The sequence below is a fragment of the Jaculus jaculus genome, chromosome 3 (genome assembly GCF_020740685.1).
Source record: "Jaculus jaculus isolate mJacJac1 chromosome 3, mJacJac1.mat.Y.cur, whole genome shotgun sequence".
In the NCBI taxonomy this organism is placed as follows: Eukaryota; Metazoa; Chordata; class Mammalia; order Rodentia; family Dipodidae; genus Jaculus; species Jaculus jaculus.
In genome coordinates, this window is record NC_059104.1 from 138,867,173 (window position 1) to 139,155,530 (window position 288,358).

General features: G+C 40.9%; 2 protein-coding genes and 2 long non-coding RNA genes across 24 annotated transcripts; 2 read left to right on the top strand and 2 right to left on the bottom strand.

Annotated features, from left to right (window-relative positions):
* Positions 1-14,437: 14,437 nt before the first annotated feature.
* LOC123459240 lies at positions 14,438-83,038 on the bottom strand. 2 transcript variants are annotated; one of them, XR_006636124.1, is made up of 5 exons: positions 82,900-83,038; positions 24,208-24,264; positions 23,677-23,764; positions 16,834-16,913; positions 14,438-14,588 (listed from the first exon to the last, which is right to left on the bottom strand). It is a non-coding gene; the product is annotated as an uncharacterized LOC123459240 (long non-coding RNA). The 2 variants fall into 2 exon arrangements; XR_006636123.1 differs by having other exon boundaries at positions 24,208-24,339.
* Positions 83,039-97,254: 14,216 nt separating this feature from the next.
* Positions 97,255-112,072, bottom strand: Nr2f2 (nuclear receptor subfamily 2 group F member 2). Of its 3 annotated transcripts, none has more exons than XM_004658158.3 (3): positions 111,399-112,072; positions 102,864-103,391; positions 97,255-100,144 (listed from the first exon to the last, which is right to left on the bottom strand). In XM_004658158.3, exons 1-3 carry the CDS (start codon positions 111,439-111,441, stop codon positions 99,870-99,872), a joined length of 846 nt encoding a protein of 281 aa, XP_004658215.1. In that variant the 5' UTR covers positions 111,442-112,072; the 3' UTR covers positions 97,255-99,869. The 3 variants fall into 3 exon arrangements, with proteins under 3 accessions (XP_004658215.1, XP_004658213.1, XP_045000981.1); XM_004658156.3 differs by lacking the exon at positions 111,399-112,072 and adding an exon at positions 105,025-105,481; XM_045145046.1 differs by lacking the exon at positions 111,399-112,072 and adding an exon at positions 103,530-103,900.
* Positions 110,288-226,484, top strand: LOC123459276. 18 transcript variants are annotated; one of them, XR_006636180.1, is made up of 12 exons: positions 110,292-110,540; positions 146,881-146,960; positions 149,289-149,399; positions 151,492-151,683; positions 156,031-156,175; positions 158,792-158,934; positions 195,355-195,465; positions 197,180-197,312; positions 217,989-218,065; positions 218,626-218,897; positions 222,556-222,742; positions 226,166-226,484. XR_006636180.1 is itself a non-coding variant. In XM_045145050.1 (7 exons), exons 2-7 carry the CDS (start codon positions 110,785-110,787, stop codon positions 168,002-168,004), a joined length of 573 nt encoding a protein of 190 aa, XP_045000985.1. In that variant the 5' UTR covers positions 110,288-110,540; positions 110,683-110,784; the 3' UTR covers positions 168,005-168,945. The 18 variants fall into 18 exon arrangements, 5 of the variants coding, with proteins under 5 accessions (XP_045000985.1, XP_045000984.1, XP_045000983.1 ...); XR_006636183.1 differs by lacking the exons at positions 110,292-110,540; positions 149,289-149,399 and adding exons at positions 110,582-110,787; positions 154,331-154,438; XR_006636181.1 differs by lacking the exon at positions 149,289-149,399 and having other exon boundaries at positions 110,295-110,540.
* Positions 226,485-262,177: 35,693 nt separating this feature from the next.
* On the top strand, positions 262,178-282,239 carry LOC123459283. The gene is made up of 3 exons (XR_006636190.1): positions 262,178-262,266; positions 266,656-266,715; positions 282,155-282,239. It is a non-coding gene; the product is annotated as an uncharacterized LOC123459283 (long non-coding RNA).
* The last annotated feature ends 6,119 nt before the right edge of the window (positions 282,240-288,358 follow it).

The window sequence follows — 288,358 nt, forward strand, 5'->3', positions numbered from 1 at the left end:
TCTAGGTGAAAGTTAAAGTTGATGTTTCCTTGTTTGTAGATACGTGATGTTATGGGTCAGATTCCAGAAGGCTCAAAAGATGGTTTTTAAGTAGTATCACTCAATAACTAGAATATTTTTCACTTGAAAAACTTCAGAAAGCCAAGCCTGGTAGCACAGAACTGTAATGGCTATTACTTGAAAGGCTGAGGCAGGAGGACCACAAGTTAAAGACCTTCCTGCACTACAGAGTCCAAGGCAGCCTGATTAACTCAAAATAGGAAGTAAAAGGGGCAGAGATGAAGGCCAGAGGAAGAGACATTGCCTAGGGATCATTCTAATCTCTATACAAATAATATTTCATGAACATTCGCATATCTTATGTGTACATAAATCTACAAGAACAAAGGAATGGAAGCTCCCATAGCAGATCCCAGAAAACTCAACCATAAACCAAATATTGGGGAGACCAGTGACATAATACGCATTATGACAATGAGGCTCAAGGGTTGCATCCATGGGTGACACCAGATTTCTCTGAGTCAGAGAATAGGGAGAAGAAAAAAAAAAAACACTAAATTTAATTTTTTTTTTTTGATTCAGAATAAGTTAAATCTCACTAAGTCCTACCTAACTAACATAGCCAAGAAATAACCCAATGTCATGCTAGAGAAAAAGGACCAAACCAGTCATAGGCATACCAGTTTTCTAGGTCATAGGAAGAGCAAGAAGACTCAGAGGATGTGAGGTGCAGGGTTTTAAGTCCTGAGCATGAAGTGGCCACTATTATTCTAGTCACACTGTATCCCTAATGCGGGCCTATCTCATGGCAAGAAAATACTAGAAAATGTAGTCTCCAACTGGAAAGCCACATGTCTACCTTGCTTGCCATCAAAGAAGATACAAATACTGGACATGTTCTGAGAGTAGAGATAAATGTTTGATAGCACAAATTCCAACAATGAATATAAAAATATTACTCAAGGGCTGGAGATATGGCTTAGCAGTTAAGGTGCTTGCCTGAAAAGCCAGAGGACTCTGGTTCAGATTCTCAGTACCCACATTAGCCAGATGCGCAAGGTATCGCATGCATCTGGAGCTCATTTGCAATGGCTAGAGGCCCTAGCATGCCCATTCTCTTTCTATCTGTCTTTCCTCTCTCTCTCGCTCTCTCTCTCTCTCGCTCTCTCTCTTTCTCTCTCTCTCTCTCTCTCTCTCTCTCTCTCTCTCTCTCTCTCTCACACACACACACACACTCTCTCTCAAATAAATAAATAAATGAAAATGTTTTAAAAATATTTTATATATTACCCAAAAAAGGCCAGATTGAACCAGTTGCACCCTAACTGTGTAATTCTAAGGCACGTACTATTGCAGATATAAAAGATGCTACAGCAAGTCAAAACCCCTCATTTGTAGCCATCACAAGTTAATTCTAGACACCACCTTGGAGAAGGGCACAGCAAAGAAAGGGATCCACAGAGACTGAGCACTGGCCCAAAAGAAGCTGAGTTTTCTAGGCAGGTATGAATAGAATTATACAAAAAAAGGCAAGATGAAATTTCAATGACCTACAACTCCTACCTGCCCATAAGAAGTATGAAAACACCGAATCAGGGGCTGGGGAGATGGCTTAGTTTGGGAAAGTCCCTGCCTCAAAAGCATAGGGCTTTGAGTTGAACACCTAGAGCTCACATCAGTGACAGGTATGATGTTACATATTATCACAGACCTGAGGAGGTGGAGAAAGAAATATGACCAGGATTAGCTGATCACATAGTATAGCCTAATTGGTGAGTTCTAGGCCAATGATAGAGGCAGTGGACAGCATCTGTGAGGATGACACACAAGGTTGCTTGTGGCCTCCACATGCATGTGCATACATTTGCACAGACACCCATACACATAATTTTTTAAAATCCAACCAGATACCAGGAAATGAAAACTGGATGTTTTGAATATCTGTGGTAAATATGTATCATCTTTAAGCCCCTTCAAGGGACAATTTAGCATAATTCTAATTCATTGTTGTATTAAACAAGCCTATAATGAATATTCATGTGAAGTACATATGTTTCAGTTGCTTGGTCAGTGTTTCCTGTAGCACTCCCCATGGGTGAAGTCACTGGGATAAAGGGAAAAAACTTTCAAGGTCATTAATATATATCCCTCAAAAATCTCTTCCCAGTAAAGTTATATCAATGTGTCCTTCACAGAAGTGTGCTGCAGATCAAGTTTCCTGATACTGACTATTCAGAATCTCTTGATGGTACTACACACCTGTAATTCTAGCATTTGGGAGGCAGAGGTAGGAGGATCTCTGTGAGTTCAAGACCACCCTGAGACTACAGAGTGAATTCCAGGTCATCCTGAGCTAGAATGAGACCCTACCTTTAAAAAAAAAAAAAAAGATTTTTAAAAGGAAGGAAGGAAAGTAGGAAGGAAGGAAGGAAGGAGTCTCTCAAATACTTCATAAGAAAATAAGACAACATGGTAGTGGGTGATTGTAATCCTGGTGCTAAAGAGATAAAGCCAAGCAGATCCTGGGGCTTGCTGACCAGCCAGTCTAACCAAATTGATAAGCTCCAGTTCAATGACTAAAAATGTGGTGGGCCAACTCTTGGTCTCAATACATAAATGTCCATGCAAGCAACACACACAGAAGTAAACACTGTATATATATATATATATACATACACATACATATCACAGTAAAATATTAACCTAACAATGTTCTGGGTTTGTTTTAGTTGAATATATACATTGAATAAGAATCTAAAAGCAATAGGCAGGTACTGAATTATTTAACCCAATACTGATTCTAATAATCCATTCTTGATCATTAAATAAGAGGCTCTGTAATAGGCATACTAAAAGGAATACTGAACTGAGACCCACTGACAGCAGACACCTGTATGACACTGACAAATCACTCAACCTCTCTGGATTTCCTTTTTTTTTTTACTTTCAAATCTAGATGATGGAGTTAAATTTATTAAGTTCCGTTGCCATAAAATATCAGAAACTTTAGTGATAATATATCTCATAATTTTTATTTGAGCCAAAAATACTACTCTGAAGACCTCATGCATGGTTGAAACAGAAAACTCGGAAAAAATGTTTCATTTTCTTCTGTCACTAAAATAACCTCAACAGAAACCACATTATTGATGATTCTCCTGAACAAGACAGCAAGTGCTGGCATAAATTCAGATGGATGACTGTCACTAATGTAAAATTTTCAGCATCATTTCACTTAAATTCAAAATTCAAATTCAACAAACACTTATAGTGCCAGGAGCTATTCCTTGTGAGGAATACAGAACAATGATCCTGTCCTGAAGCAGCTGACAGCATAGTTAAGTCATTTTCTCACAGTAGGTTTTCAGCATAGAACACTTCCAACCTAAAATGATCAGATAAGTACTTAGACCAAGAAATGATAAAAAATTTTAATCCATCTTAGACCTGAGACTCAGTTTTAAAGGTTCTTAATACATTTTTCTTAATATTAATTTATTTGCAATGAACAATTTATAAGGATTTGGGCTGTGCGTATGCTGTGCATATATGTGTATAAAACACATAAAGTCTTACTAATAGCCTATATTAATGCCTGTATTAATTTTAGTTTAAGCCATGTTAAAATTAACTACTTACCCATCAAGTAATGCCTAAGTCAAATTTTCAAAGTTTACAAAGAAATGTGATTAACATCAGAATAGTCATGTTATAAAATATAATTACTTAATTTTTAAAATTAACTCCATATAATTAATAGCCCAATAATTAAGCAATATGTAATTAAGTAAGTTATTCTCCCTGCCACTTAGTTATTTAATCATAACAGGGAACCATATTTACAAACAAATGACATAAATAGGAAATCTATTAATTAAATATGCGGTTGCAGCTAAGAAAAACATTAAGAATAAAAATTATCTATTTCTACAACCTATATAATCAGAAAACAGGTTTTACAATGCAATTCATAATTATTCCAACAGTGTAGAATAGTTGATATTGTCAGCTCCTTGGTTTGAATATCAGCACTGCCACTTACCAGCTACAGTATATGTCTTAACCTCTTTAAGCCTAATCCTTCATCAGTAATACAAAGATAATAACAGTGTTGTTTCCACAGGTTGCTGTCAGAATTAAATATGATACTATGTGGATAGCATTTACCCAAACTCTTGACACCGAGAAAAGCCTCGTCACAATTATAAACTAGATAGTTTGGTAATAGGATAAGATGATATTACATCAGGATTCTTTGTTGTCCTTTGCACAGCTGAGCAACTTGATCTCTGACTGGTAGAGAAAATGTACTAAAGGAAGAAGTTCTTCTTTTGAATAAAGTCCTATAGAGCCCTTTGCTCCAATAAACTGTTCCCTTTTCCCAAAAACATCAAGACATTGCTGATGAAAGTCTGTTAGTCTCACTAGAAAATGATTTCAACATACAGTTCTGATGGTATGGGCTCATGCTTCAGAGACCTGCATAGATGGGCTTTTTGAAAAGTAAACAAAATTATTTAATTTATCTAACTAATGTTAACTGAAGGAAAACCATTGGCAAAATATCGGGAACATATATACATAAAGATGGACATCAGTCTTGGTTCTCTTGTGGACATCAGTCTTGGTTCTCTTGAAAGGACCAGGGCCCCTGTGGGCCACCTACAACATAGAAATGACCTCCCAGTCAGAAACCGACTCTGGTGAGAATAGATCTTACTTCATATTTATACATATGTACAAGGTTTAGAACATGTGCCCACACCTATATCAACAGGAGCATATAAAAAGAAATAAGCATCCCACAGGACCACTCTGCTGGGACCACAACTGGACACCAGCCCAGAACTAACCTAGGTCAGTTCTGTCTGGTAAGTAAAATGTAAAGAGGCATGTAAATGGCCCTGAACAGCTTTAGGACACAGGTTTAACACAGTCAAATGCATGAGAAATCCACATGCTATATATATAGTCCACTTGCTAACATCTTAGTACCCATCCTATGGTTAACTGGAAAATGGTGGAAACTTTGAGTTGGGTCAACATAGAAGGTCTTTATGTCATTGAGGGTATGCCTTCAAAATGGTTTGTAGGCAGGACCCACCTTTCCCTCCCCCTCATGTCCCAGCCATGAGGTAAATGATTCTTCTCTGCCATATCTTTCCACCATAACGTACTGCCTTCCCCACAAGTTCAGAGGAATGAGGAAGGATGGACTGAAATCTCCACAACCGTGAGTCAGCATAACTCTGCACTCATCATAAGTTAATTATCCTTGGTATTTATTATAGTGAAGAAAAGCTAACATACCATGAATGTCATAAAGCCTAAATGTAATTCCTTTAACATTATTTAGTGGGGGAATACCAATGTAAACTTCCACTTGGTGAGCCTTAGCAATCACAGCAATTCAAAGTATGTATGTTAGAGGAAAGAACCTACTAGCTAAAACAGAGGTTACTTACATCAAATTCTCCCTAAATTAATAATGCTTATCCCATTTAAACTATGCTGACTTCACTCTTCATTGGACAATCTGTTCTTTTTCAGAAGGTAGCAAGACCAGAGGAGATAAATTACCCCTTGCACTTTAGCCAAACCACAGATAAATTGACAGAGGAATGGGGAGATGAACAAGAGTGTTGCTCCGATGCTGGTCCTGATAATCAGTGCCAGAGTATAGGAGACAAAGCCTGAGGATACTCAACACCTACCAAAGTAGAGATCCAGGGCTGGAGAGATGGCTTAGCGGGTAAGCGCTTGCCTGTGAAGCCTAAGGACCCCGGTTTGAGGCTCGGTTCCCCAGGTCCCACGTTAGCCAGATGCACAAGGGGGCGCACGCGTCTGGAGTTCGTTTGCAGAGGCTGGAAGCCCTGGCGCGCCCATTCTCTTTCTCTCCCTCTATCTGTCGTTCTCTCTGCATCTGTCGCTCTCAAATAAATAAATAAAATAAAATAAAAAAGTAGAGATCCAGAGGCTCCTAAGAGCTCATCACTGAAGTAGACTTAAAACTCACCCGCCACACCTCATGGAATTTTGAGGAAGAGGGGTCGGAAAGATTGTAAGAGCCACAGGTTGAGACATCATGCCCAGAGGCATTTCCTCCCACCAAAAATAACTGACTAATGCTCCCACAATGCATACACTATAACCCCATGGGGAATACCTGCAACCCTCCTGAGGAGCCTCCCCAACAGAATGGAGACAGGAGACAAAGGAAAAGAGGGAACCAACACATGATGTATCCATACAAAACATCATTTTAATAATAATAATAAATATAAAAGTAAAATAAAATAAATTTTTTAAAATATCTGAATCCATAAGATAATTATAATCTAGGACAGTTGCCACACCATTTGGGATAAAACAATGCCATATAAATGAAATGGTACTAATTATAAAACACAGTATACCCTGTGATTGTAATGTGTGAGAATTATCTGGAGATATCTATTACAATTACATTCAATCAATTGTAGATAAGACATTCTCTTCTCCCTACCCATGTATCGCCACTTACCAACTTGTTCCCCTTTGACAAAGTCATGTTTAATCAAAACCAACATAGAATTAATCACACACACACACACACACACACACACACACACACACACACATACGTTCTTGTATATAAAACTACCCATAAAATAGTTTCCTTCCAGGTTTAACTGGTTTATTGTTTAATTTCTCATTGTTGGGACAAAACACCTGACCAGGAAACAGCTAATGAAAAGGAAGGCTTCATTCTGGCCTACTGATTTGAGGGTAAGCTTCATCATAGTGGGAAAAGCATGGTAAGAGCCAGGTGTCACATCTCCACAGCACCAGGAAGAAAGCAGAGTAGCAAAGAGTTTGGAGGGGGCAGCTATAACATTGTAAATCCCACCCCCAGTAACAGCCCTCCTCCAGCAAGCCTCTACCTCCCAAAGGATCCACCATCCAGGATTTAGTATGAGACCTAATCACAAACACAGGAGGCTTTGGAGGACAGTCTACATTCAAATCCCCAATAACTGGCATTTTTTCCAGAAATACAAAGAAAGAATCCAAGCTGGGAAGTTCTTGCTAAGGAAGAGGGTTGTCCAGGAGTAGGGAATTTCCAGTTTCAGTATTAGAAGGAAGAGTTCGTTTGCCTCTGTTATATTCACAGTACTTAGCTTTTCAACACCAAAACTGTCACATTTCCAGAAAACGTTTTATTCACTCAGTTTTCTTTGTCTACAAAAATGTAGCTATCACTGAACTATTTCCAAGGAAATCCCAGTAGACTTCTGTAGACACAGACAGGGAATTACATAGATGGGATGAATTGTTTCTAAATCCTTGTTCATGTGGGAAGACAAACAATATTCCAGAGAAAACTAAAGTCAATATATCTGGGGTTTGTGAAGTAAAAGCCCCAGAATAGCATTGTGATTCATGGTGACAAAGAAAATTAAAGAAGTTTTTCATAAAGAAAGCAAGTTTTGAGAGTGAACCACATCTACTCAAAGATTCAAAAACTATATTTCTTGCTAAAATGGAAGTCAAACCTTATTCATTTTCTTCACAATGTATACATCATTTTAATGTTTTCCCTTTTAAAATATTTTATTGACAACATTTATATTTAAGGACAATAAACCATGATAATTCCCTCCCCTCCCTCCCTTTCCCCTTCACAACTCCACTCTCCATCATATCTCCTCCCTCTCTCCATAAGTTGCTCTTTTATTTTGGTGTCATTGTCTTTTTCTCATATTATGAGTGTCTTGTGAAGGTATTACTAGGCATTGTGAGGTCATTTCTGTCTGGATAGTTGCATTGTAAGGTGTGGTACCCTGCCTTTGGCTCTTACATTCTTTCTGTCACCTCTCCTGCAATGGACCCTGAGCCTTGGAGGATGTGATAGAGATGTTTCAGTGCTGGACTCTCCTCCATCACTTCTCAGCACTGTGTTGCCTTTTGGGTCATCCCAGTGGTCACTTCCATCTGAAAAGAGAAGCTTCTCTAACCAAAAGTGAGAGTAGCATTAGTATATGAAGATGAACATTAAGTGTTGTGCTGACAGAGCAGTTTGGTGACTATAGTAGATGCATTTAGCCAGACAAGAGCAGGCTTTATACCCTTAAGGCTTATGACCTCCCCTGCTATAGGCTTTTGATTAGGTTTTCAGTACTAGCCATGTATTCCCTTCCATAGAGTGGGCATCCGGCCCAGTTAGAGAGCAGCTGGTTTCTCCCCAGAGCAGACATGCCGCTATTGCATTCGTTCAGTCATTTGGACTGTCTGGTCAAACTTGTGGCTTCCAGTGTCCATTGTTTTTACTGTTGATGACTTCTGTCTCCCTTGGAGCTACATGCAATGCAGCTTTTTCCAGCTTTCTGTTGGCTAGTCTACAGGGAGAAGGCTTTCTGCTCAGCATCAGTTTGATTTCTCAGTTACCTTGCCACCTAGGCATGTGAAGTCTTCAGCAATAGGGTCTTACCATCTGTTATTTGTGGGAAACCAAGGGCCTTGGCAATAGCCCGTAATGTTTTGGGGGCAAAAGGGACCTCCCTGGCCAACAAATCACTGTCAGGTGTACCATCCCTGGCACTGAAAATTTCCTAGTAACAATCTATGCCTTCTGGATATGCCATTATCCAAAATAGTAGGTTTTTGTATGTCTTATTTAGAATCTCTTGAATTTTTATTGACCCTTCCCCCACCCTTCTCTTAGACTCTTCCCCTGGCCTCCCTTAGGCCATCCACTCCCTGTAATCTGTTCTTCTACTTCCAAATATACAATACCATCCCCTAAAGTCCTTCCCTCTCCTCCCTTCCTTATAGCCTTTTTCTAGCTTATTGGCTTCTGCTATCAATCTGTGGTTCCAGCTCATACATAAGTCTATACCTTTAGAGCTAGGATCGACATGTGAGAGCACAAACATGTAACGTTTGGCGTTCTGGGCCTGGGTTACTCACTTAGTATTATTATTTCCATATCCATTCATTTTCCTGTGAATTTCATAATTTCATTTCTCATTTACCATGTAAATGACCCACATCTTTATTATCCATTCACCTGTTGAAGGACATCTGGGCTGATTACATTTCCTAGATATTGTAAATAGAGCAGCAATAAACATGGTTATGCAAGTATCTTTAAGGTAGTGAAAAGAGCAATTAGGATATAAGCCTAGGAGTATTATAGCTGGATCATAGGGTAAATTTATTTTTATTTATCTCAAGAACCTCCACACTGATTTCCACAATGGCTATACCGCATGACATTCCCACCAACAGTGTAGAAGGGTTCCCCTTTTTCTACATCCTCACCAACATTTATAGTAAATTTGTTTTCTTGAAGATAACCATTCTGATAGGAGTGAGATGGAATCTTGAAGTAGTTTTAATTTGCATTTCCCTGATGACTAAGGATGGAGAGCACATTTTTAGATGTTTATATGTCATATATATTTCTTCCTTTGAGAACTCTCTATTTAGTTCCATAGTCAATTTTTAATTGGGTTGTTTGATTTCTTATTGTTTGTTTTTAAATCTTTGTGTATTCTGGATATTAACCCTCTGTCAGATGTATAGCTGGTGAAGATTTTCTCCCATTCTGTAGGTTGTCTCTTTGCTCTATTCACAGTGTCTTTTGCTATACAAAAGCATTGTAATTTCATGAGATCTAGTAGTTTATTAGTGGTTTTATTTTCTGAGCAATTTTGGTTATATTCAGAAAGTCATTGCTTATGCCAATATATTGAAGGGTTTCCCCTGCCTTTTCCTCTAGCAGTTTCAGAGTTCCAGGTCTGATATTAAGGCCCTGATCCACTTGAATTTGATTTTTGAGCATGGAGATAGATAAGAATCTATTTGCATTCTTCTATTTATCCAATTTTCCCAGAACCACTTGTTGAAGAGTCTGTCTTTTCTCCAATTAATGTTTTTGGCACTTTTGTCAAAAATCATATGGCTATAGCTGCCTGCATTAACATCTGGGTCCTCTATTCTATTCCATTGATCTATGTGTCTGTCTTTGTGCCTATACCATGCTGTTTTTGTTACTATGGCTTTGTAATATAGCTTAAAATTGGGTATGGTGATACTATCTGCCTTATTTTGTTGCTCGAAATCATTTTAGCTATTTGAGGATTTGTGCTTCCAAATGAATTTTAGGATTGTTTCTATATTTCCGTGAAGAATGCCATTGGAAATTTAATGGGGATTGCATTAAATGTGTAGATTGCTTTTTGGTAAGATTTACATTTTCATGACATTTATTCTTCCAATTCACAAACATGAGATGTCTTTCCATTTCCTACTATCTTGAGTGTTTAAAAGTTTTCATTGTAGAGATCATTCACTTCCTTGGTTAGGTTTATTCCAAGGTACTTTTTTTTTTTTTTTTTTTTGAGGCAATTGTGAATGGGACAGATTCCCTGATTTCATCCTCCACATGTTGGTAGTATATAGGAAAGCTACTGATTTCTGTGTGTTTATTTTGTATCCTGCTATGTTGCTAAAAGTATTTATCAGCTCTAACAGTTTACTGGTCGAGTCTTTAGGGTTCTTTATGGATAGAATAATATCATCTGCAAATAATGATAATTTGATCTCTTCCTTTCAAATTTGTATCCCTTTTATGAGTGTCTCATGCCTTATTGCTATAGCTAAGACTTCTAGCACTATATTAAATAAAAGTGGAGACAGTGGACACTCTTGTCTTGTTCCTGAATTTAGTAGAAAAGCTTCAAGTTTTTCCCCATTTAGTATTATATTGGCTGTAGGTTTGTCATAAATAGCTTTTATTATGTTCAAATATGTTCCTTCTATTCCCAATTTCTGTAGACTTTTATCATGAAGGGATATTAGATTTTGTCAAATGCCTTTTTTATCTATTGAGATGATCATGTGATTTTTGTCCTTCAATCCATTTACATAGTATATTACATTTATCGATTTGCATATGTTGAACCATCCTTGTATCACTGGGATAAAGTCTATCTGGTCAGGGTGAATAATGTTTTTAATATATTCTTGTATTCTGTTTGCCAATATTTTGTTAAGAATTTTTGCATCTATGTTCATGACAGAAATTAGTTTGTAATTTTCTTTTTTCTTGTTCCGTCTTGTCTGGTTTCATTTGATTCTATGAATTAATTGATTGCCTTTTTGATCTCTTCAGTGACCCATTCATCATTCAATAGTGTACTGTTTGGTCTCCATGAATTTCTATATGCTCTGTAGTTTTCCTTGTTGCTGATTTGTAGTTTAATCTCAATATAGTCAGATAGAGTACTTTTTATTCCCCTTTCTAAATACTCTTGCATGGTTAAGAAATCTTTGCCTATACTGTTTTCATTTCTGGAAGTGCATAATTTTACATAGTCAATTTGGAACTACTGTTCAAACTGGTGCAATACTAGCACCACAGTCTTCACTTGGATATACATACATCTATGGTATATTTTTTCTTCTTGTCACTAAATTGTTTTGTTGAAACTAAATTTGTGTTGAAAATTAATTAATGATACATATATGGGTTTGTCTTTAGGATCTAGTTGTTCCACTGGGTGTTTGTCTATTTTTATCAGACCTAGATATTCTATCCTTCTATTTTTATTTATTTATTTATCTATTATCTATTATGAGAGAGAGAGAGTAAAAGAGGCACAGAGAAGGAGAGAAAGAATAGGTACACCAGAGCTTCTAGCCACTATGCAGGAATTCCAGATGCATGGGCCCCCTTGTCCATCTACCAATAGTGGATTATGGGGAATCAAACTGGGGTCCAGTGGTTTTGCAGGCAAAAAAATGCCTTAACCATTAAGTCATCTCTTCAGTCTCTGTCCTTCTATTTTTTTATCTGCCTAGTAATTCTATCCCTTATTTTTTTGCATTTAAAGATGCATTTTAATATCCTCATATCAATTACTTTAAAATACAACAGTTGGGGGACAACCTACTTTATAAGGCCCTGAATTTTGCTATAAAGTAGGAGTGAAATGTTTTTAGGCTATTTTTATTTTGAATTACTTACTAACTCCACTCCCAGCCCTAATCTATACCAACTTCAAGGAGTTCTGGCTCTTGCCAGGACTCAGGACAAACACTGTAGCCAAATAAAGATGTGGGAGAGCCTTCCCCAGAGCCACAGAACTGACTATTGACTGTTCCTCAAGAAAGTCACGATACTATATGGAGAAGACATTAAAGGGACAATGGGGATGAAAGATAGTACATACCTAACTTCTCACCAATACACCCCCAGAACTAAACAGACTAGAGCTTGTATGTGCCTTGATTTGTTTATGTTTAAAACTATCTGCTTTAGAAGTAGGAAAACTTATTTGGCTTAACATGTTCTGCTATCTACCCAGTTGCTTATAGTTTCCAAACTGCAAACAGGACCTAGGCAGGAGTGTACAAAACAGCCAGTGCTTCCCAGGGGTTCAAAGGTCTCAGCACACAGGCTGCTGAAGAATGCAACAAGCCATGCCAGAGGAACCAACCTCCTGAACTCTTATATCAGGTATTTGTTTTATTTATTTATTTATTTATTTATTTATTTATTTATTTATTTATTCATTGAAAAGAGTGATATTCCCTTTTTTGCACAAGTCAGACAAGCTTAAGCAAAAATAGGAAAGGATACATTTTCAGAACACTGGATACAACGTAGTCATTGCTGTAAACAACAAAAGCAAATGTTGATAGAATAACTTCTGCCTAACATTTTCTGAAAACCCAGGTGATGTTCTGCAACATGGATGTGTAAAATAGACAAAGCCATGGGCTACAGAAATAGCTTAGTGGTTAAGGCACTTGCCTGTGAAGCCTGTGTACCCAGTTTCAATTCTCCAGATGTACAAGGTGACACATGTGTCCAGAGTTTGTTTGCAGTGGCTAGAGTCCCTGGCATGCCCATTCTTTCTCTCTCAAATAAATAAATAAAATACTTTTCTAAAAGATGCAGAAGGAAGTGTTAGGAGGATTGCTGTGAATTCGAGGCTACCCTGAGGCTATATTGTGAATTCCAGGTCAACCTGGGCTAGAGTGAGACTCTATTGAAAAAACAAAGTGAAAGAAAGAAAGAAAGAAAGAAAGAAAGAAAGAAAGAAAGAAAGAAAGAAAGAAAGAAAGAAAGAAAGGAAGGAAGGAAGGAAGGAAGGAAGGAAGGAAGGAAGGAAGGAAGGAAGGAAGGAAGGAAGGAAGGAAGGAAGGAAGAAAGAAAGAAAGAAAGAAAAAAAGAGAGAGAAGGAAAAAGAAAGAAGTTAAAAGATGTACAAAGTCAATATAGGCCAGTCTCCTGGGGATGCTTGATGACTTCATGAGAGTACTGTGACTAGAATGTGATGTTTAAAGATGCCTCAAGTGATCTATTTGGCAGAGGATCTGAATTCCTTGGAAGTGCCTTCCAGCCTGAGCCAAGAGCTCTGCTCTGAGCTGGTCGGCTGGCTTCCACATCATGCAGCTATGGAATGACAGTCGGCTCCATCTCGCTAGTCACACAGCTGCTTCAGAAGCCACTTGGCTCCATCTCAGATGAATGCTTGCTCTGGTGCTCTGAGGGTTACTGTTTTTACTCCTTGCCCACCTCTGAGTCCATCAGATTAGTGTCTGACTTAATGGTCCCTCAGGCATTCTACCCAAAAAGGACTTTAGAGATCAGTAAACATCAACTCCCTTGTTTCCAGATTTAAGCATAAAAAATAAAAATAAAAATAAAAACTTGTATATTGGTTCTATGGAAATTTTTTAAATATTTTGTTTATTTACTTATTTGAGAGAGAGAGAGAGGCAGATAAAGAATGGGTACATAAGAGCCTCCAGCCACTGCAAATGAATTCCAGATGCATGTGCGTCCTTGTGCATCTGGCTCATGTGGGTACTGGGGAATCAAACCCAGGTCCTTAGGCTTGGCAGGCAAGCACCTTAACCATTAAGCAATCTCTCCAGCCAATGGAAATGGTTTATATGGACTATAACTTCCCTATCCTTGAGTAAGAGAACTTTTTGTACTTGTCTTATTTCCTTCCTATGATGTTTTTTTCTTTCTCTTTAGGTGCTGAGGATTGAGCTCCGGGCTCATGCTTACTAATCATATGATCTACCTCCAATTTACAACCCCAACCCCACTGTGAGTCATGACCAGTTCTACTTCGTGAAATCATCTGTTCTAAAATCAATCTTATGTTTCAACCAAAGGTACCACAACTCTATAAGTGACTAGAAGAGCAAGGAATAGCTTCAAGTATTAGTATATGAAGGATATAACTATCACTTAGTAAAATTCATCTGAAACACTATGACTAACCTGATAATATTGTTTTTATATTTTTTTAATTTTATGTTTTTATTGTTTTATTTTATAACATTCTTTTCATTATGAACTTATCTATCTGTGGTGCTAGACCAAATAGTTTATGGCTAGAATTAAATGAAGGAGAATGCCAAGTCCAGATTTGCAATTCCATGTATGTTTATTTGGTCAGTGGTAGTGAGCATTCCTGGCTGGCGCCTGTTGTCTTCTCCAGTTCACAGATGCATGTAGATCAGGGAATACTACCATGTCCATCTGAGATAGTCCCAAGCCCACGAGGGTATCATTGACCCTAGAAAGGAAGGTAGGGATCTTTTAGGATGTAACCTGGCTTCTTCCACTTTTTCTTCCTCTCTTTCTTCACCTGGTCCATATCAACAAGTACATTATATGATGCCCTTATAGTCTGCTCTTTCTTTGGAAGTTCTGAATCAAGTTCATTACTACTAGCAAGAGAAGAGTTGCATGGGATACAGGATATACTCCATCATCCTTTCCTTATTGTCAAATTTTATTTTCTTCTAATTTATTTTACTAAAAATATGATTTGAATTTTATTGATCATTTTGAATCATTTATGGAGAATCATATAATTTATACATGATTTTATAAATTAATATAATTCGTGTCCATAGGTTGCAGAAAGAAAATAAACTTTGGAAATATATAGCCCTGTTTTTGTTATGTTTTATTTTGTGCTTTGAACCAAAGGATGCCTCAGGATGTACACGTTGGCTTTAACTCATGATCCTTCTGCTTCAAAACCTCAAGTATTGGAGTACAAGAAGGCATGACTATATCACGTTCTGTTCTGATTTTGTTATAATTTATTTGCTTATTTACTTTGAAACAGTCTTGTTAAACAGCCCTGATTGACCTAATACTTTGCTATGTAGACCAGGCTGACCTTCTAAGTGCTGAAATTAGAGGTGTCAGCCACCAGCCCAGGCTTTCCATCCTGCTTTACACCCTTCATCAGCTATTTAGGTTCCTAAAATATTTAAGACAAGCTATTTCACCTGTCAAGAGATTTAGTTTCTTTACCGAAGATTTCCTAAAAAAAAAAAAAAAAAAAAAAAAAAGACTCTCTGGGAACAAGTAACACCACTGATGTATTATGAGCAATATTTAACTTGAAACAGGTCATCTTCAAAGTACTTAGGGACAAGTCAATCTTTCCACCAGAACTAGGCTTCTTCAAAGTCTACAAAGCTGAACCCAGCAATATCAACCTCCTATTCTTCCCCACTGCAAAAATAACACCTTGAGGGCTGAAGAGATGGCTTTGCAGTTATGCCCTTGCCCATGAAGTCAAAGGACCCCAGTTCGAGGCTCAATTCCCCAGTACCCACATAAGCCATATTCAGAAGGTGGTGCATGCACCTGGAGTTCATTTGCAGTAGCTGGAGTCCTTGGCACACCCATCCCCTCTCTCTCTCTCTCTCTCTCTCTCTCTCTCTCTCTCTCTCTCTCTCTGTCTCTCTCCTTGTCTCTCTCTCTCTCTCCTTCCCTCCCTCTTTCTCTCTATCAGTCTGTCACTCTCAAATAAATAAATAAAAATCAACATTTTTTTAACGTAACACCTTGTAATCAACAAGCAGGTATGATATTGTTATGAAGAAGTGAGGAACTGGGGCCAGATAGCCCCTGAATGAATACTCAAGTGAGTGCCTATAATCACCAAACATTTAGCTGCCAGACTGCATGATCACCAGCAAGTCAGTCTTGGATCAAGTTGGAACTTAGAGAAAGTGTAAGTCTGAATCTTCCTGGGTAAACCTGGCATTTATGGCTCAACAAACGCTCCTCTGAGTGAATCTCTTTTTGTTTATGCAATACTTGGGATTGAACTCTTGGCAAGAACTGTATCCCCAGCTCTGCCCTGAGTCTTTCTTATGCATTTGAAAATTCAAGTACTGCTGGATATTGTTAACACTAAATTATACCTTCAGCTTCCTCAGACAGTCCAGACAAAACAAGCTGATGACCCACAGGCTAGATCCCCCTTCAAAATTCCAACTTGGAAAGACAAAATGATATTCTAAATGGTGGTTTCCCAATTTGGAAAACTTGTATTCGAGATCCTCTTATAATATCACAGGGAGAACCAATAAAATATAATCTACATTTTCACAGAGACATTTGATGAGTCAGCTAGCACTGTCCCTTTTCCAATAGACCTGTACATTCCAGTTGGCTGAGATCCCCACCAGTTCAAATTAACCAATCCCTGGTACACATCAGTCCTCCCTCCTCCCTGCAGGTTCTCCTAGGTATTCAGCTTGGCCACTGTTGACTATGGTGAACTACTCCACCAACTTTCAGAAAAGGGCTAACCCTGTAGCTCAGCAGTGGGGCACTTATCTGGCATGTGTGGGCCCCTGTATTCTACCCAAGGTAGTACTCAGAGTCAGTGAGTTTAAGCAAAATCAGTAAGCAAGTTGAAAGCTGAGTTATCAACTACATAATGATATCTATTATTATAATGTCAGTTAATGGGAGGAAAAATAATTTTGACCAGAAAGCTAGTTTCATACTTCCTCTACTGTGCTTCTGCCTCATCTTCCCTGATCACTGTCTTTGATGTCCATCTTCATGCTCACATTTTAGAATGTTTCTGGAAGGAGAGAGACAATGTGATTTGATAAGTTTCAAACAAGATAATCAGAAAGCAAATAAATTGTTTATTTCCCATTGACCAGTGAAATTACAGTATTGCATAGCCAAGGCATCTCATTTCTAACAAATACTAAAAGTTACATTTGTAAATGGCATGTTTGTCTCTATAAAGGAAGTTATTTCTTAGGTTCTTGTAATACAAATATTTTGTTTCCCAGGTGGGTACATTTTATGCAAAGAGGACTAGAAAACAATGATTTAACTAACTCCAATGCAATCCAAACATCGTTTTTCTGCCAACCCTGATAAATGGCAGGGTCATCATTTTAGATATTTCCACACCAATTCTCTGCAGTACATGTTTTCTACTTTCTTCCTTCTGAAAGCCTTTGGGGACATTTTGAATGTTCCTTTATAATTGTCTTTCAACTATTCTTTTAATAAGTTGGTGTCTGATCTGAGAAGTAGTATTGTCATCATCTTCATTTTACTCTACCAAGCACAGAGTATTGGACTTTGTCTCCCTTCTCACAGAGCCTCAACAAGGCAGAGCAGTGGATTGAATTATCTAGAAGTGAGGTAGACATGCTAATACACACTGCTAAGCAGAGGCAAAATGGTTAAATCTGAACAAAACCTCTTTAAATCTAGAAGCCTATAGTCTAGACCCCTCTATCTCCAGGAAACCTCATTTCTGATTAGCCTGAAGTTGAACCTAAGGTTTCAACAAAGGCCTGCCAAAGATAATTGCTTGGTCCCCTGTTAATGTGGGGTATTGAGAAAGAAGTTTGTTGGACCCTTTAAATTTTTTTGTTGTTTACTTTTATTTATTTGAGAGCGACAGACAGAGGGAGAGAAAAAGTCAGAAAGAGAGAGCAAATGGGTGCACCAGGGCTTCCAGCCACTGCAAATGAACTCCAGAGGCTAATGAATGACCTGGGTATCGGATTCAAGCCTCAAACCAGGGTCCTTGGGCTTCACAGGCAAGTGCTAAGCCATCTCTCCAGCCCTGTTGGACCCTTTAAATACATGACAAGAGCCATGAAAAGAGAGGTGGTGGAGTTGAGAGCTGAGTGTTATCTGTGAGGAACCTTGATGAGGGTATTGGGTGAAGGATATCAGGGACAGTTTATAAAATGTGGGCTGTTAAAACATTAAAAAGTGCGAGCTGGGACTAAAGTAGTGGGTCAGTGGCAGAGTGCTTGCCTAGCAGGGGTGAAATCCCAGTACCAGTACCATAAATAAGTAAAGTATGGGCTATATCGAAAAGAGTAAAAAAGAAATATGGAAATGAGTCTGGGATTTTGATTTTTCTTTCAAGGTAGGGTCTCAATTTCTAGCCCAGGACAACTTGGAATCCACTATGTGCTCTCAGAGTGGCCTGAAACTCATAGCGATCCTCCTACCTCTGCCTCCCGAGTGCTGGCATTAAAGGCGTGTACGACTAACCCCAGCTTTGGAATTTTGATTTGTAGTTTGATTTTTCAGTGTTTTAGTGACATATAAATGTACATATGTATGTGTGCAAATTTGCATGGTTTACATTTCATTTTGGATATGCACTGAGCATGGCTTGTGTGTTTGTGTGTGTTTTCTAGTCCTTTTCTCTGCATTCTTCATCCATTTTCAAAATAATAATAAAGATTTAATTGTCAGAAATAATTGGGCCAGTGTGGTAGCATATGGAGAGAGGAGGCCTGGACTGGGCTACATAGAAAGACCTGTTTAAAAGAAAAAAAAAATTAAAAACAAGGGTAAGAATTTCAACGCTTCCAGATAGTCTGGAGCATTCAACAAATGCATGTATTCTTTTTACATCTAATACCATACAGAGTCTAGACACATGAGGGCATAGTTTGCATTTTCCATCCAACTGATGGGGTAGTGTATATCTTTGTCAAAACTGATTTAAAACAAAAAATGAGGGCTAGAAAGATAGTGGTTAAGGTGTTTGCCTGCAAAGCCTAAAGTCTCAGGTTCGATTTCCCAGTGCCCCATCAGCCAGATGTACAAAGTGGCAGAGGCATCTAGAGTTCATTTGCAGTAGCTAGAAACCTTGCTGTGCCCATTTTGTCTCTCTCTCTTTATGCTCCTTCTCAAACAAATAAAAAAATAAAAAGCTATGAATAAAAAACTATGTTAAAATAACCCCAGAAACTTCACAGATCTATTAATATTTTATATTAATAATAAATTATATTTAATATTAATATTGTATGTATTGTGCATCTGAGTGCAAGACATTTACTTAATATGCATTGGTAAGATGTGGCTTTTGCATTACTTAGCAGAATAATAAGCATGTTAAATAGTAAATACTACTGTGTAAAGTTCTGTGGACTTGCTGGCCATTTTATATCATACTCAAAATAAAATTAAATATGAAGGCCATTTTATGTTTTTATTTTTAAATTGTTGGCACAAACTGGTTTCTTTTAAATTGAAATTACATGGCTTGATTATAAAACCTCCATAACAAAAACAAAGTCAGTTTGCAATCACTCTATGTACTTATGTTTTGCTACATTCTAATATTAAATTAATTCACCTTCTAATAAAAATAATTCCAAACGTTGAGAAAATATAGATAAGTAGAGGCAAGCTTTATTAAGATCATCAGTATTAAAACTAAATCCTTCTCTTCTCATTAAAAAAGATACAGTGAATTTAATTAATGAACATTAATCCCTAGTCAACATTAAATTAATCTATAACTCTACACTCATATAGATTATTAACACCAAAGCATAAGGATGTTTACATTGATTAATATATAGAAAAAACACAGTTCTAGACATTTCAGTGATTATATCCTTAAGTATTCTATACATGAACTAATAATTAGAGGGCATTTATTTAGTTTATTGAATATTTTTAGTTTGGAAAACACCAGAAAAGTAACATGTCTAAGAAACAAATTAGAAAATTTTACTAGATTATGGAAATTATTGGTATTTTCTTCCAAAATAACTTGAGTCATTAAACTATAAGAGTTGAGCCTCACACTGTAGTCTTAATAATAAAATAATTAGAATGCTTATTTGAAAAAATAGCTTTACTGAGTGAAATTTTCTGATTTATTTTACTTTATTTTTTCAAGACAAGAGTAAATTTTATAAAGCAAGAAGTAGTTTGTCTCAGCATTGTTTAAATCTTTCCAAATGGTAAAATTTTGTTGTGGTTTTATGTAGCCTAGACTAGCCTCTAACTCCTTACATATAAGTAGATAACCTTGAACTTCTGACCCTCCTGCCTATACTTCTCAAGTACTGAGATTACTGGTGTGTGTCACCATACCAAAGGAATATGGTGCTGGGATTAAACTCATTGCCTCATAGATGCTAGGCGAGAACCCTATCAACTGAACTATATGCCCAGCCCCAAACTGTTTTATTGGAAAATCTTTTTTGTTTTGTTTTGTTTTGTTTTACAAGGTAGGGTTTCAATCTAGCCCAGGCTGACCTGGGTCACACTATGTAGTCCCAGGCTGGCCTCAAAGTCATGGCGATCCTTCTACCATTGCCTCCTGAGTGCTCGATTAAAAGCCACCACGCCCGGCTATTAACTAGATATTTTAAAGCAGACCATTTGGAATGTTTATGTACATGCCAGAGGGAAATTTTTATTCCAGTTCTGTTTTTATCTCTTTCAGGCTGTGAATTACTTTAAAAAGCATGTTCCTGTGTATGTCAAATAATATTCTTAAGAACATGCAGATCAACTTTTGAAAACTTTAACTTCAACTCATGAATTCCTTTACATAGGACCTGAAAGTTCCATTAGAGCAACACAAAGCAACAAAAATAACTGTTAGTATACATGAACTTGAAAAATTTACCTTTCATTTTAAATCACAACATGAAATAGACTTGCATGTTATCCACCTTTTCAATTTAATGATAAGCTTGAGAACTAATTAATTAAATAGACTACAAAATGCCAATTTTCTTTATTTACTTTTTTTGTCTTGATAAACATGAATGTGCTTGAATGGACACCTCTATTTTCCTTGGGGTTTGAAAGCTTCCTTTCATGTGTGTGAAAAATAGCTAATGATGTCAGGGTTTATCAAGCAGAGCCTTGCTTTTGGGGCTGGTCCCTTTTGCCTTATCTAGCACACACATTACCCTCTCCATCAAAATGTGGCAGAGCAAACTCTGCAGTGGGCCTGCATGCATAACTAGAGCTACCTTTAAACAGCCTCAGACTTTAAACTCAGCTAGAAAGCTGATTAGGTCCCAGATCTCTAGGCATTATCTTATTTTTGATAGCTATGCTATGAGAAGGCAATAAAGAGAAAGCTGTCTACTAGGAAAGCTAGTTGACCTATGTGCTTACTTAAGAGCTGTACTTAAAAAGAAGGGAAGAGAAAAGAACTGTGCAAACTAGTATAACTATTTGCTAAATCTCAAAGAGAGTGATGTTTAAAAAGGAATTTATAAATTAATTAAAGGACAGCCATGACATTGCCTTAATTCTCAACAACTCAACTATAGGAAACAACAGATCATAGTGATATATTTGTCCTTCTGCAGATATGCTAATATCTTTGGTATTTTTAAGGCAGTTTTGAAATTGTCATTAGTCTGCTTATGAGAGAAACAAAGATTCATTCTAGGCCTATAGAACATTAGTGAAAAGTTTAGGAAGAAGGCTGTATATTTCAGCAAAGTTACCATAGCCTTACCTATAAAAGGAGGGGCTGGAAAGATGGCTCAGTATTTAAGGTGTTTACTTGCAAAGCCCACCAGCCTGGGTTCAACTCTCTAGCACTGATGTAAAGCCAGATGCAAAAGAAGAAAAAAAGTATGGCATGCATCTGGTATTTGTTAGCGGTGACAAGAAACTCTAGTGCATCCATACACATACACTCTCTGAAATAAATAAACACTTATTTTAAGAAAAAAGTGAAGAAATGTCTAATATTGAAGCCGAGTTTAAACACTGAAGCTCACTTTTCATATCAAATCACACAGAAACAGATGATGTTTGGGCAGAAATATTTCATCAGGTGTGCAAAATCTAACCTTGGTGTGGGACAACTTAACCTCCATGATATTCTGGGTCTTGTGTCTTACACTGTTTTTGGTATGCATAAGAATTGAAACAGATTGCACAGAACAGAAGTGAGTAGGTCAGGAAACACTGAAAGAGAAGGGTGTGGTTCCAAGCGCAAGATTGGCATTAACATGTCAGACAAGGCCAACTCCTGTCTCAGCTTGATCCAGGCATATGTTGGGGTAGGACTGTAAATGCAAAACTGCTCATAACTGGGGTGCTGTGAGTGACTATAATAAAAGTAGGCATATTCTATGGCCACATAGGGTGATTTGAAAGGAAGGGAGGAGGGGGTCCTGTTTACCAACTCTTATACACTGTGCTTTTACCTGAGCTCTGATCTTCAGTAACTGACAGCAGTGGCAAATGAGCAGCTCAAAAACACAAAGAAAGACACTCCATGTTTGAGGTAATGCTGTGATAGTTTCCAGTGGAGACTGAGTTTATCATAACCTCAAGCTCAACCCATGGATAGGGAAAAAGTCAGTCCTCAAAATTTTCATTATTCCAATCTATTCATTTTCACATCCAGATGACAGCTATAGTCAATAGTCCAATGTGTTTCTAAGATACATCTACTAAAAATACATTTGGACTCAAAGAACTTCATAATGCACATACAGAACAAATTCTGAAAAGACACTTTTAACAAAACATGCTAAAATGTCACTGACAGGTTAGATATCATTAATAGAGGTATAAAAAATTGCTCTGGAGGACTTAAGTACTTAGTGGAAGGGGAGCAGGAAGAAGGAGCATGCTGCAACATTTTTACCAAATAAAGAGTATGGCAAAGAAAGAATGGTTTTATTTCTTAAGGAATGTGGGCTGAGTGTCTCTGTGATTTGGTGGCATTCCCACCACTTCTTGGGGCTTGGACTTTACATTTAAGATGATTTTTGAGTACCTTTGCCTTAGTATCAGTGATTGTTTTGCCCCTTGGGCAAGCTCAGAAGTTTTGGACTTCTGAGACTTCACTGCAGGTCAGATTATTATTACTATTATTTTGGTAAACATACTGGGACTAATTCAATTTCAGCTTTAAGGTCTGCACAACATTACAGGTGGCAATTACAAAAACATTATCATAGTAATATTAATGAGACATGTAAAGTATGGGCTACTGTGATGTTATTGGATGACTAGGAGTGACTACCTGTTCAATTCTGCTTTAAAAGCCTCAGCATGACTTAACATACACCAACTCTTAAGTATCTTGTCCAGAGCTACAAAGCTAGGAAGCAAACTTCAAAGAAGTTCATTTTTTATGTGCATGTCTGCATTAACTTGTATTTTTAAATAGTCAAATTATCCCCCTCAAAAATAAATAGGACTCCACTCAACTTATTTGATTCCCCAGAAAACAACATATGAAATCTTTTTTCATGGTTATGGATAATGTACATAGTATTCTATTAGAGAAACCCAATAGTGTGTGGATGTTCAAGGTTCCTTCTCAATGCAAACCAATGATTTCTAAATACATCCCAGAATATGACCACAAATCAATTCTTATGGCATCTCAAAGCTTGTTTACCTCATGTGATTAAAATGTGTAGAATTTGTTCCCTACAAACATACCTCTTTTTCTTCTCATCTCTGTGTCTGCATTAGTGCCCCTGGCTGCCAGGGAGGCATGGGTAAATATTTCCTTTGCCAGCCTGCCCTTTCTCTTTCTTTCTGGATGTTGTGTCTGTACTTACATTTGATAATGGCTGTTTTCTCAGCAGAAAGATGCATCTCCTGGAGTTTTACAAATGTTCTTTTTTGTGTGTCATCATTGAATATCATCTAAGGATAAATAGCAACATCTAGGGATATTAAAAAGTTGCTGAACACAATAGATATTATAATAAAGAAGGCATAAAATTGTGATCTTCCCAACCCATCCAAAATACCAGACGTGAGAAAGGCTTTACAGGCAACATAATATGAGGCATTTAACAAAAGAAAAATTAACTAGAATGGAAAAAGTGCATCAAAGGTGGTTAATATCTTAGTCCTCATAAAAGGCACATTAATCCCAAACACAGATTTTGTAAGTAATATGAAGAAATGAAAATGAAAATTTTAATAAATGGTATTGTCATTCTCTACCATCACTATGTATATAGACACCCCTATATTAACCTAAGAGCTGGAATGGGCAAAAACTACATTAGATATATAGACTTATAAGTTGAAAACTATGCCCTTGACAGTTTTCTTTAATGCTGTGAATCTCTAACCCTTACCTGCAGCATAGGAAACTCAGGCAATTAACCATTTTAGCAATGACCTTCTCATCAGACCTAGAATGACAAAATAAACTCCTATGGGCAGAGATATACACTGGTGTAAAGATGACCTTTTCAGGCTTCAAGAGTCTGTGAAAGGGAAGTGAAAACTTTTAGAAAGAACACCAAACACAATGTACAGCATTTCTGTCATTTGAAACAGCTCATTTAAACTTTACTTTTGCATACATACCAAAAAGGATCACTAACCAGAATAATAGTAGGACAAGACATGTCCAGAAAAAAAGATGTCCCCTTTTTTAACAATAAAAGAATGAATAAACACATGAAGTTAAAACATAAATATATGTGTTTTCTGCTAGTGCTAACCTTCTTAGAAATCTCATAGGAAGAAATTATTCCTCGGTTCTGAGTTAGTTAATACTAAACTCAGATCATAGCTTTCAAAATTACTAGCATGAACAGACTGTTGAAATCATTTGCTTTACAAAAACAAAACACACGTATTTTGAATGTTTAGTGGGTACACTGAAGAATGTGTCTTCTGTAAAAACATGAAAAGCTTTCCTCATTTATGGAGTTAAATAGTGGTGATAAAACTCCAGGCAACTGCCAGAAGACTTTATATACTAATTTCCAAAACCACTTCAGAACACTCTCTGTGTGAACTATTTTGCCTGCCTACTACTGTCCACGCACCAAGTCTTATATTGCAGGAGATCAAAAGAGAAAAAAAAGAAGCCACAGAATTTGGTGTTGTCCTAACTTTACAGCCTCCCCCCCACACCCCAAGTTAAAGGAATATTGGTTCACTAACAGATTTCAAATGAATCATCTGGTCCCACTTCTGGGAAGTGGGGTAAATAAAAGTCTCCTGTCCTGTAATTATTAATTATAGAAGCTGAAGCATCCACGGAGGCGTTTAAAATATTTGGGGGTGGGTGGCAGGTGGAGAAGGGGTTGTCACCAGTAGTCGTTCATTGAAATCTCTTACAGGTTTTTCTTTTTTTTTTTTTTTTGAACCTAGCCTGTGATGCAGAACCCGCTGTGCTAAATTATGAACCAAAGGCTTTGGGGTGGGAACAATCAATCAAAATACCTGGGGTAGTGTGTAATGTGCGTGCTCTTGCCAGCGTGAACAGGCTGCCCCTGCACACGGTCCCCCAGCAGGTTAAATAAATATGATACTATAGACAAACCGATAGGATCGCAGGGCTGCCTCAGTCAGCTGCTGATAAAATACAACCTTCCTTTAATGCACGCTGGGAAAGTTATTTAACACTTACAAAACCTATATCCAATTCTTGTCCTTTTTCTTTCTTTCTTTTTTTTTTTTTAAAGTCTTCTTAGAAAGTGTAACTCTTTTTAAAGGCTAAGGGGAGGAAGCTGCAAGATACTGGTGGAGGGGGCTGAGAGAAAATAGCGAATTTAGCGAGGCCGCCAGGACACCGGGAGGCACAACTGTTTTAGTGGGGGGGGGGGGGACAAGGCAAGCGCTTGGGAGAGAAGGAACAAGCCAGAGGCTCGATGGGAATGCACGCCACACTTGATGCTACCGATCTAAAAAATAAAAAAAAAAAAAATGGGAATAACTTGTTGAAACAATTCCTGGCGGGGAAATCCCATGGTGTGTTTCAATCCCGTTTTCATTTCATCTACTTGGGCTCTGGGATTTGATTGCATGAGATGGGGTGGGGGGCGCAGAGAGAGACATAATGTTATGGATTGATGTTGAGGCAATTATGCAGGAAATTGATTTTTTAAAAAAAGGAGTACTCTGAACTGAAAAGTGTCCCCATAGCGCGGGTGGTAAGAGGGAGATGGCAGTGACTTGCGACGGATGCAACTCGGCTGTCGATGGCAGGGAAATGGGAGGACTAATGTACTGTGACTCAGCCGCGAGGATGTTGCACAGGTGTGCTTCGCGTCTTCAAAGCAAAGCCTGGCTGGGAGAAAGTACTCCATTCCCCCACTTGCAAAGAGGTCAAAATGAAAGCAGGGAGGGGAGGGGTTCTGCACGACCCTGAGAAGTTACCAAAACTGGCCTTGCTTTGGGACATTCACCTGCGGGCAAGCGGCGGCGCAGTGAACTTGCGCTCGGGCGGTCCAGGTGAGCGGTGGCCCGGCGCAGGGAGAGAATCCTCGGCCGGGAGCCGGAACGACCGTGGTAAATGCGGACAGCCTATCTCTTAGCAAGTGAAGATTAATGTCCCATCTAAAACTAAGCTTTCCTAAGTGCCGCCAGGACAACATAAATACTGGGAGCGGAGAGAGGCGTAGCCTGCAACTCAAATACCGATCTTTCCCAGCTTGTTGAAATAACTCGTCGGGGCATCCCAAGGTGTTGACGGCCACGTTTGTCAGCACGCTGTCCTGAACGCTCTCTGGATGAGACCTGGGCTCCAAACAGATCTAGACTGTGCCTCCCCCTACTGCCCTCCTCCCCCTGCGTGGCCTCACAGAACACTGCTCCTTCCGCAGTCTCTACACACACCCTTCCATCCGGTTTTTGGAATCTTCAGTCCAACGCAGAGGCTGAGCTGACGGCCTGGGGGGGGGGGGGGTATAAGCTCTGAAAGCCCCCAGATCACTGCAAACCAGAGCCCCACTCATCCTCAGCTATGACGGGGGGGGCGGGGGAGTGGACAGGGCCTGTGGTCCAGTTGGAGTCCCAGCTCGCGGGAGGGAGGTGGTACCAGCTCTCAAATCCGAGCCTAAGGCCAGTTCAGGAGAAAGTCTTGCCATCTGGGGGGATGGAGACGGATCAAGGAGAGGGGAGGAAGTCTAGCTTTCCGAAAATCTCGCTTCCAGTCCCAGAAATTGGCTTAGAGTTCTCCCTCCCCCCAGGTATGACTGGGGCTGCCCTGACTTGGGGAGACATTCTAATCATTGTAACCTTTTTGGAGAATTTGAGCTTTCAAGAGCTCTTTACCTGAAACTGACACCCGCAAGTACTCTCTGGGGGCCTGTTGGGCAGATGGAGTGGCAGGGCCAGGCGAGGGCCTGTTGGCAAGACACGGACATTTGTCATGGGTGACCTGGAACCTTGGCTTCTGAGCCCACACCGAGGCAGTGAGGCCCGTACTAATGTAATAAAGCGAGAGCGACAAGAGGAAAGGCCTCTCTCGCCCCGGGGCCGCCACATGCCCACTCGGTTTTACTGTCAGGGCTGGTCGGAGCTGAGGCTTCATTTCATATTCCATTAATATTTACAGCCGCTATTGAATTTCCCATTACAAAGTTCACCATACACACTGCTAATATGAAATTTTAATAGTATTGTGAGCATTATGAAAAGTCCCACCATTAAAATGGGAGGGGGAGGATCGTGGAGAGAAGTTGCCCTGGGAAGTTACTTGCCAATGAATGCTTGAAACGCCCCCAAGTCGAAAAACGTATTCATTTGCAAGTATTATCATAAAGACGCGAAACAGTAGTCATGTTATCAATATTGAAATCAAAAGAGAGAGCGGAAGAGGAATTCGTTTAAAAAAAAAAAAAGGCTGGCTAAATCGAGTTTTCCAAGTTGTGTATAACACACTTTGCCCTCACATAAAGAAAGGTTTCTGTACTTCACCATTAAGGGAAAATACTAAGGAATAAGCCAGACATTTCCAGGGTGACTTGGGTTCTGACTGCCAGCAGTCCTAAGTAAGCTCCTGGGGCTTCAGGAGGGCAAGTATGTGGCTATGAAAAAAGCCCTCCAACACTGCTGGTCCCCAGCCTGCCACGTCCTTGGCTCCAGCTTCAGGCCCTCAAGGTCCCAGGCTACAGTCCTGAATGTGCCCCCAATGGAAAATAAACTTGGTTAAGCACTGCGAAAATCACCCTTTCTCTACGTATAATACTCATTTTCTGGATTGGTACCTTGAGAAATTTTCAGGAGATAGCCTGGTCTAGAGAATGAATCCCATTGTGTGTAATCCAGGGTCGAACAACTTTGGAGAGAGAGACATGAGGTTAGCACTCCTGCACAAAACCCAGCCTCAGGAACCACCTACAGGTTGAGAAATCCAGTACCTGAGGCCCGGCACCACGAGGACTGGGAGCCAGTTTCTCTCTCCAGACTCTCAAAAGCCGCTCTGAGGGGCTCAGGGTCAAGTGCGTTGCAGCTTCCAGCTTCAGCTCAAGCTGCACCTTTCCACGGAGGACAACACAGCATCCTGCTCCCAAGAGAGCCACTGGCTGAGGACACCAGAGCGTAGTCACACCCACCTACTTGCCCTCTGAAGAGCAAGTTCACAGCCTGCACCGAGAGCTACCAGCTCACTAGGATGTGCCCCATTGCCTCCCCACTTCAAGGATGTTCCACTTCTGGGAGACAGACCCAACTTTCTTGCTTCGGGGAGTAACCTTGTCCTAGAGTGGGTAGATGATATAGAAGGAGAGGCACTTTTTTGTTGTTTTCTTGGGCGGGGTGGGAGGTGAGTGGGGACAGGATGTGTTGTGATTTCTCTAGTCTGCATCAAGCTTCCTCATGCCATCCACCCACCCTCATAACATCACTCCTTACACTCCTCTGGGTGTAAATTAATGACAGTACTTTGAACACCACTGTGATGTCTTAATAAGCTTCTATTTCTGCAAAGAGAGGGCAATTTTCTAATTTTTAGGTTACTTTTTAGCTAAGGAAATATGACAATGCCAGAAGGTAAAGATGGGTGACATTTCTTCCCAAGGAGCTGATGTTTTCCCCTGAGTTTAAAAAATTATTACTATGATTATTCCTCCATATTTCGTGAGTTTTATGTGTGTGTGTTAAAGCCCCTATATGTGTCATGCTTTGTCACATCCTCTGTGTGTGTTTTTACAGAACATTTGAATAAAAGGCTCGATGCCAGGTATTGGTGACACAGGGGGTGGAATTTTCAGCCGTTCCACAAAGAGTTGGCCGCCTCTATTTGCATAAGGTCAGAGTAGGGCTTGTGATAGAACTTTTCCAGCATCTCTGTCTCTTAGCAACACTCTTGCACTCTTGGTCCCTGCATTAAATTGACTGGTCCCTTCCTTTTCTTCCTTTCATTGGAAGGCTTACAATAAAATGTCACCCTTCCAACCTGTGCCTGTCACCCAGTAGGTCATTGGTATCTCCCCCATCCTCCCTCCCTTCTCCTCTCCTCCTCCACCCCTTTCTCCTCAGCTCCAATTAGAAGATGAGATGATGCATTGGGTGGATTCCCAAAACTGTTTCATTTTACTGTGTTAATTAATATTAATGCCATTTCTCCCTTTGTTATTAATAAAAAAGCCCTCATAAACAGAGGCAAAATCTGGAGCAAATTGCCAGAACCTGTCAAACAATAGACCTTGAGGGGGGCAATAAAGCCAATGAAGATAGAGGGAGCAGGGTTTAGGTCGGTCCCCCACCCATTTGTTGGTGCAGGGTTGATAGCACAGCAAGGAAACCCTCCAAGTCCTTGGAATATGCCAGGCAGCCCTCTTGGCTCTGGCATGGGAACTGGTGACAGGATCCAGATGCTGATAGGTGGTGTTAAGGGAGGGTCATGTTCGCACAATAGTATCCATCACTTGCCTCCTGGCTCCTCTCTTATATGGAGTCATTTCTGACTACTCCATCACTCCTATTTAGGGTAGATTCAATTATTACCTTCACCTTGGCAACAGGATATACAAATCTGCACCCAAGGGACTAAACAGTAATCATAATGGTTACTATTGGTTTATTGGACTTCCCTTTCTTGTTCATTTTAAAAGATCATCCCCATGTGTTTGATGAGTGCCTTCCTATTTTATCCTGTAACCAGTGGCAAAAATTCACAGGATAATGGCTACTTAATTAGCATAAAGGCTTTTATCTGAAAGCCCAAATGATTGTTGATTTTTTTAAGAAAAAATATCAATTGTGCAAATTAAATACTCTGAATATCTGTTAAAGTTTTGCAAACTTCTGACTTAGAAAAGATCTCTGGATATTTTTCAGAGTACACAGAGAAAACTTATTCTCTTTGGAGAATTTTTTTTTTTAATGAAAGCAGGAGTTGTATCAAAAGGGAAAGAAGTGAGTAGAGTCTTTGACATACATGTTATTCTTAAAGCTATGGGTTCAATTGAGGTAAAGAAATTCAAAATGCTAAGAAACTCTGCCCAAATGTGGTGGGAAACAGAATAATTGCAGAATAATGGTGAATGTCCTAAGAATTCCTTCTCTTACCTTTTTAAAACAGAAACTGACACCCCACCCCCAACATACACTCCCATTCTTAAAGAAGCAGTTAGTTTTCTGAAACATATTACTCATCCACTTGATTGTGGCAAATGGTAAAGTAAAGCAGCCTGCTTTCCTCTGGTGTTTTCACAACCTCCCACTTCTGCATTCTCTTCTCTCCGTCCTGGCTCACACACCCTGTAATTCTTGCAATGCAATGCCAGATAAATCTGCAGGTAATAGGGTCTGAGAAAAGCAACCAGGGTTAGAAGTCAACTAGCTCCTCTTTAATAATTCACGTGTCATGTTTCTTCCACAATGTCAAGTTTGCTAAAGAAGATGGCCAAGGACTGAGGGGCGGCTACTCAATTGTATTATTCCAAGCCTCAGAGAGAGGGAAACTCATAGATATTCCCACATAGCATAAATACCACAGACACTCTCTCTCCCCAAAGGAGGCAAAGCAGCCCACCCCTTCCTCAGAATGCCTGGCATCCCCTTGCTTGCTTTGCAAGACATCAACCAGCTGCCTGGAAGATTTGAAAATATTGAATTGGGGGTTAAAAATATTTTAGGGGACTTTTCCTATTTTCATTTACCCCTCTTTACAAATCTGCCCCCTTCCTGTTTCCCGGTACCTTCCTTTCCAATGGCAATTCTGTTCAATTTTGCCACCATAAGAACACCCCCTGCAAGTTCACTTACAGATGATGATTCTAATTTTAACTGTGTGGGTGAGCTTTGTTCTTCAGAGTCATAGCTCTTGACAATTCCAGTGCTCCCTAATTGCTTTCTTTTTGGACGGACATGTGTGCCTTTTTAATTTTTTTTTCCTTCTTTCACCAGTTTTCTCTTTCCAGGAAGAGAGAGGACATGTGTGTAGACATAACAAGAATATGAAAAATCAATGAATTTTAAGCACATTTGAGGTCAATTCTGGAGCATAAATTGATAAATTACAAGATCACATATTGGAATAGAAAAAAGAAAGAGAGAAATACACCTTGAATTGTACATTTGCTTTGTTCAAGTGCAAAGAGGGACATGAACCTCAACTTGGTCTGCATTCTTCTATTGTCCCCAGTGCTTTCTCATACAGGTAAGGATCCCAGTTTACACAGAGCATACCAAGGGAGTGATTTCGTTTGTAATTTCCCCAACCTTTACAAACCTAAAATATTAGATAAAAGGTTTTTAACAGGAGGGTTACACTTTCCATGTCTACAGTTCAGGGAAGAGATCACTGCAGTTTCACAGACCTCCCCCTAATGGGTAGCAAGCGCCCTGCCATTTGAAGAACACCTGTTCTGAGTCTGATACTTAAAGATTTTAAAACAAAATAATACAAGTAAATCACTATTTGGAGGAATACAATTTTATCCTCATGACAGAAAAAAAAGAAAGAATGTCTCTATCTCCTATTACATTCATTTTACCGACTTCAGTGTTATGAAAAACTTTCTATTTTCTGGAGTCGTTTTTACCTTGTAGTTTCATGGATAATTCGTTTTAACATACACCTTCGCAGCCATTGTTGTGCATTGTTTCAGATTCCGTTTTTATAACACGAGCTTCTTTTGATTTTTGTCACAGACTGGAGGTAGAGGTCTGTTCACAGGTCTAAGTTATTGGGGGAAGATGTAACGTACTTCCCTCAAGGGAGAACAAATAAAGTCTATCAGAATCAGACACACTTTGACAGAAAGAAAATCTAATTCTAAAGGAAACATTAAAGTTTGGGTCTGTGATGAGGAAACAAAGTTTAAGAATGCTAGTTGGTTACATAGTTGGGCACAATGTGTCTAAAATGCTCACTCTTAGAAATAGCCTATTTAAGACCAATATTTAAAACTCTGCAAAGGGTTATAATATATCTATTTAAACCAGCATCCAAGGACTTAAGGCACTTCTCAAAACCCAGGCAGGAGGGAGGGTGTGGGAAACGGTGGTGGGCATAAACCCTATACATACCTGCATTGTATCTACTCGCTCTGCACCTTCAGTTATAAAATTAAACAAGTGTGCTCACACTTCACTTGCAGAATGTTTTGTTGAAGGGGAAAATAGCAGTTTGTGCTTAGTTATTTGCAAGTGTTTATAATGGGAGATTCTCTAACTTGGGATTTGGACTTAATTCAAACCCTTCAAGGATGCGAACTTGTCAGAAGGGCCCTGCCTTGCTAGGCAGGGATTATGGGAACGGAATTATGGGGTAACCATTACAACTTTTGGAATACAAGGTTCCTCCGACCTTCACCTGCTTTTCTGTGGATAAGCACACTCCCCACCTCCGTTGGCACCCTCACACCAACCACATCCTCCAAGCTCTACCGATCGCCCGGCTCCTGCCATGGGTCCCCCGCTCCGCATTAAGTTTAGGGGAGGGCAAGTTCCACAGGTCTGGGCAATCTCTAGGCAGAGCTGTTTCACACTGGCTATAGGTGATGAAAAACATTTGTAAGACTGTCAACGGGGAGGAAGATGTGTTTCCCCCCTCCTACAAAATCACCTACTCAGAGGAACCCTAGACAGCTGAGATTCACTGAGCAGTGAAAAAAGATTCTGGCAGAAAATGTGTCTCTGCTCTGGGCCATTTCCTTCTGTTGTAAACTTGGTGAGAAGAGAGAAAAAGAGGAAAACCAAAACAACAGGAGGAAAGTCTAATATAAGTTCACTTGAGGCAGGATGCGGACTGTAGCAAGAACACCCCACAGAGGACCATACAGAAACAGCCTGGGAGGCAACGAAGTGCCTTTTTTCTGCCTGCGGAGGTGGGGGAGCGGGGGGACACGGAGTAGTAGCTGTTTGGGCAAAGAGGTCGGCCAGAGTTTTGGTGGGACTTGGTCTGCAGTGGAGGCTCCTGCGGAGGTGGCCCGGTAGGTGGAAGCCTCGGGCAGGAGCGTCCCTGCGCGGGTCCCCGCCGCCCGCCCGCCCGCCCGCCCGCGCGTCGCCCGCGGCTCCCTCCCCGCCGAGCCTGCAGATGATATCTCGAGTCCGGCTCACACCTATCATTTGAAGCCATCTTCGCTAGGTCTTCCAAACATCTCGAGCATTTTTTGATTCCACTCGCCGCTCCCTCTTATTGAGTTCTCCGTGTCTCCCTGCAACTTGTCATAGCCTGTAATAAAATGCCCTTTCTGTCGGGAGTTAAAGTCCAGAGGGCAGCGGTTCTATTTTCAACTGACAAGCGAGAAAAGGAGCCGCGGAGGCCTCGCTTTTGTCTGCCTCGGGGTTTAACTCCTGCGGAGCCGGCTGCGGGAGAACGAACCCCGCGCCGCCCCCTGGGCAGCCTCCGCGCGGCCAGGTCGCAGGTGCGGGTCCTCCTGGGCCCCCGGCGCTGTAAAGCAAAGGAGCACCGCTGGGGAAGAAAGTTCTGGGTCTCTGTGGCTTGCTGACCTGCACACCTGCTGCTGAGAGACTGTCGTCAGACTTTGATTTTCCGCCTTACCCTTTCAGAGGAGGTGAATTTGACCAAAGGGAACTGAGCAGAGTTGGGGGGAGGAGAAGAGGGAAGAATGATGCTAAGACCACATAGGCCAACATCTCAAGATCTGAGCGTTTCCTCTGGTCGGTTACCAAAACTGGTTTAAAATATTTTCTGACTTAGTCAAATCCATCCTCGAAATTATTTCCATAATCTTGAAATCAAAACTGCCCCCAATTTTCTGCCCCGACGTGCACATGAGGAAGGTGGGGCCCAATCTCACTCATCCCTTGGGAATGGTGCAACCATTAGGCACCCCATCCCCAGAATATTGAGTCCCACGGCTGGCTGGCCTCACAGTCTGAGAACCTTAAGTTACATGATGTGTTTTGGAAACCCTGAACTCCACTACTTACTTTACCAACCCTTCAGAGAGGCCACAGAACACCCTCAAAACATTGGTGGGTGCCAGTGAGTCTCTCAGTCATTGTTTATTTGTCTTCAAACAAACTGTGCCTTCACGGAACCTGTGGTGGTGAGGTCACCTGATCGGGGAGGAGAGTCAGGAAAGGAAGGGAGGTCAGTGAGGAAAGGTGACCGGGGAGTGAGGAGCTAAACAAAAGAACCTGCCACTGTTTTGCCCCTTATTCGTTTCAGAGGGTGACGCGTTGGCTCCACCCGGAGAAGTGTCTCATCGTCCACAGTCTCCACTTCCAGTCCCAGAACGCTTCTTACAGATTCCCAAAGTGAAAAGAAGTCTGACACTGTCCTCACCCAGCCACTAAAAGGGAAACAGCCCGCCTTCACCTGGCTTTCGGGCTGGCCCTCCTACCTTCTCAGGGGGTCCCCCAAGGAGAAGCACGCTGGCTTCTCTAGGGTCACACCCGCTACTGATTTGTTTCTGCGCTGGGAAGCTACTAGGAACTTGAAGTCAATAACCAATGCTGTCAAAACCCAGGAAATCTGGAGAAATTGTCCAGCTGAGCTCTGCAAATGATTTCCTTCCAGAAGATGGGGAACTTTGTGTGCTAAACTGTGAGAAGGAAAGGAAAATAGAAGATTCTATTTGAGAGTAGGGACTATTCAATATTCGTCCACAGATTCCATTGTGTTAAGTTTTATTAAAAAAGAAACAGACATTTGTTTTCTGTATTAGAAGTCACTAGTGGCATATAATAGAGAGATATAGTAGGGTGAAGTTTAATATCCAGGGAAACATAAGCAGCAGAGGCCTTTTATGCCCCAAAGGGGATAATATAAGGGAAAATATAAGAAAATGTAGATCTGTAGAAAAACACACTGATTTTGGGCAGTCAGTTTAGGACCACTCTAAGGCATAGTCACCTACAGTCGCCACTTCCATTTATTTCTCAAGGTTGATCTGTGGGTTGGTCTCAGACAAGGCTCTTGAGGCAGACCAACAGCCAGTTTGCCACTATTCTGCCAGTACCATTCTGACTTTATGAAAGTAACTGACTGCTCCTATTCCCTTCAGTCTCTAGGAAAAGGCAATATCTCTCCCACCACCAACCCCTGCCCACCCTGTGAGCCCTGCTTTGTAGAAGCCACATTCACTTAAAGCACTGGTCAGAATACGCAGGACGTATTTGAGGATCCTGACAATGATGGTCTCGTTGTCCCAGTTAGCTAGTTGGTTCTATTCAAAATGAAGCTATTTGGGGACACGTAAAAGCCAGTAAATTTCCTGATGCACAAAAGAAAATTATGCTTTCTGCCTACTGCCTATTTCCACTCAAAAGTGAATAATGCCCCAGTTACCACCAGGCCTGACTTGATTTATCTTGGTTAATAGGATTAACGTGTCAGCCTCTCTCAAGAATTCCCAAGTGCATATCCGGAGTGTCCCTGACTGGCTGGTGTCTTTTTTCCTCTCTGATGGGCATAATGATGCACCTACAAGCAGAGGGCCTTTGTCCAGTGGGAGCAGGCAGATTATCTGTCTCCAGTGAAATAAGGCGTGTTGTAGCCCCCCTTTGCCAAGACTCAGAGCCAGAACCCAGTCACTATAAAATAATTGTGTCACTACCTCACCATGCACTGTCCCTGCTTCATTTGTCTTTTGACTGTAATTGAATGGTTGAAAAGCAGAAATGTAGACAAATTCCAGCTGTACTGAGATCTGTTTCTTCCTTCACTACCTCGGCCCATCATTAGATACTTTCCCTCTCTGTGCAGGAGGTCAGAGTGTATAAATATAAATTGCATTTTGCATTACTTCTAGATGAGTGAAGCTGTCAAAGCAATAATATGAGCTTTCAGTCCCACATTCTACCACTTCTTTCCCATTTTTTGGCCAGGAGGTCATGTGCAAATTGAACGTGACAACCCAGAAGACATGTCCAACAGACTCGTATTGTTACCCAGCTCAGCCGCCTGGCTCATAACAACATTAAACCCACATTAGTCCCCAGCATCCACCACGCAGGAGCTCCCAAAGGCAGGACCCAGCCTGCTCTGAAAGTTCACTTTAATGGTAACATTTCATCTGTAAGTACTAGGCAGCATTGACCTAAAATATTTTCCACCTAAGATTCATGAGGATGTCATATTACAAAGACCAGGGTAGTGTTTGGTAAGACAAAGAACAAGGTGAAATGCCAAAGAAGCTTCTAATGTGCATGTGTGCCCCCCCCCACATGCATGCATACACACGCGCGCACACACACACACACAAGCAGAAAGAGAGAGAGGTGGGATACTTTCTTCTTTATAATCCAGAATCCAGTTGTGATGTGTTTGGAAATAATTTTCATTGCTATTTCAACAAGGAGAATGTCATTCATTAAGCCACTTGCAAATATGGATTGGTCTTGTTCTCTTATGGGCAAGAGCATGTGTGTGTGTGTGTGTGTGTGTACATGTGTGCTCCTGTGTGTGCAGGCCAGAGTTGACACTGGCTGCCTTCCCCCATTACACTCTACTTTAATTTTTTGAGAGACTCTCATTGAACCTAAAGATCATACATTTGCCTAGAGTAGTGAGTCAGCAGACCCTCGGGATTCTCCTGTCTCTGCCTCACTTCTGCACTGAAATTATAGGGGTATATTGCCAAACAGCTTTTACATGGGTGCTGGGGGACCTGAAGTAAGGTCTTGATGCTTGTGAGGCAAGCACTTTACCCTCTGTTCTCAATAGTGTTGTTTAAAAAATCTATTTGCATAACAAAGATAAACTTTTAGCAGCTCATTGTTGAGCTTATTAAATAGTAACCTTCCTCAGAATACTTTGAGATAAAGGAATCATAAAGTTTCAATTTCAAGGATGTTGAATGGCTGGAGCATTTGATAGGCAATTGTCTATCTGTGTGACCCACTCATGTCTCATGCCCATATTGCAATGAAGGGAGAGCTGTTGTTCACAGACAGGGTGTTTGATGGTTTCTAGGAAATGAGTGGCTCTTTTCATTCCTGTTCCAAATAGACAGGTGTCGAAATCAGAATTGGCAACCTGGTTGGCAGACTCAGAGGATGGCCAACAAACAAATTGTTTATGGAGAATAAACTTCCACCTTTCCATGATGACTTTGCTTATGTGAGTGCAGCAGTGGGGAGGGAGGAGCAGTGGAGGTGCTGGGCAGAAAGACTGACACAATGCCCAGGAAGCATAAAGGGGCTGCAGCCCTTTGCTTCCAAGCCATGCCCTATGCAATGGCATCTCTCCTGGACCTCATCTTGCATTCTCAGTGCACAGATGAGAATCATTTAATCTTCCATAGGATGCCCATATCAATCTCAGCAAATAAAATTAATCAAGCCAAAAGTTTGTTTCCCCCCCCCCCCCAAGCTTTGTTAAATTAGCAGAATTTCCAGGCATTTTTTCGTTCTTAAAAAGATAAAAACAGTATCATTTTCCACCCCGTGGTAAACTGAATGTGCTTGAATATGAGGAAGGTTATTGAGAGTCACCTTGTTCAAGTAGGAAAAGCCCCTCTTGCTCTGAGTGGACAATGGCACATTTTATCACATGATACCTAAGATAACATATTCCATCAGATATATGGAACTATTTCTGTCTCCTTTCATTTGTGCACATAAGCCTTTTAATTCAATTATTCATGTTGACTTTTACACACTGGGTATTATTATGTAGCAACACATGATGCTTATGCTTAAGAACAAAATTAAGTTGGGGCGAAAGATGTAGCTCAGTTGTCAGGGTGCTTACTTAGCATGCAAGAAGTCCTGGGATCAATCCCCAACATTACTTAAATAAGTCATGGTGAAGCATACCTATAATCCTAGTACTCGGGAAGTAGAAGAAGGATCAGAAATTCAAGGTCATCCTCAGCTACATAGAAAGTTTGAGGCAAGTCTGAGATCCATGAGACCATTTCTCAAGCAAAAGATAAAGACAGAAGTAATGTAATATCCCAGACTCTGATATTCCTTTATTATCTTACCTTTACTTTCATAAGTATTAAGGTTGTTTTAAATTTTGAAACAAAAAAATAATAAAATCAACAATAATAAAAAAACCTTACTGACTTTGAAGCTTTGTTGACACTGAAAACATTTGAGACCATGTTTTCTTTGTGTTTTCAATTACTTAGAATGTCTAGTTTTTCAAAATTTAAATTGTTTTTCTTCCAGTTACATGAATATAGTTCTTCTGGTGGGTGTAGTGGCACATGCGTTTAATTCCAGCACTCAGGAGGCAGAGGTAGGAGGATCTCCATGAGTTCAAGGCCACACTCAGTCTACATAGTGAGTTCCTGGTCGGCCTGTGTTACATGAGACCCTTCCTAGAAAAACCAAAATAATAATAATAATAATAATAATAATAATAATAACAGTAGTAGTAGTAGTAGTAATAAAGTTCTCCTGTTTCCTAACATTTCTCCTCTCATCTTTACAAAGCAATTTGTGCAAACCTGACAGTTATTAATTAACTTTTACTTTAGTACATTACCAGAAATCCCAATCATGATAACAAAAGGTTGGTGAGGCCAATTTCTGCACCTCAATTAGATGGAGTTTATGACTCTAGGTACATCATTTAGCTCTCTAGGCCTCCGTATCTTGGTTTGTAACATGGGAATGTTGATAGTCCTTAGTTTAAAACTTTCCTCAAGGATCCTTGGAATCACTTGTTTCCTGTGCTTCAGAGATAAGCTCCATTATTGCTGTAGCTAGTGTTGATTCCATATGGCGGTAGCCATGTCTCTAATGTCAATATTCTCCTCTGTGAAACTGAAATAATAATACCCAAACGGTTGTAAGGAATAATAGAATTAGGTAAATTTGTAATGTATCTGGCATGGTGTCAGAAGTAAAGCATCCTTTCTGTAAATAGGAGACAGTTTGTGGAAATGAGTGAAGTAGTTAATTTTTGAAGGAAATTGATTAAAGAGTTCCTAAGGTGTGGATCAAGAAACTGGATTGACAAAGGTGAACACAAATGAAACCAATGTTGAACATACCCAGCAAGCTTCCTTTATACTGTGACGTTAACTCATTCTTTACCCTCCAGCATTCATACCACTGAGTAGTGGTGAGAAAAACCTCCAGCAGAATGGATAACACTGGACCTCTCAGATTGACCTCAAAGCAAATACATGAAATAGAATTTACATTATGTGTTACACTCACTCAAACATGTGTCCTGGAATCTGAAGACAAATGAAGACAGTTGGAGTATATTACTCACTTACTGATATTGCTAATTCACTTCTAGAAATATGATCAAACTTTCAGGGATACACATTTAAAAGTAAGCAGTTGCCTAGCATGGTGGCACACACCTTTGATTCCACCACTTGGGATGCTAAGGTAGGAGGATTGTTGTGAGTTTGAGGCCACCTTGAGACTACATGGTGAATTCCAGGTCAATCTGGGCTAGAGTGAGACTCTACCTCCAATTTTTTTTAATTAAAAAAGTATGCTATTACCATTTAAAGATTCATCCTGAAAGAACCCGGAAGCTCACACCTCTGGCATCTGCAGGGAGACTCAGACACATCTATGGAGGTTCCCTTCATCTAGAAAGGAGCCAGCCATTGCTCGTAAGGAACTCACCCAGGAGCCAATAATTCAACTGTACTAGGGCCTTTAGAGGTGAGTGCATATAGTCTAAACCAACAGTTAATATGGAAAATGATATTCCAGGCCTGGGGACATGGCTCAGTGGTTAAAGATGCTTGCTTGTGAAGCCTGCAGGACTGAGTTCAATTCCCCAGTATCCACATAAAGACAAATGAAAGAGTGGCACAAGCATGTAGCATTCATTTGCAGCAACAATAGACCCTGGCATGCATGCATGCTCACACATACAAATAAATAAATAATAAATGAATCCATATTTTTAAATCTAAAGAAGTAAACAATATTGGATAGTGTAGTAAGCTCCCCCATATATCAAAACTCATGGTTATACTCTCTACGGTTCAGGTAAGTGTCCTTCATAGGCCCTTTGTTAAAAGTTTGGTGACCAGCCTATATAGCTATTGAGAGGTAATGGAACCTTTAGGAGGAAATTATTTTCTGCTGCTTTGTAATTCCATGTTTAAAACCAAATATCCATTAACAAATTAGGTGTGAAAACAAATTTACCAAATAACTTCCAGTTGCTTCAAATTTGTCGCCCGTGTGTGTGTGTGTGTGTGTGTGTGTGTGTGTGTGGTGTTGCAACAGTATCAACATTGCCCGGTAGTATTTAAAACCTCTGATACCCAAGTTCAGCAAGAAAGCCAAATGGAATTGGGTTTGCTCCATTCTCTCCAAGCATAGCTGACACAATCTCAAAAGAGTAAATTGGATTTGGGGAATATTAAAATATAGGCAAAGAGAAGTGACTTCTCTTCCCAGTCTCCAGTCAAGACCCAAGCAGCCAAGTGTCTGGTATTTGCCTGTCAGCTGCTCTTCTGACCATGGGGAGCAGCCCAAATGACAAGCACGCAGATGGGCACCCTGTATGATTAATGTGTCTACCAGACGTGGTGGAGAGGATGCAGGGCTCTGTGGCAGATCGGAACTAGTCTCTTTTCTGGTTTAGGGCTCCTTCCAAGGTTGAAGTAAGGAAGAATTGGGCAAAATTCTGGCCTCTCTTTGCTAGGAAATTTGAAAGTATATTTTCTTTTTCAAGAATAATTTACCAACACTTTCACGAGAAGTCATACCAGCTTCCAGATTAGCCCACCAAAATGACCTTCTTTCTTTCCCTTCTTCTCTCTTTCTCTTCCTTTGTACTCTCCCTCCTATTCTTTATGTTTTTATTTGTTCTTGACTTCCTTTTCTGCTCATTCTCTCAAGCACTGTCTCAAGTCAATGACTTCAGAATGAGAACTGGACCGCCAGAGTGAGCGCATCAAGAGCCTCTGAGGAAGAAATGAAATTGTATGATGCAAGAATTGGCAGGAGGCAGTAGTTGTACCAAGAGCAACCCAGGGTTTTCTGAGCTTGCCCACTACTTCCTTGCCAAATGTCTCATTCTTTTATTTATTTATTTATTTATTTATTTATTTATTTATTTATTTATTTATTTTTGGGAAAAAAAATATTTATTTATTTATTTATTTGAGAGCAACAGACAGAGAGAAGGAGGCAAAGAGAGAAAGAGAGAGAATGGGCACTTCAGGGCTTTCAGCCACTGGAAACGAACTCCACATGCATGTGCCCCCTTGTGCATCTGGCTAACGTGGGTCCTGGGGAATCGAGCCTTGAAGCGGGGTCCTTAGGTTTCACAGGCAAGCACTTAACCACTAAGCCATCTCTCAAGCCCATGAGGCTCATTCTTAAGCTTGGTGCTTCTAATATAACAAGAACATAGGTGACCAACTTCATCATACAAAATGGGTCAAACATAATATCCCACACAGCCTTAAGGTAATACTGAAACTGAAAATTCTTTTTTTGACAGGGTTTTATTGGTATTTTTTTGTTTGTTTACTTTGTTTTGGTACTGAATATTGAACCCAAGGCCTCACCCATGCTAGGTATAGACTCTACCACTGTACCACACCCTCAGCAAAGAGCTTTAAAAATATTAGTTTATTTTGAATATGTAATAGGGACAATTACTTTTATAAGTTAGTTAGTTTTGAATAAACAGAGAATGTAACTATGCATGGGCAGGTTGTTTCTGTGAACATCCTAGAGTGTGATTTCTGTATCATATGGCCCATACGTAAGAAAGTGTCACATTATCTTTCTACTCATCATTTTTTTGGGGTGGGGCTGTTAAGGAAAATGTTAGCATACATATTAACAAGCATTTAGCAAAAATGGAGACCCAATTCTGCACATGGCTCCTAATGAACACTGAGGCAAGAGCTGTCTCCATTGGAAGAACTCAAGTTCTCTTAAAAGATGGACATTGGCTGGAGAGAAGGCTTAGGGGTGAAGTTGCTTGCCTGAGTACCCTAAAGACCCAGGTTCAATTCCCCAGTACCCATGTAAGTCAGATGTACAAAGTGGCACACACGTCTAGAATTTGTTTACAGTGGCTAGAAGCCCTAGGCTCAATTCTCTTTCCCTCTCTCTCTCTCCCTCTTTCTCTCTCTCTGTCGCTCTCAAATAAATAAATAAAAATAAACAAAAAATGTAGGCTTGATCAGGCAATAGAGCTTCATGCTTAGCTTTGGGATTAACTTGCCCTGTGACTTTTGAAAATTATTTAACCTTTCTGTGTTTTGGTTTTCTCAACTGTAATTTTCCTTGGTAATAGTGCCCAGATACCAGCACTCCAAGAGTTACCTAAGGCACCCCATGCAGGCCTTAGCACATTTGTTATAAGTAAATGCTCAATAAATGTTAATTATTTTGATACTTGTTACATAAACCAGCATCTTTCTCTCCACACCTCCACTGACCCTCCCCCACATTCTTAGCAATGCATTTGTATATTCAGAAACTTCAAAGATAAAACAATTTGATACACTAGGAAAATCTGGAGTGGAAAAAATTTATGACAGCTAAAAGTAAAAGAAATCAGCCAAGCATGGCAGTGCATGCCTTTAATCCCAGTACTTGGGAAGCAATAGTAGGAGAATTGCCATGAGTTTGAAGCCACCCCAAGAATACATAGTGAATACCAAGCTGGTTTGGGACACAGCAAGACTCTATATGGAAAAACCAAATAAAGAAAAATAAATAAGGAAAAATAAATAAAAATTGGCAAAGTAACTTTGGTAAGTGAAATTGCTTCCTTCTTCGAGGTTTTGGTTCATGGAATAAACTTTGGCCTTCTACTCTCAGCCCTGCCTCTAACTTGTGTCTTGTTGGCTTAGAATCATCGTGGGTAAGTCCTGAATTATGAAATACCCTCTCCCTGGTAGCCTGCCAAAGCCTGCTCTGAAAACACTCTGGCTAACTGGCATTCTCACATGTGAGCAGACTCCTCACCCTGAGGGCCTGACTAATAATGTTCATGCCTTTTTTTTTTTTTTTTTTTTTTTTTTCTCAGACAACCCTACACCAGGGTGAGGGCCATATTAAGCAATCCATGTGTTCAGTTTTTTAAAATTCTTTAGGCAATTCTTCCATGATGACATAATGATACATTTTTGACAGTGAAAAACAAATGTATTGTAGCTACAGCTTCTTCTGTTGGATGTATATTGGAAACTAGCAAACAAGGCATATTCTCTCCTGTGCATTTCTAATTAATAATCTATGGCTTTCCACAGTGTCAATGCACCAGTGCAAATGGAAACATTCAAGGGTGTCTACCAGCTGATTTGTCTTCATGATATCAAATAACTAGTTTTCCTGTTTTAACTGCATGAGCAGGGTTTCAGTGTCCTGAGGGCAGAGCATGTGGAATTTTTTGTAAACTAAGAATAAACAATGAAACCTGATAGCTTAGGTGGGGCATGTGGCTATAAGGCAGGTTCTCAGTAATAATAGTCTTATCTACACTAACAAAACACTACATTAAAGCACATGTTTAAATCAAAATATTTTTGTACAATTGTACATCTGAAAATGTATCAGCAGAGCTCATGCTTCTGCCTTGACAGACAAGGTCCAACTGAAAGTTGAGCCACAGGAGCTATGGACTCCCCACCAAAGAATGGCTATCACCAGGTTTTAGGGCTGTTTGGCCCATATCCTGCAGGAAGGAGAGTAAGTAGAGAGGACCAGAGCCAGGCTGGGTGTTTCTTATTCATCTACCTCACCCTACTGATGGATCTAAAATAGTTCCTGGTACAGCTTAGTACAGGTTAGAAGTCAAAAATGGTGAAACACTGACACATGCCTGTAATCCCAAAATTTAGGAGAGTAACACGGGAAGATAGCTACAAGTTTAAGGCCAGCCTGAGCTACAGAATGAGACCCTGTTTGAAAAAAAAAAAAAAAGATTTATTAAAAGGAAAAAAGGGAAGGGAAAAGCAAAGGAGACAAGGAAAGAATTAATCCAAAGCTAGCCTCTGACTATAAATTTGCTTTGGATGTGTCAAGGCCCAGGGAAGTATCTCTGATTTTCTGAAACTCTTTGTGCTGCTGCCTGATCGAACTTGATGAGTCTCAGAAACCATTAACTTTAAGCATAGAATCTAGACGGAGACACTTGACTTGAGGCCCTGGTACCACTTCTTGCTTACACCTCTAAGCCACCATTTCTTTCACTGGAAAAGAGAAGAACTCAAAGGAATCTATCTCCTCAGACTGGGTTGTTATTGCATGATTTGTGTCAACATTGCTATTCTGAGGTGAATATTCCCTCTATGGAAAATTTTTCCATTTTGAAACAGGAAACCACCAGAAAGAGAGTGATAGCTTGGTTCAGGCATGGATGCTAGAGCTGGGTATTTCAGACTCGTTTTTGTCACCAACTGTGCCAGATCAGCCATTTACCTCAGTTTCCTTCTCCATAGGAGATTCCATGAGGAATCCCAGGGAAAGCATTAAGATAGATATGAACTCAATATTATTGCCACCTGACTGGCACAGTGTCTGCCCAGGGATGCACCACAAACATGGCTGCCCAGTTAAAGATGCTGTCGTACAGTATTTCCCTGTAAACAGAAATTACTATCAATATAAATGATTAGCATCTTTAACTCAGAATTAGGATTAGGTACATATTATTCGAAGTCTTGTGCTTACTAAAATATATAGTAGTGTATAAAATGATATCAATTTAAAAATCTTTTTAAATAGTCTCTAAAATTGCTTTGAAATATGCCAAAACATAATAGAAAACTATTGCTGCACTAAAACTACACTCCTCTTGAATAGAATATTCCTCCAAAAGTTTAGGCAGCAAATTTTCCTCAAGCCTGAGGACATCACTGAATGCTATTTGTCCAAGATATTTGTATGCCACATTATTTAATCATGGCTACTTGGTAACTTGGTGCATATCATGTTTTAACTTTTTGGGGGGTCTGATAATAAAAAGGTGTTGAAGGAATGGGGCCAATTAAAAACCAGCCAATTAAAATTAAAATAGGGGTCTGGATAGCTGGCTCAGTGGTAAAGTTGTGTCAGTGCAAGTATGAGGACCTGAGTTCAGATCTCCGGAACCCACTTAAACCTGGATGTGGTGGTGCTTGCCTATAATCCCAGCGCTGCGGAAGCAGAAACAGGAGGATCCCGGGGACTTATTGGCCAGCTGATAGTCAAGTGAGTCTGAGTTTGAGATTCTGTCTGAAAAAGGGGGGAAAAGCAATTGCAGAAGGCACTCACCATTGAACTCTGGTTTCTAACACACATGTGTATATGTATCTGCACATATATGTGAGTCTACATGCATAAACACATATGTACACAACATATACAGATATTCACACAAAAATAGGCTAACTAGCTAAATAAAAAATTTAAAAAGGACTTGAAGCCAAAAATTTTCTAAGATGCTAGGACCCTTCATTGACTCCTCCAAAGGAGTTCAAGATTCAGGATATATTTTATCCTCAACATCACTCCTAACAACTCCTCTTTTTTAGGCCAAACCAAATAAGAAAAGAATAAAAATACAATAGAGGTTCAACGAACATAGATAAACCTGCAAATAGACAAGCCTGTGAAGGTGAGTAGTCAAATGGGTCTTGAAAGTACTTTGAGAGGAAGGAGTAGCCTAACTGCATTCTTTGCAGACACAGTGTCAACTCTCTACCAGGCAGGAATATACCCAGCTCTGCAGAGGCCTTTTCCAAAAAACATTGACTCCTACTTGAAACAAGATGACCTTTGATTTGCTTTCATCTCTGGAGATATAGGTTGAGGTCTGGGGCCTTTATCTTCAGAACCACACAATTAACTTGGCACCAAAAGAAGGATGGACAGAGGGACTATGAGCCCAACCTTTAATGTACTTATTGTCAGCAGAGTCATGCTCTGTGCACAAGTGATGGTTGGCTTCCAAATTCCTTGATTTTTTATTTTTATGGATCTGAGTACCAAAAAGAGAGAGAGAGAAAGAGAGAAGAGGGAAAGAAGGAAAATAGCAGAGGAGAGAATATGTTTATTTTGAGAACAGTATTAAAAGTGTTCAGTGTCTGAGCCACACATGGTGCAACATACCCATGATCCCAGATTTTATTTTTTTTTGTATTTTTATATTTATTTATTTATTTGACACACACACACACACGGAGGGGGGGGGGAGAATGGGTGTGCCAGGGCTTCCAGCCACTGTAAACGAACTCCAGACACTTGTGCCCCCTTGTGCATCTAGCTAAAGTGGGTCCTGGGGAATTGAACCTGAGTCCTTTGGCTTTGCAGGCAAATGCCTTAACTGCTAAGCCATCCCTCCAGCCCAATCCCAGTTTTTGTATGAGAAGGAAGGGTGATTGTCAATTCAAGACCAGCCTAAGGTACATAGTGCACTCAAGGCTAGTCTTAACTACAGAGTGAGGCTCTGTCTTTGAAGACCAAAGCTGGAAATGTTATGTCAGTCATATTTGTTCAGTATGCACAAGATCCTGAGTTTGATGCCCAGCACTGCCAACAGAATAAAAATAAAAAGAATATTAAGTGTTTTTAAAAGTGTTTTCTGTGTTGTCTCCAAGCTGTAGGAGTTTGATGCCAAAAGCAGAGTTCCTCACTGTCCCCATCTAAACGTGAACTACCAGACTGTGTTCTCAGGTCTAGTCTTGAACTACCACACTGCGTTCTCAGGTCCCTGTATAGGAAAGAGAAAACAAGCAAAAATATTTCACATGTCCCTGAATTTCTTTTCTCTTTCTTTCTTCCTATCTTCCTTTGTTTTTTCTCTTCACTATTAGATTTAGAAAAGAGAATCTTCTGTTTGCCCCCAGGTACTCCTCCTGTCAAACCCAGAGCCTGACACATGCTAAGTCAACGTTCTGCCAGTACCATTCAGCTACATTCCCACTTCTTTCCAAGCAGTGCCCTAAGGGCTGCATTCCTTTTTACTTCCTTTCTTCTATCCTTCCTTCTTTCCCCCTCCTTCCTACTTTTCCTTTCTCCCTTCTTTTCTTCCTTCCTTCCTTTTTGTGTCTCACTCCCTTCCTTCCATCCTCTCTTTTCCTCAGAGCAACAGCTGGTTCTCCAAGGGAGTCTTGCTGGAGAAATCTCGACCATGAATGCTGCTCCTTTCCAACCACACTGGACTTCCTTCCCCTTGAAACAGACTCTTTTTGAGCTATAAAAACTTTATTTTTCTTGTCCTAATTCTTCTGTCTCACTTCTGCTTATCCTTTACGTGTCCTTTATGTGTTGATTTCCTCATAAGTACCCTTTGTTGGTGCTCTAAGGTGACACCAAGGACAATGGCTTCTTGTCTATGTGGTCCTGCTCTGCAAAGCCAAGGCCATGTCTGCCTTCACTGCATCCTTATGCCTTGTCCCATACAACATATACATTATATATAGAGAGAGGGAGGGCTGTTGAGTAATTTTTGATGAAAGTAAAAGAGAAGGCAGAGAGGGAAGGCAAGGTTAAAGGACAAAGACAAAAAATAAATGAAGAAAAAGGAAAGGAAAGACAAGAAAAAATGATAACAGAGCCATTTCCTGTTTGTCTTCCCCATAAACAAGGCCTCTCCTTTGATTCTTTCTTCCCTGTGTTTACTCCACAGACACTCCAAAATTAAAGGTAGAATCACCCCTCCCTCAGCATATCCCCCCAGTTTAATCCATGTTTTGGGTTCTGTTTGTTTTGTGTATATATGTTGGTTGTTTGGGTTTTTGTTATTCTGTACCCTAACTCCACAAATTTACATGTGTTTTCATGCCCAATTTACTCAACAGGCATGAAGTATTCAACCAATATAAGCCTCTCTCACATACATCTCAATGAACAAATGGAGAAATTAATTTTATTAATACAATATTTTGTTTAAGGTTTAAAATGTTATAAAATTGTATTATATCACCAAATAATTTTATCTTGTCACTGACATTGTAAAATTAGTGAAAAAGATATGAGAAATAATATTATTTGGGGATGAAGAAGGGAGAAGAGGTCTATTTGGAGTAAATTCTAAAGAAAATGTGATCTTTGGCTAGGTACAGGTTTTATTTGAGTTTTACTTCATTAGTAATAGTGCATAAGGCAACTACTTCATAAGATAACTTTGTTTCCTTCTATTTAAGGCAAAGAGGACTTAGGCATCTCCATAAGAGATATAAAAACTGAAACCAAGTTATGCCAAAATGACATTGGTTTATTTCCATGAGACATTTTCTAAAGGGGGTTGGGAATGTAGCTAAGTGATAAACCACCTGCCTAACGTGCCCAAGTTTCTGGGTCTTATCCCCAGTATGACATATGTAGACACAATCTTAAGGTATGCAGTGCTATGAAGGGGTCCTACTACACTGTACATGAGGATGAACTACATCAAATCATTCAAGTAAACTTTCCATTACATTCAAAGACTCTCCCCATTTTCATATACTCAAAAAAGATTTTTTAAAAAGAGGAGAGTTTAATTATAGCTTCTGGGATAGAAGTAGCTGTGTTCATTTAGGTGATTGTTCTTCTTCACTTCTCCTTATGATTGGTAACTCGGGGAAGGCAAAGTTTCTGAGACAGGCACAGAAGTGAGTGCTGTAAGTCTGGGATAGGAAATAAGAGAGATTTACTTCAGCATTAAAGATATGTACTAGGCAGTTAAAATGATAGCTCCTTATTCTATTGTCCCATAATACTAGGCCACTCTGAGAAGTTAATGCTAAGGAAATTTAAGGCAAGCTATAGGGCACACTTCACCTACTAGAATCCATGCTGAGGAACTTGCTGCCACAGACAGTCATAAAATCAATCAGTGAGTTGGATTTTTCCAAGGGGGCAGGATAATGTGTGACCCACCCTGCTGGCTAGTTGGGGAGGAGAGAGGTAATCACTTTGACTGCCTCTAGGAGAGCATGGTTGATTACAAGTGAGTTCAGCAGAAGGATGTCCCCACACTTGATCAGGATAATTAAAAAGTATTTGCACGTACTTATTACAGGTCCTGGAAGGATAGTGGGTATAAGAAATAAAGACCAAATGATGTGATACTATGAGGCAAGTATTATTTGGTAGGAAAAATATTAAACAACATACAGAAATCTATTCCGGGAAGTAATGAATGATGTTCCAAAAACTACTATAAAGAAAAAAAAATCCTTGGTAATATAAGTGAGGCACAATATCTTGTTTCATTCTGTCCTAGCTGTGACAGAAATCAAGCCCACAGGGTCTTATGCATGCTAGGCAAGTAAATACTCTGCCATGGAGACACAATCTAAACCCTGTTTGTCATTTTTAAGATCTCATTCTCTGATCAGCATTCTTGGAGTATATCTGAAAAATGTGAAAACAGTTAATATGCATAGCTTTCTTCCCCCAAGGGAGGCTAGAGTCTACTTGAAAAGTTATAAGAATAGTGCAAATATTAGTAAGACAGTGTTAGTTTTGAGGTTGTCATGTTGGATGTCAGTAATAAAAGCCTTTGATAAAGTTATCATGGTTTAATTTCAGCCTTTTAAAAAAAGCTATTATCTTCCTCAACCTGTTTAACTGATTTTTGCCTTTTTTGAAAATGTGACGTACCTTCCAGAAGTTCACTGTGTGCTATTGCAGAAGCATCAAAAGCAATATTGCACCTTTGGCATTGTAATTTATGGGATTCTGAGAGACCAAAAAGGTATGTTAGACATAGTAAGAGCTGGCATTTTCATTTAGGCATAAAAGTATATTAAAACTTGCAGTAAAAAGAGAAAATTTCCAGGCATGGTTGTACATGCCTTTAATCCCAGCACTCAGGAGGCAGAGGTAGAAGGATCACTGAGTTTGAGTCTCAGACTACATGGTGAATTCTGGGTCAGCCTGGGTTAGAGCAAGACCCAACCTCAAAGAGGGGAGGGGAATTTTGATGTTAAAAATTACAAAATAAAATTAAATCCCAAATAAGAAACTAAGAACCTAATCACTATGAAAAACAAATAAAAAGAATTGCAGGGCTGGAGAGATGGCTTAGCGGATAAGTGCTTGCCTGTGAAACCTAAGAACCCCAGTTCGAGGCTCGGTTCCCCAGGTCCCACGTTAGCCAGATGCACAAGAGGGCCCATGCGTCTGGAGTTCGTTTGCAAAGGCTAGAAGCCCTGGCGCGCCCATTCTCTCTCTCTCTCTCCCTCTATCTGTCTTTCTCTCTGTGTCTGTTGCTCTCAAATAAATAAATAAAAAATTTAAAAAACAAAAAGAATTGCAGCTCTGAAAATGTAAAAAAAAAAAAAAAAAAATTTAAAAAAAAAGTACATACTTGTCATCTCTTCAGAACCAGGAAGTGCTGCTGATTTTAAGCTACAATGACCAGTCTAATTTTATTATCACATGTTAAAAAGAAAGCAAAAGTGGATAAAAAGTGTGTGACAGTTTCCCATGGAAAGTGATGGTAACTTGCAATAAGTCATTATAATTTGGAGTTTTAAGAACATTTTCTTCTGGGCTTGTGGAAAATGTCTGTAATCTTCTTACTCAGGAGGCTGAGGCAGGTGAGTTGCTCCATTTTTGAAGACAGCCAGTGCTATGTTCCCAAGTATTAGGCAAGCTAGGGGCTGTAAAGCAAGAACCTGTTTCAAAACCCAAATTAATTAATCCTTATTTTTATAAATATTTCTCATTTAAACATTACCCTGACCCTTGCCACAAAAAAAAAAAAAAAAAAAGAAATTAATAAAAATAGATGTCTGGGAGCTACTGTGAGAGTAGATAGCATGGTGCTGAAAACTGAAAACGGCATTCCAGAGCCAACTCATAGAAACCAAGCACATAGACCTTTGTGGAGGGCAAGCTGTGGATGGGGATTCCTGGGATCAGATCCTCGCTTTTCCTCTCATCAGCTTGGTTTCCTGAAGGCAATGACCTTACTCCCCTGCCTCAGTATATTCACCTGTATCATGGGCAGAACCATGTCACCACACCCTAGTATTATTTATGTCTAAATCTATATGAAGCATCTAGAACTGTGCATGACACATACTAAGTGCACAGGCACTGTTATTTTCATGTCATTTCCAGAAAGCCTGATTGTTAAGGAAAGAGAAGGGGACACAAGCTTTCTGAATTTGAAATAGGAGTCAGAGAAGTTGTCATGGTTACATTTGATTCTTCTCTTGGCCCCTACTTTTCCCTATGCCCTTTGCCTGTCAGGTTTCTCCTTTGAATTTCCATTGCATGACCCAACTAGTGTGACTGCTTCCAATTGTTCTATTGCCTTCTTTACTCCAGCTCTGAGATAATCATCTCTTCCCTTCTCCCACAATTCTGACTTAGATGAGTATACTCATGAGTTAGCCCTCTGCTGAGCTATCTCCACACTTAAGAAACCCCTAAATATGAATTAGCCACTCCTCTGATGCCCACTGAAATCCACCCTGTATACTTTTATCACCTTCTTTCTCTGTTTTGTTTTGTTTTGTTTTCCTGTTAAGAAGCTGGTCTAGCTCTATTTCTTCTGTCTGTTTGTTGAGGTAGAGGTTCACTGTAGCCAAGGCTAACATGGAATTCACTATGTAGTCTCAGGTTGGCCCTGAACTCACATCCATCTTCCTACCTCTGCCTCCCCATGCCTGGCTTGTTTCTTTTACTTTTGTAATGTGTGTGACTATACGCACATATTTGTATATGTTTTCAGGAGTGGACTTCCATCCCCACATACCACCTACTACTACAAAACACGTATCAGAGGATAACCTCCAGGTGTCAGTCCTTTCCTTCGACCTGTTTGAGACAGTATCTCTTGTTTTGCCTCTGGAAAGTTTAAAGCTAACTGGTTCTCTTAATTCTACCTCCGGTTGCCATAGACACAATAGGCCCGTTGGTATTACAAATGCATGAACCACTTTACATCTGGCTTTCTTTGAATACTAGTGTTCCAAAGTCTGGCCAGCAAGCTGACATTGTGCCTCTAACTACCTGAGCAAGCTCCTCAACCCAGTCATTGAGCTCCAATTTTGATATGCTACTCAGTGGTTCTAAGTGAATAATAGGAACATCCAAGATCACCAGGAAAGACTTTGCCTTTTTGGAGTATACTTATTTTCCTTTCATCTGTCTTTACTCTATAAACCTCCTGCTGATCAGGGTCTGCCCCCAAATGATGGAGATGCTTGGACCCTTTACAATCAAGGCCAGAGTTTTCAAAGAATCAGGGCTGAAGCTGTAAAGACACAAATGTCCATCTTTCATGAAACTAACACTAGGAAAATCTGTATCACAGTATGAACTGATATGGTGGTTTCCATGTGAAATGCCCCCCATAGCCTCATGGTTTTGTGATTAAACCTCATGCTCACTCAATCCCCAGCTGGTATCAATTTGAGAAATAAAAGCCTTGGTGGAAGAGGTGTGTTACTGAGGGTTGGCTTTTGAGGTAATATAGCCTTACTCCAAGCCCAGTAGATAGACTAATTCTACCCAGATATTGGACAGCTTCCTGCTGGTGTCATGTTTTCCAAGCATGCAAGTAATGATGAGACAGCCTCTCAAAAGTGTAAGATGAAATAAACCCTTTCTTCAAATAAGCTGCTATTGGTTAGGTTTTATATTTTATTTATGTATGTATGTATGTATTTATTTATTTATTTATTTATTTATTTTTGTCCCAGCAATGAGAAGATAACTGCAACAATTGGGAAATGTTCAAAGCCAAACAAAATGGCAGAAACTATTCCCTTAAAGTTTATTTAATATATACATAAAAATTTGAATGAGGTTTTGTGAGGTTTATATATATATATATATATATATATATATATATATATGTATATATATATATATCATAAAATACATTAAAATAGTGAACTCAAACCACATGATTTACCACATAATCAGGAGAGTGAATGCCTGGCTTTATGGTAGTAGGTAATAATGTGGATAAAATAAATGGAAGACAAGTACAGTGAGATTAACTGCCAGTTAAGACAATGCATACCATCCCAGCATTGTACCCAGGCTTGAAACATATGATTGGTAGAAGAGGAAGTGTGGCCCAATCCAGGGGAATGAGTCTGTTCTTTGTTTCTCTTTGTGATGCAAGTTGAATCTGTATTTCAAAACATATGATAACAGCAATCAAAATAGCATATTTAAGCAAGAACAATGGTCAGAGTCCCTGGTAATGGCTATCCTGGCATTATTGCCTCCAGTCCTTGTTAGGATCTTATGAGGTATGGAATGACCTAACAATACAAAACAGTAATTTTGGTTAAGTGAATAAGAAAAATTTCCAAGGTCATATAACTTAACAATCAACAATGGCATGCCTGAAGCAGTTCCTTGTTCACTTGATTCCAGACTGTTTCCTGTTAGCTTCTAGCCAGGCTGCTGCTCTCACCCACACCCAGATAATGATATATGCATTGAGAAAAACCCACGATTCATATCTGAAGACTGGCTTTAATTATTTCTCATATCAGCTGTGGTAGGTCACCCCATCTTCTGAGATCACTATTCTATCATCTATGATATGAAAATAATAATACTATTATCTGTCCTTCCAAAGCTTCTGTGATAATCAAGTGAGATAGTTCACATGCAAGAGTTGGGAAGTAGGAATGTGTTACACAAATATCTGCTGATAAGATGTACTTAAAAACAATGTCTTGGTGGAATGTATGAATTTGGTTGTTACTTATGGAATATTTTGGGTGACAACTAAAAATGGGTCCCACTCATGCCAAGTATGATAAACAGATATAAATGGTTGACTTGCCCACTCACACAAATGGGCATGATTGGAAGGAAGTGGCTGTCTCATAAACATACACACAGGTAATTGGCACCCATAGGAAAACAGGACACATCCATGAAGTTACCACACCAAACATGGCTTACTTATAATCATTATACTTGGAAGATTAGAGGAAAATGAGTAATAGGGATTCACTGAGGGTTAAAATATGATTAAAATATGATTTGTGACACATACATGTAACCCAGCGCACAGAGGCAGAGGAGCATCAGAAGTTCAAGGTCATAGTTGTCTACATAGTGAGTTCAAGACTAGCCTGGACTGCATGAGACTCAAACAAACAAACAAACAAACAGATTCCATCTAAATAGTAGACCAAGAAAATTACAAAATTTTGTTTTATAACCTGTACATTTATTTTTCTATTAAGACTTAAAATGCAAAAGGTTTTAAATACCACTTTGACAGTTTCAAAGCTTGAGGAAAACGTAGTGCTGAGTAGAAAGAAACTTGAGCACATTGAAACTATCAGATTTGTCCACATGTTCATAGCATCAAAACTCTCCTCACTTTCTGCACAGAGTAGACCCTTAACTATGAGAAGTGATTTTGATTCCTGCATTGTTTTATCACAAGCATTTAGTTGAGTACTTCAATACATATCCAAAATTTGCCTCTGTCTAGCACCCATGTCCCTTGTGTGTGTACATAGATTTTTTTGTTTTTTAACACCATTGCTTTTCACCATTCTCCATCCTTAAGGTTGAAATGGAGTTGACTCACTGTCTCCAACTGTTGTCAGGTGACGTAAGCCAAGTCAATATAAACAATAGTTATTTATTTTCAAGCCTGGGCATGTAACCTAATCCAGTCCCGTGGAAAGTAATGCTGAGCCATTTGCTGCAACTACTGAAAAGCATGTAACCAAGTAAGATATAATATCTCAGGTGCCAGGAGACTTCTTCACTACCGCTTGAAGAGAATGCACTAGAGAAGGAAGCCAACACAGAAGAAATCAGAGTCAAACAGATATAAAGATAGCTTTCTAATGGTGTCATTTGTCATTTATTTCTTCCCCTGGCCATTCTTGTCACAAGCACTAATGTATTCTCTTTCCCCCCACCCCAATTATATCAGTACAACTATTATTTTTATCATTCCTCATGCAACTAAATTCAATTTTCTTACCGAGAGAAATTGATAAGATATAGAAAATTTTCATGTATTATGTATATTATCTGTCTGAACTTTAGTAACTTACTGGAAGGAAGAAATAGAGATAGTAAAGTTTTAGAATTGAATTTACTCTTTTTGTTTCATTTTTATTCTTTTTTTCTTTTTTGAGGTGGGGTCTCATTGTAGCCCAGGTTGATCTGGAATTCACTATATAGTCTCAGGGTGGTCTGAAACTCAAGGTGATCCTCCTGCCTCTGCCTCTTGAGTACTGGGAGTTAAGGTGTGTGCTGAGCTGGAATGATGGCTTCGCAGTTAAGGCTCTTGCCTGTGAAGCCTAAGGACCCAGTTTCAATTTTCCAGGTCCCACATAAGCCAGATGCACAAAGTGGTACATGAATCTGGAGTTCTTTTGCAGTGGCTAGAGGCCCTGGTATGCCCATTCTCTCTCTCTCTCTCTCCCTCAATATATATATTTTTTTAAAAAGCTGTGCACCACCAAGCCTGGCTCATTTTCATTCCTTGCTTACTCTCCTAGAATATTCAGCACACTGATAGCAATCACCACAGAATACTGCAATATATAACAAGCACTCTTCTTGTCATTTGTTTCTTGTACAATCATTATCCATATTTTAATAGCAAAGGGGACCTTTAAAACAAAACAAAATTGTTTACAATGTTTCAAAAGAAATCCAGACACTGGTATAAGTTGAGCCTTGATTCAAACATTCCAGGTGTCAAAATAAGTTTTAGTTGTATCATCTTAAGGGGGCAGAAAGAATGTCAGAGTCACATGTTGGGTCATGATATGCAGAGACATTTATCGTACCAATAACTGTGGACTAACTCCACAATGCACGACCCATTTACATCAACAAGGAGGGTCCATTGGGAAGGCGTAGATCATGGATGAACATAAACAATGGTACCAAACTGCCCATATTTGCTGAAAAGAAAACTAATAAATTAAATTTAAAAAAAAAGAATGTAGCAAAAACAATCTTGGTTGAGACTCAAATTATAGCCAGGTATGATAGAGTTATCATGCAATCCCAGTACTCCAGAAGACAAAGGCAGGAGGATGACTGAAAATTGGAAGCCAACCTGGACTAGATAACAGGTTTCAGGCCAGTCAGGGCTATATAGAAAGAATCTGTCATTAAAAAAATTCAGATTATGCTGTTCATCCTGACACGCCAAAGCTGCTGGCAGCTGAGGAAGGTCACCTAATTTACACCCTCACAGAGGAAATTATTGGCTTCTGCTCTAGCACTGGTCTTGAAGATCAAAGCCTTGGATTCTAATCTCCATGTCACCATTAACTGGCCTTGTGAGTTTAGGCACATCACATCATTACCCTATGTACCTGTAAAATTAAGCCAGTGACACAGAATCTACTCATCTCAGATAAATTATGCATGGAACAACTCAGAAAAAGATATTTGAAAATGCTTTGAGAGGCGTAAGGCTCTAGATAGATGCAGGATATTGTTACTATGGCTACCACTAGTAGGACTGCAAGAAATTCACATTGGCTTGTGTTAAAGAAACATCCTTACCACAGTGTAAGAGGATACAACCTGGAACTCACAGTGAGGTGATGATGTCATTGTGCATAGTCCACAACATTATGAGTCATCAACTTTTATAAAAGAATTCATTACTGACACACAACTGAAATGATACCTAGGACTCAAATGCTGAGTTCTGGCCCTGCTTCTGTCATTAGCCTACTTTGTAACCTAGGATGCCACCTTCATTTATCTCTCAGTTTTCTTACCTACAAGATGCATAGATGGGATAATATAAGGTAGAATATGACAACCATCACTTGGGCTCAATTATATATAGCTCTCCTCTTTCTCCCAGGCTCAGAACAGACTGTCTTTCTTAAGCCACTAATATTTATACTCGACCACATAGTTAGTCTTTGTCAAATAAAAATAAACAGAGGATATGTGTGTCATATATTGGTATCTCATTGCCAAGAAGAGACCCTTCCAGTGTTTTCTTCTTTTGCTAGGATTACAGAGAATATTGCTGAAGTGAGATGGTCCAGTCACTGAAAGTAGAGCTTTCTTCCCCTCAGCCCACCAGCTGGTAAGCAGAAAATAATCCTCATGCCAACCAGTAGTTGATATGTGGTGTGAGTGAGAAAGAGCCTCCTCTGCAATAAGCCATGGATATTTTAGTGCTTAGTTCAGAGATTGGTCTCAACTGTCCTGTGAGTATCTTGGCATGTTGGTGATAAAAGTAAAATCCTCTTCACTTTTCTTGGTCATCTATATCTACCTAACACAACATCTGGCTTTTAACCTTGATAGTTAGAGATTCATAAATATCTTTTTATAAAAGCTTGGCAAATATTCAAGTGAACTCACAGGTAATTCAAATTGAGGAGAGTGACTTGTACAAATAATAGCAGCAATAAATATTTCTTGAATGACTTAACTTTTAATAATTAAAGATATCCTCTCCCAGAAAACTCTTTCATAAGCTACTTTAAAAGAGGCTATAAAAACAGAGCAAGATATGGAAGGATATTAATTAACTTTTTCACTTGTGCATCTTAACTTATGTCTTTAGTGAATGTTTAGCAGTGACAGTTTTTAGTCAATCCCAGATACAGTACTAGTTTCTTCATAGATCTAATAGTTATCTATTTCTGTGTCACAAATAACCAATACCATGGCAAGTTTAAACAAAGTACAATTTATTAACTCACAGTTCTCAAAGATCAGAAATGTGAAACTGATTTCACTGGGTGGTTTCAATTTAGGGTCTTTTACAAGGTTGTCATCAAGCTGTCGGGTATAGCAGACATCCTGTTAAGAATCAAGCAGAGTGAAGGGTCTGCTTCCAAGTTTGGTCTCACAGTTGGTAGTCTCCATAGTTGCTCACTTGCCAGACATATATTTCAGTTCCCTTGGACATGGACCTTCCTACCAGGTGTCCAGAGCCAGCAATCCAAGCAGAAGAGATGGAGAAAGAGCATGCATCCTATCCTGAAGCCATTACTGACCGTGTGTTACTTAGTCTCCAAAGTAGTACAATGTCACATCCAAGAAGCAGACATCACCTTTTAAAGGGAACACTATCAGAGAATCAGTGAATACAATTTTAAAACTATGAAATTGAACAGATAAATTGTTAAATTCTTCTTCAAGTATTTCTTTATATTTCTATCAATTATATTCGATGCATTATGTTATGATCTGGCTTTCTGCCAATAGTCATTCTATATAGTCATGTACTTGGGATAAAAGAGAGACTTGGTTCAACGGCAAGCCTGGCCTTTCTCATGCTCTCTATAGAAGACTGAGAAAACATCAATTTCTCGTGAAAATGCTTAGGATCTTTACATGAAGAGTCCAATTTTCATTCATATGTCAAGATATTGCAAACAGAGTTCTAGTGGGGCTGGGGACCTTACTGACTCAAAGATAGTGTGGAAAATTAAGATGACACAGAAACTAAAGATTATTAGGAAACCTGAAAACTGGCATTTAAATGTACTTGGTGGATTTTTATTTCCCAATTTACTTAACTTTTAATGGTGCGACTGTATTTTGACCTGTTGAACCATCTAGCAGATTAAGATTTTCACCATTGTCCTTCACATCCTATAATGAATTCTGAAGCAGAAATTCCATCTGTCATTTGAGAGAATGCAGCATCTTGTCTCTGCATTGAAATCAAGTTCAACAGCCGAAGTACCACTTCATCATCAGCAATGTGGAAAGCCGCAAATCAATTAAACTCACCTTGCATTTATGAGTACTCAGGAATTGCACTTACAATGGTTTTACAAAAAGGGATGGCAGTCCAGGGTTTTCAACAAAGGCATGCAAGTCAGGTAATGGCTCATTAGGGTCGGTGATACTATCCCTCTTTGTTCTGTCTATAACTGAGGCGGAGTTCTTCATTTCTTTTCCCCATCCGATTCACTGCCGCATCCACATTGTAATACTCCTCTTTACTGTATTTAAATGTGAGGAGAAAACCACATGCAGGTTTCTGAAGAGCTGCGTGTGGCTAAGAAAGCCTCAGGTTGGAATGCAGCCCTGTAACCCCTCACAGGGGTGGAGAGGAAACAAATCCAGAGAGGGCTCCAAATACACACCAATGCCCCTTCGAGCAAAATTTTGCATTTCATTTTCTGCTTTAAAATCTCTCTTGGCCACACATCTGAGAAGGCTTAAGAACTTAATTTATTCCATATAACGTTCCCAGTAATTTATGCTTACTAAATTGGCAACATAGGAAGATATTTTCATTGACTACCATGGAAAGTTACTAAAGGTAGGCTTGTGTAAGACTCCTCAAGCATTCAAACCCATGAGGAAATATTCTTTAGCACCTTAGGTGTTAAATAAACATAGTATTTATCTGTTATATAAATGTATAGATTGATCATATCAGTTTTTTAAATAATTCTCCCTTCATCATAAACCTATTCTGGATACTCCAACTTGAGTATATACTTCATACTCCCCTAACAGAGTATATTAAAAATCATATTTCTATAATTCACCCTATTCTGGTTTGTTTTTCAGTTTCAGATTTATATGAAGAAAAATAATAATGCAGTGCCCTACAATGCTTCCTTTGTTGGCTGGTAAATATTAACTATTTGTTCCCAGCTTTTCCTTTCTCAGCAAAAGATAGAATTAGTACCAGTTCTTTCCTTGTTTTGTCTTTGGATGAAAAGCAGATTGGATCTATATGTACAGGGCCAGTTGAATGCTTGCAAAGTAGGAACAAAGTTTCATTGTTTAAACAGGACATACTAAACATCTAGACATTTATAATTTATACTTTATGGTTAATGAATTTTTATTTTCCTACTCCCAACTACTTTGCATCTAGTAAATACAATCATGGGTTGAAAAACATTGTTTGTAATTATTCCATAATGAACTAATGGATATTCCTAATTCCTGTATTAGGAATATTTGCATTGAGAATACTCAAATGACACATTCATTGACATAATTATATAGATACCTACCATTTGTGTATGAGTATATTTCTCCAAGGTGGTAGGTCAAACTATATTGTGTTGTGTGTTTATTAGTCTTCTGTGTATGTGTGTATATATATATATATATATATATATATATATGACTTGATATAATTAACTTAGAAAGAGAAAAGGTTTATTTGCAATCACAGCTTGGGGGTTCTAGTCAGGCCTGTCAGCCCCACTGAGCGGTGACTTTGGTGAGCCAGCACATCCTGGTGGAAGCATGTGGCAGAGCAAATCCTCATAGCTGGGAAGAAAGAGAGTGAATGTTTTATTTCAAGGAAAGCCTCAGTGGCCTAAGTCCTCCCTTAAAGTTCCATTTCTCAAGAGCTCTACCACCCCCATAGTGCTATCCTGGGGAACAAGCCTTTCACACAGGAACTTTAGAGGACAGACATGGTATAGCTATAGCAAGTTCTTATAAGAATCTATGCAGAGTTATTGCTTGTTTAGTCTATACAGGACCACCAGAATACAGAAGATTTAAAAATGACCTAAAGCTGGGTTTTCTTTCTTCTAGTATCATCCAATTCCATCTGAATCTCTCTTTAGAATCATACTGTAATTTTGACAGTAAGAGTTGGATTCTGTCCAACAGCACATAGGTCTCCAAATTTAAGTCATATATGGTGGTGGCTTGATATTTGTACAATTTCTCAATTGTATGGACACCAAAATATAGGCTAGTGTCTGAAGGATGATTATCAAGGCTAACACAGCCTTTCAACTCAATACAAACAAAACCTATACGCTTCCTTATGGAACATTTCAACTACTCCCTAGAGCTCTGAACACCAGTAAGCATAATGTTCAGAAATGTATTCTATTTCACCTGTGAAGTCCTTTGCAATTTTAGTTCTTAAGAGAGAATTCACATGAGAAATGAGGTGGTATGAGGAACTTTTAAAGGGAGAATGTATTTAGAAAAGAAAAATAAGAAGTTATCTTGCCACTAAGCCAGTGGGAATTTGAAATTACTCCAAGCCAGCAAGCCAGTGGAGTGGCTAAAACATAAGGTAGAATTCAGAGGGAGCTGATCATGTTTTGATTTCATTTAATGCTTTTCTTCAAGCTTGTTTCCAAGCTTTAATTGATGCCTGCATTGGGAATGTTAATATAGAGTAGTGACATCAATGAAGAAAATCGAAACTTCCTAAATATATCCCTTCTCCTGCGTGGATCTTGCCCTCTTCATGCGACAATGACTACAGATTTTAAGAATCCAGGTTATGTCATTTCTTAAGTCATCCAGAGTTATGGAAGCTATGTGACAATGAAGGCATTCTCTTTTTGGCCCACTCCTTATTCCAGCTAAGAAAAGCCTCCTGAAAGATTTTCAAACTATGTATAATGTGAAAAATATATAATAAGAAATTTGTACAATGGTTACATTTCAATCTTGTAAGATTTTTCCATAGTTCTGTATGGTAGAAATACCGATATGGGAGAATATGATGCAAGGAACACATTGGAAAACACTGATTTGAAGTCTCTTTAATAGTGGTTTCATATTGGAGTTTCTTAGAAGTGACAGTCCAAGGTCAAGGTCAAGTATACAGTTTAATATCTGTACTCTTGTTCTTCCATTCCACTAGGATGATCCTACCACAAACAAGGCTCAATTGACAATGACTATTCTACATAGTCATAGTGACAAATCCCAAATGACAGACATAAATAAGATATTCAGATACCCCAACCATCATTAACACAAATTAGAAACCTATATTCTTTTATTTGCATCATTCATTCATTCATTCATTCATTCATTCATTCAGAATGTACTGAACTTCAGTTATGAGCCTGGCATAGTGCCAGCAACTAAGAACATAAGTGAATTAGCCAGACTCTCTGCATCCAAGTAGCTTATAGGCCTGAGGGAGAGACCCATGGAGAACTAACAAAAACAGCGTGCTTTCATCTGCTCTGATGGAGACAAAGGCATCAACAAGGAAGCCAAAGGTACCAACATTTTTGGCACATGTGACAAGTTAGCAATACATTCTGGCAGTAATATTTTTGGCCACACTTTACAATGTACTAATCTCCTCCACTGTTTCCACAATCTTGCCTAGCTCTATAGCGTCCTTTTCCCTACCTTGAGCCCTCGGGTAAATATCCAGGATACAAGGAATTGAATTTTTCCTATCTAAATTTGACTAATTTAAATTCCCCACCCAAGAAATAACACAGAGAAGGCATCCCTTTTTTAAAAGCTATGTGGAGAACTGTAGTTTCTTTATGCAAACCAAATAATCTAAGGCACAATGTCTTTGTGGATTAACACATGGTCTGATCTCCTATCCTCTGTGCTTCTCAGCAGCACAACTATCTCCTCTCTTCCCATCTCCCTGTCTCTTTCCCTCTCACTCACACTTTTTCTTGTGTTGTCCCTACAACCCATGCCTTCTATATCCCTAATTGAAATCACCTCTACCACAAACTCTTTTCCAGGCAGTTTTCCATGGAGAAAAGGATTTCTCTCACTTTCCAAAGTTCTTTACATTGTTTACTAAAGTGCATCGTAATTCAAACTATCATTCTCTCTCTCATTCCACAACGGATACTCCCTACCTTTTCAATAAGTAAATAATGGCTGGAGAGATGGCTTAATGGCTATGGAACTTGCCTGTGAAGACTAAGGAACCAGGTTTGTTTCCTCAGAACTCACATAAGCCAGATGCACATAGTGGAGCATGGTATGGGGTTCCTTTGCAGTGGCTGGAGGCTCTGGAGCACCCATTCTCTCTCTTCCCAAAATATAAATAAAAATATTTTTTAAAATAAGTAAATAAATAACCAGGAAAGAATATTTGCATGCAAAACAGAAGGCCATCACTCTTTTGCTCCTACCAGATTTCTGCCTTCTCCATGCTACACATTGAGACACAGCATGCACTCACACTTTCACTTTCACCACATATCCCAAGCTGGAAAGCTTTATTTGTAGAGCAGGCCAGAAGGGGAAGCAGGCTGTACTGTCGACCTTAACTTCTGATATTTCCTCAGGTATGCTGACCATAGCTGACTGCTTTGCGGATGAGTAGCACACACAAGTGGCTCATTCCTTCCAGGTGAAGTTTTGAATAGTATTTCATTTTGCCGTTTTAAGTCACTAAGTTAATGACTAGAACACTTTTTTTTTTTTTTTGCTTTTACAATAGCCTTAGAAATATTAGTTTTCTGGAGATGATATTTTAGCTCATATGTGGGCGCCAAATTTGATTCTGAGTTATCAATCTACTTTGTTTTGGGTTCTCGCTTATATTTGGCTGAAAATGTACACTACTTTGTTTCCATGTCTACACTCACCAGTCAAACAGGCAAGACAGAGAAAACAATCCTAAATGAGTGAACCAAGGTCTGAAATTTTGTGAACATCGCAGGGTATTGGCAGAACCATCTGGAGCTGACTTCCCAGGGGACAAGGTGTTAACTGCTTATGATGTTTGACATCCCTGCTGTGTATGTTTCCTAAGGATCCTTTCCCAAGCAAGAAACATCCTACCCTTGAAGAATAAGCAGAAACCCCTCTCATGAAGGAGAAAATGACCTTGATCAGATTGGAAAACAAGAATATAAATGTATGCAGCCTTTTGAAAGTTTTTGAAGACCTACACACCTACACAGGTGGTATTAAATCTAAGGTGAAAAAAAAAAAGGATTTATTCAGGAAGTGGACATTTTTTGAAGATGGAGTTACAGTATAGAGAGTTGAGGAAACTAATGGAGAAGGTAATACTACTTTCACATTCTCCACTTGTCGCCATAAAAATAATATATTATTAAAATAAGGGCTGGAGAGATGGCTTAGCAGTTAGGGCACTTGCCTGCAAAGCCAAAGAACCCAGGTTCACTTTCCCAGGACTCATGTAAGCCAGATGCTTAAGGTCTATCTGCCTCTTTCTCTTCCTTTCTTCCTCTCTCTCTCTCTCTCTCTCTCTCTCTCAAATAAATAAATAAAAATAATTAAATTTAAAACAACAAAAAATGCTTTTCAAATAGGTTTCCACTGGACTTGATTGAAATGGAAAACTTTGGGATACTGATTTTATGAACAGAAATGTTGTGGTTATGTGGCCATAGTTCAAACCTTGCCTCTGTCATTAACTAGCTGTATATTACTGAAGACACGTTACTTTCTTCTGCTTTGTCTTTCCATCTATACCTACAAAATGAAGATAAAACAGCTCATTGCATCACATTCTGTGGCAAGAGTTAAATTAAAATGACAAGTGAAGACTGGAAAAATGGTTCAGTGGTTCAGGTACTTGCTTGCAATGCCTGACAGCTCAGGTTTAATTCCCCAGTACCCAAGTAAAGTCAGATGCACAAAGTGGCACATACATCTGGAGTTTGTTTGCAGTGGTAGGAGCCCCTGACATGCCCCTTATCTCTTCTCTTCTCTTCTCTTCTCTTCTCTTCTCTTCTCTTCTCTTCTCTTCTCTTCTCTTCTCTTCTCTTCTCTCTCCTCTCCTCTTCTTTCTTCTCTCTTCTCTCATCTCTCTTCTCTCTTCTCCCTTCTCTCTCTCTCTCTTCCTCTCTCTCTCTCTCTCTCTGTATTTGTGAATAAGTACATATTTTGAAATGACAATTAAATGAACTCAGAAAATGTCTATATCACAGAGCCAATAATTTCTTCAGAGAAAACTGAATAAATGTTCTTCTAAATCTTTTTTAAAGTTTTTAAAAAATATTTATTTGTTTGTTAGAGAGAGAAGAATGGGCACACCAGGGCCTCTAGCTACTGCAAATGAACTCCAGACACATGTGCCACATGTGCATCTGGCTTGCATGGGTTCTAGGGAATCAAACATGGGTCTTTAAGCTTCACAGACAAGCACTTTAACCAGTAATCCATCTCTCCATCCATTCAAATCTTAATCTTAGAAATTAGCTAACATTAGCCTCATACTGCCACTTGTTTGAAGCCTTTTTTTTTTCTTGGACTATGTGACTAACGTCAGAGCAACCACATGATTGTCACATGATTCATAGATATATATGGAGTTCCTTTCTGAAAATCATGGAACATGAACATTCTTAGCTTAAGAAAACAACCTCATGAGGAAGTTCAATAAAGAAAATTAAAAGAAGGAAAAATAAAAGGCTATGGCAAACACTATTCACACCAGTTTGGTGGAACAAATACTGGGTTTCTGTCATGCTGCTTACTTATGTCTGTGGCAGATACTATTAATGCATTATCTGATTTCTTAGATAAAAATAAAAACAAATTTCAAAGTCTTTAATTTCCCTTGTAGTTACTGTGAAAGAATAAAATCAAATGAGAAAACAAGTCTGGAGAAATGGCTTGACATTTAAGGCATTTGCTTGCAAAGCCTAACAACCATGGTTCAATTCTTCAGGACCCATATAAAGCCAAATGCCCAAAATGTCACATGCATCTGAAGTTTATGTGTCTGGCATTCGTTTGCAGTGGCTAGAAGCTCTGGGGTTCTCTCTCTCTCTCTCTCTCTCTCTCTGCTCTCTTCTTGCAAATAAATAAATAAAATATTTTAAATGAAAATATTCCCTTTGCCAGTTGTCTCTCCATTAATACTTGGAAACAGGTACCTGATGACATAAATGGACAGTTCTATGCCCTATCCTGAAAATATTTTCCTGAGGTCTCATGTGTAACTTGGTAGCTACTTCAGACAAGAAAAAAATCCCCTCCGTGTGTTTCCATCAGTATCTACCCCCGTCATCACTGGGAGCACATTGGAGGTGTTTGAACTGTGATCACTTGTCTTGATGTTGCAAGTCACATTGTCTGCTTTCCTCCAACCTGCATTCATGTGCCAGGAAAAACACATCACATAATTGCCCCACGTCAAGGATATTTCCTTTACATTTTTCTTCTTCTGTTACAATTATAAGTGGTCTTCTAAAAGCATTGCTGACCCAGTAGTCCATGAGCAGCATTGCAACCTGTGCTATTCAAGGATATCCATTGCCAACAAGTCTGCTATTTCCCAGCTGAGCAATCCATTGAGGCAATAAAGACCTACTGATTCCCTGAAGCACAGGATTGCTCTGTGGGAATATGTTCTGTTATGTCTACAGAAACTCTGCAGGTGAACCTAATTCCTAATCCAGTCTGTTACTGAAGTTGGTAGCTGAGCCAGCCCGATACACTCAGGAGGAACTTGTTTCCAGCTGCTTGAGCTTGGAATGGCTGTGCACCTCCCCAACCCTGTTTCTCTGATAGCAAAAAGGAGACAGAGTAATACTTATAAGTTATGTGTATGATGGGACTATCATGAAGTTATGCAGGTAGGCTGGCAATGTAGCTCACTGATAGGGTGTTTGCCCAGCATATATGATACCCTAGATTAGATTTCCAGCACCATATTCTCAGGGTATGGAGGCATTTGCCTGTAATCCCAGCACTTGCAAGCCAATTCAAGGATATCCTCCTTTACATAGTGAGTTCCATGCTAGCCAGGGCTATGTGACATCCTGTCTTAAAAATCAAAATGGGCGGACTGGAGCCATGGCTTAGCAGTTAAGTACTCACTTGCCTACGAAGCCTAAGGACCCTGGTTAGAGGCTCGATTCCCCAGGACCCACATTAGCCAGATGCACAAGGGGGCTCATGTGTCAGGATTTCATTAGTGGTGGCTGGATGCCCTGGGGAGTGCTCTCTCACTCTCGCTCTCTCTCTCTCTTTCTCTTTCTGTCTGACACTCTCAAATAAATAAAAATAAAGTAAAATTTAAAAAATGTAAAGGAAGGGAAAGGAAAGGAAAAAAAGAAAGGGAGGGAAGGGAAGAAAAGAACAGGAAGGAAAGGGAAGGGAAGGGAAGAAGGAAAGGAAAGGAAAGGAAAGGAAGGGAAGGGAAGGGAAGGGAAGGGAAGGGAAGGGAAGGGAAGGGAAGGGAAGGGAAGGGAAGGGAAGGGAAGGGAAGGGAAGGGAAGGGAAGGGAAGGGAAGGGAAGGGAAGGGAAGGGAAGGGAAGGGAAGGGAAGGGAAGGGAAGGGAAAGGAAAGGAAAGGAAAGGAAAGGAAAGGAAAGGAAAGGAAAGGAAAGGAAAGGAAAGGAAAGGAAAGGAAAGGAAAGGAAAGGAAAGGAAAGGAAAGGAAAGGAAAGGAAAGGAAAGGAAAGGAAAGGAAAGGAAAGGAAAGGAAAGGAGTGCAGATAAGGCTCTTAACTGTGCAGGATTTTGCTAGAGTGGGCTTCTGGTGTTTGTTTCCCTGCATGTCTTTTTCTAAAGAATCTCTGTAGTTGCTGGCAATCAATTTTGTTCACAAAGGTTAATACATGGTGAAAATTGCTACAAAGCCAAGTTTAGAGATGGGAAAGTAAAAAAAAAAAAAAAAATACAAGGGTATGAATTCCGTTAGGAAGAAGGAGGGGTGAGACAGGTTAGAGCAGTGCAGTGAAACCAGAGCCCAGGCTTAGCCTCAGTTTCTCATGCAGTGGTGGGGGATGGGGAGTGTCTTAGATCAGCCAGGCACACAGCCAGGTGGCTACTTATTGATGCTGAGCAAACCCAGGGAGATTTTACTCTGGATTCCTTAATATACTCTGACGCCCCTTCTCTCTTGGGTGCTTCCAGTCTTCCCTCTAAACAGAGAGGCAGGCATAGGCCTGTCTGGTCTTGGGGATGCTGAGGTGCAAATCAAAGATTCTGGGACTCCCTGCAGAGAAAACTAGATCCAGATATGTTGGGGCACTACTTGATGCAATCCATCCCCACCAGTTTCCAGGACTTCTGATCACTGTGATCAATGCAAGGGAGGGCCTAGCCTTGCAGTCATTCCTGCTCTACTGGACAGTACCTCCAACCAGGTCTCTTCCTTCACAGTTCCACAGTTCCAGGAAGCAGGGAATCCTACTACTCTCATGTCCATAACACGGAAAAATAGAAACAGATCCAGGTTTCAAATTCAAGTAGATGTAAGTTGCTGGGGAGGGTGCAGTGTGTATTTTATCCCTGCTCTGAGGATCGCCAGATATATCCAGGAGAAAAAGACTTTTATTCTAGAATAAATCGTATTTTCAGTCAGCCCCAAGTAGTGTAAAGGCTCAGAAAACAAATGAGCACATACAGGTGTGTGATGGGTGCCACATACTCACTGGTTCCCATGCTGAATCTTTCTCTCGTTGCTCCCCACTCCTCTCATTTCTGCCATAGGGTGGCAGTACCAACTCCACCCAAATTACACTGGAGACCCATTGTCTTCTCTCCCACATGTACCCAGACATCTGAGATTCTGTGTGGGCTGAAATATGTCTGGGGAGAGGTGGGGGTAAGACTGAAGGTGATCATTTGAGTTTGTATTTTGCCATGTCTGTTGACTGGTCCCGGCTACACCCTGGACACCCTCCAAGGACAGTGAAACAGTCTCCAACCTCCAATATTTGCCTTTTCTTTGAAGTCTTCTTAAACTAGCCATGAGAACCCCCTCCGGAGACAATAAAGTTATTCCTTTCCTCTTCTCTACCCCTACAATTGTTATGGACAGTAGGCTGTGCTGAAGGTCAAGGGGACTGTGGCTGCTATGGCACACCCAGCGAGTTTCAGGAGTGCTTTGTGCCTAAGAAACCATCTAGACTTGGAGGAGGGACAATGAAGAGAAAGATGACAGAATAAAGAGCCAATCCTTCTTGTGGAAACATGGGCCCTGCAGGTGGAGAAGAGTGACAGGAGGAAGGGTGTGAACGATTACAAAAGGTTCTATAGGATGGACAAACAAAGAGAGAAGGAGCTGAAAGGCAGCTGGGCACCCTGCTTGCACAGAAGTCCCTGCCTGCCCACAAACTGTAAAGAGAGTCTGAGAGGTAGAGCCCGTGAGGAAGGGAGAAGTAGAACCATGAACAAGGCTGCTAATCCAACCAAAGATTCTAACCCTGTGACAGGAAAGGTTCTTTCTTATGAGGTGAAAGGGCTGGGAGTGGAGAAGTGTAGGACAAAGTGAAGGTCGACAGCCACTCCACCAGTAGGCAGCTTCAGAGTTCAAATCAAATGGGGAAGAGAAAGGCAAACACTCAAGAGATGTGGAATGATTCCCTACCAAAGTATTGATTTTTTTTTTTTCCTGAATCTGCAATTCTAATTCTTACTTCCTTGTCTCTTACCCAGTCCTGCCCTGTGATGGATTCCAGTCTATTTGTAAAACAAAGGGCACTTGCTGTCTAGCATGAATTCTCCTGGGACCAGGTTCTGTCAGTTCCATGTGAGGCCTGCCAAGTGGTGTGCCCATCCTCAAAAGGCAACTCTGCCTGGTGCCAATGCAGCCAGTGATGTCAGCAGGAGCATGGGCAGCCTCGGGCCAAAAACATAACTTTTTTTTTCTTAAATGTATTGCTGTCCTCATGAAAGGTGTTATAACAGCAATTCAATTATAGTAAATGGTGTGCATCATCCTCGCAGCTGGAAAGTCGGTAACTAACTGTGATCAACCAGTGTAAAGGAATCCGACTAGAAGCAAGTTACTTCCCCTCACACGCTCCTTGTGATGCCTCGCTTTCCGTTTTCTCTTCACTCTATATTAATGGTAGCTAGGCCACAGGTTAATTAACTCCAAGGAGCTTAGTCTATCTGGACAGAAACACACTGAGAAATTGGCAAGATATTGTAAAAATTGGGCATGGTCTCAGAAAGATCTCCTGAAGTATTCCCATTTCTTTTCTTGACAACAAGAGGACCTTCGTGGCCAGTGACAAACTGCCCAAGGTTGTGGTCATCTAGCTGCACCTGTGGTTCAGCTGCCCTCTTCTGCATTTAAATAAGTTTACTACCAGAGAGGAGTGCCTCCAATGTCCAGGCAAGGTTAAGCCAGCTCCAAATGTTTCCTCTCCTAATTCGGGGCAGATAACTGACTCACTGGGCACTTGCAAGAAGTATATATCATCATGCATGCCATGCAAAATGTTAAACCGTGTCCATGAAATTCATAGCAACAAAATGAAGCAAAGAGTGGGGAAAGGGGAGCTGCTTACTTCCCAGGGCACCGAGTAGGTTAAAATGCAAAGGGAGGGTTAGAGAGGGCAGGGTTAAGCTCACCAGTCTACTTTGGTAATCGGTTAAATAAAGGGTAGAATTTTCTCTCTGAAGTTCGAGGGAGGTTAGGTGGATTATTTTTTAATTTAGTGGCTGTCATACCAAAATAAGAAAAGTGTTGCCTAGGGCTGGAGAGATGGCTTAGCGGTTAAGATGCTTGCCTGTGAAGCCTAAGGTCCCAGGTTCGATTCCCCAGGATCCATGTAAGCCAGATGCACAAGGTGGCGCACGTGTCTGGAGTTCACTTCCAGTGGCTTGAGGCTCTGGCACGCCCCACCCCCGCACTTATTTATCTGCCTCTCACACGAACATAAATAAATAAAATATTTTTTAAAAAAGAAGACTGTTGCCTCACCTGGAGTTTTGCGGGGCACTTTATACAAAAATAATAACCTTCTGAAGGACGAGATGGCCACGCAGGGGTGCTAGGATATCGTTCCAGCTCTCCCAGGCTGACCACCGCCTATGAGCAAGAGAGTTTCCTGCACAACAAGACCTTGTTCTGCCTGTTACAGGCGTCGAGGGAGGCTGCGGGGTGGTTTCCTTCTCTCCTTACATTCCGCTAGGCTGCAGTTCGGATGGAGCTGCCAGCCTCAGCTACCCCTAGATTCTCCACCAGTGCCACCTCTCTCGGAGTTGTAGGTTAGGTCCCTCTATGTCCATCAGTCGTAGAGAGGGATTGAACAGGAGGTACAAGAGTGCCCTCTGGGTCTCCAGACTCGGGGCCACCAGGCAGGGATGTGCCAGACCCAAGCCTAAGGTTTGTTTTCCGATGGGCCTGGAGCCCATTGCTGTGTTCGGTGTCCCTTCTGGCCCAAAGGTAAAAGGGGGAGTCTAGTCGGTGGACCATCAGAGGCGGTTGCGTTGCTTTCGGCTCTGTTTGCTTTAAAGTACAATGGCACCATTTCATCTGGAGCTCAGAGAAGCGTCTGACCCCGTGTGTGATCCTCCCTCCTCCTCTGCTCCCCTGAGCTCGGCTCCCCCTCCCATCCCAGGCTATAGTGGGAGGACGAGGAAAAGGTCAGTGGCTCCCTGGGCTTGAGATGGTTAAAAATGAAGATCTGTAACTTTCGCTGGCAGCCTGGGAGCTGGAGCATTGGCCCTTGCCTTCCTCCCTTCCCCCTCCCCACCCCCCCACCCCTCCCCTCCCCGCCCTTCCTCCCAGTTCTTGCTTAAGAAGTTTCTGAAGGGACATTCTCGGCCCAGCCCTGGTGGGGTCCAAGTTGCAAGGGTCGCACCTCCCCAGGCGGCGAAAATTCCCGTTTTGTGGGCAAAGGGGACTGCCAATTTTATTATACTGAAGTGTTTAAGGAGGCTATGGCCAGCTCTACATGCTGCCAGAGAGGATTTACCCCTAGACCTTCAGACCCCGGACAGAGCAGACTTGTCTCCTTTGTCTAGTTTCGGAGGATATTGCGTAGCTAGACCAGGCTTTGGTGGCGAAGATCTCAGCAGAAACTTAGCCTGGGGGCGCCGGATCCCTGCTGGGGCCAGGTCGCTTTTCCCACCGTCCCCATTTGGCCAAGAGTCCCTTTCTACCTCTCCCCACTCCCACGCATTCCCCCCACCTGCCCCTTTTATGTCCCAAATGCATTTCCTGGACACTAGAACAAGTCCCATCGAACTCACTGACCCAAAACCTTCTCCAAACCGCCAGCTCCCTTACATTTGCGTCCATGTCCTGGTGTTTCAAAGTTGTACCTAGAGTTGGGCTCTAATCCCCTCCTGTGGATCTAGAAATAAAATTTGGAGAAGTCGATCTGAGGGGCACAGAGTAGTCCTGCGGTAAAACGCTCCAAAACGTCCAGAGTAGATAGTTTTACACACACACACACACACACACACACACACACACACTAGAATTGGGAACTTGAGCATCTCTTGGGGGGTTCTGGATATGGTCTGGCCCAGGAGATCAGTAGCATGCGGGACCTGGTCAGCCTGTGTCCCAATCCTGGTCCCTGACTGCCTGGGGCATCAGAGTCTTCAAAGATTTGAATATATAAAACCAGTCAGAGTAACTCTTAAACATTTTCTTTTCTGTCCACCTATGAAACAATGCATATTATTATTGCATGTTATTGTATGACTCCCTAGTTCAAAAAACGGACCCTTTTGTTTGTAGTTTAATGTTTTTCTCCACTGTGGGGTCCATTTCCAGCAGGACACTTCTTAATATATGCGCAGAAGGAAAGTTCTCAGAAATCTCACTTCTGTGCCTCTTGCTTTTAGATTTACAAATACTCAATTATAATTCAGATTATTTCCAAAAATACTTAGTTCGTTGTCTACGATAATCAGGAAAAATTAAAACTTGTCAAGTAATGCCAGTTTTCCTGTTTTTAAAGCTTGCTGAATTAAATGTAATTATTATTTTCCAATTCACTGTTTTGCTCATTTGTGGTTATTTCTGGTCATTCCCAAAGTGGTGTCCAGCTGTTTCCCCGGATGTCCAGTTAAGAAATTTCATTTCACCTCATTCTCATCCATTTCAGATTTCCTTGGTTTGTTCTAGTCTCATAGAACTTCCCTCCTTGCATCTTTTTTTTTTTTTTTCTCCCTCCTGGTGGATCAATCACAGAGACAATTGATTTTTCTGTGCCTTATTTGAACTAAGATGTACTGGCTTCTGGGAAATGGGGGCACAAGTATGAGTGTTTTCTCCCATGAAATATGAGGCAGCCAAGCAAATCTCCAGATTTGGGGATCCAGGTTGTATGTGCATACAGCTATACATGTTAAAGTGTGTTCCTCTGAATATGCATACAGTTGACAATGGCAAGAAATTGTCTCAGAAGAATTTCCATGCTAATACCAGATTGTAAACTGAATAAGAAATCATATTAATGTGGATGTATGAAGAGGGAAGGCAAGCCTGAGCATTTAGGAGTCACTCATTAATTATGAAATCCAAAACTCTTTGAGCTTCCTCTGCTTGCTAGAAATGAACCATCATTTTTCTCTTTTATTGGAAATAAGACCCTAAATTCCTTTTGACTAAAAGGAATATGAGACAAGATGCAATTTTCTGTTTCTTTTCTGACGACTCTGTCATCCACAGGATCACAGCCATGTCAGAATATCTGTGTAGGAAAGAAAGACAGAGACAGGGAGGGAGGGAGGGAGAGAGAGAGAGAGAGACAGGGAGCCAGCTAGTGAGAGAAGCCCTACAGCCATGGACATCTTTGCATCAAAATTTTCCAGACCTCTATTTTTTATTGTGATCCCCTGATCTAAGTTTGAAATGCGAACGCAGTGAAGCCCCTAAGCCTTCAATCGTGTGAAATTTTCAAAAGATCTCTAGAAACAATCTCAGGCTGCCTGACCCCTGACAGGCAGCGATCTCTTCATTCCTCTCTCTGCCAGCACTTCATTTGTTGGAATATCTTTCAGATTTGCACCTCCAGATGACAAACCTGAGTGTTTATTATGTGTACATGAATCAGAAATCTTAAAGCCCACACAAAAGCACCATCTTAAACATAATATTTAATTTTCCAGCCTAAGTGTCTCTTCCTTATTTGCTTTTCATTAGCTTAAATACTTTCCCCAGGTCTTCCCAAGTGTCACTTTGATAGTTAGATGATTTTCTCTATCCATCCTCATTTTCCCCCTGTATGCCTTTGGTATCTACGGTGCTCACACAGCAGTGTTCCAGTGTTTTGGTCAGCCAGGGTACAGAGCCTGACACATAGTACTTCAGGGTGGGGGGGGGGAGGCACTGGAATACCAGAAAAACATTAGCTTTCTAGCCAGCAGCCAGAGCTGGTTGAGGACCAGTCATGACCCTCCCAGTGCATTTCATTTTTTTTTAACCTTCAGGCCTTTTTTATTTTTATTTTTATTTTTATTTTACCTTCGGGCCTTTTACATTCCTTTTATTATTGAAAACAAATAAACAACAACAACAACAAAAAAAAACCTGAAGGTGGCTTGTGGAGGTGCTGAGAGCAGCTTTCAGTGCCCTAAGCATGCCAGGGCAGGTGTGGGGTTTCTCTCAGCCTGGAGCTTCAGGTTTATACTTTCCACCCAAATCCTCAAGGGGTTGGAGGGCAGTAGGAGCAAAAAGAATGGGAAACATCTTGGGAGAGGGCCACTCACTTAAAATGCCCTCTGACAACCATTCCACCCACAAGTCATTAGGGTGGAGCTATTGCCCAACCCTCCAAGCTTCCCCCAATCTCAGCCTCAGACCAGAGCTTTAGAGCCCAGCAGCAGAGTAGAGGCAAGATTAAGACCCTGCAGACCCCTAGGTGACTCGTGCATCCTCAGGATCTAGCATTTCTAGGTTGAAAGGAGGTGGACTCACCCCCCCCCATGTTTGGATGGGCCTTGTTGCTATGATTAACTTATTAAAACCCCTTGTAATTATTTTAATTTGACTGGAAAAAAAATACTTTGGGCAGAGATGGGATGTGTTTGTATTTACTCCCCCCCACACACACATACACCCATAAAACCTGTGTTAAAACAAATGTTACTTTCCTCTCTATATACATAGACCCTCCCTTTTTGAAATAGACCGCAGGGACTGCCATTAGATCGAATGGCAAGTCTTTATGGAAAGTGTTTTGCATAATTACATACCAAAGCCAGAACAGTCACCTCCACATTTTATGGGTCACAAACCATCAACAATTGCCACATTATTGTCCAGGAAACCTTAGTCCCTTCATTGAGGGAGCGACTCCACTGCCTAATCTAGAACGGGAGAGGATGGAAATTTCTCCTAATAAGAACCCGGGAAGATTATGTCCCCACTGGCAATGTGTTTACATATAGTTATAAAGTTCAGAGGACTGACCGAGAGAGGAAAGGAAATGGGGCTAGGCCTGATTAAGAGCGCGCATTGGTCTAATATAGATAGCGCATCAAAAGAAACGGCTGAATACCTCTCTCCTTTTCAGTTTCGACCCCTTTTCTACCTTTGTGATGCAGTAATTAAGATATTCTTATTTAGACAGACAGCTTCTCTGGTAACTGAATAATATTAGCTCCTTTGATGTCAAACTTTTGACAGTTATCACGCCAGCACTGGACAATTTAGCACAAATGCCCTCCTTTAAAATAAAGAAAGAAAGAAAACCCCCATCGGCTTTGAAGAAATCTAATAAGTGTGATCCTTATCGCCAAATGATCTAAATCGTCGCAGACAGGCCGCCCAGCTATAAATTACATTGGGTTGTACATAATGAAGCCGAATTTGGGTTTTAGCTTTTTGATGCGGTACCAGAGTGATGTCCTACAACCGCAGCTCCCCTGTTCTGTATGCTTTGAGTGGCGGGCCAGGAGCTGGAGGAAACACGCACCGTTTACCATCCCAGGGCCGGGATTTGGCCGCGATGGGGCACAGCCCATCGCCCCTGCCCCCGCTCGTAGGAGCCAGGCAGGACCAGCCACCTACTCTCGGGATGAGATGTCGCTGTTGCTTTCCGAACTTGGCAGCCAAATTTGGGATTTGGCAGATGGCAGGATTATCTTCGCGTCTGGTGCGGTGTGGTGTGGTGTGGTGTGTGTGTGTGTGTGTGTGTGTGTGTGTGTGTGTGTGTGTGTGTGTAGGGAAGCGGAAAACAGCGAAAATTGGGGAAGTCCAGAGACCCGGCTGGCGCATTGAAAGATGCACGCACGTTCGCTCCTGACCGACTCCTGGCCTGCCACTGCCGCCAGGACCCTCACTCGAGCCTTTGGCAGGTCGCAGCGGCCTCGCGGCAGGCAGAGACACGGTCTCCGCCACTCCTGCCCGCGGTGCCAGCCCCCTGCCAGAGTCTCGAGACCCGAGGCCAGATGCGAAGAGCTACGAGTTGGACGGGGCGGGGAGCGGGTACGAAGGCGACTCTCGAAGACAAGAGCGGGAGTGTGGAAGTTGGAAGGAAAGGGGGAGGGGCGGGCTAGGAGGGGGGGGGGCGACCGCGACCGGAACACCTGGAAGGCATTGTCCTTGCTAGAGACACCTGTCAATCTCCGCTCTGGGGTTCTGAGGCAGGGGGCGGGGAGGCCGCGGGTCTCTGTGGTGATGTCATCTCTGAGTCTCTTCCCTGCGGAGGGCGGGAAGAGCTGGGAGGGGCGCAGAGCCCCGAGGGCTAGGAGAAGGGTGGGCGAGGGAAAGAGAATATAAGCCGAAGACGCTCTCGCTGGCTGGATTCTCTGCTTGCAATTTACATGGAAATCAATAATCCAACTTTAATGTTATTTTTAATCTTGCTTGACAGTCTTGCCTTTTCACTGGCGCTGGAGTCGATAGGGTTGCAGCATCCCAGCCCCAAGCCCACATAATCGTCGGGAAAGTCTTGTTATCCCCAAACCCTGATGTAACCGGCCCCCGTGCTCTAAACCCAGCTTGCCTCTTCTGCGGGTTGTTGCACATGCCGGCTTCGTGCTTGAGAAGGGAAACACTTGGGGATGGGTTCTGAAAGTCTTCTGATTCTTCACGGGGTGAAGGGGGAGTTAATTAACGCCAGGCTTACACAGCGAGTGGGAAAGGGGGCCTCGGCGTGGGTGGGCAGGCCAGGTCCAACATCGGGGTGCGCTCCGTGCGGGACGCCAGGGAGCGAAAGGCCCTAGCTAGGAGGCCATTGCTGAGAGGGGATGTTCGGCAGTAGCCTGGGAGGAGGAGGAGGACGAAGTGGAGGAGGTGTGTGTGTGTGTGTGTGTGTGTGTGTGTGTGTGTGTGTGTGTGTGTCGGGAGGGGGGGAAGCTGGGATGCCCCCAAGGAGTCTCCCTTTGGTCCTGGTGAATTCTGATCTCCCACCTACTGTGCCCTACCCCCAACCCACCGTGTGCTACGGAACTCTCATTCTTTTCGGCCGGAGCTAATTAGCAGCCTGCCAGCGGCCTGATTTATGGAAACGCTCGGGCGGGCGGAGAAGTACCGCTCGCCGAGCCCGGGCTGCCTCGGGGCGGAGTGGAGGAGGAGTCTCTACCGACCCCTTCGATGAGTTTCCCTCCTCCCCGACAGAAAATGGAAGTTGCCATTTCTCTACCACCACTACGCGGGCGTGTCATCCAGGCTGGGGATACACTAGCTGCCCAGGCCGGGGCGCTGGCTGTCTTGGCTCCGAAGGGACGGGCTCGATTCAAACTACTGTGGATGTCCGGGCCCGCAGGTTCCAGCTCCAGCTGACCTTGAGGGCCGGCTAGGCGCAGCTAGAATGCCTAGGTTGGGCTCCTCGTTTCCTGAATCCCATGTCTCCAAAGAAGAAAAATCGAATAATCGACTCTGAAGTGTCTAGGGGCCCAGCATGTGGACCACAACAGGCCACCCAACCAGAAGGGAGATGGGCACCGTAGGCGAGGGTGGGAGACTACTGCAGCCAAAACCTCAAGGGTCCCTGGCTGTCCTGTGGAAGAGCTTGGTCCCCTTTACTTTTCTGCCCCGAAGCTCCTCTGGAGCATCACCCTCAACGGAGAACCTCTTGCATCCTAGCCTGAGGTCTCCTGTGCATGGGAGGCCAAAAGCTGTCACTAGAACCTCCTCCCTGGGTGTTGACCCAAACAACTATCACTGTCTTCTGGGGGACCTTTCTGAGAGGGGGTAGAGAGAAGCAAGCAGTTCTCCCACTGCCCAGTAGACCCCAGAAACTAGGATGGACGAGGAAAGGGAGGAGTGTCCCGACCAGAAACTCAGTAGGACCTGTTGCTTGTGCTCAGGCAGCCCCTCGCCTTTGGGGAGGAAGCTTGTGCCCAATCTTTCTCCAAGATGTCATAAAGGGAACACTGCACCCTTCCAGATGTTTGACGAAAGACAAAAAAGACCCAGAGGCTAGCGTCTCTGGTAGCTTCCACTGCTAGGATTTGAACTAGCGACTGGGTGTGAAGTGAGAAGAGTGGGTAGAGTACAAGTCCCCGGCGGGAGGACAGTCGGTTAGTAGTCCCGCCCCCACCCAGCAAGTTTTGCTCAGGCTGAAATTGCAGCTGAGGGGACATGGGCTCCCCAAGAGTTCCTGTAAAGGTTACAATCACCTTACCTTTTTCAGGAATCCTTTTTGGATCATTGGATTAGTGCGGGAACAGAAATGGGACCCTTTGCTCCTGCCCCAAGACTCCTGGACAGTCCTATCCTACATTAGGACCCCAAGCTCCCCCTGTTCAGGCTTTCCTTCAAAGGGGAAAAGCATTTGGTATCGCTGAGAACCCCATGCCACCTCTCAGGGTACTGGGGAAATTTAACCTGCGCACCTCACCCCCATCCTCTGGCGCTCCCAGCATCCTTTTCAAAGAGTAACATTCATTGTCTTGTACATCAGCCTCTTCGCTGATTGCCTGTCGTGCTGGGCTGAGCTCACCTCTCTCTATAATGTTTCATTTAATTTCGTACGTGGTGGGCCCTCTGAATTTCCTTCTAGCCTAAAGAACCCCACTTTCCTGGCCTGGACACATTGCAGTGGACCAAACTTTCAGCTGGTATCTACTCAGAAATGGAGGTACATACACATACCAAAGTGTCGCTTTTTGGAAGTTAGGCCCTCTTGGTCACTCCAGGGCTGAACTTCAAACTCAAAGCCTGGCTCAGTGCTGGCACCCCTATGCCACTGACCAGCCCATTCCAGGGCAATGAGATCTTAACAGCAAACGCTGTCGGTTAGGTGCCCAAATAGCATTCCCCATTCATCTTTTTCAAAGTTGATTTATAGCAATCGACAGGTTAAAGGCTCATCTGACTTCATTACTCTTAAAAGCTGTCTATTTCACAACTGTCACTTTTCATCACTTAGCTCAAATAAATACTTGAAGAAATGAATTGGAAGAGACTTTCAGATCATGTTTATAATTCTTGGTCGCCGCGTTAACATTCCTAATGACCTGACCCTCTGAGTTTGCGCAGACTCCTAAATTGGGTCGAAAATCCCTCCATTTATGCTACAAAACTTCAAAGGTGAATGGCTGGTAATGCAGTCTAAAAGAAGTGGAGCTGGCTACAAGTTGCCAAGCCCCTGTCCAGGAAACAAAGTTTCCTGGTAGCCTCAGAGGGCCCAGGCAGGCTACCAAAAGCCACTAAAGGATGGGGGACAACTTATGGGTCAACAGATTTGAGGAATCACCGATTGAAGGGGGAGGCAGACTAGCCCAACACCTGAGCCGCTAATCTTCTGGGGGACCATGTAGCTGAATCACTCAAAATTCACGGACAGAAATCCTGCTCAGAGCGTTTTCCACCACTCTCATCTCTACAATTGTTGTAAAATGGTTTCAAAGGTCCCAAAGACCTTAGGTGACTGAGTAGGGGACAATTCTTCCCAGTGGTCTTTAACTTAATGCTTGGGAAACCAACACCTAGGAAAGGAAGAAGTGGAGTGGGAACGCAGTCACATGGGTTGAAGTCCGTTCAATAAATCGAAATAGTTTCTTCCTCAATGTTACTCCCATTTGTTCAATGTTCAGTACTGGCTTCGCTAATAGGGGTTATTCATTATCTCTATTATCTACCTATCTATCTATCTATCTATCTATCTATCTATCTATCTATCTATCTATCTATCATCTATCTATCATCTATCAATCATGCCTCTATCTCCTCTCAGTAATGGGGAGCAGAAAGAAGGAAAAGAAAATTACAGAAAAGGAAAGGGAAGGAAATAAAATAAAAAGAAATACTAGCAAAATTGCCTGGTTTAGGAAACAACAACAACCAAAAAAAAATCAAGCGCTTTAGATTTTCTTTCCTTTTTGCCCTTCGCCCTTTTTCTAAGAAAAAAGAGAGAAAGAAGGAAAGGAATGGAAAGGAAAAGAAAAAGGGAAAGGATAGGAAAGGAGAGAGGGAAAGAGAAGGGGGAAAGGAAAGAAGGAAAGAAGGAAAGGAAAGGAAAAGGAAAAGGAAAAGGAAAAGGGAAAGGGAAAGGGAAAGGGAAAGGGAAAGGGAAAGGGAAAGGGAAAGGGAAAGGGAAAGGGAAAGGGAAAGGGAAAGGGAAAGGGAAAGGGAAAGGGAAAGGAAAGGAAAGGAAAGGAAAGGAAAGGAAAGGAAAGGAAAGGAAAGGAAAGGAAAGGAAAGGAAAGAGGTGAGGTCTCCGGAGCCGCGGTGGCCCGGTGACGGGCATTGGGGAGTGGCCGGCGGCCGGCGAAGGTGGCTCGCGCAGGGCCCGAGTGTCCGGACCGCAGCCGCAGCGCGGGCCTCGCTCGTTAGCTCGCTTGGGTCCCGCCGGACGGTGCAACTTTGTCGGCTCTGGCCGAGCAAGAGGCGCGGAACCAGCTGGGGCCTCGGCGGGCTAAGCTGGCGCCACACCGGCTCGATGGTGGCCCCGGGCTTTCTCCCACCCTGTGAACTCCTCGTCCCAGGCGGGTCGGGTCGGGCGAGAGCGCTCGGGGACAGCGCACCGAGGTTTGCGGAACTCTAAGTTAACGTCTCTGGGTGGCCGCCGCTTTCCAGCGCGGTCGCTTCAGTCACTCGGCCGCCGAAACCCGGGCTCGCTGCAGTGCCCTGGAGCGCCACCTCGCTTCGGAAACTGAAATTACACGACCCAGCCTCCTGAAGCCTAAATTGATTGTCCCCCCCCTCCCCCCGGACTTTTCCTTCATCAAAACACTAAAACACTCAGAAACGCTCTTCCCACGGGTTAAGAAACACTTTCTGTGACCGACATAGCTCAAAGCGGCTGCGCCGGAGAAGAAAAATGCATCAGCACCATTTCCCCAAACATAGGGTGAAGTCAGCAAGCTATGAAACTGCTTCGTAAAAATGGTAAAATGAATGGGACACCAGTGTATTTGGGGACATTCATCTGTAGCCAACGCAACTATCTCCCACGAGGCAGGTGCCTAAGAAGTCATTCCCTCTCGATTATGGTTTTCACCGAAATGCAGTCTTTCTGGTCAGTCAGGTATCAGAGGGCCTCTACAATACTAGGGGTCTTCCCACTGGAACTTTGTTAGCCTCCATTTTCAGGCTTGCCGTCAAAATTGTAAAACAAAACAAAACAAAACAAAAAAGCAGTCCCAGCATGTCCGTCTACAAACCAGTGAAAGTATCAAGAACAAAAATTACAGGTTACACAGAATTTTTTTTTTCTCCATTCGTTCCTATTTTATTCAGATGGCTACCTAAGATATTTGTTCACTCTTAAGTCCTTCCACTGGGCTATTAAATATCCTCAAAATCAATTCACTTACATGCTACAAATCTTTGCTTCGTTTTCTTTTCAAAGTGCATCAGCTCTGATAGATGTGATAACTGTAAGCTCACTGTACATAGCTAATGTAGTTTCGGACATAGGGCTTCCCACTTGTGGTCCAGGCAAGGTTTGTGTGGATCACCTGTCTTGAAAGGGAGCAGAACAGTTGCTTGCAAGTTTAATATATGTGTTTTTTTTTAAGGTGTTCAATGGATACTACGCAAAAAATGATGGCTGATTTGGGGACTAAGAGGGTGGAGACAGGGTGTGAGGGAGGGAATGTATTTCCCTGCCAGCCTAGGCAAACCGAATTTGAAGAGCCTTTCTTGAAACTTTGAGCTGCTGTGTGTTGAGTTGGCAAGATGAGTCTCCCAGGGCCAGGCAGGGGATGGTGAGAGTGCCCTTTCCATGAGCAACCAGGGCTCCCCTGTACAGATTAGAAAGCTCCCAGAGCCCCTGCTCTGAAATTACAGGGCTTCATTGGGAAAATAGCCAGGTTAGCTTTCTGGCCGGCTTGTCCATTTTCCATCAGGCTAGGAAAGATTCCTAAGAGACCACAAAAGAGAGAGGCCCAGCTTCCTAGTGGGATCAGCCAGTTCTGGAGGGTTGACCAGGTCCCTGCGAGTTCTGGGGCTAGGAGCAGAGAGTGCTAACTTGTGGAGAAAGTTGCTGAGAGATCTTGAAAACTAAGTGTCAATTCCAGAGTGGGTTCGACTGAGAGAGGGGAGAAACATCACAGGAAATAACATATTTAAATCTGCATGTCTACATGGAGAAGGGGAATTCTAAATTATAAACTGCTTTTCTCTCTCACCCTCATGTCCCTTATCTTGATTTCTTTCTTTCACCCTTCCCTCTTTGCAATTTCAGGCTTTCTGACAATCTCCCCCAACCCCTTCAATAACGCCTGGAGATGATTTTTTTTTTTCTTTTACTGCTATTACACTTCCTACCGCAAGATGCAGTGGAAGGCGGCAGAGTTTGTATTACAACTATGTCACAATGTTTCACTGATGCAAAACATGTAGCCAGAGGGTGCTGCTAATGACTACTGGATTAGAGTGAGATTGAGAGTGGAGAAGGAGAAAGAAAGAACGGGAGACAGGAAGGGAGAGAAGAATTTCATTAGAGAGCAAGGGGAATCGTCCTAGATTCAGGCCTATAATCTAATCAGTCTATTTTCACATCCAAAGGTCTTCTCTGCCTGTGAGGGAGAGCTTGAGAGAAACTATTACGCTTTTAAACACCACAAAGATTTTTTTTGCATGTTAATAACTATTAATTATGTTTATACTTAAGTGAAGAACTCCCTTTTAGAAGGGATCAAACTTTAAAAAAAACACTTAATATTAGATTAGAGCTTGTTCCTAGTCTGAGGCCTTTTGGAAGCAGGTTGCGGGCAGGTAATCACCCAAGGGTGTATGCAGCACAGAGAGGACAACAGAAACTTAAGGCCAGCGCCCACACTAGGGCACTCAAATGCACAACTATCTGCGCCGACGTGATGGGGCCCAAGATGCCCCATCGTGGAGGTGAAGGAGCCCGCAGGCGCCGCCAGCCTTCCCCAGCTCAGCCAGCGCTGGATCTTGGCAACACGTCTCTTGGGGCTCGGAACTCCCCGGTGCCCTCCCCGGGGGACCAGCTACTTAGGGAAGCGTGAGGTTTCGCGGTTCCTACCGTGGCCCAGGCCGGTCCCACCGCCCTTGCAGTCCGCTTCTGCACCCCGGGGCACGCGAGAAGAGCATCCCCTTGGGGCCGCGGCCCTGTGAACCCGGGGAGCCCTTGGCTCCCTCCCGGACGAGCTGATCTCGCTCGGGGCCCGGCTGCCGAGCGTAGTGTGGGTGGCGGGTGCGGGTGAGGTTGAAGGGGAGTAGGGGAGGCGGGAGGGGGCAGAGGGGCGGAGGCGGGAGCCCGGCGTTAAGCCTGGAAGCATGGCTGTTTACCCAAACGATTTTCTTTTCAGGCTGGAGACGCCAATGAGACAAGATCAAACTGCCCTCCAAGCAGTGCGTGTGGTGTGGTGTTTTGTGTGTGTGTGTGTGTGTGTGTGTGTGTGTGTGTGTGTGTGTGTGTACGTGTGTGTCTCCTCTTACCAAGCGGGGCTTTGTGAATGGGGCGGGGGAGGGAATCCCGGAGGCCGGTTGGGAGGTTAGGCCGACCCGGGCACCAGCGCCTCCTCTTGGGGGCAAGGCAAAGCCAGGCGTAGCTTGTGGGTCCCGTGCCTGCTAAAGGCAGCCCAGGCGCACCGCGGTCCAGGGAGAGGGAGGGAGGGAGGGAAGAACGTGAGAGCGAGAGCCAGAGAGAGAGAGAGAGAGGTAGGGAGGGAGGGAGGGAGCGAGCGAGCGAGCGAGAGAGAGGGAGGGGAAGGATAGGAAAACCACTGGAACATGTTGAATCACACCCTTCTTCAATTCCTTTTCTCTCCCCCAAAGCTTACATGCAGCATGTTGAACCACTGTTTTCTCCCTTCTTCCCTTGCTTCCGATCAATTAGCTACAAATTGGGCCAAAGTTTTGGTGATTAAGGTACAATTCAGGCTGGAGACACGGACCACCAGTACTGTGCCTGGATCAAGAGGGCACCAGCGGTCTGCATTATCAGAATATTTGCCATGTTTAAAGGAACCCAGACCAGAGTATCTATTAGCCTGGGGAAGAGTCGAGGACAGAGAGGAGATAAGCACGTGAAGGCAGACCTGAAGCATATATCAGGAGACTGTCAACTTGGGTGTGGCTCTTCCAGCTGCTTCAGGGGCCGTGAGGATTTAAATATCGTTGCAAAATAATCATGATAATAATGATGGTATTTGATAAAAAAAAGAAAGAAAAGAAAGGGAAGGCAGGGTTAGATTTGTTAAGGTCAAACAATGATTAAAACCTGGTAATATGGGCATATTGCCCCTGTATTTTCTTTCTCCCAGTCCACTTCCCAGCTGTCCATTGGAAGTTTACCTAACGAATCTGGAAGGAAATGGTGTATCCCAGTGCTTCTCCTTTCTGCCTCAGTCTGCTTCAAGGTGCTCCCATCCTTCCCTCTGCCACACTTTCTCACTGGATTCCTTTGGGTAGGAGAAGGGGGAGGGGGGCTCTAACCCACAGCTTTGCTCTTGTTCATCAGACATTTCCCAGGAGAAAACATCCCAATTCCCCTTTTAAAAAGATATATCATCATCACCATCCTGGCATTGCTAGGTTGCATTTATTTAACTAAAACTCTCCTTCCCTGGTGCTGACCCAAGGCAGGGCACATTAGGGATCTGGTAGCACTTGGTTCAGGTTTCTGTATACTCCAGTCTGGTGGACCAAGTCTGGATCAACACCCTCTGGAAGGATACAGGGCCTTTCTCCCAGCGTGCTTGGTTTGGAGCATGTGAGTCCAGAGCTGAAGGGCTAAAGGCAGCTGATGGTCATTGGGATAAGCTATGGGACGTCCTGAGGATATACCAGGGGTCGTTGGTATGGGATAAATGTATATGAGGGAGGATGTTCCTCATAGAAGAAAACATATGAGCTTGGTGATGTTAAAAACAATTGCTATATTTTATTGACATTTTTGTGGGCCTGCTACTGTGGGTGTCCCAAGCCCAGGAACAGTGCTGACCCAGAGTAAGGTCTGGCCAGGGCAGCAGTTGGCCAGGTAAATGGGAATGCATCATTGGAGGGTTCAAGCTTTCTGCCCCTCAGTATACTCCTTGGCCAGGACCAGGGTGTCAGGGTACTGTGAGCATTCATGATCAAGCCTGAGGTGACATCCTTTAATTCTATTGATAGGTATCTGGAAAAAAAAAAAAAGTTAGCTGTCTCATTTGGCCCCAAACCTTGGGGCTCAGAGAGAGACAGGCAGGCAATGAATTTTATTCTTCTTCACACTGGAATTCTGACAGGAAAGTGAACTGGTCATGGTCGCTGAGATCAGGCCTGCCTGGGTACATGGAACACTGCTACATGCAAGGAGGCCAGGTTTATAGCCAGGCCATAGGCCTTGTGGCAGTTGCAGTCTCCATCCTAGGTCCTGGCAATGCTGCTCCAAGCCAGGTACACCTCCCTTGTGTACCAGGGGTTTCTTGACCGAAGATTGCTCAGGATCAGCCAGAGAAGGGTCTTGACTCTCTTCCTGGTGCACTGCCTGGCCAGGAGCAAGACCAGGGCTGCCTCTGCCCCACTCAGACCTTTTCACGCACCATCCCCTGGAGTTCTCCATCCTCCATCTCTCAGGCCGGACTGGGCTGGAGTTTTGCTCTATTCTCAGCCAGTCTGTCCCATCCCCCTAAAGCTGGGGGCTGAGACTTTCTGGTAACCCAGTGTCTTGCCCCTGAGGTTGAAAAAAAAAATCAGGCGCTGCTCTGTCTGGAGACAAAAGGCCTTGGCCGGCAGGCTCCAGTAGGCCTAAAAGCTGTGTCTTTTGCACCCGCCTCTGCAGAGGCAACAGGAGCAGGTGGAAACATCTATGCAGGGGTGGCTCGGGGCAGAGAAGTTTTATTGATACCTGAAATTGAACACCTCGCAGTCCGAAGGCATCAACTGCACAGCAGGGCATCTGCTCCAGAAATATAAAGTCTGCCCCTAGCACTCCTCGCCAGCACCCAGCCAGCCACCCTCCTATAAAGGGGCCCTTACTGCTGGTTTTTTCCTACTCAGCTCACAGCAAATCACCTGACAGCTTAGAAATGCTCACCCCTGATATCGACCCGCAGGTGTTACTTCTTTCCCTAAAAATGACTCTGTCTTTCCTGCTTCTACAAGACCCCAGGGAAAATTCACTGGTTTTAACATTAAAAAAAAAAATCTTTAAATTCTCTCTAGATGTGAGACGCATTGGGAACTCATGGAGTCACAATCAGCTCCCCATGCCCCGCTCCCAGCTGCACCTGGGAAGCTAGTTCTGAGATGAAGAAATAGTCTTTTCTTGCAGTCATTCTTTCTGATTCTACAAATAAGCATGGCACTAGAAATACCTTGGGCTTTAGAATATTGATAGATGATAGCAGCAATATTCACAATTGATCCTTTAAATAGGCAGACATCATAAATCATGTTCAATGTCCTGACAGCAGAGTACTTCACTTAATAATCTAATTAAGATTAAAACTACAGAGGTATTGGAGGCAATGGCTATTGATAGCTTCAAAAATTGCATTCTGGATAAGATGGTGGAATATAGTTGGACCTTGGGTAAATTTAACCCTCTTCCCCCAAAATAGGATCCTTTGGCCCTGCTACCTCACACCAGACATAGTGACCCAGGATCTGTTTAAATAAATAGACCTGCTGTTTTTAGAAATGATACATCTTAGGAGGAGAATTAGGGCTTGGATTTGGTTAGTTTCATGGGTTTAGGAGTTCTTCCAACATTTATTCTTTCAGTCTTGAATATAGATCTTAAAGAATGTCAGGAGTCCCCAGAAACAATATTTTGTTATTTCTGTACACTTCGGTCCCTCCATAAAGTTTTCAAATGTACACAAAAATAACAGCATATAAAGGACTTGCCAGGCTACAGCAGCCATTACCTTAGATTGTGCCTTGTATACAAGTTGCTCCCTGGTCAAAGTCAGGGGCCTCAAGATAGGAACCCAAACTCCTGAAAAGCACACAGGCTTCCATGAATGGATTCGAGAGCCCACTCTTAGTATCACGGATAGACTTGATTGTAAGTGCAACTGAATTTATTTCAAAAAGTGGAATATTAATCGAATCCATCAGAGCTGACAAATGAGAAATATCTGAGAGTCAGTATTAATTTACAACTTAGTTATTAGTTAAGAATCACCTGCCTTGTAACAGTAATTAATAATGCTCATTTGGAAATTCCCTCCTATTCTTTTCATTGTCCTCTGTCTCTTAAGGAAGGAAAGAGAAAGGAAACAAATGACCTATCTCAGCAGAAACAGAAAACACTGAGTCATTTGTAGGGAGCACAAAACTGGAAAATATAAAAGAAAGGAAAAAAAGATTAACCCCGTGGGAGGCTATCAAGAAATAAAGTACAGAAGGAGGGCTAGTAAATCAGAAAATAAATTCTGTGCCCATACACCACGAGCAGACCACTAAAGGTTGAATTTCAAATGGCCCAGAAACCCCATCAAAAACGAACAGTGCTGCTAAAATATCTTGAGAGGAGCTCAGCTCTGAATCCAGGCAAAGCTCAGGGCATTGTCTGTTTTGTTGTTGTTAACAATGTATTTCTTTATAGCCCAGGAGCAGACATGTGCAGGCTCTTTCCCAAATTCCATCCCTGGAGACCAAATAGGCTTTCATGTGTCTGGTGTCATCTCTGCTCTCCATCTTAAACAATCCCTCACCCCAACACACATCCATTTTTACATGGATTATTGGACTATTTTAGCCCCACCTAAGCTGCATGCCAAAATAATGACTTGTTCAAAAACTATAAATTATGCCAGCATCGGAGTTTAGAAAATCATTTAAATCAACAGACTTAATGTGAAAACGTAAAGGAATTCCCAACTATCTGCTCACTAAGGAAGACCTGATACTTCACTGGATTTATATATTTGTTGGAAGAGGGAAGAAATTTTCAAGTTGGTTAACAAAAGAAAAAAAAATAGGTGGAAAAAAGAATAACCTTAACTTGGGCAAACTTTATCCAGTCATTATTATAAGCTCTGGTTTTGTCTCATTGAGCCAGGCTAAGTCCACAAAAGGTAGCTAGAGATTGAGATTTATTGGTCTCTAAATGAAAAGATTCATTTGATATCAGAGGTTAACTCAAAGTTCCTACACTGTGACTGGCTTCGGCAAATGCTTTGTGGAGTCAGCACTAAAGCAGTTCAGAGAAATCTTAAAACACACTCAAAGATACAGACACACAAACACATTCACTCACTTAAAACACAAATGTGTCTCCTTTTTCTTCATGTCTTTTGTCACTCCAAACCTTTGGTTAGTTTATTTCTAGGTTGCTTGGATTATTTGCACTCACCCCTACCCCCACACAAACACATTGGCATGTTGTATCTTTTACTCTTATTAGCAGCCATTTCAAGAATAAGGGAGAAGTTAGGAAAGTAAAAAAAAGAGAAATGTATTAGTTCTAGTAAAACAAAATATGTTTGCAGATGAAGTGCATGAAGAAGAGAGATAGAATGGTGGGGGGGGGAATAAAACATAAGATAAACATAAGTAAATCAATGGAAATTGATGAAATGGGTTTTTAGTGGAGAAAGGGAGGGAAGAAGAGGAGGAAAGAGTAAGAGAGAAGAGGAAGAAGAAGAGGAGGAGGAGGAACAAGGAGGAGCTAGGAACACTGAGAAGGAAGCTGGTTACTGGGAACAGCAAAAAGTAGCCTGGATCTGAGACCCAGTGGAAGGGGCAGACTATGGAGATGCTAATGAGGGAACATTAACCTTCCAGTAGGGTCTGTGACACTGGCCCTTCACTGAATGTCTGACCAGGGCTGTCAGCAGCTTCCCTCTGCACCAGGGACATGAGATAATCGCTCTGAAACCTACCAGCCTTGGTGCATGCAGGCTCCGAGCCACTGTTGTGGGCAGCAGAGAGTAACAGCAATTCCTGGCAAAGAAAATGTAAACAAACAAACAAACAAAAACACTGTAATCAGGTGCAGAAAGTGAACCTGTCCAGATGGGATACATTTGTTCAAGTTCAGAGCCCGTTAAGGCTGCAACAGGACAGGGCAGGTGCTGGAAGACCAAAGAAATAAGAAATATCTTCATTTTACTCTATTTTACTACCAAAGGCCCTGAATACACAGGCCTCTATGAGGCTACACCAAGCATGATTTTTTTTTTTTTTAATCTCTAGGACATTGCTACTAGACTAGAGCCATTTTTGCTTAGCCATAGAAAATGTAGTGGGTCAATGTGGCGATTTTGAAGAACAGAGAAGTTCAAGAGGATAAATACAGAAACAAGCAAAAGGGAAAAATTTAAAAGTGAATCTCTGTCAAAATACAAAGACATTAAAACACACACACACACACATACACAGTTTAAACAGACAAACAAGCTAACAACTAAACAGACAACAAAAAATACATTTCTTCTTTCATAGACTAAGGATTGCTGAGATGATTTGGAAATTCTGTGGGCCTCCTCCTTCTTCTCCTCTTCCTCTTCTTTCTTCTTCTCTTCCTTCCTCTTCTCCTTCTTCTTCTTTTTCTTCTTCTTCTTCTTCTCCTCCTTATCCCACCCTCTCTCTCTCTCTCTCCTCCCCCCCCCCAGTCACAGAAACCCTGTAATATCTAAAGAAGAAAGGGGTGGCTGAAAAGCTGGGGACAACTCCCCGTTGGAGGCAAAGGGGTCGTGTTTCCAAGTAGAGACATCAGCAAACCACAATCTTAGTGACAATGACAGCGCAAAATTATGTTTAATGTTGGAAGGGGGAAAGGGGAAATAAAAATTAGCACAGAGAAAATGTTTCCCAGACTTGGTCACAATTAAGGCAGAGGCGCATGGATGGCACAACTGTATGGGGCTATTGCAGGGAGGCTGTGACCCTGCCAGGTGCCCGCTCTAGGTGGAGGCAAAGGCCCACCTGCCCCTCAGTCTTCACTCCCAGTGAAGGTTGCTTTTGAGGGAGATTAACGACACTCCATGACCAATCATTTCATTTAGTTCAGAACGATTTTGGAGAGGAAGGAATGTTCTAGACTTTTCATCCTGCTGGAGATGACAGTTCATACACTGGCCTGCTTGTCCCCAAAGCCAGAGGGCTTTTTAATTAGTATTAATAATGAGGTGGGGGGAACGAGGGTTGCTTGTGGATGTACAACCCCTCCCCCTCCCGCTCTTAGGAATTTCAGGAGCTACTGGGAGAAGATGCTTAAGGAAAGTGAACATTATTTAATACATTAGCATTTTTTCTTCAAAACTTGCCATCTGCCTGCCTCTAGAGCCCACATATAGGTGAGGCAAACTCCGAAGCATTGTACCCTTCCACTCCCAAGAGCAGAGCCAAAGGCAGGCAGACAGCACACACCCTGGGGGATTGTCCCAAAGATAGCTAGGGAGGCGGGAAAGGGGGCATTTCCAAGGGAGTGGCAGGTTCTTTTCAGTGTGGGAGTTTTTCATAAACTGCTTATTGAGAGAGAGAAGGGAGAGAGAGAGAGAGGGAGAGAGAGAGAGAGAGAGAGAGGGAGAGAGAGAGAGAGAGATCCCCCTTTCTGCGGTGGCATAGAGAATATAATTTGCCTTTGTCTGAACAGTACCATATTATTGTGGTTATTAAACACATGCGTTCCCTTTTCCATGGCAGGCTAGAAGAAAGGGGAGAAAAAGTGGAGAATGGAAAACTCATTTTTCAAAGAATACAAATTAAAAGGTAAATTTATTTAAAAAAAAACAACTAAAGCAGGTATAGAAGAACGGGGTATGGCATGCATCAAAATTCATGATTAATAATAAAAGAACAAGTGAGGAGAAACCACACGAAGGGAAACATTCTTAAGTATTGGAGACTTATCTGTGCAAAAGAATTCAGAGAAAAACTTGGAGACGGCAACTATCGTTTCCTATGTAGTTTCTACAAGACAGGTTTTTTTTTTAAATAAAAAATAAACAAAACCTGCAAAACAGCTATATGTAAGTGCTGTAGTTACACAATTTGATTTTAGCAACAAGTATCAAAGGGTCTAAACTAATTGATTGTCGAGTTCTTTGGCCACTCTCCAAAAAGCAATATAGATTTGATTACATGTTGCTTAAAACTCCTTTTCTTCGAGCAGTGTGAAACATGTAATAAAAGTCATAAACCGTATCGAAGAATTTTTTCCCCATAAGCATAAATACTCAAGTGACACTTGAAAATCTTAGCTAATACACCCAATGGGTTAAAAAAAAATAAAAGGCATGTGCAAGGGGCAGCCACATAATAAAATTTAACTGTTAATCCATGTTAAACCATTCAAAATAACCTGCGTTTGTGGGTGGGAGTTTTACAGGGGAGGGGTCGTGGTGAGGAGACCTCACACCGGACACCTGACTTGATCAAATGCTCTCCATCTAAACCGTTTTCTCCTTATTAAGAAGGAAGCTCTGTCTTTGAAAAAGACACCCGGAATGTTTACACCTAGGAAACAGATCTGAAAGTTGCAGCCGAACTTCCGGAGCTCTCTTTAACCAAGAGCCTGAAAAGCACCAGGCAGCCCCAGTTCTCCTCCGGCGGAGACCAGTCTCTGCGCTGGGAGAAGGGGCTGGTGAAGCGGGCGCGCTCCTAAAGTGGCAGCGGCTGCGAGGCGACGTCCTCCTTCTTCCCCTCCCCGGCAACCCCCCTCGCGCCCCATTGTCCTCCATTATCCATGACCCCTACTGGCTGTTCAGTCTAAAACCAGCCTGGGTGCCCCTTTGGCCAGCAGCAGCTCAGAGAAGGAAAGAGTCCCGGCGCCACGCTTGCGATTTGGTCGGGATCAACGTCGGCAGCCAAGTAGCTGGCCACCATCAAGCTGGCGGATCCTCGCGTTGCAGGGCCGTGCCCTGTCGTGGCCACGCGGGCTGACTGCAGGCGAAGAGCTGTAAAAATCCACGTGAGCCGCCCCCTCCTCCTGCTGCCCGCGGCCCCTGACACTGCAGCATTGAAGCCGGCCCGGAGGTCCCCGAGGTCTCCGAGTGTGACAGTACTCAGCATAGCGGGTAGATGGCACAATTTTCTAACATTTAGAGAGAGGAACCCACGCTGGGAGCAATAAGTCCATTTAAAAGCCCTTTATTTAAGAGGAACAAAGATAACTGACAAGCGAAGTACAGAGACATCTCAATGAAATTTCCAAAGAAGAAAGAGAAATCAGAGGCCAAAGCAAATGGGAACTGGGCTTGATGGAACAGGCCAGCACTTTCCTACCCCTCAGGAAAAGAGAAAGAGAGAGAGAGAGATAAAAGACAAAAAGAAAGAGGTGGTGGTCCCATGGGGCTGTGTGTGTTAACCATCACAGCCCAAACCAAATTCAAGAATCTATAGCGAAGAGAACTATGCTGAATGGGCACGGTAGGGACAGGTGGGGGAGAAATCAGGTCAGTTTAGGAGAAGGGCCTTAGAAGTTTTGCCCCAGCCTTAAAGACTCCTTCCCAACCTTTGACTCTGGTTTGGCTGGGTGGGATCCTGGGATCCCAAGGGCACACCAAAGTCCCTCCCAAAGCCTGAGAATCCAGGCCTTCTGTCCAGGAGTTGTCTGCCCTGACAGGATGCTCAGGGCTATCACTACGTCAGAGAACTCAGGCCTTACGATTTGTTCAAAGCCAGAACACTTGCAGATTCAGGAACAGTTGCGATCTTTTCAAAACCAAGAAGGGAACCAAAACAGCTTGTTCAGTGCTCTGGCATGGCAGCTACAGGCTCTCCACCTGCAAACCTGCAATCTAGACCTCCCACACTCTCCAAGAGAGAATAGTCACAGGTCACTAGGAGACAGAGAGGTGAGGAGAGACCAAAAGACGGATGCAACTTCCCCTCTGGTCCACTGGGCAGCGCATGGCCCCATAACCCTGGTCCTTTTGCTTGGCACAGTGATTGACGCACACAGGGGGTCAAATGATATTTGGGTGGGTGCTACCCGGCATATTTGCTGAGTAAACCTCCTGCGCTGTGCTGAAGGCGAATCCCCGTTGATAAATCCATCATCACGGTGTTTTTTCTTTTTCAGGGAGGCAGCCGCGCCACTAAATTCATCTTACATTTGTAGCGCTTTAATAGACATTTATTAAATGCTTTTAGAGAGAGGCATGGGGCGCGTGATTACATCCTAGTTATAGACGGAACATAAAGACTCACGTTAACACCCATTTGCAGGAAGGAAGGAAAAGGTGGGGAGGGGGTGGTAAGGCAGATGGATGAATCTAGGAGAGATGGGCGGTGGGGGACACAGAGCCTGGGTTATTAGAAAGGGCTGCCTGGTGAGGATCAAGGCAAGAGCTATGGGAAGGGCAAGTCTCAGACTGTGGAAAGAAGTACCCACTCCTTTATAAGTTGGGAGTTTCTTTCCCTTGCCCCCCTCCTCCATTTTCTGTTTGGGGTCTCCTATTCAGTCTGTCAGAGAACAAGAGATGCTGGTGCTGCCTCAGCTCAACCCCCTTTCTCACTTTATTTCTGGACCTTCCTATTGCTCATAGGAACCGCTAAACTAGGGAGAAAGGGAAAGAACCTGGGAACTTCAGGATTCCAAGAACCCCTTTAAAACACCCCTTACACCTGCCTTTCAACCAAATATCTATAGAGCTAGGCCAGGCTTCAAGCAGCATAAAGGAGATGTTCCCCGGACCCAACAAGGTAGCCCAGCTAGTTCTGAGGACTCTCCTTGGCTTGGCAAGCGATCAGACAGAATGCCTCCTCCACTCAGCGCCAGAAGGGAACCCTGCACCATTTTTGCTCCTCCATCTACTCCTGCCTGGGACCATTTCCTGAGCTTCTCCCTCAACCCTATCTCATAGCTTCATTGCTTTTCAGAGACCTAGGCCCCAAAGGATGCCTAACTCTAAAGGACCAAACTTTGTCCTGAGATCCCCCAAAGGCCCTGCCTAAAGGCCTAGTTCTCCTGCCCTAGTCAGTTCTGCTGGTTCCCTTGGGACACAGCAACTGACCCCAACCAGACAGGACAGCAGGGGACAAGACTCTCTGCCTTCCCTGGCTCTTGGTAAGGAACACTTCCGCTATCTCAAAGTTGCCATAAGAAAATAAATACAAGTGACATTGTACTCAGCCAAAGCTCATTAGTTCGTTGTCCAGGCCTAATAAAGGAACAGAAGCGCAAATTATAGAGTTCGGCTTCAACACACGCTCTGTCACCCGAGATCAGCGCACCACGAGCCTGATTCCAATTGCTCTGAACTTGCTGCGCAGTTTGCCCCCCCCCCCCGCAAGCTGGAGGTTGGGTGGAAAAATATAGTTCCAAAGGGGGCAATGATCAAGCTTTTCCTCTCGGAAGCCTGTGCCACCTCATTTCCCATCAGTAATCCCAATAAAATTAACATTGTGGCCGCAATTGAAAAGAGTAGAGCCCACGACACTCCTGAAATAACACACTCTCCCCCAGCAAAAAGGTAAAAAGCAAAAATGGCTCTTTGTTCAGCTAATTAACGAAGGCCCAACTCTGAACGCAGATGTGTTTGCTTAGCTAATCACAAGCATGTTTCTTTCAAGGAACGTCATTTTGTGGGGGCCACTGGGAGTATTGGAGAGAAAGACACTGCTCCCCCAGGCCTTTTTTGCCTGGGGGTCTCTCTCCCCAGCCTAAGATCCAGGGGCTGAATCCAGGCAGCCCATCTTTCACACATTTCTTCTCATCTGCCCAAACCCAGAGGCCCAATAGGTAGGGACCTCCTCAACTACCCTCAAGGCCAGACCTGCAAGTCATAAGGGAAGAAAAAAATGAAAGTTTGAATGACACAGAAGCCATATTAAATGAGGCAGTTTTACAATTCACTTTGAATAAGACGCTAACTTATTACAAGTGTGTTATCAGAAGGACGATAAGATTTATAACTCCAAGAGTCAGCTTTGCGCCTTAATGACAATAGATGTTAGGGGAGGAAATCTGTTCTCTATTAGAAGAGATGGAAGTCCCTTCCTTCCCCGTCGTCTTCAAGTATCCAGAGTCGTCTAGGAGGACAGTTACCAAGCAAGCTCTTTGTGTCTCCAAAGGAAAGGTTCTTCCTTTCTCTTTGACCACAAGACCAGGTCTGCTTGTTGGGTTAGCACTTCACCCAGATTTTTAAGGAGGGGGGGGCAGGAGAGAATGAGTTGGAGATGGGAAAGGCAGAGGGTTCTCAGCCCTCTTCCAGTCCATACAGCAAAACTCTTCCCTTCTTCTTGACCATACAAAAGACAGCTTTCCCTTAAACCAATACAGTCAACAAACTTTAAAAAGGAAAAAAAAAAAAAAAAACTGGGGTCCTATTACAAACCAACGCCCAGCACTAACTGCTTTAAAATTACTTCATAATTAGATTTAGTTGAATTTCACCATTAATTAGGCAGCCGCACTGCAGGGAGCCTTTGAAATCTGAGAAAATGGGAAAAATCATTTGAAGCACGTTTTTTAAACCCAACTTCAATAAATCTTGACAAGGCCTGGAATTCAGAGAGTACCTCACTCCTCTCCCAGGTGGTTGATAGGGATCCCCAGGCCCCGGCTAGGGTTAGAACTAGATGTAGGAGACAGTCCCACCTCGACCTTAACCTACAGTCTCTGAAGAGGCCTTGGGAGGGCACTTTGGGTGGCTAGATCTGTCTCCCTGTTGCCCCAACCCTGTTGCCGAGAGAATATCTTCCTCTGTAGATGCGTTCCTTCAAAGGGCACAGTCGACTAGGTCTCAAATATTCCTAGGGCCTGCGACCACCCTCTAGAACCCAAGCCTGAGCCCCTGCTTAGTGGTACTACCTAAACAAATCTTCCTCCTGAAAGCTACCTTTCCCAAAACTTTGACAGGCAAGCTGTGCGAACCGCTCCGGTCCGGCCGGGTTCGCAGCCCGCCCCCTTCCCCAGCGGGTCTGGGCCCGCGGAGAGTCCAGCGCAGCCCCTGCATTAATGAGCGCGAGAACTGACCGAGGTCTGTGAATCCTGCCTTCTCCCCCTCCCCCTATACCATTCAAACACTTCAGATCATTTGTGGAGACCGATGGCCGATTTTTAAAAATTCTTCTAATTTAGTTCTTGGATGGAGAGGATGCAGGAAATACACTCTCCTGATTATTGTGGGGGGGGTGGAAAAGAGGGAGGTAGAGTAATGCGTGTACCAATATTTCCCTCTACAAATGCTATCGCTTTAATTACAGCATAATCGGGGACTGCACTCACTTGCCAGGCAGTTTAAAAAAGGGTTTTTTTCAGCCTTGCAGGCGGAATGCCCCTTACACTCCCCCCACAGCCCCCCTCCCTTTTCTTCTTTTTGGTAACCAATGTGTTTTCTATTACCCGGCCGTGCAGTGCCTGGCAGCCGGCGCTCGCGGTGCAATGGGAGACGCCATGTTGGCTCAGCTCATAGGACCAAGTCAAAAGGGAGCTCGGAGGCAGAGTTTCACACGCTCCGGAGGCTGACCGCCCCCACCCCTGCCCGCCCGCCCGCCGCACATCCCCGGAGCGCAGCTCCTCCGCGCGCCCGCCCGCACCCCGGGCCTTCCCCGGGCGCCCGCGGGGTCTGCCGCGCATCAGGAGTGGGGGGAGGAGGGGGCCGGGGGCCCAGGCACTTCTCCGCAGCCTCTGCCAACTCCAGGACCGTCCCCTCCACCCCCACCCGCGGCTGGCGGGCCGGATGCTCGCGCAGCCGTCTCCGCAGAAGCTGGGCCCCGGACGCCGCCCCGCTAACTTTGAGTCCCGAGCCCCCTCGCGGCCCAGGGCGAGCTCCCGCGCAAGGCCGGAGCAGGGCGACAACGAGCCGAGCTTGCAGCCAGAACACCCACCACTTCCCCACCTCCAGCACCCAGCTCGGTCTCTCCCCCCAGGTTGGCTTGAGAGTGGCAAGAAGCAGTGATCCTCTCTCTCTCTCTCTCTCTCTCTCTCTCTCTCTCTCTCTCTCTCTCTCTCAGTCTCTGACTATTGTTGCATTTCGCGTCTAACTGGGTTCTCTCTCACCCCCAAGTGCCAGGAGGAGGAGGGAAAGCGGGGTTGGGAAAAGAAATAAAGCGAGCTCAGATCAGATGGAGGAGAAGAGGGGGAAAAAAAAAAAAACAGCAAGGAAAAAGAGACACTTAGAGGGAAAGAGTCGCCATGTTTAGCAGCTTTTTAAAAAAGATCTCGTCAATTTCACACAGAACGCACTCCCTGAGTCCCAGCCCCAGTCTTTTGTCCAATTCAGTCGCAGCAAAGACCTTTTGTTCTAACTCAGCATGAAAAGAAAAACTTTCTTTAAATGCAATAAACTTAAACCGAACTCAAGCCCCTAAACAGATCCTCCTCTGGCCACTCTAAATATATACAAGTGGTTTTGTTTTAACCAGTTGAAAAATTTTTGAGTTCTGTTTTCCTGCCTCGCAGACCCCCAAGCTGATTACTAAAACTTACAATCAGAGAGAGGTTTTCAGTGCCTAGGACACATACTTTAAGCAAAATAAAACAGGGACTGTCTTTTGCTTTGAAAATCATAAATTATCATTTAATGCCAATAATAATTTACAACAAATGGCTGTTTACAATAAGCTAACACAAATAAACAAGGGAGAGGGCCTGTGTTTTACTTAGTAGAGAAACTTCACACACTCACATGAGTAGCACTTGCAAGAGGAGAAAATAAACACCAACCAACAAACTTCCATCTAAAGGTAGGATACTGTGCTGTAAAACATACTGATATTTACATATGTATATATCTACAGCGAGAAGCCGGGGGCTCACACAGAGATGCTCAGATGCCCAAGGCATCCAGACTTCTCAGGTCTGCATGTATTCACTAGAACTGAACATCAGAATTCAATACACTTTGCAAAAGGATCCCTTTTCTTTTACCTCCCTCATCATCCCCATCCCCATTTTAAGATGAAACCACATGGTACAGAATTTTCAAGGAGGGCAGCTTGGGAAGTGTAAATGAGAACAAATTGCAAGCTCCCAGCACTAAGATTTTTCTAAACTAGGAAAAGAGAAAAAGGAAGAGAAGGCAAGAAAAGGTCAAAAGAAATAGTTACTACTTCCAAATGAGTACACCCTGTAAAGTTTTCTTCCTTCTTTCTCTTTTTCTTAATTTGGTTTCTAAGGACAAAGGATTCCAAGAGCAGTACAGATTATATCTATACAATCTGAAATGTCCAAATGTCGAAGTGTTTTTATGTACATAACTCCAATGGAAAAGATTCCCTTGACCTGTGGTCATGCTCTCACAGAGGGAAAGGGGAGGGGGAGGGGAAATAGGCCAACTGCAAGTTATCATATATACATGAGAAACAGACCCTTTGGTGCTGGAAGCTACATCATTGTATTTGAAATCCTCTCAACAACCACCCTAGATGAGAACCACAAAATATATATGTTTTTTAAATCACACTTGCTTAAGGAAAAAACTCACTGCAAGTAGCTGCCTTCTGTTTACAATGCTGTGGTTAGCTTGCTTGGACAATCTTCTGCATAACTGTCAGAAATGTACAAAAGAGTATTTTTTTCTGATCATAAAATAGATACTGATCTCTAGATTTCTAATACTTTCCACAATACCTTCCCTAAGCAGGCACTTAAGTGTGACAAATATCAGGGCCTTTTTTTTTCTCCTAGAAAATCCATTTTTAATTAAAAGGAGGATTAGGTGAATGGGGGTGGCTTACTATATCAGTGTGGCACTTCCTAACCCATGGATAAACCATTGACTTCAGCTTCCCCCATACACTCCCAAATTAAACAGGCAAATACACTATTCTACCTTTGGACAAACTGATTGAGGGGAGTAAACAAATGCCCCCTCCCCCGCCGGCTCAGGGAGAACTCGCAGGGGTTCTTCTCGAAGGAAAGACAGTGAGTGGGGACAGCCAAGCAGGATTCAGATATCAAATAATATTTTAATTTCTGAATACTTTCAATTTTCCTTGGAATATAACACACAAAGACTCGACCAAACAGTTCAGTTATTATAACTTTTACAGTATACAGAAATGTTGCACTTAAAAAAAAACCTTCAGTTTTTTTTAAAACACAAACTGTAAACTCTAAGATACTGACTCAATCACGTTACCTATAAGTGCCAACAGTGTTATTTTGTCATGCTGATTTCAATGGTATTTTTTAAAAAGGGGAAATATCAACAATTATAATACAAAGGGCTTGCAAATATACAAACAGATATAGGATTTTCATAACAATTCAAGAACTAAGCGGGGGACCCAATTCAAATTACAAAAGTTCACTTTTTATTCAAAACCTCAGCATGTGTCTTGGACACATTCCTTGGCTGCCAATAAATTCCACAGTTCATTCTCTTTCTTAAAATATTTTTAAAAAGCTAGGTTTGTCATGGTGTCTTGGGGGGCAGGGCAGGGGATGTTAAGTGTTGTGTGTGGTTCCTCCAGCTGGCTAATTAGAGTGCTCAACTTCATCTAAAATTTTTGGCCACCACTTGTAAGTGCGTTTCCATCATCTTTGAGTTGTCTTTTAAAGTTTTATGTCTTCCTATGATATTTTTCGTGGACTCAGTTTTAATTCTTGCAGAACATATATTTTAATGATACACAGTTTTTAAGAAGCCAAGATTATATCAAAACTTATTATAGAACCACAGAATAAGCTGGTTTGGAACCAGAAAAGTACAAAAAAAAAAAAAAAAAAAAGAACAGCTAGAGGTACATAGACACAGGACAATTAATAATTTGGAAAAAAAAAAAGACTTACTTTCTCCATTCTGCTAATTTTCTCCCAATCTCCTTAAATGCACTTTTAGCAATGTTTTTCAAAAAATTTACCAAAAAAGAAAAAGACTAATTTCCTTTTTATACAAAAAAATGATAAGTAGCAAGTTGTTCTGACCGACACAGGAGTTTTTTTTTTTTAATGCATTCTGTAAAAGTTCATTTGACAGTCTCTCTCTCTCTCTCTTTTTTTTTTGAAATTCACAGTCCATTAAATTCTTCCCCTCTCTTCTTTTAGCAAACTTGTAACATCCTTTTATATCCTTTCTTAACAGAAGGAAATTAAGCAAACAAACCAGTCTTTTGTCTTTGCTTTCTCTGTTTCACTCCCCCTTCTTATTTTTATTTATTTATTTATTGAATTGCCATGTAAGGCCAGTTAAAACTGCTGCCGGACAGTAACATATCCCGGATGAGGGTTTCGATGGGAGTTTTACCTACCAAACGGACGAAAAACAATTGCTCTATGACTGAAGAGGAGACCGTGCGGAGAGAAGGGAGACGAAGCAAAAGCTTTCCGAATCGCGTTGGTTGGTTGGGGTACTGGCTCCTGACATATTCTTCCAAAGCACACTGGGATTTTTCCTGCAAGCTTTCCACATGGGCTACATCAGACAGACCACAGGCATCTGGAAGAAAGTATTTTTTTTTAAAGAAAAAAAAAGGAGAATTCAGTCATCAGATTAAGAGGTTTGAAATGGTTCACATGAGGTGTGTGTACAGTGCTCTGTCAAACTGGCCCAACCAAAGTTGGAGCAAATGCCTGTGCAGTAAAAACTTGAAGGGGGAAGGGGAGGTGACAAAGCTTGAGATGGTCCTGGAGTGTTTGCTGTGGTGTGCTCCAGGCTCTCATTACACCATTCCTCAGGCTGGGTCACTAGGAGGGCCAAGAAAGAATGCACTGGTGTATCTGCCCAATTCAGTACACAGACAGACAAACAGACTAAACCTAAACTGTCAGTGCTCCTTCCCCCATCCTCTGTAAATAATAGTTTGGCTTATAATTATATAGTATATGAGGTGGGGGGGGGCAGGGAGGGCAGTAACCTGGCCCAGCCTCCAGTAATGGCAACCACGACCCAGCCTCAGCTTCTCCCCAAAGAGTGCGACTCATTTTTCTCCAGTCTTTGAAACTGATTTAAGTGGCCCTTTAAAACTGATCTTGTCAGTTTAGTCCATTGAAGGGCAGCCATGCAAACTGTGATCTCTCTGTTCATTTGAGCTGTTTCTTCCCCCCCTTTTCTTCTCTCTCCTTTTTTCTCCCACCCCCCCTTTATTTTTTTTAAATCCAGGTCCCTCCAAGAAGCATCCCCCTCCCTGTTATCATCAGGAAAACACTTTTCTTTTTCTGATATGTGAAAATACAATAAATGCCTTTGAAATGAGAGGCTTCTTGGTGAAGGCAGTTCAGGTTGTGACCTGACCTTTTGGGGCTCCCCAGACAAGACTGAGGTTAACACATGCATATTGTGAATCATTAAAACAGATATTCAAAAACAGCTACCACCATCTCTACCAGAACACACACAACCTCCTGTGTCCAGGACTCTGTGTCTACAGAATGCTTAGGTGCCTTTGGTCAGGGATGAAAAAGATCTGTTTGTCTAAGACTCCTTCCTTCCACATTGGTACTGTGTGTCTCCCTCTCAATCAGATAACAGGAACCTTTATCTCTTTGTGAGGCCATCTGCATTCTCCACATAGGCCTCCACATTTTGTAAATAGTAATAAACTGCTTCTTACAGTTATCAGGCATTTCTTTCCTTGAAAGACCAAAGGGAAAAGATGAAGAACTAGCAGCAATGATATCAAGAAATTAGCAACTACCCCTCTCCTTTGAGAACCTGGGCTGAAGGTTAGGTTGTGGACAGGGGAATGAAGGAGGCTATGGGACAGACAGAGGACTAGCATTCCTCTACATTTGCATCTGGCAAACGCTCTAGATATGGCAGGCTCTTGAGGAGAATAAACTAGATTGTACTCTGCCTATAGCTCTTCTCTGCTCAGACACCCACTGTCCTCTAATTGACTACCTAAGGACTTATGAAGGCAGGATTCAGGGTGGCTGGTGGGGGATGGGGACAGATTTAATGTGAAAGCAGTGATATACAAAAGACAGCAGGTTGAGAACTCAAAATCTTCAGTAGATCCAGCTACTGATCTGGTTCCCAGAGTCCTTTCAAACAATACAGAAGAAACTATGGACCTCCTTTTTGTTTGCCACATAAATTACATATCTTGTCTAGTTTTGTTTTGTTTTTTAATTTTATAAGCTGTAAGAGCTGTAGTGGGTGACTAGATTCCAAGACCTGGCAATGTCCAAATCTTTGTTATTCTGTCTGGAACCCCTTTCCCTTCTCAGCCATGACAAAGGGATCAGCTGACAACTTAGTACAAGAAGGTGCAGGGAGGGGGTAATTTCCACCCACCTGGGCTAAGGCTGAACTCAGCTTGGAGGCAGCCAAAAGGCTCAGGTGTGGCCCCAAATGGAAAGCCAGGCACTTTCAGAAATCATTTGGCCTCAAGAGTTAATGAATATCAGATCTATTACTCACACAGGTTAAACTACATGCAAACTAATTAGATTTCCTAATACACTCAATGATGGTTTTATATCTCCAGCAACATTCATATCCAGCCCAAGTTGGCACACACTTTGGGTTGCTTGAAAATTGGCTTAAGTGTTTGCCTGGGCTGGGAAAGCCAGAGGTCAGCCTTCAGCCCCTGCAGACATTCAGGAGTTATGATGGTCCCTTTGCCCTCTCTCCCCTGCCCCATTCTGACAGCCCCTTCCCCTTCCCCTGGCAGTCTGCATTATTTTAATGAGAATATGATTTTCAAACCTGCTGCCTTCAGGTTGGATTTGCCTAAAGCTCAAACTCCTACTGAGTTCACAAGCAAAGTTTTCCCCTGTAGGGGCAAACTTTCTCCTGCAGGGATGAGGCCAGGGTTGGTGTGTGCCCAGGGGCATCTCCTTGAGGATCCAACCATGGTGCTAGAGAAAGCCCAGGGCTTGAGGAGATTCCCTGGGGGGGTCAAATAGATCTAGAGGGTCGGGGCTCAGGGAGGAAGCAGGAGCGTGCGTCTTACCCTGACTATCGCAGAAAAGGAAGAGGCCTGAGAGGCCCTCTGGCCCCTCTGGGAGTCTGTCTGGAACATCATCAGCACCCCAGCCTTCTCTTCTGGCCAGGGCAGGCTTAGTTGTGACTAGCAGTTAGGCAAAGTTCCCACATCAAATAACAGGCTACAGTTTGGCCTCTTTAGGAGAAAGGTAGGGCTGGCCACTTCTCCAGGCCCAAACTACCCTTGGAGTCCTTGGGCATGAACGAGGATGGGGCTGCTTCCTACCTGAGGTGAACAGGACTATGGCCTTGAGGCAGCTGTACTCGGCTGAGTCGACATGCAGTGCCTTGAGCTTCTCCACTTGCTCTTGGAAGATCCGTATGTGGTCCATAAAGGCGACCACCCTGTCGGCAGACATGGGCGAAGCATGCAGGCCAGCAGCGGCCAGGAGTGGGGCGACATGGAGGGGCATGGAGCACTGAGCCGCATTCAGCACGAACAGCTCGCTCCAGGTGAGGCGAAGCAGGGCCACCTGGTCCGTGATCTGCAGGTCAGGGAAGAAGGGGATGTTCCGGGCCCACTCGACGGCGCTGAAGAGCATCCGTGCAGCCAGTTCGCAAATGTTCTCGATGCCCATGATGTTGTTCGGCTGCATGCACTGGCTGCCGAAGCGCGACGTGGGATAGGGCTCTGCACGCAGCAGCAGGGAAATATATCCGGACAGGTACGAGTGGCAGTTGAGGGGGTCCCCGTTGGTAAGCGCAAACTGCCCGTGGGTCGGCTGGGTGGGCGGCATCCTGCCCCTCTGCACGGCTGTGGGTAGGAAAGGAGATACCCCACAGTGAATGACCAACCTTAGATCCCCATCCCCCAGCTGGGTCTGCTCTGGCCAGACCCCCACTTGCCCCAGACCCAGAGCAGCACCAAGAACCAGGTAGGCCTGCTACAGACCTAGGAGTCTCCTGGACGCCTGACAACACTCCTCACAAATCACCTCCCGGGCCAGCTCTGACCGCCAGAACTGCACACTTGCCTCGGAGGCCCGCTTGGGCTGGTCCACCAAGAAGGACCCAGAATTGGCCACTTTGCCTGGGGGGTCCCCAGCGCTGTGGGAGGGATGTAGCATTGTGGGGGCACCTTTCTTTACTGTTAAACAGCTGATATTTCTTATTGATTGGAGGAGAAGGAGCGGGAGGGGCGAACTTAGGGGGAGGGTGAGACGCTTTTGCAAAAGACACAAGGGTTTACCCCAGACGGCCCTGTGACCACCCCTGAACTACTGTCCCGAAACCTCACAGCCCCAGCCCGGCGATGAACAACCGGTGAGACACACAAGGTCGAATTCTGGCGTCTGCCTAATCAGTGTGCTCTGAGAAAGAGAAACGGAGAAAGGAGGGAGGGAGGGAGGAAAGGAGAGGGAGGGAGGGAGGGAGAGAGAGAGAGAGAGAGAGAGAGAGAGAGAGAGAGAGAAGGAAGGGAGGGAGGGAGGGAGGGAGGGAGAGAGACCGGCCGGCCGGCTAAGGTGGCAGGAAGCTGGGGAGAGGAAGGGAGCAGGCGGCCGGCACCGGCAGAGCCCGGGCAGGGCCCGTGTGTGCCGGGGAAAGCCAGCAAGGTTTGGACTCCGGCTGTTATCTGACTCCGGACCGGGAGAGTCGCTCTCGCAGAAACACAAAGGAGCCCATCGTTGGCTCGCCCCAACCCGGAGCCCGCGCCCGGCGCCGAGCGCGCCATTGGCAGAGCCCAGCTCGCCGCGCTCGGCGAATTTTATATCACAAAGACCCAACTCGCGCAGAGCGAAAGCAGCAGCCCAAGACCCCTCGCCCTCACTTTACGACTCCCCATAGCGCTCTCCTTTCAAAAGTGAAAGGGGAAAAAAGAAAACTGATGTTTTTTTTTTTTTAAAGCAGAATGTTAATCCACGTAGGGTCACATGAGCGCTAGCCAGGCGGCAGCGTTAATACGGCGAAGTGCATAAAATTGCCATTTGTAATTTGAACCTCCTGTACAAAAGTACAATCTCAGGTTGTTTTTTTTGAGAAGGTGGGGGCTGGGGCGAGGGGTGGGGAGGAGGGACATATGTTAAACATGCAGGAAAAACAAGGAGGGGGGAGAGAGCGAGCGCGCGAGCGCGCGAGAGAGCTTTAAAACAACAACAAACAGCACCCCATCTCTTGCCGATAGGTGAACTAGAATGAACTCTCAATCAGTGGAAAGGAAAGGAAAGCGGCCGGAAAAGAGAGTAGAGAAGGGAAGCAGTCTACCAAAGCACGCGGATTTGGGGGTCTGGGTTCGAGTGCAGAACTCGCGCCTGGTCTAAAACCCTCTGGCTGCAGGACGAAGAGGAGAGCTTGGGGGATCCTGTGTCCTTACCCAGAGCAGGCTAGTCAAACGCACCCAGGGCCCCGGGACTGCGGGCGAAGGGGGGGAGGGGATGAGAGGCCGATACCTTCCCGTCTCATGCCCACTTTGAGGCACTTTTTGAGGCGGCAGTACTGGCACTGGTTGCGGTGGTGCTGGTCGATGGGACAGTTCCTGTTGGCGCGGCACGTGTAGCTCAGATTCCTCCTCACGCTGCGCTTGAAGAAGCTCTTGCAGCCTTCGCACGTGAACTGGCCGTAGTGCTTGCCGCTCGACTTGTCCCCGCACACCACGCACTCGATGTGCTGCTGCTGCTGCTGCTTGTCGCCGCCGGGGCCGCCAGGGCCGCCCTGGCCGCCAGCCGCTGTCTGGGCCGGCGTGCTGGCCGGGCCCCCTTGGCCCGGCGTCTGTGGCGTGTGCGGGGCGCCAGGCGGCGGGCCGGGCACGGGCGGCGCCTGCGAGGCCTGGCTGCCCTGAGAGCCGGGCACCTCGTCCTGGGGGTCGCGCCACGTGCTGACTACCATTGCCATATCTATGGGGGCTGCGTCCGGACTTCCTGCTCCCCTGGCTGCGGGCGGCGGCGGGGCGGCGGCGGCTCCCTGGTCTCGGGCTCCGGCTCGCCGCCTTTTGTGTGTGCGAGGGTGCGAGAGGGCGCGGGAGGGCGCCCCGGGTGGCTCAGGGCTAGTTGATTGAGGTTGGGTAGTTTTTCCTTTTTTGTTTTTGCTTTTGCAAAGTTTTGTCGATTGCTTGTCTGGCCCGGTGTGTTTGTTTTGTTTGTTTCTCTCGGCTCAGCTTTGTTGGTTTCAGGGGGGCTTTCCGTCGGGAGGGGAGGGCGAGGGGACAGGGGAGAGAGAGTGGGAGCAGAACGTGGAGAGAGGGAGGGGAGGGAGAGCTGCAAGTCGATTGTCTGGCTCCAAGACAGAAGTAAGAGGCAAAAAAAAAAAAAAAAAAAAAAAATCTCTCCAAGATCTCGCTCGCTCTCACTCTCCCTCCCTCTCTTGTTCACTCTCTCGCTCTCAGATCTAGTGTGCAGCCGAGGAGTTGGAGAAGGAGGAGGAGTAGGAGGAGGAGGAAGAGGAGAAGGAGGAGGAGGAGAAGGAGAGGCGACTGTCCGGGGGCCAAGTCCAGGGCAGCCCACAGTCAGCCATTCAGGAAAGCCATCGAAATCAGGAGGATTGGGAGAGCGGAGGCGCCGGGCGCGGGCAGGCCGGGGCGGAGGCCGGCGGCCCGCTGAGTGGCCGGAGCGCTGCCCGGGTCCGGGGGAATCAGCATGAAAGTGGTCCGCGTCGAGCGCTGCGCGGCGTCGTCCTGGCGCTGGGCCGCCGCCGCCGCCTGCCTGCCTGCCCCGGGCGCCTGGCGCGCGCCCCGCTCGCTCCAGCCGCCGCCGCCGCCGCCCGCCGCTCGCCGAGGCTCGGTGGAGGAGGCCGCTCGCCGTTCCCTGCGGGCCACCCGGGCCGCTCGCCCGCCGCCGCCGCCGGAGCCTCCGCCGAAGCCGCCGGGTCGGGCCCGGAGCCGCCGCCGAGTCTAGCGCCGCCGCCGCCGGGGAAGTCGCTGCTTCTGCTGCTGCTGCTGCTGCCGCCGCTGCTGCTGCCGCCGCCGGAGCCGCTGCTGCTGCCGCTGCTGCCGCCGCCGCCTCACACACATAGGGAAAGAGTCAACTCGCCGGCGGCGGCGGGGGAGAAATGATAAAAGAGAGAAAGGAGGGCAGATCACCACCTAGAAGCACATCCTTCGTGCGCAAAGGGGGGAGAGAGAGAGACGGAGAGGAAGAATGAAAAGAGGGGAGAGGGAAGGGAAAAAAAGAGAGAGAGAGGCAGCAGCAAGGCAACCCGGAGAAAGGAGGCAACTCGGGGAGAGGAGGAGGAGAAGAACAAGAAGAAGAAGAAGAAGAAAACACGCGCGCACGCACGCACACACACACACATACAGCGCGGAGAGAAAAGAACAGAGAATCAAAGTGATCAAATATGCTAAAAAGGGGGGCGCGGGAGGGAATGCGATTTATAGGCGCCGGGGCTGGCAGAAGTGGCTTCTCCGCGATCAGCTCACTGAGCTCTCTATATAGTGAACTTTGACACGACTGCTGCAACTTAGCGCACGTTGCCATGGCGACGGCGCGCCTTATAAGGCAGCAGCCGGGGTTGGCCTGGCCCGGCGCGCGCGCGCCGCCCCCTCGCCGTCATTGGCCGGAGCGCGGCGGCCCCGCCATGGCGGCCGGGAGAGCAGCCCGGTCCTAGCGCGAGCGGGCATCTCGATGGGCGCGCGGGGGGCTCGCGGAGCTGGGGGTTGGGGGGTGAAAGGGAGGGGCGGGAACCCGGTGGCCGCGCCGCCCCAGCCGACGAGTTTTGGGTGGGGGGGATGGGCCGTGCCGCTCCCGGGAGCGCCCCCCCTCCCCGGGCTCGCCCTGCACCCCAAAGACGAGGTTTCCGCCCCAGCAGAGACTTGAGCGAGCGCGGCGGCGGCGGCGGCGGCGCTCGCACACAACGCCTCTTAAAGGCTCCGTGAGGTGGAGGATGGAACGAGGACTTCGCCTCTCGCAACTTGGCGATGCCAAGGAACGCGCGCCCGCTCGCGCACTGCCGAGGGGACTCCCCCGGCGGCGCATTGTGGTGCCTACAGTGCCACAGACAAGAGAAAGTTCCCCGGTTTTTTTTCTTTCTTTCTTTTTTTTTTTTTTTTTTTTTCCAGAGGGGTTAGGCAGAGGAGGTGGCTAGGTGCCGCGATCTGAGCTCGCAGGCATTTTCCAAAGGAAAGATTTGGCCAAATCCCTGGTGATCGCCAAATCTTCACTCAATGATTTCTCTCAACACTTGCTTGGTTTTGGTAGCTCTTTTATTTGTTTGTTTGTGTTTATGGGAAAAGAAATCGTTGAATATCTCTTTTCCTTTTAGGGTTAATATTTCATAGGTTTGTGGCCTGACATTTTTAATTGCTTAAATAAAGCATCTCGGATGCTGAGAGGCAAAAGTACAGTTTATCTCTTTGTCATGACGCAATTAAAATAAATTTCCCCTCAACTTTATTCTCTCTCTTTGGATTTAGGTAGCTGGCAAACCAGTGACCTACCACGCACCCAGTTGTGGTAAGAGGAAAAAGACCTTTCTGGCTGCTGATGGACAGGCGAAGGCAGGCGTTTTGCCTCTTCTGTACACACCCTCTGCACACACATGTAAACGCACATGTATTAGACGCACATTTATCAATGTACACAGACAAAGACTTCCGAGACTATGCTTCTAGGTCATAGAACAGTTGAGCACAGGCTTCATTGTTCAAGTTCCCTTTAAGCATTCATATAGCCACTAAAAGAGACCCAGAGACAGCTCCAAACTGCGTATAGTTCCAGGACAGCTCTCAAGAAACACACACTGGCAAGCCACAATCTACCCAAGAGTCACTGCGAAAGGAACTTCAGAGCCTAACACATTCTGCTCAAAGTGCTAAATTCATTGAACCGCTTGATTCTTTGAATTCCAGGATGTTTGGATTTTAAATATCAAACGTAGAATTAGCCCCAGGACACATCATTTTCCATTGCAGTAAACTTGCTGTTTGATTATGACCAGTTAGTGGATTGTGGTGATTCCACATTTATGCAACCAACCTGTTTCCTTCAGGGACACTTTGCACCAAGAACGCCAACCGGGTTTACTAACACTAAGATTATTTTACAAAGAAGATGCCAAGTTACAGGAGGTATAAAGGAGAATGTTCTAAAGAGTAAATTGGTCACTTCAGAAAAGCATCCTTGTTTGCTGAAGAATTGTTGAGATAAAGTTATTTGAATGAAATAAACCGTACGTATAACTAACATGTGTATTTTGCACTTTTGCCTGCTGTTCCTTTTACATAAACAGGCAGACTGTGAGGTAAGGACCCCATGAAAATGTAGGCAGCGAGAAGCTGGGTTTTAGGGAAGAAAAATCTTTAAGCTTTACCCCGAAGACTTCGCTTTCTCTTTGCTGAAATCATGTATTATACCACAGCCTCGAGTGCTGGGATTATTTGAATACTTTAAGAACTAATAAGCTATACTAAGCACTGAACTATCACAAGCCTGTTGTGTACCACACCAAATGTCACCACAGAGTGAATGCAGGCTGAGCATCTTCAGTCTGATTAGAGTGACTAACTTTCTGCTCATGAGAATAAGAAAAATGGAAAAGATCATTTCAGAGGACAAGGTTTGGGGACTTCTTTCTTTCTTTTTTCTTTCATCTTCTCTAATTCAAGGAATTACTTGAGGCTGTAATATGTCAGATTAGGGGAAAGACCAGTTTATTTTGGGACTGGGGTTAACACAGGAAACCTAATGGCCATACCCATCTCAACTTAATGGAAGATGATCATAATTGATTATAAGGAAATTTTAACCTTGCCTCTTGAGTGCAGACATAGCTATGGCAAGATCACTTTTTTTACAAACATATAAAGGGATAATTTTGAGAAGAAAAAACTTAATTAGTTTTTATTTTGAAACTAGAAGACCCTAATATCTTTTCACAGAAAATGAAGAATTTCTTATGTATCCCTCCTACAGAATAGTAGCCAGCTAGGCATAGGATCACAGGACTGCCATGAAGTCAGAGGGGCTTCACTCTGTATTTTAGGACTCATTGAATTACAGAAATGTGGTTTAGAAAGGGAAGGGAAAATCACTGTAGGAGTTGTAGTTAATTTTACTGCCTAGAATATGAGACAGAACAGCCAACTGAGAAGAAAAAAGACAAAATTATCTTGAAATGCCCTTTCCAAAGATGCATTAATGCACCTTTGTCTTAATGCAAAAAAAAATGCAAAAAAAAAACCTTCTCAGGCTAAAACATAAATACCAATATATTATTATTTTAATAATAAAAGACTGGAAAGTCTTTTAGTGACGATGCAAATTTATTTTAATGAGCGTAATGGCAAGCTTTAATTTGGATGGTCAAAGTTGGGAAAACATTTATCTTAATCTGAAAAAGGAAAAATAAAACCCAATCTCCTTAGAATATGATTTTTCTTTTGAAGCAAGTGGCTGGTTGGTTTGTGATTCTTTAAAGATTTGATTCAATCACAATATGAATACAGACCCAGCAAATGCCCAGTTTAACTCCGAGCTCAGTGGAAACCAGGATTCATTGAATTCCCCCTTCCCCTCAATCTAGTCGTGTGTGTTTTTCTCTTCCACCACACTGAAGCTCCGTGAATAGAGAAGGGGCTTCCATTGTGTCCCTCTGAACTTCCAAGTCAATGCAATTTTTAACCACTGGCTTGTGGTACTTTGAAAATCACCAGGGGCTGTCAGAGTTGGGTCCTCTGAAAAATTTACAGTGCTAAATCAGAGCATATGCTGGGAGGGAAAAAATTGCTTAAGATTGGAGCAAGTACAGTATCTGTCTGCCCCCTAGTGTAAGAGCACTCGCTGCCTAAAATTCAACTTTAAAAGAAAAGGAGCTCTTAAAGGGAAACGACTTTGGGCTCATGTAGGCATAGGAGAATGAAACTTCTGTACATTTTAATCTGAATAATTCTTCAGGATTTAGAATTAGTTGGCTCTGTCTTGGTTGGACTGTACTTGGATCTCGCCGCCTCTACGATTCCTGAGTCACTGGTGAAGAGGTGATGATTTTTTTTTTTTCTTGAACTGGGTTTATGTGCGTCCCCCCTCACCCCCTCCTCTCTTTTTCTTTCTGTCTCTGTCGTCTCTCTCGCGCTGGCTTTTTAAAAATGAGGAACCCGTTCCTTGAACATTTTTGCCCAGAGCACAGAATCGCTACTTAAGTCAGCCCGGCGCGGTTGCAATAGACAGCCAAAGGGTAACCGTGTGCCAGAAACCCGCACGCCAGCTCCACCACCCCGCCCGATGGTGAGTACCCTTCGCCTTGCGATTCTCCTCCTAGCTTAGCCGAGCAAGCGCTCGTCTTTCCCGCATCGCGGCCCAGGGTGCCCGGCGAGGCTGGGTCCCCGCCCGCCAGGCTGTCAGCTGCACAAGGTTGCAAATGAAACGCAGAGGCAAATCGAACAGTAAATTCTGATACCTAATGCGAGCCTAGCGGCTCATTTGCTAGAAAACCCTGTCGTCTTCTGCTTGGACAACCAGGCTTCTAAGGACCGGTTTTCAGTTAGCTCTTAGGGAAAGGAAATGAGCTTGAAGAGAGAGGAGAAGAGATGGGAGGCTCCGTAGTCTTTATGGTTCGATTTCATCATATTTTTGGCAGCTTTGCAATTTGTACTTTCCCCCCTCTCCCCCTTCTCCCACCTCTGCTACCACACACATGTAATAAAATATGGCAATGCACCGAATTGACTCTCTTCCCCCCCTTCCCCAAGCCCCTTCAAGCACAATCTCAGGCATTTTCATACACGTTATCAAACCACTTTTCTGAAAAGCCCCAAGTCATCCCCAACCCCACACAGCACAAGGAGAAAAGTGAGAAAGGAGAGAAAGAGGAAAAAAAATACTGTAAGTAAACATACCAAAACCATATTTGCCTTGTTCAAGGTCCCAAACCGCTTGCATCTTCCTCTAAACTGGAATAACTCTCCTTTAGTTTGGCGGGTGAAATAAACGCTTTGTTGGCCCCCTGAAAAGATGTGTCTTTGATAATTAAAGAGCCTCTCCTCCTCGGTGTTTATCTAAGCGATTGTGCAAACTGATAAAAAGTAGGCACTAGCCTGCAGGGAAAAGGAGGAAAGGTGAAGGGAGAGATCTTCCACCTCAAGGAAGTGCTTCCCGGTGTACCCGGCGCTCTCAGCCTTGGGCAAGCCTGCACACTAACTTTAGAGAGACACGGCTTCAGGGAGCTTTGTACATAGCTGCTGAGGAATGCGAGCCTCGCCTTTAAGAAAAAAAACCCCAAACCGTAGGTAGGAGATGTCTGGAGTGATCCTTGTCTCTCATCTCTTTCCTTAGAAGGAAGAGTGCGTTGTTACACCTTGTTTGGGGCTGGAAAGAGGAGACTTTAAAAACACCCGTCCAATTGAAAAAAATCTCCCAACTTAATGAGTTTAGTCAGAGGCTGGAGCAAACAGCTCAGCCTCAGCAGAAAACTGCCAACAACTCTAGGCTATATTGCAAAGCAAGACGACCCAAGGCACAGCCAAATTCCACTGTTTGGAGTCGAGAGGGATGGAGGCTAATCCTAAAGCAAGTTGGGAAAAACACACACACACACACACACACACACACACACACACACACACAGAGGTGGAAGGGGGGGGGGGAGCTGCAGCCTCCTAGACTGGCAGACAGGGTCCCCCTCACCCTGGATCAAAGATAGAACTTGAAACAGGAGGCCAACATTTTTCCTAGGAATTTGTTGGAATCCTCATTTCCTAGTTTTAACTGAAGTCCTTCCCCCAAGTGATTTTTTTTTCCTTCTGTCCCTGATGGATTAGTGCCTCCCTTCTTAGTGGTGTCCATTCTAGAACTTTCCTGAAGGGGAAACCCTATTTCTTTTTAGGGGAGGAGTTCCCCACTTCATACCTTCATATAATGAATTCTTGATTAAGCCCTTCTCTGTGTCACTCTCCAAAACAAATAAAGGAAGCAGGAATACAATGAGTAAAAGTGCAGAAGAAACTATGCACCTTTTGCAGTTTAGTGCAGTTTTCACTAATGGATTTTTTTTTTTTTGCTTTGTTTTAAGAGAAGAATAATGGAGAAACACAGATCTTTTATTTTAGGAAACTGTTATGGTAAGATGGATGTCAGCCTTGACAAATGGCACTGATGCTCTCCGCTGCTTCTTGTCCTGGTCTTAAACAGGAATTAAGTTAAACACAGTGCTGAATGTTAATTACATGTTTACTGGCTAATGAAAATTACAAATGGTTTTGCCACCTCAAACAATGATGAAAACTCTGAAGACACTGTAATTATATACTTTGAGGGAAATAATTCAGAATATTGATCATAAGAAGTGTAAATCTTTTTTTAACTATTCATTAATACCATAAATATGGGCTGCAGAAGTTTTTCCTTGTGGTTTGTCTCATCAGTTACCCTGAGTGGATGGCTGGTGGGACTCCTCTGGGGAGGTGGTGAACTCCTCCTCTTAGCAGAAGGAGGCCACGTGTGTAACTCAGTGGGGCCCCCTCCCTTTACCCCGCCCCTTTCAGTTCTAGCTGAAGGTCGAGGAATCCTTGAATAAGGAGGCCAAGTCAGGGCAGGTGAAGGTGATCAAAGCCCAACCTATCTTCTCCCCTCTGGTCCTCTTCTCTGCTGCTCCCCCCACTCCCCGGCATTGTTGGTGTTATTGTTATTGTTGTTGTTTTTATTATTATTAATTTGCCAGATCTGATCGATGACCACCTTTCCCAGCCAGAATTCCTGGAATAACCTGGCATTCCACATTCTAATGGCAGACTACTTACACCTGGCAACTCACTACGACCCACATATGCAGCTCTGGCCACTTCCGTCTCTCTGTCAGAGGTCGCTAAGGCAGTTATTGCCAAAGGGAAAAAAAAAAAAAGCAGGAAAAATTTTTTTAAAAAGTCATGCTGGGTTTGGAAAGAGCCTTTTAGATAAGGTGGCACAGGCTGGTCAATCAGGACGAGCTTCCCTGGGTTTAGCATATTTGGGTGGGGGGTTTCTTTCAACTTTAGCCGAATTTAGAACACTGGCTGCCACTCCAATTTTGGGGGTCAAAGGTGAAAGCTGCACTATCCCTAAAAGGCATGCCTGCCCTGACCCGAAGGCCAAGCAGGCAGGAAGGCCAAGCCGGTCGGGACGTGGGAGCGCTGGCCGAACAGCTTGGCTCTTCAGAGGGGGCGCCTGTGAAACCTGCAAGCGAGGCCACATCAACAAGCGCAGGTTGAAAGTGGAATATTGAAGATTTTTCAAAAAGTGCCCTAGGCTTGTGGGACTGGAGTACTCTTTTTCCCCCCAGAATTCCCAAGGCGCTGGTCTTTGTCTTAGGAGGAATGGAGTTTCTGAATGGTGTGAAAGGGACAGAGAGGGTCGCTTCAAATCGATTTTACTTGTCCTTTCTGTCTTTTCGGATCACCGCCCTTCAATGGGCGCAGAGGTGCTCTTTCAACCAAAAACTTGTGCTACATTTTCTGCCTGTATTGGCGCTAAGTACAATAAGCATCGGGCAGATTTTTTTTTTTCTCTTTGCTCTCCAAAGCAAGAAAGCACCCTAATTAAATTGTTTTATATGGACAGTCAAGACGGACCAATTAAGTATGCATTAGTATAAAGATAGAGTCTGCAGATAAGGCGGTTTAGAAAACGTAGGGTACAACAAAGGCTAGGACTCTAACATTTGGGAAGAACACAGCCAGATCGCTACCTCCTTCTTTGGGCCCTAGGGGAAAGGTACAGGCCCAGGCCCCAGGTGTGAGGGGAGCAAGCCAGCTAACAACAGGTGGGCAGCACCGGCTTTGGAGATTTTCGGGTACAGGCCTCCCGTCCCAAAAGCGAGCGCGGGCGCGCGCGGGGGGATTGGGTTGTTATTCCCCATAGAGTACTGGGATAATTGGGACAATTTAGCAGTCCGAGGTGGTGAGAAGACTACCGGGCGAAATCCTGTGATACCGCACTCTGAGGAGGTAGGCCCACTTCTTGAGGTCTCAGGGCCAAGGTGCAGCTGAGTTAATTATGAAACAGAGTGCACTTAGGATGGGGAAAGGAAGCAGGGTGAGTCCCAGGGGCGCTGACATTACCTCAGCAGAGGCCGCAGCCCTCTAGCAGCCCAGAGCAAGTCCCCACTCATCACCTCCCCGCTAAAATTCCCACGGAAAAATGACATGTCGCAATGAAGAGAGTCAAGTTCCCACCCGACCCCTGGCAGCCCGACGGGCGTAAAGCACGAGAAACTGAAGTGGCTGCAAAGGTCGAGGTCGCAGCAAGGGTAGTGGGGACGCGGATTTCCATCGTATAGTGCAGCTGTGGGTTCCTCCACCCCTTCTACCGCCTCCAAGGCGAGGAGTGGGCGGGCGGAGAGCACCGTGCCCCGAGGGTTCGACCCCCAAAGCAGGGGCTGGGGCTTCCTCGCGTGGCGTTCCTGGGTCCTGGAAAGGGCTCTTAGGGCGCACAGGGTGCCCTCTGGATGGAACCGAGACTGCGAGCCTAATAAAGTGGCTGAATGTCAAAAGTAAAAAGGTTGAAAAGGCGATTTTTCCAAGCTCTCATTCCCCCTCCCTCCCCGGGGCCGACTGCCCAAGCTGTAAATCAGTGGCGGGTGACCAGGGCGCGACAAGTCCCTAAGGCGGGCCTCCGCGCGGCCCCGCCCGGAGCGCGCACACCTCCCGGTGGGCCCCGCATCGATCGGAAAGCCTAGCGAAGGATGTCACTGCACTAAATATTTACTGATCACACACAAATAGCCGGGGCTCGAACGATTTTCCTCTGTGAGGAGAGCGCAGAGAGCAGGGTAAATCATTTTATTAGTGTGGATAAAGCCCAGAGCACACTCCGAGCTGGAGTGTTTTAAGATGTGTCTTCAACGGGATGAAAAGAGTTAGGGAAATCGATAGGGAGTGATTAGACGGTCCCGGGGTGACGGAGGGGGACGGGGCTTGCAGGGATTTGGAGGGGCGGAGAGGGAGGGAGATAGCCATGGTGGGGGGCGGTTGGATCACTGGCAGGGAGCTCAGAGCGCAGGCCTCCGTCCCCAGTCCTCGACGGGATAAGCTAGGGCGCAGCCAGGCCGCTGTTGTCCGCTAGGCCAGCTTCACCGAGGGAGGGATGCGCGGTCTTCCGCGGGGCCAAGGGCTTGATAGCCTAGGATTCCACGCTGCCAGTGGTAGTGGACTAGTAGCCCCAGAAGTTGACCGCAGGCTTGCGGTCTCTGCAAGCAGCCTCAGTGCAAAGGTGTGGCCCTGTAATGGGCTGTTTGATCATATACCCCCCCCCCACCTCTTTGGCATTTTGGGGGCTTCTCCTGGGTTCGACTCCCAGTTTCCTGAACTTTCTCCTAGATAAATCTCTTTTGGAAGGGGCTTAGTTGCCCATCCCTACGGAATTCTTTCCCACTAAAGCGCCCCGAGTCAAGGGCGGCCGCCGGGTGGCAGAACCCGCTGTAATCTGTAGGGCGAGAGAGGGGATTATAGGTTCCCTTCCCGGCTCGTGGGCAGGTGGGATGATGACTGAAGCCAGGGAGGAAGGTAGAAGCAGGATGCCACATACCAGTGAAGCCCCAGGAGTTTGGTCCTTTAACGGGCCACTGAGAAATCAGTTTTGGGGATATCAGGCCACACCCAGCGAGGCAACCTGTCTGGGAGTCTCAGGGTTGTTTGATGGGAGCCGAAGTGGGCGAGGTGTGAGGTGTAAAGTCTCCAAGGGCTTGTTGAAGTTCGGGAGGGTTTAAGGAAAATCTGTTGGGGGAGAGAGAGAGAGAGAGAGAGAGAGAGAGAGAGAGAGAGAGAGAGAGAGAGGGAGAGAGAGAGAGAGAGAGAGAAAGATAGAGAGAGAGAGGGAGGGAGGGAGGGAGGGAGAGAGAGAGAGAGAGAGAGAGAGAGAGAGAGAGGGAGAGAGAGAGAGAAATAAAAAAAAACTCCTCAAATCCGAGCTGCAACATCCAGGCGCGAAAATACCTTTTCACGTCTTGAGGCGCGAGTCTCGCTCGCTACTGCGAACAAACCTTGAAGTTCGAAACAGCTGTAAATAATCAAGCAGGCACTAATTTCTAGGGGAAAAGAAGGGGCAAGATGTGAGGAGAGAAAGAACCTTTTTATGTTTCTTCTTTCGCGCCCCCCCCCTCCTGACCTTTTCCTAACAAAAAAAAATTCCGAGGAAACTGATGCCTATTTACATGTATGTATGTATGTGTGTGTGTGTATATATATATATATATATATATATATATATATATATATATATATATATATACACATATATACATATATATATATATATATATATATATATATATATATATATATATTTTAATTACACACTTAGGTAGACAGGTTTACCCCTTTCCCTTTGCTCAATTTCTGGGCAACTTGAAGTATTCAGTTCAGGTTGTCCAGCGAGTGTTTGGGTGCAAAAGGAAATATAGTTGTAGATCCAATTAACCGTTTTCCAGAAGGAATTTTTTTAAAAAAATATGAATCCCAGTGGATTAGAGTGATGTGTTCAGGTGTGAGGCGATCAGCACTGTGTTCCTTCGTTGGTAATCCTGGAAATCCAGCCTGGAACTTTTGCAGGCACCGCTGACCTGGAGGGTTGTCATTCCTGGCTTCATTAACTCTTCGTGGTCTTGACCAAAGTGAAGGTTAACAACATTAATCTACCAAAAGGGGGCTGTGCTCAAAAAAGGATTCGGGGAAGGAAGGAAGGAAGGAAGGAAGGAAGGAAGGAAGGAAGGAAGGAAGGAAGGAAGGAAGGAAGGAAGGAAGGAAAGGGAGGGGAAAGGAAGGGAAGGGAAGGGAAGGGAAGGGAAGGGAAGGGAAGGGAAGGGAAGGGAAGGGAAGGGAAGGGAAGGGAAGGGAAGGGAAGGGAAGGGAAGGGAAGGGAAAGAGGGGGAGGGTGGAAAGGCAAATGCACGCTAGTTGCTAGGATTTTATAGCTCTCTGCCCTTCACACGCCCCTCATCCCACCTCCACCCTCCCTTTGCAAGCTGGGTTTTCAGTCAGAGAGACAAAAGTCCCATCCTCCAGTGCAGCCCACTCCAGGAAGATGGAACTTGGGGAATAAAGAAAATAGGATATAGTGAATTTAAAATATTTCTAAGATGTACATAACTGATTGCTGTGTGAGGGAATTTGAAACATAATTGCCATATACTGTTTGCTTTCTTTCATTTAAGTAAAAACTAATTTAGAATCTTTTCAGCAACCAAATTATATCCATAAAATCTGTATGAGATTAGGAAAATATATTTGGCTGGCTTCAAATGTGGTGACATTTTTGTGGGTGTCTAGATGATGGACTTGTGTATAAAGGTGTGAGCACATGGGGGAGGTGCTCTCATGGTGTTAGAAGCTTCTTGATGGATGAAAGGTTCATAAACTCAAGCAGCAGATAGAGACTGTCAGTCATAGGCATGTCTGGGAGGCTGGCAGAAGGCTGTGCACAAAGAGTTTTGAATGAGCTCTTTGGAATCACTACTGTTGAAATACAAGCTGAAGCAACTTAGTAATGGTAATGCTATTGTAGCTTGCAAAATCACAGAAAGACAGTTCAGCTCACAGTCAACACTTCAGGTTTCCAGCTTTGGCAGGGTATTTAAACCAAAGATGAGCACCTTCTGCCTGGTGTGTTTATTGAAAAATTCAAGGATCTCTCTCTCTCTCTCTCTCTCTCTCTCTCTCTCTCTCTCTCTCTCTCTCTCGTACACTCACACACACACACACACACATACCTATCTGTACATATCCTTCTTAGTGGACTGAAGAATTGAAGGACAGGCTGTAGATGATGTAGATGTAGGAATCTGTCTGTCCATGTAACCGAGTCTGCTATATAGGTTGTATATGCTTTTACTATGAATATTACCTTGCAAGGCAGTTCCTGATGGGCAAGTTCTAAAGACTTTGAAAGCCATGTGGGCAGCATTTCTTGTTTAGAAAGGGGACAAAATCAGAAATAATAGTCTGATTTGATACTTTTATTTTCTTTCTCAATATCCTGGTAATGAAATCTTTACAATGACTGATAACTTTTGCTGCGTCAAAAACCCCATTAATCAATGGCATACAATGTTAGTCACTTGAATGTGAAGGTGTTAGTAAAGCAAATATCCAAATAAATTAATATTATTAATCAGCTGTATCAGTGTGCTTCAGAAAATGGCAGCAGAACAACAAAGGCAGCATTATTTGATTTAATTTCCTTTTATTACAAACTAAAGAGAAAACTTTGTAATGGGTAAATTTAAGGTATAGTTTTTGTTTGGGGAGTTTTTATGGGGGGGGGTGTATCTCTCTCTCTCTCACCGGTTTGAATATGAAGCACATAAATTGAGAATAAATGCATGGCCAGAGACTGACATAGTATATTGTAACAGAGAAACATTATACATGGATTTAGAGAACATTTAATTACTTATATCCCCAGCTTTATATCTCCTCTTCAAACACTGATGTCCTGAAATGTTGAAGACACATATTAAAAATAAAGAACTTCTATGTAGAGAGGACACTTTAAAATCATACTTAGTTTCTCAACCATAGAGTATTAGCTTGAGAGTTTGCAAAGTATGTTGTTTGAAAAAAGTTGTACTAGTTGTATTATTTTGTGTATAGAGACAGGTTATTTTTATGTCCCTCTATTATAGTTAATATAAATTAATTAACTTTATATGAGAGATTCCTATGTGCTTGTCTATGGTAAATTGACTGTTATAATGCCAATTTAGCTAGTTAAAACAAAACTAAAAGCATTGATTTAAGTGACAAATGTCATATAGTGTATTTTTTGATAGGTTTACATCACATCACTTTTCAAGGACTAGAAGTTAAAAAATTAGTGAACCCTATTTCTTTGCAGACTGTAGGTTAATGGCTTATTTATTTACTCCCAAAGATACGTTGCAATTTTCCATTTCATATGTTCTTTGTTTTTATATTACCAAATAATTGAACGTCTATTATTGTGAAATTTCGGTAGTAAATGGGCTTAAGTTATTTTTCTTCATAATCTCCTGTGAAGTGATACTTATGCTTATTTTCTTGCTAAATTTTTAAAATGATTTTGTCTAATTTAATGCCTTTTAGAAACCATATACTATGTTACAAAAGTCTACATTGTCTATATGTTGAAACAAATAAAAGATATCCTATCATTTTTTTAGGAAGTGGAATGAATGTTTGGTTATTGAAGAGCTACCACTTCAGTCCTAAAAGGGCTCTATGAAAACAATGATACCTTAGCCAGTGCTTCTTTCTTAACAAGTCTTAAAACTGCAATTGGCATGCCAAAGATGAATATTTAATATGAAGATCTTCAACTCTCTTTTCCTGTTTTCCCTGGCAATGTCTTTATGGCTTATATACTTTAAGAAAAGTATTTGTCAAAATTATCTATTCCCCTTTAGAGACCAGTGAATAGCATTTCCAATTATATGAAAGCAGTGTGATATTTATTATGTGTATTCAAAAATCAAAAATATTTTCCTAATAAATTAGAAAAAAATTATTCTCAATGAATTATAATAGGGCTTCTGTTGGGTATGGTTTTGGTTCATGTCCTTCTGCACTCGTGCCATTGGTAATACAGTAGTTGTGTTCTGCCTTCATTTAGTATTTGTTAACAGAGTAAAATTTTTAAATTAAAAATGCTTTAAATAATCTTGTTTATTGAGTTGAATGTACTATTAAGTCAAAAAAAATATTTGGTTTTCTCATCAAATTTGTATTACAGGCAATCAAGAGGAGGTTATGTTCTGAAAAATGTCATCACCCCCCCCCAAATAAAAACATTGCATATTTTAACTGAGAGAAAAACCATCTAAGGGTCACTACATTGGAAACACAGACACATTGTTTTTACAATTGAGCTCCTAGTAAGGTTTTACTTCATCTTATCTACCTACCAAGTTGATATTGTATATAATGTGTGATTTTGAAATCAACTTGTAATATCATTTTATGCTGTTTGGACTTGAAGGGAGATTTGAAAATAAACTCTCTAAAATACATATAATTGATAAGTGACCAGACAGGAGGGCTGGCCTTTGTAGGGGATGTAAAAAGATTTTTTTAAAAACTATTATATCATTCCTTCTTCACTGAGAATAGAACAAGATGATAATGGGAGGAAAGAAAAGAAAAATATTCTCTTCCATTATTCCCACACTAAACCCTAAACAATAACAAAAGAAAATCTAATTCCTGCTCATACTCCAAAAGACATCCCTTGTCTGTTTGGGAAAGTTTCTGTGTAACAAAATGGGGGACCTGCTGGGGCTCCTAGTTGACCAGATTTTTTAAGGGACACGCAATGGCCAGGATGAGTCAGGAGGCTGGCAGTCTAGTGAAGGAGGTAGAGACCCACCACTTAGAGGTAAACCTGAGAAGACAATGATTGAAAGTGAACTTTCTTTTCCAAAGGAGGTATGAATATCTAGGACAGTGAGGGCTGATAGAAACACTTTTATTCTTTTCTAAGGCATTTCCAACTTTTATGAATCCCTTCTCCTCCTTTACTATCTGTCTTTGTGCCTCCAGGGCCAGGGAAAGAGCAGAGCAGATTTGAGATTGCTTTCAGAGTTTGCCTTCTCTGATGATGGATTACCATGTCAATTTAAACGGCATAGGATTAATTTGTTTCAATGATTTCTCTTTAGGCTGAATGCCAGCCATTTTTTCTATCTCTCCTCCTTGTTCTTCAGAGCAACAAGGAGAAAGAGAGAGAGGAAGAAGGAGGAGGAAGAAGAAGAGGAGGAGGAGAAGGAAGAGAAGAGAACCTTCTTTCCATATTTAAGCTTAGAGACTATGATGGAAAAAGACAGGTTAGGTGGGTCGTTGGAACAGAGTTATAGGTTTGAGTGTTTTTATCTCTGTCTAAGAAGCTGAAACATACAGTCAATCACATTAAAAAGAAATTGGCCTCAACATTTATTCAATATATCCTTGTCTTGTAGATAATCCACTGGCAAGTACTTTAGATACATAAGGACTTAATTTGTCTTGGACAACAAGTTATTAATATGCTACATTTAAAGTTGCCACCTACAATGAGGTTACTGAGGTCTATAATAAACTCAAATGATCAGTGAGAAGAATAATTTGTGTGAGAGAGGGAGAAAGGCACTTTAGAGAATGTGTATCTTGAGTGTTTATGTATATAAACATATACCAGTGACACAGACGTGTGTGTGCATGTGCATACACATAACTCCAGTTCTCACATGACCAAACACCTAGCAAAGTTAAAAAAAAAAATTCCTTCCACTATACAGCTGTAGCTAACCTTTACAATAAGAATACAGTAGAATTTCTTCTTTGGAGAGATTTCTAAAAAAATGATTTTTTAGAAAAAAAAAGAGATTTCAGAAAAAATGCTGTTCAAATCCACTTTCTTTGCAAGACCAAATCCATTATGAAGGTGAAAACGATACCAAAAACCATATAGGGGCCATCTAAAAATCAGACACTCCCTCCACACTTTTCATCTAACTAAACTTGCATCCAGCTAGAGAATGTTGCTGGGAGAATAAAAGCAATTTAAGTGAACTGATCTAACCTAGAGTTGGTATTTTATTTCCAGTTTAAAGGGAGCTCTCTTAGTCAATGCAGAAAGGACAGGAGGGGGATTCTATCCTCTGGGCTGAGAGTGTTGGGCAAACCAGATTGTTTGAACACCGGCCTCCGTTTTACTCTCCCTTTCCTAACTATCTCTCTTTATCCCAGCATCCCCTTTCCACTAGTATTTACCATCATAGTTCAGAATAATAAATTGTATTCAGAATATAAATACAACAATGCATTTTAAAGTTTTCTCCCCTTTTCTTCCTTCTCAATACACACTCGGTCTTCATGTGTATAACTTCTACTTCCTAAGGAGAGACACAATCAGAGGCCAATCAATGGCTGTCAGAACTGGAATCTATGCAATTTTAATTTGTTAAAAAAAAAAAAGGTTGTTGGTTCCTAACCTTGGGGGAGATTGTGCATCTTGAAGAAGCCAAATGTTTGTGAGCTCTCCCTGGGAAGGGATGTTATACACAAACAGAAAATCCAACCAGGAAAGGCTAATTGAATGAAGAGAGAGAATTAGGTTAAAAAATAGACTACAATCTAGTATCACATTTTCACGAATGTAACTTGAAATGAAGGTGTCTTCAAGTCGCCCGTGATGCCAGAGTGTTTAGATGTTGGCCACAGATGGGAACACCTATTGAAATGTGTCTGAAGAAGATTAATAGGGCTTGTCACTGTTGGGAAAGCACTGCTTTGCTGTAAATTTCTACCAGCACAAGATGAATTACCGATGAATGCTCACTTATCAACCCCATCACTATCGTTCGACACTAAATCAAATTGAGAAGTTATCTGCAATCAGAAAATTTCTTTTTAAAGTAGACATACACCTTTAGGCCCCAACTCTTTAATAATCCTACTCACAAAACAATTCTCTATCCCATAATGCTTCCTTAGCATACATGAAATTATATCTCAATAACGAATACATTTTTAAAGTTCACACACAATGGACAGCTGGTCAAACAGCAAGGTTTGACAGTATTTTAATGAGAATTATGAAGGCTTCTTGGAAATCATCATTTAATATTTCATAAAATGTGTTCTTTTTACACTAAGACATTTTTTTTCCTTTATAGGGTAGAGAAAATGAGAGTAGATTTGCTGTTTTAAAATCTGTGACCTCATAGTTATCTAATGCTCTGGAAAGAACATATTATAAGAACTGCAAGTAGCATGGTAGTGATATGTAAGGACACTTTTTTTTTTTTTCTAACTTAATGGTGCTACATGTTTTTCATTTTGGAGGGGAGCCTTTCAAGTGTGTCGGTGTGCTCAGCAGTCTATGATCAAGCTATAAGACCTACTGCAGCTCACTTTGGATTAAAAAGAAACATTTACTTGTGGGGGGGGGGGGAGAGAGCAAGCAAGAGAGAGAAAATGAGAGAGAGAGAGAGAGAGAGAGAGAAGGAGAGCAAGCAAACCAGGGCCTCTTGTGACTTCAAAAGAACTCCAGATGCATGTATCACTTTGTGCATCTGGCTTTATGTGCATACTATGGAATCAAGCCCAGTCTGTCAGGCTTTACAAGCAAGCACCTTTAACTGCTGAGCCATCTATCCAGCCCTCCCTTTGGGTTTTTAAGTTGATGTCTTTGAGAAAAGAAACAAGGTCATTATCCTGTTTCATTATATGTTAAACAGTTCTAAGCATCAAGAGTCTTTCCAAGCTAGGAATAACAATGTTTTAATAAAACCACCACCTGTTATATTTTATAGTGTTCTACCTATTTCAAAAGGGCTCTCATGTGCATGATTCATTTACTTTCTATTGCAATCCTGTTCAGTCCCAGGACTGAAAAATTCAGTTGTGAATTTTCATTTTTTTGATGAGTAAACTGAGGTTGAGAAATGTTTGAGTCTAGGGAGCAATGTTAGAATTTGAAATATATTCTGGTTTTCTTTGGACATCTTGTTTTTGAAAAAACCACAAAGGTGATGGGATGGCTCACTAGGGTCAGAGCACTTGCTCTACAAGCATGACAACCTGAGTTTGATCCCCAGCACTCGGGTAAAAAGGAGTTATGAGCATGGCTGTGCACATCTGTAAGAATAGCTCTGGGCACTAGGGGTGTGGGTGGGGGTGGGAGCAGAGGCAGACAGGAGAATCACTGGGGCACACTGGGCAGCCAGTCTAACTGAGACAATGGAGCTCCAGGATCAATGAGAGACTCTGTCTCAGGGAAGTCATGCACAAGAATGATAAAGAAGGCCTCCTGATGTTTTCCTCTGGCTTTGACATACTGTCCCAGAGGTCAGCTCATCTACACATACACACACACACACACACACACACACACACACACACACACACACACGATGATGATGTTAGTTGCAAGTACTATCTAATGTATCCCAGAACTATGGGCAACACATGCTATTTAATATCCGTATAATTCTCTTAGCTAGATAATGTTATTTCCATTATTCAAGTAAAGCAAATTAAAATAAAACAAGGCTTGTAAAGCTTAGGCACTTGCTTAAAATTCATATTGCCAGGATGTTATTAAAGGCTCTAAGCTTGATGGTCCAGGTTCAATTCCCCAATACCTGTGTAAAGCCAGATGCACAAAGTAGTGCATGCATCTGGAGTTTGTTTGTAGTGGCAAGATGCCCTTGCATGCTCATATTAATTGACACTTTCTCTCACTTCCTGCCTCTCAAATGAATAAATAAATAAATTAAATAAATAGATGAATCAATAAAATCTAGAAGCCTGGATTCATAGTCCTTACTATATCCTATGTTTCTATTCCAATTTCCAGTAGCCTTTGTTTAGACTGAATGTTCATAAGAGATCTTATTTACTTTCAGAACATAGATATTCCTCGGGGCTAGAGAGATGGCTTAGAGGTTTAGCGCTTGCCTATGAAGCCTAAGGACCTTGGTTTGAGGCTCGATTCCCCAGGAACCATGTAAGCCAGATGCACAAGGTGACGCATGCATCTGGAGATTGTTTGCTGTGGCTGGAGGCCTTGGCATGCCCATTCTCTCTCTATCTATCTGCCTCTTTCTCTCTCTATGTCTGTCTGTTGTTGTTAAATAAATAAATAAATCAATAAATAAACAAATAGAATATAAATATTCCTAATGTCTGAAACAGTGTGTTATGTTGAAGCAGGCTATAGGTTCATTCATTTTGCAGTGATGGGGATTAAATCACAGTCCCATACTGTGTAGGGCAAGTGCCATACAATTGAACCACATTCCCTTGCCCTGAGGCCTGGATTTAAATTCCGGCTCTGCCAGTTGCTAAGTAGATGACTTCCACATCATATTTTATTTTCCTCTTCCCTGAAATAGGGTAATTGATCAAGTGAACCAAAGTAGATTGTTTTGGGGTGCTTTTTAAAAATCACATATGATCTTTAACCCAAAGAGAGGAATGGCGATGCTACAAATATGGTTGTGTTGAGTGGACACCAGAGGCCTTCAGAGCTAGGTAAAAAGAGTGGCTTTCCACTCTTGGAAACTGGCATTATGGACAATCAGCATTATGAGAGGTCTCCTGTTTGTTTTCTTTCTTTCATCTCTAGAGAGAACTGACCAGTATCTGCTGATACTGGGTGGGGTTGGACACACACTGGATGCTAAATTCCAGGCATATTGAAGTCCTTCCTTTAAAACAGCATACTATTTGAATATAACTTGCACAAATCTCTGTACACTTCAAATCATCTCTGAATTACTGAGGCTGCAATACAGTGTATATTCCATCTGTGTAGTTGCACTGTATAGTTTAGGGAGTAACTACAAGGAAGAGTCAATATATGTTCAGTACAGATACAACTTCTACTTATATATTTATCTAGAGATAATATCTGGCCTTGTAGTACAGGCTCACCTCAAACTCATAATCTCCTTTCTCCCAGACTCCTGAGTGCTGGAATTATAGCACCATGCCTGGCATCAGATTATTGCAAAAAGTTTTTTGAACTTAAACAGTTGTTCGAAATTTTACTTGATATAGTGAATTTTCTCTATAACACCAAAGAATTTGACACTTAGAAGAACAAATTTGCCCCTGGTATTTTTCAGATAAAAGTTAAGAAGAAAACTCTAGCCCTATAGAGGCTGGGGCCTTACTCAGTTAGTTGGTGCCAGCATTGAAATAGAGCCCCTTTTCTTTTGGGCCCCAAATCAGAAATCACTGTACCCTGAAAACATCTCCCTGCTCTATACTTCTTATTCAAACACTACTTTTTGATCATCTGGCTATGTGTGGATTATGACTATTTTACTGTTCTGTGATGTGCTACTCTATGAGGGTTATTGCTGACTGTAATAGGAAATTTTCCTAAGTCTCTCTCACAATCATTTCTCTCAAAACCTATTAAGCTAACCAGCCAGATAGTTAGAACTGCAATGAAGAATCATGCTATAATAAGTAATCTCTATTACATCGCAATAATATCCCAATCATTATTTATTGCAACCATCCTCTGTTACTTTTATAACAAAAGAACATTAGATTTATATTCTATAATTGTCCCCAGTGGGAAGAAAACTATGTTTTTTCAAATCTTCCTTGTCCTGTCCCAAACCATCCTTTTCTGTTCATTGCCAGCTTTGGGAACCCCCTTCTGGGTTTAATCAGAAGTCACAAGACAAAATGTGCATTATTAAGAAATATAAATATTTTCAGAAGCAATCAAAGGGATGAAAGATTGATTCAGCATGTAGATTGGACTTAATTTGAAGCAGCTCTGTTCTAATGAGAGCTACTGGGATATAAAGTCAGGAGCTGTCATGGCCACCAGTGGGAAATCCCAAAACATGTAAATAACTTGCCAGGATTTCTCCCATTAGATATGCTGAGACACTTTTTGCAAGGCATGGGCTAAACCTGTCTTGCCACCCTTAGGGTCTTGGAATAGTCATCTTTGAGAAATTATGACTAATTCCTTCTTCTCCTTAGTGTTTAGATCAGGGAGCACCTCCCTTTTCACAACTGAGAATTTGGCTTCAAATTAACTTTCATAAGAACATTTTGGCCTGCAGGCATCTGTATTACAATTTCTTTCTTGGCTTAATAAAAGGTATCACATTATCTACCTGGTCAATCTCCATTGGCTTTCAAAATAGAGACATGGAAAACCCTAATAAGCCTCATTAAGGGTATCTGCTTTAAAAAGCAACTGGCTGCCTCATTTAGTGTGTTACTTTAAAATATAGCAGCAGATCTGGGTGGCCAGTACTTGAATTCAGGTATTGCTAATTTGGAAGGCTCACCACTATACCACCAACGCCGCACCGGTATTGCTAATTTGGGATCTTTATTAGTCTGGTAGGTCTGAAAAAAAGAAAGAAAAATGATGCCTAATGTGTAGGTGGAATTTCAATACACAAGGGATCAAGTCCTGAGTGCTGTATTTTGTTTTTGTTTTCTTTCTTTCTCCCTTTAATCTTACTTTCTGTCCCCATGGCCAGGGGTGGGAGATGGCTGGATTCCCTGGATATGCCTCACCCATCCTCAGCTGGAATTCCAGAGAGGACTCAAAACATCTTTAAAATCAACACAACTCAGGGAGCCTGAGAGAACAAGTTTTTCTTTGTTGTAGGGTATAGTATTATTTGCTGTAGGTTTTTTTTTTTTGATATACATTCTAAATTAGGTCTGCAAAGGCATGCTTCATCTTTAATTCATCACTCTCAGCTGAAAGAGATTAGCAATGTCTAGCACGCACCCCTCGTATGGTGCTGACCTCATCAAGTATGGCCTGAAATTAATTAGCCTCATTCATTCCAAATGGAAAAGGATAATGGAGCAGCATCTTAGAGATGACCATCACACATTGTATGCAGCATATTTAAAAGGCCGCTATTTCCAAACCACATAGATTAAAATTCTTTCCAGGGCTCACAATATATGTGAGTGATCAACGACCTAGATGAGAGCCTGGTTGCTATTTTGCGTTTGCTTATGTGCATGCATGTTACCCTGTGTGCATGCAGAATTGTATGTCGCATCAGTCTTTTGCTGATGTCCTTAAGATGTCTCTGTCTTCTGCTGGTTTGTGCTCTAGGATGGCACCTGGAATGCTTGAGCAACAAAAATCCCATGTATAAACATGTTGATAATAAGCCAGAGCAGAGTATATGAAGTACAAGTTTTGGTTGCTATTAAGTGGATAGTTCCAGCACCAATGTTGCTACTTTCCACTAAGATCCTATTCATTCTCTAATTTAGAAACAGAAAAGCTTCATAAAGAGATGCTCAACTTTTCTTGTTTGAGTTATTTTTGAGACTTTCTGTGCTTTTTCCCAGTCGGTACTGTTTGATCATATTTTAAAACATGACTGAAGATCAAGTTAGATGATAGAATCCCTTAATTTTACCATTTTACTAAGATTAGATGATTCCCCACCCCTTCTGGGGATTGACTAAGCAAGGCCAACTTTTTGAATATCAAAACCACTTTCTTTTCCAGCCAAAAAATCTCAAGTGGGGTTCTTTGGGATTCTCAAAGATGTTGTAAAGTTTATTTTTATGGGCAGTAGTTTGGGACTACAAATCAGAAGAAGAAAGAACCCATGACTTTTGTGTTTTCAATTTTTAATTTTTAAATAGTATGAAATGTGGTCAGTTTATGAAATGTCATGAGTAGTACTTTGGAAGAACTATATATAGAGAGAATTTCTTAAGAAAAAATACTATCCCAGAATAACTATGTTTGGTTAAATTAAGAAGTAGTTATTCAATGTAATATAACTGCAAAGCTTCCATTTAACTTTTGGAGTGAAAAATAAAGTTTGACGCAAATACTCTTTTCAGAGATCATTGATGTACTAGGCATTTGATACACTATTTAAGATTATTTTATCTTATAATAAAGCCCAAACTGGAAGCATGTTCCTTCTCTCTCTATAAATATAAGATTTAGACATTTCCCTAAGCTCAAGGAAGGCCCCTTTACCTAATGGGTATATATCATTTATATGTACATGATCATCAATTGGAACTGTGAACCTATCATTTTGATGTAAACTATCTATCCTTAAATCTCCCCAAACCTCTAGCATATAATTTGAAGAAATTAGCTAGCTTAGTTTGGGCTTCTGGTTTCTAAGGGGACAAAATGTAAAAATGGAGAAAGCTTAGATTATAAAAACTTGGTTTCAAAGTCACAGTTTAACTGAACCACAGATAAATGATGAATACAGAACTTTAAATCTTGGTAGAGCTAGGTAATTTTAGCTAATAATCATCTAGTCAATTTGGAATTTTATGGCAAATTAAGACAAAAGAAAATACTGGTGAATACTTTGCAATGCTAACTATTTATTAAAATGCATGCTACCCAAATATGTTTTTTTTTCTAATAGTAAATTTGAAATTGTATTCACAACTGAAACAGGAATGCATGCATTCTATATATTGCAACTTGCTCACAAAAATGAAAAGCATGTTTCAACTTCTGTTTAAGCTTGTGTTTTATTTATTTATTTTGGTTTTTCAAGGTAGGGTCTCACTCTAGCCCAGGCTGATGTGGAATTCACTAGGTAATCTCAGGTGGCCTTGAACTCATGGTGATCCTCCTACCTGTGTCTCCTGAGTGCTGGGATTAAAGGCATGCACCACCATGCCCAGTTTGTGTTTTATTTTTATCAACATAGGGAAGGTGGCAGGAAGACTACATCTAAGGATTAGGTTGTGTGAAATTGGAGTTCATTCAAATAACAAATTCAAAGTAAAACTCAGGTGAATTTATCAAATCTCAATTGGTACCTACCTGATACCATAAATCCTCTTTTGTCATTTGAAACTAGAAAGAGGGCCACTTAAAATTCAAACCAGGTTTTCCTAGACTCAATAATTCAGTTCTGTTTAGGATTCACAATAAAATTTCCAGCCCATGTTAGTTCACGATGAATAGTAGATAGGTTAGGCAAGAGAGAACTATAGAATGTTTTGTGAATCATCTTTTTTGTCTTATTTTATATTTTTCTAATGTTCTGAGGGAGGGAAAGACAATGTATGAAGCACATTTTCGATGATGCCTGTGAAAACATGATCAGATGAAGAAGATCCAAAAGTCAGTAGTCATGGACTATTAAATATGCATAGGTTTTCAATTTTGGTTTTGTTTCACTGAGGCTGGAATCCAGAACCTTGCTCATGCTAGACAAGCATTCTACCATACAAGCTACGTTCCGAGGCCTCCTAAGGTTGTTTTGTTTGTTTTGTTTTAGATTCTTTGTGTGTGTATGTGTGTGCCTGTAGACATATGTGTGCTATATATGTATGTGGAGGTCATAGAACAACCTCAGGAGTCGGTCCTAGCCTTCCACCCCTCGTTTGGGGCAAGATCTCTTGTTTATTGCTGTGTAGGTCATAGGTGGGCAGGCATTGCAGACATGAGTTATTGAACTTGGCTTTACATGGGTTCTAAGAACTGGACTTAGGTCCCTATGCTTGTGCTTTACTCACTGAATCAATCTTCCCAGCCCCTGCCCCTGACATAAGATTTCTGAATAAAGAGACCAAGAATAAAACATTATCAGCCAAAACTCCTAAGAGTACCTAATAAACTAAGGCACTGCACTAAATGCTCTTCATGTATCAGCTTAGTTTGGTTTCTCACAACAGTAGCAGGAAAACATGACTGTGCCTTCTGCAAATGAGAAAGACAAAAATATAGGGAAGTCTTATAAAAATGTTTAAAGGCTTCTGAGCCCCAGGATATCTTTGCTTATGCCCAGTGCAGACTGCTCTGTAAGGAAATGAAATTTTGATTTTGTTTCCTGATATTGTTATGTCATTGCTAAGTAAATGGCTACAGACTATCACTGTGAAGGCCATCTTTCCATTACCTGACAACTGAGAGCTGCAGGAAGTACTGAGGAAAAGTAAGGAGATTTCCTGTGAGAAAACAAAATAAAGAAAGTACATTCCTATCTAATATTCTTATCCCACAGGTAAGAAGAGGATGGGTTTCCCAGATCTCTCCCGCATGACTTTTCTGAGCTTCCACCTGGAAAGCTGAATTACATAGACAGGGAGAGAGAGAGGGTGGGGGGGAGGGTGCGGGGGAGAGCACAAATTTGAATTTAAAGGTCAGGGCAAGTGAGTGACTTAGAAGGAAAGATCAAAGGCACTAAATCAGTAGAATCTGACTAAAAAAAATAACTAATAGAGAAGCCAACTGTATTCTAAAGATGTATAGAAGAAAAATGAGGACCTAAAACTATCACCAGGGAGATTGGGAAGAAGCAAAAGGGAAGGCCAAAGAGAAAAAGAAATAAAGGAAATCTAAGACAATTGTCACTGCTTTGAAAGACCCACAAAGGAAGCCATTTTATCATATACCTCTTTAAATATGAAGACCCAAGCTATAAAGATTTCATAGTGCAAGAAAATTTTGTTTCCTGTCTTACACAGATTGAAAAAGAAGGATGGCCTACAAAATCTGGTTTACAAAACTGTTTTACATGGTCTAATAACATGTGGATTACTCCATATCCTTTATGCCTACAATCACATTTGTTGCCATAATGAACTTTTAAGGCAGATGTTATTTCTGTTTTGCAGATATGGCATCAAGGCTCAGAGAGGCTGTATTAGCAGCTCAATGTCAGACAGCATGAATCCCTAAGAGTACCTCCAAGCCCAGTCTTTTTTGAGAAAACCCTACTATCTTCTCTCTCATGATCTGTGCATAGTGTTATGGTTAGAAAGCAATGTCACAAAGCCACTGGTTTTGAGCCATCCTAACCATGGGGGTAGTTATGTGGTAGGGAAGCGCTGATGAGGATCCCTTATTCTAGGATAAGACATCATCCTTCTCTGAAAACTAGCTGCCATCTTGGAGGAGGCATTATCCACAGCCCAGGCAGGAACTATGCCTGTTGCTTGTCCCCAGCAGTTGGCTAAGAGGCAGGGCACAATGACAGATGGATTAACATGAGAAAACAGAGAGCTGGACTTTCCAGCAAGGCTCCCATGGCCTCCTGTGTCCCCAGGCATACAAAAGAAATCACCTAGCTGTTTACAGTGATCTTAGTGCTGATGAAAAGACTGAATTAACACTCCAAACCCTCTCTGCCAATAGAGAAAAGTTGCAGATTCCTTAAAAAGTGGCTCAAGGAACCTTAAAGTGGCAGCAGCATTTGGGATCAATTACCTAGATTGGGAGGCCACAGTGATCTGCTTACACTTTGTAGCCAGAGCCCTTTGGCTCTGGTCCACAAGCTGGAGATTGTAAATTACAGAAATTTCAGCTTCATGTTGATTTCTCTCTTGGCCAATGTGTCTCAGCTAGAGAAAAGTAGATAGAAAGCCCTGTGGCAACTTGCCTGAGAATTTCAGCAAGTTGGATACTCAGTATTGTTTTTCAGGTAAGGCAAGTGACACTGAGATCCCCTGCCAGACAGGCATTGGTTTTTATCAGATAGTCATGTGTCAGGATGGAGTTCATCAAAAGAACTTATGAAATAAAGGTCTCTAGCATCTTTTGTGTAATCACCAGGGCACTTTGATTTAACTGTCTTCTAATATGTTACAGGTTAGTCATTGGCAAATGGCAGATAGTGATTTTATTGCCAAGAGCACTGTGTTATGGAACACCATTAGCCATAGATGGAGGCAGATATGGATATCTTGGGAAAAATGGAAGCATCTAGAACATTTGGCCAAAGCTCTGAAGTTGGTATGGCACTGGGATATAGGTTTCTCTCCACCTCCTACTAGCCAATTTTTTTCATAATACTGATAAGTACAAAAATCTCTTGAAAACACTTGTCTTTTAATAAATAAATTATATATATATGCATATATAAAGTATATAATTTTATTAATTTTATTAAGCTTTGTATGGGAATATCATGTGTTGGTACCATCCTTTCCCTTCTTGCCCCTATTCCACTTAGGGCTCTTCTCAGTGGGATTACTGGTATTGTACATGGGGTTGTGGGTTATGAGCTGTGAGAGCAGCAGTCAGTCATTTTGGGGGAGGAGCAATACCTCTGGACATTCTTTCCCGCCCTATGGCTCTCACAATCTTCCCTACCCTTGTTCCACAAAATTCCCTGAGCCTGTGGTAGGTGGTTTTAAGTGTATTTTAGTGTTGAGCTCACAGGAGCTTCTGGATTTCTGCTTTGGTATATTTTGAGTATCTTCCATGTCTGTCTCCTTCACCCTGGCACAGGTTGGCAGGCTTGCCATGGAAGCAGCACCCTTGCTTATTACACCAATTCCTCTGTGGTTTCTCCGAGACCCTGACTGATGTGGGAGGGGTGGTTTATCTCCTCAGGTCTCATTGATATTGCCTCAGGAGCTACAGTGCACCTATGAGGCCACCATCTTGACCTTAAAAGAATCTGATGTTTAGGGCTTGGCCTTGCTGAATGTGATCTGTCCATAGTGGTGAAGAAACCAGAAGAATGGGAAGTTTCCACTTCAGAAGAGCAGGCTTGCCTGCAGTGGCCATGGTTTTTACTTTTGGTCATAATGCATGGGTACAGAATTTTCAAACTTAACCACCCTAAATACCACCATTCGACCATCCAATTGGAAATTACACAGGTGGGACTAAGTTTTTCTTCCTAAAGTTCTTTTTAAGAAGAAATAAGATAAAAACAGGATTAAATCTGTGATGTAGAATCTTAGGGGATTCTCAGAGGTGAGAAGTGTTCCTCCACTGGCTTTACAGGCAATTTCAGGGACAGTGCCATTCCAGTCCCTTCTAATATCAATGTATTTTTCTGATAAAAAAAAAAAAAATTGTCACGGAACTGCCAAATTTCTTCTACTTTGGATTTTTCTGACATTGGTTTATCTCAACAATTTACCATCTTCTTCAATGTCAGAGCTCCCTGACATTTACAATTAATTCACAAATTAACTTAGAAATGATAGTAAGCTCTCAGCTAAATGATGGAGTGGCCACTGGGGACCAGACCAATTTTCCAGAACAAGGTTAGGACTAAGTTGCTGTGTAGGAATGAAAAGGTTGTGAAGAGATATTCTAGTATGGACAAAAATCTAGATATGGGAGGAGAAACATTGCTTCTACTTTTGGCTTTTTTTTTTTTTTGGCATGTTATTTCTTCACCTATAAAATAGATAACCTGCTTTTTTTTTTAAAAAAAAATTAAGGTACGGGAGGGATCAAGAACATATGCCCTCCTTCCTCCTGTGGGAGGAAGGTTGGAGGGCACGAATTTAACTTTCCACTAAAGCTAGAGTTCTGGAGTTGGTCAAGCAGATGAAGATGGAGTGATTTCATGAGTTGAAAATTCAAGGCAAGTAGTATAATGTATGAAGGTCTGGGCCCAGGACACAGACAGATATGGAGGAGAAAGGTCCCTCTCCCCAAAGCTGATGTTCTTGGAGAGGTTTGTGAATAGACAGATTTGTTCCTTGGATGGAAGCAGAAATACCTCTGGAGTATCTATCCACTGAGTTGGAGTCTGTCCTCAGAAGCAGAAGTTTTCTACTGGAAGAGACCTTCCAGTACTCAGAGATAACAGCCACCCTACATCTTCAACTCACTGCTTCTGCTTTGCTGGCTGCATTCTCCAGATCCCCACAGGATGTGACTGCTGTTTTCATGAGCTGGCCTGGTTTGCCAGAGTATTGTTAGAAGTCTCTTGAAACAAGTAATATACTTAGAAGTTCCATGGCCAGTAGAAACAGTGTCCTGCTTACCACCTAACAACATCCTATATGGGGAAGAGCCCCCATATCCTGGAGCTAGATGTCAATCATCTGGGGCATATACAGAGGATTTAATGCATTTAAGAGCGTCTCATTTTTATCACCATTAAATTTCATTTTGCTCTGGATTTTTGCTAGCTTTTAGAATCTACCTCTCTCATCTTTTGTTGCTTTACAAGCTGACCAGCACATTTTTTTTATAGTTTTGTCCATTTGTTAAACTAAATTTTACACATGGCGTTTCTTCAATGCTTCCACTGATAATGTTGCAAACAGTTGCATATTTATTTCATCAGCTTACAAATAGTGGTTAATAAAGGGAATCTCTGGCATGAGATTTGTTTGGGTTTAAATTCTTAGTCTGCCAATATGCCATGTGCATGACCCTGAGGCTGTTAATTCACTGGTGTCTCAGCTTCTTCATCTGTAAAATGGACATCATAGTGTAAGTATTCCTTATGATTGTTTTAGTTAATGCATTAATATGTACATGCAAAGCACTAGGCAAGTGCCTGGCACATAGCATGCTTCACATCTTATGAAAATTAAATAAATTGAGACAGGATCCCTAAGGATGAGGACAGTATGCAACTTTTATCTCTAGCTCCTGAAAGACACAGAAATATACCTGGAGCTAATATGTTGCAAACATGAATGAATGAACTTTCCACACAAAATGAACAGACACTGGATGAGATTAGTTAATATAAACAATGCTATGTTTTCTTATGTTAACAGATTTTCAATGTTATTTACAAAACAAAATCTTGATCATGAAAAGAGACATATATGTTCAATCTTAGACCACTTCCATTCCAGGGTGGATCCTTTGTTGGTAATCTTTCTTTGAAAGATAATAGCATCAGTATGGCCTTGTGCATTCCAGAAAATGCTTTACTGTTGAGCTACAACAACCTTGACTCCAATATCAGCATGTTTATTGAAGCAAAGCTGTAGTGCTTCTGCACTGCAGGGAAGAGCAGCACAACTCCACACCCAAGTCCACTCTGATCTCAGAGAAGGAGAAAGTGTTCTGCTGAGACTATCCCAGCAGCAGTCTGGGCAAGGATGCAGCATAGTTTTGGCACAGAAAGGACTTCAACAATGGTGCTGGAGTTTCTTAGTCAGCCCTTTAGTTTGCTTGAAGTTTTTTCTTTGGCATGTGTATGTCTATGTGGTATGCATGCTTGCTTTTGTATGCATGTTCCCATATGTGCCACTGCACATGGTTGTGCACATGCATGTCTGCTTATGTGTGGAGGCCAAAGATAGATAGATAGGCCAAAGACAGATCTTTCTTGACCACTCTTCATCTTATTTATCGAGGTCGGGTTTCTCAGTTAAACCTAGGATTCACCCATTTGACTAGCGTAGCTAGCCAGTTTGCCTTAGGGATTCTCTGGCCCAGCTTCACCAAACACTGGGATTCCAAGTGGGCAGCCACAACCACCCAGAATTTACCTGAGTTCTGGGGATCCAACCTGAGGTTCGCGCCCTGGCACGGCAAGCACTTTACCAACTAAGTCACCTCCCCAGTCCTTGCTTAAACATTTGTCAATTACTCTGTCATAGGAAGACTCACTCAAAAACAGATATGCTTAGTTGGGCCCAATAGCTCCTGCCTCTAATCCCAGTACCAGGATGCTGAGGTAGGAGGGGTACCATGAGCTTGAGGTCAGACTAGGCTATAGAATGAGAGTTCCAACTGAGCCTGGGTTCTAGTGAGTGTCCGCTTAGAAGATAAAGGCTTTAAGTGTGTGTGCCTTACCATTGAGTCCAGCACTGGGACTGCAGAGCAGTAGACTGCTCCCCTCCATCGAGCATCTGGATGTTAAATCCAGTTCTCATTGGGTTGGAAATTTACTTCTTCTGGGATTATCTTTTGCTGGCAGTCCTCTTTGAACTGGAGTCCATACTAATTTAGACAGGTATTTTCCTGCTTCTATATTAGTACAGCGGAGCTCCAAGAATTAAACTCACCTGTGTTTTCTCCTTTGTGATCCCTTGTTGCACCATGTGGGAGGAGCCATCCTGTAGGGGCCACAGGTAACATGATACATGGTTGTTATGTGTATAATGTGCTAATACTTTTGACAGCAACCATCCGAAAGGGGTGTAGCAAGTCATTTAAAATTTGTACACAGACTGCCCTATCCATTACACTTCGCCTGCATCATACCCATAATCTCCGAGGGCAGATATGCCATTACACTTGGCAGGCCATGGTTTCTGTGCCTGCATACACACAACTCCCACCAACTGTGCCACTGAGCCACTTCAATGGGAGTTGTCAGCAGCATAAATTGAGCCCAGTACAGTCTCGACCACAGCAGGCATAACTAAATAGAGAGACCTGGCTGTGTGTTAAAAAGGCTGAGGAAGAACAAAAAAGCTGCCAATTTTCATAAGAAATCTTATCCCTGGAGCATTAAGAAATGTAGCTTGATACTCACCACACTCTTTATCCTTGTCCCACAACCTGCAGATCCCAGAAGGGGACTTGGAAGCAGCTGAAACAGGCGGGACATTAAAACGAAAGGTCTGTTACAGGGCATAAGACCTTATTATGTGAGGGGAGAACTCCCCACAGATGATCTTTAGAACATTTATTTGTCAAGAATTCAAGAAGTCCCTTATAACCAGTCACTGTTTTTAAAATACATGAAAAATAAGGGCACAGAGGTGCTCAGCTGTGAAAGTCACTGACTCTCCAGTTGGAATCCCACCTTGCTGTTGGTGTTATAATAGCTAATTTATATAGTCATGCTGCTGTGACCCACAGTGTTTCCTAATTGCCATGCAGTATAAATTTGGGGAAGGTCTTTTATGTCCTCCCAAACACCGCCAAATCATAACTTCTATGTGATCAGGCATTACTGACCACAAGTAAGTCACAATAAATGACAGAACTTAATCCCTAGTCCTTGGAGTACCAGCCCTCCACATTGTAAACAGTGAGGTCTGTGTGTTCTTGGCCATTGAAAGTGGTACTTTGGCAAGCAGAGCCTGGGTTTGAATCCCTGCTTTGTGCCCTGAGAATTGTATATCTTTAAAACATTGCTTAACATCTGGAAGCCCCATTTTTTTCCTCATGTAGATCTTGAGGTTGACAATAACTTTTTCATAGTGGCATGACAAGGACACCACAAATGATGTGTGAAAGGCCTCAGAACAGGATGCACTTCATGGAACCACAGCACGCTGCTGTGGAGCTTGCGGCACTACGTAAGCACTACGTGAGCACATCTTTCAGTGAGCACATCTTTCTCCTTCACTGCATCCTAATTTTACACTCATAAAATATGCAAATATGAAGAAAAATGATGCTTTAAAAAGTGGTGTAATTAACATCCAGGCATGGAAGCATATACCTGCAATCCCAGAACTTGGTGGAGAGGCTGAGGTAATGGGTCCCTTGATGTCAGGATTTGGAGAACAGCCTGGGCATTACAGGGATACACAATCTCAATGAAGAAAGCGAAGAACCTAATTAGATACGAAGCTGACTCATCACTATTTCTAGTGGTGGCTTAGCTGAGTTTAGGATCTCTGCCTGCCTGTTTGTGCAGTGGCCCAGTGAAAGAGCTCCGTGCAGGACATGTCAGCATGTATGAGGCCATGGGTTCTATCCCCAGCAGCACAAAATTTAAAAAATAATGTTCTAAATACGAAGTTATTCATTCATAGAGCTCCCCCTTACTTTTTTTTTTTTTTTGTCAGTTTAGGAACGATCAAATGTCAGGAGTGTTTCTTTTAATACTATAAAACCAGTATATTTCTTGGCAGTTAGTTTAGATCACCACAACGGCCTTTCTCCTTAATGGATTTTTGACTTGTCTTTCATTTTTTTTTTTTTTTTAAAGAAAATAGTTCACAATATGAGGACTAGGGTTTGGGGTGGGATGAATCATGTGTTACAAAAACTATATTATCACAAAGATTTCCACTCATTCTATAAAAAAAGGTACTTTAGGTCACATTTAAAAACTAATATATCCCTGAATATGAAAAAGTGCAAGAAGTTAATTTGAAAAGTATGTATAATTCAATATAGAATCACAGATTTCTTTTTTTTTGTTGCAAAAGTTATCATTTTTATTGCCATAAGAATACCATATGCTTATTTTAGAACAATTATAAAATAAAGACAATTTAAAGGAGAAAATTGCAATTGTCTTTCATCCTATCATTTCATAAGATCCTCTTTTATCATGTAAAAACATTTCATAGGCTCCCCACAAAAGTTATATTCATAGTATTTTTTTTAATTTTTAAATTTTTATTAACATTTTCCATGATTATAAAAAAATATCCCCCATGGTAATCCCCTCCCTCCCCCACAACACTTTCCCCTTTGAAATTCCATTCTCCATCATATTACCTCCCCATCTCAAACATTGTACTTACATATATACAATATCAACCTATTAAGTACCCTCCTCCCTTCCTTTCTCTTCCCTTTATATCTCCTTTTTAACTTACTTGCCTCTGCTACTAAGTATTTTCCTTCTCATGAAGCACAGATTTCTTTTTACATATTTTCTCACACAAAATGTTGCTGTCTTATTGTTAAGATAAAATGTTACATTCAGATCTCTGAGAGCTTACTCTTCACAGATGTAACTTTGTAATTTTTTAGAAGAAAGCAACAACTATAATTAATAAAGGAGCAAATTTTCAAACAAAATCAGAATTGTGTGGGGAGGGGAGCAAGGAGTAGACTTGTTTCAGTTCACAAAGTATTCCTTGAATTTGCAGTTAAAAAATGCAGGATGTCAGAAAAAGTTCACAAGATGTCAACACAATTCAAGAGAGAGAGAGAGAGAGAGAGAGAGAGAGAGAGGGAGGGAGGATAACTGGAGAGTAGAAGGAATATGGTACACAACATAAACATTTCTCTTCATGTGTTCATGCAATAAAATCTCTAGAAATAGATGAAGTTTTACTCTAAACATTAGCTTAGGTGATTTATCAAGCTCTTATAGCGGAAAGTACAGTTGCTGTACATGACTCCAAATTTAAGGCAAACTATATAACCCTAATATGTATCCCCATATCAGATTTAGACATGATACATACTAACTTCGTTTTTGTCATACTAACCATATTGGAAAAATAATATTAGGAAAATCTGCCTTTTGCTCCCAACTTCTTGTCTTTTAATGTCAGACTAGTCTCTTAAGTTCTGGCTACTTCTGTGGCCAAAGCCTTTGGATAACAGAATTCTTGTGAACAAAGTATCCTGCTGCTTATTCACATTTTGCCCCATCTTTCACTTCCTTCCACTCTCCCCTGACTGTCAGATCACAGGAGTGCAAGAGCTGCATTCAAGTGTTTGAAAAAAAAATGCATTTCCTTAAAAATTAGGTTCCCCGTGCAAATTTAACAGGACCAACAAACAACATAAAAAAAATTGTTTTTAAGGAAAAGGAGACAAAGGCTGGGCTAAAATGAAGGCTGAATCCTTTAAATCAGGGAGGAGGCAAAAAGGGTCAGACAAGGGAAGTGAAAGGAAAAGCAGGGCAGGAGGAGAGGCATGAAGGAGAGGAGGGACTGAAATTAGAACAAGAGGCTATGTTTATTAATAACCTTACTGACCCACGGGCCCCTGACACAAAATACATTAAGGATTCTTGGGACACTCTGGTCTGTCACTCACAGGAGGAGCAAATCAAGTGGTACTGTAGACTGCAAACTTTTCTGAGAACAGATAAAATGAAAAAAATAAAAATGATGAAGGTACAGCCTCACAAGGAACATGAAGATGCCTTGTGGCCCAGGGTCTCTTTCTTCCCCTTCAGAACCCTCCCCAGGAGGGCTACCTTCCGAAAACGTTGTTCTCTGAGTTGCCAAAAGAACACACATCCCAGGTAGAGGACAAGGCTGATGTAGGAGGTGATAGCCGCTTCTGACCCCATCGCTGCGCAGACGCCCTGCTTGCATTTTGACACATACTTTCGGATCTTTTACCACGACTTTTTAAAAATACATAAATTTATGTCTGCTAAGTAAAATCGGAGCCCTGCTGCTTACTCGTTCTAAATTGCTTTTCCCACTTGATAAGATGTAATAAATATTTGCTCATATTGTTTAGACCATTCTAAATCATGGCTTTTATGTCACCATTATAGACCTTTATTTATAGATACTGGATTTCCTTTGGCCTGGTTCATTATGTCATTTGTTTCTTTGATTCTGGGGCTGGGAATCAAACTCAGGGACTTGTGCATGGTACACAACTACCCTATTACTGAGCTACATTCCAGGCCTGACTATAACTGCCTTTATAAATTCTTGTCTTATATTTCCATGTCCTCTGGCTAAATCATTCTAGGAAAAAATTCTGCATAAAAGACTTATTATTTATCTATTATGCTTTTCAGAGTTGTCCTCCAAAGCAGCTTTGCCAATTTATCTTCCCACTCCCAATGCCTGAGAATCAGATTTCAGAAAACATTAACTCTGCTTAGGATAAAATAAGAACTTTAGCATCCTATTATTTGTATTTTTCTTATTATTTGTGATGACAAAATTCTTTACATTTCTTTTATTTTAACTTTTTTTTTTTTTAAAGCTGGTTGTGGTGGTGCACACCTTTAATCCCAGCACTTGGGAGGCAGAGGTAGGAGGATCACCGTGAGTTCAAGGCCACCCTGAGACTATATTTCCAGGTCAGTTCTGGCCTAGAGCAAGACCCTACCTTGAAAAACCAAAAAAAAAAAAAAAAAAAAAAAATTTTTTTTCAGGGGCTGGAGTGATGACTTAGCAGTTAAGGCACTTGCCTGTGAAGCCTACGGACCCAGGCTTGATACTCCAATGCACATATAAACCAGATGCACAAGGTAGTACATGTGTCTAGAGTTCATTTGCAAGGGCTGGAGGCCCTGGTGTGACCGTTCTCTCTCTCTCTTTCTACTTATCTCTGTCTTTCTTTTTCTTTCTCAAATAAATAAATAAAATAGTATTTTTTTTAAAAAAATATTTTTTTAGACCTGGTCTTACAGTGTACCTTAGACTGGTCTGGAAATCACTGCCCAAGTTGATCTCATATGTTCAGCAGTCCTCCTGCTTCAAGCTCCAGTGTGTTAGGATTCCAGATGTGAGCTACCATACTTAACTGTTTTAATATTTCTTGACTGTGTTGGTTTTGTGCACACATGATTTCCATGAACCCCTTCATTTTGAGACAGGGACAGGGTCTTACTCTAGGGCAGGCTGGCCAGGAACTCACTCTATAGCCCCAGGTTGGATTCAAACTCATAGTAGTCTTACTACCTTAGCTTCCTGCATGCTGGGGTAATAGGTATGAGTCACCATGCCTGACTGATTTCCATGTGGTTTTTAAAAAAGTTTTATTTATTTAAGTTTTTCTCTGAAGTTCCGTGGAGATATTCATTGATTTAAAATTATATATATTTTCATGAATGCATACGTGACGTATGTGTATGTATGTTTTTCTGCATGTGCACATGTGTGCATGCGGAGGCCAGAAGTTAACATGAATTGTCTTCCTCTATCACTTTTCCACCTTATTTTTATGACACAGGAACTCTCACTGAACCTGGAACTCACTGATTCAGCCTGACAAGCTAGCCAGAAAGCCAGAGGATCCTCCTGTCTTCATGTCTGCAGTGCAAGGACTATAGGCATGTACAACCATGCCTGGCATTCACTTACTTGTACATGGGTGCCAAGGATCTGACCTCCGGCTCTCATGTTTCCATGGCAAGAAATTTATCAACTGAGCCATCGCCCCAGCCCCTAAGTTGGCTCTTGGTTACCTCCCTCCCTCTTTTCTTTCCTCCCTCCCTGTCTCCCTCCCTGTCTCCCTCCCTCCCTCCCTTCTTCCCTTCTTCCCTTCCTTTTGTCCTCCCCTCTTTATTTCTTTTATATTAAGAACTGTACATGGTGGTTTACACCTGCAGTTCTAGCAGTTTGAGGTACAAAATTTCCCAGAGGTGGAGGCCAGTCAGCTACATAGTGAATTACATAGATAGAAAAATGATGGATAGATAAATAGAAAGAAAGAATGAATGAATGAAAGAAAGAAAGATAGATAGGGATAGATAGGTGCTAAGTTATTTTTTAGGTGCTAAGTTTTTTTTTTCTTTAAAAAAAATTTTTTTTTGGTTTTATTTATTTATGTGAGAGCAACAGACAGAGAGAGAAAGAGGCAGAGAAAGAGAAAGAATGGGCGTGCCAGGGCCTCCAGCCACTGCCATGGAACTCCAGATGCATGTACCCCCTTGTGCATCTGGCTAACATGGGTCCTGGGGAATCGAGCCTCGAACTGGGGTCCTTAGGCTTCACAGGCAAGTGCTTAACCGCTAAGCCAACTCTCCAGCTCCAGAGCTAAGTTTTTAACCTTTCCACTATCACATGTTCAGAGGTAGGTAGCAAGTCCCAAGAATCCTCCTGTCTCTACCTCTTCAGTCCTGGGATTATAGGCAGGTGCCACTATGTTAAGCATTCATTTTTACAAGGAAGCTAGGGATCTGAACCCAGGTCCTCAAGCTTGTGTGACAGCACATTTATTGGGAGCAATTCCTGGTTTGTCATTTGGTACTTAATTGTTAATGTGTTCATGTATGTTTATGAACTTAGGTGAATAATTATTTTCCTTTTTATATTTTTTTCTTTTGCTTTTATGGTTGGTGAGGCCTTGTGCATCCCAGGGTAAGGTCACATTAACCTGAATTTCCTTCATGTCTGCTGTGGTGGCTCTTTTTACTTTCAAAACCATTTAAACCTCTCATGTTTCTGGAATTTGATTTGATATCTGTGGTAAAAATTTATTTAATGAATCCTCTATTCTTTTTTGGGAGGGGAACTGTATGGTCATGACCCTATTTCTGTATTTTAACCTTTTATTTCATTATCTATTTTGTCCTTACTTTCTCCATACCTTCCCTTTTTCTTATTTCAAGAATATGCTTTTATATCCAGTGACACAAGTTCTTCCTCACTTAGTAGTTTTCTGGGAGTTGTGCTCTTAGTTGCTCTTCTTCAGGAATTTACCACATTCAGTGTGTAAGTGGGTTCATTTACACATTACTGAGTGAGAATTTGAGGTTTCAAGTATTGGGTTTATTCATGCAGGAATAAACCAAGTGTTCTCTCTTATAAATCTGGAGTTTCTTCATGTAGTTTTTAAAATTTATTCCATGCTATTGTGTGTGCATTTTCCTATTACATTCTATTATTGTTTGCTGGGATAAGAATTTATTTATTCATTTTTATCTCATATTTTCCCCTGTATTGGTTTTTCATTCTAATAATTTACCAAATTGGCACATTTTGAGTTATATAGACATATAATATTACTAGCTGACCGACAAGATTTTTTTTGCCTTTTTATAGAATTTCTTTATTTTTCCAGTCTTATTGCAAAACATAATAATTCCCAAATTCTTTAAATTATTTCTTAATGTAAATGCTTCCAATATTTCATTATAAAGCATGAAGACGGATACATTGTATTTTTGGTGAGCTTTAGTCTTTGGATTTTTTGGGGGGGGGTGTTAACTTCCAGTCTTTCTTCTTGGCCCTTCTGTTCATTACTGGGCCTGTTTTTACAGGTTCTGGAAAAGTTTGACCCTTTTCATGCTTAAGTGTTCTCTGTGTATACAGGCTTCTCCTAAAATTTCTATTGCTTTTTCTTTTCATGTCTAAATGCCCTGTTCACTGGTAGAATTTTCCTTAATTCTAAGGCATTACAAATTTGAACTTTCTTGCTTCACATTAAACTACCAGATTATTTTCTGCCAACTGAGCACTTAGTGCCTTGCATAAGATATTATATTTTCATATTTTAAGAAAATGCTAAACTATTTTTCTCACATATAAATTATCATTTCATTTGAATTTGCTGACTTTTTGCCAGTGGGAAGTAAAAATAACCTGGAACTTTGCATATGCCATGCAAAAAGGATTGGTTCCATGGGTTAAAACAATATATGAAGAGGGGAAAATAACCCTACAGCAACAATTGACAATAAAGCTGACATTGTGTTGGGAAGGCAGAATGGTGAGTACCTTTTGAATGGGCCAGGTCTATTAAATTGTGGGGCTTGAACAATGACACTGTGTCACCATCAGCCAGCATGTCTTCACCTCTAAGTTGTGAGGTAATACAAAAATTAGAGACAACTTCCATAAAGCATGTACTTTGGCATGTGTCACCTAACAGGTACTTAGCACAGTTACTGTTGGATCTGTTAGATTTGAAGGCAGGTATATAGACCATGTTTGCAATAGCAGATGCAAAGTAAGGGCCCTCCTTTACCCTGACCCTTTTCTGTATATAGCCAGTCCCATGCATTGTTCTGGGGTATGCAGTTAAATTTCTGCCAAGGTCGTAGGAACTCTTGCTTCCTAGCTGGACTGCTTAGTTTTCTTCGTGCCTATTTGCTGTCCTATACTGATGGAACATGGCTTGTGAACATGGAGATCCTATCGTCCTCTGAGGGAGACCTTTTGATAATGCAATAAATTAAGTCATTGTCCCTGTGTGGCTGGCAGTTAAGAGCCTTGTCAGCACTTGCTAAGTTTTTAGCCTAGAGAACACCTCTACTATTATGAAACTTAGGTTTTAAGGAAGCAGACAAGAATTTTCTTCAATTTTTCTCAAAATGAAGATTGAAATCTATTATTTTTTTAACCTGGTAGGAGGTTATCTATATTATTATTATTGTTTAAAATCAATTATCCTACACTCTGAATTCTTTTCCTGTTGTTTGCTTTATCTGTTCTGCTTCCCCAGAGGGGCAGAATTAAGGCCCCCATTTGGTTTTTATTAGCGTAATCAGTTAATAGCTGTTCTATAATGCTTTACTTATTGTGTTAATTTTCTGTAGTTATGTCCACAGGCAGCTTCCTGGAAGACCACATTAAAAAAAAAAAAAGAATCTAAGTTACTTCTTTAATGAATCCAGTTACGACTTATAGTTTCAGCTCAGATTATTGAATACTATTGATCTGCAAGGGTATTGAAAAAAATACCTAAAGCATAACTGGTATTTTATCAGCGAGCTGTGGTTCACCTAAGCATTCCACTAGTGAAGAAGTACAAATGCAAATCCAAGTGTCTCCAGCTTGTCCATTACTGTTGGGGGATTTAATGGGAGTGCATCCCAAGTGGGGGTTGCTAGTCACAAGACTAATTCTTAAACTAAAATAGAGCTTCAATTCAGATCATACTGACAAATGAACTTACCCAAAGGACAACAAAAAAAATCTGTTATAAAATTGATAGATCAAGCCCTCATGTTACTTGCATTCTGTGTTTGGTTTATGTTTTATTGTATGTGTGTGTGTATGTGTGTTTATGTTGTTGTGTTTTGTTTATTTTTTGAGTCAGAGTCTCATGTAGCCGAAGTTAGCCTCAAACTCCATATGTAGCTGTGTCAACCTTGCAAGGGTTGTTATAGACGTGCACCACCACATTTACAGAGTGTAAGTTAAATGAAAATACTACTAGGTCTAACTGTACTAGCTAAAAGCTCTCTGGTACTCAATTTTCTACTCTATAAGATGAGGTGTTGGGATGAAAACTGTAAGGTTCATCTCAGCCTATGCAGCCTATGAGATGCTGTGGCCCTGGCTGCTCCATTCAGTGGCTCAGGGGAAGGTGCTTTATAAGTGAGGGCATCTGGATCCAAATGCTGCTTGTCATTGTTCAGTCTCCAGAGATAATGGCTGTGGACCAAAAAAAAAAAAAAAAAAAAAAAAAAAATCAATGCTTTGTATTAGTTACTTGAATGTTCTTTCTATGAAGTGCTTGGGATTGGATTTATCTCGGATTTTGTGTTATTTGGGAACATTTGAATATATATGGAGATCTACTGAGGATGGGGCTCTAAACAAGAGATTCATTTATTATAGATATATTTTATATAGCCTGAAAATTTTGGGTTTGGGAGCAGTTCAGAATTCAGGCCTTTGGATTACAGATACTCCATCTATATAAAAAAAAAAATAATGTTGTTAATAAAGCCTAAGCAAAACTCTAGTTTACAAACTATTTCCTAATGGTTATAAGAGAAAGATGAGAGAAGGCACTAGATCACAGATCATGGGATACCTGTGGGATTTGGGGCAGGTAATCTTAGCTCTCTCAATCTTTTTTCTTTCCTTTATCACATAGGATCAACATAAGGAATATTCAACAAAGAAGTTTCTAAGAAAATCAACAACCTTGGAAGAATTACCAGCCACATACATCAAGTAAGAAGTCTGATGTTCTACAGCCTCCAGGGCCTAAAACAAGTAGTGTATGTGGCCTGTGATTGTGTAATCACTTAGACCAAGGTGTGCTTGTGTGCTGGGAATTTTATGCAAGGAAGGAAATGAGGTCTCCTGCAATTGCCTATTGGGAAGGCACAGGTTAGGTCAAATGCTGAGTTTAAAATCAGTCTGGCACAACACATTGCCTGCATTGCATCCTTTCAAATGCAGCTCACAGTGATGGAGCATGAGAGCTTCTCTTCAGGTAAAGCCCTCAAAGTGTTGAGTGTCAAAAACATCTCTTAAAGTAAAATAAAAGTCATAATTTTTCAAGTGGTAATGTATATATTCAATGGCCAGACCTATATTCTTTTATTTGTGTCTGGGGCTTCTATTCCTTGACATTATATCTGAAGAAAATTATCAGAATGATTCTTCAGAACTACAACTGTATACAGCATCTGTCGGTCATCTGTCATAAAAATTATGGCATCATAAAATTGCTGGGACTAAGGACTAGATTTGAATAATGGAAGAGCCTAGTTAATATGAGCACCTAGTTAAGAAATATGCAGCAGTGACTTGGTAGAGAAAACCTTTATCAATGTGTGATTGGAATTTTCCCTTACAAATACTGTTGGAGATTTTAATGTGAATGTATTCTACACAGACTGTGATATTCACAGGACTATTATTCAAAAAATGGGGTTTCATGTCAGAGCATAGGGACAAATTAATTTGCTTGATGAATAACAAAAGAGGTTCTTACCTAAAAATAAATGTGACAAATTGGCCCTCAATGTTAGGTTGCATTTCTTCTAAAAGTTTGAAAACTTGAACTACTTCATAATTCTTACAGATATAAATATCAGGTCTTTAAAAGTAAATACTCAGTCTTGTTCTGTGTTTTGCATCTCACCTAGCTCCTGTTTCTTGTTGTGTAATAGAGGCTCATTAACTATCATGAAATAGGAAGATAAAAATACTTAGTTAGTTTTTAAAAATAGTTATTTTAGGTTCATAGTACTAAGCATGAATTCTCTTCTGTGTAATGGGACTCAAATCCAATCAAAAAGTGGTTAGTTGATCCTGTATTATTATGCCAGTGGGCACATCCTGCCTGGAAGGTCAGGAGTATAAAACACAGAGTTCACAACTGAGTAAGAATGCTGTTAGCATTTTCTCCCAGTAGCCTGCATAACACCTTTCAGCACTATTAAAGCTGGCCAGTGGAAGGAATCTTCCAGCTCAGTTCCAGCTTGTTTTCTCCATGTCCTTTGAACCAAACATGTGGTGTCTCCAGCAATAGTTTTACTATCTAGTTCTGGTTGACATCCAATGGCAGTGGCAATAGCCTGGATTGCTTTGGGGAGTTCAGGAACCTTTTTGTCTAATAACTAGTAGGGAGTTAGCCCACACCTAGCACAGGGATTTCCATTTAATAACCTTATGGCTTCTGGGAATGGCTTTGTGCCTTCAGTAATGTAGCCCCTGATACATTGGCCATGATCCTGTAAATATTCCTTCACCCATGCTCCAGTAAGCAACCGTAATTTAACTCAATGGTCACAAAAGAGAAGAAAAATGGAAAGAAAAAAATATTAGCTATTGAGAACTTGGTGCCCTGTTGACCAATAACAAAATGGATTATCCACCTGGGCACCAAAGAAGAAGCACCTCAGAGGCTATAGCAAAGTGCATTTGGCCAGTGTGTGTTTAATCTTTAAAAACTGAGAAGCATTACATAACAATATGTATTTGAAGACCCCTTGAAAACATCTTCAGGTGTGACATCACGGTTCACAGATTCCTGTGAGGGCCCAGCAACAGCTACCCTCATTAAATGGGGCCTGTTCACAGTCTGCCACCATTATTAAGTGTGATTGGTGAGCCAGGAGTGGCACATGTTTATAATCTTAGCCCTCAGAAGGCTGAGGCAAGGGTACTACATAATCAGTTTGAGGTAAGCCTGGGTTATACAGTGAGACCATGTCTTTAAAAAGATGTGGCTAGCAGCTGAGTTAGACTACATGCTACATTAGTGAATGGACTGAACGCTCTTGCATTGGCTTCAGGATGGGTTCACTCTTTTGTTTGCCAGCCTTGTCTATGAGATAGGCTGGACATGGCTAGAGTTTGCTTCTGGTGTATTACCAAAAGACCTATGTTCTGATAGGCTTGGTCTTCAGCTACAGGTGCTGTTGGGAAGGTCTGCAATATTTAGGGAGTGAGGCCTAGAAGAAGGAAGTCAGGTGACTGGAGGGTGGCTAATCCTAAAGTGGGATATGGGGAGCCTATCTCCTTCCTCTCTGTTTCTTTGCTTTCCAGGGGCCATGAGGTGAACAGGCCTCTGCTCCTTGCTCCCCACTATGATATACTATGTCATCACAGGCCCAAAGCAGCAGCACCAGGGGATCATGGACTGACACTTTTGAAACTGTGAGCAAAAATAATCCTTTCCTTCACCATAAAATTTGATTTTATCAAGTATTTTGTCACAGCATGAAAAAGCTGACTGCATGTGCCCACATGATTGAGTGAGCGTGTTTGATGTGTGTTTCCACTGCTATTGGGTTTGAATGAGTTAAAGGTCTCAAATGGGCGCTTGATGCTTCCTCCAGCCACACCAGAAGACACAACACGACACTAAGAATTAGAATTGGAGTGAATCAGTGCAAATTTCAGCTACTTCGCTGCAGCTCTAGTGGGAATTGTGCAGGATCCAAGCACTAAATAACCCTAATGACAATGGGTAGGCACTCACCAGGGAGCTGTTGAAGACTTTGTCAGAGCATATTAAAATACAGTACATTCATATAATCCAAAGTGGTACATCAGTCCATATGTCCACACATTCCTTGCTGATATTAAATTTGTTCAGGAACTTTTCAAAATTATGTCATCTGTTCAGATCTCCTTTTTTTTTTAGTGATAAAAATGTGGTAAGAATGGAGAGAAAATCAGAATAATGTACACTGGTGGAAGTTTTATAATTGAAATCATTATTGCCTAATATACCATTGCTTTAATCAGCTGCATCATAAATCAATGCTTTTCACAAGTGAAGGTTTAAAATAAAGTGCTGTTATACAAATTGGGCCTCTTAAAAGGCATGATGCAATTGAGAAGCTACTGAAAATGGATAAAAAAGTGCTTTCTGAATGGATACATTGGTTCTAGCATTTTATCTTCCACTTAATTAAAAAAAATATATTACCTGGTCCCTTCTTAGAAATTACATATTGGAGGTTACTATAATGGCCAAGACTTTAACCCATTAAAAAAATTTACTCCCAGGAACAGTTAATATTTGATGTTTAATTGCTTTTACTTGTTAGAGAAGAAAATACGTTTCCTTCCTTTCTTGATTGACTTTTCAAAAATCACCATGTGAGCTATAAAGATGGTGGGGATTAATTGATTTTCAAAAACTCATGTGCTACACACACACACACACACACACACACACACACACACGTAAGATGTCTCATGTGCCAGAAACTGGTGCTCTCTCCTGATAACTCTGCCAGGCAGGCATTACTCTCTCCATTTAATAGATCAAATGCAGAGACCTAGAGAGGTGAAGCGCTTACAAAGGGTCACTTAAGTAGTAAGTAGTGTGAGTTCGTATTCTTTCTTTCGAACCTTCTTCTAGCTGTGTGTCAGATCTATGTGTGGAGAGGTCAGCAGAGCCACCACAGAATGTGATGGTAATGGTCCCCATCCTGGATCAGCTAATCCTTACAGGCAACTCAGCCTCATCAGATTCTGGTTGTGTAGCAGGCATTGCCACACCATCTGTAAAAGCCCAAATATGGTTTGCATTTGTGTCTTGTCCGTGAGTCTTTCACAGTCATGGAGTTAGAAGAAGCCACTTAGCCAGTTTTATCACCCAGATCAACTTAGAGGAAGTTTTTCATGGGAGTTATGCATCCATGAGCAGTGAGGCTAAGCGTTTTTGAAAATTACCATGTACAGGTTTCACATGGTGTTGCCAACCCTTACTTCCTTGCTTTTTAATATTTATTTATTTATTTAATTATTTATTTTTGAGGCAGGGCCTCACTCTGTAGCTCTGGGATGGCCTTGAACTCATGGTGACCCTTCTACTTCTGCCTCCCAAGTGCTAGGATTAAAGGGGTGTGCCACCAATGCCAGCACCTTGCCTTCCTTGTTGCAAGAAAAAGAGGAAGCTAGGAAGACAACAGCATGGGAACAATGAGGAAAACCATTTATTTGATTTTGTCAAGTTAGTTAATTTCCATTTCAACATTGTTTGCCTTCCCCCTTTGCAAGTCAGTAAATCTAGTACCAAAAGCCAAGTTTTTCTTCCTTATTTCTTTCTTTTCCCCCTTTTGCACAATAAGGAAGAATTTTCTGTCTCTTGATGGTGGCATAAAGCAAGTGCTCCACTACAGGGGTCTGACAACAAGCCTCGCTGATTTATACTGCCCTGGACTTGTGGTCAGATGTGGACTGTCACTCGGTGTTATTGCACCTTGAAGAAACATTTGTATGTTCCTTTCGTCAGGTGGCATTTCCACAGGGTCTGGTCCTTTGTGCAGCACTTTTGTACCAGCGACGTTCCCTGGGGCTGCTGGACTTCGTGGGACAACTGGGCATCGGTCAGAAGACAAGAAAAGAAGCCCTGCTTCCCCTCTGTGACTTCACTCAGCCAGGAAGTGACAAGGCCAGAAATGATAGGATGGGACCTTGCTATGAGGTGAGGTGCAATGCTGTGAGAAAGCATCAGGGAGGAAATGGGCCCCGGATGGTAGAACAGGAGTTTATACTCTTCACAGGGTTCTCCTGCTGAATCAGAAAACACAGAAGCCAATGTATGGATATATACTTTTTTGAAAAGTTTGTGGTTTTCTTTCTCTTCCTTTATTGTCTCCCTTTCTTCTCTCTCTCTCTCTTTTTTTAACGTGTCTTTTCTATTTTCCTTTCTTCTTCATTACTAGTCATTCTCTTTGCTCAGTGAAAAGTGGTGAAATGGAGGTTTGTATATTGCTGTGGTAGGGGCCACTGGTAAATCCTCTTGGAAACTCATTGACAGTATTTATCAAGAGGTGCTAATACTTATGAGCTCTATGCCATCATATGGAAATGGGATATGTACTTCTAATGCTTACACATGTTTCTATATCTAAATGATTAAGATTATAAAGTAACCATAACTTAGTTTCAGCATTTTCTTTAATATGAGATTATGTTTATTTGACACTTAATATTTAGGTAGATAGCTAAAAGTTGCATTTGAGTTTTCCATGGGAGAGTGAAAATTGCATTGTACTCAATATCAGTAATTAAAAGTTAGGCCTGGCAGAGTAGTTGACTGTGACAAAGAGCGTCTTTTAGCAAGGTGAGTGGATAGCACTGTGAGTAGCTTTTCTTTACACACATGCAGAAAGGTACTTTAGTTAACCACATATGAATTAAGTAAGCATGCATAAGATGTAACAGTTTGTAATGACACAAGAAAGGGGTAGGTGATGCCCCTGTATGAGATTCAATAAGGGTTCCATGGCATAGGGCTTTGGAGTTCCCCGACAGCCTCCTGGCACACAACTCTGTGCTTCTAATAAGATTATGGCCAGGTTATGACTTCATCCCATAAAATATTTGCATCATCTTGAAGAAGGAAGTTATTTTTTACTCTATCTGTTTTCTGAAATTGAGAGAATTCTCAGGCACAAAATCTCAAAGACTTCACCCACACTCTTTATGTCATATTAGGGATGTATAAGAAGGGAGCAGAAATGTCATGTTTAGAGGTCACTGGGCCATCTACTCCAGAAACTGCCCTTTGGCAGTGGTTTCAGCCTATGTTATAGAAGACGGCCAAAATATAAGCATTCATACATCTGGCCAATTACACAATGCACTATCAACAGGGGGAAATTCCTTTCTAACTTCAGCTGGTGAACAGTTATGCCCCGGAGCCCAGGACGGACATGCCTTGTAACTTTTTAACCTAGTTAGTATAACTGCCAATATTATTTCTATTCATATAAATGCCTAATCCTTTCTTGAATCTTGCTAGACTATTTGCCTCAATAATATCCTGCAGCAGTGAATTCCAAAGGTAGATTATACGGTGCTTTTAAAAGTATTTCCTTTTATTCATTTTAAATTTGTTGCTTTTTAACATTACAACACAACCCTTGGTTTGGCCTTAAATGGCACAGGAAAAGGCATTTCAATCTGAGCTTTAATTATTCCAAGCACTTTTGCAACTATTATTACAACCCTATCTTCTATACATACATTTTCCATTTTGTCACTTATAATCTTGATTAAATGAAATGACTTACATAAGTGGTTTTCTTGAACAAGTAGCAGGCATGGGACAAAAAGCTCTTTTTCATATTCAAATTCACTTATTAGACAAATATTTTTTGAGCACCTATTTGCAGAGGAACTGTATTAAGTTTTAGAGAGGCAATTTTGAGTAAGACCGGTCCTGGTTCTGAAGGTTCTTATTCTTCTACAGAAGGAGACAGTGAAATAGTAAATAAGTATATGAAATACATGGTCTTAGGTCATGCTGACCCAACCCACTTTCATGGGCTCCACCCACTTCCTCACGTTGAATGAGATTTTGCTTCTTGACATTGGTTCCTTGTTCTTTAAACAGTATATTATGATGACTACACAGTATTCACATTGCATTAGGAATTAGAAGAATCTAACAAAGTTTTAAAGTACTTGGTGTGCTGTGAATAAGTTATACACCAAGTCCACATCATTTGATACAAGAGACTTAAGCATCATGAGATTTTGGTGTCTGTGGGTGCTGGCACTAATTTTCATGGATACTGAAGGACAACTGTATTACAAGAAGATAAGAATGACTACAAAGGGTGTTGGACATCTTTACATTGTGTGGTCAGTGAGTCATGCTCTGGAAAGGGGTATGGTTGGCTGACCCCGAGGAGTCATCTCTGTGACATCTCCAGGTGGGTGATTGGTTACTCAGATGAACTTACAGTCCAGCCACTTGTTAAACATGTGAATGGATCAAGGTTGAACCTTAGTTACAAGTTACCTAGTAAGTGATCCAGTCAATGCAAGAGTAACCAGTTGCCACACTTTCTGAAACTCTGAAGTATTAGAGTAGAGAAATCAGAGAATTTAGCCTGTGAGACTCTGGTTGCAAGACCTGACCATGGTCTGGACTAATCCAATATATGACTTGGGACAAGTCACCTACTGGCTCTCATCCAGAGCATTCTCTTATATAGCAATGAGAGTCAAGCCTGCTTCCTTCCTGGAGGATGGGGAATTGAGGTAATCTTATGTGGAAGTTATTTATAAGCTGCCAAACAGCATAAAGACTTAATTATTATTCTTTTTTTTTTTTTCAGAAAAGAACTCATGTTTCAAATGCTGGCCTCCAATACACTATGAATCTAATGATGACCTTGAATTTTTGATTCTCCACATTCCATGCCTTCCAAATACTGAGGCATAGTGTATGTCACTATGTCTGGTTTTGTATGTTGTTGGATATTAAACCCAAGGCTTTGTGCATGTCAGATGTGTGCTCTATAAACTGAGGTACATCCTCAGATATGAAGTTTGGTTGTTCTTGCAATCAATTGCAATCATTGGTTTTCAGCACAGGGTACTTTAAGACAAAAGAGAGAGTGGAACCCTGGGCCCAGCACATGTTAGCCATGAGCTCTACAAACAGGCTCTATCCTCAGCTGCCCTGGGTGTTTGGGGCTATTTCCTCAGTCCCTGACTCTACCTCTGCGTTGTCCCACCGGTGATGTCCGTGATGTGAAACCATGAGCCCCAGGGCAGACATCAACATGGTGGTATTTTCTGAGATTGCCATCTATTTCTTAGGGACTTTGGAAGTGAAATGATATTGAGCTCTTGCTTGTAGATACAGTAGACTGGAAGTGGATTGCTCTTATTTTGCTTATGGCTTAATCTTCTCAGGTCAGATTCACCAAACTTCTCCATGAAAAGATAGAGCCCTTTTCTGAATTCTCCCAGAAAGCAAAACTGTTAAAATTGACCTGATTACCTGTGTTTAGCTCCCCACACTGTGCTCTGGTAAAGTAGGCATATACTCTTTCCTCATGTTACCTCTTGTGATTCTTTTTAATTGCCCCTTAAAGTAGTTTTTTATTTCTTTATTTTTTTTTCCATTGAGGCAATTTGAAGCAGAGGCATGTGCAGCTCTGCATAATAATGCATTATGAAGGCATTTCAAGGAATAAATTATTAGGATTGTTTACACGCATGGTTCAAATTTACTGGCAAATTGGTTGGGCCTTGGTTTTATGATGTAGCTGCCGGCTAGGCTCCTTGTGGGTGAAAGTCTGAAATAGGAGAAGTTGCCCTCTGCTGTCCCACACCACACTTCCTCTGCCTTCTTCCTGCCCTTTCAACACCTTCCTCCTTCCCCCGCCTGAAATCACTGTGGGATTGTCAGGGAATTGGCACCTTCACATAAAGGCATTTGGTGAGTCCTCCCCAGGCCCCACCCCTCACCAAGGTGAGATGAGCAAAGGAATAAATCTTCAATGGTATAATTTTAGATGCTCTGGCATCTGGGAAGGGCGGCTATTTTAGGCTGTAGGGCTTTCTCCTTGACCTGGGATGACACGGTTTTGCCTGCTTCAAACGTGGCCTGCCAACCCTGCACACAGTCCTTTTAGCTCTCAACGTGCCTGCCATTCCTGAGGTGGCTTCTTCATCTAGAACCACGTGTGCTTGCGCAAGCGCAAGCGCTTGCATCTGTTGACAGGTGCCTACATAGGCTTGTTGATTGGTGTCACTCCAAGGTGGTGATCCGGGACACCCCTGGGGGTAGACAGATGGTACAGACTTCCTTTCTCATTGCGGGAGGAAAATCCCTGCTCCAGTTTCCGCATGTCCCTCAGTCTTCATGCATTATCAATTGCTCAGTCACCATTGTGTGAGTCATTCCCGAGGAGCCAAGCAGGTTTCCAGGTGACAGTGTCTGAGCTTTGCCACCTACACTTTGTGGCTGGAAGTTGCATGCTCACAGCAGCTCTCTGACCACCCTGCTTGCTGTCTTCCCACTCAGGCTTCCAAGGCAGCTGCTGTCTTGCAGACCCCCTGCACTTCTCCTGCAGCAGATGGGAGGAACAGCCTGCAGAAGAGTGGAAGGTGGCCAAAAATAACAGTGTTTTCCTGATGAGGGCGAGATGAGAGCCAAGATCATCATTGGGGTAGAGTATCTTGTTCCTAGTTTTACAACCTAAAACGTACAAAGATTTTACAGCGAGGAGATATAAAGTCAGTAAAGAACAGGAACCTGAGACAAGTTTTTATTTTTTAATTTATTTTTATTTTTTGGGTTTTCGAGGTAGGGTCTCACTCTAGCCCAGGCTGACCTGGAATTCACTATGGAGTCTCAGGGTGGCCTCAAACTCATGGCGAGCCTCCTACCTCTGCCTCCCAAGTGCTGGGCTTAAAGGCATGTGCCACCACGCCCGACTTATTTTTATTTTTTTAAAGAAATTTTGTTTCTCTTTGTGCACAAAGAGAGAAAACAGAAGAGACCTGACATACTTGACTTTCTAGATTTGAAGAGAGAGAAGAAAGAGAAAGAGAGAGAGAAAGAGAGAGAGAGAGAGAGAGAGAGAGAGAGAGAGAGAGAGATAGCCAGGAATAGAAAGTTATAGAAAAGAACACAAAGGAAAAAAAGATAAGGAGGTACCCTTGTCTTCCCTTTCTGGGTGTGGAAACAGATTCAGTAGCTCTTCAGTGTGAATAAAATAAATTGGGTCCTACAGTACAGGGCACTTGAAATTTGCTAATGCGAAATCAGAGCCATGACTGAATCCTGATCAGTGTTGGCTTGGATCTGCTGGGTTATTCTCATAGTCTTTCTTGAGGATGAGGCTGGCATCTCGAAGACTTCCTCATGCATACATCTGATGTTTGATGCTGACCAGCCACTGCTGTACCCTCAGCTAGGGAGGCCTGGTGGAATTTCCCAACAGGGTCATTGCATTCAGCCTGAGCCACCTCAGCATCTCATGTTTGTGTTAACTTTTATATTGTCACTTATTTTATTAAGTGTGTGTGTGTGGTGGTAGTATATACACAATTATGTTCCCATATGTTCTCTGTGTGCTCAATTGTGGTGGGATGTGCTAGTCTGTGGCTGATGTGATTGCCTGCAGTGGCTGGAGTGAAATTCCGCTATATCACTCTTTTTTTTTTTTTTTAAAAAAATTTTTTATTTATTTATTTGAGAGCGACAGACACAGAGAGAAAGACAGATAGAGGGAGAGAGAGAGAGAATGGGCGCGCCAGGGCTTCCAGCCTCTGCAAACGAACTCCAGACGCGTGGGCCCCCTTGTGCATCTGGCTAACGTGGGACCTGGGGAACCAAGCCTCGAACCGGGGTCCTTAGGCTTCACAGGCAAGCACTTAACCGCTAAGCCATCTCTCCAGCCCCGCTATATCACTCTTAATTCCATTTTTGCATTACTTGAGCTAGAGTTTCTTACTGATTCCAGAGCTTGCTGTTCGGGTTTTTTTTTTTTTTTTTTTTAACTTCTAATTTAATCAGCTCCATCCAGTCTTTAGTCTCTGCTGGGATTATAGGTCCAATGCCCACACCTAGCTGCTTATGTGGGTCCTGAGGATCTAATTTGAGTGGGCTCTCAGACCTCCTCAGGCCCTCATGCTTGCATAGGAAGTGCTCTTAACCCCTGAACTACCTCACCAGCCCTCACCCTTGTGCTTTTTACCTGGCTACTCAGGCCTCCAAAAATGAGTGTCCCAAGGGAACAAGGAAAACACTGAGTCATCCTTTTGGTACAATTGAGACACATATTGGATCATCAGTCTCAAGGTCAGCTCCGGTTCAAAGGGAAGACACAGAAATACCTTCTTAATTTGGAGATGCATTATAGCATGCATACACATGTCTTAAAACTCCTAAGATATCTTACTGTGATGTTAGCTCTTCCTTATTCCCAACCTCTGAGAGTATGTATTTATAGCTGCAAAAGTCCAATTAGGATGTTGAGAGAGTGAGTGCTCATTGGTAGAACACTTTTATGCCCGTGTCTATGTTTCATGTTCAGCACCACAGAAAAAAATGTCTTTAATGTATTTAGTGGCAAGGAAGGAAATTCCCATTGGCCAGGAGAACAAGATGATAGACAAGAGTATACAAAAGAGGGGATAAGATGAATACCTGTAGAGTTGAATATGGTGGCACACACCGGTAATAATAGCACTGGGAGGCTGAGGCAGAAGAATCTTAAGTCTGAAGCCAGCCTGGGCTACATATGGTATTGCTGTCTCAAGATCTGGCGAACACTTACATACACAGAGGTCATAGGTGGAGTGTGATAAGGGAGAGGGGACTGTGACCACAGTGTCAGAAGGTATAGGAGGCCAACAGGACATAGGGATACAATGACTCACATTCTCTCACTCTGGAGTGAATGTTCTTACATGCCTTGCTCAAGCCAGTATGTTTGCTCTCAGTAACTTATCTCCTCCTTACCTGCTTTATCTTTCCCTGGCTCACCTGTGTCCCACCAAGTGCCTTTTCTTTCAGATACATTATTTTGTTATAGATGGAAACTCTTGACTGTGCCTCAGTGTCCTGCAGCCATGGCTTTATATTTTCTGGTCATGACAAAGGCTAACCTTTTGTTTCTTTCCCTTCTTACTTGCAGACCAATGAACTCTTTTTTTTAAAATCTTCATTTCATTTATGCATTTTTATTTTGGGCACTCTTCTTTTATAGGCACTGTCTCCTAACTTCTTGAATCCTGTCTTATTTTACATGTGACTCATGTTTTTTTTTTTTTTTCAGCTCTGATCTGTTTTATCCTAGCAGCAAGTGGTCCAGCACAGAGCCACAGGACATCAGGTACACAGTGCCCATCATCTCTACCAGATAACAGGTTGATGCTTCCCTGAGAATGGCTTGCTGCAATCCCAAGACTTTCAAATGAGGTTTGCTGTTCTCTCTTTTGTAAGCATTTCCTACATTCCATCATCACTAAAACGACTTTTCATTTTAGCCTTTAGTTTTCAAATACCACCCAGTGTGGAATTCACCTTTTAATCCTCATGTAGACTAGGTTTATTTTTTCTTAGTACAAAGCAGTACCTAACTACTGTAGAAAATGTAGGACACATAGAGAAGGAAAAATGAAACAAACATTATAGATAGAAACATTGTTAATACCTTGATGTTGGCCCCTCTCAACATTTTCACTTCTATATTTATGGTTTTTGCAGACAAAAAATAGTATCACAATTTAGATGGGTAATTCTTTCCTTTAAGTCATGTGCTGGTTTATAGAACCCATTCTACTTATTTATTTATGTGTACAATTGCTCTGTATATAATATGTGTGGTATGGTGTATGCCTGTGTATGTACGGATGTGCTTGCCATGCACATATTGAGTGGAGGCCAGAGGGGAACATCAGGAATCCTCTTTTATTACTCTTCAGTGTTTCTTTGAGATGGAGTTTCTTAACCACAGAGCCATCGCTACATAAAGAACAAGTTCTATAGAACTCTAGTCTCCTGCCCTGGCTGATTGGATAGCGCTGGCCATCTAGCTCCCACTGGGATTGCACTGCTCTTTTTTGGTATCTGGGATTGGACCCTTAGTAACCATTGGGGTGAGATTTGTGGAATTTATTACTTCCTAGAAACTTCAGGCTGGTAGAGGTCATTCTCGAGAAACGAATGAAGGTTATAATGAGAAACGGAGGAAAAACAATGGCTTGAAGGGCAAGAATTCCTTGTACCTGGCACTAGAGGACAGTGCATTGTACAGTGTAATGAATTTTGTTGCATGGCCAAGTTTCCTTCCCTCTTGTCTTCATTGGTTGGTCCTTACCTTTGTCTCTATTTGAGAATCTCTGTTTTTGTTGACTATGGGATTATGATATTTCTTTTTTTTTTTTTTTTTTTTTTTTTTTTTGGTTTTTCGAGGTAGGGTCTTCCTCTGGTCCAGGCTGACCTGGAATTAACTCTGTCATCTCAGGGTGGCCTTGAACTCATGGCAATTCTCCTACCTCTGCCTCCCGAGTGCTGGGATTAAAGGTGTGCGCCACCACGCCCGGCTGGGATTATGATATTTCTAACAAGTCCTGGCTAAATTGTTCTTTTTTAAAAAAAAAATAATGGTGTGTGCACACATGAATGCGAATCATGCATTCCACGGCAAGAGTGTGTTGGTCAGAGGGTAGCGTTGAGTGGTGGTTCTTGCCTTCTGCTTTGTTTGAGGCAGCCTCATCTTGTTAACTGCTGTGCTAGGCAGGCTGGCCCATAGACTTCTGGGAATTCTCCTGTCTTCACTCCCATCTTGCTCATAGGTCTCCTGGGATTACAGATGCTGTTACTACTGCATCTGGCTTTATGTGGATTCTCAACTCTGGTACTTAATACCTGCATGACAGACACTTTATGTACTGTGACTTTCCTTAACCCCTAATGATCATTACTTTACAAATTATTCTTTTTAATGAATAACATATTATGTATATCATATATTTATCCACATTATAACTTTGATGACTGAAAAATGTCCCCTGCATTCCTGATGTTTATGGGAGAAGTATAGTTAATGAATGAAACTTAAGTTCTGGTGTTCAATAGTGTTGAGTTCTTTCTGATTTTTGGGAAAATTAAATACCATTTCTGTTTTTTACCTGTAAAATGATTAAGATCAAAACAAGGCTAAATTATACAATGAGTATAAAAGCTCCCAACATGTTATCTGTCACACAAGGAAGGGTTCAGTAAATTTATTTTAATATTTATTTATTTGATATTATTGAGATACTGTCTTATTTATCTCAGGCTGTCCTCAAACTTGCTATGGAATAAAGGATGATCTTGGTTGAATACCTGATTTGCTTGCCTCCATCTCCCTGGAGTGCACCACCATGCCCAGCCCATTTGCCATTATTAGTAACCATAAGTCAACTTCTCTGCCAATATCCTTCCTATTTTTCACATTACAAACAGAATTTTGCAACAAACAGCTTTGCAGCAGAATATCTATATGTCATTATTCCTTGAACTAAATGTCTCAAAGCTGAAATACAGGATCAAAGATCATGACCATTAAAGGGCTTAAAACATGGGCTGACATTGCTGTCTTTGACCTGCTCTAAGTTGTCATTACACTAGCATTTGTCATCTTTCTCTTAACCCTTTCCCTGGATGTAAAGACAATGCATTTACTTCCATGTCCTGGATGTAGTCTATGCTCAACTTCCAACAAAATTAAACACGGTCACATCTGACATTTGGGACTCCTTGAGGTAATATCTAAAAACACGTAGCTTTTCACTCACATTATAGACAGACATGGATTAAGATTATATACCACCAGGGGATATGGATTAAATTTACATTTTGAGAATTGACTTCAGGGTTGCTAAAAATAGTGAAGGATATGCAGCCATTGTGAGCAGTGTTTCTGATGGTTTGAAGGACGTCAGATATTGTCAAAGACTTATGATATCTGTAAACCTTTTTCTCAAATGTTCCTAGCAATAGGGTCATTTGGAATATGAATATCTTTATTCTTTGCCCTACCTGGAACAGCCTCCAATCTACATTTGTTTATCCTGATTTCATGACTTGGGAAGATATTCAAAAGAAATGTGGTCACTCTTTGGGAAGAAACATGGCCTTTGTCCTCAAGTAGCATAACCTGTGAGCAAGTAAATATGCAAAAGATCATAGAAGACAGGTGCACTTGCCAGAACAAGAGGTGCACGTCTAAGGAAATACCAGATTTAGTATTTCAAGAGCTGAGTTTTACATAGTCACTTATTCCATTGGGACTTGTTTCATTTGGTTGAAGGTGATAGAATTCATGGTTTTTAAATTAATTATTTACTTTGAGAGACAGAGAAAGAGGCAGATAGAGGGAGAGAATGGGCATGCCATGGCCTCCAGCCACTTTAAACAAACTCCAGATGTATACACCACCTTGTGTATCTGGCTTACGAAGATACTAGGGAACTGAACCTGGGTCTTTAGTCTTTGAAAGCAACTTGGATTTCTGTCTGAACTTGGGAAAGTGGAAGACTGGCAATATTGAGACCTTTTCTACCAGAAAAATAATGTAAAGGAGGTGACTTTTAAGTCATGGAATGAATTTTATCTTTTTTCCATAGTCACTACCACTCCCTACTGCCTCATCTACGCTACGTTACTTGGTTCTGGTATTTATATGTGAGCTACAGCTGGGGCTAAAGGGAAAGAAGCTATTGTTACTTCATAGGGTGTCAGAGGAGGAGCAAAAAGAGTCACTGATGAGATGGTTCAGTCAGTAAAGCAATTGATGTGCAAATGTGAAGACCTGAGTATGGAGCCCCAGTGTCCATGTGTGTGACAGGCATGGCAACATGTACCTGTGATCCTAGTGCTGGGGAGGCAGAGACACGAGGATCCCTGAGGTACGATGGCTAGCTAAGTCTAGCTGTATTGATGAGCAGGAGGTTCAGTGAGAAACCTTGTCTCAAAGAATTAGTGGAGAGTGATCAAGCTAGATCTTGATGCAAACCTCTCGCCTCTACACACCCTCACACACATGCAAGTACATCTGCGCTCACATGCGCACTCACACACATACATACACACATATACAAGTATCAAAAAGATCTGCTAGAGCTCAGATATGCTGGGTGAGTAGGAATTTTCTTTGTAAGTGTGTGCATGGGTGAAATGGGGGCTTGACCACAGAGGCTCCACTCAGCCCATGATAATCATACAATAATGGCACATGTGTTTATTGGATGACTGATCAGATGACTGAGCAGTGAAGAGAGTTTCTAGTGATGCTCACACTTTGCAAAGTACTTCATGTGCAGGCCATGGTTGAATTGGAGGGAGATGGATTAAGTGACTTCCCCAAGGTCATAACCAGTAAATGGCAATCTAAAAGGGCACACTGGACCTCTCAAGAGAAGAGTTTGGAACCTTGTTTTCAGCATGCTGTGATCCCCAGATGGACCAGGGCCTCAGTACAGTTATGCTGTCAGCACAGTGAGTGAGCACAGGTAGACTCAGAGAGCTGAGCTGTTAGAGGCCACTGGGCAGACAAGAGACAAGGAATAACAGTTGAATGTGAGAAGCACTCGTGTGAGGAATGAGTGGGATCCTTTTCATAGAGCCCATGGGGCGTTCTCTTCTTGGTTTGAATTATAGGATTACTTTGTGCCTCCTCCCCAGGGCCTGCTTCTGCCATGTCCCCAGATAGCTGTGTGCCTCTTATGGCACCTTGTATATTTTGAGTTCCTTAAGGGCAGGAGAAATTATGCTTTATTTGTTTTCATATAAGTACAAAAATATCTATATATTTTGTATTGCTGAGCACAGCACCGTGCTAAATGAATGAATTCCCGAATTATCTTTCTTAGACCATTTCTCCTTATGTATGTGGTTTGAAAGTTAGTGGTAAGTTAAATACTCTTCCTTACAAAATATGAAAATAATTTCCTTAACCAATCTAGAGAAACTACTTAAAACTATAAGGTAAAGGAAGACTGGGAAGTTGTTTTACAACAGCAAACCCTTTAAGAGTCAATGTCACATTTATTGCTATAAAATATTTTTCTCTCTCTGTTAGACATCTGGTTCCCATTACATACAGTATTGGGTACTTGAGCTCACCAACCATTTTGCATACCAATCAGTGTGCACACAAAATCCCCACAGACATCCACCAGTACGCATTTGCACGGGGCAATTCCTACTTTATTTTACAAACAACCCTTCTGTCACCAACTGCATGCTTACTGCTACATTTTTGGAATTTTTTTTTCATATTTAACCTGAAGGACCAAATTGCCTACATCTGGGAAATGAAAACCATTGCTTTCTGTCATTGCATGGCCCAGCTATCTATGATCTAGCACTGTAGTCAATGAAACATCTAAATCTTAAGACTATATTTCCTAGTAACATTGACCCAGAAATGAGAAACACAATATGGAATGTTTGCTAATGAGTCATGAATTTCATTATAATTGTTTCCATATTCAGTATAGTTCCTTTAAACCATGTAATCTTGACATATCCTTCAACATTCCCATGTGTTGTAAATGATTTTGTTTTATTTTATTTTACTTTTTTGGGTTACTGTTAAGGGCTTATTTTCTGGTTCATTTCATTTTCTTAAAGAAAACCACACACTTGAGTGTGTATGCACATGCCTAGTCAGACATGCATATGCACACCACTGTCACTTTTGCCTCAACCTCCATGTTTTCAGAATAAAATAATTATTACACAAAAAAGGCCACCACCACTAGGTTATAAAAAATTGAAATAAGCACATGTGTGAAGAAAGTTGAAATCAGGTGTATTTTAGAGTCCTATGTTAGGGCTACAAAAACTAAATTAAGCCCTGATCAGTGTGTCAGTTGGCCAGTCTGTCCCCTCCCTGGGCTTCAGAATCCATAATGGAATAGACAGACACAACCAGCATTCAGTACAGTAATAATGGAGAATTAAATACGACTTTAACAAACTGCTTCCATTATAAAGTGATCTATTAGCATTATACGATTTGAGCACTTAAAGTGACTGATTCTAATTGCCATATTTGGCCTATAGCAAGCATTAAAGAGCTGCAAGAGCTTGAAGGTGTTTTATCTCTTTGGGGATATTTTAAAGTGGGTTTTCTTTGGAGTAAAGCTTTATTTCTACCTCACAAAAGACTGTGGCTGAAATCTTTTAGTTCAGATAGAAGAGGAAGTAATTATAGTTTCTTCTTTGATTCAGGGAATCAATAGCCAGATAGAAGAGAAGCTTCCTTGCATGCATTCTCTGTTTCTTTTACTAAGGGATGTTCTGTTTTTCCAGCTCATGAATGTTGTCCACACGGAGTGAAGCTGGTTCCCCTAGTGAGCTTTTTTTGGGGGAGTAAAGATGCCTTGTTTCTCTATACTTGGTTATCACTCTATCTCTCAGAATGTCTTTGGGAGAAGCTGGTGGGCCTCTCAGATGAAACTGCCATGCTATAGAGATGAACATAATTTCCATAGGTTATTACAGTACTGAGGGAATCCTGAGCATGCACTGGCCTTAGATGTACCTGTGAGAGAGTCTGCAGGTTTTAGAAAAGATGGATGAAAATGGAGGAATGCCATTCAGTTTTGAACATAGCTTTGTGTATATGCTGTTTAAAGGTTTTCTCATAACTTTTGTCCTGTTGACTACTGGAAGCTGATTACATGAGTAGTTTTGGAAAGTGAAAACTTCATGCCAAGGGCTTCCTGGTTAATTACACATGGGTAAGTAGGTTAAGCTATATTGAAATGTTTCTGCTATCTACAAGCCAGTGGATTTCTTGCTGATAGTTTTCAGATCTCCCAGATAATAAAAACATTATCCACTAGGCTATAGAATATAAAAACATATTTATTTGGTAAAGAGAGAATGACAAAGAGTACAGTTGGTGCACCAGGGCCTCTTGTCACTACAATCAGTCACTAGATGCATGTACTACTTCGTGCATACAGCTTTATGTGGTGCTTGGGAATTGAATACATACTGACAGGCTTTGTATGCAAGTGCCTTTAAAGGCAGAGTCGTCTCCCCCCAGCCCTTGCTACAGAATGTTAGAGTTCTGGCCCACACTGATATCCATACAACCAATAGCAGCTTCTTGAGCACATGTAGCTTAAACCTCCAGCAAACATTTACAGTGCAAAGATTCAATCTTATTTTGCATTTATTACATTTGTTATTTTTCCAGTTTTGAGGATCAAACTCAGAGCCTTTATTCTATATTCTATTACTATTATACCTATATTCTATATTCTAGGGGCAGGAGATCTGTCACTGACTTTATAGCTTTAGCTATCAACCTGATTGATTTAAAGGTATCTTTGTAAAACCGACATTATTTTTAATGGGACAACACCAGGGTGGAAGAACTTTGGAAACATCCTGACTTCCAGTCAAATTTTTACCAACAGATCCCTGCTGCCAGTGACATTTCATGTCTTGTAAAGCATCTTGTCTGCAGAAGGAGCAGCAACGCTTGGATTCAGAAAGAAGATCATGGTCATTGACACTTTGTATGTGAAATCATCCTTCTGAGGATATGCTTGAGTCAGGCAGTGGTAATGCTTCTCCTCTTAGCATATTTAAAATGATAACTTGCACAGTAGTAGGTGGATCATGGTGAGTTTGAGGCTACCCTATGGTCACCTGGAATTACTATGCAGTTTGAGACTACACAGCCTGGGCTTGAGAGCAAGACCCTACATTGAAAAACAAAACAAAAATAAATAAATAGACAAATAGGCAAATAAATAAAATAAAATGTTAACTTAGATAAACACAAGAATGGTGCCCATAACTGGCAACTGTGGTATATGCAATATGATATGAATAATGTTATTCCATTACAGATTATTTCCTCAGTTAGTCTAGACACATAACTTATATAATTTATAAATATCATAAGTATAAATGTGCTTGTTAAAAAAATCATAACATTGATTGATTGATTTAGTGTGTTAGGCATCAAACTCGGCCTCTTGTGTGTTACATCCTATCCCTAATGAACCAATGGTAAGAGATTATGAGATTAAGAGATGATGTGGTTTGATGCACCTTGTGGTTATATGGTGAGGATGAAGATCTTTTATACTCATTGCTTTTATATACTTTTTCCTGTATGTGTATATGCTTATATATGTGTGGGTGCACATGTATGTGTGGGTGCCTTTTGGAGGCCAAAAGTCTATGTCAGGTGTCTTCCTCAATTGCTCTCCACCTTATTTTTTTTTTAAATATTTTATTTATTTATTTGAGAGCGACAGACACAGAGAGAAAGACAGATAGAGGGAGAAAGAGAGAATGGGCGCGCCAGGGCTTCCAGCCTCTGCAAACGAACTCCAGATGCGTGCGCCCCCTTGTGCATCTGGCTAACGTGGGACCTGGGGAACCAAGCCTCGAACTGGGGTCCTTAGGCTTCACAGGCAAGCACTCAACCGCTAAGCCATCTCTCCAGCCCTCCACCTTATTTTTTGAGACAGGGGCTCTCATGGAATGTAGAGCTCTCTGTGTCTTCTAGGCTGGCTAGCCAGCAAGCCCCTAGGAATCCTGCTGTCTCCAGCTCCCAGCACTGAGACTACATGTGCGTCCTGTCATAGCTGGCTTTCATGTTGGTGCTGGAGCTTTGACCTCAGATGCTTGCTTTTGTGCAGCAAGAACTTCATCCACTGAACTTTCTCCCTAGCCTCTACTTTATTTTTATTGTTTTAATAAACTGACCAACTATGTCAAGTGCCAAGTGTGAACCTGCTCCTTTGATAAACTATAGATGTTAGATTGAGGGTATAGATGCTGCCCTCAAAAAAGTCTCAGGAAGAGACAGGGAAAGGAATTTACAACTAAAACACTGTGCATGCCATAACAAAGATGCAACAAACCAACAGTGAAAACACCTACAGGTACTTGGCATGATGCTGGGCATTAGGAATAAGGTGATGACTGAGGGGCATGTTTTATTGAAATTATTGGTTAATAAATTTGTTATTTATTTATTTAGTGTATGTGGACTTACTGCCAAGTTTACCAGGCAAAACTGTGAACAAACAGTGTAAATCACATGCTCTAATAGGGGCTATGATTTTGAGTGGGTGGGTCCTAACCAGATCAAAGGTTATAAAAAAGTAACTCAGGACTATGTCATGTATTCAAGGTCAGAATGTTGAGACTGTGACAATTAGAACATCTGGGATCACTGAATCAAACTCCTACCCCATTTTATAAGACTCTGTATAGCACATTTGAGCATCTGAATTTTATTAATCACTTGCTATCACAGTTTTTTGGAAATGACTCAACAGCTCTTTGATTTCATACCTGATATCAGACCTTTCTGTTTTGTGCTGACAGATCTGGTGCTGAGCTCACACATGATGTAGCAGGAGGAGGTCTGCTTTCTAGCAATGTCTTCATCTTGCCCTCATCATATTCTTCTGGACTCCCAGATCTTGGTGGTCCAGTCATGCTGGCCTTTTTTTAAAGCTTCTGCAACTGTTTACTACTCCTGGACCCTTGCAATGCTGTTTTCAGAACTGGATACCACCATCTACCATCTTACTCTTCATGTTTCTATTTCAAAGATTTTCAACATGGAAACACTTTTTATGCCAAGGCTCTGTATGAGTACGACTATAGCCTTACTATCCTTCATGCACAAACTATAGCATGCTATTTTATAGTCATGGGTATGATTATATAATAATTGTTTCTTCCATTAAACTGTAGGTTCTGTGCAAGGTGGGGTATGATAGGTATTTTCTGATCATCCGTTATAGTTTCAGTATTTCATGAATAGATTACTAAATGAATGAATGAATGAGTGAAAATGGGAGTAACATATGCCTTTTTTCCCCTGCAGTTAAATAAGGCTACATATGATATCTATATTTGATACTCAGCTCATTTGTTTTGGGCTCACTTCTGGAGTTTTCTCTCACAAGTTAAGGCAGTTGTATCTTTCATAGTAAATCATGATTGCATTGGTTTTTCTCTAGTGGCTTTTGCTTGGGATGTCATACATGATGCAGGTGTCACCTCAAATCCTCTTCAATAGGGAACCAACCATATGTTGTTTGCACAGCTCTATTTGAAGCCGTGGCCCTTCCTTTGCCAAGACCTACCAATAGCTCCTTTGTTAATAGTACTTAACACAGTTCTTTGACACATAGGGTGAGGGTCTAAACATGGAAAGGCCATTGGTAGACAGATACAGCACACCTTTGGAGGAGTCTACATCTGTGTGATTCTAGAGTCAAATACTATCTTAACTAGTTTCAAGAAGGGAAAAGCAATTGCTGAAACAAGGAAGGAGGCTCATTTATGAAGATAAAGTCAAAAAGGTATTTGGGACAGGGATGAGAGTACATCTTTGGAGAGAAGTGATCTTTGAGCTGACTACATTAGTGAAGAGGGTTGAGTCACTTAGATATGGGATATGGGATATGGGCCATTGCAGGGTGGGGATAAGGAAATGGCATGTGCAAAGACTGACAGAGATGCTTGGTGAAAAGACTCAACTATATCTCTGTACACACAGACCCAGGTGTCCTCGAGTATCAAATTCCTGAAATGTGAAAAGAGTGGCCATCCCCTTGACCTTCAAATTTGAATTTCATAGATAGTGGCTTTGATTACATGGCTGAGATATATCCATTCTACGTTTATGTGTTTATAATGTACCATACGTATTCTATGCTAAATTTAAGTAGATAGACACTAATACAGTGTGCATTATCAAGATGTCTGTGAATGTGCATATGGGTGTCTTGAAACTTACTGCTATATTTTCTCGGGTGTAAAGAAAGATTGTAAGAATTGCTATCATTGAGCTCTGTGAGTGTATATGCTGCTGGGGAAAGTCTAGCTAGAGAAGAGACAGCAGAGTGTGTCAGAAGTGGAGCAGACTCTGGAGTTAAAGCCCTAAGGACAAGGCTTACCTTCACCTGGGTGGCTTTGGGCTAGTCATGTCACCTTTCGAGCTTCTGAGTCATGTCACCTTTATTATTTGTCATTACCAAATTATTGGCCTGGCCTTGTGATTCAGGCCTACAATCCCACCTCCTCAGAAGGTTGAGTCAGGAAGATCTTGAATTTCAGGAAAGACACTTTGTAAAAATCGCAAAACAAGTATGAGATAGGAGGATTATTGAACATTTGAGGCCATTTTGGGCTATGTAGTGAGTGTCAGGATACTCAGCCTATGCAGAAAAGTCTCGTATACATATATATGTATATAAGTATACAAGACTAATATATATACATGCTTATATATGTAAGAAACCCCAAAAGAAGCAAAAAGTACTTTTCAAACATTAAAATCTAATAAGGTTCATCCAGTTCAGTATTAAAATCATTTAGGTCCTTTAGCTACAAAAATGAATATCTAAAACTCAAATTGGATTCACACTGGGAAGGCTAAGGATACACTTTATTTTCAGATGACACCAATATAGTAAGTAACCCACACTACATTATGGCTGACAGAGAACACTAGCATACTCAAAACAGAAACTACTTTAGACCAAGAATGATTTTTATGTTCTTTCCCCCATCTGTTTTCTAATTTCTATGTTGTCTTTTTTCTATCATACCCTTTGGGAAATATTTTTATTCCCACTTTCATCTTTCTAGTGTCTTCAAAAATGACAAGAAAACAAGTATGAAAGGATTGCCTCTAAAGACCCTGTAGGTCTTGGCAATGTTCTCACTCTGAAGAAGGACTCACTGACCAGCTGATTACAACGTTTACCAGCTGTTACATGTAGGAAGATGAGCAATATTTTATTGTCATGAGAAACTTTTTAGATCAAATTTTAGATCTTGGAAAGATAAGGCATTTGAGGGGAGTGGGGAGTACATTTCACTAAAAAAGACTCTGTGAGCATTGTGTAGGAAAATTATCTATCCAAGAGTAGAGTAGGTGAACTACAACCAACTGGAGAGATGAAGGTCTCAACACAGCAGATGTCTCACTGGGCACAGCACCCCATGGTGTGTAGTGCCTTTGATGATCTGAGTATGGGAATGGAGAATTTTTGCTTCTTTTCTATCTACAGCAGCCCAGTGACCTGGGACTTCTTGAATATCAGTGCCATACACTCACCACTAGTGTGGTGGGGGGGTGGGAAATTTGTCTCCTCTTGAGCCCAGTCCTTGGCAGGGAGGTTAACCACAGTGAGGGGTTGCTTAACTCAAGGTTACAAAGCACACTGTGCATCTTTAAGAAATAGTTTACTCTTGAATCAGTAAATGTAAGAGACAAAGCAGCCATTACTTATGCATTCCTGCATACCGGGCAAGGTGAAAATAATAGAATAAACATCATATACTTCATTATGATATCGGTTTACACTTCCAGGGTATACAAAAAGAGGCCATTTCATCAAGCTAATTGCCTGAAAGTAAAAGAGAGAGAACTTTAGCTATTAGTCTATTATGGGGCTTTTTTCTTAATCACAAATAGGGGCCATGTGTCCCTGGGGGGATGTGTATTCTAATTTACAATTGAACTACAGATCAGAGCAATCAATCTTGGGCAGCACTTTTCCAGTGTAATTGCTGCAACATAACAAATAAGAAAAAAAAAAAAAAAAAAAAAAAAAAAAAAAAGCAAAAGAAAGAAAAGAAGAAGAAGGCCTAAGCTGAGCTTGAGTTTGAGGTAGAGATATTTGCAGCCACTACTTCAGGGTGGGAGGGAGAGAGGAACCACCACTTACATGAATATGCAATGAGGGCTCATTAGCGGCCTAGTGTTGCCATGACGAATGGTATTATCCCCGGCCTGGTGCTGCCTAAACATGAATTTTATAACGACCCATTTATCATGACTTGTCATGGGCCTCTGTACCGTGCTGTTTTCCAGCTCACACACCTTTCCCTATTATGGAGGTAGAAATCTTTCCTTTTATTATTACTCTTTCCTTTTGTATTGATTTCTGGCCCTTTGAAGCAAGTGTTCAAATATAGCAACATGCTAATGAGTGACTTGAGTCGTCAAAGTTAAGAGAACTAAAAGTTGATTGTTCTCCCATCTTTATTCTAGTTGTGTCATGGAGGAAAAAGAGTTGGGCTAAACTTTGAAAACAGAAATTCCCAATGTGTGAGATTTGTTTTTACTGTAGCTCCTGACACTATATTTAAAAAAATGTATTTAAAATGAACTAAGTGGTGTTCCTTTCGCTTATTTTATTCCTTTTCATGGGCTTCATAAATCTTTTCTATCTTAAGGGTAAAACTCAGAGTTTTGAAATCTTTTCCAAAAATCTTGCAGCTATGGCAAGTGTAAGATTAAAATATTTGAAACATTCTTGGTGGCAAACAAGTTTCTTTATCACCTAGAAAACCTCTTCTGTTGTAGTGAGAGATAATAGCCAAAAACATCATGGATGAAAACTTATAATAGCAAAATAACAGTGTAAGAGTCACCTCCCATGACAAACACCATGAAATCAGATTGGGGATTAAAATATTTTTATTAATTTATTTGAGAGGTAAAGACTGAAAAGGCAGAAACAGAGAGAGAGAGAGAGAAAGAGAGAGAGAGAGAGAGAATGGAAGTGCCATGGCCTCCCACCACTGCAAATGAATTTCAGACACCTGTGCCATTTTGTGCATCTGGCTTTACAAGGATACTGGGGAACTGAACCCAGGCTATTAGCTTTGAAAGCAAATGCCTTTATTCACTGTGCCATCTTTCCAGCCCCACTTTGGGGATTTTGTAGGTACATAATTTTTATATACATAGGTGTGAGTTTACACCTCAGGAGGAAGACCAGGAGGCAGGAGGCTATTGAAGTACATACAAGTTAAGTCTCTCTGTGGCCCAACAATAAGGTCCCAGACAGCAGAAGTGCCCAGTTGTAATCAGTCACACAGCTGAAATGAGTCGATTTTGTTACTCTAAGAGTAGTGCTGGACTGGGGGTGATGGCACAGTGGATAAAGTGGCTGCTATGCAATTCTGAGTACCTGAGTTCAACTCCACAGACTCCTTGTGAAAGATGGAAGCTATAACCATCTTCTGTAATCTTAGGGGGGCTATATGAGATGGGAGGCAGGAACAGAAGAATTTCTGGAAGCTGGTCAATAGAGTAGTGAACAAAGTTACATACTTATGCCTCAAAAAAGGTAGAAGGTAAGGACTGACCTAAAAAAAAAAGTTGGCCTGGCCAGGCATGGTGGCACACACCTTTAATCCCAGAATTCAGGAGGCAGAGCTAGAAGGATCTCTGTGAATTAGAGGCAATCCTGGGAATACATAGTGAATTCCAGGTCATCCTGGGCTAGAGTGAGACCCTACCTCAAAAAAAAAAAAAAAAAAAAAATTGAAGTTTGCCTGAACATGCATGCCATGGTGCACTCTCACACACTTGAACATAAACACATGCTAAATAAATAAGTAAGTAAATAATAAAATAGAAGAGCACTGCTGTGCTGGGAAAATGGCTCAGCAGGTAAAAGTATTTGGCTTTGTATGCATGAGGACCTGAGTTTGATTCCCAGCACACACATAAAAAGCTAGGTGTGCCTTTGTATCCCTTATCCTCAGGACTGAGTCAGGTGGTGACAGGAGGATCATTGGAGCTCCCTGGTCTGCCTGTCTAACTGACAAGCAGCAAGTGCTGGGTTCAGTGAGAGAGTCTTTCTCAAGAAAATGTAATGGAAGAGCGACAGATGAGGATACCTGACGTCCTCTAGGCTCCTTATGAATATGCATGGGACACACTTATTTGCACACATATGTGTGCATGTGCATGCACACACACACACAGAACGTGATTCAGTTAAGCACAGTGCAGAGGCTAGGTGAGCTGCATCTTACATGGTCTTGCTCTGTCCACGTCTGTAGTCACTCACATGCAGGGAATAGTTAGGGGTCTTTTCAGTATTAACTCTCTCCACCAAGCTCCTTTGAGTTCATACCTATAGTAAAGACACTTTTACATACTGATAGTATTTATGCCATTCTGTGGAAGTCATGCTAAAGTATTCTGTACATCAGTGATAGTTATATGTTTATAAAGCATGTTGGTTGTTCAGTTCTTTCATGAGTTATTCAGGTTAATCTGAAGCACAGTTATGCCTCCTCTCTGTTTTGTGGGCAGGTGCTGGGAAGCCAGGGTCTCAAGCACATTAGGTAAGTGCCTTACAACTGAACTAAATTTTAAACTCTATTTCTATTACAAAGAACATTATCAAGAATTAGTGATGAGGTGACTGGCTCAAGGTCAAATGGAAAATGGAAATGCTGGTATTCTCCTTGAAGTTTTTGGGTCTGAGCTTTAATTTACCCAAAGTACAGAGATAAATCACTCCTAAAGTAGTACAAATAGTTGTCACTCTATCTGTAGGAAAGTACTTCTAGAACTTTCCCACAGGTAACAAAAGCTATGATTGCTAAAATCCCTATGTAAAAGTCTAGTGTTTACACAAAACCAATGCATATGTTCCTGTATACTTATCTCTAGCTGACTTATCATACCCAATCCAATAGAAATAATTATTGTGCTGTGTCGTTTAGGAAATAATGACAAGAAGACTCATGTTACACATTCAGCATAGATAAAGGTATTTTTCCAATTTAAAAACACCATAGTTAGCTGAATTGCTAGGTACAGAACCAATTGATGAAGGGCCAATTGTAATCTATGCTAGGATTTAATAATAAGTAAAATGGGAAAGGAGCCCATTGACAAGATGGCCCTCATTTACACTTGAGAATCTGTGATTCTCCAAAACTACTCACTAGAATTGATGTCAGCACACACATGCCAATTCAAATTAAGTTATTCCTATTATATAAATTGAATTATCTTTCATAATTTAACAGTACATATATAAAACATTTTCAATAAAATGATTTAGACACCATTTTGGTTGCCCACTTATGTTGCAAGCCTACTGTTCATCACATTTTTTTCCCTAAAGAACATATCTTTGTCTTTCCTCATGAATGGATAACAGTATTTTTGGAGATAATTTTGTAAAGAATGAATTCCAATATTGGCAAGTGGTGTTAAATGATGTTAAAAAACACACAGTGGTTGTGACTGAACAGATTAAGATTGTATCTACATGAAACCAAACATCTGGATAAAAAAAAAAGAAAAGATGGTTAAAAGCCTTGATGCTTTGTTTACTTGACATTATGCATCTGGACCTTACAAACATCTGGTTTTAACTTACCCCCTCTCCCCCAAGGTTCCACTGGAATGAACAGAAATGTGACAAAGCACATTAGAATTAGATGAATTAGATGATATCTTCCTGCTTAAAATTTATCTCCAAATACTATTTTATCTAACACACTATGCAATGAATAAAATCTTCTATCAGGCAAATAAATAAAGGAAAATAGAATTAGGCGATTTAAGAATAAAACTTAGCCTACAGGATATTTAGATCTTGCATATAGCTTACTGAAATTCATTTCCACATGCCAAAATCCTCAACCACTTTCTCTCCTAGAGCATTTCCCATGTATTATGAGGCACTGCTAATTTACAATATGTTTTGACAAAAGCAAAATTTAGTAAACACTTAGTAACATATGAGATACAGCTAGTAATAAATGTTTCCTTTGCCAAATGAATTATCTGAGCTGATAAAAATCAGTGTAAACCCACTCTCTGAGCTGCCTTCTCACATGCCTGAGGCTGAACCCCAAAGAGAAATCAAGTCAAATTGAATTTCAAAGACTTCCAGGCAATGAAAAGCACCTTATTTGACTGCCGTTAGTTGTATGTATGCGTGTGTGTGTGTGTGTGTGTGTGTGTGTGATCTCATCTAAAGAAAGTTATCATAATTATTGAACATTTCCTCTGTAGCTTATTCTCAATCCAATCAGTTATAATGAAAATAGTCTGCTTGCTTTTTATGGTCTCAACTTTTCAAAATGCTTAGCGTTTCCTCAGGATAGTGCATTAATTGGACACACAACCCAGATGAAAAGGCCGAAGCCCAAGAGTATATAAAAAAACATAAGGTTGTTGCAATTTAAGTGCCTTCAAAAGATCTAATTTGATTTTTAAAAGCAATTCTGCAGATGTGAAAATTAAAGGCACGCAGAAACAAGATATGGTTTAATAACTGTGTAGGCTAAGAAACATTTAGAGGTTTTAGTAAAGCCTTACACTGAATTTTCCAAATTTTTATTTAGCTATTAGCTTGGAAAGACTGGGCCTAAAACATAAAAGAATTTTATATTGAATTTTATGGGCCACTGTTTCCTTGATCAAATCACCCCATTCTTCTTCAACATGTTTCTGAAGCAAGTTGGTGTTTGTCTGCAGATTTTCAATCCAGACTCATCAACCAGATTTCAAATTCTGATCTGAAAGTAATTCTCCTACTTGGCTTGTCTTAGCTGCTTCATTAATGAGCCCATCCCCTACCCCTCCCAGCAAATGGTACACTTATTTCCACTATTTTTTTTTTAAAAGAAAGAAAATTAAGAACAAAAAAGAAAACCTTCCTATTGGTTCTAATGACATCTTCAGTCATTAATGAGTTAATAAAAATCTCAAAATCATCTGGGCTAGATAAGGAGGAAGAAAGAAATGTATTGTACTTTAATGACAGGCTCTGGGGCTGCCCTCTGAGATGTCATGGGTCAGTCATGTTAAGAATGTGTGTGTCCAGTCATCTGCTGATTTTTATCAGCAAGCCCTCCAGCAGGAGCTGACAAGGGCCAGTTTGGGAGTCACAATGAATAAACAATGACTTTTTGGATTGTTGAGGGCTGTGTAACAGAGTGAGGGGTTTACATATACTAAAACATGATGACACTAGCAATCAATATGCCAATTACTACTCAAGTTATTGGATGAGGCATTCACATATCCTCAGCCTGTGTACTTTGAAGGGGTGGCTCAGACAGGGTGTCCCCGTGCTCATCTAGGCAGGAGTCCAAGACCTAGAGAAGGTCCTCATCTAAAAGGCAAGCCCTGCTTGTTTCTCTGGCTTCAGCAGTTCAGTTTTTTATGGTTTGAATTATCTGAGGAGCTGACTGAAAATCCAGATGCTAGAATGTCCTTCCTGGAGATCCATACTCAGGGGTCAATCTGGAGATATGTGTTTTTAGGTAAGGTTCAAGGTAACAATCTGGCAGGTTTGGGAGTGGAGGTACAGATCCTATTCTGAATGTGTCCCCAGACCTGCTGTGTCAGCATCATGTGAGCTTTGACTACAAGTAGACTCACAAGCCCTTCCCTATACCTACTGATAGCCGGCCTGTGGGCCATGCTAATGCACTTGGCAATGTAAGACCTGAACTGAAGAAGAGAGATGCTCACCACACATGCAGCAGGTCATCCACCATCCCTGAGGCCCTCCTGGGTGGACATTTGTTGCTGGTTAGCACAGTGAAGTTTGCAAATGATTTGCTTATAATTGTAGATCGAAGATCATCTTCACAATTATGTCACTCTCATTCATTTCATACAGCTAAGTTAGCTAAGTTTTATTTCCTTTCTTTTGCTTTATTTGGAGTTGGGAGGGCAGGGCCTCATTTAGACCATTTGGGTTAGAAATGACTGTGTTACTGAGGATGGCCTTGAAATTCTGATAGTCTTTCCTCTATGTCCTAAGGACTGAAATTGCAGTTATATGCTTCCCTGGAGGTTGATGCAGTACTTGGAGTTGATTCCAGGGCTTCATGTGTTATTTTATTTGTATATGTGCATATTTGTGTGTGTTTATGTATGTGGACAAGTGTGTGAGTACATATGCACATGTGTGTGTGGAGGTCAGAGGACAACCTTCGGTGTCCTTCCTGAATATGGCTAAGTTTTCATGAATTATGCTGGTGTATGAAGGACTTTAATTGCAAACAGGGAAGAATACACATAGATGTTTGTGTATTACTTGAAGCATTCAAATTCAATGGGTTTATAAATAATATTACTGAAAAGGAACCAGTAAGAATTATCAGTGCATATTAAGTATTGATTTGATGTGTATGTAATGTTCATTTGAGCACTCAGTGGCAATTTTGAAGACTTCAGGGTTTTGTGTAAATGAGAACAGTGGCCTACTGTCTTTGATTTTATTTTTATTTGTTTTTGACATTTTTGTACATGTGTATACTGAATTTTGAATAATCATAACTCTCTTAGCCTCTGTTGTCACCCTGACACTCCCACTGAATCACTTCTTCTTTTCTTTTCTTTTTTTAAAAGTTATTTATTTATTTAATTTTTATTAACATTTTCCATGGTTATAAAAAAAAATCCCATGGTAATACCCTCCCACACTTTCCCCTTTGAAATTCCATTCTCCATCATATTACCTCCCCATATCAATCGTTGTACTTACATATATACAATAACAACCTATTAAGTACCCTCCTCCCTTCCTTTATCTTCCCTTTATATTTCCTTTTTAACTTACTGGCCTCTGCTACTAAGTATTTTCCTTCTCACGCAGAAGCCCAATCATCTGTAGCTAGGATCCACATATGAGGGAGAACATGTAGCGCTTGACTGTCTGGGCCTGGGTTACCTCACTTAGTATAATCCTTTCCAGGTCCATCCATTTTTCTGCAAATCTGAATCACTTCTTCTTAACACTTAGCAGTGGCTCCACCACTGAAGAGTATGACTTCCTTCCCCTCAGTAACTACTACCTGCCTTAGCTCCTCAGGGGAGGGTCTGGCTCTATGAGCCTCTTTCCCATCTTTGATGCATGTGGATTACATCTCTCTTCTGCAGGTTCTGTGCAGACAACCACAGCAGCTGTGAGTTCATGAGTGCCATGTCCATGTTATGGCCAGGAAACAGAGTTCCACAGCATTCCTCCCATCTTCCATCTTTTGCATTCTTTCTTCTTCCTCTAACACAGAATTCCAATAGTCTTAGAATGAGGTGGGTGGGTGATGCAGAGGTCTTGAATGGGCTAGACACTCAACAGTCACTTATTTTTGGCACTTTGGTCAGTTAATATCCTGTAGTAATTACCTGCCTCCCACTATAAAACAGCAAAAATAAAACCCCCAGAATACAAGGCTTTTCTGACCAAGGATAAAAATACTATTAATCTTTAGGTATAAGCATACGTGTTTGGAAGGCAGTTTGATAACTGGTTAGCAAAACAATAGCAATGAGCTCCTTCCCCCCCACCCCAGCCCCCTGCCTGGTACACCTGAGCTCCTGTGACCTCTCCAGCTATTGGCTTTTGACTAGGTTTACATCACTAGCCATGAATTTCCTTCTTGTGGGACAGGCCCCAAATTTATTCAGAAAGTGGTTGGCTCCCCCTATAACAGTCATGCCTCTATTGCCCCAGTGGGCACATCTGGCCTGATAGGACATTATTACTGTATTCAGGGTCCATCACTAGGTAAGACCATTGATGACTTATTTCCCCCACAAATCTGTATAGAACCTTCTATCACTATAACAGCTTGCCAACAATGAGGATACTCCTGGTTTAGTTCCAGTTTGATTTTACTATATCCTGAATCCAAAGAGTATATATCTTCAACAACAGAATTCTACCATTCATTCTCATGCAACCAAGAGTACTGGCAATAACTTGTATTGTTTTGGGTGCTATTTGCACTTTCCAGACACATAACTCATAGGAAAGTATCCTGTATTTGGTACTAGTATTTAATTTTTTTTTCCAACATAGGGTCTCACTCTAGCTCAGGCTGACCTGGAATTCACCATGTAGTCTCAGGGTGGCTTTGAACTCCCAGTGATCCTCCTGCCTGTACCTTCCAAGTGCTGTGATTACAGGCATGAGCACCACAGCTGGGTTGGTACTGGTACTTTTGTTTAATAACTTATGGCCTGTGGGAGTAGCATTACCCATCAAGCAAAGTATCACAATTTATTCTCTTATAAACTTAAAAACCTTTAAAAAATAGCCATAGGATGCACACTATGTCTTGGTTAGAAAAGGCTATCACAGCCCAAGGTCAACATGTCATAAAGAGAAGATGGTGGCAATCACTTGTAGAGGGACAGGGGACTTCTCTTGATAAAGAGTCTTCCTAAAGTGGCAGCTCAGTGTGCTAAACATATATAAGAGGTAAGCTAGTTTGTCAGATATATCCTAGGTTGTGATGTTCCTGAAGACAGTTCAAAGAATAGTAGAATGTTTCTAAGCATTGATACAAAAAAATATTATGTGCTTGGCATCCAGTGAGCATCAGCTACTAATGAGTTCAACAGGACTGTTGGTAGCAATGTTTCCCAAGCCTCTGATACTGTGAATTTCAGGGGAGGCAGTAGCCAATGGATCACAAGAACACCTTTAAAAATGTTGTGAAATTAGCATTCAAGTATCCACTTTCAGGAGTCACAGGTTCAAATCTTATGATAGTAAATACCTGTGTGCAAGAAGTCATTTCTATAGTTTGTACAGCAAGAAACCTCATTTTTAAAAATTATAATTCTTTAAGCCCTCTATATCTGACATCAAAATTTATTTTTTTAACTTTATTTTTATTTATTTATTTGAGAGAGAGAAAGATACAGAGAGAGGGTGAGAGAGAATGCGCACGCCAGGGCCTCCAGCCACTACAAATGAACTCTGGACACATATGCTCCCTTGTGCATTGGGCTTATGTGGGTCCTGGGGAATTGAACCGAGGTCCTTTGGCTTTTCAGGCAAAATGCTTTAACCACTAAGCCATTTCTCAGGCCCAAACATCAGGATTTCTTAAATGATGACTTCATGCAACAAGAAGGGTCATGTAACCATCACCAAAGAGTTAAATAAGTTGTCCAGTTGTTGATGGTCTGCTTAAATCATCCAGAATTGTTGGCACATCTCCCAGAATAGGTACTCTTTAAAGAAAGGAGAGAGAGAGAGAGAGAGAGTTTTACTAGTGAGATTGCATTGTATTTTCATAGATGAGGGATAATTCCAAGTACCCAGAAACCATGTGCACAAGCAGATGATGTGGCACAAGTAGACAATGGGTCTCAGGCAGGACCTGTTGGAGAGCTCTTCTGTTCCTCTATTGATAATATTGCCACTTCACTGGGATCCACCTGGCCCTGTCTGTGGCAGCTATCTTTTTCCCCTTCCTGACTGTTTCTGAAGGTAATGGAGGTTGGGTTATATGCCACAGAGACTAAGCCAGCAGAGGTTTTAAGTACATCACTGGTTGTAAACTTTCTTGCAGTTACTGCCAGAATTGTGCATTAATGCCAAATGTTAATTCTTGTTGAGGACATGATGTCTTATAAATGTTATGAAAGAATATCATTTTTCCTATAGACTTTTCAGGCCACTTAAAAAAGGTTAGTTTCCCAAATAACATCTGCAGGTCACCCGCTTGCCTGTAAATTGCCTCTAGGCCAATCCCCTGCCCCAGTGTTATACAATCGCTAGAAGGAATTCTCACATGGAAGAATGGGGCATAATTGACATTTGAAAGATGTGTAAAGATTAAAAACAAAACAAAACCTAAAATAAAACAATCCCACCCACGCCTGCTAATACTTGTCATCTTTCCTACATAGTCCTACAACTCTATTCAGGACTCAGAACTCTGTAGGATGTGTCTTTCTGAACTAAAAATAATAGAGCAGACTCAACGTTGGGAGGTCTCAACTGCCTTGTTTCATCTCCTTTGTAAATATGTCCTGTTGATACCACATGTGCTCTCCAGCTTTGGAGGCACAGGACAGCTGTGGAGGAGGATGGCTCTACCCCAAGCAGAAAAGAGCAGAAGTTCAGCAGCCTGAGCTGAGATCTACCCGACCCGTCTGGTTTGTTATGCGCTTGAATATTTCTCCCCTTTACAGTCTTTGAAATGTTTTGAATTAAAATAGCTTACTCAAGGTCACTGAAGGCATATGGTCCTGCTCAAAACTTTAAACAAAACATTAGTTTTTACAACCTTTTGTAATTTGGTATTGTATACAACATGGTTATATGCAGAGATTCTGTAATCGTTTCAGTGGGTGATAGAAATATGAGAAGCAAATTTATAAGCCATTTAGTGAAGCATTTAATCAATTTCATGCATAGGAAATAACTCTGATTGCTTGGTTTTATCAATCTTTCTCTTCAGTAAAACTGTACCCCACTCCATCTCCAAACACAGCCTCAGTGAAGGAGTGGGGAGGGGAAGAGGACACGGAGGAACCTTTTCCATGACAGAATGGAAATGTCAGGGCTTCTGAAGGCAGCCTGACACGGCTAGCAGCATCTATGAGCCTTCTGGAGCCTGTTAATGTATTTTAGAAAGAAAACCCGGGTCTAATGTTTAGAGGAAGTTTTCAAGGCCTTTTACTGCAAAGTTATTCATTAAACACCCTTTTCCCGGAGAGATTCTCACGTGCTTAGCCATACGGATTATACTCAATATTGCACTCCAAGAAGTATCAAAAAAAAAAAACAAAAAAAAAAACAAAAAAAAACCTTTTGGTGGCTATTACTTTCAAATGTATGAAAAATAAAATAAAATCACCTCCATTAAAATATAACTTCTGACTTAAGTCAAAGCAATAAGATGAGAATAAATAAAATCTGCTGTAGTGTGCCTGATAGAGCAATTTCAGTATTTTTCAGAACATTTGAATGGTCTTTTAGGGTTCGTGTTCAAGCTTTTCTTTTGACTTACATGATGGGTGAATCCAGCCTTTGGGCCACATCATAGGTTAATATTTTCTTTGCTCTCATATGCCAGACTCTGTCTTATAACACTTTGTCCAAAGTACCATCAAGAATTTTTTGTCTTTTAGTTTTTCGAGGTAGGGTCATGGTCTAGCTTAGGCCAGCCTGGAATTCATTATGTAGTCTCAGGCTAGCCTAGAACTCACATTGATCCTCCTACCTCAGCTTCTAGAGTGCCAGGATTAAAGGTATGCACCACAATGCCTGGCTGCTGTCAGGACTTTTAAAACATTTTTTTGGTGTGTGCATGTGTGTGTGCATGTTCATGTGTATGTGTATATGTATGCGTTTGTGCATGTTCATGTGTACATGTATGTGTGTACACGTATATGTATGTGTGTGCGTATGTGTGTGTATGTTCATATATATATACACACACATACGTATGTGGGCACTCAAGTTCCACACCACTCATGTGGCAGTCAGAGAACAACACTGGCGGGCTTGTCAGCCCTCCCAGGTCTCCTAGCTTTAGGAAATTCTCCTGTCTCCACCTCCCATCTCACAGCAATGTGTGTGAATTAAAGAAACGTTCCATGTCTCCCAGCTTTGGCATGATGCCTGGTTACCTGAACTTGGATGCTATGGCTTGGGTGGTGTTGCAGTCAAGTTTGCATTGCTGGTAGAAATCCCCCAACCAAGAGCAGCTTGTGGAAAAAAGAGGTCTGTTTGGGCTTACAGGCTTGAGGGGGAAGCTCCACGATGGCAGGAGAACATAATGGCCTGAGCAGAGGGTGGACACCACCTGCTGGCCCACATAAGGTAGACGATAGCAACAGGAGAGTGTGCCAAACACTGGCATGGTGAAACTGGCTATAGCACCCATAAGCCCACTCCCACCATTACCCTGCCTCCAGGAGGCTTTAATTTCCAATTACCATCAGCTGGGGCACCTAGCGTCCAGAACACCTAAGTTTATGGGGCACACCTGAATCAAACCACTGCAGGTGGCAAGTGCTTTTTCAACTGAGTCTGCTCCTCAACTAATCGTTAAGGTTTTTAAGTGACAAATGGGGAGCAGAATATGATCCTATCAACCATCATTATCTACTAAAGTTATTAAAAATGACATGAAATCCATCTTGTCTTTGAAAATTGGAACTGATGTAAAGGTACTGTACACATAGTTTCTAATTCAGAAAATAATTTTCTGCTCATGATTTGTGAGCCTGGAAAACTATTTCTGTAAATAAATTCCAATCCACATTAGTATGTTTTGATTTTAAATCAGTCTTATCATGGTTCTCACTTTAGCCTGTCATACCTCATGTTCCCTTTTAACCATGACATCCATGTTGATTTTCCTGCATTGGGAATTCAGTGGCCTGTCATTATATATCTATATCTATATCATCTATATCTATATCTATATCTATATCTATATCATCTATATCATCTATATCTATATCTATATCTATATCTATATCTATATCTATATCTATCTATATATTCATCCATATTATTTCATCTATGGAGGCCTCATCATTATACTGAATGGTATTGCCTTGGCAATCCTGCATAAAATACGTGGAGATTGGAGGTCTCTTTGGTCAGTTTGTCTGTTTATTGTTGGTCTTGTGTATGTATGTATATATGTGCATGTGTGTCACCTATCATTTCTATTTATTGATCTATTTTTTAAAATATCTATCAATATAAATATCTATCATTTTTGTTCACTTTTAGACTAAACCAGTATCTCATGGACTTTTTTTTTCCTTTAAAATTTTATTTATTTTCAAAGGGAGAGAAAGAAAGAGAGAGAGAGAGAGAGAGAGACAGAGAGAGAATGGGTACACCGGGGCCTCCAGTTTCTGCAAACTCCAGATATATATGCCACTTTGTGCATCTGGCTCTCCATGGGCACTGGGGAATAAAACTTGAGTGGTTAGGCTCTGCAGCAGGCACCTTAACTGCTAAGCCATCACTCCAGCTCTCTCATTGACTTTTTAAAAACTGTATTTTTAAAGAATTTATTATATATTTTTTTATTAGAGAGAGAAAGAGGCAGATAGACAGAGAATGAGAATGGGCACACCAGGGCCCTTAAACCACTGCAAACGAACTCCAGATGCATGCTCCACCTTGTGCCTCTGGCTTATGTGAGTTCCTGGGGAATCAAACCTGGGTCCTTAGGTTTCTCACTCAAGTGCCTTACCCACTAAGCCATTCCTCCAGCCCTTTAAAAACGAATTTTTATTGGGAACTTTAATATGTGAGCATACAGAAAATTGGTCACATTCCCATTTGGTTATCCTCTTTAGTCCCCTCTTCCCTGTCTCCATTTCACTGAAGACCTTCCTCAATGGGGGCATTGGTAATCACTGTGGGGTTAAGAATGTACCTGTCTGTTCTTTTGGGGTGGACAATGCCTCATATTATGCCTTCCCAGCCAGCGGCTCTTACATGCTTCCCACCTCTTCCACAATATTCCTTGAGCCTTAGAGGGCTTATTATAAGTCTCCATTAGTATTGAGCTCCACATCCTCTTGTTTTCTGCTTTGATGCATTTTGAGTCTCCTCAGTGTCCCCTGTCATCTCTCTGGATGAGGTTCTCAGGTTAGTTATAAGAACATCACTCACACTTAACCCTTCACTTCCTCTGTAATGTTTCCTGAGCCCTGGTGAGTATGATAGAAATGACTCATGGAAATTTTGTGGAAGAGGGGTCGGAAAGAATGTCAGAGCCACATGTTGGGTCATGATATGCAGAGACATTTATCTTACCATAACTGTGGGCTAACTCCACAATGCACGACCCATATACCTCAACAATGAGGGGCCAATGGGCAGGGGGTAGGTCATGGATGAGCCTAATAAGGTACCAAACTACCTGTATTTGCTGAATAGAAAAATGATAAAATAAAAAAAAATAATAAATGACTCGTCCAGTGCTAGACATTCAGCTTTCTCTTCCCATCATTTTGATGAGTATTGTGTCTCCCTTCTGTTCAGCACCATCCATAAAAAGCAAGTTCTCTGACCAAGAGTGAGAATAGCACTTATCAAAGAGGATAAACTGCTTGTTCACACTGTTGATGACTTTTATTCCTCAACAGCTCACATAACACTTTCCAGCACAATGGCAACTAACCAGCATGGAGATGGCTTCCATCTCAGTTCCAGCTTGATTTTTCCATACTTTGAGCCTGGAGCTTATGGCCTCTTCAGCAATAAGGTGTTACTATTTAGTTATGGTCAGTAACCAAGTGCTTTTGCAATAGTCGTAATTGTTTTGATGGCTTCCTGGGCCTCCCTGACCAACAAGCAGCTCACTCTTGAACGGAAAGGGTTTGGCGTAATTCTGGCACTGGGAGTTACGAGCAAAAGTCTATGGTTTTCAGTTATTTTTTATTAAAAAAATATTTTGCAGGAAAATTAGCTTTGGTATAAAATAGAAGTCAAAAATTGACTTCTTTTGAACTAAGTAATTTAAAATCTCCAATAATTTAAAGCATAAAACAATCATATCTCTTTCTTTTCCTTGTATGCAAAAAAGCAGTAGAGGGTAAGCAAAGTTCTTATACTACTTCAAATTTCAGCTGCCTTTTGAACCACCTTTGATGTGATCTATCAAAAATGTTCATCTTGCTACTCTCTTTGCCATGCAAATGCATCTCAGAAACAAGTGCCATATTGTATATACCATGGCACCCTTGATACTTCACTTATCAGTGTCTTGGAAATCTTTCTTTGTTAATAAAAACAGGTGTAACTTACTCCCCTATGTTTTCTTTCAGTTTTAAAATTTTTTTATTTACTTGAGAGAGAGAGAGAGAGAGAGAGGGAGAGAGAATGGGTGCACCAGTACTTTCAGCTGCTGGTGAGGAACTCCAGATGCATGTGCCACCTTGTGCATCTGGCTTATGTGGGTCCTGGGAAATGGAACCTGTGTCCTTTGGCTGTGCAGGCAAACACCTTAACCACTAAGCCATCCCTCCAACCCATCTCTACCATATTTTATTTTGAGTATGTATATGCGTGGTATCCATGAGTGTGTGTATGTCCACTGTGTGTGGAGGTGTGTGTGTCTACATGTGTGTGCTTGCCTGTGAAGATCAGAGGTTGATATCTGCTATCTTACTCACTCTCCACTTTATATTTTTTTAGACAGGGTTTCTCACAAAATCTTGAGCTCTGAGGTACTCTTTCCACTACCTGCTTCTCCCTTTTCCCTTCTCCATGTATTGTTTATGACTCAAGCTAGCTAAAAATCTATAAAGGTAACCTCAAATATATGACTAACACATTAAGATTATTTCCTGTATTTTAATTCAGAGATGAAGATGATGCTTTGGAGTACATTAATAGAATACACATTTTAACTGGTTTTTGAGATAAGAACAGTTGGCATTACTTAATTTTCTTTATACCTTTTGTTCTGTTACTCCTTGGGACTCATAGGATGCACTTACAAATAGCTTAGTGGAAGTTACCAATGCAATTCTAGCCATGACCAGAATTTTCTTTGTAAGGATAACTTTAAATGTTGAGAATTAATCTTTGGAATGCCTTTGGCCTTTAGTATTTATTTCTAATGCTAAACAAATCAACAGCGATGAATAGTAGTATAATTTAGCAAATTAGTAATGAAAAATTATATTGATGCTTTCATGCTATGAAGCCTACACTAATTTTGATGTTTTTGTTATCATCATGCTTATTAACACATAGTAATTGTGAAGATTAATGAATTCCACTGTGATATGTCCACATTATACATATACATACCCTGATTATGTCTTCCCTTCTTTTATGTCTTTCCTGCTCATGTTTCCTTCTCTCCCTGCTTAATTTTCAATCTTTAATATACTTCTTCAAAATTAAAAAAAAAAAGCAAGGAACAAAACACAACAAGATTACTTGAAATATTTTTGATATAATCTTAAGAAAAGCTAAAAGGCAAACTTGTATATGAACCCATCTAGGTACATGGAATGTGAAATTGTCAATGTAGCATGCTTCCAAGTTATTTAATTTACTTAGAATTTCTTGAACACTAGAATCTAAGTAGTGTACAGTGAGAGCTGAAGAGAAAGAGAACCCTGTCTTCCCTAATACTAGAAAGTTTCCTGGAGGGCTACTTGTAATTATAGCACATGCAGCACTTGCAAACATAGAGTCCAGGATGGGAAAACTTAGAAATATCCTTCCTTCTACTTGTGAATTTCAACAAACTTATGAGAAGACCTAAGCTTCAAACCAAGAACAGAGACAATTGTGAGGTTTCCCAATACTACTGAAAATTTAGGAATATTAAAACATTGTTTACTTACAAAAATATTTTAAAGGTAAATTTTAGAAACAGTGAAAAATATCTAATGACCCAGTCATTAGATGTAGACCTTCAATAAAATTTAGGAGACCTTATAATCAGATATTTGTAATTCTCTAGTGGAAGATGATGGAAATAGAGGACATTTGATTGGGGAGTGAAGATCAAAATAGAACACGTAGGATTCTTCATGGCTGGAGAGATGGCTTAGTGGTTAAGGTGCTTGCCTGTGAAGCCTAAGGAGCCAGGTTTGATTCTCCAGGTCCCATGTAAGCCAGATACACATGGTGGCACATATGTCTGGAGCTCATTTGCAATGGCTCGAGGCCATGCTGTGCCCATTCTCAGTCTCTCTTGTTCTCCCTATCTCTGTCTCATATAAATAAATAAATAAATATAAACCAGAAAAAAATTAAAAACAAAAGATTCTTCATGGTTCTCTAAGAGTGGTCTATGTCACCCTGATTTGATTCTAAGGTGAATGTCTGGTAGAAGTGGGATGCTGTAAGTTAGGCCTTTTAAACTATTAGGTGTGGAGGGAGTCTGAAGATTTTGTTACAATACAGAATCTGGTTTAGTATGTCTAGGCTATGGATTGACTCTTCTAGTTCCTCACAGGCAACCATGTAATGTATTGTTGATTCATAAACAAGTAGTTGAATGCCAAGGTTTTAGATCATGAGCCAAAGGTCATGTCAAGTCTTGTTGTACTAGTCAACATCTCATTTCTGTGACAAAGTACTCAACCAGAAGCAGCTTATGGGAGGGAAAGGGTTGAATTTGGTTTACAGGTTTTAGGGCAAGTCCATCATGGTGGGGGAAGAATGGCAGTAATAGGAGACTAGTGTCACATCATCACATCAGCTAGGAGAAAGTGGAGAGTGATGGACGCTGAATGCTCATGTAGCTTTCTACTTTGTATACACTCCAGGAATGAAATCCATGGGATATTCACAGTCGGGGTGGGGGGGGAGCTTCCACCTCTGATAATCTTAGCCGCATTAGTCATGACCAGAGTTTTATTTCACTGATGATTCTAACTCCTATCAAGTTGACAACCAGACATTTACCATCATAATTATCAAAAATCAGATTCCAGTCTTGTAAACCCAACATTTTTCAGTCAGTAAACACAATATTACTTTTGTCAAGTATTCAAGGTACTGCTATTGCACAATCCCATAAGAAACCATGGAATTAGAAACTGCAGACCTGGCACAATGCCATTGTTTTTTTTACTCAGTTTTATAGTCAGTTCTATATGTAACTGGTGGGCCATTTTCTCCATCTTACATAAAATTAATTATAGCTACCTCTGTAGCATGCTTCATTTTCTATTCTGATATCCTATCACTTGTGATATATGTGGCTTCCTCCTCACAAGTACACCAGTAATCCACCCTTCGTGGACTTTGTTTACTCTCTTCCTTTTTCTCTAGATGGGATTGAGTATTGATTTGCTCCACATTCCTGAGCTTCAGGTTTGTGGCTGGCAAACATTGTCCATCTACTGTAGTTGGGGATTCAGCAGGAAATAATTTGAGGCAATGTTCAGAGAACAACTTTGCCAGTCAGTCACCCTACATTCTAGGGTGTTCTCTGCCAAATTTGGCATGATTTCAGACCCTTTCTCTGATGATAGTAACACAAGAGTTAAAAAAAATGTGATGAAGACTTAAAAGCAAGCAAACAAAATTGGGATGGTTCTATTATTAATAGTAAGAAAGTGCATTCCTTTTAAATTTAGTGAAATTACTACTTCAAATTAATTGAATATTGAAAGGTCATGAATTTTATCATAGTTCCTCCTCATTGGCAATTTATTTTATAAATGTCAGCTAGAGGATCTATATGTGAACAGTGCTCATGGCTAGCTGGTTTTCTCCTCAGAGGTTTGCTATAGCTCCACTCTTGTGCATGATTCTTGTTGGAGGTTGGTTGTATATCTCTAAATTTAGTTGTCCCTGAGGTATGTGGGAATTTTTCACCTTTGTGTTGCTCTAGCCTGTTTTGCAATCAGAGCATCATTAGTACTTTCTGTTTCTTACCTTGCTAGACTATAATTTCCCATACCTGTTTGGATTTGGCCAGAGAAAGAAACCAATGAGTGACATGTTGACATTGCCTGCTGTGCAGGGCACTTTATCCCTTTGGGCTGTGAAAGCAGCATTCCTGTGATGTTTGTATCATCTGAGCCTTTCTTTGCCTAAGAATTCTTATCTGTAGTGAATTTCAGAGAGAAGAAATAAAAGTAACTGACAAAAAGCCCAGCTGGTTAGGCACGCATACATGTAATGCCAGCACCGTGGAGGAGTTGGAACCCAACCTGTTCTACATGAAGAGACCCTGACTTAAAACAAGCAAGCAAGCCAAGAAACAGTTCTGTTACATGCATTTAAATGTACACTTTCAAGAATACACACCTATGGACCCATAAGCAAGGAGAAGGTGAGATAGAAGTGAAGGAAACAGATACCATGAGTTCAGGACAGGTCTGGAGCCAGGTGCCTTGGACTTTTGTTTGGGTTTCTTGCCTTCTGCCTGTTTAATTGTTGGTCAGTTAGTTAACCTCTGAGCTCTGGTGTCCTTCTCCATGCCAAAGGAATCAAAGGAGTCAATTCTGCTAGAATCTATACTTGACAGAAGCAGAAATCTCTGTTTTTATTCCCAAAGTATTACAAATGCCTACCACAGACCCTGGCACTTAGTAGATGCTCATTTTTTTTACCTGTAAAATCCATAGCTTCCTTCCAGAGTGACTGAAGATGCCCAAGGCCTCCTGTCAGGCACTATGCTGTTTCTCTACATGCTTTGCTGGAAAGTGAGTGTGATGCTCATGTTCTTTATTAGTTACTTGCCACGTTTTGTTTTCTATGCCAGGGAAAGTCATACCACAAAAATTGTAGTGGTACAGTTAGAAGTGTTACTACTGCTGTGATTGTCATATCTTTAATATACTTTGTGGCTTGAATTGAAGTAGAGACAATCATTTGAAGCTTCAACTAAGTTTAGTTTTTCAATGCTGTTTTAAAAATAAAAATTAGAGCTGGGCATGGTGGCACACTCCTTTAATCCCAGCACTTGGGAAGCAGAGGCAGGAGGATGGCTGTGAGCTCAAGGCCACCCTGAGACTACATAGTGAATTCCAGGTCAGCCTGGGATACAGTGAGACCCTACCTTGAAAAACTAAAAACTAAATAAATAAGTAAAATAAAATAAAAATTATGTAAGACTGTTCCCAATATTATCTCTATCTTCTTGACATCCATTATAAAGAACTACAGTAATTAAGAGTTATTATGATTATAGTTAATTTTGGCAGAAATGATGTATTGTATGTGATGTTAACACCACCTTGTTTTTTAAGGATAGAGGCCAGGACCTTTAGTTAGGCTTCGTTAAGTGGCAAAACAAAAACATGTTACTGTGTTTGTAATTTTTACTACATTCAAGAGATCAATTCTTGTAAATACAATTGTTTATACCAGCTTCTAATCAGAATGTTGAAATTATCTATGGCAATGTAACCTTAAAATTTGTATACTCAGAAAACATTTCAATAATTAATGTATGCTCCATCTAGATCAATTGACAGTGAGGTCATAAAAATTATGGGCCATCTGTGTTTGATTTGTACATGAAAATGTTTAAAGAGACAAGCAGGTAATTCAAGCATCTTGGGCAAGGAATATTTGTTCCAATTTATCCAAGTAGCAGAGCCGCTTGTTAGATTATTTTTTTCATGAAGTCTATTCCAGATTTATACTGGACTCTGTTCTCTCTGCTTCTCATTCTAGAGCAGTAATGCTTTGTAGTGTTGTTACATATACATCATCCATAGTCATTCTTATACAATACCTAACTTTTCTAACCATTAAAATGGCAACTTAAAAGCCTATGATGGTTTGATTAAGGTGTTCCCTATAGACTTAGATATTCTGAAGGCAGTGTATATTTTTGGGGGAGGAAGAGGGTGGGTTTATGGGTATTATGGCCAGTTTCCCCTTGCCAGTGTTTGGCACAGTGTCCTGTTGCTATTGTCCACCTTATGTTGGCCAAGGGGTGATGTCCACCCTGTGACCATACCATTGTTTTCCCATCATGGAGCTTCCCCTCAAGTCTGTAAGCCAAAATAAACACTTTTGTTTCCAAAGCTGCTCTTGGTCAGGTGATTTCTGCCAGCAACATGAACCTGACTGCAACAAAGTTATATGCTGGATGTATCAGAATCACTTATTCTTTCTACTCAATCTGACCACTTTAAACATTTATTATTACAGTGTATTACATGTGTGTATGTGTGTGTATAATATGTATGCATATATGCGTGTTCATGTTAGTGGGAACTTTCATGTATGGGAATACTCATGCATGTGTGTGTGTATGTGTATGTGTGCATGTGTGGAATTCTGAGGTCAGTTTCTAGCAGTATCTAGGGTCCTTCTTGACTACTTCCTACCTTATTCTCAGTATTATTATTATTGGAGACAGGGTTTCTCACTGAACTTAAAGTTGACTAATTTGGCAAGCCAGTAAGTGCAAGGAATACACCTGTCTCTAACTCTTCTCTCCAGCATCAATTGATACTACAGGTGTGTGCTACTATACCCAGCATTTTGTGTGGATACTGGGGATCTGAACTAAGGTCCTCATGCTTATGTGGTAAGAATTTATGCAAGGAGCCATTTTCCGAACACCTATTATTGTAGTTTTTGTTCTGTTAGTCAACCAACCCTGATGTTAAGAAACATGAGTAGTAGCAGTTGAATCTTAATAAAATTTTTGATATATACCTTTTGGTGTGGGATGCAGTATACCTATTTTGTGACATAATATGGCCGTGGTAGATATGCAAGGACATTTTTATTTCTGTGTAAGAAAACCAGAAAGGAGTGAGTAATTGCCTAGAATTCTGTCGTCCTGTCCAGGCAAATTAACTATTCAATAGACATTTATCATTGAGAATACAATGAATGAAACAAGGTCCCATTTCTTCCAGTGCTTATACCTTAGAAATTGCAACGTCTTCCTTAGACAGTTTCCACATAGTACCAACTCCACAATTGGAAAGTTATGTGGTTTTGTGAGGGGTTACAGATCACTCCTTCCCCCATCTATGTCTTCTCCATTGCCTGAAAATGTGCCACAATCTTTCTGATCAAAGCCAGAGCATGGATCATCTTAACTCATCTATATCTCCTCCCCTTTCATCGAAGTCATTCACAAATTCTATAGTGCTTTCCCACTCACCTTCTCTGTTTCCATTCCTATGTCCACGGTCTAATTCCTAGTATTTTGTTTTGTGGTAGAAGGAGGTCCCAGATCATTGCAATTGCCCTAGAAATCTGTTTTTACCAATCTGTATTTTCAATACTGCTGCCAGAGGGATATTTTAAACATTAAAATGCCACTAAGATTATAGAATTTTTCTGTAGAAAACCTACATATAAACTTTCCATAATTGCCTTAGAGACAAATTCAAACTTAGTGTACAAGAAACACCTTTGGAAGCACAGAAGCCTATGCCTGATTCTGCAGTGCCAATTTTTGCCACATACACTGCTGTCTAGTTACAATGACATAAAATGACACATGTTATAATAAGCCTTTTCCAATGAACATATCATCAAATGCATCCTTATCAAACTTACATTTATGTGCTTGTCAGAAATGATTATTTTTAAAAGATGCATGTTGCATGCTACACATAGTTTCACATACTGTCTTCTTTATTTAAAAGCAAATATGTAGATAGCTAAGAATTATATTTAACACATAAATACTATAAGTACATAAAAATATAGCTGATGTGTCTTTACATACAAAGAAATTCAGTGTTTCTGAGAGTTAGGCACAATGTGCATTCAGATGTTGAAGTTTATATTATAACAGGTTTGGTATAATAAAGTAAGTCTGGGCTTTGGAGGTGAATGGATGGACATTTGGGACAAGCCATGTGATTAAGACTACTTATAATCCCCCAACCTCTAGATGATGTGAAAGTGAAAGTGTGTGCTAATATCCTTGGGATGTTGTGGGTCTCGGAAGTGTTGGTTTCCAGGGAAAGTTGGTTGACAGAAATAGAGACAGAGAGCACAAGCAAGGTAAAGGGGAGCAGCAAGAGGGGTGTAGGCAGGAATGTTTTAGAAAAGATAAAATGAGTAAGTGCCTGAGAAATAGAAGGTGGCTTCTTGATAGAACAAGGAGTGAAAGACAGCCTGCAACTGAACCTTGAAGATAAAGATGGAGAAGAATATGATGATGGTAGCTCATATTTAGCATTTACAGTAATAATGATGATGACACATGTATAAAATTAACTGTGGGCCAAACAGTGGCCCCTAAGCCCTTTCCATATAGAAACCATGAAATATGTCATGTTCTTTATGACATACCTTTACTGGTTGTACTTGTGGTAATGTTATATAAGTACTTATTAATAAGATACCTTTTTTTCCCCTGAGCCTCAGAGAGATTAAGCCCCTTGCCTAAAGCTGTACAGCATGTTAATGACATGACTTGGGTTATCTGGCATTGGGAGTTATTCTCCTTCTGAGAGCTCTGTGGTCAAGCAAGAGAGATGTGGAACTGTGGCTCCTTGTGCCCAGATTTTAACTACAAAGCAATGTCATAAATGAAAAAATGATATTTAGAGCAGAGGAGTGCTAGGGACACACATGGGCTATGTAGAGGAGAGGTCTCACTGCCTGATTTATCTTATCGCTTCCCATGCTTTCTCTTTCTCGCTCCCTGTCTCCTGCTTTCTTTCTGGCCCTCGAGCAGAATTAGTAGTAAGGATACTTTCTTAAGAGATTTGATGTGATATTATTTTTTAAAATTTCTTTGTTTATTTATTTATTTGAGAGCAACAGGCAGAGAGAGAAAGAGGCAGATAGAGAGAGACAGAGATTGGGCACGCCAGGGAACTCCAGATGTGTGCAACCCCTGTGAATCTGGCTAACTTGGGTCCTGGGGAATAGAGCCTTGAACCAGGGCCCTTAGTCTTCACAGGCAAGCGATTAAACACTAAGCCATCTCTCCAACCCTGATGTGATATTATTTAGCAAACTAAAGCCCTAGTCTATAGAACTGTCAGTTGCAGTGTAGAAGGCTTTAAAACATTGTTTAATATTAGGGTTTCCAAAAACACTGGATTTAGATTCAGAGTTATGATCCCACTTCTTGGTCCTTCATTAAGTTCCTCCCCATTCCTCTCTTTTTCTTCCCTCCATGAGTTAGCTCTCATCTTTCTCTCACTCCCCCCATAACAATATTTGTCATGATAATCTTCCTAATATATAGATGAGACCAATTTGACAGAAATGATAATATTTGAGGAAATGGAAATGAAAATTACCCTGATTTAATCAACACACACACACACACACACACACACACACACACACACACACACACAATTCTCCTTACAGGTAAGTACATATACCAACTAAAATAATAAAAATAAACTCATTAGCTCATGGTTTTGAACTTTTATTATATTCCAGAAACATTAATGTGTTATCTTATTTAGTCTTTTTGATAGCTTTGTGAAGAAAGAAACATTTTTAACCTACTTAATAGGTGAAGAGATAGAAGTCAAAGATGTTTAATCATTTGCTTAGAAAATGGAAAGACTGGAACTCAATCTGAGATTTGGTTAACTCCAGTGCCACATTTTGCCTGCTAATTCCTCACTAAGCATTTAGTGACAATGACTCACCTAATTCTTAGAAGATAAGTATGTTGATGTGCATGGGCTTCCTTGAGTTAAAAACTTGGGAGAGTCTCACAGAAGGAATCCTGAGGATTTAGAATGTTTTTCAGATTCAATGATTATGAAAGGCATAACATAAGATAACAGGACTTGTTGCCACTACCAGTACTTTGTTAACGAATACCCTGGGTGGTCTATGATACTTGCAGAGACAAGAGCCAAGTCATGGAGAATGTGCTTGCTGCTTGCAAGAAACTCAACAATTAAACGTGCAGATAAGACCACGTACTCTGAAGCAGAACTTATGGAGATCTTGGAAGGTAGATCATGTGAGAATAGTGAATGAGTATCTATCTTCCTTTTTTGTTTCTGGTGTGTGTGTATATGTGTGTAAATGAAATTGTGTGTATGAGTGTGGGTACACATGTGCCACAGTGTATGTGTGGAGGTCAGAGTGGGAAATTTTTAGGTCTCACTCCTTGTCTCCTACGTTGTTTTGAGGCAAGGTCTCTCATTTATCAGTTTGTTTGCTGGGCTAGCTGGCCCACAGGCTTCTGAGCAACTCTTCTGTTGGTGTTTCCCTTTTCTCTATAGATTCACTAAGATTACAGATGCCGGCTATACCATATGGCCTTTTTTTTTTTCCTCTTTTTTAACATGGGTTCTGGGACTCCAAACTTAAGCACTCACACTTGCATGGTATATGCTTTATCCACTTAGCAATTGAACCACTGAGCCATATGCTACTGAAACAATCTGTCTGATGAAAACAGTGCAGAAGGTACTCTACCCACATAATAGCTAAATACAATGGATCTGATTAAAATATAATACATATATGTATGACTTTGTCAAAGAACAAATTTTTTAAAAAAGGAGTGGAAATCACTTTTCCTATCTAGCCCCTTCAAGCTTGGCATATCATCACCACTAATTATTGTGAATCTGATGTGGCTGAGGGTTAAGGTACAGCTTAAGGAAGAAGAGAAAGAGAAAATGTGTGTCTTCTCAACTCCTATGAAGAAAGCAGACAGTTTCATGTTTCTAGAAGAGCTTTCACTTGTCCTCATAATAATTTGGTCCATGAGAGGTCTGTCTGCTTCTCTTGACTGTGGTTGCCCTGGAGGAGGAATCCAGGAACAAGATGAGAATCTTTCTCTGGTCAGAGCAGTGTGTAGATAGTCTATCTTTCTACTACCTAAACATACGGCAATGGGAATACACAGTTTGTTGCTTTCTCCTGAGTTTCCCCATGTCTAAACCATGGAGCTGACTATTCATACTACTAGATCATGGTCTCCAGGAAGGACTGTAACTATTTTGATTGTGTGCAAGAACCAGGGGGAAAAATCTGGATGTCAAGGACATATGACTTGTTTGAATAATGGAGTAATGATCATGAAAAAGCTAAGTGGTAGAGTAGTGCAACACACCTTTAATCCCAGCACTCGGGAGGCAGAGGCAGGAGGATTGCCATGAGTTCAAGGCCACCACCCTGAGACTACATAGTGAATCTTCCAGGTTTACCTGGGCTAGAGTGACCCTACCTCGAAAAGTAAAACAAAACAAAACAAAACAAAACAAAAGGACAAGTCATTGAAGCATCATCTGAAATCCCATTGTCTGAATTAGTATCACCTTCAAATGAATCAGAAGACAAAGCATAATTCACACTGGGAATTGAATTACAGATCTGGAAGAGGAGTAAGTAGAAGCCCAACATGTCATGATGCCCAAGACGCATGGCATAAGTTAAGTGACTTTGACCAGATATCTAGTATTTTTAACAGTTACAAAATGTGCTATTTGGGGCAGGGGTGGAGGAAAAGATGTAGAAGTAGCTATCCAATCCAGGATAGATGAGTATTTCTCAGAATTGGAGAGATGTTAATTTTCTGGTTATAAGAGTTAAGTCTAAGAAAGAATTAAGGCAAAATTAACAAATTTAAATAAAACACAACTAGACATGTTCTTACTAAATTCCTGAGTATTTAGCATAAATGGACCTGGATTTCCTCCTTGATCTTCCCACAGACTGAGTCATTCTCTTACCCTACCTCCTGCAATGTATATCCAAGGACCCACTGATGTGGGGATGCTAAGGAGTAAGTCCACTCATCCCCATAACTCAAACCCAGCAGCCACAAGACCATCTGTGACCTCTGTGGTGAGTGCTTCAGCTCAGCTCCTCCGTTTGTCCCATCCTGAGTCTTCATCTTTTATAGGCACTGTTCCCCAACACATTCCCCTGTGTCATTCCTGCCTGCCAATTCTCACCTCACAATGAACCAGGGTACCTGAACTGCACCCTTAAATAATGAATAGCAAAAGAAAAAATTTTACAACCAAAGAACCAAATCAAATCACGAAAACATTCTCTCTCAACCCTTAAGCCCATGGTAGTTCCTGAATGAGATGCTGGGTTACTGAAATATGTAAAGCAATACCGGAAAAGTATTATACTTGTCTGTGACTTTAAAAGCTAAAAAAATATATCTAGAAAAAATGTTGTCTGCTATCCAAGATAATGAAGCAAAGTCTATTGTGGAAAAGGTTTTGAGATCAAAGTGACAATTATCACAATATTTATTAGATTCAAAAGAAAATTATTTTGGGCAGAGAGAATTAACAGTATATGTTACTTAACTGTCTGATGGAAACAGAGCAGAAGGTACTCTAACCACACAAGAGCTAAATACAATGGATCTGATTAAAATATAATATATTTATGTATGGCTTTGTCAAAGAACAAATTTAAGAAAGGAGTGGAAATCATGGATAATGATGGTGACCTAAGTGGGAATTTGTAATTTCAGGATGTGTGTATTAGTGGAACATAACGTTATATTGGAGTTAAGAATTGTGCGGTAGGAAGGGGATGTAGGGTATAGGGAAGCAGGCATCATGCTATAAATCATTAGTTATTAACAATAGTACTGGGAGGCTTCAAATTAACTTTAATATTCAATAGAGGGAGAAGAATAAAAATATTTAAAATACTTCTCAAGTTGCCAGAAAGAATGAAAGAACAAAGCAAAAATAACAAAAGTTAACAATAGCAAAATGTTTTTTAAAAAAAGTAAATATAGGATGGAGGAATTAAATAGGTCAGTCAACACAAGTGGTGTGAATGGCTATAATTCCCTACCAAAAGTCAGATTAGATTGAAAAACAAAATGTATCTGTATCCACTCACAGGACTCATGGGTGTGAAGTGGTAAAATAGTGCAAAAAGTTGCTGGGCCACAATAGAGCAGACAATTGTGCATGATTTAAGTAAAACAAACCAAATTCTTTCTCTCCAAACCAAGGTTTTAGAATAGGCTGAATGAAAACTTGAATTCATATGAAATATCAGTGAAAGATACTGTGTAATGATAAGAGACATAAAGTCCGATAAGAAAATTTGATAATCATATATAATCTGGCATACAAAAAGAAAAAATAGAATGACAAGAAGCATAATAAAATGTGACAGTCATAGTAAAGATATTTAACCAAACACTTTCAAACCTGGATAGATTAAGAAACACTGAATTTGGCTAAGATGGCTGGTCATCAAGAATGTACACAAATAACACAAAGTACATACAAATATGTGTGTAACATCAATGTACTCTATAGGGAGGATAGATTTTCATCCTATGCTCATGGAGCATTTATAAATATGTATTTGCACATGCACAAAACCTAAATAAAAGTTTTAAATGTAGAACTTTTATAGGTTGCATTTCTGATCCTAACTCGGTAAAGCTAGAGATGAGCATAAAAGTTCACAAAAATTTTCTTAAAGTTAAGAAGCATACTTTTAAACATCCTTGGATCAAAGAGGAACATAAAATCAACATTACAAATGGTGTAATAAAAAGGACATTTCCTACTATATAGGAAATTCAAACAAACTACATACTAAGAAAGCAGATATGTCATTAAATCTTTATTGTTAATGAAATAAGAATTGAAAATAAAATTTAAAATGCTCAATATAAATTCAAAAGCAACCAAATAAAATTGGAATGTAGAAAAAGGAAATTAATAAAGATAAAAGCTAAAACTAGAAAATCAACATAAAAAGAAGTAAATCAAAATCAGATTCTTTGAAAATATTAATGAACTAGATATAATTCTATTCAGCTTGAATAGGGTGATAAAATAGAAGAAACACAGCATTCTGAGGGAAATAAAATCACAGGTATAGAGAAAATAGGAAAATTTATGTGTATATTATATACACTGTTACATTTACGTGTATATTATACATACTGTTATGGACTGAAGACTTTGAGGTAATGGATGGTTTCCTAATTACAAGTGATTAAAAGATCAAAAAAGATAGCAGATATGACTACATTAATTATGTAGATCAGATTGTAAAGTGAAAGTCTTTGAAAAGGCACCAGGCCAAACTGTTTTACAAATGACATTTTTCTCCTCTGAGGACCTCAGATGGATTCCCAAAACCTATATGAAATAACCTGCATGATGGTGCACATTTGTAATCCCAACACTGTGGAAGCAGATATAGGTGGACTCCTGGCCTCAATGGCCAGCCAGTCTAGCCTTCCTGGTAAACTCTAAGCCAATGGGAGAACTTGTCTCAAAACACACACACACACACACACACACACACACACACACACACACACACACAAAACCTGATGGATTGTGTTCCTGAGGTTTTCCTCTGGCAGCTACATACACAGTCATTTCTAGTGTAGTAGATACTCTATTTTTTTCACTTTTTATTCTATTTTATATATATTTATCACTTAGTTCTGCTTCTCTTACTCTGGGGCTCTGCTCAGTGGGGTTATGATATTCACTGTGGGGTCATGGAGGCTTCAGTCATTCCCTATGGGGTAGTGAGGAGACTGTGCCTCAGGATATTCCTACCCACTCTGTTGCTCTTACAATTTTTCTGCCCTTCTTCTGTAATGTTTCCTGAGCCATGGCAAGCCTGTTGGCAGTCTGAGTTAGGATTGAGCTTTCTGTAGTTTCTGGATTTCTCCTTTGATAGGTTTTGCTTGACTTCCATATTTGTCACCAAAACTCTGGAACTGGTTGTCAGGTTAGTGTTAAGAGTAATATTCATGTCTTCTCTTGCTCTGCAACTTCTCTTGGGCCATGGCAGATGTTGTAGAGGTAGTCTATCCTGTGCAAGACAGTTGGCTATCTTGTCTTGGACCTTAGTTCTCCTCCATTTTCTCTGCCATCTATAAAATAAAGCACATTCTCCAACCAAGAGTGAGAGTAGGTTGGGCAAAAGTTATTTGAGGACCAATCTTCTCCAGAGAGCAGTGAGGTCTTCTTTCTGAAGTCTAGGTTTCCTGACCATGAGATTCTGACCTGGTTTCCAGTACCAGGTACGAGTTCTCTCCCAAAGAGCTGGGCTCCTATCTAATCAGAGAATAGCTGGTTAACCGCACTATTGCACAAGTGTGTACTTCTTGCCCAGCTGGTTGATTTAGTAGTTCTCAGGGTTCCCTGCTTATTCATGCTGCTGGTGGCCATTGTCCTCCAGAGGTTCCCATCGGGATGTCCAGCAATGTGAGAGCTAGTCAGGAGGGAGCTAGGTTCCCTTTTGGTTCTAGCACAATATTCCAATGTCCTGCCACCACAACTTGTGGCATTTTTAGCAATAGAATCTTACATTTTAGCTCTGGCAGGCAATCAAGTGTTTTGGCAATACCCTACATTGTTTTGGAGACCTCATGGGTCTCCACAGCCAACAGCTTACTGTTGGGTGGGGGGTAGCCTAATTCTGAGCCTGAGAGTTGCCAGCCAGAGTTCATAATTAGGTTAAGCTTTTTCCTCCTTCTGTCTGGATTGTCCCCTCTTTCTCTTTATTGGTGGCTATACCTTGTAGAATGCAAGCCAGGATGAGGGTTTATAGAAAACTGATTCATGTTGTCTTAGATTTTGTTGAAATTACAGAAAAGTTAAAAATTACATAAAAAACTCTATTTTAATATTTATGTGGACATAGCTCCTAAAGGCATAATAAAACTTGACCAATTTCAATAAAAACATGTCTTGTCATTAAGCAAAAAATGACCACATTAGCAAATTAAGTCCATCACTCCATTAAAAGCATATATCACTACTACTAGATATAGTCTGTCACTAGCAGCAAAGAGTGTATCCTAATCATTATAGTATCACACAAATTAACCAGTACATAATAGATGTAAATGTCAGGGAAGTCGTCCAAATAGTTGCAATGCTGGTTGGTGTTTGGTGGTTTCTGACAGTTTGGAGATTGCAGGGGTGGGTAAGGGTAGAGGGAAGACATTGTGGAATAAAGAAAGTCATCGAGTCTTAGGAAAATGTGATAGTTACTTGTGTTTGTTTATTTACTTAATTTATAGAATGCAGCTGGAGAGAGGAATGATAAGTCAGAAATGAGTGAAAAGAGCATTCCCTAAGTGCTCTGAGTAGTGTCATTTATAGTTTTACACAGGGTTAGATTCGAGGGGAGAACACACGTATGTACACACTTGCCCCAACAGAATGCCCACTAGATGACAGAGAGCACCAGGTCACACAAAAGAGGTCATGGAACCTTACAAAGAGCTCGGTTGCTGAAATTGGTTGCAAATAGGCCATTTGAGTATTGAAAGATGTCACTCATGAAACAAGAAATCTTGGCAATTTTAATTCATATGTGAGTTTAGAGATATAGACCTTGTTTTCTAAATCATTAGATTGGTTATGTTGGCTGTGAATGGCGGGCACAGGTACACATACATTGCTGTAATGAGTCTGTGCTCACCTGATTTTGTGAGGCTGTCTTAGCTGGTACGTGTCTGCACCCCCGGGGCAGAAACTTTCATTCCTATTCAGACCTATCTGGAGTCCTTGGGGATCCTGGAGGCCAGTGGTATCAGAGAAGGGAGAAAATCTGTGTTTATATTTTTTACATGCCTGCTTCACCTATCCCTGACACAGCCTGAGAGTTGCTTTGAAGTCTTCCACCTTCTGTTTACCTTGAGAAAGCAGACTCTCTGGGACTATAGTTCTGGAGCCTAGAACTCCTGACACCTTGATACAAGGACTCAACTTCTCCTGAAGAAAGTCAAGTCACACTGCAGAGTTCTATAAGATGCTACTAAGGAAATTAAATAAAGCAAACCGCAGACACCTCAGATGAAAGCCCCTGTTACTGAGCAAGCTGGAGTGATCACTATTAGGTCAGTGACTGTAAGTCTATCCTATAAACAAGGATTAAAAGATTTAAACAGGGGCTTTGCCTCACAACAATGATGTCAGCAGCCAATGGCGGTAGCTTCCGTGCTTTTCTGTATCCTCACTTAAAGCGACAGTATCCAGCTTTCCACTCTGCATCTATCACATAGACACATTGATTTCCTTTCTACAAAAACACATATTTCTTCTCTCCTGCTGAACAGATAAATCTGACAGGTTCTAATCAAATATAGTTGCTCACAACTATAGAAACTGCAGACATGTGTATGGTGTCACATACAAAGCTGTAGAATAAATTGGGAAAAAGTAATTCAGTGTTTCAAAAAGGACTGGGGTATATACTGATATAACTGGCTTGGCAACATGAGTGAGACTAGGAAAGATTATGAAAAAAAAAAAAGCACCAGAAAGATAGGAGCTTGATGATAATGCTCAATTTTAAATTGGCTAATCCCAGACTAGGGGCATAGCTCAGTATCAGAGTGATTATCTAGCATGACTAAGTGAGGCCCTGTGTTCAGTTCCTAGCACTTATATATACATAAATAATTAAATAAGAAATAAAATAAATAATAAAAATAATTAAAAATGAGCTGGAGATATGGATCAGTAGTTAAAGGTACTTGATTATAAAGCCTGTTCACCTGGGTTTGATTTCCTAGTACCCATGTAAATCCAGATGCACAAAGTGGTACATGTGTCTAGAGACTAGTGTACCCATTCTCTCTCTTTCTTAAATAAATACAAATATTAAAAAAAAAAAACATCTTTTGGGCTGTAGAGATATCTTAGTAGTTAAGGTGCATGTCTGTGAAGCCTAAGGACTCATGTTCAACTTTCTAGATCCCATGTAAGCCAGATGTGTAAGGTAACATAAGCATGTAAGATCACACATGTGCACAAAGACGCACATGCACATGCAGTTCAATTGTAGTGGCTGGAGGCCCTGGTACACCAATTCTCTCTCTTTTGTGCTCACATACTTTCACACAAAAAGGCCAGAATATTTTTATTCTAGTTGGGGAGGAGTCTGGTAGCCAAGTTTATTTGTAGAGAACTCTTGTGTTAGCATACATCCATGTGTACAGGCCTATACACAAATGCATATTCATGCAAAATCCTAAGAGCTAATTATGGTAATATTTTTTAAGATACTATGTTTGTTTGTCATGCCACCAGCAGATGCGGGTTTAATTAAAACTTCCACTAAAACTGAACTCTCCAGCAGTTTAGTCTACAATTCAATAATACCAGGCATAGGTCTTTAATAAATGGTGGTCTCTACCAAGATGCAACTTGCTTCCAGAGGAAACCTCATGGGAGATACAACATAGAAGTATGCAGATCCATCAAGTGTCTGATTCTACACCATCAAAAATTCATCTTATTCAGCCTTGGCAGTGATTTGGCCAAATGAGCATTTGCATTATTTTGCATAGTGATACTGAGTAGCTCTTATATTTTTCTTTTCAACACATCTATAGAGAGCCAAGATGTTTTTCTTCTGAATTCAGATAGACATTTAAGCTGAATTTTCTTAGATGTTATAAAAATGTCTATGGAAAAGAAGCTTAAAAATGCTTGCCGCCTTTTACTTGATCATTGATTAGCTTGTATCTTATCACCATAGGTGGTGCACGAGTTAGTTTTAAATGAAATTTTGGAAGTATTTGAGTACTTTGCATGCTTTGTATTTCTTTTAAATTTATGCATAATTGACTGAGTTTTCATTAGAAGGGAAAAATTGGATGCATCTTCTGGCAAACTCCAGCACATGCATCTTGGCATATAGCTCATGTCAGCTAATTTTTAGAGGTGAAAATTAAAAATAGATTTGCATCATGACTAGAAATACTTTTAACCAACCATCAGTTCAATCCTTTTTAAAGTATTTCAACATTTCAGTATGTTTTTCTCATCTTATAATCATAATTTTGACTTTTATATGAAGATGTGTGATTCAGGAAGAATCACATCCAAGAAAAGTGTTGGAAGGAAAGTTAATATGCACACAATGGTTTATTGTGTATGTACATCTATAACTGATTTCACAGGACAAAACAAAAAATAAAATCCATTTTAAAAAATGGGAAGTTTAGCTGGGTGTGGTGGTGCACACCTCTGATCCCAGTATTCAAGAGTCCAAGGTAGATGGATCACTGTGAGTTCTCTGCCAGACTGAGACTACATAATGAATTTCAGGCTGGCTTGGGCTACAGTGAGACCCTACCTTGAAAAACCACCACCAACAACAATAACAAAAAGGGACATTTAGGGTATGAGTAAAGGCCCAGCTGTTAAAAGAGCTTGCTTGAAAATCCTGCCAGCTCAGGTGCTATTACCAAGCCATTCACATATGTCAGAAACAAAGAGTGCCACAAGCATTTGGTGTTTGCTTACAGTGGCAAGAGACCCTGGTGAGACACACACACACACACACACACACACACACACACACACACACACAATATAAGTAAATGAAAATTACTACAATATAATTGGAAGATTGCTCTTAGTATGCTTCTATTTTAATTTCTGAGTCTCTAAATATTACAAACATTGACAATGTATTTGATATTATGCCTTCTAAGTAAACTATTGTGAAATCAATTATTGGTTTAATAGAGAATGAGCCCACAATTTTAATGTTTTTCTCTCATGTTCTATCTTGAGATGTATCTTTTGAAAAGAGCAGTTTGATATGAGAAAGGAGAGAATAACATGGTTATACCAGAAGTTGCTTTGCCAGAACAGTATTAAAAGAGGCTGGCATTGAAATTATAAGAGAAAATAAACTTAAAGTGAAAAGTAAGGAAATTAAGGCCATAAAAGTAGGTACATTTGATCACTTAAATAATGTGATGTCTTCATTAAGCCTCAGCCACGAGCCTGAAGTGGTTGAAATTCTGTCCTGATTTCTATCTGGTACTAGTGTTCTTTGAAAATTTAACCCAAAATGAAAAGCCCTCCTGACACAGGAAATACGTGATTCTTTCCTGAGAGAATATTTGTGATGTTGCAAACTACAGCTGTGAGGAGATAGGAAGAGACAAAATATGACTAAGTTCTTGATTTATAAATTCCAAACAGACAATAAACTCTCCACTGCTTTGCCCCCACAGAAAGAACTCCCAGCCAGCTGTAATTCCAGTGCAGTGTTTTGAAGCAGTATTCCCCAAAGTTACAGTGTGTGTGTGTTTTCTTACTTACAAAAGAAGCAATTCACTTTGTAGGACATTTTGAACTGGCAAATGGCCAACCGCAATTTCTATGAAAGCTGAGTGCAAAAGGTATTGGAAAATGCAAAGTGTAACAATATTTAGGAAAGATGGAAACAAAAAGGCAGATTATCCATCCTTCCATATGGCTCTTTAAAGCCACTCACAGTTATCTACTGCTAATAGTAGTTTCTATAAAATTTCCTCCATTGAGGAGGCAGAAGAAGTTTATGAAAACATCACAAAGAGAGAGGGATTCCAAATGACAATGAGATTCAGCTGATTGTTGGAGAATCTGTGGGGTGATAATGACACTGTTAGCTAGGAGAATGGGGTATGTGATCACATTTGCTTTTCCAGAACGAGATTTCAGGAACTTAACTGAAAATTAAAGTTGCTAGTGATGGTGGGAAATGCAAGCAATAATGGTCTCACCATAATTATGCATCTAATTGAAACAGGTAATCAACCCAGAAGTCTTAACACCAGGTTTTACTCTGTCACATGCCTTCATATAATTTTACATAACCCACAACTTAGACCATGTGCCAGGCCGCCAACATCTATCCTTGGCCTCTTATGATTAAACTGTACAAAGATATGCCGCGGTTTCCAGGCTGGATATAGTTTTTGGAGATTTCATAGTACATTCTCCAGTTAGCAAGTAAAGATTTTCTTATACAATCTTGGCTGCATTGAAGATATTTTATTCATCCAATTATTTACAGAGATTCATTAACAATCCCCACCCCCTCCAACACCATTACCACTTAAGTCTCAACTAACGAAGGCAAAATTTTTGTGATCTCCTTTTTGGGACTGATTTTCTTTTTGTTCTGGAATTAACTCTTGGGACCTCTTTCAGATCTTTTGTAGCACCCTCTTTAACTTAAAACTTTCCTTAAACACACACTAACATTGGGCACAGAAAGATGTAGGGTTGAATCTTGCCCAGCTGTGAAACGTTGGATTTCAGAGAAATTACTAACACTTTGTTTATGTGTATGTATGTATGCAAGTGTAGGTGTGCAGTTACAGGCACATGTATGTGCTTGTGAGGGTCAGAGACCAACCTTTGGTGTCATTCCTCAGAATACCAGCAACCCATTAATTTGGAGACAGAGTCTCTCACTAGTCTAGAGCTCACCAAGAAGAGTAAACTGGCTGGTCAGATAGCTCTGAGAGATCTCTGTCTCTGTCTCCCAAGTACTAGGATTACATGTATGTGCCACCATGCTCAAGTTTTTTTCTTTTTCTTTTTCTTTTTCTTTTTCTTTTTCTTTTTCTTTTTCTTTTTCTTTTTCTTTTTCCCTTTCCTCCCCTCCCCTCCCCTCCCCTCCTCTCCCCTCCCCTCCCCTCCGCTCCCCTCTCCTCTCCTCTCCTTTCCTTTCCTTTCCCCCCTCTCTCTCTCTTTCTTTCTTTTTTGAGTAAGGCTCGCTCTAGCCCAGGCTGACCTTGAATTCACTATGACATCTGTGGATGGCCTCAACCTCATGGCAATCATCCTAACTCTTCCTCCAGAATGCTGGGATTAAAGGCATGTGCTACAATAATATCTATCCTTTCTTTCTTTCTTTCTTTCTTTTTGTCTTTCTTTTCTTTTCTTTTCTTTTCTTTTCTTTTCTTTTCTTTTCTTTTCTTTTCTTTTCTTTTCTTTACTTGGGTGCTTGTAATGAAATTCAGGTCCTCATGCTTGTATGGCAAATACTACTGACTGAACAATTTCCCCAGCCCTTTTAAGCTTTAATATTTTGAGGCTTAATTTTCTCCCACTGAAAAAAGATAATATACACCTTATAAAAAACATGCCATGGAAACAATTATTAAATAACAGCAGGATAATGACAGATGGGAAGAAAGCATGAGAAAGGACCCACCGTGCCTTTCTACTTTTATTTATTTATTACAGAAAGAGAGAGAGGGAGGGAGGGAGAGAATGAATGAATATGGGTATGCCAGGGCCTCTAGCCACTGCCACCAACCTTCAGACACATGTGCCAACATGTGCATCTGACTTATGTGCGTTCTGGGGAGTCAAACCAGGGTCCTTGGGCTTCTTAGGCCAGCTCCTGAACCATTAAGCCATCTCTCCAAGCCTCACTGTGGTTTTTTGATTTTGCTTTTCCTTCTGCTAATTTTATCAATAGTCTTCCACACTTGAGTCTTTACCAGATTCATCGTTGTCTTTCATTTCCCCCTGCTCATCTTATTGCTGATCATTTTGAATTTCAAACTTTAGAAAGTTAGGAAATTAAATCTTTGGAAGAGTCATCTGTAAGGCAGAAGAAGTGACTACAGGGTGTTCTATATAGTAACATCCTCTTCTGATACAGCAAATAATATCAATTGCTGTCTAAAGCATCCAGCCTTTCCCAGGATTAGCCCCTTGGCTGTCTCACTATGCAGCTAGTAATTCAGAGATAATCATGTTACCAAGATGCCATTTAATCTGTGTTTGGCATATCTTGAGTTTTCATCTTCATTAATAGAGCCATCAAAGTTTCATTGGGTCTGACCGGTATGGGACACACCAGTGATTCATGGGGTGAGGACTGTGGTTTGCATGAGGAGCCTCTGGTTGCCAGATGGCAGGTGCTAATCTGCTTGCTACAGTGGCGTATGGGGGGAGGGGCTAATCCTTCCTGGCCTCTGGCCAATGGGGCTTGCCTTCCTTTCTGATTATACAATGGTTTTGTGGCAGAATTTACTCTCTGCTGCCAGTGGGGAGGCCTTTGGGGAATGGATGCCTAGGGAGGGAAGGTAGTACTTTCAGTGTCTTTACAAGGATCCCTGGTGGTGTTCCTGTTGCTTCTGCCCTAGGCCAGGTTATCATAAGATCCTCAATGCATGGCCATCTGTTACAAGGCAAGGATGTGAACTTTGGGATAGAGGAACACGGCCTCAAACCCTGACTCCCCACACTTAGCTACTGTGCTAGGTTACTGCTCCTATAATGGAAATCTTGAGGCTAGGTACTTCTAAAGAAAAGAGGTTTGTTTAGTTCATTTTTGGAGGCTGAGAATCTCAACAGTTGTGTGGGTGGGCTGTGAGGTTTTATAGTCCAGACCCACTTCCTGATATCATTCTCTCTTCCTCCTCCTTCTCTCTGTCTTTCTGTTTCCTGATTGCCACCAAGCCTTCACTGCCATTATTGACTATGTCCCCTGGAACTGTAAGCTGAAATAACCCTTCTTTCCTTAAGTCCCTTCTCATCAGGTGTTTTGTCACAGCACCAGAGGAAGAACTAGTGCAACAGCTTAGTACCAGCTCTAGTGAGGCCCCTAGCTTCATCAGCTCATGGTCAATGGCATCACAGTAGTATGAATAAATAATTTTGAGAAGGATAGATCACATTGATGGACAAGAAGACAGAGATGACAGGAGACCTGCTTGGCCTTTCTCTAGGTTACAACTTTCAACAGTTTACCACAGCATCACCTCATTGAGGACTAGACTTCCAGGATATGAACCTTTGTGGGACATACTCAAAAAAGGTGAACCACAGCAACTATGTGAGCTGATGCTATTGCTCAACCCCTTTGAGCTGGGCATTCTTCATTGGCATGATATGACCTTGATTCTGGCATCATACTGGATGTCTCTCAAAGTAGTCAACAGGGTTCTCAGATGAAGATTAAATCATGGATCCATGGCTTAGCTGTACCACTAGGCAGAAAGTCCAGAGGAACTCTCCCTGATGCCTTCCCTTCTCAAATCTTAGGGGACTGGCTGAGGACCTATATTACCATATGTATGATTATAAGAATAGAGTACATGGAGGCTTATCATTGGCAGGAGGGATTCTGAAATGTAATAACCACACAATGTCATGTCTTAGTGTGAAATAGTGTGCATAAAACTGAAAATATATGATGAAGAGGAGTATAGAAGAAAGCCAGAGGCCATTTATATATATTATAACATGTAGACAATAGAATTTGAGAATTCCATGTGTTCTGTGAGAATGAATACAAATTGAAGGATGTCATAAAAAAACAAACAAACTATAGTGCTATTGCTTATGAGCTGAGAGAAGGCAATGGTGGTGGGGGGGAGATAAAAGGTAATCAGCAAATCCATAAAGGGCCTGGTACACACTTCTAACTATTGTGTGCTTGGAAATGAGTACCTGAGTCTAAATTACTCAATGTTCTGTCCTTGAGTGTAAAAATACAAATTAAAGCAAGAATTCCATAGAAAAGGGAGACATTCATAGTAGACCTGTGGGGTCTTCAGAGTCATGGGACAAGACCAAGCATTTATTTTCTATAGAAAGTTTCTTGATCTGAACTCTCTCTCTCTTACTCACTTGCTTGCTCTTATCTTTCAGCTAGGGGCAATAGGAGATCGAATGAAGCAGAATGACTTGAGGTGCTTACTTCATCCTATCTGAATTCAATCTCTCGGGCTTAAGTTACCTGAAGACATTTCTAAGTTGCCCCCATTTCTCATGACACATCCATATTTTTGTGACTTGTTCACTGCAGATATCTCAAAAAGTGTGGTGCTTATTCTTGTTCAAAAACTTGTAATCTTTCTGGATTCCCCAAAAAGAATCAGCCAATGAGGTCTGGTATGGAAATCTAGCTGTTCTTGAAATCAGTGGACCCTTAGAGTGAAAGAGAGCAGAAGATACTGCCCCATGAAAAAATACCATGAGGAACTCCCATCACTTCCTAGAAACTGATAAATTACTAATAAGTATACAATTTGTAGTACTATTTGTTAATTTATGATCTGAAGTACAAAAGTAGGCTTATCAGAATTATTTGTTTGTAGCCATGGTAGTGAGTATGATTACTGAGTATGATGAAGAAAATGAAGAAACAGTTTTCCTTCTAGGTGATAGACTTCCTTGAAGCCTTACCTTGTTCACAACCTTGTGTCTGTTACTATAAACTAGCCAGACTCAAATAAAGAACACAGTCAGAAGAAGAAGATGAAAGGAATGATCTTTTATTTGCTTCCCTTTTTGGAAACTAAAATATAAAATCACATTGAAGATAAAAATCTGCTGAATACCTCTGGGCAAGGAGAGGGTACACTTGTTCACTCTTCTTTTTACTACCAACACCTCTCTCTTTTCTTCCCTTCTACCTTCTCCACCTTCTTGGTTGGCCAGTTGGACTGCTTGTCCTCATGAAGGAACTGATTATGTCAGGGGCGAGTGTAGGATACAGGCTATGGTAATCAATGTTTCCATTGAATATTGATTGCAGATTTTGAGAATAGTCACATGTGTCCCCCATAAACTTAGGTATTATAAATGCTAGTCTCCCCAGATGATAGCAGTTGTAAATTAAAGCCTCCTGGAGGCAGGGTAGTGTTGGGGGTCAGTTTATGGGTGTTATAGCCAGTTTCCCCATGCCAGTGTTTGGCACACTCTCGTGTTGCTATGGTCCACCTTCTTTTGGCCAGGGGGAGATGTCCACACTCTGCTCATGCTATCATTTTCCCTGCCATTGTGGAACTTCCCCTCAAGCCAGTAAGTCCAAATAAACCTCTTTTCCCCACAATCTGCTCTTGGTCGGGTGATTTCTACCAGAAATGTGAACCTGACTGCAACAGTAAAGTGGTACCAAGTAGTGGGATTGTTGCTAGACACCTGACTGTGTAGCTTTGAACTCTTAGAGCTGATTTTCAAGAGGAATGTGGAAGGATTTGAAACTTTGGGTTAAGAGATGCCTTGCAATGCTGTAAGTACAGCTTGATGGATTACTCTGGTCAGAATTGTAAGACCTGGATGCAGTAAAAATTATGGACTGTGAATTTGGCTTATGAGGGTGCTTGGACTGGGCTAGCAGTTTGTGTGAGAAGCTTGCTGTTAGTTATTCCCATGTCCTAAAGAAGTTGTACAGGGTTGCTTTGTGTATAAATGAACAGTGTGAAGAGAGGGATATGACACAGAAAAATGAAATCTTTGGGTGAATTAATGCCCATTCAGCTGCAATTGAGATTTTACAACCTTTGAGATAGGACCAGCTGACCTGCACTGGGGCAACAGGAGGAATGTAGACTCTTTTGAAGGGGCCTGAGTGCTCAAGGAGTTCTTCAAAGTTCTTCAAAGTCTGCTTTATTCTCCCCTGGATTAACAAATTGCCACCCTACCTGGTATTGTAGAGTATAAGAAATGCAGGAAACAGAGGGTCACTGAGTTTGTAATACGGTCTTGCATTTTGGAAATGGCCATGGACAGTGTGAAGCAGGTTTGCTGCATGCCTGCATGGAGACTCCATGGGGCCATGAGGAAGAACCCTGGCTTGCAGTAGAGACCCAGTGGAGATGCTGGGACCATGAGAGGGCTGCTAAGGAAAGCTGCCAACCCCAGATGAAGTTTTTCAGGACTGTGAGTAGTCTAGCTGGAGGTGTAGAATTGCAACTCTATAGACTTATTGCTGGTTAGAATTATCAGACTTGGAGATTGTCACTCACTAGAATTGTTGGACTTGAAGCTAGAGTTTGATGTTTGCCTTGGTTGTATTAAATCTTGTATTGGTTGAATATTCCTTTGCTATGGCCAATTTCATCTTTTTCAGTGTGAATGATTATTCTGTACCATTTTCTTTGGGGGGGGGCTTTTGGGGGGGTCAGTTAAAAGATTTTGGATTATAGGGATGTTTGAACATCATTGGGATTGATAAAAACTATGGACACTTTTAAAGTTGGACTGAATGAATTAAATTTTACATCATGTATAGATATCAGTTTATGGGGGCCAGGGGTGAAATGTGGTGGTTTGATTCAGGTGTCCCCCTTAAACTTAGGTATTCTAAATGCTATTCTCCCCAGATGATAGAAATTGTAAATTAAAGCTTCCTGGAAGCAGAGTATTGTTGGTGGTGGGTTTATGAGTGTTATATCCAGTTTCTCCATGCTAGTGTTTGGCACACTCTCCTGTTGCTATGGTCCACCTTCTGTTAGCCAGGGAGTGATGTCCACTCTCTGCTAATGTGATCATTTTCCCTGCTATCCTGGAGCTTCCCCTCATGCCTGTAAGCCAAAATAAATCTCTTTTCCCCACAAGCTGCTCTTGGTTGGGTGATTTCTACCAGCAATGTGTACCTGATTGCAACACAGGCTATGGTAATCAATGCTTCTATTAGATATTAATTGCAGATTTTGAGAATAGCCACATGTAGTCAGTGACTGCTGCAAAATAAACCCTGACCCATAGGGAAGTCAGTGAAGAACAGGAACGCAGAACAGGCACAATGGTGATATGGACATGGTGGCATTGCCAAAGGCCTGAGGTCTCTAGACTCCTCTGAATAAAGCTAACCTACTTTCCCCTTTGATTTTAGCTGATTTGAGTTGACTTTTTGTCACCTACAAACTAAAGATTTCTGAGGAATATGCTAAGTGAGGAAGATAAATATCACCACACCGGTGACCATGCACTCATTCATCAAAAATTCGAAACAGGCTTGTTTTATAGCAGAAACAGCCTTTTTATAGCAAAATCACATGACTTATTTAAATTGTGCCAAATACAGAAAACAAATCTATGTGTACATTTAAAAATATTGGCAACTTAGGGTAGGTGAGTTTGTGGGAATATGTATGTGCATCAATGTTTTTAATCAATAACTAAAAAGCAACATATTTATGTGTTGTTTCACGTGGATCATTGTAGCAGACAGCTTCAGGTTTGTTGAGATGAGCTTCCAGACTAGACACAATTATGGAGGAAGGGATTAATTGAAGCTTACAGATCCAGGAGAAGTTCCGTGGTGGCAGAAGAAGCTGGCCTGCCTTCACAGGTCCAAGCGGAGACACACAGAGAGAAGCCACAAGCCTAAAGCACACTTCAGGAACTCCAGGAGGAACTCAAGCATTTTGCATATCTTTAGACTGGAATCTCAAATCCACCAGCACCCCTGAGGGCTGGACCCTAAGATCCATCTCCTCCAGCCAGGTAGCTGCAGATCCAGTTCAAACTAATAAAACATTGAACATATTGGGGGCTGTCTATTCAAACTACCACAGTCATGTACATGCAATTGATAGTAAGAAGGAATTATGTACCAACATTTGCATTTCTGACTACATTTGCACCAGGACATGAACAACTACTTTCATGGCCGTATGCTGTCCTTTGTGAACTTAGGAAATTTACTTAACTTTTCTGAGCTTTTCAGATTTTATCTGTAAAGTGGAGATAATAATAATTGTTTCAACTGATTGTAGTTAAGTAATAAGTGACTACGTGAAAGGTGACTGGGATGAGTTAGTCAGTGGCAGCTGTTGCTATTATTACCAATGCTACTACTCTCCTTGTGGCTAACATGAAGGAACTTTGACCTACAGTTTGACAAGTTTGCGTACATGGAGTGCTTTGCTTGCCATTTGGAAGCTACTTCCCCATGTAATACAACGAGCATCCACATAACATGTGTGCATCTATTTTGGCTACTTTCCAGTTGGCCACAACAATCCCTTCTTCCCCCACGTTTCCTTCGGACCATCCTCTGAATCCAATCTCACATGTGACTGACTGAGAATCATGTTTGTTTGTGCAGAAAACTTAAAAAAAAAATTTAAACCTAAATGTGGTCTGGTCTTGAATGTCTTTAATCAAGATTGGAAGCATAGCTACTTAAAACTTTGGTTACAGCTGTTGCACTTGTGAACAGACCTAATCAGGGGAGATGAAATGTTATTTTGACAAGTTTCTTTTTCTTTTGCTTAATGTATCACTGGATATCAAAAAGGAAAGTATGAAACAAGCTCATTTTTTATGCCATTGGTCATTTACAATATTTTGAAAGTTGAATCTCTGAAAGACTTAGTGTGCTTCATGTAACTAACTTAGAGAGAATGTTCAATTTAACACATCTAAAAGTGTTCTTTATGAGTTTTTTTTTTTAAATAAAAGTGTGCTTTCCAAATGCTACAGTAAACATGCATAGTAAGATTGTTTTTAGCACAGGAAAGTATATTTGGATTAAGAGCTGTGTATTGCTTAAGATGCTTTGTCGGGCATGGTGGTGCATGCCTTTAATCCCAGCACTCGGGAGGCAGAGGTAGGAGGATTGCCATGAGTTTGAGGCCACCCTGAGACTACAGAGTGATTTCCAGGTCAGTCTGAGCTAGAGTGAAGCCCTACCTCAAAAAACTGAGAGAGAGAGAGAGAGAGAGGGAGAGAGAGAGAGAGAGAGAGAGAGAGAGAGAGAGAGAGAGAGAGAGAGATGATTCGCTTGCAACCATTTGTCAACATGGAGAATAAGAAAGGCAGTTAATCTGGGTGTGGTAGTGCACAGCTTTATTCCTAACAGAAGTAGGAGGATTGCCATGAGTTCAAGGACCCTGAGACTATTTAGGGAATTCCAGGTTAGTCTGAGCTAGAGCAAGATCTACCTCAAAAAAAAAAAAAAAAAAAAAAAAGAAAGAAAGAAAGGTAGTTGATTTGCTAACTTTTTGAAGGTCTTTTAACTTTAGATCTGGTGTGATTTCATACAATCCTAGGAAAACAAGGGGGGAAAGATGGTGTGGGAAAAAATATTTATTTAGATTGGTAAGTCCAATCACTTTTTTATTTCATAGCCAAACAAAAACAAACTAAAACCATATAACCCAGAACTTTATTAATGTTTAGATTATTTCTTCTTTGCCATATCTCTTGTCAGAAGCTAAAAGAAATATTTAGTCTGTATTTTCCTCTTTTCTTTAGGGTACTCAAGTGACTTCTGATGTTTTAACATTAAACACAATTTTAAGAAATATCCTTCACCATCTATCTTCAGTTGACTGCTCTGCTCCACACCTTGATTCATCAAGGGCATGTAACTCTACAGCGTTCACTGGGCCTCAGGAGGAATGCCAAATCCTAGATTGACAGATTGGTAGTCATAATTTCAAATCAAAATTATTGTAGGAAGATCAATGATAATTTTTAGGTTTTGTGAATATTGAATACATTAAAAAAAACAAGGAGTCAGATTTCCCTAGTCCTTACTAATTCACTAAATAAATAAATGAGGGCTGGAGAGATAGCTCAGCTGTTAAAGGTACTTGATTGCAAAACCTGATGACCTGGGTTCAATTTCCCAGTACCCACATAAGATCACATGAGCAAAGTCATACATGTGTTTGGAGTTTGTTTGCAGTGGCAAGAGGCCCTGGTGTGCCCACCCTCCATCTGATTGTTAATAAGTAAATAAGATTGAAAAATAAATCAATGAATGTCATTAGAGTGTATATTAATATACACTACAGTTTGGTTATATGCTGAAGGGTTGATGCAAAATCTGATTTGGGAAAGAAGCTCAAGCATTGCTACCTCAATGAGTTTCTTATTATAAATGAGTGTTTCAGGTATCTTCCTGCCAGGTTTCCAGAAGGATGCTCAAAATTTTTAATCTGAATCCATGCACATTTTTTCATATCACTGAGGTGGGTAATGTATGTTCAGTATAATAGCACTGTGTTGGTTTGAATAGAATAGATGGCCCCCAATATATTCAGTTGTTTATTTGTTCGTAGTTTGCATCTGCAGCCACCTGGTTGAAGGTAGTGTCACTGAATGGATCTTAAGGTGTGATGGTGGGTTTCAGATTTCAATGTAAAGATATGCAAAGTGTGTCTAGCTGGAGTTCCTGAAGTGTGCTGTGGCTTTCAACCTTTAGGCTTGTACTTCTCTCTGTCTGCTTGGTCCTGTGAAGGCAGGCCAGCTTCTTCTGCTATTTATGGAGCTTCCCCTGGATCTGTAAGCTTCAATAAATATCCATCCCTCCATAACTGCATGGTCTGGAAGTTTACCTCAGCGAACCTGAATCTGTCTGCTACAAGCCCATTTACAAAACACCTCTAAAAGTTTCTGGGTATCACTCATTATGAAACCAAGTGAGTATATCAGCTCCAGTGAGCACCCCATGAGCTTCACCAACTGCCTGTACATGTACTGTTCACTCCATCTTCCATCTGGGATCCTTCCAGGCTCAAGCCTTCACTGTTGTTCTGGAAGGAGAATTGTGAGTTGGTGTAAGGTCTTCAGAGGAGAGCACACTGTAGAACTCTGTCACATTGCATCATTTCAGCCTGTAGACAGCACCATTTGAAAACATGGTCCAGAATAGCCAGTCCAAATTCATCCTGCAGTTTCTCTGCTCATAGAGTATATGGAAGATTTCCGGCACTCTTCAGCAAGCATAGGATACTTCTTCCAGCTATCTGACCTTGCATGCATTTTCAGAAGCCTTGCTGCTCTATTTCTTCAGCCTAAACCCCCAAGAGCATTACATAAACTCTTACAAATAAATGCCTTCAGTGTAGCAGAAGAGGTTTGTTGCCTCTAAGTCCAAGAACATTGTTTCATGACTAATAATAGACTTTGCTTGATTTATATGTGAAATGTGAATGTGAACGTGAGTGTGTGTGTGTGTGTGTGTTTGTGTGTGTGTGTAGTACTGAGGATTGAACCCAGGATCTCGAGCATTCAAGGCAAGTATTTTACCAACAAGCTCAATCCCAAGCCCATGGTATTTCATTTTAATGGATTGCTTTGGAATAATGTCCTAAACATAGAGTGATATGGGTATCAATGGGTAAAATGGATCCAGAAGTCTTATAAAAACTTTCTTTTGTGATTTTTGTGGTTATGATTCTACTGGACTCTCCATAAATTTACTACCTAGAGATGGATGTAAATACTGAGAACATCACAGAACATGAGTAGATTTAAGAATCTGTGAAAGATCAGAGTTAGCTTGCCATGGTTTTCTCTGGGGGCTGGTTCAGATATTGGAGAAGCGTGGGAGGAATGAGCAGGCATGGCTTCAGCATGATATTTGCATGCAGAGAACTTTATAAAGGTTACGTTTCTTTTCTATGTTCATGTTTACTTTGTGTTAAGGTTATAGGATGTCTTTGGCGATGTTGCAGATGCTATTTTTATAAACTCCAAATCAGTGCTCAAGTGGAATAGGGTGGAAACTTTGAGCCCCAGCAACAATAGCTATAATTTTTGTTCCCATAACATTCAAGCTGTGCTATCTCTGAGAGTCAGTAAAAGTTGTTCATTGCCTCCAACTCTGTAGTCAGAAAGAAACTTTTGGCTATACATTTCAAATTTTTCTTTTTTCTTTGCACTTATAGCAAGTTCATGTAGATGTAGCCTACTTTAACCTGTTTTGGAAAAAGAAAGTATGCCTAGATTAAAAAAAATATTATTTGAGAGAGAGAGAGAGAGAGAGAGAGAGAGAGGGAGAATGGGCACATCAGAGCCTCCAGCCATTGCGAAGGAACTCTAGATGCATGCACCATCTTGTGCATCTGGCTTATCTGAGTACTGGATAGTCGAACCTGGGCCCTTCGGCTTTGCAAGAAAGCACCTTAAACACTAAGCCTGTATGCCTCAATTTTGATAAAGATAAAAAAAAAAGTTACTATTCATGCACATCACCCTTTTAATTGTATTGCAGATAACAGCTTTGTGACTAAGCACCTTCAGTCTTGTGGACTCTGCTAATATTGGTTCTGCACAGGAAGTGGGAGGCAGGTATGAAACTGGAACATCTTTCTGAGCCATGTTGATAAAGGATGATGTTTTATGTACAGAATTTCACAGGAAAGGACACTGTTTATAAATCCTTTATTATATCTTCTAAATATATAAAAAATTATATGATGATTCACATGAAATGATCTGAAGGTATTCAAAATCAAACTTCCAAATCATGTATGTTGTACTTCAATATGTTCTATACTCAGCTGCTATACTAGGATAATTAATAGCAGAATCATTTTCTATTTGTCATCTTTCAACTATCTATGTATGTATGTATCTATAATATATCTAAGGTTTAAATCCACTGAGCTTCAACATGTGGACTAGAGGATAAGTTTCTTGAAGTATAGGGTACAAATTCCAAAAAAGATAAACATGTTTATAATGGCATCAACTTTGGATTTCAGAAGGTATCTGCTAGTGGCCATTGCAGGAGTGGACTGGGCAGATCTTACAGTCATTTTGTAGATGCTGAAGTTTAGCTTAAGAGAATCTGAGTGGCTTACAATTCCCTCTGCACCTCTCACACATCTATTTCCGTCTTGTCACAGCTGAAGACTTCTTGCTGAGAGTGACACCTTGCAAGACAGGCAGAGCAAAGGGCTTCTGACAGGTGGTATGTTTGATTTCATGGGCCAGGTTTGTGGCAGTTGACAGAAGTCTTTTTTATGAAGACAGAGGATTTCTCCATTGCCATTTACACCTCATCTCTGGGACTAGAGCTGTATCAAAGTACACTCACAACTACAGTGAATGAATTTCACAAAGATCGGTAAGGAGTTTTCCAGATGGACAATGTTGGAAACACACCTCCTACCTAAAGGTGATCATTGCCCTCTGTTTTTGTATTCTGGCTCAGAGTCCAGCAGTTGTCATTTACATAGATCCTATCTGATTATGTTCCTTGCAGCTAGAGTTCTTCCTCTGATAGGTAGGACTCCAAATAAGTCTGACTCACTGGACTCATGCTAAATCTGGGATGGCTATTACAGAAGTCTGGTTTGTCTCTTGACATTGAGCTATATGCTGATGCATTGCCTTGCATTTCAGCAAATAGTTTATTGAACACATGCCGCATAACAAGTGATTGGGTTGATGCTGGATATAGCGTGTAAAATGAAGCACGTACCCTTGTGTCCATATAATCTCGTGTGGGACAGATAAGAACAAAAAAATGCCAGTGAGGCTAGTGTGATAAAAGACCAGGAGTAGCTTTTGAAGATGGTTTAGCACTCTAGAGTCTTCTGGTTATGTCAGGTTGTTTGGACTCTGATTTTAGTAGCTATGCACAATGGTTAAGCTTCATGACCCCTTGGCATGATAGTTAAATCATCTGCGAAGCACAGGAGTTTAAATAGATGGTTTGAAAATTTTAAAGTCTTATTTTATTATTGCAATACTACCACCAAGGAAAGGCTGAATATGAGTGAAGAACTGGACAGAGAGCTCTTCATTTCAGTTAATAAATGATTGTTAAAAAGATCTTATTATTATTATTATTTTTAATCTCTGGAGAGGTAGAGAGAGACAGAGAGAGAGAGAGGAGGAGGAGAAAGAGGATGAGAATGGGTACACCAGGGCCACCAGCCACTGCAAACAAACTCCAGACACATGTGCCACCTTGTGCATCTGGCTTATGTGGGTTATGTGGAATTAAACCTGAGTCCTTTGGTTTTTCAGGCAAGTACCTTAACCACTAAGCCACCTCTCAAGACTTAATAAATGACTTTTAAAAAATTTATTTATTTATTTGCAAGCAGATAGAGATAGAGAGAAGAGAGACAGACTGAGAGAATGGGTATGCAAATAAACTCTAGGTGCATTTGTTACTTTGTGCATCTGGCTTTATGTGGGCACTAGAAATTGAACCCAGGTCATTAGACTTTGCAGCCAAATACCTTAACCACTGACTAATCTTTCCAGCCTCTAATAAATGATATTTAGAAATCTGCTGTGTGTGAACTTGTATACAAGGAACTTTATAAAGTGGTGTGGTCAATTGAGGACTAGAATATAGATAACTCTTTAAGGGAGCAGGTCTTGACTTAGCACCTTCCTCAATTCACATATTTTGTTTCTTTTGGGGGTCCCTACATCGTGTATGTAGTCATTAAAGTTATATTTTTCTTTTTATTTGTCTATTTGCAAGCAGAGATAGAAGAGAGATAGAGAGAAAGTGAGAATGAGAGTGCCAGGGCCTCAAGTTGCTGTAAACGAACTCCAAATGTATACACCACTGTGCATCTGGCTTTGTGCGGGTGATGGACGTTCAAACCTGGGTCCTTAAGCTTTGCAGGCAAGTGCCTTAACCACTGAACCATCTCTCCCATCCCTAAGTTATATTTATATAATATATAATTATGAACTTTTTTGTTCCTGTTTGAAGTTGATCAATTTTATGCCTTGAATATATATATATATATATATATATATATATATATATATATATTAAATCCTAAAATGTATCTGAGGGCAGGGAAAAGCATTTTTACAGCCCTATATGGTATAGATATATATTTAAAGGGGAGGTGAGCTCATTTTAAATTCCCATATCAATTGTCTGTATCAAGAATTTCCCCTTTTGGTTGTCTCTGAAATTCCTTTGTGTCATTTAAATGTCTTCAAGCCTAATTGCTAAATAGTATTATTAGGTAGACCTGCTCTTTAGCCAGGGACCCATCACTATTCCTTTCGGTATGTGAGAGAAGAAAAAAGAAAGGCACATTTACAATGTACTAGAAACATGCTCCAGAAGAATGAGATTGGAGTCGAATGCCCCAGTAATCTGACCACTTGTTTATGGAACAGTGGTGACAATGATATGGTAAAGATCATATTAACAATAGAGAAGGTGACAGTGACCATGGTAGTAATAGTGATAGTCATAACTCATGGGTACTGAGTTTCCCTATGGACTTGGGAGCTTGGTTTGAATAGCTATCATTATTCAATTTAATTCAGCCCAAATCCCCTGAAGTAATGTTAATATGTCCCCTCTATGGGGGCAAAACTAAGTCCCAAGGCTCATGGCCAGTATGCTATAGGTTACACAGTCAGGGGAAAATCTGAGATTTGAACCTAGATTTAGATCTCAGGCTATAGTTTCTACATGGTACTAGTTTAGAACTTTCTTCTCAGGATATCTTTCTAAGGAACATGGTGAGCATGTTAAATCATGCTTAACTCTATAATGATGTGTATGGACCTGTTATCACTTAAACATTATCAATCAATACATTGAACATTTTTCTGAAGTGTTTAGCAGTTGAGAAAACAAATCTCATATTCTCAATTCATAAACCTTTATCAGTCCATAATTTGATTTTTGGCTATCTAGGTGGTGTGATATAGAGAAAAGAACATGGGCTTCATGTTGGTCTGGTCTAAGTTACACATATGGGCCCAGAAGATAGCTGTGTAAGCTTGACTATCACCCTCTCTATGCCCTAGTTTTCTTACGGTACAAAATGTGACTTTACTATCTACCTTGAATGTACGTTAAAGTGATTGGAAACCATAAATCAAAAAATATTTGTAACATACAAGGAAAATATGAAACAGCTCCTGCTTAATAAATGGCAAGAAAGCTGTTCAATAACTATAGTTCTTCCCTTTCCCATTTAAACACTTTCACTCTAGCTTCCTATGCTTGTAGGAGGAAGCTCTCACCCAAAGGCCCTCCCATAGTGATCCTCACCACATTCCCTTAATCACTTCGTTATTCTCCTGCATGCTATTTTATTTTCTTATTATTCACACAGGTCAAGTGTCACTCTTCTACCCCAGGCTTTTGAACACTGTCTACTCTTTCATGTTCTTGAAGTCTCAGCTTAAATGTCACTCCCCCTTGTGAGTCACCCCTTAAAGCCAAAAAACACACCTCCAATATGTTTTGTCAGAGTGTCTTCCTACTTGTGAATCTCCTCCTAGTTTTCCTAATGTAGATAATTCAACATTCAATGCCTATCTCCATTACTAGTACATATTCTCAAGAAGGGCAGAAAGGGCTGAAGAGAGGGTTCAGTTCGTAATGTTCTGGATTCATAAGCATGAAGGTCTGAGTTAGAAAATAAATCAGGTATGGTGACAGTTTGTGATCCCAGCACTGGGGAGGTATGGACAGGTGGATCACTGGAGCATACTGGTTAGCCAGTCTAGTCTAACTGGTGAGCTGCAAGCCTAGGGGAGACCCTATCTCAAAGGAGGTGGATCATGTTTTTTGAGGATAATGCCCAAGTTTCTTCTCTGTCCTCCTTGTACACCTGTAGCTACACACTCCTTCCCCCAATGCACACACACAAATACACACACACACGCACAGGTCTGTTTATGTGTCAAATATTCATATCCTATCCACAATTTCTGTGTGGGGCCTCACTGGTTGGTACTTAATGATTACCCATAGAATGAATGAATGAGTTACTAGAGGATTGTTTTATTTCAAACTCCTATTTATATTTCATGATATGTATATATTACAGGGAACATTGTGCAATATGAGACATGAGGACTTACAAAAAAGTCACAAGATTTTGCCCAACGTTGTGCCTTTTCCACCCAAAATGTGGACAAAACTTGAACAAGGACCATGCATGCTTTGATAAGCCACCTTTGTATCAAATAGGCTACATCCAGTCTGCTCAGAGTGATATCGTGGATGACAACAAGGTATCACCTCCCTGAAACAGATGCTTTGTTTTCAGATGGAAACCGAGATGCCAGAGCTTGCAGGTGCTGGGCTAGTGTACACTCTGTGGAGAATCATTAGGCCTTTAGAGGACAGGGTTGCTCTATGTTTATTTAGCTCTAGGAGAATAAGTGGCTTCATTCAGCTTTATGAGAGGAAGCTAGATGACCAAGATGGCTAATCCCTGTAAGCATGTTGTCTTCATTTGAAGTAGCATGAAGGAAGTGTGACATACTGGCAGAAAGGAGCAGCCCATCTTCTCAGCATGCCCCTTATGGAAAGCCAGCATTCAAGGTCATAATCTCTAAGGGGCAGTGAGATCCTGTGAAACACACTAGCCAAGCACTTAGAAAGTTCCCCATTTGGACCTTGGGCCACTTTAAGGACGTTATTTGCACCTGAAAAGGTTGACTCTGTATCTCTGAGAAGGCACTGTAGCCCAAGAGGTGGCTCAGGAAGGGCGAGGAGAGGCTGAGGAGATGGATCATTATGGTTCATACTGGCAAGGAACCTGAGTTAGGGTCCCCATCACCTACATAAATGAGAGGTAGGTATGGCAACCCACCTGTAATCCCAGCACTTGGAGAGGTAGAGACTGTGGGTCCCTGAGACAACCTGGATAAAAGGCCAACCAAAGTGATGAACTCTGGGTTTAAGTCAGTGGTCCTATTATTAATAAGTAAGGCAGAGAGTGATCAAGGAAGATATTTGTTGCATGTGAACCTGCACACTCACGTGTACTCATGCACATGCAAACACACAAATAAACATGTATTCATGGCATACACACACACACACACACAAAGTAGGGCAAATCATTTTCTGGCTGTCTCTGAAACATGTTTTGTTTGCCATTTGATTGGGAAAGAGCTACTAATAGACATCCTGCCATGTATCGGATGGGTGATTGCTGGTCCTATGCAGGCCCTTATTTTTAGTGGTTTCTTCTACTTGCTTCATCCATCCTCAGCCATCACTGTATGGAAGTATAATTGACAAATAGGGTATATGCACAAATCTGTATGTTATGTACAAAGCAGTGTTTTCTTATCGTGTTAAATAGTTAACATATGTCCCCCTATGGGCAGAACATTTAACATTCACTCTTTTAGCAAAGTTTACGTATGTAATATATTATTACTGTTTTCTGTTTTTGTGTTTTTGGTGCTGGGGATCAAACCTGTGGCCTTGTACTCTGGGCAAGTGCTGTGCCACCCTCACACCAGTGTAGTACTGCTCACCACAGTCAGTGGGCTGGACATCAGGTCACCGGAATCTATTCATCCCACAAAAGTGAACCTTTGCACCCTCTAGTCACACTTCCCCCTTCCCCTTTCCTCCAACACTTGGTAGCCACTGTTGTCCTATTAGGTTCTCTGCTGATGTTTTTTTTTTTTTTTTTTTTCCAGAAATGTCCTTGACGAGACTTTCAATGAAGCCACAATTTCCCAATTGCCAAAATTGTTTAAAAGTCCAGAAAATAGCTAGAAGTCCACATGGTAGCAACACCACATTCCCAGCTTTGCACTCCCACCAAGCCTGTCTGATTGGAAGCAAAGGCAGATAACGAGAGGTGTGGGCACTTTACGTACAAGAGGATGGTTGAGAGTCATGGGGTGTGTCACAGCCATGTTTTAATTCTGTCCCCTGAGTCTTAGCACAAGGATTATTTTCCAGCTTTCCCCAGCCCAGTGACTCTTTTCCAGATGTTCTGAAACAACATCAACTGACCCAGTTTACTCCGGAGAGATTTAGAAAGGTGCATTTATGAAAGACTAGCTGAGCAAGACTGACACATTTCCTCAGCAGCTTAGTCCTACATAATCTCCCTGAACATGGTGTGGGATCTTTTGTTCCCTAAGGCACCTCAGTACAGTTTTCAGAAAACGCAATGCTAAATGCCCCCAAAGTGAAGAAGAAACTTAAGAAGCTTAACAATGCATGTTGAAATATTACAATCTATTGAGGTAATAGTATCCAGTCATTCCCCACCTCCAGGCACAGAATTTTGGCTTAAGACAAGCCTGAGGAAGTGTGTGGTCACAGATCACTTAAATGTCAGCAAGTCAAGGGGAAGGACTTTGTTAGCATAAAACCTCAATATGTGTGACTTGCTCTTTGTGATGAATATGACAGTTGAAGAACTGAATATGCCCAAGATGTATGTCAAGGATTCCACAGACTGTCATGGAGAAGTAATTCCATTGAAATAAGGGAAGCCATCATTTATAGAAGGACACTGTTTTGTTCTTTGCACATAGGTAGCAAATACTAGAGCAGTCCCCAGCCTCAGAACTCTGCTCTTGTCCTGTGTAATTAATTATTAAACGAGATTATGTCATTTCTCAAGGAGAAATTCTATGTGGCCTTATATTCATTCACATGAAAAGAGGCACCAATTCCCACTGAACACAGGTGTCAGGTAACATGTCAGATTGTGGCAAGAAGGTGGGCTAATTCTTTCACAAGGAATCTCCTGTTGAAGATCATATTCAGTTAAATGGGTGTGCCCCACCCTTAAAGTAAGCAGCATGATTCCAGATGTGGGACATATTAGTGTTCTACTGATATCAATCACCCAGTGGTTGCTGACACAGAATGAATAACCTTCCTGATATGACTTCCACTGGTACTCCCATGAGAGCTCACTTAAAGGGGCTCCTAGATATCCCAGATAACCTGCTGCTGGCCTGCTGTTTGGAGCCACTCCCAAACAACACACCATTGTGGGACCACCCACTGCCAGTACATAAACCAACTGATGGCAAGCCTCATGCTAAGTTTTGAAACAGAAATAAATGGTGCTTTGTCTCTCAAAAGAGCAGGACGACTTGTATAATCCTGCCATATGTGTCTGCATCAACTTTGCTCAAGAAGCACCTTTCCAACTCCAACTTCATGTGAGAAGGATGCTCACTTGTGACACATATAACCACTCTAGACATTGAAAATTTTGCTCTAAAACAGACAAGAATTGAGCATTTTTGACCAATCTTCATTGCTTTTTTGGTTGTTGTTGTGCAATTCCTGCCCTTATCTGCTCATAGAGGCATGAGTTAAATTATCCTTATCTCAACATTCTTAGCTATTGGTGGTGTTATTGGTCATAAAATTAGCTGCCTCCTCTCATTTTAAATCCACTGACAGTTTGGGATTTTTGAATTGAGTGGGTTGGACAAGGGGAAATAGGTGATTTCCTCTGCCTCTTTTAGAGTTGATCTCTCAGTCAGATACTGCCAAGGCATCTCTTTCATCAGTGTCTTTGCATCAGAACTGTAAAGAACTAGTTGTTTTTTTTTTTTTGTTTTTTTTGTTTTTTTTTTTAGAATGCTCCAACTCAAATCCAAATGATATATGATTTCCCAGTCATGAGGAAGATACTTAAACACTTACATTTCTTTCAGGAATGTACTCCAGTTGGAACAAGACAGTTCACTTCTCCCTGTAACATGGAGTCAGCAGGCTATGTGTGTACAAGCAAAATTGTCTGGCACCTGTGCAAGTGTTGGGTGAAAGAAGAACTAGAGAGAATGCTACATAGAAATATTTTGTTTTAGTGTGCAATATTTGATATTTTGGGCATTCCTCCCTTTTCTGTACAAATTTATGCTCTTAAAAGGTCTGTTTTGGGCTGGAGAGATGGCTTAGCAGTTAAGACACTTGCCTACAAAGCCAAAGGACCCAGGTTTGATTCCCCAGGACCCATGTTAGCCAGATGCACAAGGGGGCGCACACATCTGGAATTCGTTTGCAGTGGTTGGATGCCCTGGCACACCCATTCTGTCTCTCTTTCTCTGTCAAATAAATAAATAAATAAAAATAAAATATTGAAAAAGGTCTGTTATAGAGAGTCTAGGGAGATGGCTGACCTACTTAGAATGCTTACCACATAAACACAAGGATCTGAGTTTGATTCTCTGTACCCACATAAAACATTGGTTATTTCTGGTACATGACTATAACCCCAGTGCTCAGGGATCAGAGACAGGAAGATTCCTGAGGTTCCCTGGTCAAACAATGAGATGGAGGTTCAAGTGAGAGACTATGACTCAAGGAAATAAAGTAAGAACTTACTCTGGCCTGCACATGCACGTGTACAAGGCACATATGTCTACACACCCATGTTTATAGACCACATACACACTATACATACTATGTATACACGACCCCAAAAGTTTTCTTTAGGAAGACTCAGGTCTGAATCTGGTGAGAAAATGCTTTATCAATGATCTTTGGATATTCCTAGACGACTCTGTTATCCTCAGTAAAGTTGCCTTCCAGGTCCTTGGCATTGATGACTATCACCACCAAATAGCTACTTGGGCAACTTCTGTGGTCATACTGGACCCAAATGTAGAAATTATTCTCAACTTAACTATCCTCAGTACTTTTCACCTGAGTGAAACATTTCTTTCGGCTAATAGACTTTATTCAAGGTAGTATACAATATGTAATACATGCACACACACACATGTGTGTGGTGCTGAAGATGGAACTCCAGGGACACATACTAGGCTAGTACTCTACCATTGAGCTATAACCATAGGCCAACCATGGCATTTCCATAGAAATATTTTCAAAACTGAGTCCTTATCTCTTATACTAACAAAAAATATAGCTAAATGGGGGCTGGAGAGATGGCTTAGCAGTTAAACACTTGCCTGTGAACCTAAGGACCCTGGTTTGAGGCTCAATTCCCCAGGACCCACGTAAGCCAGAAGCACAAGGTGGTACATGCATCTGGAGTTCGTTTGCAGTGGCTGGAGGCCCTGGCACACCCATTCTCTCTGTCCCTCTCTCTTTCTGTCTGCCTCTTTCTCTCTCTGTCTGTCAGTCTCAAATAAAAATAAACAAAAATTTAAAAAATATACCTAAGTATAGCTTTCTAAAATCCTTACACACACACACACACACACACACACACACACAGAGAGAGAGAGAGAGAGAGAGAGAGAATAATCCTGTATCTTTCTTCTTGACTCCTGACCAATGAGAACAGGTCCATGTTCTCCTCCAAGGGATAAAGCATTGTTTATATTTGCCTCATGTATTTTGTATATTACATCTGATCCAGGAGCTCGGGGGGAGGGGGGGGGGGCTGAAACACTTTTGCACATAAATGGTGGTCCCAATAATCTTGTGATAAGTCTTCTAAGTGTCAGGTTTGTTAGGACTTGAGATCTATGTCACCTATAGGTGTCTCTCAGGGTAGCAATAAGAATGAGAAGTGATCTGTGTGTCTCTTTCATATTTATAGCTAATACTGAAGGCAAATGTGCCCAGAACTCCCCCTATATGGAGCCTTCTAAGAGGGCTGAGCTCACTGCAAGCCAATAGAGAGAAGCCAGCACCGTAGAGAAACTTCTCATAATTTCCTTCTGTGCTGTAAATGTGAGACTCATCTCAGTAAGTGTTATGAGAAAATGCATACCTCATCACAAACAGCTGTGTGTCCCTACAATCATTAACTTAGGAAAGATTCTGAAGGAAGATATTTACTTGAAACCTATCCACTTTCAGATTATAATATGATGGTGTCTCCTCCTGGTTCTCTAAGTATTTCCTTGCTGTAGTGACCAGGGTCATTAATTTATGGCTCCCATTAAAAGGCTAGATGTGCAGACAATATGTCAATAAATATTTATGGTGGGACCTGAGAAACAGAGGAAGTCTCTGTTGAATAGCTTGTTTTAACAGAAGACAGATCTGCCTGACATGGGCTTTATGACAGATGTCAAATACATCGATGTGTGTTGTGAAGCAGATCACCTTATTGGCAAAGAAATGAAAGACCACCAGGAAGATGGATAGCAGGCTTCCCTTGAGGCCTTTCTTGGCTCAGTGCAGGTTCTCTAGTGATCCTGAAGAAGGACCAATGAGATCATAGGAGTGGCCATCTGAATGTCTCCCTATCCATGGGACTCAGAACCTAAAGCCTTCAAGCCCCAGAAGGCTGGCAGGAGGGCAAAAAGGAGGAGTACAGCATGTAAGGTGCTTTGCACAAGAGCTGTGCATTGATACACTGAGAAAGGGTGCTTCCTTATCATGTCCTATCCTAGGTGCCGCAGGGACCTCTTTGGGAATTGTTTGTTCTCCAGTCATCCTTGTAGAGTCCACCTCAACAATTAAATCTTGAGGCATCATGTCTCAAGCACTGGCTCCTGCTCTATCCCCCACATTACTTCCGGGTCCTGCGAACTCCATGTCAATGGAAGACATGGGGTCTTAGAGTCCCTTTTAGAGATACTGGATGGTCTACAGCAGAATGCAGCCACTTTTTTGAACTTTATTTTCTTTACCAGGAAAAAGGAGGGCTTTGGATTCATGCTCACACAGTTGAAAGGATTCAAAACAGCACTTTGTGTCACCTACCATAGGAGTGAGAAGGGAGGGGAAAGGACAAAATTCATTCTGAGTGTGTTACTCATACCGCATTTCCTGCAGCTCCTCTGTGCTGCGGCCGCATCAAATGCAGGGGTTGAGCACAGTCATGGACACATGTGGGTCTACATTTTTACAGTGACAGAGCACATGTAGCCCAGTGGTCATACACGTGACTGTGAGGGAGTACAAACATGCCTGTGGCCTGACAAATAATGTAGCATAGTAATGCCATAGAGCCACGTCACTACATGTATGAAAGGGGCTCACACTCCTTCACTACCAAGCATGTAAAAGTACCACATGTCCAGTCATGCACAGCACAGCACAGCACACAACACAAAACAGACGACAACTACTGAATTCTGCACATACTGTACTATCCCTTTTTTTTCTACTTGAGACAGGGTGTCCTTATGCAGGCCAGGCTGGTCTTAGATTTACAATCATATAGCCTCCATTTCTTTTTAAAATGTTATTAAGAACATACTTTTTATGGATACATCATGTGTGGGTACCATTGTTTCCCTCCACAGATGGCCCTCCTCAGCAGGGTTGCAGATTTTCCCTGTGGGTTATGTGAGCAGAAGTCACTTTGTTAAGGAGAGGCAGTGCTTCTGGGCATGACATCCCAACCTGTGGCCCTTAGAATACTTTTGCCTCCCTCCTCAGCAAAATTCTCCGTGCTTTGCTCACTTCTATTTCTTTAAAATTTTTTTGTTTATTTTTATATATTTATTATTTGAGAGTGACAGAGAAAGAAAGAGGGAGAGAGAGAGAGAGAATGGATGAGCCAGGGCTTCCAGCCACTGCAAATGAACTCCAGACACGTGTGCCCCCTTGTGCACCTGGTTAACGTGGGTCCTGGGGAATCGAGCCTTGAACCAGGGTCCTTAGGCTTCACAGGCAAGCGCTTAATGGCTAAGCCATCTCTCCAGCCCTTACCTTTATTTATTGAGAGCAAAGATTACAGGACTATATCACCAGGCTTTGCTTAGGTAATACTTTTTATTATTATTTTAGAGTATACTTATTCTACAGTAAAACATTTACTATAAATAATATGCTATGATTGGTGGTTGGTATCCTTAGTTATCTCATGTTTGCCACAGCCCTAAACTGCATCAGAGGCTGTGTGGAGTGACTGACTTGTGCCTCCTATTGTGAGTGCACACAATAATATTCCCACAGCCATGAAGCCATCTCACAGTGCAGCTTGACAATTCATGCCTCTTGTCAAGTGACTTGCAGCTACCATGCTCTGTGGAGTTCAAGGAGGCAGAAGCGGACATGGAGAAAAGACCTGTCCTGCTTAGAGAGAGGCCCCACAAAAGTTAACCTGAAAGACAAATCACAGAAAGGGAAATGGTGGTCACTCAGTTATTGCAATTTATTCACAAAATAGTATTTATTTATCAAGTACTTTATTTCATTGTACAACAAAATTATATTCCATTATATTACAAATTCTATGTACCCCCCCCCCCCATGGGATGGGTGGTCAAGTGAACTCTGACAAATGTCACTATTCCAAGCAAGTGCCATTAGCAAGGTGTTGTGGGCAAGGGTTGGAATATGATGGTGTCTGGCTGTTCCTTCACCCAGGTGCCTGGGCACTGCCCAGCCTCCCGATGTGTGCTGGTCTTGCTGACATGTAGCACAGTGTTTGTCCCATGTGATATGCTCAGTAACTGTTTTAAAACTTAAATTATCACAACCACTATTATGCAGCCAAAAAACTTTAGTTGCTGGAAAGACAAAATGGACCGACTATGGATAAAATGCTAGAAAGTTGTCACAACTGTATTTTCTTTAAAATCTTTTTATTCTTATGAGATAATTACAAATAAGAATATAGGGTTTTATTCATCATGTGTGTGCTGAATATATATCATTAAGAGGTGTGTGTGTGTGTGTGTATCCGCATGTGACCAAAGCACCCTGAAACTATGGTCAGAATAAAACCATGGAAAAACTGGAGCAGCACAAATCAGCAGAGGACATGCTGGTCTTTACGCTATGTGAACTTCTACAAACTTAAGGGGTTGAAGCAGAAACTGAGAAGAACTTGTGGGGAAAGTTAGTTGTGACATACAAAACTGGAAATTTTGCTATTTTGATTCTACCGGTTCTGTAAAAGTTGGTTAGATGTGGTGCTAGGGAGAGGGCTCAGCTTGTAAAGTGCTTGCTCTGCAAGTATGAGGACCTGAGTTTGATCTGCAGAACTCAGACTAAGAAAAAGTAAAAAGCAGACAGGCCTGGATGTTAGCATTGGTGATCCCAGCGGTGCTGCCAAGGCCTAGGGGGGGCTCACTGGCTTGATAGTCTAGCCTGCTTGGTGAATCCCAGGAGGGTAAGAGTCCTTGTTTTCAGACAGGTGAACGTGCTTGAGAAACGACATCGAGATTTTCCTCCGACTTCCACAGGCAAGTGCAGGTACATATACCTGTGCATAAACAAAGGGACACAACCTTTTGTTGGATGGTCACAGGAAAGTCCTCAGCTGTTGCTGCACACTTTTGTGTGGTGGTGGAATTATAAAGAAAATTCTGCAGAATGTCGACTCCACCTTCTGTATGTCTCCCATCCCTTTACCTACTAGGCTTTTGATCACTATGTCCCATGAAGAGGAGTGACAAGGTACGAGCTATTTCCACAGGTTTTATCCTCCAAGCCAAAGTGGTCAAGTGCTTTCTGTAGAGAGCAGAAACTGCAAACAGCTGTAGCCGGGGGATGTGATTTTATGTGAAGAAAAGGGGAAGAGGGTGAAGTGGGAACTGAGAAGAAGAACCACAGCTGTTTCAGCAGGATCCTCAGGATTAGGCTTGTCCCTCCAACAGAGGGAGGGGCTCACTGAAGATAGTCAGCTCTCACGTTGGCTTGAAGTATAGAAGGAATGACATTTTTAGTTTGAATCTCAAAAATGTAGTGTTTGTCACAGAGCGGGAGGAGCACATGGCTTTGAGGTCACAAGCGTATTCTACAAATTCCTATTTTCTCTACTTTATTCTTGATTACCCCCCTAATTCGTTTATTTCCCCCTTGGATTTGCATTAAATTCATTATCTGCTCTTAAGGGAGAAGTGTTCTCAAGGGTTTAATTGAGATGTAAGACATCACAAATAAAAAAGATGTTCAGGAAGGGGAAGAATTCTCCATTGATTTGTTGTACTAAATGATACCTCAAATACTTTCTTCCTTTCTTTTAGAGAAAAAAAAAATAAACCTCTCTCTATGAGGAAGTTGTAAGTCTCAAAGGCCTTTATTAACTTGATCTTTGGGAATAGTGTTTTAATTTTTTCCATAATCATCATGCAAATTGATCATGATAATCTCTGGAAAAAAACGAAGTGAACCCATGGCCTCATTAACTCCAATGCTAGGGGGAATGATGTTCATTGGAGCTGGTGGTACCCTCACCCCACAATGGCCCAGGCCTTCTTTGTGGATGACTTGGTCCAGTTCCCACTGGGAGCTTGGTATTGTTTCCTGCCTGCCCTGCTTAAATTACCTCATGTATTTTACTCCCTTGCAGAATAATAAGAGAAAAGTTTGAAAGGCCCCAACTTTACCAAAGAATCCTTGCTTTTCCTTTTCTCCATTATGTCTAGGATTGCTAACTCCATTGGTGTGCCTATCTGATCCAGGCCTTTAAATCAAGGTCTCAACCCACTAATCTTTGGGACGTTCCGGGAGTCAGGAAGCATCAAAATATATGCTTCAGATCCACCATTATGAATGCTGCTCTGTTGAGTATGGAGGGCTTTCTAAAAGCATGTGTCTTAATTTTAATCTAACCCAGAGAATGGCAGAGACAAATTGATCTGTTGAAAATATACTTAGTAACTGATTTTGAGTTGGTTATTAATTTTAGTTAAGTGGTTCCTTTTTTATTTTTATAAACTGTGAAATTTGGGAGAAAGCAGAATCAAGTAGAATACCCTTTTATTGATTGCCTGCTATGTGCCAAGCAAGGTGTTAAATGTTTTCAAATGCTGCCTCATTAATCCTCAACTTACAGACAAGAAAAAGGAGGTGTGAAGAGGTGAGGTAGCTTACCCATCTGGAGAGCAGCAATGGCATAGATCTGCCTCAGTTAAAAATTATTTCATGCAGCTCTGAAAATTAACTTCTTTGGAGTTATGTACAGTTCAGGACAGCTTCTCCAGGGACCTTGCTTTATAAGTCAGTACTAGGGAAGTTCCATAAATTTCTGAAGTACAATGACCAGAATCAGTGGTGGCCTGAATTAGACTTAGTGTACACAAGTGCCTCCCCTTGTTAACTTGGTGAGGAATCTCTTTCCTTTTCTTTTGGTTAAGATAATTTTGTCCTAGTGAGGCACAAGTGTGACACAGTATCCATGAAAGAGGAACAAAAAAACAATGGATGGTTTGGCCAGAAGAAACAGCTGCTTGAGATATGCACAACTGTGCTGAGGCATGAGCATGGTTTGAGTGTTCCTCAAAGATTCACACATTAACATAACCCTCACTGTGAAGAATTAAGATGGTGAAGTGGGATTTGTCTATAGTGTTTAGTGGTGGGGTCTTTGGAAAGCAATTAGGATCAGATAAATGAGGATAGTGTCGTGATGATTCAATCCCTGTGGTTTTGTAAGAAGAGGGAATGAGCCTAGGTGGGCACATCTACCGAAGGCACTCTCCCTGGCTCTTGCCATGTGAAGCTCTGTACAATTTTAGACTCTGCTAGAAAGAAAACTGTCACCTCATGATGCCCCTAGACTTTGTACCTGCAGAACTGTGAGATAAAATAAACTGCTCTTCTTTATAAAGTAGCCTGCCTCAAGTATTTCATTACACTGAAAAATGAACTAATTCAGTCTCCCTTTTGAAATGTCTTTCCCTCTCAGTTACAGTGACAGAAGGGGCTGTGGTTTTGAAAGTCACTTCCAACTCTGGAGAAGATTTACAAGAATATACATTGACACCTACAGTTTTTAGCATTTTGAATTGTTAGTACAATGCTATGAAATTCTTATCAATATGTGTGGAGTAGCTACTGCATGTTGGGTACTGTGCTATGAGCTGCTACACACAGAAGAAAGGGCATGGAAATCTTGTAGAGAAGGTGAACTTGGGATCAAAGATAACCACTTTCAGAAAGATGGTCCACAGAAGAGCAAGCATAAAGGAATGACCAGAGGACAGCTTTGGACACAGGACATAAAAGCTTAGCAGAATACATTCATATTGAAATTATAAACGTCATAAAGGTAAAAAGGCAAAAATGATAAAATGATAAAGGTAAAACATACTTTAAAAAATAGAAAATTAATGTTTATTTAACTTGACCAGACTATATTATTTCTTCAGAAAAAGCAATAAAACTGGTGAGGTTGGTTCAATGAGGTGATATTCAATGGAGAAGGAAATACATATTTATATATATATATACACATGCACATATGACAGAGTCAGTGAAGTAGACAGAGAAAGTCAGTGAGTATGGGTGTACCAAGACCTCCTGTCATTGCAAATGAACTCCAGACACCTGCACTACTTTGTGCATCTGACTTTACTGGGGGACTGAACCCAGGCCTTCAGATTTTGCAAGCGTCTTTAACTGCCAAGCCATCTCTTCAGCCCCAAGAAGGAAGTTTTGAGTCCAGATAAAATACAGAAAACATTGGCAGAGGCCAGTTCTGTGGTTCTTTCCTTCAGGTCTTCTCAGAACTTGTAGTGTGCTTCTCTATTTGTAAGTTTCCCAGAGCTGCCTTGAACCTAATCATCTTTCTTTTTCCACAATGATACAGGTTCCATGATGAAAACTGCTTCTTTAGGGTAAAGGTAGGTGCTAGCAGGTTTTACAACATGAATGACTTCTGTTTCAGAAAGGTAGCTTTGAGCACCTGGAGGAAGATTGCACTTGGTGAGAGAAGATGCTCAAGGCAACCTGTATCTAGGCTTTTCAAGTCCTCCAGGCAAAGGAAAATGAGGCTCACAACTTAGGCAATGAGGATTCAAAGAAGAATGGGGTTGGGAGACACGCATGAGATCAAATAGATACTGTGTAAGGAAGTTGAATGAGTTAAAAAAAATCCAAGGAGCATCCTGAGTGGCTAATGGAGAAGCAGCAGTAACATGTTGAGTAGATGAGAAATCCAACTGAATTTGGACAAATGATAGTTGTGCTGTCTGTAAGAAATATCATCAGAGCTTGTCTGTGCACAGCGAACAACTGAAGACACTAAACTTTGGCAAAAATACATATAAACTTAATTTTAGTTTTCTCTCATACTTCAAGTGGTTCTTTATTAGCTTGTAGTGTCTTGGGGTCCTCCTAATCAATATCAATATTCTTTAACCACAAGTATATATTATTTCAGTTGGTAGAGATCATTTAATTGAAAGCTAAGAGAAATGATTTATTTACTAAATTAAGTTAATAATAAGTTATTAATATGTGCTGGCACAGTAAAAGTATATAAGGAAAGAGAATCCACCCAAAACCACAACCAAAACCAAGAAAAACAAAACCCTTGCCTTCTTATTCTCTGTCTTTCTCTTCCTCCCTCTCTCCCTCTTTCCCTTCTTTCCTTCCTTTTTCCTTTCCTTTCTCTCTCCCTTCCTTCCTCCCTTTCCTTCTTTCTTCTTTCTTTCTAATTTATTTATGAAAGAGCTAGAGAAAGAGGGAGAGATCACAAGCCAGCCAGGGCCTCCTGCCTTTGCAAATAAACTCCAGACTCACGAGCCACTGTGCATCTGGCTTTTTTTTAGATGTGTATTGGTGAATTGAACGCTGGCCAGCAGGCTTTACAAGCAAGTACCTTTAGCCTCTGAGCAATCTCCCTAGCCCTCTTTTCTTTTGTTGTTCCAGTGTCTCTCTGCGTAGCTCACACTGCCATGGAGCTTATTGTCCTCTCGCCTTTGCCCTGACTACTGTGATAACTGTCCCTGCTTTAATTAATCTATCTTAAGCCTACAAATGGTCAGAGTCATTGTGGTAGGATTCTGATCTTTCCCTTGCTGTATGACCTGAGAAAATGAAGGAATTGTTTAAAGACCTGTGTTTTCAGTTGCAAACAACTATTTGCAGAATATTCTTTGTACACTGTTAGTATTTTTATCATTAGGGTATTATAAGGTTTAGCTAAGGTTAAACCATAAATATCATATGTTGGATACATGACATAAATTTCTTTAGGAATAATGTATGCTTTGTAATCTATTTAGTAAAATTTACTAATACTTTATTTGGTTTCCAGTAATGCCAAATAATAATCTGTCTATTTGAATTACAAAAATCAATCTGGTTTGAATTAAGGAGGTGTGAAAAACTCTTGGGTTGAGAAAATACGTAACACTTCCATCAATTAAAAATAGGTAAAACGTGTTAAAAAATAATGAAAAGTTCATGTTTAATTGAACTTGCTTTTTTCATGAGCTGATATTTTATTAAGCTTATGAAACAAAAATTGAAACAGTGCCCATTCTGGAATCCGTGTTAATTGTTCTTATCCTTATAAACTTCTCATAGTTAAAAAAAAAAGTTTTGTAATCATGCCAACAAGAAATGCACAGTACCCACCTTTCATTTTTCCCAGATTTATTTTTGGTAATGGAAACCAATATTCAAACAAAGCATGTGCTGCTTAACTGAAAGCTTCCTCCAACTACACAAGCAATGGTAGACATCAGGTGGCCAATATTGTAGGGTACTTTTGTCAACCTATCTGACAAAACTTTCTTTGTTCTTTCTGGTTTCACCACGAGTAAGACTGTTTCTCTACCTATCTCCTCTCCCATTATAATCTTAAATATCATTGTGCTAGAAGGCACTGTGATATTAATTAAAAATGCAGTCTAATTATTTACCCTCGTTGGTTCATGAAAACCTCTATAGTATAATCAGTGGACTCCCTTAAGGGGCCTGGTGGTATTTCAGAGTAAAGTGGGAAGGTTTGTTACTGACTTATATTCATCTCACATGGATAATGAAGTCTCACCTACACTTCACCTTTAGGTCACGAGATCAAATATAACTTATCTGAGCCATTACATAAGTATGTGCCCATATTGACTGAGTGTTGGTGGGTGGTGTGCAGAGAGAACTTTTAAGTCACCTCTAGGAGTTTCAGGGGACCTTTCACATGTTTCTGAGGGACAGAAGGGAAGCAAAGGGCAGCCAGATGGGTCATTCCTTTTTTGACAGTTTCCAAGACAAGCCTATAAAAGCCAAGCTTAAGAACAACTCAGATGCCTGGAGGTGTTCTGTGACAATCTCTTCCTGCATCTGGCCTTAATGCTAACCTAGAGTTGCAGGGTGTGCCTGGGGCTCCATCATGAAGTGAGGTGGCCTTTTGGAAGCAAGGCATGGATGCTTCCAGACTCAGAACAGGGGTCAGATGTGTCTTTAGAAACCTTTTGTCCTTGGGTTTGTCTGGCATAATGAGGGTGAAATGCCCTTTTGAAGGAGACTCAGGGTCCAGAGGTCACCCCTGAAACTGTGTTTTGGAAAAGGTGGCCATAACAAAACTGGTTTAAAGGCATAAAATGACCTGACCTAACTCAAAAACAGAAATCAGTGTCAGAGTCCTACTTAGTCTGCACTGTGGAATTGGTGGGCTTGAGGAAGAAACAAAACAAACAACAAACAAGCTACTCCATAATGTGGTAAGAGTTTGGGCAACAGGAATATTAGTAAAAACAGGTGAAATATAAGAGATGCTAAAGACAGAAACCTTTCAGAACTCAGTGGTTATTGCCAGGGACTATGGGATGTGAGAAGAAAAAGGTATGCTGGGCTAGATGTGGAAGAGGGCTTTGAATCATTGAGTAATTTTTGACATATGGAGAGCCAATGGCATGTTTATAATACTTACATAGGCACTTCCATGGGGAGATTTCAGTTCATCCAAATACCAGCATGGGAATAGATACTTGATCTGACTTTCTGCATCTGATGCTGGGTGACATTTTGACTGAGTAAAGTTAGAAACTCAGAGTGGAAGTGGAAGCTTTCATAATTTAGCAGGTGTAAAATTCAAGAAGGTACATGAAGATTCTGACAGGGAGCTAAAGGAAGATGGGGCAGTCTAAATAGGAGAAAGGAGATGGGTTCTCTCTGGCATAGGAGACAAACAGAATCTAGGCAGCTGGACACTTCAATTAAGAGGCATACAAAGGGTAATGTGAAATATAAAATCAAGCAGAAAACTTTCATCTTGCAGTATTGAAATATTGTGTTAATCACAATATTGGGGGATTGGACAGGATCTTGATAAAAATACACTAGAAAACATCCCTCAAAACACATCCCGTGTGTTTTAGTGGACAAGTGGTCCATCGATCCATTTACCCAGAATATGTATTTACCCTTACTACATACTTGTTACTGGGATAAGTAAATCCTGCCACACCCCTAATCACATGGATGTTACAAGTACATGAAGAGTGAGACACTTGCTGTAACCCCTGGGAATGTGAACAAAGTGAAGACAAGATGTGGTACAGAGGGGAGTGAGACACTTGCTGTAACCCCTGGGAATGTGAACAAAGTGAAGACAAGATGTAGTACAGAGGGGAGATGAGTAGTGGTCAGGTCGTATGGGTCCTGCTAGATCAAGAGGGAGAGGTCATGGGTCTAGGAAGATGGTTCAGTGAGTAAAATGCATTCTGGGCCACCAAGAGCACCAGAGTTCACATCCCCAGCACCTACATCAAAGCTGGATATGGAAGTGCATGCCTGTAATTTCATTTCTGGGGTGAGGGAAATAGGAGGATCACTGGAGCTTGCTGAATTGGTGAGTTTCAGCTTAAGTAGGAGACCCTGTCTCAAACAGTTAGGTAGAGAGTCACTGAAGAGGACACTGGACATTGACTTCTGACCTCCACATTCACACATATGTACATCTGTTTATGAATGTATGTATGTTGTATACAAATTCATATACATGCATGCACATACCACACACAAGTGTAAAAATAGAAATGAAATTCAAGAGGAGGAGATTCCATTGATTTGTTCTGTCAGGCCTGCTGATCTGGGTTTTTCACCTGCCTCCTCACAAGTCTTTCTTGGATGCCCAGTTTCTTCCTGCTCTACCATTGGATAGGGGTCTGTTAACAGCCTGAGATGACTGTCAGTGGTATAAGAGCTATTACGACAACATGGAGAAGGAATGAAGCGCTTGAAGAGATACTTCACAGTGAAGCTCAGACCCTTACCTCCTACTGTCTTACACCTGGACCTCCCAGCTGTAACCCTTGTTTGTTCTCAACTGGATGCTTGCCTTTTCCATCAGAAAAGTTTTCTCAAGCATCTGGTACTGTCCTGACTCCCTTAAGAAGCCTCCACACATTTTTAAACAATCCCAGTGCAGGAGAGAGCAACTGAGGCCCTTCACAGAAAAGTCCCTGCCTCTCTTCCTCCTGTTATTACCAATGAGCCTATACCACATTGTTTGACAAAGTGGTAACAGAAAATGACAGTTTAAAGATATTTGAGTTCCCTCAGGAAGGTAGAGGGAAGGTATGCTCGTCAAATAACACAAACCCAACAGCAATATCCCAACTTTCCTCTCATTGCAATTCATATTGTGGTTGCTCTCACTACAAGTTACTGAGGAGCCCTGCCAGATTATTTGCTTAACTGAACACTTCCCCAGCATAATCAAAGCCAAATCTTTCTGAAATATTTGCTAATTTATTTATTTATTGTTTGTTTGTAACAATGTGGTCATAATGTTGGACAATTTGGAAAACATTGGTTGACTTAACTGTGAAACTTCTTTCAGACCAGTCTATTGAACTTTAAATACCCCTTTTTATTGTTATTTATATGTGTATGCAGATCACATGTGAAACGCAGAGGTTGATGACAGGTGTCCTCTTTGGTCACTTGCCATCTTAGTTTTTTCTTGGTTTTAACAGGTAGGGTTTCACTCTGGCTCAGGCTGACCTGGAATTAACTATGTAGTCTCAGAGTGGCCTTGAACTCATAGTGATCTTCCTAACTCTGCCTCCAGAGTGCTGGGATTGAAGGTGTGTGCCACCATGCCCGGCCCACCTTAGTTTTTTGAAAGAGGGTCTTTCATTGATATGGTTAGACTAGGCATTTTGCCTAGGGATCAACCTGTCTCTGACTCTCAGTGCTAGGATTATAGGCATTCTCCAATACCTAACATTTTCACACATGTACTTGGGTTCAATACTCAAATCTTTTTGCTTATGTGACAAGCAATTTAACCACTGAACCATCACCCAAGCTTCAAATATGTCTTTCTATTTTCTCCTGCCATAGCTTTCTGTTCTGTTCCTTTCTTTTGAACAAACTATAATTCTTCTCTCTCTCTTTCCAAGTTTATCCCACTCATGCCACATTCTTCGTATAGGCCACACCTACTCTCCTAGCTCACTTTCACCTAGCTATTCTATGATTTTCTGAGCCGTTTTCAGCAAGGTAATTTTTGTGTTTGATTTTAGTTGATTTTTATCTTTGCTTTTTTTTTTTACCATTTATGTTTATAATATCACTCTGTCTTTATCGTGATAAAATTAGCTTACAGGTCAGTTAAAGGGAATGATGACTCCAACTTTCACATATGCAGACAGTGCGTTATTTATTTTTCTTATTGTTGTGATCTTACGGAAGTAACTATAGGGAGGAAGAGTTTACTTTGGTTCATGGTTTAAGAAGAGAGATAGTTTGTGGTGGGTAAGACATAGTGGCAGGAGTGTGGGGTGGTTGGTCACGATACATTCACAGAAACCAGAGAGTGGATATGAAGATGAACGAATCCATAAAACCTCCAGGCCTATCCACAGAAAGCTACCAATACTCTGTCTTAAAGATTCCACACTGTTATCAAACAGCCCCCCTAGCTGGGTACCTAGTATCCAAACACATGAGCCTGTGGGGGTCATTCAAACTATAGCACAGAGTCTTGAATGCACATGAGCTTTAGAGAAAAGCAAAGTCCTTCTAGTCACACTTCAGCCAATAGACCCCATAACTTTGGGTAACTTACCCAACCTCACCAAGCCACACTTTTCTTGTCAAAAATACAGGGATAATCACCTGTCCACCTGATCAAAGTAGTGGGAGAATTGGTGGGAGTATACCATGTCTGACAAACTAGAAGTAATCACCTATTGCCATTATCATTGTCTCAAAAGTTACTAATATTGTTATGAAAATATTTCTTTTATCTTTCTTGTTATATACAGTATATGCTTGGTATCAGAAAGAAATCAAAACTTGTAAAGATTTAAAGATTTGTATCTTTGGCACTTAAAGAGACTACCCCTGCCACTGCTTGGAAAGAGTTGGTCAGTTTCTCACAGACCTGGGGCCTATGGTTCTACCAGCCATAATCCCTGGATTTTCTGGTTGGTCCGGACTGTAATATAAAAACCCACAAGCAAACAAAGAATTAGTCCTAAGATACTTGACTTCTAGTTCAACACTGCCTCTTGTGTGAATAAGTGTCTGGTCCCTGCTGTGGATGGCTTGTGAGCTTGGTGTATGTGGTCTGAATGTCATAGAAATGCAGCCATAACTGAGTGGTGGGGAATGCTCAGCTGCTTAGTTACTGTGGGTCAGTTTTGTGTCAAATCCATGTAGTTGTCTATGTTGAACAAAATAGTTCAGCAAAATAAAATGTTGAATACTTTTATATTTTAAGTAATATCAATTAAGAAATTAATAATAGCAATTAAGAAAAACAATGACCATTCACTACATTAATATTGGATGTTGACTATGTGCTGGACACAATTGTTGGTTGTGTAATGGTAAAAGAACAACTAGATGTCTACTGCAATAATGAACACAGGGAATAAACAAATGTATAGTGCACAAGTATTTACCAACAGGGGTAAGTGCTATGAGAAAATTAAAGTGGGGTACTGTAGAGAGAGAGAGAGAGCTGAGAGTGTCAGGGAAGGCCCCTCTTAAGAGAAATTTGAGCAAAGGTATAAGGGAGTAGGAAGTATTTAGGCTAAGAGTCATCTCCTAGGCAAGAGAATAAAGCCAAGAGAAAGGAAGAGAGTGGGTCAAAGCAAGCTAAAGGAGCATGCCACACATTCTACCCACACAATCAAGCATTTTATCTGTAAAGGAATTGGGAAGCCATACTGGGGTGGAAGGCACTTCATCGGAGTTTGCAAAAGATCATTCTGGCAGCGTAGGGTGGAGAATGTAAGACCCCACTCAGGAAAGTATGTGTGTGTGTGGGGGGGTGGCTATGGTTATAGTTTAGATCAAAGGTGGTGCTAGCTTTGGTTAGGATGAGGTTTCTCAACCTCAGTGCTGGAATATTTAGCGCTGGATAATTCTTTCTTGCAGGACTTTCTTATATATATCTTCTATAAGATACTTGGCAGCATCCCCAGAGACTGCTAATCTGAAGCCAGGGGCATCCCAGGCTCTAGCTGTGACAACTTTAGAATCATATCATTGAGTGGCATTGTTGGAAGACACAGAGAGAGCCAAGTGGATTGAAAAACTTAGGAAGGAGAGTCCATGAGAGATGGTGTGATGAGGCTGATGAGAAAGAAACAGAAGAGGGAGGAGGCTGGACCAAAGTCCACGTTTCTTGTAAGAAAACAACAAATAACCACAAGTAGAGTATGCTTGCTGGAAAGATGTCTAGGTAAGTCATTCTAGAAGCAAGGAAGCCCATAAAGATGTCCTACAGTGGAGATGGGAGCAACATGTTGCATAATAGAGAGCAGCTTGGAGAGAGAGAGAGAGAGAGAGAGAGAGAGAGAGAGAGAGAGAGAGAGAGAGCGCGAGAGCGAGCTGATGGCTCATACTTGGTGACTAGGATCACCATAGGGATGGATGGGCTCAGCTAGAGAGCTCCTCAGATGAGAGAGGAGAGAAGAGGGCTGGAGACAGATCCATATTAAACATAAAGATATGATGTCTGAAGAAAGAGCCCCCAAGAAGTCCAGAGGATCCTGCAGAGCCCATGATACAGCCTAAACCCTAGCTGAAGAGAATACAGTCATGACTGCTAAGGGTTCTTGTGTCTATTGCACCAGACTCTGGATCCTGAATCCACTACTTCAACTTCCATGACCTTTCATATAACTTAGCCTTTCTGAGCATTGCTGTGATGTTGGAGGAATGTTGCATTTAAAATCTGTGGCACAGAGCCTGACTTCAGCAGATTCTGGGCAAAGTGGTAAATGAATGAAGAGATATGGAGAGGCATGTAAGGTATGGAAGCTAATAGAGGTGCAGAACGTCTTTTAAAAGAAAATGTTCAGCACGCTGCCCGCGGCAGTGTGAACAGAGGGTACCTCATCTCAGTTAGCACACCTGAATAGGATCTGCTGTAACTCTACACAGCCCAGAGCCCACCATGCCCTTGGGTAATGTAAGGAAAGGTGTTTCCTCCTCCCTGCAGGACAGGTGCTCAACTGATACAATTTAGAGTCTCAAATTCCACAGCTTAATTGTCTGTTCTATGAACAAGTTAGCCAAGCTCAGAACACCTGTGGACTACGTTCTTTGATGCACCAAAGCCTGTCTTTTATTAAATTCTTTGCAAGTGGTCAAAATAAGACCAAATTGCCATGCGTCCCTGCATATCCATGTGGGCATGAAAGAAGGCTACATGAGAGCTGTGCAGTAAGTACTTACAATAGCAAGTGGATCCTTGGGCTCTGGAAAATATGGTTATGCGATTAATGTAACCAGAGTTGGATATGAAATAAAATGAAAAATTTTATATGTGTAGAAACTTGCCTACACACACATAAAATTTCCTATTAGTTGTACTTGAGGGTTAGGCATGTTGAATCGATAAAAAATGATTTAGAATGGATGGCTTTCAACAGCTGGTTGCGCTTTCAGTCTTCCATAAAGAAGTTAAAATTAATTTTAATATGTTGGTGCTTATTGATGATAATATTCGTAATATATATCCATTGGAAAAACTCTCTGGCATATCTATGTGACAGAGAGGTCAGGCATGTTAATGACGATCACCACTACAAAATGCAATTCATTCAATTACTTTAATTAAATCTAAAACTACTTTATGTCCTCTCATTTATATAGTAAACTGATAGTGGGGGAAAGGACAGTGTCTTTATCTGGCTCCCGTTAGAGTCCACAGATGTGGGTCTCAGATTGTGCTTTAACATTTGTAGTTCTTCTATCCTCGTTGAATATTTAAAGTAATTATGGGCTTTACAAGTAATGTTCCTGCTATTATAAAAGGAAGAAAAGGTAATTTCCTTTTGAATGCACTCCTATAGAAGGAGGGCTTTGCCTTCACACACTAATCTTGTATTTTCACACTGGGTGATATTGGCTACCACCAACATTCCAGAGTAAATGATAGAAATGTCTACATTTCTCTTTCATTGCATTGTTTGGGATCAGAAGAGAAAGAGCACAGTTATTTCAATTCTCTACTACTATACAGGTTCAAGTGTTTATACCAATTGTTATTATCACCATACAAAATATGCTCTTTTTATTAATGGTAGAGTTATTTAGAACATTGCATTTTTTGATGTTTTTATATTATTAAACTTGAGAAATGGAAAGCTGTGTATTTTGAAAAAGTTATCTATCAACTTATTATGATTTATTCAGTTTTCATTATATAGTTCTTTCCTATCTACTAAGCACCAGGTTAGTGACATGGACATATGAATAAAGCTACAAGCTCTACGGACAAAAATATTATCTGTACCCTCATGAGGCTTATAGTGTAGTGTGAAGGAACTGAAAACAAAAGATACACACTGAACAGTTTGCACAGTTGTAAGTTGCACAACAAACCAAGAATCAGGAAGATAGTAGGTAAACCGCATTTTCTGTTTTGCCTCAAATATCCTGGTTTTAGCTTAGAGAGTTTTGCATTTCAAGAAATTTTCCCATAGATTGAGCTATGACAACTGGCACTCAAGTAAGTTGACATCTATAATTTGGTGATTTGAAATCCACAAACACTAATATTTGAAACTCTCAAGTACTGATATGGTACCACCAGAGGAGTTTTCTATACTTGACCACAAGTTGTTATCAAAATACATGTTGTGTGAGATTACTTTCAGACTATGTGGATAAAGCATATATGAAACATTAAAAAAATTGTGTTCACAGTTGCGCTGCCCCATTCCCAAAGCTAGCCCATCATGTGTATGTCAATATCATAACCCTCCAAACTATAAATGTGAAATATTTTCAGTCTAAAGTACTTGCATAACCAATATTTAGTCTTTAATGAGAAAGATAGTGACTGGGAGAGGGTTTTCCAGGAGTCATGGAAAGCCACTCAGAAAATGTGATATGAGTGGAGACTAAAACAATACAAGAAGGCTGGTGAGATGGCTTAATGGTTAAGATGCTTGTCTGCAAAACCTAAGAACCCAGGTCTGATACCCCAGTACCCATGTAAATCCACATGCACAAAGTGGCACATGCATCTGGAATTCATTTGCAGCAGCTGAAGGCCCTGGCATGACCATTCTCTCTGTCTGTCTCTTCTCTCTACCCTTTTCTACTTGCAAATAAATAAAAATCATTCAAAAATATAGGAGGTGTCTTTGCATATGTACAGAAATATGGAGGTTAGTCTCAGCCTTATCTGGGATGTTCCACAAAAGAGAATCATGCTCTGAGAAGAAGAGAAATCTGCAGGATGCTTTCTTCGAGAAAAAAAAAAAAATCACATTTCATTTATTCCTATAATCCCAAGGAGTCTTGCACATCCAACATTTGTCTATGTGAGTTCAATGCATATACCAAGAAAGCATGGCGAAAGGTTCAAGTACTTTTGAAAGAAAGACTCACTTTATCTTAGTCAAACTGTGAAAAGACATAGGAAAGAAAGGAACCCCAAGAGCAGCTAGAGCCCCACAGACTCCTCAGTAAGGACAAGAACTGACTTCTTTTCATAAAAGGCTGAATGTCAGGGTTTCATGTCATGAAAAGCAAGACAGAAAGAGGGTCAATTAAGAATTCTGGGCTGGAGAGATGGCTTAGCGGTTAAGCGCTTGCCTGTGAAGCCTAAGGACCCCAGTTCGAGGCTCGGTTCCCTAGGTCCCACGTTAGCCAGATGCACAAGGGGGCGCACGCATCTGGAGTTCATTTGCAGAGGCTGGAAGCCCTGGCGCGCCCATTCTCTCTTCCTCTATCTGTCTTTCTCTCTGTGTCTGTCACTCTCAAGTAAATAAATAAATAAATAAAAATTAAAAAAAAAGAATTCTATTTCCTGCAAATTAGATCAATGCCAAATAAGTAAATAAGAAAAAGAAACCTGAAACACTGTAGCTTGCAAAACCTGCCCTTCAAGAGTCATTAAAGGGAATCCTTCAGGGTGAGAAGAAAGCAAAGCAGGCAATATTGGTAAAAACAACAACTAAATATGAAGGATAGTTTAAATGAATTTTTATTTAAAATATATTCTTCCCTTATTTTATATAAAAGCCAACTCTACAAGTATAGACATATATATATATAGATAGATAGATAGATAGATAGATAGATAGATAGATAGATAGATATAGATATGCTTTTAGAATAAAGGTAAATTTTGGGTTCAATGGAAATGGATTAAGATCTCAGAAATAATCCTTGAGTAGTCTATTGATTTTGGAAAATGGTGACAAGACACATGAATGGAAAAAATATAATCTCAAATATCATAATGAAAATCCACTTATGAAAAAATAAAGTTAGGTCATTCTGCAGACATGATACCCTAAAATATCCTCAGAATGGGTCATAGGATTAAATATAAGACCTAAAATTATAAAACTCAATTAGATAATAGTTCCCTAAAAATGGCAACAAAATATAGGTAAATACGAGTCCATTCAATTAACAAGAAACTTTAATGCTTCAAAACACTTATAAAAGGGGCTGTAGAGAGGGCTTAACGGTTAAGCGCTTGCCTGTGAAGCCTAAGGACCCCGGTTTGAGGATCAATCACCCAGGACCCATGTTAGCCAGATGCACAAGGGGTGCACGCATCTGGAGTTCATTTGCAGTGGCTGGAAGCCCTGGCACACCCATTCTCTGTCTCTCTCTGCCTCTTTCTCTCTCTGTATGTCACTGTCAAATAAATAAATAAAAATTAAAAAAAACACTTATAAAAGAGTAAAGTAATTGGGAAAAAACTGTTTTCAAAGGGACAAGTGTCAAGTACATAAAAATCCTCTTAAAATTGAATAATAAAAAGTTGTAATAAATAAATAATAAGTGTAATAAATATCTAATAAACACAGGACTTTTGAAGTAGGATGTCAGTAGTAATTTTCTTTGAAGAAGATATACAAATGGCCAATAATTCCAATTAGCTTGTGAAAAGATACTCAATACCATTAGTCTTTACAGAACTGCAAATGAACACCTTAACTGTCTATTGCATATGCTTATTCAGATAGTGATAGTAACAAGTGTTTTCGGCCAGGTAAGGAGAAGACCAACAACAACAAGTGTTGGTTAGGAGAAAAATTGGCACTCCTGTGCATTGTGGCCTGCATAATGACATGCTGCAGCTACTTTGGGAGACAGCTTGTTAATTTCTCAAATTGTTAAACACAGAGTTTCCATATGATACAGACATTCCACACTTAGGCACACACCCAGGAGAATTGAAAACACATGTCCACACCAAAACTTTTTCAGGAACTCCCTAACCATAGTATTTAAGTAGCCAAAAAAGTAGAAACAACTCAAGTACCCATCAACACTTTTGTAAGCAAAAAAATAAATAAATAAATAAAAAAGATATATCCATGCAATTGATCTAACTTGGCCTCTAATAGGAGCAAGGACTTAATATATTATACAGCAGCAATGAACATTAAAAACATTATATGCTAAGTGAATGAAGCCAGAAACCTAAGATCATAAAGTATATACTTTTGTTTAGGTGAAATATCCAGAAGAGGAAAGTTCCTAGAGACAGGAATTAGGTTAGTCGTTGCCATGAGCTGGGGGAAGACAGGATTTATTTTGAGGGTGATGAAAATTTTGTGAAATTTGGGCTGGAGAGATGGCTTAGCAGTTAAGTGCTTGCCTGTGAAGCCTAAGGACCCCGGTTCGAGGCTTGATACCCCAGGACCCATGTTAGTCAGATGCACAAGGGGGCGCACGCATCTGGAGTTCGTTAGCAGTGGCTGGAAGCCCTGGCACATCCATTCTCTCTCTCTCTCTCTCTTCCTCTCTTTCTCTCTCTCTTTCTCTGTCACACTCAAGTAAATAAATAAAAATGATCAAAACAATTAAAAAAAAGAAAATTTTGTGAAATTAAACAATGCAACAATGCTCATAGTTGTGTAATTCTGTGATTAAAATCCATTGGATAACACAATTAGAAGCTTTATTTTATGGTATGTTAATATCAATATTGCTGTCATAAAATTATCATTATGGTTTGTTGATAAAATAAGATAAAATATATGCCTAAGTAGGTCAGACTCCCTTCCTTCCTTCCCTCGTTCCCTTCCTCCTTTCCTTCCTTCTCCCCGCTTTCCACCTCTTTGTTTCTTTGTTTTTCTTTTTTGTTTTGGGACAAGTTCTTGTTATGTAGCCCAGGCTGGCCTTGAACTCACTGCATACACTTTTTAAAGAAATTTATTTATTTGAGAGAGAGAGAAAGAGAGAGAGAGAGAGAGACAGAGAGACAGAGAAACAGAGAGAGAGAGAGGCAGGGTGATAGAGAGGCAGGGTGATAGAGAGCATAGGCGCACCAAGTTTTCCAGCCATTGCAAACAAACTCCAGATGGATGTTCCACTTTATGCATCTGGCCTACATGGGTACTGGGGAATTGAAGTTCTTAGGCTTCACAGGCAAGCACCCTAACTGCTAAGCCATCTCTCCAGCCCTCCACACACTTTTAAGTTTTAAGTGGCTAATTTCTATTAAATAACATTTCAGGGATTCAGAATTACCCTCTAATACCTCATTTTTACCTGTCTGTTATTGGTGGCCATAAGACCATGTCACTGGAATGCATTTTCCATATGTCCTTGCAGGTAGTTACAGATATTTTTCTTCACTATGGCTTAAAAGTAAATTGCTGTCTCTCCCTGATATTCTCCTTTGCATTTAAGGCAGAAGTGCCCATGTGGGGTGTTGAACCACCTTTGAATATGTTGTCAAGAGCAACACATTAGAAGCTACACTGAGGAGACAACATTTGGGGTAGAGTATATGTGTCATAGATGGGCCATTTGCATTTTGGTTGCTTTTAAAGCAGTCCAACTACTAATCTTCAAATTTATAGATTAATATCTTTGGCATAATAATAATTTGTTAAGTTTTTTTTTTTTTTAATTTTCATGGATCTTTGTTCAAATAGATTCAGGTGAACAATTCTGAGGGCATAAGAGTCCTTTACTTCTGTGACTTGATGTACAGTTGAAGAATTTGTCACAAACATGAATTGTAGAAAATGCAGTAAAGCAGAGTTTTACGTAGTGTTTTATAGAGCTCTGTTTGTAGTTGCGTAGAATAAAGGCGGGCATGAAGGAGACTGGGATGGCGTGGTGGGTCTTCTCCACTTGAGGAGTAATGCAGAACTCCAGTAGAAAGTTGGGGCTGGGGTTTGCATGGGACAGCATGGAAGGTAGCAGAGAGGCAAAGGGACAGCAATGCAAGCATTTTGCCATCTGCAGAGCTCTCTGGATCAACTCTTCTGCATTTACATGATCTGAATGACAGGGCAGATGTCCAGGCCAGAAATGGTGACTTGGAAATCAGGCAAAGATACGGAAGGTATAGCACTTGGAGTACTCAAGCCTGGAAACTAAATGCACTGCTCCATATCCACAGTTAGCTTCCTACCTCAATTCTCAGTATGCCTTTTAGCTTAAAAAAATTATTTATTTATTTATTTATTTATTTTTAATTTTTTAAAAATTATTTATTTATTTATTTGAGAGTGACAGACACAGAGAGAAAGACAGATAGAGGAAGAGAGAGAGAGAGAATGGGCACGCCAGGGCTTCCAGCCTCTGCAAACGAACTCCAGACGCGTGCGCCCCCTTGTGCATCTGGCTAACGTGGGACCTGGGGAACCGAGCCTCAAACCGGGGTCCTTAGGCTTCACAGGCAAGCACTTAACCGCTAAGCCATCTCTCCAGCCCAAAATTATTTATTTTGTAAAGCAAAACCATTTGAGCTATTTTTAATGCTAGGAGTTTTTTTTTTTCCTTTATTTTATTTTTTTTTTAAATTTTTATTAACATTTTCCATGATTATAAAATATATCCCATGGTAATTCCCTCCCTCCCCACCCCCACACTTTCCCATTTGAAATTCCATTCTCAATCATATTACCTCCCCATTACAATCATTGTAATTACATATATACAATATCAACCTATTAAGTATCCTCCTCCCTTCCTTTCTCCACCCTTTATGTCTCCTTTTCAACTTACTGGCCTCTGCTACTAAGTATTTTCATTCTCACACAGAAGCCCAGTCATCTGTAGCTAGGATCCCCATATGAGGGAGAACATGTGGCGCTTGGCTTTCTGGGCCTGGGTTAACTGACTTAGTATAATACTTTCCAGGTCCATCCATTTTTCTGCAAATTTCATAACTTCATTTTTCTTTACCGCTGAGTAGAACTCCATTGTATAAATGTACCACATCTTCATTATCCACTCATCTGTTGAGGGACATCTAGGCTGGTTCCATTTCCCAGCTATTATAAATTGAGCAATTGCTAGGAGTTTTTAAATAGGAAATATTGTTAATGATCTAATTTCTTATACTTATGAGGAAATGATTCTACTTCATCAGGAAAAAGAAAAGTAAGGCACAGTGTGATACAAAAGAATATATGATACAGAATGAGAAATTATGTTACCTTTATCTGCTAGAAAATATTTTTTTTCTAGTTGACAATTATTTAAAATTTTTACTTTTTCCATGGTAATATTTATAGAATTATCTGAATACCAGCCTGGAACAACAATGTATTTATTATTATAGATATGAATTAATTACTTTCAAGTCTATTTTAAAATGGTGCTGGAGTTGTAGTATGATTCAAAAGAGCACAGCACATTCCTACACAACTTTAACCACCTTGCCTTAATGTCCACTTCACAAAATTAATTGTAATTAAGATGCGACTATTACTTTTCAGATGACTAGATTTACCAAGTCACCCCCCAACACTGCCCCCCCCCACAATCTAGTCCAGGAGCTAACATATGATCTAAAATAGTCTGTTGTCTTTAACTTTTAAAAGCCTTCTTAGTGATAGTGGGGGGATGTTCAGTGGGTAAAGTGTTTGCTGTGCAAGCACGAGAATCTGAGCCAGGATTATCAACACCCACATAGAAGTCAAGTGTGGCAGCAAGAGCCCGAGAGCCCAACATTGGAGACGTGGAGACAGGAGGATAGTTGAGTCTTGCTGGCTAGCTCGTCTAGCTAGATTGGTGAGCATCATGTTCAGTGAGAGATCTTTTCTCTCAAAATAAGGTGGAAAGCAATTGAGGAAGACACCCCATGTTGACTGCTGGCCTCCACATGCACACATATATGCACACATGCACAAATAAATGCATATAAAGATATACAAATATGCACACACACATACACACAACCCACATGCATGTCTCCTTAGGGTCAGCAAACACAGTCTATCTGAAGTCAAGAAGACTGGAATGAAAGCTCAGAGTGCTCAATTGAGACCAGATCAGTCATTAATGAAACTCTGTGCTCGTGATGAGGATGGTTGTGAGCATCAGACATAAAAGTACTCAAATAAATTATAAAGGGCTGCATTCTGTGTAATAGGCTTATTTATTCAGTCATCATTCCTTCTGAAAACACTTGCTGAGCACAAGCCCTACCATAGACACTGCATCTTGCATGACAGAGGCCATACTAGGTTCATTGAACACCCTCCCTTGGCCCTGTGACCCCAGTTCTTTGCTGGCACTAGAGTGAGTTCAGTGAAGAACCCATCCCAGGCTTGAAAGAGTTAAAGTGCTGGGAGTACTTCCCCCACCCCTGGACTGGGAAGCCTTACACCAGCCATGCCCAACCTGGCATGCATTAGGCCCCACGTATGTATTTTCTTTTCCCCTCTGTTTATGTCTCTGTTTTCTGTAAAGTCTCCTAAACTGCAGTCATGTCTTCCAAGATCTCTGACAATGTTATAAATTTCACTAAGAAGATGAAGCCTTATGGGGCAATTAACTCCGAAAGTGGTACAAAGCGACAGCAGGGAGATACTGGCCTGCAGTACTTAGTGCTGAGCTCTGAGACTGAGATAAGCCCTATCAAGCCGGGTGTGTTTAATGTTCACTGCCGCTTCCACACCACAGCTACAACCTCGCGGTCACTGTGTTAACACTCCCCAATATCTATTACAATTAGTTTTTGATGAAGGGGCCTAACGTGGCTTTTGAAGCTTTTTATGTTGTGTCAAATGGCCAGTGATGGAGTGAGATGTGCAGACACCTCCCCATAACAAAGTGTATTGTAAAAGGTTTCAAGTGAACTATTTTATCATCCTAATGGAAACCAGATGACTCTGAGTCCCCCCTTAATTTCAACTATTTACTGAAGAGTCCTTGTTTTGAATTACTGAAAGATTTATTCTTAAATGACAACATCATGCACTACAAATAGCTAATAAGAGAGCCATTGAAAATTTGGGGAAGCTTTTAAGGGCCACTAAAGTGAATTTTTACAAAGGGATTATTTTAACTCACTCTTCCCTAAGGTTTCTAGAGGATCACATTCCTTAATCCTTTGCCACCATTTCATTATTATTTTATTATTTTAACTATTGTTTATAAGGCTTTTCTGTGTCTAGTCCTGCTTTTACTGCCAGGGTTTTAGTCAATAATTTTGATTGTGTATCTAAGAGAGAGGTCATTGATACTTTGTGAAGAAACAGAAATTTTGTTTTGTTTTATAAGATATGATTCCATATTAATGTTTTTATAAAGGTTTAAATGAAATAAATATAATTATTTAAAAAATTTGAGCTCTTATATTTGTAAATTTAACAAATATGGTAGATGTGAAGGTGAGAACCATGTGCCCATACATACACTTTGCAAACACACACATACACATTTAAAACAATGGCCTAGGGAGATGGCACAGTAGTTGTGCAAGTGTGACGATCTGAGTTCAGATTCCCAGAACTCACATAAAACTGAATGTGATAGTGAGTGTCTGGAAGTCTGGAATTCCAGCCCTTCTGATGGTGAGATGGAAGGCAGAGGCAAGAGAATCCCAGATGCTGAAGGGCCAGGTAGCCTAGCATTCACAGTGATGAATAATAAAGAGACTATGCCTCCAACAAGTGGAAGGCAAGGACCAACACTCAATGTTATCAAGGTCCTCTGCTAGCGACCTTGAAACTGTTGTCAACCACAGTTCAGTAGCTTGGATGTCAAATGTCCCCCAAAGCCACAAGTATTAAAGGTTTATTCCCTAAGGAGGTGTTATTAGAAAGTGGGGCTGAGTGGGACGGTCTCAGTCATTAGGGGTAGGCATGCCCTTCAAGAGAACTTCCTTTTTCTCACCAGCTTTTCAGCCATGAGGTGAACAGTTTGCCTGGTCATGCACTCCTCACCCCCGCCCCTCCCCACCAGAGGCATAAGAACATGGGTATGTCTGATCATGGTATGGAGCCTCTAAATCTGCAAAATCCAAAACAAACTGCCTTTCTTTAAGCATTAGTTATTTGTTACAGTAATGGAAGCTGGCTAAAACAACGTGTGTGTGTGTGTGTGTGTGTGTGTGTGTGTGTGTGTGTGTGTGTGTATGTGTGTATGGTCTCCTACTGTGTGGTCAAATGTAGAAATTATTTCTCCTGTTTAGGTGTGCCATTGTACCCTCTACTCTTCTTCCTCCTCTCTACCTCTTTCCCAGCACATGGTGAGTACTGTTCTATTCTCTATCTCTCAAAGATCTTGTTCAGATTCTGTGAGTAACATCATGTGCTTTTTGTCTTTCTGTGCTGGCTTATTTAACTTAACATGATGTTCTCCAGTTACCCCCATGTTGCACAACTGACAGGATTTCATTCTTTTGAATGACTGACTAGTATTCTCTTGTGGATCCATGCCACAGTGTGTCCATTCATCTAGTAATGAAATACTGTGGTTGATTCCTGAACTGGGGTAGGATAAATGTAAACCAATTTTTACTACCTGCCTTTTTATCATATATGCTTTTTAAAATGTGCGTGTTTGTGTGTGTGTGCACATGTGAGTATAAGTGTGAATGTCTGTGCATGGCATATGCCTGAAGGTCATAGGACAACTTGTGGATGTTGGCAGTACCCTTATACCATGTTTGGAGCAAGATCCCTGCTTGTTCACTGCTGTTTGCCAAGCCAGCTAGTCTGTGACCTTCCAGGGGATTCCACTGCTTTCATTGCCCTTCTTACTATAGTCACTGTAGGGTTACAGATGCCCACTACAGCATCTGGCTTTATTTGCATTCTGGGGATCTAAACATAGGTACTCACAGTTGCATTGCAAGTGCCTTATCTCCTGAGCTATATCCCCAGACCTGCATGTACATTTTCTTTACTTGTTTTAACTGGCTTTGGCCATGTCTCTTCCTTTGATCCTCAATTTCCATGCCTGTGGTCTAGGGGACTGGATTAAATATACCCTGACTCTTTTCACTTCTCACAGTCATGGATGCTGTCACATAAGGTATGCTGGAGGTACTTAACCTCTGTAATGCATCCTCATGAAGGAGCAGCCACGTGGCATACTGGGTTAAAGCACTGGCTTTGCTCACGATCCTCTATACATCACCCATTATCCTCTGTATCATAACTCACTCGTTGAGGCCAGATTCATTTAGTGTGATAGAAAGACAGTGTGAGTACCTCATAGGGCACATGAAGTCCTCAGTGAAATAAAATTAGGTACATAGAGTGCTGAGTAAATGGTAACCTGTTAACAATTTCTACTACTGCCTTTTTAAAAATCTTGTCCTATTTAATGGTACCCAGTACACTTTGAATGGATGACATCACATTGGTGCTTGTTAGGTTCACTGTAGTATTTCCTTTCCTGAGTACTTTATTTGCTAAGGGTAATGCTAGCTGTTTACAAATCATGAGACTGTTTAGATCCATACTTCTGCTCATGTACAAAGTAATTCAAACATAGCAGTCAGACAGTATGAATAGAATTAGAGCTGGCCAGAAATGGTAATCTTGAGGTCTGTTGATCACCTAGTCCAAATTGTGGCTAAGACTTTACTCTTTATAGAATGAATCATTGAATAAACCATTTCATTTCTGTGATCACACTATCACCCAAGGTAGTCTGTTCCACTATTCCTCAGCCTAGAAAGGTAGAAGATAGTGTTTTGTTTGTTTGTTTGTTTGTTTAGGATATAGGATATGATTGTCCTCTATAGATGAGGAAGCTAAACAACTGAGTCTGTACTAATTTACTACTATTAGTATATCTTCAAAGCAAAAGTTGCTATCACAAATCCGGTGGTATTGAATGTATGTAGAAGTTTAGATGAAAAATGAAGCCAAACAGATTTTTCTCATTGTTACTTTACTTATTAGAGCCTCTTTCCTAATCTTTTTGAGCTAAGTCTCACTCTAGCCCAGGCTGATATGGAATTCACTGTGCAGTCTCATGCTGGTTTTGAACTCACACAGATCCTCCTATCTTAGCCTTTTGAGTGCTGGGATTAAAAACGTGCACTACCACACCCAGCTAGAGTATCTTTTCTATAAAGAATTGCTTGGAGTTTTTATTAGTTACTTTTTTTGTTGCTATGACCAAACCTGTGACAGGAAACAAATTTAAGGGGTCCTCAGATCATATAATGGTGTCACCCACATTCAAGGTGGGTCTTTCCTCTTCAGAAGAAGAGACAAATGGATGTAGCAGACCTTTATAGATTGCCCAAATCAAAAGCAAAGGTGAAGAGGAGAAGACATTAGGTGAAAATACTCATGGGCAGAATTTCATAGACCTGTCCAGAGGTGAGTCTCCTAAGTGATTCCAAATCCAGTCAAGTAGACAATGAAGACAAACCATGGTAAAGACTCCATCCTTCCATTCCTAGTTACAGTCATTCAACATTTCTGTTCTGTTTGCAAAGAACATGGCACAATGCTATGAGTGTGGCTTATCACCATCACAATCCCTGCTAAAGCGTGTTCCCTATGGCTACAGTGTTGAGCGATGGGACCTAAAGGAAGGTGTTTGGTTCACACTCATGGAACCCCCGTGAAAGGAATGTGACTTTCCCCACAGTAATTGCTTAGCTGTGACAGAAGTTCACTCCCATTTTGTCTCTTCTTCACATGTCCACTTGCTTTTCTTTTGCTTTCTGCCATGCAGAGAATAGTATGAGCCCTTACTGTAGAGACACTTTAGAGCTCCAGAAATCTTCACCTAGATTCTAGAATGCTCTTATAGTAACAGAAAATGGCCTACAGAAGTTTGTTCAAAGATGAAAATAGTAAGTTCTGTCTTCAGCAAGGAGGTGTAGTTCTATGGCAGGATAACACATAGACGCATGTTTGTAGTCCACAGAAGGATGCTTTCAGAGATTCCCGAGGGAGCACAAAAGTCAGGGCCCCCTGAGTAATTTGAGATGTGGAATATGAGTCCCATGGATGTAGCTGAACTATAGATTTCCCATGTCACAAACAAGGGTGAAGTGAAAAAGACTAAACATAGTGGAGACCTATGAGACAGCCTATTTTATTGGACAATGACAAGAATCAATGTGGCAGGCTGTGAAGAAGTAAAGAGGTCCCAGAATATGAAATTATTAGACCAGTGCTCATCCTTGAATGGCAGACTCAGAAACAACTGATGTACTCCTTTTGTTATTCACATACTTCAAATTCTAACCCCCTTGTAAGGAAGCAAACTTTGTACCTTATTTCATTCTCCCTCTTCTCAAACCCATCTCATGTGTGCCTTTGGCTTGCCTGCTTTTATAGTCCATCTTACCAGATGGTCAGAGGCTATTACTAGTATAACCAAACTTAGATAATTTGATTTTTAGGTTGAATATGCCACAGTATCTCTTATGGACTTCATAGCCAAACTATACATCGTTATTTATTCATTTGTTTATTTGTTTCTGAGACACAGAGAGTTAAAAGGCAGAGAAAGAAGAGAGAGAGAGAGAGAGAGAGAGAGAGAGAGAGAGAGAGAGAGACAAACAAACAGACAGACAGAGAATAGACACATCAAGGCCTCCTGCCACTGCAAACAAAGTCCTGACACATGTACCACTTTGTGCATCTGCCTTTATGTGGGTTCTGGGGAATAAAACCCAGGCTGTCAGGCTTTGCAAGCAAGTGTCTTTAATGTCTGAGCCGTTTATCCAAAACAAAATTTCAATTGAGTTCTGCTCATACAATTCTAAGTGTTTTAGGTTCTTGCTCATCTTCTGGCTCCCCATTACTTCATTCACTTTTTAAGAATATTCTTATAGACTACCATACTCATATACTCAAAAGAAAAGGAAAAGATGAGCATGGTTATTCATGCTTGTCATTCCAGTGTTTAAGAGGATAAGGCTGACTGGCTTGAATTAGAGAACAGTCTGGACCATGTAGTGAAGTGAATACTAGACCAGCTAGGACTATATAGAGTAACTAAGTCTCAAATTATATATATCGTGTGTGTGTGTGTGTGTGTGTGTGTGTGTGTGTGTGTGTGTGTGTGCGCGCGCGCGCATGCGCAAACACACACACACAGAGACAGAACAGAAGAATTCTATAGTGAAAATTAAAGATAGGGCCTGCATTTCCATTAAAAATATTTAGGGATTCCATCCATCCATTCTGTTCTTTTGTTTTGTTTTGTTTTTGTGTGAACAAGGGATTTAATTAACTAAATGCAGCCCACATTAGCTGTTGTTGTTTAGCCTGAGCAGAGTTAACATGAGATACAACATTAAGAATCCTGAAATCTAAAGAATTCAGATAAGATCTGATTTCCTTCAAACATTCAAAGAGCTGTGGCTTTGGCCCCCAGGACAGCACACACTGTAGGAGTCAGGACTCCTGCTCCTTCTAGTTGCTCACACCCCTGTACACCTGCCTTGTACATTTCCCAGGATCATCCTTTCGAGGCTTGTGTCCATTGTTCTGAGTTTGAACTTCTCAATGAAGGCTCATGGGATAAGTTCTAGTCAGCACTTACACAGTGGAATTCTCTCTTCTCAGAAATTCACACTGGTGGCTCAGACCCAGTAAGGCATTGAGCAAGTTCATAGGTTCGGAAGAACTTTGTAGGCTCATGATAAAGTCCCTGAGCAATTTTGACGCACAACTATGGAAGGAGACCACGGGAATCTCGGTGATCAGCTACATAGCATTCATAAAGAAATAGTGACCTAGAAGATTTCCCCCACATCAGACTCCTTTTCCTTTTTTAAACCATGACCATCTCAAAATTGTATTTTGGCGATAACATGACAAACATAAAAATGGAAAAGTGAGTTTTCTTCTGTGAGTATCCACTTCCCTGAGCTTGGTGTTAATTATTAATGTGACCTGCTTATGTACCAGTTATCCAGCTAACCATTAATATCTGTTTACTCATTGATGACCTTTGCAATTGCGTACCTAGCTTCTGGCTGTAAATGTCACCTTTTCTTTTCTTTTTTTTTGTCATGCACTAAGTGTTTTTTTTTTTTTTTTTTTTTTTTTCCTTCCTATCTGCTGAGTACCTGGAACAATTCCTTAAGAAGGTAAAATGATACCAAGCAACACAAATATAACCTTTACAGATGTGAGTAGGAAGGCCAGCACAATTGTTTTCTCATAGTTAATGCACAGTACATTGCTTTTGGGAAATGAACAAGAGATGTACACAGATGGTTTTCTTTTTGTTTATTTGAGACAGGGTCTCATGTAGCCCAGGCCGGCTGTGAATTCCCTATGAAGCCCAAGATGACCTTGAGCTCATGATCCTTCTGTGCCCCCAACATATACCAAGTTCAGCTTACAAATGGTAAATACAAAGACTGGAGTGTGGGGAAACAATACCCACAAAAGGCAAGAAAATTTTCTTTTGCTTCTGAGCTTAGGAGGGAGAAAAATGTGGCAGGGGCTCTTGACCTTGTCCTTGGAGCAGAACCCAATTTTACATTTTTAAAATGTTGGTGTTGGGGCTGGGGAGATGGATCAGTGAGTAAAGTGCTTGTTGTGCAAGCACGAGTACTTGGGTTCAATTCTCAGCACCCACTTAAATCGAGGCATGGTGACACACGAAATCCCCATGCTGCTAAGGTTAAATGAGGAGAATCATGGGACTTACTGGCTAGCTAGTCTAGCCAAATAGTTGAGTGCTGGGTTAGTGAGAGACCCCGTCCAAACAAAGTAAAGTGGGAGAGTGACTAAGACAAATGCCTTCAACCTCTTGCCTCCATATGCACGCCACATGCGTGTGCACCTTTACGTACACTTGCATCCATACTCGTATGGACACACCTATACGCATGCACATCACGCGCATTGTTGGTGTTAAGCACTTGCCTGTCCATGCAAGCCTGCAGACTTTAGCTCCAACTACCCAGTCAGTCAGTCTGCGTTAACCCCTCAAACTAGCAACACACTTATCCCACCAGTCAGAATGGCAAAAGCTGAAATTACGCAGCAGAGTGAGGTGGAAGCTACAACAGGTAACCTTAATCGAACTCATAATTGGAGCCTGTGTATATCTGACTTTTCCCGGATACATTTGCTTAATTTAAATAGATAGTAGCAGCCCTAAGACATTTTTTTACACCTCCAATTAATAAAAACCTAAGAAGAGCTTTTTGGTTTTTACAGCATAGTTTGCTCTAGTTGTTGCTCATATGACAAAAGTAGTGGCTTTTCTTTTTCTTGTCTCATTAAGATACCAGCACAGAGAAGGATACATTGAAATATTGACTGCCTAACAATTCAGTTGTGAAGTCTCACAGCTCTCCTTTGGTTAATCTTTTAATGTAGTAATATCCTCTTGGTCATAATAATCCTTATGGCTTTCATAAAGATTAAAGATTGCAGACAGGCCCTAAGTGTGCATTCACGTTTTCTCACTTATTGATTTCTAAGGTTTTTTTTTTTTTTTTTTTTTTGAGTTTGTTTTTCTAAGGTAGAGTTTGGGACACCTGCTGTGACTGTCACTTCATGTTGAATTTATCAAAGAAATTAAGGAGGAAGAGGGGGGATCTCTCACAAAGGAATGCATTTGTAATTGTATTCATAATCTTTGAGGGTTGGCATGAGAGGGCCAGGAGGAGATGAGATTGTAGAGTGCTCTCATCAGCAGAACTACTCATTCAGCTCCTGCAGGCGCTGTGGTTGGGAATTTGCTCGGCTTCCTGGATGAAGTGTTGCACGCAGGCCCACCTCAGAGCAATGATAACTCAGCTTGTCTTTCCTAGTGAATTCTGTAATAAATAAATATCCATATAGATGTGGGTTGTTCTAACTTAGGCAAAACCTCTCACAACCTAGATTAGACAAATAGACTCAATCATTGTGCAAGCAACAAATCATACCCTTTTCTAGGAGGCACATGCACTGGGGCTTTATGTTGTTTGCCTTGATATGCGCTAAAAAGCAATTCAGAATCAAGGTTGGTATTGCAGGTCCATATCAGACTCATGCATCTAGAGAGAAGACAAAGCATTCAAATGTCACATGATTCTCTTAAAAATATGAACATCTCTTTGGAGAAATTGGCCTTATAGGAAGTGAGATGGTGATGGCCTCTCATGCCATTTTCTGTGTGCTTTCTGATTCAGGAAATGAGTGTCTCCCAAGTGTTGTATGCCCTGACCCTTGCTATACCAGGCAGGGATTTCTTTATAACCATTGCATTTGGAATTTGTATCCATACTTTCAATCTCCTTCAGATCTCTGTCTGGAATCACAACAAGGACTTTTAATTTGGCCAAACAGAATCCCACATTTACATTTCCTTTCTATGTCACATGATCTATGATCTTAATTCACACATAGAAAATTTCCTTTCCACCAGGAAGCACTGGAAATTTTGGCTCATGGAATGGGTGGGCAGCCACAAGAGTTCTTGGCTTCTCAATAAGCCTGCAATACAGCATAAAATGATACAAGTTATACATGACTCTGAGCTCTCAAGTTCACTGCTAGGGCCCAGTGAGCTTGAATTCAGCACACATTCTCCTTTTCTTTCTGAAGCAGAATCTCACTCTAGCCCAGGCTGGCCTTGAACTCAGTGTGATCCAACCTCAGCCTTCTGAATCCTCGGCCTTCAGAATGGTGTATTAAAGCTGTTTGCCACCATACTGGGGCTGTGGGTATCTTTGCATCACCTGTCCTCAGGTCAGTGATAGTGTCTGAGCAGCTGCTGTATATCATTCTTAACATCTTACAATAAATTGTTAGAAATTCTTTATTCATTATTTCTATCTGAGCTCCTTACAATGTGATCTCAGACAAATCATTTATCTCTGCCTGAGTTTCATCCTCCATGTCCATAGGATCTAGAATTATCTTGAGGAGCAACTCTTCCAATCCTTGAGCAGATTGTGGAACAGTGTTTGAGGTATGAGTGCAAGCTAATGTTAGGAGCAACATGTTGAATCAGTGCATGACCCAGGGCTTAGAGGGTGACATATTTTCCACCCAAGCATGACGAACTGAGTTTGACCATAGCATCCACTTAAAAATCAGGATGTGATGCCTCGTGCCTATAATACCAACTCTGGGGATACAGGTCAGGGGGATCTAGGTTCAGTCAGAGAACTGTCTCAAAAATAATAGACAGTGACTGAGAAAGACAGCTGATGAAAACAAACACACGCATATGTCCATGTGTGTGTGTGTGTGTGTGTGCGCACGCACACACACACACACACACACACACACACACACACACACACTTTGCAGTTTGACTCTGACCATGTCTCCTCTGCTTCCTCCTGTGCAGGAACCTTCCATGTCCTCTGGCTCTGCTGCCCATACCTATGGCACTGGAAACGTTTGGTGGAACACTGACCAAACCTGGAAGTCTGGGCTTAGGACCTGGTGATTTTAAATCACTTAAAAGCCATCCTCTTCAGAGGCACTGTCATTTTCCCTGGGGAATATGATGGGCTGCGGCTCAAGTCCTTGTTGCTGCTCTGGTCTTTGAGCTACCTTTTCTTCCATCTGTGGAGGTAGAACTTCGTTCTCTTCTGCTCTCTTTATATCACTGTTTCTCCCCACCCCCAGCTTCTCTCCTCTTCTAGTTGCTGGCATTAACTACTGGGCTTTGGGGAAACAAAAGCCAGGTGTCTTGGCTGAGGCCTCTTAAAACAAACCTCCCTGAGGCAAGGCATAGAAAAGTCTGGCTTCCTTTGTAACACAGACCTGACATACACCAAGACAAAAAAAAAAATAACTAAATTAATATATCAGTAAATTATCCTGTCACATGGACATACTCTGTAATCAGGAAGACACTTAAAATACGAGGAGAATGCCAGGGAGGAATCTGGAGGAGGAAGGAGGAACCCAGGGACATCAGCCAGGGGTAGAGCAGACCATTGGAAGGCCTCAAATTCTAAAATATTCCCCTGCAATTATGCTGGGTTTGCAGGGGACACCAGCCTCCTCTGTCATTGTGGTGATAGGAAGAGACAAATAGTGCATTTCCCAAATGTCTTATACCAAAGAAGTGATAGAGTCAAGTTGTCTGGGGAACTGGCCCTTTTGTCACTAAACCACTTTGACAGCTGGATTCCCATTGGCCAGCTGTGTATATTCTGATCTAAGTAGGGAACTTGGTGGAGGCATGTGAAGAATAAGCAATGCCTGCTATATCCAAAAGCAACAGAGCATAAGAAACAGAGTGAAACTTGACTCCCAGGTGTTCAATAGTGACAAAGTCCTCATGTGCTCAAAGAGATGAGGAGCTTGCATAAACATGGCTGAGATAGCAGCTCCCAACCCTGTGATGTGACTAAGGACAGGAACATTTTAAAGATGGGGGATTTGTTCAGTGAATCTTGATGTTCCAGTACACAAGACACAAGGTTCAAAGCAGAACACAACAATATTGGCTTGAAATGCAATGGTGAAAAGATGTGGAACTTTCTCTATCAGAACAACCATAGCTCCACACACAGGAGTGGGCTAAGAAGAGGAATAAAGGATGCCAGCAGATGTCCTTAAAGACAAATGCATGTTGAAGATAAAGTGGTGGAGGCTAGGATGAGAATGGGATATTCAAGTGGCCTCAGTTTAGGTAGTAGAGATCACTGTGATTTAAATTATGAAGTAAACAGAGGGAAATGAACACCAAACTTGCAAAACAGTCATTTCAAGAGTATGCCAAAGGATGCTTGGCATACAAATTGGAGATAAATGTTATGGGAAAGAAAGTAGGAAGTGAAAAGTAAGGGAATGTGAACATGTGGATGATTGGGAAGTTGTCCTCAGAAGGGAGAAGTGTTGACTGGAATTTATACAAAACAAAGAGAATATGAAGTGTGGGGCAGGAAACATCTGTATAAAGCAGGGCATGGGAGAAAACAGAGCCACACCTAGGCCAGAAGTTTTGTGCAATGGATGGACATTATTATAATGGGTAAGGAAAACAGGATCTGGAAGTTTTAGTCAAAAGAAAAGAAAGTAGGTTGGGAAATGGAAAAACAGGAAAATCAGTGTTCTTCTCAGAACTTGCTAGAATCACAATAGAAGTGTTCAAACATTAGCTACTCCATAGATGTTTCCTAAATGTATCTGACAGTAGTTCCTCTTGGTTTTAAATAATCATATATATAATTAAACTTTAATTTTAGTAGCCTAGTTGATAAGACATGATCTTGGTGGCTAAGTCAGCATTTCATCATTGTGACAAAATACCTGAGAAAACCAACTTAAAAGGAGTAATGGTTTCTTTTGGCTCATGGTTGCAGTCCACAGTCTTTTGGCCATTTGGTCTGTGGTGGTAAAGTTCAGGAGGGTGAGGCTGTGGACTGTTCACATCATGGAGCCCAGGAGCCAGAGAGAAGAGGAAGAGAGAAGCTATAGTCCCCAAATCCTCCTCCTGTAGGGCGAGTCCTAGTGACTAACCCTCCCAACTAGACCCCACCTCCTAAAGATTCTACTGTTCCCAACAGCATAATGATGGCCACCAAATGTGTGTGTTTTGTGGGGGAGGTGTCATGCAAGATGGCATTATATGAGATATTTTTCTCCTTACACCCCATCTTCCCAGCTTACATCACTATGTGGTTTTGGATTGGGGGCTACTATATTTCCAAGTCTTGCTGTTTTTACTCTGTCTACCTATATACTATTACTCTTAGACTGTAACTGGAAATCCTGGTTTGTTAGGATTTTGCATGATTAAGTGTCATTGTATTTGAAGTGTTGGTTTTAGCAATTCTTCCATGACTAAATCTATAATCTTGGCGCCCTGATGCTTTCACAGCTATTTTGATGGATCTTTGGATTTTTCCTGCTTACTTTCTTGATTCTTAGCTTCCATTGAGAACACGGAACTTCCCAGCTAATTGACCTCCAAATAGTTGAAGGGTGATTATGTTATCACTACTAATAATATTGGCAGTGAATAAAAGCAACAGAGTCAGTCTGTAGATTACACACTGCAAAGATCCTTTAAAGAAACAGTTAATCTGGTGATTACACTGTATTTCAAGGATTGTTTTTCAAATTTTTATCATGCACGCACACTCATCTGATGCTTACCACAGTGGCGAGCATAATGTGTTCTAATAATAGTGAGCCTTCATGTGACAAAGACTCTACAACTGCTCATAGGGTTAAAGGGCCAGACACCACAGTGAACACCAAGGACCCTGCTGAGGAGAGTCCTCGGGGAAATGAGGACTGGGGGTGAGGTGATACAAGACTATAACCTATGTTAAAAAAAAATTAAAAAAAAATATATATATATACTGAAAGAAAGGAGAAGCCAGGACCTTAGCCACAATACATGCATTCCTATTCTTTTCACCTGTTCATGAGCCCAGGTAAACTCACTTGTAGAATTTATGCTGTTTTCCACAAATGGGTTTTGTAGAAACATCTCATGGTGAATGTTTCTCTGAATTTCATTTCATGCATCCTTTCATAAGAAAACTTAAGCAGAGGTGAAAGATGGACTTTTGTCATGGAGTTAGGCTCTATCAGAAAATATACCCCTCTTACCTCAATGGGTAAACACAAGGTGTCTTTGTCTTTTTAAAGTAAAATACTTTAGCTACATTAAAAAGAAATAAAGCTAACATGAATGAACACTTGGGAAGTTGAGCCAAGAGTAGGGGGAGGTTCAGGCCTGCCTAGGCTATAATAGCAAGACCCTGTCTTAAACCAAACTGAACCAGACTAAATCAGACCAAAGCAAAGCAAAGCAAAGCAAAGCAAACCAGACATGAACATGGCCAAGGAGAAGGAAATAGCGCTCTTATTTTGAGCTTCACGTGTCATGTTTTCTACCTCCCACTTTGTTTTATAGATGTTTTTAGAAGAGCCACCATTTATCAATAATTTCTAAAACAATAGAATAGTATGTTATGAATTCCCCTTTAAAAATACATATTTTATTGAGACCCTTCACGCATGACCACACTGTAATTAGACTGCATCTTGATCCTGTTGTCCTCTTTTGCCTCCTCGCCTCACTCCCATCCCACTGAGAACCCTTCTCTTTCCAAGCAGTCCTTTCTCTGTTTTGTTGTATCTTTCCTTTTGTTCTCCTCCATCCTAGATTTTAAGATGTTAGTAGACAGGCAAGTAAGGGGACAGAATACAGGCAGTGGAAGGACTAAGGGAAGTAAGGGGAAAAGGAGGGAGGAGAGGAGAGGATAAGAAGGGGGAGAGGTACACAAAACTATGGGTGATATGAATAAATCCTATGGAAACATACACATATACATTTATATATAAGCCTTCATGAGTTAATTATAATATATTTTACTGAGATACAATTGAAATTATGAATTGTTCTTATTTAAATTGAGAAATCTTTTACATAGGCAGAAACCTGCGAAAGATTAGAAGTTTATACTAATTGACATAAAAAGTATATCTTTTAAAACAAATTTTATTACATTTACCCATAGGAGTTGAAAGAATTTAGATGGCAATCACTCATGTTCATCACTTGCTTATTTTCCACAGTGGACATTTTTATTCTTCTTGCCATCAGTATGTTTATCTTCCCATCCTACGACCATGACTTTCTGATTCATTATAGAAATAAGTTTCTGGGACTAATAACCCTAAGCATTTCAGTATAATGACATAAAGTAGACAGTAGTCATTATTTACAAGGACTTTTTAGAAGTATAGTACATTGTGCAAACTTAAAAGTTCATATTTTGATGTATTTTTGCCAAAAATAAAATATAACTATGTAACCCAAACAACTTTCAAGACCTGGAATGGGCTGCTCTCAGGCCCATTCCAGCCATTCCCTATTCTACTATTCTATTTTCTCTAAATGTGACGGTCAATGTCTGGTTGTCAACTTGACATGATATCTTCACCACAGAAACAATCTCTTGGCATGCCTGTAATGAATTTTCTTGATTTAGTTTCTCCCTAACAGTGAGCTGTACCATTCCATGGACTGAGAGCCTACATTGAAAACTAAGGTGACTATCTGAGCCACAAAGTTCATTACTCTCTGCTTCCTCACTACTAAAGTAATGATATGGCTGATGCTGGTTTGCTGCTTATGCTGTTATGGATTTGCTCTTGAAACCCTTCTCTTTCTCATGTTGTTTTTGGTTGAGTATTTTCTCCAAGCAATGAGAAAGTAACTGATACACTGAGGTACCATTATTCTGATTTATTTTTCACCATAAATTCATCTCATTTGTTTTAGAATTTTATATTATAGAAACATACCAGTTTGTTTAAGGCTTTTCATTTGGTATCATGGTTTGGTTAGTTGCCATATTGTCACATGTCTCTATTAGTCTGTCCTTGTTATTAACAAGTACTAGTGGATAGTATAAATATACTACTGGACACTATTTTAAGAGGCATGGCATATGTATTACTAAAAAAAAAAAAAAAAAAAACAAAAACCAACAAACAAACCAGGTGAGAGATCCCAGGTGATAAGACAAGGAATTTGAGATATTTTGTAATAAAAAGGAATACTTTAGGAGGGCTGGGTAGATGGATCAGTAGGTAGAGTATATGGCATGCAAGAGTGAGGACCTGAGTTCAGATCCCCAGCACCCTTGTAAAAGGCCAAGTATGATGGTATGCATTTACAATCCCAGCACAAGGGAGGCAAAGGCAACATGAGCTCCAGGGCTTTCTAGCCAGTCTAGTTCAATGGGTGAATTCTGTGTTTAATGAGGGACCCTGTCTCAAAGAATAAGGCAGACAGCAGTTGAGGAAGACAACTGGCATCAATATCTGGCTTCTGCATATACACCTACATGTGCACCCTATATACATACACATATAAATACAGGCACACTCACAAACATCACAGACACATACATGGTTTAAAAAAAAAAAAAAAAGAAAGGGAGCCAGGCATGGTGGCACATGCCTTTAATCCCAGCATTCGGGAGGCAGAGGTAGGAGGATTGCCATGAGTTCAAGGCCACCCTGAGATGACAGAGTTAATTCCAGGTTAGCCTGGACCAGAGTGAGACCCTACCTCAAAAAACTGAAAAACAAACAAAAAAAAAAACCAAAAAAAAAAAAAAGAAAGAGGAAAAAAAGAGCACATTAAGAAATGTCATGAGAGTTCCCTTCAACTATTTAAAGCTGGGCTTAGCAAACATTTCCTGTAAGGGGTGAGAAAGCAAATATTTTAGGTTTTGCTGGCCCATATACTCTGTTTTACAATTACTTATTCTACCTTAAAATAGAGTGAATACAACCATTATGTAAAGAAGTATGAGCATGTTTCAATAAAACTTTATTTGTGATTATTCATATTTGAATTTTATATATTCATGTGTCACAAAATTTTCTCTTCTTTTGATTTTTTTTCTCTAGCCATTTGAAAATTTGAAACTTATTCTGCTCTTACTACCCATACTAAAACAGATGGTGGGCTAGCTTTGGCCTATAAAGGCAAATTTTGCGAGTGCCTTCTATAAAGGGCAACCAAACTAAAGAAGGCATAACTATTATTTTCTTTCATGCTGATGAGGAACATGAAGGTACAAAGAGGCAGCTTTGTTCAGAAAACTGAAGATGTTTAGGTCAATTAAAAATATTCAAATGAAGTTTACTTCCTTCCCCGGTCTCTCTCCTTTACTCCTCTTAGTAGCACAAAGTCAAAGGGCAGTCTCCACAAGTCACTCAGCTCCCCAGATGCTCTTTGTCGAAAGAACATGAACAAGTTATCCAACTCCTTTATGTGTTTATTGCTTTATCCATAAAGTGAAAGCCATAATAAACCTACATCCTAAAGCCATCCCTCAGATTCAGCAAGTTACTATATGGAAGGCCTGAGAGCAGAAGAAGGATACTCACAGTCAGCTCACAATATAGTAGCTCTGCAGGGCTGGACAGATGGCTTAGCTGTTAAGTGCTTGCCTTAAGGCCTAAGGACCCTGGTTCGAGGCTTGATTCCCCAGGACGCATGTTAGCCAGATGCACAAGGGGGCACACACATCTGGAGTTCATTTGCAGTGGCTGGAAGCCCTGGCACACCCATTCTCTCTTTCTCTCTGCCTGTTTCTCTCCCTGTCTGTTGCTCTTAAATAAAAAAATATATATATATATTATACAATATATAATATAATATATATTATATTAATATATATTATATATAATTAATATATATTATATATAATTAATATAATATATATTATATATATAATATAATATACAAGAAGGCCAGATGGACATGATTCCTGCCTTCCTGTTTAAAATGTAGAATTTCAGCATTATAATATATATATAGTAGCTCTGTGTCTGTCACATGAGAAGTATGGTAGGTGCCATTATCTTTATCAGTATTATAGTCAATGTTTCATCCCCACTCCCCACAGTGGACCACGATCTTGTTAGTCATTAATATTAGCATATTTCACATAGCACAGTAAAAGGATATTTTGTTTTTACTTATCTTGGATCTTATCCTTATGTGTTATAGGCATGTTCATTTATTCAACATTGTCATATACCAAGTTCATGACTGAGAACTGTGCAATCAAGTTACAAAACTAATCCTAAAAATCTCATAATATCTTAATACATTTACTATTTTGTGTTGGGGCCATATTCCTATTTATCCTTAGATACATGTTGCCCATAGGCATGAGTTGGACATACCTACTAGAGTATCTTATTAACTATACAGCCATATGCAGAAACTGCCTAGTTGCAATGTGAATTAACTTTTATTTTCTGTCTAAGAAAGTGAGAGGAATAGCAATCTTTGCTTTGGAAAACAAATATGTTTGAATAAATGTTCTAAACATAGACATGACTGTCCTTGTGAGGTCATTCACTTGTTAGGCTATGCTAAATAATGTATAGGTTCTAAGATGGTATGTCCTCATGATGGAATGTCATGTTACCTTGTATGATGAGTATTTCAAGCCCATTATTATTTATGTTTTGCGTCATGCATAGAGAAACTGAAATAGAAAAACTCTAGAACATCTCCATTGGTGACTCTTCACTTATGATAGGTGTCAAACATGGCTATGCTTGTTTATTCAGTCTCTGACATTCTATTTATATGAGGAAGCCGAGTCACAGGCATCTTAGAACTCAAGGTTGCAGCCAGCATTCTCTATACTGCCCTGCAATAGTTCTCTTCTATAGTAGTATTTGATGTGGGGGTGTTGGGTAGTGAGGCAAGAAGGCCAGATGAACATGATTCCTGCCTTCCTGTTTAAAATGTAGAGTTTCAGCATTATTTATAAGTAGAGCTATACAAAGTTCACCTTTTCAAACAGCATTAGTAAATATCAGGATGCTAGGAAGATGGCTCAATGTTTTAAGGTTCTTGATCTGTAAGTCTGCCAATCAAGTTTGGATCCACAGCACCCATATGAAAACCAGATCCAAAGTAACAAGCATGTCTGTAAACCCAATGTGCCTGCAGTAATGGGGACAGGACTCAGGAGAATCCCAAAGTTTACGGGCTAGCTAGGCTGGCTTCTCAGTAGCAAAACAAGAGAAAACCTGTCTCAAGCACAATAGAATAAGACAAACACCTGGGTTGTCCCCTGATTCCACATATCACACACACATATACACATACATACACAAATATAAAACATAAATAAAGATAATTCATTATCAGATATTTGGACCAAGTTGTTTTAAAAGTCACACATGTAATTTCTTTGTGTTTTTATACTGGATTCTCAAAAGGAGACTTTCTTTTCAATCTTGTGTAATTCCAAAAAAGCCCTGCTGGTAAGAAAATGAAAGGAGAGTATATCTATGTAGATATGTGAATATCCCGCTATATAAATATCTATACAGTAGATATGTATATATATATTATATATGCATATTAGATACTTGAATATCCAGCTCTATAAATATACAGTAGATGCTTGAATATACAGCTATATAAATATCTTTACACCTATGCTTATCTGCTACATGCATATTCATCATACCTTTCTCATTCACTAAAAGTTTTCTTGGTGAAGAATCAACAGTCCTGCTGCACAAAGAACTTAAGTGCATAAACTTACTATGACGTGTAAGTGCCTGGACCATCCATCCACTGGAGATTGTGTGCAAAGTCGCAGAGGGGACGACAAGACACAGTCAATTAGCTGTCTGATTTTCCTTTCAAATTCCCCTTTGTTTCCTTCACCCTCTTCAAAGTACCCTTAAATAGACATATCTATCAGGAGGTTAAAAAAAGAAGAAGGAAAGGGGAAAAACACACTAAGCCTAAGACAGTAGTGGTGCGTATTTTAAACATGTATCATTATCAAGAGAAAAATGAAGCCAATTGTCTGATAAGATGTGCTGCAAGGTAGAATAATGTTCTGGAGACTTAGGCAGGAAGAGATGAGGGAGCAAAGCTGCTTTTCCCACCATGGAAGAAAGATGGCTTCAAAGTTGTAGCAGAAGTATTTGTTTAGAGTGGGGAGGATCAAGACTTTCTGGTATTTACAGTGAAAAAACACTAACAGCCCTGCCTATCTTTTAGGAAAGGAATGCATGGTTAAATTGACTTCTCTTGTCCTTAGCAACCTGAACTCTGAGGCCACATTTTTTCTTCTCTAAGAAGCAAGTGGGAACTTGAAAAGTATGTGGCGTGTCGTGAAAAGGGTGCAGTGAACTTTGCCCAGGTCTGAAGCCAGCTCTGAAATCTGAAACTTCTGAAGTTCCAGCGCTGATGTTTTCCTCCCCCCACCCCTTCTTCCTAATCCTGCCCATTTCGTGCTTTAGCAAACTCCCCTGGCCTGGAAGCCGAGGAGTGTCACAGCTAAGAGAAAAACCTGTTCTCTGAGTATTTCTGGTGTCACTGAAAAGGAAGTTCTAAACACAAAACAAAACATTAGACCTGACTTGATGCTTATGATAATTCTGTTCAGAAGTTTTAGCTATCTGGAGGATAGGCACAGATTGCTGTATTTATTTTCAAGCTAATCTTCAACATATTTGAGGTTCTCCTTATAGAAATGATTACGGGGCTGGAAAGTGCTCCCTTGCTTTATTTGGGGAAGGGGAAAAATTACGAAAAGCCCTGTATTTAGGGTGTTTTCTGTATGAATGTTCATAACCGCAAGTGACTTGGTAATGTGAGCTGTGCTCATTCCTGAAATTCTTTCACATAATTGAAGATTAATTTGATTCCCCAGTTTGTTGAGGGTGGCTGTCAGTGGGGGGCCTGGAGTGAGTGGAAATAGATTATTCAAATCACAAAGAAGTAGGTGTGCCCTGAGTGACTGCTCATAAATGTTTGCCTTACTAAGTATTCACCAAGCTGGGTTGTGAGACCAGATCCCGCTGGGAGGGAGGAGAACACTCTGCAAGCGCTGGCAGAGCAGGTGAATCTCAGAGCAACTTAAATACTTTGCAAAGAAAGTCGTATGGCTACTCCAGAGTCCATTAACTCAGAAACTCAAGGGCTCTGGCTTTCTCAAGTGTCTAATGTAAACAATATGAAAGTCAATAGTGAGGGACATTCCAAGATAGTATTAACACAATTGATTTATTGATGGTTGCACAATGGGAGGTTATCTTTTGTTAATTGACTCAGTAAATATGTTTGCAAGGAGCAGTGCATGGTGGGGGAGGGGGGAATAACCTGCCCAGAAAAGGCTGGGCACCCAGATTATTATTTTTTTGAACTCCCAGCCTGTCTTGGTACATTCCAGACCCACTTCCTTATAACTTCAGGTACAGTTTAGTAGTGTTAATTTCACCTTCACTAATTTGTCCTTCACTAAGAGAAGCCCCAAAGGTGGTATGATATTTCCCTGGGGGAACACTGAATATATGCATTTAAACTTTCACTTCAACAAGATAGGTGGTGGTGGTGGGGGGCAGGAGGGAAGTCAACACCACCTTGGCTTGTTTCCAAATCTGAATATATCAAGCAAGTTGCATTGGTGAGCCTGAAAAGTTTGGAACCTCTGCTCAGTGACTGATGTGCCAGATAAAATGCCCAGCCAGCTGTTGACAGCTAACTTCTGAAGCACTTCTGTATAAGAGCTGTTGTAACTTGGTGGTTTCTACTAGGAAAGAAGAAAAACTGTAAATTCCAGCCAATTCCTAATATGAACTGTATGAAGTGGATCCTTGTGGAGAGAGATGCAACAAGATGTCAAGATGGATTACTATCTGGATTTTTTTATGTTCATCAGGGGGTGTTTAAAAATGATTTCTCACAGTTCATTCTCTTATGTCTTATAGGACATTCAGAAAATAACAACTTCTTTCATGATGGCTTCCCTTCTGTCTTCCTAAGGCTTTCCTCCTTTGATATGACTTCCCCAAGCATGGACTTCCCCTTTCCAGGCTCCCTGAGTCTCTTCCAGCCACAGCCTCGAAGGGGAGGCAGCAGCACATGCATTACATAGATAGCCACACCTGTGCCAGCTCTGAGTCTCTCCTAGTGAACTTGCCCTGGCTTCCTTCTCTAACCACCTCTCTCCATGACTCTCTTAGTCTGGTCATTCCCCCATCCCATTTTCTTATTGTGATTGACACAATAACTTGGGGTCCACCTTATTTCACTTCCTTTATTTACTCATCCAAGAACATCCTGGTCCTATTGGTTTTAATTTTCTTTTGGACCCTGTGCCTCTCAAATAGAATAAACTGGCTCAGGGACTGGTACATAAATCTACAATCAATGCCTGTGAATGGAGCCTCACTTTTAATTAGTGTCTCTGCTCCCAAAATATTTCTACATTGCATTATTACTGTATTATTTTTTTCATAATATCTCAAATCATGTTATTTCAAGGCTTAGAAACTTCCAGCATCTAGTTTTCTTCTGGGTCCAGTACAAACCATACTTTTTCAAGATACTCAAAATTTATTTTCTGCTATTTTTTTGAACAAAACTCCTAAACACTCAGGACAGACAATCCTCTATTAACAATTTCATATACTATTTTACTTTTTATTTTTGTAGTACGGGGTTTGAACCTAGGGCTTCATGCATGCTAAACAAACACTCTACTCCTGAAAGTAAAGTCCCTGCTTCACATTCAATTTTGAGTTATTATTGTTTAAATTTTCTTGTTATTCAGTCCCTTATGCTTCCTGGATTATTTAAAACATATCAACTCACTAGGAGTTTCACTGACTTCCTATCAAAGTCTCACTGAGTTATCCAGGCTGGCCTTGAAGTCCCTCTTCTGTCCAGGTGGACCTTGATCTTAAGATCTTTGTGCTAGGACTGTTCGCTTGCACCACTACTTACAGCATTACTTCCATGGCAATGTGGTAACAATAGCATTCAAGAGACTGTGTTCTTTGAGTTTTGGTCTCTTCCCAGGCTAGCAATATGGTTCATATTCCTTTACAAGGCTAGCCAGGCAGCAGTTATGAGTCACATTTCTACCAGGCACATGATCACTAATTGAAATGAATAAAAAATCAACAGTGTTCTCTTGATGCCAGTGTTTTTTTGGATCAAAGTATTCAAGAAACTATATGAAACAGTTAACAGTTTATTTTAAAATTGGTTTTTGTTAGATTATTTAGAAGCTAATGTAAATGTAATTTAAGTGCACATGTAAAGTAGGAAGGAATAAACTAGGATGCACATTAGGCTAGCCATAGTAAATACATTTGTGATCGTTGCAGTCAGGTGTGCATTGCTGGTAGAAATCACCCAGCCAAGAGCAGCTTGTGGGCAGAAGAAGTTTATTTTGACTTACAGGCTGGAGGGGGAAGCTCCATGATGGCATGGAAAAATGATGGCATAAGCAGAGGGTGAACATCACCCCCTGGCCCACATAAAGTGGACAACAGCAACAGGAGAGTGTGCCAAACACTGGCAAGGGGTAACTGGCTATAACACCCATAAGCCCACCCCCAACAATAGCCTCTCTCCAGGAGGCATTAATTCCCAAATCTTTATCAACTGGAAACCTAGCATTCAGAACACATAAGTTTATGGGGGACGCCTGAATCAAACCACCACATTCCACCCTTGGCCCCCATAAACTGATATTGATACATGATGTAAAATACAATGCATTCAGTCCAAAAAGTCTCAGTTTTTATCAATTCCAATGATGTTCAAACATCCCCATAGTCCAAGACCTTTTAACTGAATCATAGTACCAAAAAATACCCCCCCCCAATGCCATAATGGCACAGAATAAACATTTACACTGCAAAAAGATGGCACTGGACATAGCAAAGAAATATTCAGCCAATATAAGAATTAAAACATCCAGGGAAAAACATCAAACTGTAGGTTCAAGTCCAACAACTCTAGCCAGTGACAAATCTCCAAGTCTGATAATTCTAACCAGCAACAAGTCTCTGGCATTCCAATTCCGCCCCTCTAGCTAGGCTACTCATAGTCCTAGAAAACTTCATTGGGGCCGGCAGCTTTCCTTAGCAGCCATATTGCGGTCCTGGCATCTCTACTGGGTCTCAACTGCAACCCATGGTTCATCCTCATGGCCCCATGGGGTCTCCATGCAGGCAACCAGCAAACCTGCTTCATACTACCCATGGCAATTTCTAAAATACAAGACAGGGTTGCAAACTTAATGATCCTCTCTTTCCTGCATTTCTTAATCTCCATTATACTAGATAGGGTGCCAATTTTTTAAACCAGGGGGCGAAGAACAGGACATTCATTGAGCTCTCAGGTCCCTTCAAAAGAGTTTGCATTCTTCTTGTTGCCCCAGTGCAGGTCAGCTGGGCCAATCTCAATAGTTGTTATCTCTCAAACAATTTGCAGGTGGAAGGGCAGCAGTTTAGGTCCAAAGATTTCTTTTCTTCTTCTTCTTCTTCTTTTTTTTTTTTTCCTGTGCCATATCCCTCTGCTCACAGCGGTTCACTTCTACACAAAGCAACCCTGTACAACTTCTCAGGACACAGGCATAACAGCAAGCTTCTCACATAGACAACTAGCCCAGCCAAGCAAAGCTCTCTCTCATCCTCTTAAACCAAACCTCGCAGTCCATAGTTCTTACTGTATTCAGGTCTTTCATCTCTGACCAGAATAGTCCAAGATGTACTTAGAGCACTGCAAGGCATCTCTTGGGTCATGGTTTCAAATCCCTCCACATTCCTCTCGAAAATCAGCTCCAAAAGGCCAAAGCCACACTGTCACTTTTATTGTGTAGGAGCAATCCCACTCCTCGGTACCACTTTACTGTTGCAGTCAGGTTCACATTGCTGGTAGTAATCACCCAACTAAGAGCAGCTTGTGGGGAAAAAAGAGGTTTATTTTGGTTTATAGGTTTGAGGGGGAAGCACCATGATGGCAGGAAAAAAATGATAGCATGAGCAGAGGGTGTATATAACCCCCTGGCCAACATGAAGTGGACAATAGCAACAGGATAGTGTGTCAAACACTGGCAAGGAGAAACTGGCTATAACACCCATAAGCCCGCCCCCAACGATACACACCCTCCAGGAGGTGTTAATTCCCAAATGTCCATCAACTGGAAACCTAGCATTCAGAACACCTAAGTTTATGGAGGACACCTGAATCAAACCACCACAATGGCATTTTTCATTTTGTTGTGAGTATATTTCAATGTAATCCCATCTTAAATCTGGGAGCACCTGCATTACACATTTCCCTTCAAATACTCTACACCTTGCCACATCCAGATCTTAGCTCAGTTTATTTCTTCAGCCAAAATGCATATTCAGCCTTCTTCTAAGGTCAAATTTCTCCTGGATTTTTAAAGTCTATCTCATATGTTTCATGGTGCATGGAACTGTTTTTTTGTTCCATTCATCTTTCTCAGTTCATCACTTTTTTTTTTCCTTTGAGAGTATTTATTGTATTTGGCTTGATCTATAGGTAGTTCTATACTTCTTTTTAGTCTTTCATGATAGAAAGTAAATTCTTTGGAAATAATGAGAACTAAGTCTTATTTTTTTCTCCTGTGGTTGGACCCTTATTGCCTCACACATAGTAGACACACAGAAGGAGATAATCCAATTTCCTTGCTTTCTATTTTCTTTTAAAAGTTGGGAGATTTTATTTCTTTTCTCTTTTGATTTTATTTTAGTGTTCAGAAGAGTGTGTGTGTGTGTGTGTTTGGTATGTGGCATGAGTATGTGTGTGTGAGTGTGTGTAGTGTGTGCATGTCTGTGTGTAGTGTGTGTGTGAGTTTGTGTGTATGTGTGTGTGATATGTGTGTGTATGTGTGACCTTATGGGTCTGTCCACTTGGCATGTTTAATCTTGAAACACATATTTATGAATCCCTATGTAGAAATGGATGGAAACTTCTTCGGTTTGGACTCATGTAACTCAATTTTAATTGGCCCAGCTTTATATTTTCTCCCTGCCCATTATACATTTGGCAATGAGTTACACTAATGTCCCCGTTCAAACAGAGCTGCCTCTGCAACTTGAGAGTTGGACCACACTTAGAAGCATGGGCTCGTCTGAGAAACAAAGGCACTCCTGTTTCCTCTTCTCAGTGATAATTGAGACATCAGATTCATGGAATCTTTAAATTCTCGAATGATGCTTGCAAAATAGTTTGTGTTTGCTTTAACATAATGAAGTTATCTGGAACCTTAAGGGCTTCAGAAGAAGTAGAGGGGCTGTTTATGAAAGTATGCTTATAGATTTTTCAAGAATGGCATGAGTATTTTGCAGTGTGCCATGGTTTGGAAACCTGTTGGCAAGTGAATACTTTTCTGCAGAGAAGCAATTTTTTGGTCAAGTGTCCTTATGTGGAAGGGCATGCCGCCTCGAGGAGAGGATGCTGGGGCGGGGCTGAGGAGGAAGGTTTCTCTGTCCCCATCGCAGCATGCATGTAATGAATGTAACATTCTTGCTAATGGGATAAACCACAACATCTGTTCCTAACCTTGTCACCAAAAAGGACAACTACATGCCCTGTTTTCAATATCACCTGCTTGGTAACTGTGCAGAAGTCTGTTCTCCCAATTTTCTAAGTGGTAATCCTAGAATTATCTTGGCTCAGAAATAGATGAAGGACGTGTGTACAGGACTCAGATTTCTCAGAGGGGTTGCAAATGAAACACGGATCAAGTGCCAGGATACAAGACCTTTCCAACAATGGGTGACATGTCAGCTGCTAAACATTCTATCGAAGAGGCAGTACTACTTTATAAACCTGGAGATCAAGTTTTGGTAGGGAGTAAAAAGCAAGGCAATTTAGCTCCTTTATAGGGTTGCTCGTAAGAAGAGTAGAACTCTGTAGCTGTCTTTCCATGAAGCTAAACTAGCTAGGCAATTAAATAGTAAATGGTGTGTGTGTGTGTGTGTGTGTGTGGTATGTTGGCATGCAGGACCAGGGCAGAATGGGAAGAAGATCATAGAAATATTAGAATTTGCTCAGGCCAAAAAATTCTTCAGAGCCCTTGCATAGCATCATACAAATGAAACAGCCCCTGAAGTGACCACTTGTTACAAGCATTTATTCTGATGTGGCCTGAACAAACAGATGTCTGAATGATTTTTAGTTAGCTGGTCACTTCTGAGGCTCTCTTTATCATAAGAGTAATAATAAATTTTCTGCCACTCATTGAGTGTCTTTATATGCCAAACAGTGCATTTCATTTGCATTATATGACTTGGTATTGACACTGCTCTGAGAAGTGGATAAGGTGACGGTTTTGCCAAGGATTACACACCTGTTAGGTGGTTAAAATACGTTGGAATTTAGTTCTCTTTTTTGCTTCTGAGTTCAGTTGCTTTTCTACTCTTTCTGCCATAGTATTCTTTTTTTTTTTTTTTTTTTTTCTTTTTGAGGTAGGGTCTCACTCTAGCCTAGGTGAATCTGGAATTAACTCTAGTCTCAGGGTGGCCTTAAACTCACAGCTATCTTCCTACCTTTGCCGCTTGAGTTTTGGGATTAAAGGCATTTGCCACTACACCCAGTTCATAGTATTCTGTACTATGCTGACATTTCATGATTTTAAATTCAGATGTGAGAACACTTTCACCTTCCTAGAGGAAGGCATAAAAGCGTGCGCACACACACACACACACACACTGTATATGTGTGTGTACATAAATCTACATTTTAAGTGGTGTGGTATCCTTAAAAAAGAAATAACTAGGAACTCTCATTTACATTTTAATTTACATCTTGATTTCCTGGAAGTATAACTTATACCCACTCTTTAAAAACTCCCCTTTATTTATTTATTTTTTTTGTATTGATTAGGATCCCTGAAGATTGTGGGCAGTTTGAGTGTTCTAGATATATGATATAGATAGGTGGAAACGTGTTAGGAAAAGGAACAACAATGGAGCCAGTGGCTCTTGGCTATCTGTAGTAGGGTAAGACTAAGGCATGCATAATGTGGCATCTTTGAATTTAAGCCCTGGATAAATCAAAATCACAGGGACCAGTGATTCTGGAAGGAAACATCTGATTTATAGAAAGTTAAGTTATTTGACCTAATCTAAATATAACATTCTTTTAAGAGTGGAAGTTACACCTGCTAGGGATAGCTCACTGGATAAAATGCTCATCATGCAAATTTTATGACCTGAGATTGGATACATAGGGCCCTAGCAGCCAAGGAAATGCTGGGTAGGCATCCATGGTAGACATGGATGTCTCATGTGTAATCTCAGATTCCGTAGGTAGAGACGGGGGAAGCCTAGGGCAAGCTGGCCGGCTATACCAGCTGAATCAATGTCCTCCGCGTCCAACTGAGAAATCCTGTCCTGACAAATAAGGTGGAACATAATTAGGGAAGACACTTGAGGACAACCTCTGATCTCCACATGCATGGACACACTTACAAGTAGACCCACATACAGCATGTATCTCCACACATGCAATCTTTGGGACATTTAATTGACATTCTTTCTCAAACAATAATCTAGCATACACAAAGCAGTATATTTTCTTAAATGATGTGTATATGAGTTTGATGAAGAAGAGATTTGGAAAATCATATTGAGAAATAAAGATCCTGGGATAAACAGCCTGCCAATGTTATTTATTTATTTTTCAAAGTACAGAACACAATATGTGCCCTCTTATTGAACTTAATTGGTCAAGATAACCTCTCAGGGATTGATGAGGTCTGATATTCTCTCATTTCTGGGCCCATTTCTTCAGGGAGATGGTAAAGTGGTTGAGGATATGAAAATCAGCAGTTGAGCCCGGATGTACTTGCAGATATGAAGCAGTTTTTCCTCTGAGATGAAAGGGAGAGTCCTTTGATCTGACTCAGTTTGAAGCACATGGGGAGAGGCATCCAAAATTTTGGTGGATATGAAATATCTTGCATTATTACAGAGACCTGGGAAGCAATTCTCAAAGGCCGCTCTGGCTGCCATGTCCCTGGGACTATTTAATTACAGGCAACTCATGATTACTCGTGGAGGAGAGAGATGGAGGGAAAACTCAAACAATTTGGATGTTACAAAATCATATAAATTTGCTTGGGAATATTCTGCATGATTTCCCCCCTTAGAAATTTGCCTTCCTAATTATGTTTTGCTTAGTCCAATATTAAAAATTAGTTGCTTTCCCCAGAGTAGTGCTGAAGTTAAACTGAGGTGGGAGTTGGTTCAGGAGAATGCCAATTGGAACATGGAGCACGAAACATTTTCTGGCACCAGTGTAGCAAAAAAAAAAAAAAAAAAAAAAAAAAGTTCTGAAGTTATTTTAATCTTAAAGGAACACATAATCCTGAGCACCTAACCAGCTTTCCCATATTGTGTGATAACCTGTAAATATTATAATGGTAGGTGAGTGTGAAATGTTCTCCATAGGTTAACATGTATAAACCTTCTTCCCACATGGTGGCCCTGCTTTGGAAATTTGCAGAACCCTCAGGGGGCAAACCTTGCTGGAGGAAGTGGTTCACTAGGGGCAAGTCTTTCGGTTTGGTTTTATAGCCCGGTTCTACTTCCTATCTTCTTTCTGCTTCCTAGGACAGTGTATTCCATTGTCTGACACTCCCAGGACAATTCCTTCCTCATCATTCTGCACTGTATTCATTCTGGAACTCTAAACCAAAATAAACCCTTCCTTGAAGCAATAGATTAAGTTGAATTTGAAATGTTAGCACGAGAGGCGGTTTAGGAGATCCTTAGTACACTAAGTTGTCATCAAAGGGCTTTTTGGTTGATCCCTCCCTCCCTTATTTTTTCCATCTTCCTTCCTTCCTTGCTTCCTTCTTCCTTTCCTTCCTTCATTCTTCTCCTTCCATTTACTTTCCTTCCTTCCTTCCTTCCTTCCTTCCTTCCTTCCTTCCTTCCTTCCTTCCTTTTTTCCTTTCTTTCTTTCTTTCCTTTTCTCTTTTCATTTTTAAATTCTATCCTCACTTTTTTGACATTTCTGTTTGTTTCTGATGTAGGGTCCAGGGTGGCCTCAAACTCTCTATGTAGCTAAGGACAACTTTGAACTCTCAATTTTCTTGCAGCTCCTTCCCTGGCACCACAGGTGTGGGTAACAATACTTGATTTACATAGTGCTGAGGATGGAAACCAGGGATTTGTACATGCTAGGAAATCACTCGACCAATGATTTTCATTCTAAATTTTACCTATTTCATATTCTAATATTCCTTAAATAAGGAAAATCTCAGAATTAGGCAAACATGCCTTAAGTTTATGAGTTTTATACAACTGCAAAACTAAACTTTAGGGATTGAGTTCAAATTAACAATACTGATTTAATGTAATGAATGATAGTTTTATAACATCAATCATCATTCATGACATTAGTATTAGATGAACTAGTACACAGATGATTGTTAAACATTTTACCTTGCCTGTGTATCCATGTGATATATAAAGCAACTCTAAACTACAAACTTTGGTCCATGTAGCCTGCTAGCACATCTTCTAATCTTCCTTGGCATAAATTTATAAGTCATTAACTGCAGTGGAGTTAAGTTTGTGGGACCTGATGAATATGTAATTTGATGACTATTTTAATTGAAAAATTAAAGATAGCTCATAGAAGAAATGGTAGTGTTCCTCTTAGGATATTGGAAGGGACCTGTGTATAGAATTGCAGAAAGTTGAGGCTATGGAGATACTAGATGGTAGTGCTGGCCCTACAAACATGGGGACCTGGGTTGAGATTTGCTTGTTCCATGTACAAATGCTGGCTTTTGTGGTCCCAGCACTGGGAAGGTGAACTTGGGACTCTCTGGGACTTACTAGCTGTCTGATTTGGCTGTTTAATAGCACTTAGGTTCAGTTAAGGGATCCTGCATCAAAGAACAAGGTGGACAGTAAAGGAGTGGGACACCTGTGTTGACCTGTGGCCTCCATATGAACACAGACATGCATGAACACCTGTTCACATATGTGTACACACACACACATGGATGCACATATACACTATACACATTTTTTAAAGTTAAAAATAACTTTAAAGTTTTAAAAAGAAGGGCGGAAGATTAAGCTTCAGACTAAATTTATCTTATTCATGGACCTAATGCTTCTCTGTTTTCTTCTTTCCAGGTCAACTCTCTTGTCTCCAACCACCATCTCAGATAGTTGTGCTGGGATTACAGAAAACTGCCACATTACTTATGGCTTCTTATATGGGGTCTGGATATCAAACTTGGATATTCAGGACTGAATGGCAGGTACTTTATTCACTGAGCCAGTTCCCCAGCCCCTAAAGATTATTTTTAAAATAAATGCAGAAAATTATTTTCATTGCTATCACAGAGGAAGCTGAGCAATACCTTGGTAGTAAGTCTTTTTCCCATGGTAGATTCCCAGCAGGAGATTCTGCAGGAAAGGGAAGGGTTCTTGCCATTCTTTGCAATGGCAGAGAGGCATTCTGGTACAGCCACCTACATTGTACTGACCCTGGGAGCAGGGTGCTGCCTAGCTCCAGGCCTAGTAGAAAGACTAGGAGGACCTGTGGGCAGGTAGGGCTAAGGTGAACCTCAGGCTATTATTTCTTATGGGGCCAGAGGGACAAACAATTCAGAGGGCAGGATGAGCTCCAGGGACAATGTCTCAGAGTCCAGTGGTTGCAATCAGGTATGTTGTAAGTTGGATCCAGGAGACAAACAGGACACACAGCAGATATAGAAAGGTCAGACAGGCAATGGAAACAAGGGTCAGAAGAATTTAAAGCTGTGATATCGTTTTTCAGGGCAGGGTAGATATAAATATCACCATCAAGCAATGCATTCGTTAAGACCCAAGGCCTTTTTGAATTCCTATCTTGGTAGGTTTCATGTCTATAAGATTGTCCTTGGGATCTTAGATATTGCCTTTGAAACTTGTATGAAGACCAGAAACATGTGTGGCTCTTCCTAATAAGGGAGGGGTTGAATTTACTTCAAGCAAAGCAGATTGAAAAATAATACTGAGCAATCTAAAGCTAGTTATTCTTCAATGGGTCTCTTCCTATTAAGATAGGAGGATCCTCTGTGATGTATCATAGAAGAAAACATCAAGGTCAGGCATGTCCGAAGCAGATTCTGATTGTAGCATACTTCGAAGAAAATGTGTATTTAGGGCTGGGCGTGGTGGTGCATGCCTTTAATCCCAGCACTTGGGAGGCAGAGGTAGGAGGATTGCAGTGAGTTAAAGGCCACTCCGAGACTCCATAGTGAATTCCAGGTCAGCTGGGCCAGAGTGATACCCTACCTCAAAAAGCCAAAAGAAAAAGAAAATGTGTATTTTGGCCACATGTTGATTGTTGGCATCAGTGACTTTAACTTTCTGATTCCCTATCTCATGGTTACTCTGTATTTCAAATGAGATTATATATTTGCTCACACACATTTGTGTATATATGCATGTATGTCTTATGTGTTTTGCAAATGTCAAAAATCCCATCATAGAAGCTGGGCGTGGTGGTGCACAACTTTAATCCCAGTACTTGGGAGACAGAGGTAGGAGGATCACCATGAGTTCGAGGCCACCCTAAGACTACATAGTTAATTCCAGGTCAGACTGGACCAGAGTGAGACCCTACCTCGAAAAACAAAAAAAAAAAAAAAAAAACAAAAAAAAAATCATATATCTGTTATTAGAATCCAATTTCTAGTGAAGATAACTGATTTTCACCTTACCTGTAAATTATTTTTGGATGATACTTTCTCACCTGATTTTTTTTTCTTGTTTGTTTTCTTTCTCTTTCCTTTTTTTTGTTGTTTTGGGGAGAAGGGGGGTTGTGTCATGCATACTAGGTGATTATATCCTGCTGAGCTATATCCACAGCCCTTGCTAAAAATTTTACATGAGGGCTGGAGAGATGGCTTAGCAGTTAAGCGCTTGCCTGTGAAGCCTAAGGACCCTGGTTCGAGGCTCGGTTCCCCAGGTCCCACGTTAGCCAGATGCACAAGGGGGTGCACACGTCTGGAGTTCGTTTGCAGAGGCTGGAAGCCCTGGCGCGCCCAATTCTCTCTCTCTTCCTCTATCTGTCTTTCTCTCTGTGTCTGTCGCTCTCAAATAAATAAATAAAAAATGGACAAAAAATATTTAAAAAAAAATTTTTACATGATAAAACAATGCTTTCAGAGAAGAGAGGATTTCTCATTAATTTAGGGTATGTGCATGGTAGTAGGTATGTCTGGCTATGATTATGTTTACTTGTATGTATCTGGGTGTCGTTATATTTGTGTGTATGTACCTGGGTCTCTCTCCTCTCTCTCTCTCTCTCTCTCTCTCTCTCTCTCTCTCTCTCTCTCTCCCCATGATTATATTTGCATATATATGGGTATGTGGAGGCCAGTTTCCTGGTGTGTGTATGTGTGTGTGCATGTGGCTGCCAGAGGTTGACTTCTCTGTTGGTTTTCCTCTTATTTATTGAGGCAGGCTTTCTCACTTGAACCCAGCGCTCACTAATTCACTATACACGTTTCCCCCTGAGAGCCCCTGCCTCAACTTCCTGTGTGTTGGGATGATAGGTGGGGGTCGTACGTCCCTGGCATTTATGTGGATGCTGGGGAGCTGAGCTCCCATCCTCATACTTGCACAGTAAGTGCAATATCCTCTCAGCAATTTCCCAGAGTTCTCTTTCTGAAACTCAGAGCTGTCAGAGCTAGTAGATCAAGGTCTTTTCTAACCAGTCAGGCCTTTACTACCATGCTCAACTGATGCGTTGGCAGAAGATACACTCACAGTCACATGAGGTCATATCAGTTATAATACTCAGAGAAAAGACTTAGCCACTCATTTTGGTAAGATGATAGCTGTGGGCACAGTCATTTTCCCAGAAATATTTGGGGGATTTGGAAGCCTAAGAAGTAAACAGTTTGTTTTGTTTGAGAAACCTTCTCTGAAAGAGTTAGCAGGGTTCATCTGATGACATTAACTTTGCCAGTAATTTCCATGATGTCAGGGGACACTGAAGATTAAAGAAGGATTAAGACCTGCTTGCTCAGTCAAAGCATCGCAGTAAATTGACTTGACTTGGCAAGCCGTACCTCGAGTTGGCACCTTTTCTCCACCTAATCACACACAATCCAGGTTCGTGGTGTTAGCTGCTCTGTTTCCTGGAGGCCAAGAAATGTTAAGCAGGCAAAGTGGGAGGTGAAAAAGACTGGGAAGGAGGGGTAGATGTCCAGGAGAATATTCAAGAACAACCAGGCACCCAGGTTCACCAAGGAACATCATGGCATTCAGTAGAGACATTGTTTTGGTCTATTTTTTCAGAGTGTTTCAAAGCAGTTTCCTCTTCTGTTTACCATCCTTTCTCCACTTCCAAGTTTTCTAGGTATGCTCTTTCTTAACACTGTTGAAATCCCTATTGTTATTAACTCTTCAGGCAAAGGAGGTAGGGTAACCCAGGAATTTCTCTGAATAAAGATGAGTTTATACTTTAAAGCGGAAACAGCTGGGTCACCCTAGCTAGGCAGGGAGGCTGCTCTTGTTTCATTAGGGAAGGAAAACTGGAGGGTCCAGAGAGAAGAACTGGGCTAGCAGCCACTACAGGGAGAAGAAAAGGAAATGCGCCATCATAAAGAACTAATCAAGAAAAATGGAAAGTGAGAAAGAGCCAAGAACAACAAGCAATAAATAGATCTGGAACAGGGAGAAGACCAAGAGGCATGCAGAACCTCACTCAGGATGGGTGCAGCCAGCTCACAAGCATCTCATCAGTGGAAAACATTTTAATAATTCTAAAAATCATTAAAAACTCTTCTAGATGTATTTGAAGATCATGTCTTCAGATCCAACTTGTGTCATTTCAGAACTCATTTCAGTGCATTAAAAACACCATATGAAAAACAAGGAAGAAACAATATATAACACACTACACTGGTTGGTTTCTTTCTGCTTTTTAAAACAAAATAAAACAAGGGGAAATACCCTTTGACTTCATCCTGATGGAAGGGGAGGGAAATAATTAGTTTGGCTATGTGGTTCAGACTACATTCAAACTGATAAATCAGAGGTCTCTAAGAGTAATTAATATAATGCTAGTTTTAATGAGTCAAGTCATCTACCCCTTATCTGTGGAGTGATTATCTAATGAACACTTGTTTGTCCTGAAGGGGTAATGGTTCAAGACTCATGGTTCATCTTTCAATATGTTCACTTGAAATTGGTATAGACTTAAGCAAGTTCTAAGATGAAAACCAGATTCTTAACTGTCATTCATCCTTAAATCTGCTCAACATGGCAAAATATACAAACCTGACCATCAGTCTTGGCCATCTTAAATAGAAAGCATTTTTTTTTTCTATTTCATGTTTTATAACAGTTATAGATAACACTTTACCAATGAGATAGTGCTAAAGTTTCACTGGGGGAGTTATTCTTATTAGTGTTTTTTTTTCTTTTAAATTAGTTTTTAATAGCAACATTTGTTTAAGGAGGAAAAAAAAATGCTTGGTGGTGCCTTCTGGAATGTACATTAATCTTATTAATGGCACCACAGTTTATGGTTGGCAAAACAGGACTTTTGAATCAACCTGTCCTTTTTTTTTTTTTTTTTTCTTTTTGGTAGTTAAACTTTAGAAATAAAGCTCGGATACTAAGGATCCATGAAAAGTACATGAAGACAGGATACAGGATTTCCTATGATTTTATGTTGTTCTTAATTAGGAAGCATATTGGCAACAAATGTGAACATGTGTTAGGATGTTTAGTTGTAGCCAAATAAATGTTTTCGATTACAACTCTGAATTCCATGCCTAGTCGGAAACCATGCTGTTCTACTCAGAGCTTACACAATCCCTTTATAAGTCATCTCAAGGGCCAATTTTCTGTTGGCTTCCAGAGCAAGACTACTTTCACCACATGTTTTCCTGCATGGTCATCCACAACCAAGGTGAAAGTCACAGAACAGAGGAGCATGGTCTCTGACCTTGGAAGTATATTTTGTGGCAAGGAGTGGTCCTTACCCAGCATCCTTTGCTTGAATCCTGATTTGGAAGGAGGTGGTAGCAAGCTGAAGCAATATCCTTGGAGGTCTGTGTGTATTTATCTTGGTGATGGGGAGCCAAGAAAGGAATATGAAAAGTCTAGCGAAAGAAGTGATGAGCTAAATGTCTATACTAGGATGGATTTGCCCTTGTGTACAGGGAACCATGTGTAAGGATCCAAATGTTCAGTGAAGCAGTACGTGGTGGCAGGTAACTTAAACATCGATCACAAGGGAAAAGATGCATACAGTGGGGGCTGGTGAACACTCGAGAAGTTCAAACCATTTTCAACCATGTGTCCAGATCTTAATGACATGTGACACAGGGAGAAATAATCATACTACAAACAAGAAATTATGTTTAAAAATACAGCAAAGTCGTGTATTCTTCTAGTGGTGTATGTAAGAATCCTCAAAGAGAATTTCCTTTAAGTTGAAGAAAGCAATGTGCCCAAAACAGCCCACTGCCGAAAAGCTAGAAAAAGTGCCCAGATAGATAAGAAAGTCAAAGAGAACTTTAAACGAAATCTCTCCTAGTATATATTGTTAAAGGAGAAACAATTCATTTTCTACTTCTAACTTGCGTCATTAATAGAAGAAAGCAGATGAAGTCTATGCTGATGAGGTTATTTTCTGATACTCAGTTTGAAGCCTTCTTTATACACTTGTATCTGTCATTAAACTCTGACAATAGGTCACCTGCCATGAGCCTGGGACAGGGGTGGTAATTGGTGCTACATGATTCTGGCTGTGTCTTGGAGACATACAGAGGAAAGGCTTTTCTATCAGCATGCTTCTCACTGCTTTCTGTGGACGGAGGTAGCCCAGCAGCTGCTCCATACCTGTCTCTTAGTGAGAATAATTCTTTCATGTTATCACTACATCCATGGAATCCAGGTTTTGAGGCAATCCTGAGGGATGTATTCACTGTGCCATGACCACACTGCCCAGAACGCTTCGGTTCTTTCTCTCTTCTAGCCTTACACAAGCTATTTCTTCTCTTGAGAACATTCTTCCTCTAAATTCTTGCTTAGTTTTTTTTTTCCTCTTATTTAATTTAGGTGTCTTTTCAATTGCTCCCATTCCTGACATTTCTCTCTCTCTCTCTTTTTTTTTTTTTTTGCAAAGATTTATTATTGTTCATTTATGTGCCTGGGATGCATGTTTTGAGAGGAAGGGAACTAGTTTTGTTTTCACTGCTGTGCCTGTGAACCTAGAATGGTGTGAGGAATATATACAGTGATCAGTAAATAGTCTGTTCATTGAGTTAATGGGTCTGTTATATTTTTTGTTACTTTTCCCCACATCCATGTGCTTCCATTTTGAAG

What these genes read in the sequence shown, in the direction of transcription:
- Nr2f2 (XM_004658156.3), bottom strand. Translation starts at nt 105,466, where the DNA reads ATGGCAATGGTAGTCAGCACGTGGCGCGACCCCCAGGACGAGGTGCCC. An exon ending in AGTGGGCATGAGACGGGAAG is followed by an intron (nt 103,392 to 105,024) that starts GTATCGGCCTCT and finishes TCCTACCCACAG; the next exon opens with CCGTGCAGAGGGGCAGGATG. An exon ending in CATAGTCCTGTTCACCTCAG is followed by an intron (nt 100,145 to 102,863) that starts GTAGGAAGCAGC and finishes ACTTTCTTCCAG; the next exon opens with ATGCCTGTGGTCTGTCTGAT.
- LOC123459276 (XM_045145047.1), top strand. Translation starts at nt 144,655, where the DNA reads ATGCAAAAAGGATTGGTTCCATGGGTTAAAACAATATATGAAGAGGGG. An exon ending in GGATGGGACCTTGCTATGAG is followed by an intron (nt 151,684 to 158,791) that starts GTGAGGTGCAAT and finishes TTTTTTTTTCAG; the next exon opens with CTCTGATCTGTTTTATCCTA. An exon ending in ACAGAGCCACAGGACATCAG is followed by an intron (nt 158,849 to 167,874) that starts GTACACAGTGCC and finishes TTGTGCTGACAG; the next exon opens with ATCTGGTGCTGAGCTCACAC.